General features: G+C 36.6%; 3 protein-coding genes, 1 long non-coding RNA gene and 1 pseudogene across 5 annotated transcripts; 1 reads left to right on the top strand and 4 right to left on the bottom strand.

Annotated features, from left to right (window-relative positions):
• Positions 1–51391: 51391 nt before the first annotated feature.
• FANCF (FA complementation group F) lies at positions 51392–52471 on the bottom strand (the record flags this gene model as incomplete). The annotated part of the gene is made up of 1 exon (XM_079708388.1): positions 51392–52471. The coding sequence occupies one exon, from the start codon at positions 52469–52471 to the stop codon at positions 51392–51394; it is 1080 nt and encodes a 359-aa protein (XP_079564514.1).
• Positions 52472–98048: 45577 nt separating this feature from the next.
• Positions 98049–214573, top strand: GAS2 (growth arrest specific 2; the record flags this gene model as incomplete). The annotated part of the gene is made up of 9 exons (XM_079707690.1): positions 98049–98077; positions 100082–100246; positions 110602–110723; positions 135895–136036; positions 147600–147663; positions 156015–156156; positions 162960–163067; positions 177555–177608; positions 214355–214573. The coding sequence occupies exons 2-9, from the start codon at positions 100102–100104 to the stop codon at positions 214571–214573; spliced, it is 996 nt and encodes a 331-aa protein (XP_079563816.1). The 5' UTR covers positions 98049–98077; positions 100082–100101.
• Positions 214574–227349: 12776 nt separating this feature from the next.
• SVIP (small VCP interacting protein) lies at positions 227350–234300 on the bottom strand. Its single transcript, XM_079707950.1, has 4 exons — positions 234061–234300; positions 231282–231332; positions 230626–230739; positions 227350–227619 (listed from the first exon to the last, which is right to left on the bottom strand). The coding sequence occupies exons 1-4, from the start codon at positions 234112–234114 to the stop codon at positions 227605–227607; spliced, it is 234 nt and encodes a 77-aa protein (XP_079564076.1). The 5' UTR covers positions 234115–234300; the 3' UTR covers positions 227350–227604.
• Positions 234301–237633: 3333 nt separating this feature from the next.
• On the bottom strand, positions 237634–243441 carry LOC307056029. Its single transcript, XR_013810994.1, has 3 exons — positions 243328–243441; positions 242725–242765; positions 237634–237769 (listed from the first exon to the last, which is right to left on the bottom strand). It is a non-coding gene; the product is annotated as an uncharacterized lncRNA (long non-coding RNA).
• Positions 243442–262321: 18880 nt separating this feature from the next.
• On the bottom strand, positions 262322–273073 carry LOC307055550 (transmembrane protein 59-like; annotated as a pseudogene). Its single transcript has 2 exons — positions 272828–273073; positions 262322–262836 (listed from the first exon to the last, which is right to left on the bottom strand). The product of its transcript is annotated as a transmembrane protein 59-like (transcript).
• Between the last annotated feature and the right edge of the window lie 15285 nt (positions 273074–288358).

Raw genomic sequence — 288358 nt, 5'->3', positions numbered from 1 at the left:
GCCTATTTAAGTCTTCTGCCCATTTTTGGATTGGGTTGTTTGTTTTTTTGCTATTGAGCTGCATGAGCTGCTTATAAATTTTGGAGATTAATCCTTTGTCAGTTGCTTCATTTGCAAATATTTTCTCCCATTCTGAGGGTTGTCTTTTGGTCTTGTTTATAGTTTCCTTTGCTGTGCAAAAGCTTTGAAGTTTCATTAGGTCCCATTTGTTTATCTTTGTTTTTATTTCCATTTCTCTAGGAGGTGGGTCCAAAAGGATCTTGCTGTGATTTATGTCATAGAGTGTTCTGCCTATGTTTTCCTCTAAGAGTTTGATAGTTTCTGGCCTTACATTTAGGTCTTTAATCCATTTTGAGCTTATTTTTGTGTATGGTGTTAGGGAGTGATCTAGTCTCAAACTTTTACATGTCCCTGTCCAGTTTTCCCAGCACCACTTATTGAAGAGGCTGTCCTTTCTCCACTGTACATTCCTGCCTCCTTTATCAAAGATAAGTTGACCATATGTGCGTGGGTTTATCTCTGGGCTTTCTATCCTGTTCCATTGATCTATCTTTCTGTTTTTATGCCAGTACCACACTGTCTTGATTACTGTAGCTTTGTAGTATAGTCTGAAGTCAGGGAGCCTGATTCCTCCAGCTCCGTTTTTCGTTCTCAAGATTGCTTTGGCTATTCGGGGTATTTTGTTTTTCCAAACAAATTTTGAAATTTTTTTGTTCTAGGTCTGTGAAAAATGCCAGTGGTAGTTTGATAGGGATTGCATTGAATCTGTAGATTGCTTTGGGTAGTAGAGTCATTTTCACAATACTGATTCTTCCAATCCAGGAGCATGGTATATCTCTCCATCTATTTGTATCATCTTTAAGTTCTTTCATCAGTGTCTTATAATTTTCTGCATACAGGTCTTTTGTCTCCTTAGGTAGGTTTATTCCTAGATATTTTATTCTTTTGTTGCAATGGTAAATGGGAGTGTTTTCTTGATTTCATTTTCATATTTTTCATCATTAGTGTACAGGAATGCCAGAGATTTCTGTGCATTAATTTGGTATCCTGCTACTTTACCAAATTCATTGATTAGCTCTAGTAGTTTTCTGGTAGCATCTTTAGGATTCTCTATGTATAGTATCATGTCATCTGCAAACAATGACAGCTTTACTTCTTCTTTTCCAATTTGGATTCCTTTTATTTCCTTTTCTTCTCTGATTGCTGTGGCTAAGACTTCCAAAACTAGGTTGAATAAGAGTGGTGAGAGTGGGCAGGCTTGTCTTGTTCCTGATCTTAGTGGAAATGGTTTCAGTTTTTCACCATTGAGGACAATGTTGGCTGTGGGTTTGTCATGTATGGCCTTTATTATGTTGAGGAAAGTTCCCTCTATGCCTACTTTCTGCAGGGTTTTTATCATAAATGGGTGTTGAATTTTGTCGAAAGCTTTCTCTGCATCTATTGAGATGATCATATGGTTTTTCTCCTTCAACTTGTTAATATGGTGTATCACATTGATTGATTTGCGTATATTGAAGAATCCTTGCATTCCTGGAATAAACCCCACTTGATCATGGTGTATGATCCTTTTAATGTGCTGTTGGATTCTGTTTGCTAGTATTTTGTTGAGGATTTTTGCATCTATGTTCATCAGTGATATTGGCCTGTAGTTTTCTTTCTTTGTGACATCCTTGTCTGGTTTTGGTATCAGAGTGATGGTGGCCTCGTAGAATGAGTTTGGGAGTGTTCCTTCCTCTGATATTGTTTGGAAGAGCTTGAGAAGGATGGGTGTTAGCTCTTCTCTAAATGTTTGATAGAATTCGCCTATGAAGCCATCTGGTCCTGGGCTTTTGTTTGTTGGAAGATTTTTAATCACAGTTTCAATTTCAGTGCTTGTGATTGGTCTATTCATATTTTCTATTTCTTCCTGATTCAGTCTTGGCAGGTTGTGCATTTCTAAGAATTTGTCCATTTCTTCCAGGTTGTCCATTTTATTGGCATAGAGTTGCTTGTAGTAATCTCTCATGATCTTTTGTATTTCTGCAGTGTCAGTTGTTACTTCTCCTTTTTCATTTCTAATTCTATTGATTTGAGTCTTCTCCCTTTTTTTTCTTGATGAGTCTGGCTAATGGTTTGTCAATTTTGTTTATCTTCTCAAAGAACCAGCTTTTAGTTTGGTTGATCTTTGCTATCATTTCCTTCATTTCTTTTTCATTTATTTCTGATCTGATCTTTTTGATTTCTTTCCTTCTGCTAACTTTGGGGGTTTTTTGTTCTTCTTTCTCTAATTGCTTTAGGTGCAGGGTCAGGTTGTTTACTCGAAATGTTTCCTGTTTCTTAAGGTGGGATTGTATTGCTATAAACTTCCCCCTTAGAACTGCTTTTGCTGCATCCCATAGGTTTTGGGTCATCGTGTCTCCATTGTCATTTGTTTCTAGGTATTTTTTAATTTCCTCTTTGATTTCTTCAGTGATCACTTCGTTATTGAGGAGTGTATTGTTTAGCCTCTATGTGTTTGTATTTTTTACAGATATTTTCCTGTAATTGATGTCTAGTCTCATAGCATTGTGGTCAGAAAAGATACTTGATACAATTTCAATTTTCTTAAATTTACCAAGGCTTGATTTGTGACCCAAGATATGATCTATCCTGGAGAATGTTCCATGAGCACTTGAGAAAAATGTGTATTCTGTTGTTTTTGGATGGAATGTCCTATAAATATCAATTAAGTCCATCTTCTTTAATGTATCATTTAAAGCTTGTGTTTCCTTATTTATTTTCATTTTGGATGATCTGTCCATTGGTGAAAGTGGGGTGTTAAAGTCCCCTACTATGATTGTGTTACTGTCGATTTCCCCTTTTATGGCTGTTAGTATTTGCCTTATGTATTGAGGTGCTCCTATGTTGGGTGCATATATATTTACAATTGTTATATCTTCTTCTTGGATCAATCCCTTTATCGTTATGTAGTGTCCTTCTTTGTCTCTTCTAATAGTCTTTATTTTAAAGTCTATTTTGTCTGATATAAGAGTTGCTACTCCAGCTTTCTTTTGATTTCCATTTGCATGGAATATCTTTTTCCATCCCCTTACTTTCAATCTGTATGTGTCTCTAGGTCTGAAGTGGGTCTCTTGTAGACAGTATATATATGGGTGTTGTTTTTGTATCCATTCAGCCACTCTGTGTCTTTTGGTGGGAGCATTTAGTCCATTTACCTTTAAGGTAATTATCGATATGTATGTTCCTATTCCCATTTCCTTAATTGCTTTGGGTTCGTTATTGTAGGTCTTTTCCTTCTGTTGTGTTTCTTGCCTAGAGAAGTTCCTTTAGCATTTGTTGTAAAGCTGGTTTGGTGGTGCTGAACTCTCTCAGCTTTTGCTTGTCTGTAAACGTTTTAATTTCTCCATCAAATCTGAATGAGATCCTTGCTGAGTAGAGTAATCTTGGTTGCAGGTTTCTCTCCTTCATCACTTTAATTATGTCCTGCCACTCCCTTCTGGCTTGTAGGGTTTCTGCTGAGAGATCAGCTGTTAACCTGATGGGGATTCCCTTGTGTGTTATTTGTTGTTTTTCCCTTGCTGCTTTTAATATGATTTCTTTGTGTTTAATTTTTGACAGTTTGATTAATATGGGTCTTGGCGTATTTCTCCTTGGATTTATTCTGCATGGGACTCTCTGTGCTTCCTGGACTTGATTAACTATTTCCTTTCCCATATTAGGGAAGTTTTCAACTATAATCTCTTCAAATATTTTCTCAGTCCCTTTCTTTTTCTCTTCTTCTTCTGGAACCCCTATAACTCGAATGTTGGTGCGTTTAATGTTGTCCCAGAGGTCTCTGAGTCTGTCCTCTGTTCTTTTCATTCTGTTTTCTTTATTTTGCTCTGCATCAGTTATTTCCACTATTTTATCTTCCACCTCACTTATCCGTTCTTCTGCCTCAGTTATTCTGCTATTGATCCCATCTAGAGTATTTTTCATTTCATTTATTGTATTTTTCATTGATGCTTGATTCATCTTTAGTTCTTCTAGGTCCTTGTTAACTGTTTCTTGTATTTTGTCTATTCTATTTCCAAGATTTTGGATCTTGGAAATAGAATCTTGGATCAGCTTTACTATCATTATTCTGAATTCTTTTTCAGGTAGACTGCCTATTACCTCTTCATTTGTTAGGTCTGGTAGGTTTTTATCTTGCTCCTTCACCTGCTGTGTGTTTTTCTGTCTCCTCATTTTGCTTATGTTACTGTGTTTGGGGTCTCCTTTTTGCAGGCTGCAGATTTGTAGTTCCTGTTGTTTTTGGTGTCTGTCCCCAGTGGCTAAGGTTGTTTCAGTGGGTTGTGTAGGCTTCCTGGTGGGGAGGCTAATGCCTGTGTTCTGGTGGTTGAGGCTCGATCTTGTCTTTCTGGTGGGCAGGTCCACATCTGGTGGTGTGTTTTGGGGTGCCTGTGGCCTTATTATGTTTTTAGGTAGCCTCTCTGCTAATGGGTGGGGTTGTGTTCCTGCCTTGCTAGTTGCTTGGCATAGGTTGACCAGCACTGTAGCTTGCTCGTCGTTGACTGAAGCTGGGTGCTGGTGTTGAGATGGTGATCTCTCGGAGATTTTCGCTGCTTGATATTATGTGGAGCTGGGAGGTCTCTTGTGGACCCGTGTCCTGAAGTTGGCTCTCCCACTTCAGAGGCACAGCACTGACTCCTGGCTGCAGCACCAAGAGCCTTTCATCCACCCGGCTCAGAATAACAGTGAGAAAAAGTAGAAAGAAATAATTAGTAGAAGAAAGAAAGAGAGAGGGAAAGAAAGGAAGAAGGGAAGAAAGGAAGGAAGGAAGAAAGGAGGGAGGGAGGGAGGAAGGATGGAAAGAAAGAAAGAAAGGAGGGAGAGAGGGAGGAATGAAAGCAAAAGGAAAAGTGAATGGAAGAAGGGAGGGAGGGAGGGAGGAAGGAAAGAAAGAAAGAAAGACAGGAGGGAGGGAGGAAGGAAGGAAAGAAAAAGAAAGTGGAAAGAAGAAGGGTGGGAGGGAGGGAGGAAAGAAAAAGAAAGAAGGAAAGGAGGGGTGGAGGGAGGGAGGGAGGAAGGGAAGGTAGGAAAAAAAGAAAGAGCAGGTAAAGTAAAATAGAATAAAGTATGATATATAGTAGCGTTATTAAAATTAAAAAGTAATTATTGAAAAAAAAACGGACAGATAGAACCCTGGGACATATGGTGGAAGCAAAGCTATACAGAGAGAATCTTACACAGAAGATTACACATACACATTCACAAAAAGAGAGCAGGGGGAAAAATCAAAAATCTTGCTCTCCAAGTCCACCTCCTCAATTTGGGACAATTCGTTGTAAAAAGAGGAAAAGGGGGGAAAGTCTTAAATCTTGTCCTCAAAGTCCACTTCCTCAATTTGGGATGATTCGCTGTCCATTCATGCACTCCACAGACGCAGGGCACATCAAATGGACCGTGGAGCTTTAATCCGCTGCCTCCGAGGCTGCACAGAGAGATTTCCCTGTCTCTGCTCTCACAGCTCCCGGGTCTCAGCCTTGGACCTGGCCCCGCCTCTGCGCGTAGGTCGCCGGAGGGCGTCCGTTCTTCACTCAGACAGGACGGGTTTAAAGGAGCCGCTGATTCGGGGGCTGTGGCTCACTCAGGCAGAGGGGAGGGAGGGGCGCGCAGTGTGTGGCGGGCCTGCGGCAGCAGAGGCCGGCGTGACGTTGCAGCAGCCCGAGGCGCTCCGTGCGCTTTCCCAGGAAAGCCGTCCCCGGGTCCCGGCACCCCGGCAGTGGCGGGGTGCACAGGCCCCCCGGAAGGCGGGGTGGACAGTGACCCGCGTTCGCACACAGGCCCCGTGGCGTTGGCGGCGGCAGCAGCAGCCCCAGCGTCCCACGCCCGTCTCCGAGGTCCGCGCCTTTAGCCGCAGCTCGCGCCTGTCTCCGGCGCTTCCCCAAGCAGCCCTCTTAATGCTCTCTCCTCGCGCACCAGGAAACAAAAGGGAAAAAAGTCTCTTGCCTCTTCGACAGCTCCAGACCCTTTCCCCGGACTCCCTCCGGGCTAGCCGTGGTGCACTAACCCCTTCAGGCTCTCTTCCTGCCGCCAGCCCCAGTCCTCTCCCTGCGCTCCGACTGAAAGCCGGTACCCGAGCCTCAGCTCCCAGCCCCGCCCGCCCCGGCGGCCAAGCAGACAAGCCTCTCGGGCTGGTGTGTGCCTGAGGGCACCGATCCTCTGTGCCGGAATCTCTCCGCTTTGCCCTCCACACCCCTGTTGCTGTGCTCTCCTCCGCTACTCCGAAGCTTTCCCCCTCCGCCACCTGCAGTCTCCGCCCGCGAAGGGGCTTGTAGTGTGTGGAAACCTTTCCTCCTTCACGGCTCCCTCCCACTGGTGCAGGTCCCGTCCCTATCCTATTGTCTCTGTTTATTCTTTTTTTTTCTTTTGCCCTACCCAGGTATGTGGGGAGTTTCTTGTCTTTTGGGGGGTCTGAGGTCTTCTGTCAGCGTTCAGTAGGTGTTCTGTAGGAGTTGTTCCACGTGTAGATGAATTTCTGATGTATCTGTGGGGAGGAAGGTGATCTCCGCGTCTTACTCTTCCGCCATCTTCCTCCGGGCCATACTTCCTTTTTACTTACCTTGTTTCTTTAACTTTCCGATTCAATTTCCCCTTGATGAGTGGATTATTTCACTGGAAAAGTGAGTTGTTGTGATCCTGCTTGCCTTATGCCAGCAGAGGGTCTTATGGCTGATGACGAAGACCACACGCACTTGACCATCCGTCCTCTGTGTAAAACGGTTGCGTGTGTGTTTCCTGCAACCTGGTGGGGAGGGTGAGGAGAAACGTCCATCCGCGCCACAGCCACGTCTGGCTCGAAGGCACACCTAAAGATCTTATAATGCATCATAATGATTTTGATTATTGATTTTTACAAGGGAGAGTAGTTTAGGAGCAACTTTTTCTGGGTACAAGGAATGATAAAACCAACAGTCATAATAGTTAATATGAGATAGTTCATTCTGTTTCAGTTACTGTGCTAGTAGTTTCTCATTCAATCCTAACAACACCTTATGAAGTAGATATTATAGTTTTTCTTATTTTACAAATGAGGAAACTCAGAGTTAAACAACTTGCCCAAAATCTGATTATCAGGACCGGGATTTGAAGCCAGGTTAATCCAGCTACAAAACTAAGCTCTTAAAAAATTCCTGTAAGCTGTGAGCTCTCAAAACATAATAGATACCTCTCTCACTTTCTTACTGTGAGCCTGTACAGGCAATATGTAGTTTTTAGATAGAGTACTCAGATGAACACTTCTGATTCTCATACATCCCACAATATGGGGGGAATAATAGCCTGTTTTATAAATGAATTTTAAAGATGTTTACAAATTATTTAAAATGTTTTAATAATGTGAATGTGTCTGAATAAATGTTAAGAACAATTTTTTCTCCAAAATTTACTACAGATCTTTAAAATAATTTGGTTTTATAAAAAATATCAATACTTTAGATTACAAAGTGACCATGTTTTAATTAATCAGATTTTTCTCCTACTCTCTATTTTTCTAAGAAATTAACTATTCCATCTGTCATTTACCCTTTTTCTGAGGTATGAATTTAAAAATTCCTTTAATGGAAGTCTACAAATCCTTTCCTTCTGCATCTAAGTTGCTTTAAATGGAAGTCAATGTTCAGATTGATGACTTTCAGGACTATAAAATTACCACCATCAAATATTAAACGATACTCCCACTCTTGCTAAAGTAACCCTCCATCAAAAGTAAAATCCACCTATTGAAAACATCTGTTAATTTGAAAAGCATAACTATTCTACTAGAAATTTAATAAAAGGATGAGTAATAATAAGGACGAAATCTGGAGATGGATAGTCAGAGATAACTATGTACACCCAAGCTCAACAATGGAGAATCAATGCTTGGTAAGATGGAATGTTCATTTTTTGGGCCAGAAACATTGTGCAGGAAAAATAATTACTGTTATGGGAAAAGCAAATCCCTGGGAGAGAATTTTCCAAGGGCTTAAGCGAAGGCCTATAATATTACTATTATTTTCTATATAAATATATGTTCTGAAAATAGATCGAGGGTGATTTAATACAAAGACCTGATTCATTAGCAATATCCAATAAATAACAGCTGTGACACAAACCCTCTCAGAGCATCTAATCATGAGGCAAATTTTGCTTGTAACATTGGCTCTCACCAGAATTGTCAAGTTATTAGTTTGAAATTTATAGACTGGTTTTAGTAGACTCAATATAGCCAAGGAATCTAAGTTGGTATTGGAACAACCTTATGGAATTTTCAATTGAAACTCAACTGAAGATAATACCGGAAACTGCATATTATAATTCATGTGTATAAGGGTGTATGTATAAAACTTCCACAGAGAAAATGAGAGCACCTGGCTAAGAATCCATTTATTAATTCTTTCAGGGAATATTTATTGAGTGACTACTGTATACCAGACCTTGTTCTAAGGCCCAGAGAGACAAACGAGGAATAAGAGAGACAAGATATCTGTGCTTGTAGAGATAATATTCTACTAGAAGGCATTATACAATTAAACAATAAATGAATAAGATAATTCTGACAGTAGGAAGATGTATGAAAAACTATAACAGAATGATGCAATAGGAAGTAACTAGTCTCAACGTATAGGTAGCTTATTTCTGGAAGAGCCAATTGCAGTGAAGGCTGTGTTGAGATCTAACTGTCAAAAAAGAGACACAGCCGTAGAGAACAAACAAATGGACACCAAAGAGGGAAAGAGGAACTGGGATGAATTGGGAGATTGGGATTGACATATATACACTAATATGTATAAAATAAATAACTAATGAGACCCTTCTGTATAGCACAGAGAACTCCATTTCACTGTACAATAGAAAGTAACACAACATTGTAAAACAACAATACTCCAATTAAAAAAAATAAAAAAAAGAGCCAGATATGCCTGATGCATACATCGTGCTTATTTCCTTTTGATCCACCTCTGGTTTTGTGTTGGCCTCTTAAAAATTTTTTTCAAGTTATCTTGTATGACTATCTAGGTCTGAATCTTAAAACTTCACAATGCATGGATCTGGTCATCCTTTCTAATTCTCCGTCTTAATAGTTAGATGCATCCCTATAGCAAAGCTTCATATCTAACAAGCCACCTCAAAGAATCAAGGTATCCTTGAATCTTCCAGGCAGTACATGTCTTAGAGTGTGACTACCTGATTGTGTGGGTTGATAAGGTTTTAATTATATCCTTTTGGGAATATGATATTTTTGCCTTAGTATGATACTAAGCTTATAGTGAATATAAAGTTGTAGAAAATATTGTGCAGTTTCTCTAAAAGGGTGAGGAATGACAGATTAACTTGTATGAACAGAAGAGCACTCCGATTTTTCAAATACTGGAATATTGATGCTATTTTACCCAAGGGGATTGTAAATCCATTGGTTTACTTCCTTAAATAGTCTGCATATGGTGCAAAGAATTCTTAATCAAAGGCAACATCAAAGGCTAATGGGAGGGCTTCCCTGGTGGCGCAGTGGATGAGAGTCTGCCTGCTGATGCAGGGGACATGGGTTCGTGCCCCGGTCCGGGAAGATCCCACATGCTGTTGAGAGGCTGGGCCCGTGAGCCATGGCTGCTGAGCCTGCGCGTCCGAAGCCTGTGCTCTACAACGGGAGAGGCCACAACAGTGAGAGGCCTGCGTACCGAGAAAAAAAAAAAAAAAAAAGACTAATGGGAAAAGTGAGGGCATGAATAATTTTATTAATTAATTCAGCTGAGATATTCACAGCTATCCTATATATTTCAAAATTGTGGAGTAGGGGTGTTAGCCAAACAGTCTAATATTGTGTCTTATATGAGAAAACAGATTCATGACTCAGATTTGCATCTTAAAATATTACACTGGTTTATCCAGCATTGCCAGTCATTAACATAGTTGAAATTCCTGCTCAAATAGTTATTAGATAAATCATTAAACCATGAAAAATTAAAAGATGTTCCCAAATGCCCAGAACTCATCATGGAACATATAATGAATAGAAGATATTTTCATTAATCATTCATACACTTTTCTATAATGACTAAAGAATTAGTATACTTTTAGAAATTGAAATATATTTCCTATTCCTGGTTTCTATAATTTTGTCACTGACCTTTTCTGTAGTTTTCATTTTGGTACTTAAACTTCCCAAGTTATTTATTTTTGCCAGGTATCTGAACTCTAACTTAAGAATTTAACATTTTAATTTCCTTTATAGAAAGTGAAATAAGAAAACAATAGTTGTATAAATGTCATTTCTTAATTATTAAAACATTCTTGGTTTTGTAGCAAGGTCCTCTAAGACTAGAGTGGGCCATATCCTACTCTCTTGATTGACTTGCTCAACTTCTTTTCCAGTCTTCCTATTATAGTACATTTCTGTACACAGAGTCTGGAAAGGTGAAAATGGAATTTCCCAGACTCATTTGAAGCTAGAGTTCCAGACATGATATTGGTCTGGAAGAGGAGAGAATCAAGAAGATTCTTGATTCTTAAGGAGACAATTAAGATCTCAGGCTTTCATTTTACAGGTGCAGATCTGCAGGTAAAACATGGATCTAAAGCCAACCTTTCCCGTAGTTTCCTCCTGACATCCATATCACTGCTAAGCAATGATTTTCTGGAGGCAATGATGTATTAGAAATAACAGCTTCCTGATTGGACTGTAGATGAGGTAATATGGTACCAGATCCAGTAGTTGGTATAACAATTTCCTGATTCCCCAGCTTCCTTACTGTGGAAGAGATAGTAGTTCCCATAGTAAGTAATTCTTGCAGTTTATTCTGGGAGTCTTTCCTAGGAAACCAAGGCTAGAGCTTGCTCCTCTAGCCCTCCTAGTGATTCTATAAGCACCTAATATGCTGTTTTAAATCTCTTTCTGCTCAGCGACCAAATAAGGGTAAGTTTTCAATTTGGGCTGAGATAAGAGATGAAGGCTCTATTTAAGCCTGTTAGCTTAAATTAAACTCACTTTTTCTGAACTTTTAAAGAATAAAAGCAGAGATTAAATTCTAAAGCTGGTAAATATTTATGACTTTAAAGATAGAAAGAGAAATTTTTCTTTTTACTCAATTATTTTTTATTTTTTTTTAATTTTAAGAGGGATCACTTTATAAATTTCATGGTTAAGTTCCTACTCAATGTCTTCCATTCAGCCCCTGATTTTGGTGGAGTTAATCAAATGAAAGTACTTCAGACTGAGATATCAAAAATTCTACTTGAAAAAGGCTCTCATAATCCTGGGAGGGAGCTCTCAGTTGTCCTCCCATGCCAAGAAAAACTCCTGCTCTTCCCAAATGAGAAATATATATATATATTAGAATGTCTGGATTACAGATACTGACTGGGCCTTATTGGCTTACTGGCTACTTACAGAGTTAATTGCACCCATCTGCATGCTATGCTGCTGGATAGGTAAACTAAGTCTTATTTCTTCCAAGCAGATTCATCTCACTCTTCGTTCCCCATTTCTTCTCTGTATGCTACAGTACTGCATTTCTTCTGACTCAGAGACCAGCTAGAGGTAAGTTTTCGATTGGGCTAAGACAAAAGATGAAGACTATTTAGATCACAAATTAAGCTGATTTTCCAACTGAGTTTTATCAGAATGCTACCTTAAGTAATGTCAGGCATTTCACATGTAATAAAAAAGCAATGCCGGGCTTCCCTGGTGGCACAGTGGTTGAGAGTCCGCCTGCCTATGCAGGGGACACGGGTTCGTGCCCCGGTCCGGGAAGATCCCACATACCGGGGAGCGGCTAGGCCCGTGAGCCATGGCCGCTGAGCCTGCGCGTCCGGAGCCTGTGGGAGAGGCCACAACAGTGAGAGGCCCGCGTACTGCAAAAAAAAAAAAAAACAAGAAAGAAAAAGCAATGCTTATTCTGCTATTGTTTGAATGTGGAGCTTCCTGGGGGACTTCTTGGGTCATGGACAAGGAAATAGTCCATTATTCTTGCGTTCTCAGTGCCCATATTATCAAAAACTTCACCTTGAGTTCTAGACTGAGGAGTGGGGAATAGAGTTCTTTTCATTACTCTTTTGGTAATCGAGTAGTTTTATGGACATCTGACAACCCAAGCTTTAAAACTATAAAATGGAAACAAATAGTCTAGCTGCGTCCAAGATAAATATTCACACTTAGCAAGATAATATTTGCATGAATCCTTGACCTACTTGTGTAAAGATAGTTTTAGAGCTGTCAGGTAGTGTGCTTAAACCACAAGGGAGTTTAGTAAAAGCAAGTACAGAAATGACTAGGACTCCATTACTTCTTGAAATAATCGAGTTCTCATTATCTTTAATGCTGTTCTCCCTTTAAAATAGATATCGAGTTTCCATTTCGAGCAGGTACATCAAGGTAAAAACAAGACCTCTTACTGTTTAACTGTGGTACATACCTGATCAGTCAAGTACCTTTTATCAACTGTAAACAAATGCTAAAATGCTAGTGTCCTTTAAAACATGAGTAATTTTGATCTGAGATCCAAGTTCAGATATACCATTCATTGTCTGTTTTACAATATTTTCTAGAGAGATAGATAGATGATAAATAGTTAGATAGATAGATACATAGATAGATAGGTAAATAGGTACGTAGATAGATAGATAGAGGCTAAGTGAGTCTAAAGCCCAAGACTCATGTTGCCCAGTTAGATTCTTCCTACCCCTTGCAGTGAATGATAGCAAATGCAAGAGATCCAGGATGTGAGGTAGATCTGAGTAAGAAACTGAGATTAATGAAAATCAGGTCTAAACTTTTCTAAATGGTAGACTTCTCTACTTCTTGTAGAGACTGACTCTATGGTTTACAGTGGTTTACACAGTGACAGTCTGGCTGAGAATCTTGAAAATTTTCATTGGTTGACTCATCTGAATCCCAACTCAGCTCTAAACACCTTAAAGGCAGGAATCAATTTTAGCACTTCTCCCAAGTGCTTGCTCATAGTCAAATTTCAAGGAGAGTTTGTGGAATGAATGAACTAGCTGTCAGTTTGATTTCCATCTAGGTTGATGACATCAAGAGCTCTAGCCAAGTGCTTCTCAAACAAACGTGAATATAATTACCTGAGAATTTTGTTAAAATTCAGATTCTGATTGAGGAGATCTAGGTGGGGCGCAAGATTCTGCAGTTCTAATAAGCTCCCAAGTGATTTAGATGTTGCTTTTCCTTGGACTATACTTTCAGAATCAAGGGTCTAACTCACTCCTAAGGTGTTTATTTATGTGAGACAATGCTGCATAGTGATTAAAACAATGAATTGGAGTCAAGGAGACACGAGCTCAAATTCTTCTCCTGTAATTACTAATGGAGTAAATACAGGAAAATTATTAATCTCTCTGTGCCATAATTTATACATTGATAACAGTATCAAGATCTTATATGGGTATCATCTTTAAATAAAATTACATATGAAAGTATTTAGCAGAGTACCTGACATATGGCAAGCACTCAGTAATTGGTAGCTATGCATTCTCTTTATTTTTTCCCCGCCTCTGCCTAAGATTATACGTTCAGAAAACTCTTTGTAGACTGAGTGAAGTTAAACCTCAAGCCTAATCTTGCCAAATTTGCTTCCCCCAACCCCCCTGCAGAAACTGCTAGCAAATGCAGGAAACCCAGAGTTGTGAGGTAGGTCTGAGCGAAAAGGCAAGAAACAAAGACTTTAAGATACCAGATAGAAATGTAGGGGTAATTACTGAACAAAAGCAGTTTTACTGTGAACAAGAAGGAAAAAGGCTAAAGAAGAACATATAAAGAGCCAATTTGTTTAATGGGGAAAATGAGCACAAAATTTAAAAACTGAATTCAAAATGCTTCTGTTGACATATATACACTAATATGTATAAAATGGATAACTAATAAGAACCTGCTGTATAAAAAGTAAATTAATTAAATTAAATTTTTTAAAAAATGCTTCTGTTTGTCATGTCTTAAGTCAGGTTGCCCGCAAGAAAGATCTTGAGTCAAGGATCACTGGAAGTGGCTTAGTAAGGAGGTGTTCTCAGGAAGACACATAAGAGGGTGGGAACTGACTGGGGAAAGGGAGAAAGCCAAACAAAAGTGGGCTGGCTCTCAGGCAGTCTCACCAAAGGAAACTTCAGGGAATTCCCGGAGTGTAAATTTGCCTCAGAGGTGTCCTGATTTGAGGAGAGAGAGCTGGAGTTTTATTCATTGGTTTCAGGCTACCCCAGAGAAGTGGGAGAGACATAAATTTAAATCCCCACACACTTCTAATTCTCCACAAGTGCTGGCAAAGCAGGCCCCAGTGCCTGAAAGCAATCTTCCAATAAAGAGCCACAGGTCTGAGAGGCTTAAAGCCAAACCATACAGAAGGAAGGGAGGGGACACAAAAATGATAGATGCCAGACTCTGAGATATTAAATTACAAGGGGAACTTTATTGTTTATACCTTCCCAGGACAACTGCTAATAATGAAATTATTCATTTCTGTGATTCTTCCAGTGCTTATGGCTTCTTACTGTGAGATGTTAAACAGAAATGCCAATGGTTCCTGAAAGTCAGGATGATTTTTCAGCATGAGTTTTTAGGTTGCTTTACTTTTGTTTCATTTTTTAAAATCATTCCTTACTAGAGGAGTAGTGAAAGTAAACAAGATGAGAGACATGTCAGTAGCACTCACATATAGAAATTAGGGTGAACAGTAGCTATAGCCAAGTTGCTTAAAACCTAATATTTTAGACCAGAATGGAGACTGTCCAAAATGACATGCTGTAATGAAACAAAGTATTATATCAAAAATATGGTTAATCTATATGACTTTAAAAATTGTTTCCCTGGGCTTCCCTGGTGGCACAGTGGTTGAGAGTCCGCCTGCCGATTCAGGGGACACGGGTTCGTGCCCCGGTCCGGAGGGATCCCGCGTGCTGCGGAGCGGCTGGGCCCGTGAGCCATGGGCCATTGAGCCTGCGCGTCCGGAGCCTGTGCTCCGCAGCGGGAGAGGCCACAACAGTGAGAGGCCTGCGTACCGCAAAAAAAAAAAAAAAAAAAAAAAAAATTGTTTCCCTCCTTTGTTTGCATTCCCACTTTATGAAATGAATGAACTATCATGGAAAACATAGAGCTGAGTTAGTGATCTAATGAATGGATTTAAATAGCTATGCAAATTTAAATTTCATAACTTGACTGGTAGAAACTTAGAGGCTGAGGGTAGAAAGAACTGTCTTAGGGTAAAAATAAACTGAAATGTTCTGTTAATTCAAGCACTCAACTTTAGCCCCATATTTCACATTGCACATGAACTGAATCTGAAGTGAAAAACTAGAAATACTTGAATATGTTTTTTTTTTACTTGTTACCAAAAATACTGAAATTGAAAGAAAAGGAGAAGTTGCCTTTTCCCAAGGACAAGAAATATAGAATATTTTCCCCTGAAATAATGATACTTCAGTTGGGTAAGGCAAGCTTTAGATTAACCCTCAAATAGCTGAAGCTTTTAAGAAACCAACAGGGCTTCCCTGGTGGCGCAGTGATTGGGAGTCCGCCTGCCGATGCAGGGGACACGGGTTCGTGCCCCGGTCCGGGAAGATCCCACATGCCGCGGAGCGGCTGGGCATGTGAGCCATGGCCGCTGAGCCTGCGTGTCCGGAGCCTGTGCTCTGCAACGGGAGAGGCCACAACAGTGAGAGGCCCACATACCGCAAAAAAAAAAAAAAAAAAAAAGAAACCAACAAACATATGTGTGTCTATGTGTGTATGTACATGTGTATAATGTATATATTTGGTGTATATACATATATATAAAATCATATTTTTCAAATAAAAGAATTAGAAAATGTAAAAGAATAGCTAAGAAATTCTTGATAAAAATAATGCAAGGAAACATCTTACCAGATATCAACTCACATTATAAAGATATAAAAATTAAAACAGAGTAATTTTAGTAAAAAAAAATAGATCAGTCAAGCATAATAGAGAGTCTAGGAGCACTTGTGTGAGGTGCTCACACAGGTCTTTAAACACCTATGTACATGCTCCTACTCTGTCATCCCAGTGGAGTAGTTAATCAGCAAATATGGAGCCCCGAGGTAGTGCATGAGAATTTTAGTACATAAAAAAATTAACATTGCAAATCCATGGGGAAATTATACACTACTTGTTGAGTAGTGGTTGGATAATGAGAGCTCCATTTGTACCCACTAAAGTAAAAAATAAATTACATGTAGAATAAAGATCAACTTTAGGTTAAATATGAACAAAAATATACATAAGAAAACATAAAAACAAAAAACTATAAAATTTTGAAAGTGAAGAAAGATAGCTTTGATAAGGTAGGGGAAGTTTCCATAAGTAAGCAATCAGAGACTGTAAAGAAAAAGCAGAACTGGTTTTAAATACTTAAAACATCATTATGATTAAAGATGCTATAAAAACAGTTAAAATATGAGTCAGTTTGGAGAGAAAGTATTTGGAACATTTTTAACACATAAAATACTAGCATCTCAAATAAAGAAGGAGGCTAAAAATCTGTAAGATAAAAATAGGGTAGAGGATAAGATATTTCACTAAAGAAGAAATACCTATGGGTAATTACCATATAAGAGGTGCTCAATGTCACCAATAATCAGGGAAATACATTTTAAAGTGAGTAGTTAGCATGTAAGATATGAATACATTCATATAAAATTCGATAAGTCAATTTTTGTATTTTATTTAACTTTTGAATAAGTAATATATTCACATGGTTCAAAATACTATATAATAAAACTTCCCACCCAGTTCCCTGCCAACAGTTTACCTTTTACAGGCAATTAATTTGATGAATCTTCTATGAATTTTTACAAGAATATTTTATGCATTTACAAACAAATACATAATGCTCAGCACTTTAATTTTCACACAAACACACAGAGAGCTTTCTCATTCTTTTTTATGACTTTATAGTATTCCATTGTATAGATGTGGTATAACTGATGGATATATAGGTTGATTATAATGGTACAATAAAAAATACTATACATAAGTTGTATCACATAGATGTGCCTATATATTAGGCACATCTAATATATATATTATGCTATATCTCCTAGCATAAATTCCTAGGAGTAGAATTGCTGGATCAAATGATATCTGTACATTTGTAAATGAGTATAACCTTTTGAGGAAGAATTTTGGAGATAGCTTTAAAATTTAAAATTGTTATGCCTTGGGACCCAGATGCTATCCTGCAGAAATACTTTTAATATTACAAAATAATATCTGCAAAAGGATGCATATTGCAGTATTTTGATAGCAATAAACTGAAAATCTAAATGTCCTTACTATGGGAATGATTTTATATATTTATAAAATATATATAATATAATGATATATTCACATTACAGAATACCATGCAGTGATTAGAAGGAATGAGTAAGGTCCATATAAACAAAGATGGAAATATCTCCAAGATATATATAATTAAGTGAAAAATGCAAGTGACTGGACAATATGTATCACATGATTTATGTTTTAAAAAAATACATCTTTTCTGTACAAAAGGGTACACACTAAATTGTTAAAAGGGGCTATCCCTGAAAAATGAAGAGAGACTGGGTACAGGTGATAGGCAATGTGAAGGGAAATTTTATTATTTTTGCTGTTTGTATGGATTTAAATTATTTTTGAAATTAAAAAATAAAAATATTGGGCTTCCCTGGTGGTGCAGTGGTTGAGAGTCCGCCTGCCGATGCAGGGGAAGCGGGTTCGTGCCCCGGTCTGGGAAGATCCCACATGCCGCGGAGTGGCTGGGCCCGTGAGCCATGGCCGCTGAGCCTGCGCGTCCGGAGCCTGTGCTCCGCAATGGGAGAGGCCACAACAGTGAGAGGCCCGCGTACCACAAAAAAAAAAAAAAAAAAAAAAAAAAAAAAAAAAAAAAAAAAAAAAAAAAATATTAAGAACACCATCTGAGATGTGAGAGGCAGGGACCTAGGTGAACTCTCTAGAAAAGGTCAGCCTCTGAAACCCTATGCATGGCCACACTCTGAGACCCTAAGGTGGAGACTGCCTATTGCAGTGGAGGAAAAGGTGTGTCAACAGGAATGACAGCCAAGGCCAGCACGAGCAGGAACACAGCCTGCCTTCAGTGAGACATATGGTATCCCCATTGTGAAAGGGCCTTTTCAACTAAAAGTAATAAATCTCATATTAAACTAAAAAACAAAGAAAGCATAGCCACAGTCTTTGAATTTTTAAATGATAAAATGTGATAACTTTGGCAAAATATATAAAATGCATTTTATATAAAAAGGAAAATGTGGAACTAATATAAATAAATCATGTTTTATAAGTTTTTTGCAAATGACCGCTTTTATGGATCTACCATATGAACCTCTACTTACACCTTATAAATGTGAAAAATAACTAAATCAGCAGGAGGGATTTCTTTCTCTCAATAAAAGAACCATATGCCAGGTAAAAAGTAAAATAATTACATCCACCAATGTTGTTTCTGAATCATTGTCCCCACTCAGTCACAGAACCCTAGCCCAACCATGCCATCCATTTTATGTAATGATATAGAGTGATCTTTACTTATGATGTGAATCAGTGGAACTAAGCTAAGGACTGGGACTTTCTGTCACTGATTTGATCGTCACAGAAATATTAGTGAAAATTTAGATGCAGACCGTGTTAAACACCTGTGTACATGCTTCTACTCTGTCATCCCAGTGGAGTAGTTAATCAGCAAATATGGAGCCCCGAGGTAGTCTCAAAATCCTCAGCTCAGCCCTGCAGGCAGTATTTACTATCAATCAACGAGAATTATCACCAATCCAGGTGAAAGTCAAAAAATTCAGTTTTCTATTTCAATTTTTCCATTATAATACTTCCTGTAGATCAAGATATTTGGTTCTGTTGTTGATTTTGAGAGTTTAATAGTTTTGTTACTTTTGATAGTTTATGAGAGTAATGAGAGAATCACATTCAATAGAGAAATACTTTCATTGCAATCCTCACATGATTTTTTGTTCTTATACTTACATACTATGAGTTAAATGGAATGTAAAGAACCTTAACAATTCATCCAGTATTTTTTTAGTATTCTACGTTTAAAAAAATTATCTTAATTTTAAGTTAATTAAAAAATTTTTTTGATTTATACTTTCAAAGCCAGAAAGATCAGTCTTTTTCTCACTATATTGAAACTAGTCTTTAGTAAATATTTACCATATAAGATCATCTTCTTTCCAAGGCTCTTGACAAGGAAACATGATTCGCAAATACTTTAGTACAAAAGGAAAAGTTTAACATGAGGTTTCATCCTCTTCTGGCTTTTATCATTTCAGAGCCAGGTTTTAAGTTCTTTTTTATTCTTCTTTGGTTTGCTTTTCTTTTATTTTCAGTACTTACAGATAGGAAAAAATAACTTGATTAATATTTCCATGCATTCTATTTATTATTTATCAATTACAAATATATTAATAAATATAATTTTAAGAAAAGAAATAAATCAAATAAGTAAAAGCTTATTTGACATAAAACAAACACTTAACAAATATATAGCTTAGGGTCGTGATTAAATTTCCACTGTCAAAACAAATTATTTATTAAATTCTGTTAACCTGCTTAGTTTTAAAGCCTCATAGTTACAAATGGATGAAATTGCTTTTTATAACTTTCCGTAACAAGAAACTCTAAATTTTATAATTTTGTATTCCATTGTTGGAATTTAATGTAATTTAAGTGTTAACATGGTTTTTATAAGTAAATGTCTTAAACTATACAATGAAAGTGTTTATCTTATGCATTTGCTAATTTCTTGTTATGTTCAGAGCCGTACCTAGTAAGAGTTTTGGTAAGGTATTGACTGACTGAATGAAGAACTAAATGCATGAATGACAAAATGAATAAGGAAGACTGGGTTCTTTTGACAAATAGATGTTATGTGTTGATGTCGTTATTTAAAGCATGATTAGTTGTAGCATATTATGCACTGGTTTATAAAATATATTGTGTGTACTTGTTGGGCTTATTTATAATGGACTCATACTCTGTTTTCATTCTGTGTTACCACACAGATGCTCAACATTTTAGAAACTCTTAACCATTTTACTAGTGAAATATATACTATAATAAAGTTAATTATAAATATATTCCAGGAAGTGCTAACTGTATTTCCTCGATTTAAAGTCACATGTTGGCCATGTTTAATGGGGTGGTAAACTTTTCAATAACTGGCTTCGTGTAGTTCAGGAAATAGAGTAGTTGTAGGCCCTGCCTCTAACTTAAACGGTCCTCACAAACTCTTCTCTAGCCAGCTCTTTATTCTAGAAACATGAAGATGTAGCCAGAATTACATGAAAACAACATTCACACTCAACATTGAATGATAGTGATGAATGGTCTGCATGGCCAAAAAGCTGTTTCAGCAGTTAAAATATGAAGAGATTTGACAAGTGGCATACAACACTGGAAATTTGGGACCAGAAAGTTTTCTTAACTTCTACTCTCTGTATTACTCATATGTACTCAGTAGAAATATGTCAACTCTCACATAATCATTGTTCTTCCCTAGAAAAATAGCTGTATGGACCAGAATAATGACTCAAAAGCAAAATATGTGTAGAATAGAAAAACAAGTTTTGTTAATTATATCTTTAAAAAATTAGAACATATAGCCCAAATAATCTATTATGTTGAGTATATTTTAATGTGCACTCAGGTTTCATTTTAAGTCTTATTATTTGCATTGCTAAATGGCTTGGTGAGCTTTTCCAGACCGATAGGTACATTAGGAGTACAATTAAACCAACGCTGTGGAAATTCACTGCCATTAATTTAAGTAAAAGTGTTATCAAAGGTCAAGTTTAAAAGATAATATATCAAGCTACAAATATGTGCTTCAGATGTAATCTAGGATATTTATCATATTAAGATAAACAAAAATGTTGATTAATAAACTTATATATTCACTAAAGGACTGGAGAATCTGTCATTACTTCTCTTGAAATTGAGTTAATATATTTGTTATATTACATACAGTCTGCATAATAAAATCTATAATACATATTAATAAATTCTAACAAAACTACACAGAATATTGCATTATTTTTATTGTTGGAATTTACTCATGACTTCAGTAAAATGCTACTTTATCACAGCTAGAAACCAAAAAGCAAAAAACCTTATATCTCAAAGTTCTCAAGTTCTTTACCACAATTGTTTCATGTGACCACAAAAATATCAGAGCAATCAAAACACAGAAATCATTGCCCAATTAAAAAAGGAATTATATTTAAGAAGATGTTACTTATTAGTTACAAAAGGCAAATGTGTTGAATCATGTAAAGAAAAAATGATCAGATTAGGAAATTTTTTATCAAAATCTACCCTTGTGTCCTTAATAATACTAGCGCTGTGAAATGCTCTAAGCAAAAAATGGTCATGTAGTCTTATTTGGGGAAAATACCACATTTTCTTTTTGTGTATCTTTTGCTTCTATATATGCTTGCCTACGTATGTGTGTTCATTTCATATCTGTCTTCCCCATTAGTCTATAAATTTCATGATGATGGCATTCATGCTTATTATATTCAGCCGAACTGATAAATATTCTCTCCTTGCCCAAGTTTAATCAGGCTCCTCTGAACTCTCTTCTCAACTTGGCCCTGACTTTTAGGTCTTTTTGTTTGTCTCTGCATAGTTCAATTTTAGCAAAGATCCTGTTAAGTCAGTTTAACCAGAATACCCCAGTCTTGATATCTAATCACCCACAATATCTGGTATGGCTCCTCATCTTCCTACCATTGCTCAGGTGATGTATGATCACGAATTCAGAATCCTACTTCTTGGTTAGCCAAAAACCACCTTACCCCTGATGTTTACTCTTAGTAATTTGTCATCTACCAACCCCCCATCCTGCTTCTTGACTATAAAATCCTCCCTTTTCCTTGTTGTATTCAGAGCTGAGTCCAATCCTTCTCTCCTACTACAAAAAGTCCATTGCAGTGGTCCCTATACCTATCATGACGGAGCTGAATAAAGTCTGCTGACTGTCTTTAGCAAATGCCATGAATAATTTTTTCTATAGCATAACAAAGAGTAAGCCCTCAGCAACACTTTTGTCTTAAATTTTAATAGAATTAAAATGTTTTTCAGTTGGAAATCAATGATGTATGTTAGCATATTAATATTTCTAACTAGTTCTTCATATAGAAAACTAATTTTTAAATTTTTATATTTTGTAAGTTGTTGACCTCCTTCGAAATTGGTATTAGTGGAATTCATTTTGAAGAACTGAAATGCTAAACTAATTGCAGATTTCCAACTCTGGCAAGTAATGTAGTCAATATGAAATATAAAGGTAAAAGTAGAAAAAAATGGCTGTGAGGATAGATATCCAAATCAAATATATTTTTAGGGCAGAACTCATTTTGTAATCTATGTAGGCATTAAGCAAGCTTTGCTGAATATGGTTATAACATTGGAGGATTTAACTTAGATTTTAGTTATTTGAATCCCATACATGTATTGCTACTTATAAATGAGTAAAGTACTGCCTTAGTACTATTCTTTACTTACATATTTTTCTCATACATATGTTAACCTAAGGTATATCTAAATTCAACATGAGCCACATTAAGTACTATGCTCTCTTATGATATTAGTAGCATCTATATGATAACTGATAAATAGGTATGATGATAGCTTTCTTTTATAAAGTTAACACATCCATATTTTTGAAGAAAGTTACACTTTTCACTTGACATGTTTTTACGTAGATTCAGTCGCAGGCTTAATCTTCTAGACTTTGAGGTAAAGCCATTCCAAATAAATTATATATATATATATAATTTATATATTATATAACGTATATAATATATATATATATTATATAATGTATATAATATATGTAATATTTTGTCTTCTAATTTTCTATACCTGCATGTGCCTTTTATATATTTTTCTGTTATTGTTATAGCCTAAACTACCAATAGTAATAGTAATAAAAATATGTATTTGTGCTCCTTAGGAGTAAAATTCTTAGTGCTAAAGCAAATATAATTTCAACATTTCATCAAAATATATTCAGTGGATATGTCAGTCAAATCAGTAAGTCTTCCAAAGATGAGTCAATCATTTCCCCCCAAAATCAATATGTGTAAATTAAGTAAAACTCAATTAAAAATATTCTCTTGTAACTTTAAAAAGTTTCCACTTGCATGAAAAGTATTATAGACACGGAAAATACGTATTTTGCATGTTGATAAGCTACATATTTATGCATTGTGAAGACTCTCATAAGAAATTACATCTTTGATTTTTATCTTTTTGTGTAACTCTAAGAAATTGGAAGTTAATGGACTACTTAAATAGTCCTTGTGCATAGGAATCTCAGAAGATATGAATTCTTATTTCCCATATTTTATAATTCTAGCATAATAACTCATATAATACCTACGTGGTCAGGAACAGCTCTTTCTGTACACCACTTAAAATTCTATTAGGATGTTCCAGATTGATTTAATCTCTCTTCCTTTATACTTTCATGTATGTCCTTTACTATTCTGCCTTAAAATTACTTATGCTATCTCCCTCATTTGTGTATTTCTGAAAGCAGAGAAATCAATCTCAAAGGCTGTAGTTGCATTGCTAGGTATATGAAATAGGATAGAAATATCTGAATAGTGTCCTCAGATCCCTGATATTTTATACTGGAACTATTCCTTAAACATTGATATATACTGTACAATTTTCAGAAAATATTATATTTGGGTTAAATTTATCTTTTGTGATTATAATGCTTTTGATAATAGTTATCTTCTTTAATTTAGAATTTAGAGATGTACTTTCTTTTCAGCTTAAACTGGAAATATATTATAGCATTAGCATATGTGACAAAAATTAGTACTCCTTTTGCAAACAATTGAAACTATAATCAAATCCTAGCTATTTTAGCTGTTCTTGATTATTACCTATACCATCCATTTGGATTATTATTGAATATTGCATATATGATTTTAGAATGTCAGTAGATGAATAAAATATATATGGTTTAGAGCTGTACTGTTCAATACAGTAGCCACTTAGTCACGTGTGACTATTTAAATTTAACTGAATTATAATTAACAAAATTAAAAATTCAGTTCCTCAGGTGCACTAGTATATTTCAAGTACTCACTTGGCACATGTGGCTACCATATTGGATAGCACAGATTATTTGGGTTATAATTATCTTTGTCACTATAGAACATTTCATCATCACAAAAGTTCTATTGCTCAGTTCTAGACTAGAGAGTTGAGATAAAATCAGGTATAAGAACCAAAAGATATTTTTCCTGAAGTCACAGTGTTGTATATAAATAATTCAAGTTTTTCTTTTCAATATCCTTGATATTTCAATGACAGAGACAGCCATTAGATAATAAATAATGTTTCCAGTACCCTTTTGACAGATATGACATGGATGTGATTATCTTTCTGTTTCTTTAGGGCGCAACATGCCGTGAGTTCACTGTGGGACTATGCAACTAATTCCCAAGATTCCATCACTCTTTTAGACACAAACATTTCACTGTAACTGAAAACCTAATTTTTCAACTTGTTTGATGTGAAGTAATTACATTTCATCATTACTTGCTGCCAAAGAACAAGGAACCTGCATTAGATAAGGCTTACTGATATTGGATGGTTTTATCATGAGAAAAAATATATGTATTTGCATACTCAGTGCTCTTTCCCCTATAATTTAATATGAAGTAGTCCTGCCAAGGCCTGAAAAATCCTTCTGGTTTTATTATTTCTCTTTGCAGATGACCTGTCATTATGGTTATTTCATACCTTTTTTTCTTCTTAAAGTCCCACTTCTTTCCCACCATCCTCACTTGGAGTGTATGACTGTGTAAAGTTTACTGGGATCAAAGTCATCTACCTGTGCTTTCACATGTAAGTTCTCTAATACCTTTTGCTTCAACACGTTCTTGTCTTCTGTTCTCTCTTCTTGTCTTCTGTCATTCTTGTCTCTGTGCTCTCCCCTCCCTGATGTGGTAATTTTAGATGAAAGAGAGCTTATCTTCTTCTCCAAAATAACTTTTCCATCCACTGCCTTGAATTCTCTCCACTCTTATTCTTTCCCTAACATCTTACATCTCTAACTCTTTCCTAGTTCCTCTTCATATCAGATAGGATTTTATGGTCACAAACAACAGAGGTTGTCCCTGGTCAGACTATGAAAAAGAAAACTTATTGGAAGCATATGAATTTCTCACAGACTTACAGAAATAGTTGGAAAAAAACAAGAAAGGGCCAAAAACCAGGGAAGCTCTAAAGATCCAGATGATGAGCTCAAGTCTGTCAGGACACTATGATTAAGGTGAATTGACTCCAACTATTTTTGTCATATTTTGGCCTAGAGGAGAGCAGAGTACCTTAACCAGAGTCCCACTGGATTTTGTACAAAGGGAAAGTGTAATTTTCCTAAAGCAAAAACAGGGTGCTATTACTGGAAAAGATTATGCATTCTAGAAGGCATAAACTACAAATCTCCATTACTCTCCCCATTCAAATATGCACAAAACCATTTTAAATACACGCATACACAAATACACATGCTAAAATACTAACGCTTACCTCCTACAATTTTGATTCCATGATAATATATATCATTCACTGAGCATTTATCATATGTTAACACTATTCTAAATATTTTACATACACTATACTATTTATCCTTACAAGATTCTGTTGGTAGGTACTCTTATAATCCTTATTTTTTTCAGATGAAGAAATCAACTCTGTTCCAGTAGGGTTCCAATCTGTTCCAATCTGTACCTGCCTGATTCCAAATACTGGGTTCTTAGCAAATAATCTGTAATATTTCTATTTTTAATAAGTCAGTCAGTGATCTGTGGTCTGTTTCCTACATTTTTGTTTCATTGACACATTCTCTTTAGTCTTCTAAAAACTGTCTTATGTTCCTCTCAATCCCTGAGAAACTACTGCTTCTCAGTTTATCAAAAACCTTCTTTTAGTCATATCCAAGGCAGTTTCCATTCCTTTCAACCTTCTGTTTCCTGATGACAGCATGGATCATCCTCTTCTTAAAATACTCTTTCCACTTTTCATGACATCATGACCTTTTTGTCCTCTCATCTTTCTATACATCAACTCCTATGATCTTTCTTCTTTCTTATGTATCATAACTCTTATAGACTTTCTCAGCAAACAAGATATAAGTATTGAAGACCAAAAGCCCAAGGCCAAGGACAGAACTTTTATGCCAACTTTCTTAGAGAACTAATCCAGTCTTATACCCATCATTTCTCAGCGCTAATTATGTCAAACGCTATATATCTATTTCTAGCTCTTTAAATTCTAATTTCATATTTTCAGCTGTCTTCAGAACATTAACCTCACAAACTTATAGATAAAATATATCTTAGTTGACTGCCTTTTGGAACATATCTATTTCTATATTAGTATCATTAGGCCACTAAATCATGTCAACTATTTAAATTATTTCATGAATTTTACCTAGATCATTGAAATTGGCTTTTAAATAATGGAATGATGATTGTTTAATTAATATTAGTCCTAGATTTTCCCCTGTCACTCTGATCTCCAGGAATGAATATGTCTAAACAGTATACTTGGCTCAGCTTGTTCACCCAGCAAATCCTTACAATTCAGTGGAGCTTAGAAGAGAATTTAACAGTCAGAAGACCAGTATCTGGTATGGTGTTTTGTGTCATGAACATCAACCTATATGCCCATAAAAACTCATCATCTTTAATCCCTGGTAAGGAAGGTGGTACCATGCAGCAAGCATAGATGTTAACCTTGACTAAGTTATTTAATCTTCTATTCCTCAGTTTTTTATCCATAAAATGAGGAGGATAATGGTACCTATTTTATGTAGTGCTGTGAAAAAATAAAAAGTGGATAACCAAATAAATAAAAAACTAATCTCAAATACGGATAAGTGCTATTTTTAAGATTTTTAGAAATTTCATGTAATGTCTGAAACATTTATATTAACATATTTCCATACAAATAACCCAAAAATGTTTAGTATTAGCTGTTTTTTTGTTTGTTTTTTTGTACTGCAGGTCCTTATTAGTCATCAACTTTATAAACATCAGTGTATACATGTCAATCCCAATCGCCCAATTCAGCATATCACCAACCCCACCCCACTGCGGTTTCCCCCACTTGGTGTCCATACGTTTGTTCTCTACATCTGTGTCTCCACTTCTACGCTGCAAACCGGTTCATCTGTACCATATTTCTAGGTTCCAAATACATGCGTTAATATATGATATTTGTTTTTCTCTTTCTCACTTACTTCACTCTGTATGACAGTCTCTAGATCCATCCACGTCTCAACAAATGACTCAATTTCATTCCTTTTTACGTCTGAGTAATATGCCATTGTATATATGTACCACATCTTCTTTATCCATTCGTCTGTCGATGGGCATTTAGGTTGCTTCCATGACCTGGCTATTGTAAAGAGTGCTGCAAGGAACATTGGGGTGCTTGTGTCTTTTTGAATTATGGTTTTCTCTGGGTATATGCCCAGTAGTCGGATTGCTGGATCATATGGTAATTCTATTTTTAGTTTTTAAGGAACCTCCATACTGTTCTCCATAGTGGCTGTATCAATTTACATTCCCACCAACAGTGCAAGAGGGTTCCCTTTTCTCCACACCCTCTCCAGCATTTGTTGTTTGTAGATTTTCTGATGATGCCCATTCTAACTGGTGTGAGATGATACCTCATTGTAGTATTGATTTGCATTTCTCTAATAATTAGTGATGTTGAGCAGCTTTTCATGTGCTTCTTGATCATCTGTATGTCTTCTTTGGAGAAATGTCTATTTAGGTCTTCTGCCCATTTGTGGATTAGGTTGTTTGTTTCTTTAATATTGAGCTGCATGAGCTCTTTATATATTTTGGAGATTAAACCTTTGTCCATTGATTCGTTTGCAAATAATTTCTCCCATTCTGAGGGTTGTCTTTTTGTCTTCTTTATGGTTTCCTTTGCTGTGCAAAAGCTTTGAAGTTTCATTAGGTCCCATTTGTTTACTTTTGTTTTTATTTCCATTACTCTAGGAGGTGGATAAAAAAAGATCTTGCTGCAATTTATGTCAAAGAGTGTTCTTCCTAAGTTTTCCTCTAAGAGTTTTATCGTGTCTGGTCTTAGATTTAGGCCTCGAAACCATTTTGAGTTTATTTTTGCATATGGTGTTAGGGAGTGTTCTAATTTCATTTTTTACATGTAGCTGTCCAGTTTTCCCAGCACCACTTATTGAAGAGACTGTCTTTTCTCCATTGTATATCTTTGCCTCCTTTGTAATAGATTAGTTGACCATAGGTACGTGGGTTTACCTCTGGGCTTTCTATCTTGTTCCATTGATCATTGTTTCTGTTTTTGTGCAAGTACCATATTGTCTTGATTACTGTAGCTTTGTAGTATAGTCTGAAGTCAGGGAGTCTGATTCCTTCAGCTCTGTTTTTTTCCCTCAAGACTGCTTTGGATATTCGGGATCTTTTGTGGTTCCATAGAAATTTTAAGATGATTTGCTCTAGTTCTGTAAAAAATGCCATTGGTAATTTGATAGGGATTGCATTGAATCTGTAGATTGCTTTGGGTAGTATAGTCATTGTCACAATATTGATTCTTCCAATCCAAGAACATGGTATATCTCTCCATCTGTTAGTATCATCTTTAATTTCTTTCATCAGTTTCTTTTTTCTTTTTTTTTTTTTTTTTTGCGATACGCGGGCCTCTCACCGTTGTGGCCTCTCCTGTTGCAGAGCACAGGCTCCAGACGTGCAGGCTCAGTGGCCATGGCTCACAGGCCCAGCCGCTCCACGGCATGTGGGATCCTCCCAGACCAGGGCAATAACCCGTGTCCCCTGCATTGGCAGGCGGACTCTCAACCACTGAGCCACCAGGGAAGCCCTCATCAGTTTCTTATACTTTTCTGCATACAGGTCTTTTGTCTCCCTAGGTAGGTTTATTCCTAGGTATTTTATTCTTTTTGTTGCAATGGTAAATGGGAGTGTTTCCATAATTTCTGCTTCAGATTTTTCATCATTAGTGTATAGGAATGCAAGAGATTTCTGTGCATTAATTTTGTATCCTGCAACTTTACCAAATTCACTGATTAGCTCTAGTAGTTTTCTGGTGGCATTTTTAGGATTCTCTATGTATAGTATCATATCATTAGCAAACAGTGACACTTTTACTTCTTTTCCAATTTGTATTCTTTTATTTCTTTTTCTTCTCTGATTGCCGTGACTAGGACTTCCAAAACTATGTTGAATAATAGTGGTGAGAGTGGACATCCTTGTCTCATTCCTGATCTTAGAGGAAATGCTTTCAGTTTTTCACCATTGAGAATGATGTTTACTGTGGGTTTGTCATGTATGGCTTTTATTATGTTGAGGTAGTTTCCCTCTATGCCCAGGTTCTGGAGAGTTTTTATCATAAATCCTTGTTGAATTTTGTCAAAAGCTTTTTCTGTGTCTATTGAGATGATCATATGGTTTTTCTTCTTCAATTTGTTAACATGGTGTATCACATTGATTGATTTGCTTATATTGATGAATCCTTCCATCCCTGGGACAAATCCCACTTGATCATGGTGTATGATCCTTTTAATGTGTTGTTGGATTCTGTTCCCTAGTATTTTATTGAGCATTTTTGCATCTATATTCATCAGTGATATTGGCCTGTAATTTTCTTTTTGTGTAGTATCTTTGTCTGGTTTTGGTATCAGGGTGATGGTGGCCTCATAGAATGAGTTTGGGAGTGTTTCTTCCTCTGCAGTTTTTAGAAGAGTTTGAGAAGGATGGGTGTTAGCTCTTCTCTAAAAGTTTGATAGATTTCGCATGTGAAGCCATCTGGTCCTGGACTTTTGTTTGTTGGAAGATTTTCATCACAGTTTCAATTTCATTACTTGTGATTGCTCTGTTCATATTTTCTCTTTCTTCCTGGTTCAGTCTTGGAAGGTTGTACCTTTCTATGAATTTGTCCATTTCTTCCAGGTTGTCCATTTTATTGGCATAGAGTTGCTTTTAGTAGTCTCTAAGGATACTTTCTATTTCTGCAGTGTCTGTTGTCACTTCTCCTTTTTCGTTTCTAATTTTATTGATTTGAGTCCTCTCCCTCTTTTTTTTGATGAGTCTGGCTAATAGTTTATCAATTTTATTTGTCTTCGCAAAGAACCAGCTTCTAGTTTTATTGATCTTTGCTATTGTTTTCTTTGTTTCTATTTCATTTATTTCTGCTATGATCTTTATGATTTCTTTCCTTCTACGAACTTTGGGTTTTATTTGTTCTTCTTTCTCTAGTTCCTTTAGTGTAACGTTAGATTGTTTACTTGAGATTTTTCTTGTTTCTTGAGGTAGGCTTGTATAGCTATAAACTTCCCTCTTAGAACTGCTTTTGATGCATCCCATAGGTTTTGGATCGTCGTGTTTTCATTGTCATTTGTCTCTAGGTATTTTTTGATTTCCTGTTTTAGTTCTTCAGTGATCTCTTGGTTATTAAGTAATGTATTGTTTAGCCTCCATGTGCTTGTATTTTTTACATGTTTTTCCCTTTAATTGGTTTCTAATCTCATAGCGTTGTGGTCAGAAAAGATGCTTGATATGATTTCAATTTTCTAAAATTTACTGAGGCTTGATTTGTGACCCAAGATGTGATCTATCCTGGACAATGTTCCATGCACACTGGAGATAAAAATGTAATCTGTTGTTTTTGGATGGAATGTCCTATAAATATCAATTAAATCTATCTGGTCTATTGTGTTATTTAAAGCTTCTCTTTCCTTATTTATTTTCATTTTGGATGATCTGTCCATTGGTTTAAGTGAGGTGTTAAAGTCCCCACTATTATTGTGTCACTGTTGATTTCCTCTTTTGTAGCTGTTAGCAGTTGCCTTATGTATTGAGGTGCTCCTATGTTGGGTACATATATATTTATAATTGTTATATCTTCTTCTTGGATTGATCCCTTGATCATTATGTAGTGTCCTTTCTTGTCTCTTGTAACATTCTTTATTTTAAAGTCTATTTTATCTGATATGAGTATAGCTACTCCAGCTTTCTTTTGATTTCCATTTACATGGAATATCTTTTTCCATCCCCTCACTTGCAGTCTGTATGTGTCTGTACGTCTGAAGTGGGTCTGTTGTAGACAGCATATATATGGGTCTTGTTTTTGTATCCATTCAGCAAGCCTGTATCTTTTGGTTGAAGCATTTAATCCATTCATGTTCAAGGTAATTATCAATATGTATGTTCCTATGACCATTTTCTTAATTGTTTTGGGTTTGGGGTTTTTTTGTTTGTTTGTTTGTGTGTTTTTTGCGGTATGCGGGCCTCTCACTGTTGTGGCCTCGCCCATTGCAGAGCACAGGCTCTGGACGTGCAGGCCCAGCAGCCATGGCTCACAGGCCTAGCTGCCCTGTGGCATGTGGGAACTTCCTGGACCAGGGCACAAACCTGTGTCCCCTGCATTGGCAGGCAGACTCTCAACCACTGCACCACCAGGGAATCCCTTGTGTTTGTTTTTGTAGGTCCTTTTCTTCTCTTGTGTTTCCCACTTAGAGAAGTCCCTTTAGCATTTGTTGTAGAGCTGGTTTGGTGGTTCTGAATTCTCTTAGCTTTTGCTTGTCTGTAAAGCTTTTGATTTGTCCATCAAATCTGAATGAGTTCCTTGCCGGGTAGAGTAATCTTAGTTGTATGTTCTTCCCTTTTATGCCACTCCCTTCTAGATTGTAGAGTTTCTGCTGAGAAATCAGCTGTTAACTTTATGGGAGTCCCCTTGTATATTATTTATTGTTTTTCCCATGCTGCTTTCAATAATTTTTCTTTATCTTTAATTTTTGCCAATTTGAATACTATGTGTCTCGGCGTATTTCTCCTTGGGTTTATCCTGTGAGGGACTCTCCGCCCTTCTTGGACTTGGGTGGCTATTTCCTTACCCATGTTAGGGAAGTTTTTGACTATAGTGTCTTCAAATATTTTCTCTGGTCCTTTCTCTCTCTATTCTCCTTCTGGGACCACTGTAATGCAAATGTTGTTGTGTTTAATGTTGTCCCAGAAGTCTCTTAGGCTATCTTCATTTCTTTTCATTCTTTTGTCTTTATTCTGTTCCACAGCAGTGAATTCCACCATTCTGTCTTCCAGGTCACTTATCCGTTCTTCTGCCTCAGTTGTTCTGCTGTTGATTCCTTCTATTGTAGTTTTCATTTCAGTTATTGTATTGTTCATCTCTGTTTGTTTGTTCTTTAATTCTTCTAAGTCTTTGTTAATCAGTTCTTGCATCTTCTTGATCTTGGCCTCCATTCTTTTTCCGAGGTCCTGGATTATCTTCACTATCATTATTCTGAATTCTTTTTCTGGATGGTTGCCTATCTCTACTTCATTTAGTTGTTTTTCAGAGGTTTTATCTTGTTCCTTCACCTGGTACATAGCCCTCTGCCTTTTCATTTTGTCTATCTTTCTGTGAATGTGGTTTTTGTTCCACAGGCTGAAGGATTGTAGTTCTTCTTGCTTCTGCTGTCTGCCCTCTGGTGGATGAGGATATCTCAGAGGCTTGGTTGGAGGGACTGGTGGTGGGTAGAGCTTGCTCTGGTGGGTCAATAAATGCTATTATTAAAGTAAAACATATATATAGCAGAGTTAATCTAGTGTGCAGAGAGTAGGTCATGGAGGGAGGTCTACTTCATACAATCAGCAGTCCAACCAACAATCTCCCAGTTCATATTCCTCCATCTGGCACACAAAAATACTATGAAATATTTTTTCATGTATATTGTCCAAATAATAAGTTTTGTCATTGGCATTGCCAAGAATATTAGCCTAGTAAACCACACATAAATGAGATAATCTTTTCTTCATGACTTGCTCTTAGTGAATCTTTGTTGGCTGCCACTGGTTACTTTGTCCTTTTGCAAGTGCTCACCAAATCATCTGTTCAGTGACTGGTTATGAAATTTAAAGTAGATAGCATAATACTTTTTTTCTGTATTCTTCTACCTGTGCTCAGATTACATAGAAAACCCTGAAAAGTTACTTCTTTAAGTTTTATCTTGCTGTTATGACTCAAAGAAAAACTTATTCTGATATTTGTTAAAGTGGTAAAGAACACTTTATTCAAGGCTATCACAATTGGGATATTGCATTGGGGAGAGAGAGCCGATTCAACTTTGAATACAGTAAAGACAGCTGGGGATTCATAGCCAGTTAGAAGAGTGAGGGGAAGTGAATGGATAATTACAAAGAGGAGACATCAAAGACAAGGGGATTCTTGCTAAACTGGCCTTACAAGATTCTTGCTATAGGCAAGCCAAGGACTTAGACATCAAAAGTGGGAGATGAAGAACTTGAATAGCAAGGTTGGGGAGATGACTTAGCAGGATTATTTGCTAAGACTGGGATGAGCAGGCCAAAGACAGGACTGGACAGTGGCCAAGATTGAGGGTTGGTTGACAAGAGGGTTCAACGGAACTTAATTAAAGTTTAGTCAAAGGGAGAGCCTTGGTCAACTTGAAGTCACCCATTTTAGCTGTTTATTTCTCTCTGACATGGTATGGGATCAAAATTAAAAACAAGGGAATTCCCACATGGTCCAGTTGTTAGGGGGGTAGGGGTTCGATCCCTGATTGGGGAACTAAGACCCCAAAAGCCATGAGGTGAAACCAAATAAAAAATTAAAAACAAAGAAACCCAAAAAGAATAATGACTGGATATGAAGTGCATGAATGGCAGTATTGCCAAAGATTTTTTTTAAAAAAATCTCCCTTAGCAATTTCTGGACTCAGTTAAAGCTTAGCTGTATATTTCCTTTGGAACAGCCTGAAGAAATGGTTATGGGGACAAACACTCAAATAATATCCTATCTTGAAAGTGTTATGAGTGACCATTTCTTGAAAGTTATTCTGCAACTGTTATTGTTTAAATTATTCACTATGTATAATTATATCTCCAAGAAGCTATTGTAAATCAGATATTTTTGTTCACATCAGAGTTTCTGAATATAATATTTAAGTATAACAAACAGATTTCTATGTATTTAATTTAATGCAATTAAATTTAGACATTTCAGTAATTGTTACACTTATTTCTTTCTTCTAAGCTTAACACTGTGTGTTTTTATGTATTTAACCATAATTTGGACACCAAGAAATGTAAAGATTTATTTGATGACTAATAGACAATGTTAACCAATATGTAATCTTCCAAGACAAGCTGATAGTCTACAACTTCCAGTTGCAGAAAGGCCACAGTCATTTCTAATTTCTATCAATCTTTCCTGACTCAAAAGAATGTTTGAAAGGAACTTGGTTGGTACCTCCATCTCAAAGTCACAGACAAATCATTTTCAATTATAGATCTAATTATTAAAAAGTATGTCATTCCTTCTAAACTTTTAAAAAGAAAAACAACTTCTAGCAAAATAAATAAATAAATAGATGTGTATGTGTGTGTGTGTGTGTATATATATATAAGAAAGTTTGGTTGTCAATTATATATAATTGTTAATAACAACATATGTAGATTTTGTTTTTATCATTCATCCAGCTGTCTTTTCTTTTTTTTCTTTTTTTTTTTGACTTTCTCATCTTTGTGCCTTCTGCTGTTATAATATATATTAATAGTTCAGGGAGAAAATGTCTCTGATTGCTGTGCAATTGCTCTCAAAGTAGACATAAATCAGTTCCATAGGGTCTATAGATCCACCTTTTAAATTAATCAAATCAATGCTGATGAGTATAAAAATTAATGTGTCTAGTCACCTTGACAGTGGTTACCAAATCAATTGGATGGTGGCAATATTGACATATTTTTATTTGTTTTATTTTGGGGAGATCCCAAAATAATTTGATAGTCCAAGGACATCAAATACCCTGCTATTAAACAATCCTATCCTCCACATTTATCTTCTCTCTTATTTCATTAATATTTTTATCTCACATCTCAAACATTTCTCTATGTCAGTAAATTAAAAATTTCTTTATTAGAATTTTATTTTCTTATTAATAGTAATCTACTGTTACTTCTATAATAGTAGATTTATTTGGCTCACAAATTATTTCTTTAGTTTTGCATCTCTCTTCATTTCCATCTTTTTTCTTTGAGCTCTGTTTTCTTTGAATTCATCAGCTCATTATGTTTTACTGTAACATGAAGAATCACTGGAAGATTTCCCTTTTCCCTTGAGTTTTCTTCAAGAATAATTCTGCCCTTCTTTATTACATGCCTTTCTCTTTTCCTTCCTTCTTTATTCCTTCTTTCTTTCTTCCTTCCTTCCTTCCTTTCTTTCTTTCTTTCTTCTTTTCTTTCTCCCCCCTTTTTTTGTTTCTCTCTGTTTTTTCTCTTTTCTTTTCGTTGTTGTGTCTTTGTATATTGTCCAAACCAATTCTTTTCATCTTATTCCTGCTTAATGCAGGCATCTCTGTCTAGACTTTCTGCTTGCATTCATTAAGGAGTCTTATTAGAATCCATTAATTAGGAATATATATAAGGAAATATAAATTCAAAGACTCTACAAATGTTCTCTATGAACTCTGGATAATTGGTCCAAGTGTTGTAAATCAGTGTAGCAGAGAAAAAAACTAAGTTTGGAAAGAATGGAGTTATAATACTCTCTCACTTACTAATTTAATGAACTTGGAAAATTGATTTAACCTACTTGAACTTCCATTTCCTTATTTATAAAATTAACAAATAACAATGCTATATATTTTGCAGGGTTATGGTGGTGATTACATAAAATAATGTAAGTAAAAAGCCTAACAAAGTATCTGGCAAAGAATAGAAGCTCAGTAAATGTGAATATCTCTCCCTGCAGGTGTCAGAACTCCCTACTCATTACTAAATGCTTTGTTCATTTAACTAGAAACTGCTATTTCCATAGAAGTATTGTCACTCTTTTAAGAAAGAAGTATTTGGTGAATGTATGAGACACAAGAAGTTATGAAGAATGCTGATTTTTAATCTCAATTCCAAGAATAACTATACTTTCTTTCCCTTCTCTTCCCCTTGCCATCAAAAATAAAAGTAAATCTATATGGTTTTTTTTTTGTTGTTCTTAAAAGATACACTCTAAAACCTCTTTATTTATTTATTTTTAACCTAACTCTATCCTACTATGACACTATAATATTCTGATGGCCAATACTCCTTGTGACCTCATTTACATTATCCACCAGTGAGCAAGAAATGCTTGTTTCCTTGGGGAAAGGGAGGATACAACTTTGAACAATGATATAAAGTAGGATCCAAAACATATTTTTCAAAATTATTATTGTGGGGTTTTGTTTTTGAATTCTGAGAACCTGCATATTAAGAGTGCATGTCTGGAGGACTCAGACCATAGGATGATACAATGAGCTACATAATGAAGGAAGGTTATGGAATGAACATAGACAAGTCTTTCCATAGAAAAGAGATTAAAATTATTTTCTGGGATAGGCATAGGAATTTGGAGAGGATTTGGAAGACAGAGTAAGGGAATTTAGATGTAAGTGTGGAAGAGTGTGGAAATTTGCTCTCAATTTTACCTCCCCCTCCACACACCCATGCAGTCAAAACAGTAGAAAAATCATGGGAAGCTCTTAATAGATTTGGCTAAATAAAAGCTGAAGGAACTTGTGAACTTTTGCAGCACTTCCCATTTGAACTCTGGAGACAGAGTTGAGACAGTCTTGCAGAGTGCACCCATGTGATCATATATGTATGGCAGGTCCCAAAAGAATAAGGACGTCAGGTTTTTCATCTCTCTCCCCCTTGAGTTTCACTTAGCTTCCACAGGACATTGACCAGGTGTGAAAATTATTTGCATGCCTGAGAATTGAAAGGCTGTACTTAAACCTAATGAGGTGGCAGGTTCATGAGGGACCACTAGTATCAGCTGGGGAATGGAAAGCCCAAACTCCAGTCTGGATGGAAGATATGACTACTTTTCGTGACATTAGTACTGACAGAGGCAGCTGAGTTGTGGATGTAGTCATCAAATAGTGACCATGAAGTTATCTAACCACTACCCATGTGGAAAGAACAGAAAAGCTACATCAGTAGAGGAGTGCTCACAGGTCAGAAGCTCTTCTCTGAAGGATGCCAGAATGACATAAAAGGCCCTCCTGAGCTGAGATCACCTACAGAATACAAGGACAGAAGGGGGAATATTTATCCAAAGAAGACTGAGATTTAAAGCACATGAAATTTTATTATCTTAAACTGGCAAAATCAAAATTTCTGACATGAGCAGAAATTAGGATTTGAAAGCTAAGTTCAGTAGGAAGTTAAAACTGTAATTCTAAATATATTATGGTGTAATGTGAAATTTTAAAGGCTACACTACCAGGGAATTTACTCAAGAAAAAAAAAAAAGCTTCATAATTTCCATAGAAACTCTTATTTCAAAAGTAGGAAAATAATAGTATCCCACCTCAGAGAGTTGTTATGAAGATTGAATGCATTAGTATATGCAAAAGGAATAATTAAAGAGTATTAGCTATTTTATTATAATTACTGATTATGTCCAGGATTAAGTTGATTTTGACACAGAAATTTGTTTTATACATCCTGGTACTGCCTAGGGCAGCATGATTTTAAAAACTTTTGGTATTATTTACCCATTTGAGAATCTGATGATATTCTCCATAAAAGTGAACATGTGGACACCAAATTTGGCATATAATTTCAGGATCTCAAAGATAACTCAGGGCCATTCTTTGAGCCTCTAAATTTGGTGAACCCTATGCTGAAAGCCCTTGGTTTTAACCTTGGAAATACTACTTTCTACTATGGCACTAAATCTTCAAGAAGCTAGGTTTTTCTTCTCATTTTTGAATTAAAAAATACAATAAAATCATCCCATCAAAAATTTTTCTTGGGGCTTACCTGGTGGCGCAGTGGTTGAGGGTTCGCCTGCCGATGCAGGGGACATGGGTTCGTGCCCCACTCCGGGAAGATCCCACATGCCGCGGAGCGGCTGGGCCCGTGAGCCATGGCCGCTGGGCCTGCGCATCCGGAGCCTGTGCTCCGCAGCGGGAGAGGCCACAGCAGTGAGAGGCCCACGTACCGCAAAAAAAAAAAAAAAAAAAAAAAAAAAAAAAAAAAAAAAAAAAAAAAATTTTTCTTGGAGGATGAGAAAAGACAATCAACAGACACTAACACAGAAATGACACAGATGTTGGAATTATCTGACAAGGATTTTAAAGCAACTGTCATATAAATGATTTAATCAGCAATTACACACTTGAAACAAATGAAAAAGAAATGCAAAGTTTCAGTAAAAAATAAAAGACATAAAGAAGAAAAAGTGAAAATTTTAGAATTGAAAAATATAATAACGGAGATGAAAATTCAATGGAAAGACACAACAATAGAATGGAGAGGACAGAGACAAAAATCAATGAACTTAAAGATAGGACAGTAGAAATTACCCAAAGTGAACAAAAGAGAGTAAATAGACTGGGGAAAAAGTATGACAGAAACTCAGTGATTTGTTGGACTAAAACAAAATATTTAACATATCATGGGACTCTAAGAAAGAGAGGAGAAGGAGAGAGGGCTCAAAAATATTCTAAGAAGTAATGGCTGAAAATTCTCCAAATTTGGCAGAAGACATAAGTCTATAGATTCAAGAAGTTGATCAGTTCCCAAGAGGGATAAACCCAAAGAAATCTACACCAAGATACATCATAGTTAAACTTCTGGAAACTATAGACAGAGAAAAAAATCTTAAACCAGAAAGAGAGAAATGACATTTTGCCTATAGGGTAAAAAAACATTCAAATGACAGATTTGTCATCATAAACCATGAATGCCAGAGGGAAATGGCACATTCTCAAATGCAGAAAGAAAAGATATGTCAGCCCAAATTCTATATTTGGCTAAATTATCCTTCAGGAATGAAATCAAGACATTCTCAGATGAAGGAAAATTAGGAGAATGTGACACGAGTAAACCTATTCTAAAAGAATTACTAAAAGTTCTTGAATATTCATGGTCTTAATTGTTTTACTAAAGAAAGATAGTTACTATTCTCATCCAAATTCTGCAAATAAGAACATGAAAGCTTAGAGCTATGAAAGAATTTATTCAAGGTTGTCCAGAGATAGTGTTGTATTATAAAAATTAATCATAAAAGAAAGCCATTTAACAAGGTTTTTTATTTATTTCCACCTTTGTCTCCTCCTTTATACTTTAGCTCCCCCATTATAAAAAAAAAAAACATTGTTTTTTAAACTTCTTTAACTGTCAAATGGAATTATAAATGCCTTTTAATTGTAATATTGTAATAGTAAGTGTAATATTCCATTCACAGAACTAGACTATAAAATGGGTATAATACCTTTAACAAATTGCAGAAACCATATTCTTCAAATATCCTGCCTTTGCTAACATCTATAATGACAAACAGTAAAATCATTTTGAATCTACCGGGACCAATTTACTGGTACAGTGCACAAGGTCCACTGCTTCTAGCTATAATTAGAAAATGGCGCCTGCTCTCCATTAGTTTTGGTTACTATAGTAATTCCATATGCCTGCTGACTAGTGAACTAGATCATGTATCTTCTGTAAATTGCTCTTGTTAGTCACTTGTAATTTATTTTATGTTTCCAACAGCAATTTCAAACCAGCAGTGTCAGGAACACATGTTTTTGCAATTATTGGAAAGACAAACCAGAAAATGTGTACCTCCAACCTCATCCCACTCTTGGCTATTAATGTTTACATAGACTACTGAATATTTTTGAAGCTCATCAAAGATTGTCAACATGATTTTTTTTTAAATACAAGATAAGAAAACATACTCTCTTTCTGCCAAGAATATTTATTACACAATTTTGAGGTCTCTTTATCTCTAGAAAAAACTATAATTTATAATCTGCATTTTTTCCTATCTGCATTTTAGTAGTCAATTTATTAGTGATAGATTATTTGAAATCTGATCTTAACATTCATTGTGGATTCAAATTCAGTTAACATTTTTTCAAGGTACCTAAAGTGTTTGAGATTAGCAAAGAACATTTATCCATTCTTGTCCATGGTGCTTCTCTATTCAGTGAAACCTAACAGTATGCTATATTCTTATTCCATTTTGGCACATCATCAATGCTCATAAATACATGCATAGCCTCAAGCAGAATATCTTACCAAATAAGTATTGATAATGTGTCAAATGCTTGGTATAATAATGATTATTTCAACAGCTATCCCACAGAGCTTTGAACAATTAAGGAGGATAAAATTTCCAATATCGATCTACACATATATCTCTATACCTCACATATTGCTTTCCAGATGTATTTTTTAAGAAATATGAAATTTGGTTCATAACATAAAAATATATATGTTAAATAAATTGGTTTGTATCATTTTAGTGCATTAAGTCATAGCCTGACATATTAGTAGCTTACTGAATAAATAAATGAGTAAAATTTTGTAACACAAATATCAAACTGAAAGGATATATATATAAAGTGAGGAACATTTTTGTAGTGATAAACAAATTTGCCTCTAAAATAAATTTATTTTAAATATTAATGTGTAAAACCCAAATATCAAATATATGCCTGAACACTGAGATTATTATAGACTTCATTCAGAATGTGATAATGCTATTTGTATTATATGTATAAATATAAAATATAAACTGATTATTCACAGTTTATATCCCTATGCTTACACTTCTGAATTACTGCATCTAAAAAGTTCCTAAGATTTAAGTCCTGGTCATTCATGATATAAAAGGATAAAACCACAATAAGACTTTAAAACACTGCAAGCTCTTTTGAACTCAAAGCTTTACCCCAATATTAAGAGTAATGAAGCTTCAAGAGACAGTTGTATACACATTAATTATTGTAATTATTCAAGCTACTTTCCCTTAGGGTTACCATATTTCTAAGCCAAAAGTGTATTCTTGGTCCACTATGACAATTAGCATCTGATAAATGATGCTACTGCCACACTTCTAATGTAGAGATTGATCATTTCCAATTAATTTCTGAGAGAAATCAATGGTTTCTTCCTAGAGCATTTGCATTAACTAATTTATGTTACTATGAATACCTTATATCCACAATTTGCTAGGGAAGATGGGTCATTCTATTTATAAACTGGTTACTACTTTAGAGCTTCAGTATACTATTTCAGAGCTCAAAAAAAATGCATAAAAGAGCTATAACTGGGTAACTTAACCACAGCAACTAAATCTTGACATCGATGAATGTTGATCCAACTCAAATGCAGCAAAGCAGTTTTGGAAGATTTTTGAGTTTGATTGATTGTAATTTGGAAATGTTACCATATATTGGGGAACCCACTCTCATTGTTTGGATTGATATTGTACTTCATGTAGCCACTACTAAAATTATTTATGCTTCTTAAAGATATGACCCAAAGGGTGATGCTCTAATCAAATGTTTGCTCCAGTCCTATGCATTCATAAATAGGTACCAACTACATAATATATGCCAGTATACTGTGAGGGCCTTGGACGTTCAAGCAAAACAGCTTTGTCCTTACTGAACTTATACTCTAGTAGAAAAGACAGACACACATGAACATCACACCTATATTTAATAGGAAAATGGGTGGTCTGAAGGAAAATAACAGAGTGAAACATATCTAGGTAGAGACATTATGGTGAGAGAATGAAATTAAGCTGAGAAATGAAGGACTGGGTGAGAACATTCTTGTCTGAAGGAATAATGTAAGCAAAGTTTCTAAGACAGGAAAAAGATCAGCCTATCTACTCCAAGAACTGGAAGAATTCCTGTACTGCTGGAGTGTATTGAAATTGGCTTAATATAGAACAGCTTGTCACTGAATACAAACAGAAGGTGAAATATGTGGGTAGAGATGTTAGTATAGGTAGATGTAGCAGTAAAAGTCTGTGTAAGTTCTCTAACACTCACTTTAAATTTCTCAGAGAACATGACTGAGAGTTGACTACTTGAGCTGTTAGGTGGAGTATGGATTGTAAGAGGTTCAAAAAAGCAAGCAGAGAAACCAACTAATGGCAGAGATGTTGATAGATGGGTGAACATACGAATTATCAGCCAAACCAGGGCATTTTAGATAATGAAAAGGGATACTGTACTTGTATTAATTATGCCAAGACAACAAGCATAACCCAAATCTGTCCTGGGAAAACAAGAATCTATGGTCACCCTATCCTATACTAGGGTAATGAGTACGAATTTAGATAAGGGGAAATGTATTGGTAAATTGGATATGAGGGTTAGGAGAGAGAAAGTATTCAAGAATAACTCCCAGGCTTCTGGCTATTGACGGAGAAATATAGGGGGATAAGCAGGCTTTTGGGGGATATGAAGAATTCTGTTTTGCATATATTTTGTTTGAGAGGCTTGTGAAACATTTAAGTGAGGATATTCATCCTGAAGCTCTGATGAGAGCTCTGGGTTGCAGATGTAAATTGGGCGGTTGAAAGCATACAGGTAGTATTTAAAACTGTGGAAAAGCGACGAGATCACCTGGGATGAGAGCACACACGAAAGAGAAGGCAGACTCCTGGGAAAGATTGATTAGGGGAGGAGGAGCCGGAAAATCAGACTAAGAAAAAATAGCTAGAAATGTAAGAGGAAACCAGGATAGAGCAGTGTCACACAAGTTCTGAGAATCGAAGTTCAAGCCTAGTTTCAAAAAGAAGAAAGTGGTCAAAATGTCTAATGTTACTGAGAGGTCAAGTAACTTGAGATTAGAAAGGTATCCTTTGAATATGAGATCATAGGGATGATTTGTGACCTTGACAAGACTTCTTTCAGGGGAGTATTGAGGGCAAAAGTTAGGTCTGTCTGGGTTAAAGGGAAAATGAGGACTTCCACTTTCGGCAAAGCTGTGACTGTATGTTCAGTAAGACCTAACTGCTATAAACATTTAGGTTCTCAATAATATATGCCTCTAATGCTTTGTTGAAATTTTAGGAAATAAAGGAAATTTCCAGGCTATCTTTCACCACCAAACATATATCTCTCCAAAAACAAAGAGGTGTGAGTAGTAGGCAAATCAGATTTGGAAACAATGCTTTGAGCAAGCCACAAGGTAGGGAAATTGAAGCCAAAACTCTTGAATTAAGCCAGGAACCTTGCCAAAGTGGCCTAGGTTACAGGTGTTCACTATTTCTGACAGGAACTATTGAAAATGCCGTCATGGGGAAAGAATACCCTATTTAGATATCTAGGTTTCCATAGATTAAATCAAATAAATGTGAACTCACAATATATGTACAGAAGTATGTAAAGAAACAAATCACCATGAGTGAGAATCACAGAAACAGCAAACAGTTTTAAATCCCCAGGGACTTCAGGTTTTGAAGTTATTACTACAGAATATAAAATAACAATGTAAAAAAATGGAATCACAAAAAATAAACATATAATATGAGATTATAAAAGATGATCAGGCAGACTTGAGGGAAAAAAACAAATAAAACTTTTAGGAAAAAAATATTGTTGAAATTAAAAACCTAATGGATTGCTTAAACATCAGATAGATAAGAGTGAAATAACAAACATATACCAATATATTTACTAAGGATATAGGCAAAGTTGATGTGACAACTACACCTTAAAACAGTGATTTGGATAAGAGAGTAGGGTAGAGAGAGATGTATTTCTATCCCATATAATAAGACAAATGAGGCAAGTGGGCTCTGTTCTGCCACCCTGAACATGTGACCACATCTTTGTGTCTGCAGCAGTTGTTCCAATATTTCTCAGCAGTGTGATTCAAGGTAGTCTTCAGCACCACAATGACTTTCCAGCCAATTTCAAGTGACAAACAGAGCATTAAGGGAAAATGATTTCATATGTCAGGAGTGTGAACCCTCAGTTGTGCATATCAATTCCTCTTATTCACAAATGGTCAAAATCTAGAGTTATGGCCACATGTAAATAACTGCAAGAGAGATGGGGAAATTTACTTTCTAGCTGGGTGGCCACTTCTAGCTGAAATTTGGGGCTGAGATATTATTACTAAAATGAAGATAGGGAAATATATCCTAGGAGGTAACAGCAGTTTCCACACCAGCATAGAGTGGTAAGGAGATAAAAACTATGAAAGAGCAGTTGTAGGATATAAGGTAGTATGAGAGGATCTAATACAGGCCTGATCAGAGTCACAGGAGAAATTAGAAAAAGTGGAGGAAAGGAAACATTAGAAAAAAACTGGACAGAGAAAGACACAAATCCACAGATAAATGAAATACAACACATAACAAACAAGAAAAAAAGAGAAATTCACAATTAGATATGTTATAGTGACTGCAGATACTGAAGCAAGGACTATCTCAAAAGAAACCTGAAAGAGATCACTTAGAAAAAACCATGAGAAGACTGACAACAGCTTTCTGAATATCAACAATGGAAAACAGGAAAGAGTGAATTACTATCTTTAACATGTTAACCTAGAATCCTGTACACAGCAAAATTATCTTCTAAGAACATTGACAAAATAAAAATATTTTTAGGTAAAAACTAAGAGACCATTTAGAGACCTTCTTCAGGGGAACTTCTAAAAAAAATAATAAACTGATCCCAGGAGAAATGTCTGAGGAGCAATGGGAAACAAAAATTTTAAACATGTGGGTAAATCAAAACACACTTGTCAAAAAAAAAAACCCACAAAACAAAAAAAAACACACTTGTCTGTATAAAATATTAATTAAAGTGTTCTAATTTGTTGGAAATTTTCTTGTAAAGAACAAAACTAAAAATGAATAAATTAATAACTTGTGAGTTGGGAGATGAGATCAAGGTTAAAGGTTTCTAAGGCCCACTGTATTGTTAGTAAGGGAGATAAAGATTTCGAGCTAATTTTAGATATTTTTAAGTTAAATGTGGTAAAAGTTTTAAGAGTAAAAGCTTAGGTATAGAATATAGCATCTCAGTTAGCAGAGGGAGAAATGGAATAGGAAGACAAAAAAAAAATTCAGGAAATTAAAAAGAGCTGAGAAAGGAAATGAAGCAGAAAAGTCAAGACAAATATCAATAGAAAGCACAAAGTAGGGTAGCAGAAAAAAGTCCAGTCATATTAATAATGATAATAATAATAGAAAAAAGATTTTAAAGCAGAAAGTATCATTACAAAATAAAAAGTTCAATTCATTAAGATGATATAACAATTCTGAATTTGCCTGCATATCATGAAATTGCTCAAAATACATAAAATGATAATTGATAAAGTTTCTTGAATCAAGATCATAGTGGGGAATATTTTTTAATTGAATTATAGCTGATTCACAATGTATTAGTTTCTGGTGTTCAGCAAAGTGATTCAGTTATACATATACATATTCTTTTTCATATTCTTTTTCATATTCTTTTCCATTATGGTTTATTACAGGATATGGAATATAGTTCCCTGTGCTATATGATAGGGGACCTTGTTGTTTATACATTCTAGTCTCAAACATACCAATCCAACCCTCCCTGCCCCACAACCACAAGTCTCTTCTCTATGTCTATGAGTCTGCTTATGTTTTGTAGACATGTTCATGTCATATTTTAGATTCCACATATAAGTGATATCATTTGGTATTTGTCTTTCTCTTTCTGACTTATTTCACTTAGTAGATAATCTCTAGGTCCACCCATGTAGTTGCAAATGGCATTATTTCATTTTTTTTTATAGCTGAGTAATATTCCATCTCATCTTCTTTATTCATTCATCTGTTGATGAACAGTTAGGTTGTTTCCATGTCTTGGCTATTGTAAATAGTGCTGCTATGAATATAGGGGTGCATACATCTTTTCAAATTGTAGTTTTGTCTGGATATATGCCCAGGACTGGGATTGCTGGATCATATGGCAACTTTGTTTTTAATTTTTTGAGGAACCTCCATAGTGTTATCCACAGTGGCTGCACCAGTTTATATTCCCACTAGCAGTGTAGGAGGGTTCCCTTTTCTCCACACCATCCCCAGCATTTGTTATTTGTAGCCTTTTTAATGTTGACCATTCTGACCAGTGTGAAGTGGGATCTCACTGTAGTTTTGATTTGCATTTCTTTAATAATGTTGAGTATCTTTTCATGTACCTATTGGCCATCTGTATGTATTCTTTGGAGAAATGTCTATTTAGGTCTTCTGCCCATTTTTTGATTTGGTTTTTTGTTATTGAGTTTTATGAGCTATTTGTATAATTTGGAAATTAAGCCCTTGTCAGTCACATAGTTTGCAAATATTTTCTCCCAGTCTGTAGGTTGTCTTTTCATTTTGTTTATGGTTTCCTTTGATGTGCAAAAGCTTGTAAGTTTGATTAGGTCTCATTTGCTAATTTTTGCTTTTGTTTCTATTGCCTTGGGAGACTGACCTAAGAAAACACTGGTATAATTTATGTCAGGGAATGTCTTGCCTATGTTCTCTTCTAGGAGTTTTATGGTGTCATGTCTTATATGTAAGTCTTTAAGCCACTTTATTTTTGTGTATGGTGCGAAGGTGTGTTCTACTTTCATTGATTTACATGCAGCTGTCCAACTTTCCCAACATAGCGGGGAATTTCAGCACTGCTCCCTCACTTATTTGATAGGACAAACAGAAAAAGAGTAGTAAATATGCAGAATAAATTTTTTAAAAGTTTACAAAGTTAATTTAAAATATATATGTAGAACTGTGTGTCCCCAAATTAGAGAAAACACATTCTTTTCAAGTACATGCAGCACATTTATAAAAACTGACCACTTATTTGGACAATAAACCAAGTATCAATAAATATCAAAGATTCAGTATCATATAAACTACATTTCTGACAAAAATAAATAAATTTGGAAAAGAATAACAAAAAGATAATTTTAAGAATATTTATCCATTGAGGAATTTAAAAAACAATCTTAAGTAATCCATAGATTACAGAAGAAATCATTGTGGAAACTGAGTTATAAATACTTAGAACTGAATGATAATGAAAATGTTAAATATCAAAACAAGAGACTTGCTGTGAAAACAAAATTTAAAGGGCAATTTAAATACTTATATAATAAAAAAAGTTACAAATGAGCTAAATAACTTTGCTTAAGAACTGAGGAAGGAACAGCAGAATAAAAGCAAAGAATAGATAAAATAAGAATATAAATTTCTGAAATAGAAAAAGTGATATAATAAACTTAATTCACTGGGAAAAATTATGTAATAGATAACACTTGGGAAGACAAATCAAGAAAAGCTAAGACAAAGAGAAAAAAATGGAATAAAAATGAAACAGAATTGTAGGTGTGTTAGTGATAAAAAAGTAGGAAAACACTAGTGATAAAAAAGGTAAGAAACAACTTTGTTCCAATAGCCATAAAGAAATTGAAATTGTATTTAAGTCATTTAATTTAAAAAAATCAGGCTCGGGGTTTCCCTGGTGGCGCAGTGGTTGAGAGTCCGCCTGCCGATGCAGGGGACACGGGTTCGTGCCCCGGTCTGGGAAGATCCCCCATGCCATGGAGTGGCTAGGCCTGTGAGCCATGGCTGCTGAGCCTGCGTGTCTGGAGACTGTGCTCCGCAACGGGAGAGGCCACAACAGTGAGAGGCCCGCGTACCACAAAAAAAAAAAAAAAAAAAAAAAAAAAAAATCAGGCTCGGATTGTATTACAGAATAATTCTGTAAGACTCCCAAGGAATTGTTCATTCCAATTTTATAAAACTCTCACAGACAATAAGAAAAAGAGTAGTCTCTAATTCATTCTATATGGCCAGTAAAATACTGAATTCAAACAAAAGTATATAAGAATAAAAAATTACAGGTCAATCTCACTCATGAACTCAGAATCAAAAATCTAAATAAAATATAAGCTGAATTGAACAGAATATTAAAAAGTTAATACATTTGACTGAGCATCTCTGAAAAGCAACGACAAATTATCATTAGAAAAGTTAACATAATAAAAGAAAAAGAGGGAATTCCCTGGTTGTCCAGTGGTTAGGACTTGGCGCTTTCACTACCACGGGCCTGGATTCTATCCCTGGTCAGGGAACTAAGATCCCACAAGCCACGTGTGTGGGCAAAAAATAATAATAAAAAAGAAAAAGAAAAAAGACCTCAACATTTTCATCTCATTAAACATAGGAAAAGCATTTAACTAGCATTTATTGAGGACTTACTTTCTAATAAGTACATATTTTCCTTTTTTTAAAAGACTAAACATAAAAATATTTGATAACTTGATAAAATCTAGAAATGTTATATACATTAATTACAGCTATGGAAATAGCAGACACGTGACCAAAAGATGGATAGAAATACAGAAAAATGAAAATAGTGCCAGTGTGATAGGGTATTCCTTTAATATTGTTACCATATTATTTATCCGATAAAAGTGTATTAAAATATTAAACTCATTTTATTTTAAATTTATTTTAATGGTCAAATCTTAATGATGAGTCTCTGTTCTTATTACACCTTCAGGTATTGTTGCTTTTCATAAATACTTGAAAATACTTTTCATAAATACTTTCATAAATACTTTCATAATTCATTGTGTGAATCATATTTTACATTTATTTATATGTTTATCAATTTGAAGAAGAGAAAATAGATGAATCGGCCTGTTTATAATTTCTAACATCATTTTCATATGCATTATCATTTTATCTTTTAATTATGCTAAGCAGTTCAAAAGGGTGGAATTTTTCTGTTCATAGATAAATGAACTCTGATTCCTACAGTGAAGTAACTAGGTAAAAGTTATAGTAGTAGAAAATAACCCAAATTTAAACCATATTTGATAAATATAATTTCTCCCATGTGCCAGTCCCTGATAGAGTATACATTGATGATACAGACATTTTAAATTTTTTAATACAGTATTGGTTTTCAAATCAGCAATCTACCTCCCTAGAAAAGATTTGTGGAGTGAATGTAAGTTAGAAAAGATCCATACCCTTGGTGACCTTACCACTCAAGAGTCATATAAATACGGGACAAATCATTACCTGTAGTCACAACTCCTTAATAAAACTTGAAGTTCACAGCACATTATCCTGTCTTACAGTTATATTGAGGTTCTGCTAAGATGATTTAATTGCAGAACTTTGTATACTGTATGACACCATACAAATGCATAGCCTTATTTATGTACTCAAAGCCAAATCTTACACATTTTCCATTAGAATCAGAACCTTAATAAGCAGCCAGCACATGGACAACAGCATTTAGATTTAAAACATTCTAATATACTCAATAAATATACACTCAGTCCAAGGGAAGTTTTCAGAAAGCATTAAGATATTTGTCCTCAACTAATACTAACAAAATACAACAGGCACATGCAATCATTTTATCTGCTGGCTCATAAGAATCTTGAATTTATTTATTCAATTTCCCATTTCTTCCTCTCATTTTTTCTCTCTTCCTATAGATTCAGAGTGATAGTAAGATTTCTATATTCAATAACACCTTTTCAAGTCTTTAACTTTGTTTAAAACAAGATAAAGAATACAGGTTAAGAAGAATTCCCTGCTGGTCCAGTGGTTAGGACTCAGGACTTTCACTGCTGGGCCCAGGTTCGATCCCTCCTCTGGGAATTAAGATCCCGCAAGCCACGTGGCATGGTCAAAAAAAAAAATTTACTGTTGTTAAGAATATAGATTAAGGTTCTAATCCTGGCTTCATTCATTCAAACATTTGGAGAAGCTACCACATGCCAGGCACTGTGCTAGGCTCTGGGGGGAAAAATAACAGATTGGCTTCTGCTCTCATGTTGCTTATTTTCTGTCTGCCCTTGGGCATTGTAGTTAATCTTCTTTAGCTTGTATCTTGATTTATAACAATACAGTCTTGATGTGAAGATTAAATATGGTTATCTATGCAATGAACATAGCATGGAGCCTAAAATAAGATATGGTAAGTATAAAAATAGATTTTTAAAAATTTTTTACTGAAGTCTATAACAATTTTTATCATTTTATCTTAAATAAGAGTGTGCAATATTGCAGCAGAAATAGGGAAAACAGTTTACAAACTGTCATTCTTTAAAGCTAAAGGTTAGGGTTATGGGACTTAGGTTTATGGGTCAATATTATGACTTGTGTGGGTAGAACTCTTCATTGGGTTATGCTTCCTGAAAAAAGACTTTCAGGTAACTAACAGAAGGAATTGCCTTTCTTCCTGCATTAATGGCAAATTAAATCTAAAAGATGGTCTACATGGATTAGAGCTAGAAAAAGGAATCAAACCACAGGAAATACAAACTTGCTTGTGTTAACCCAGGATCATCTGGAAAAGTGTACTTGCTAGCAGAACAGTAGTTTACTCCACGTTTCACTATAGAATAAAAAATTCTACAAGATTATACAACTCCTTTTGCTCTAATTCCATTTCTGGAATTAGAAGAATCTTGCAACCAACTAACTTGGTTATGGAAAAAAAATCTTGATGAACAGAAAATTATATTCCCCCTAATAAAAATGAATAAATCATTCCTAAGTTTGGTGATTAGCAATCACTCTGCTGGTAGTGGAGCATCTGGGTAAACTCACAAAATTAGGTTCCTACACACACTAAACAAATATTCTAAACTGTCCCCATAGGGCAGCTAACAAGGACAAAGTGGAAGAATTTAACTATTTTAGTCTCAACACTTCATTCAACATGAGGCAACTGTAACACCAAGGTTGTGACTTATTAACCTAGTCAATGGCAGAAGCAGCACTAATTCAGAAGTTTGTTTTCTTTTACCATCAAATGCTAAATTAATATCCAAAGGTATATATTTGTATTTACCATGCTGTAAAATTTTAAGTCAATGCTTTAAATTACTGTGTAATCTTTCAATGTACAGAAATGAGAAACAAAATTTCTGAATATCACAATTTTAATACATGTTGACGCTGGTTAATTGGTTAGAACGTTAGGTTAACAAGGCCAAAGTCCAGGGTTTAAAGTCCAACTAGGCCAGTTGGCTTTCCAAACCATTTCTGACAGCACATGTTGTTGGTTAGAGAAATCACTTCTAGGGATTTAAAAAAACCCAAGAAAACCCTGCAAAAGTAAGGCATTAATAATATAAAAAAAGGTGTCTTGTTTGTCACTTTAAAGCTGCATTTTCTTTGACAAGTACATATCTTTTCAACATTATTAGAAATGTGCCTTCTAGAATGCAAACTATTGTTAACTCCATGGCTTTATGTAGGATACTTCCAATGTTACCTCCTCTAAACAGAAAATCCATGGCACTACAAGCCAGTTATTTTACATATCTGTAATTAAGTTACAATTACACCTATTATATATTAGGACCTACAATAATATTTTGGACACATGAAAGTGCAGGACATTTGGCGAGAACACTGGGATTTTAATTTTGAAAACAGTATATTCGAGTGCTCAGTTACAGAACGTTGCCCATAGAGAACTGGGGCCTGGGGCTGAGAATTTGTCTCTGCCCAAATGCAGTATCACGCACTACTCCCAAGAGACAGCAACAGGTCTGTCCAGATGCTAAGACCAGGGACTTCGAAATCTCCATCTTGAGCCTTACAGGACTTCAGGGCAGTAAAAACTTCATCTTTCAGAGGTGGAGAGGCCTGACAGAGGCTTTGAAACCTGCTCAACAACTCCTCCCAGGGCACATCCTGGGACTCAGTTCCAGTCCAAAGGCCTTTCTGAAGGTTGTAGTGCAGCTGTCGACCCCAGTCTGTTAGCAGGCCCAGATAGACCCGGGAGAGCTCTGGATGGCGCCCCGCCACCAAAGATAAAAGCCCGGCTGGGAGGCTGTGGCAAAAAGCAACCATGACATCCGATTTCCCCAGAAGCCAGCGAAGCAGCTCTTGACCCTCCTCTCCCGGAGTTTCGGGGCTGCCTAGTTCCAATTCCTCTTCTTGGTGCCGGGGAGACGATGGCGGCAGCAGGAGCGCGGCCGCTACCACCTTCAGGAAGTTGTTCTGGGGCGAGCGCTCCCACAGGCTGCTGAGAAGCCTACCAGGGCCCCCTGCCTCGGCCTCCCCCACCTCCTGCAGACGCCTCAGCAGCAGCTCCGCCTGGGTCTTCATCAGTGAGTCCTCCTGAAGGACCGGGTTCTCTCCATAGGCGTTGAAGTGCAGCATGTGAATAGCGGCCCGGCGACGGACGAGGCGGGCCAGGCTGCCTTGGAGCGACTCCTCCTCGGCATCCGGGACGCCAGGGCCGGGAAAGAGCTGCTGCAGCAGGTAGTGAAAGGAGGCATCCCCGAGGGCCGGGTTCGTCAGCAGTCGCAGGGACAGCAGCTGGTCGCAGTGCCCCAAGGCCTGGAAGTTCGCCAACCCCGGGGATGGAGCAGGCCCAGAGTCGCCCTGCTGCTTCCACTGGTTTTGCAGTCGCCGCTCCAGAGCCTTGCTAATGCGGGCATGGCGGCCAAAGCGCTTGTGGATGTGGCGCAGGTAGCGAGCCCACTGTAGGGCCCTGCGCACGGTCGGGGGGTCCCAGGTGCTGACGTGAGTCGTGCGGGAGACAGCCAGAAGCTCGGAGAAGCGCTCCAAGTGCTGCAAGAGCGGTTCCATGGAGCGCGCTAGGGCCTTACTTCCGCCTTCACCTTGGAGACGGCTACTCTCTGCGTGCTTGATTGGCGTGTTGGTGAAACGATACGCCTCTCTGCAATGCTATTGGGTAAAATCCCTGTCAATCTGACAGCGTCTTTAATCCGGGTACCTGCACTCCGAGAAATGTAAGCCCCGGGAGAGTGCTCTTGGTTTTACTTTTGCCTTAGATATTGAGGAGGCTCATACGGGAGGGAGGGCTAGGATTAGAGAATTCCCGGAGCCACGTGGGAGATGCTGTTAGTTACGGAGGTCTCCGTGCTTCCTTTCGCTTTATAAACATCACTAGTAGAAGTTTCCTGAGTTTTGCGTGAGTGAATCTGTGTTAAGGTTTATCATAATCGGGGAAAGCCAGACACGGGCTGTTACATATAAGAAAATGTAATTAAATAAAAATTTTGGTTCAATTCAGTTTAGTAGAAAGGTACTGACCTCCAATTAATTAATACCAGACACTATGCTAAAGTCTGGGCCTTGACCTTATCCTTTCATTATTAGAACTTGAATCCTTTAAGTGGAACTTAAAGATTAATACTTTATTAAAATAGTAAAGGAACTTAAATTTTATTTCAAAGTTTCATTATTGTTTTTTGTTTTGTTTTTGTAATTCTCAAGGCAGAATAACTTAATTGACTCTTATTTCACACAAACAACTAATTGAACTAAGTGGCATTTAACAGCATTTAACAAAAACAAATGCTTGTCTAAAGATTGTGGGAAGGGGGAGGGGGAAGAAGAATCCACTTCTGGAATGTTTTCTGGATTATTCACAAATTTATGTGTTCTACAAATGTTTATCTGCCAACCTGTAGGGGTTTCGTTCAGAAACCTACAACAATTTCTAGTCTACTGAAATTGATGACACAGTAACTCATTTGAGCTGAGTTTGTTTCCAGTCTTAAAGACACCAAGCAAAAGTATTCTAATGAGTAGTCGGAACTGGTGTTTTGTTTTGTTTTGCTTTAACAAAAAGGAGAAGAGAAACAAATTTAACAGGAAGAGTCATTTTTCATTTATTAACTTTTTTTAAAAAATGAATAAATCAGTGGTGTTCATGCTGTTAATTCAGTTTTAGGATCTGATATTTATCACTTAGCCTAAACTCTCAGTTGGTCTGTAGCGGTTACTTGATTTTATCTTTGTCTTGGATACTAGAAACTTTGAGCCAAATGTGCAGTCTACTTTTAGCAAATGCACAGACTTCACCAATTTATTCTTAAATTGAGCACTTATTATGTCACATAGTGTAAGATACTAGGGATTTATTTGTAAGTAAATAGATGTCGTCCTTGTCCTGGTGGAGAAGTTCATTTCCTAGCATTTAAGAGCAAAATTAAACAGATAACCTCAAATGTGATAGGAGGCTCTAACGAAGGTGGATCTCCAAGACTTAGGTGATGGGGAAGGCCTCCCTCTGTAAGAAACTGACTTTCTCCTGAAAGCCCAAAGATGAGTGTTGAAAAAAGTTTTCAAGGTCAAGGGAACAGTTAATTTACAGGTTACCTAAGTTGAGAGAGCCCAATCCGTTCAAGGAGGTGAAAAAGTCCAAAAAATCTGCCTTCAGGTCGGGATGGGAGTGAGACCTTATGGCAGGAGTTGTGCAGATTAGCTTCAGATCTTTCCACTTTTTTTAAATTTTAGCTAAAATCCCTGCTTGGGCATTATAATATGTAAATTTATGCATATTTCACATTCACTTATTTTCATTAAATGAACACAATGTCTGTGAAATTTTCCCCTTTAGAAGAAAGAAAAGCCTAGGGTTTGGAGCTTCTCCTCAATGTTCCATTTAATCAACAAAATTCAATGATCATTTATTAAGCTTCTACTACATGTAAAGTATTAGGGGGGCTTCCCTGGTGGCGCAGTGGTTGAGAGTCCGCCTGCCAATGCAGGGGACACGGGTTCGTGCCCCGGTCTGGGAGGATCCCACATGCCGCCGAGCGGCTGGGCCCGTGAGCCATGGCCGCTGAGCCTGTGCATCCGGAGCCTGTGCTCCGCAATGGGAGAGGCCACGACAGTGAGAGGCCCGTGCACCGCAAAAAAAAAAAAAAGTATTAGGGATTGAAAAAATGATTATGACAAGGTCCTTTGCTTCAAGAAACCTACATTCTTGAGGCAGGGGTGGAAGGGGCACAAAAACACTGAACTATAATGCAATTCAGATTTTATGTGTTTAAAAAATTCTAAGAATTATGCTATGAGAGACCAGATATAAATTGACAGGAGAGTTCAAGGAAGGCTTTACAAAGGACTGATACTTCATTTAGGCCTTAAACTATCATGAAATACAGGAAAATGCAAGTGAGAAAAATAACATAAGGATGTTAACCTGTATAGTGTGTGCTACAAATACTAGTATGAATCTCCCATATCTTCATTATGATTCCTGAATTTCTGGGATACAGTAAATTAGGACAGAGACTGAAAGGCCAGATTTCGGGAGATTTCATTAAAATACATCAATCAAACCATGAGAGTTAAGCATCATAAACAACTAAGCATCAGAAAAAGAGACATTCACAAAAAGTTTACCTCATAGGGTTCTGGTGAGGATTAAATGAAATAATAAATGTGAAATGCCATCCTTGGTATTTTGGCTGTCTTTTAATATTCATTCTATTATTACCCACACCCTCTTTGCATAATAAAGATGCAATTTGGAGTACTGACTCCAGCTCAGCTCAAGGGGTAGGCCAATTTGAGCCAATCATGTTAATCCACCCCTCTCTTAATTCAGTAATTAATTTAGGAACCCATTCTTAAGCCTATCGATGTATAGCATTTTCTTTTTTTTTTTTTTTTTCAGAGACAATATAGAACTTTTATTTTTCTGAAACATTGAGAAGTAGTTGTCAGTGACATAATAAAACATTACCCTGAATACTGTGTTTATTATAAATATAAAAATTTTCCTACATAGCTAAATATAACCATCAATGTCAGGAAATTAACATCAATGTGTTACTATAATTTAATCATCAGAGCCCATTCAAAGTTATCCAGTTGTTTCAATAATGTTTTTGTTTTTATTGAAGTATACCTGATTTCAGCATAGTGATTCAGTATTTTTATAGTTTATACTTCATTAAAAATTATTACAAGATAATGACTAAAATTCCCTGTGCTATACAATATATCTTGGATGCTTATTTATTTTATTTTTTTGTCTTTTATTTTAAAAATTTTTTTGAATTTTATTTTTTTTTATACAGCAGGTTCTTATTAGTTATCCCTTTTATGCATATTAGTGTATATATGTCAATCCCAATCTCCCAAATCATCCCACCAACCCCCGCCCCCCACCGCCGCTTTCCTCCCTTGCTGTCCATAAGTTTGTGCTCTACATACATGTCGCAATTTCTGCCGTAAAAACTGGTTCATCTGTACCATTTTTCTATGTTCCACATATATGCATTAATGTACAATATTTGTTTTTCTCTTTCTGACTTACTTCACTCTATATGACAGTCTCTAGATCCATCCACGTCTCTACAAATGACCCAATTTCATTCCTTTTTATGGCTGAGTAATATTCCATTGTATATATGTACCACATCTGCTTTATCCATTTGTCTGTTGATGGGCATTTAGGTTGCTTCCATGACCTGGCTATTGTAAACAGTGCTGCAGTGAACATTGTGGTGCATGTGTCTTTTTGAATTATGGTTTTCTCTGGGTATATGCCCAGTGGTGGGATTGCTGGGTCATATGGTAGTTCTATTTGTAGTTTTTTAAGGAACCTTCATACTGTTCTCCATAGTGGCTCTATCAATTTACATTCCCACCAACAGTGCAAAAGGGTTCCCCTTTCTCCACACCTTTTCCAGCATTTGTTGTTTGTAGATTTTCTGATGATGCCCATTCTAACTGGTGTGAGGTGATACTTCATTGTAGTTTTGATTTGCATTTCTCTAATAATTAGTGATGTTGAGCGGCTTTTCATGTGCTTCTTGGCCATCTGTATGTCTTCTTTGGGGAAATGTCTATTTAGGTCTTCTGCCCATTTTTGGATTGGGTTGTTTGTTTTTTTAATATTGAGCTGCACGAGCTGTTTATATATTTTAGAGATTAATCCTTTGTCCGTTGATTCATTTGCAAATATTTTCTCCCATTCTGATGGTTGTCTTTTTGTCTTGTTTGTAGTTTCCTTTGCTTTGCAAAAGCTTTTAAGTTTCATTAGGTCCCATTTGTTTATTTTTGTTTTTATTTCCATGTCTAGGAGGTGGATCAAAAAGATCTTGCTGTGATTTATGTCAAAGAGTATTCTTCCTATGTGTTCTTCTTTGAATTTATTTTTGTGTATGGTGTTAGGGAGTGTTCTAATTTCATTCTTTTACATGGAGGTATCCAGTTTTCCTAGCACCACTTATTGAAGAGACTGTCTTTTCTCCATTGTATATCCTTGCCTCTTTTGTCATAGATTAGTTGACCATAGGTGCATGGGTTTATCTGTGGGCTTTCTATCCTGTTCCATTGATCTATATTTCTGTTTTTGTGCGACTACCATATTGTCTTGATTACTGTAGCTTTGTAGTATAGTCTGAAGTCAGGGAGCCTGATTCCTCAGCTCTGTTTTTTTCCCTCAAGACTGCTTTGGCTATTCAGGGTCTTTTGTGTCTCCATACAAATTTTAAGATTTTTTTTTTCTAGTTCTGTAAAAATTGCCATTGGTAATTTGATAGGGATTGCATTGAATCTGTAGATTGCTTTGGGTAATATAGTCATTTTCACAATATTGATTCTTCCAATCCAAGAACATGGTATATCTCTCCATCTGTTGGTATCATCTTTAATTTCTTTCATCAGTATCTTATACTTTTCTGCATACAGGTCTTTTGTCTCCCTAGGTAGGTTTATTCCTAGGTATTTTATTCTTTGGGTTGCAATGGTAAATGGGAGTGTTTCCTTAATTTCTCTTTCAGATTTTTCATCATTAGTGTATAGGGATGCAAGAGATTTCTGTGCATTAATTTTGTGTCCTGCAACTTTACCAAATCCATTGATTAGCTCTACTAGTTTTCTGGTGGCATCTTTAGGATTCTCTATGTATAGTATCATGTCATCTGCAGACAGTGAATTTTACTTCTTCTTTTCCAATTTGTATTCATTTTATTTCTTTTTCTTCTCTGATTTCTGTGGCTAGGACTTCCAAACCTATGCTGAATAATAGTGGTGAGAGTGGACATGCTTGTCTTGTTCCTGATCTTAGAGGAATTGCTTTCAGTTTTTCACCATTGAGAGTGATGTTTGCTGTGGGTTTGTCATATATGGCCTTTATTATGTTGAGTTAGTTTCCCTCTATCCCCACTTTCTGGAGAGTTTTTAACATAAATGGGTCCTGAATTTTCTAAAAAGCTTTATCTGCATCTATTGAGATGATCGTATGGTTTTTATTCCTTAAGTTGTTGATATAGTGTATCACGTTGATTGATTTGCATATATTGAAAAATCCTTGCATTCCTGGGTTAAACCCCACTTGATCATGGTGTATGATCCTATTAATGTGTTGTTGGATTCTGTTTGCTAGTATTTTGTTGAGGATTTTTGCATCTATATCCTTCAGTGATATTCGTCTGTAATTTTCTTTTTCTGTAGTATCTTTGTCTGATTTTGGTATCAGGGTGATGGTGGCCTCGTAGAATGAGTTTGGGAGTGTTCCTTCCTCTGCAATTTTTTGGAAGAGTTTGAGAAGGATGGGTGTTAGCTCTTTTCTAAAAGTTTGATAGAATTCACCTGTGAAGCCATCTGGTCCTAGACTTTTGTTTGTTGGAAGATTTTTTTTTTTTTTTTTTTTTTTTTTGCTGTATGTGGGCCTCACGCTGTTGTGGCCTCTCCCGTTGCGGAGCGCAGGCTCAACGGCCATGGCTCCCGGCCGCTCCACGGCATGTGGGATCTTCCCGGACCGGGGCACGAACCCGTGTCCCCTGCATCGGCAGGCAGGCTCTCAACCACTGCGCCACCAGGGAAGCCCAATGTTGGAAGATTTTTAATCACAGTTTCAATTTCATTACTTGTGATTGGTCTGTTCATATTTTCTATTTCTTCCTGGTTCAGTCTTGGAAGGTTATACCTTTCTAAGAATGTGTCCATTTCTTCCAGGTTGTCCATTTTATTTGCATAGAGTTGCTTGTAGTAGTTAGTCTCTTAGGATGCTTTTTATCTCTGCGATGTCTGTTATCACTTCTACTTTTTCATTTCTCATTTTATTGATTTGGGTCCTCTCCCTCTTTTTCTTGATGAGTTTGGCTAATGGTTTATCAATTTTGTTTGTCTTCTCAAAGAACCAGCTTTCAGTTTTATTGATCTGTGCTATTGTTTTCTTTGTTTCTATTTCATTTATTTCTGCTCTGATCTTTATGTTTCCTTTCCTTCTGCTAACTTTGGGTTTTGTTTGTTCTTCTTTCTCTAGTTCCTTTCAGTGTAAGTTTAGGTTGTTTATTTGACATTTTTCTTGTTTCTTGAGGTAGGCTTGTATTGCTATAAACTTCCCTCTTAGAACTGCTTTTGCTGCATCCGTAGGTTTTGATTGTCATGTTTTCATTGTTATTTGTCTCTAGGTATTTTTTGATTTCCTCTTTGATTTCTGCAGTGATCTCTTGGTTATTTAGTAATGTATTGTTTAGCCTCCATGTGTTTGTGTTTTTCACATTTTTTTCCCTGTAATTGATTTCTAATCTCATAGCGTTGTGGTCAGAAAAGATGCTTGATATGATTTCAATTTTCTTAAATTTACTGAGGCTTGATATGTGACCCAAGATGTGATCTATCCTGGACAATGTTCCGTATGCACTTGAGAAGAAACTGTACTTTGCTGTTTTGGGATGGAATGTCCTATATATATCAATTAAATCTATCTGGTCTATTGTGTCATTTAAAGCTTCTCTTTCCTTATTTATATTCATTTTGAATGATCTGTCCATTGGTGTAAGTGAGGTGTTAAAGTCCCCCACTATTTTTTTGTCACTGTTGATTTCCTCTTTTATAGCTGTTAGCAGTTGCCTTATGTATTGAGGTGCTCCTATGTTGGGTGCATATATATTTATAATTGTTACATCTGCTTCTTGGATTGATCCCTTGATCATTATGTAGTGTCCTTCCTTGTCTCTTGTAACATTCTTTATTTTAAAATCTATTTTATCTGATATGAGTATTGCTACTCCAGCTTTCTTTTGATTTCCGTTTGCATGGAATATCTTCTTCCATCCCCTCACTTTCAGTCTGTATGTGTCCCTAGGTCTGAAGTAGGTCTCTTGTAGACAGCATACATATGGGTCTTGTTTTTTGTATCCATTCAGTGACCCTGTGTCTTTTGGTTGGAGCATTTCATCCATTTATGTTTAAGGTAATTATCAATATGTATGTTCCTATGACCATTTTCTTAATTGTTTTGGGGTTTTTTTGTAGGTCCTTTTCTTCTCTTGTGTTTCCTACTTAGAGAAGTTCCTTTAGCATTTGTTGTAGAGCTGGTTTGGTGGTGCTGAATTCTCTTAGCTTTTGCTTGTCTGTAAAGCTTTGATTTCTCCATCGAATCTGAATGAGATCCTTGCTGGGTAGAGTAATCTTGGTTGTAGGTTTTTCCCTTTCATCACTTTAAATATGTCATGCCCCTCCATTCTGGCTTGTAGAGTTTCTGCTGAGAAATCAGCTGTTAACCTTATGGGAGTTCCCTTGTATGTTATTTGTTGTTTTTCCCTTGCTTCTTTCAATAATTTTTCTTTATCTTTAATTTTTGCCAATTTGATTACTATGTGTCTCGGCATGTTTCTCCTTGGGTTTATCCTGTATGGGACTCTCTGCACTTCCTGGACTTGGGTGGCTATTTCCTTTCCCATGTGAGGGAAGTTTTCAACTATAATCTCTTCAAATATTTTCTCTGGTCCTTTCTCTCTCTCTCTCTCTTCTCCTTCTGGGACCCCTGTAATGTGAATGTTTTTGCATTTAATGTTGTCCCAGATGTCTCTTAGGCTGTCTTCATTTCTTTTCATTCTTTTTTCTCTATTCTGTTCTGCAGCAGTGAATTCCACCATTCTGTCTTCCAGGTCATTTATCCGTTGTTTTGCTTGAGTTATTCTGCTATTGATTGCTTCTAGTGTATTTTTCATTTCAGTTATTGTATTGTTCATCTCTGTTTGTTTGTTCTGTGATTCTTCCAGGTCTTTGTTAAACATTTCTTGCATCTTCTCTATCTTTGCCTCCATTCATTTTTCCAGGTCCTGGATCATCTTCACTATTATTATTCTGAATTCTTTTTCTGGAAGGTTTCCTATCTCTACTTCATTTAGTTGTTTTCCTGGGGTGTTATCTTGGTCCTTCATCTGGTACATAGCCCTCTGCTTTTTCATCCTGTCTATCTTTCTGTGAATGTGTTTTTTGTTCCACAGGCTGCAGGATTGTTGTTCTTGCTTCTGCTGTCTGCCTTCTGGTGGATGAGGCTATCTAAGAGGCTTTTGCAAGCTTCCTGATGGGAGGGACTGGTGGTGGGTAGAGCTGGCTGTTGCTCTGGTGGGCAGAGCTCAGTAAAACTTTAATCCACTTGTCTGCTGATGGGTGTGCCTAGGTTCTCTCCTTGTTGGTTGTTTGGCCTGAGGTGACCCAACAATGGAGCCTACCCCGGCTCTTTGGTGGGGCTAACGGCAGACTCTGAGAGAGCTCATTCCAAGGAGTACCTCCAAGAATTTCTGCTGCCAGTCCTTGTCCTCATGGTGAGACACATCCACCCCCTGCCTCTGCCGGAGACCCTCTAACACTAGCAGGTAGGTCTGGTTCAATATCCTATGGGGTCACTGCTCCTTCCCCTGGGTCCCGATGCGCACACTACTTTGTGTGTGCCCTCCAGGAGTGGAGAGTCTGTTTCCCCCCGTCCTGTCGAAGTCCTGTAGTCAAATCCCGCTAGCCTTCAAAGTCTGATTCTCTAGGAATTCCTCCTCCCATTGGGAAGCCTGACGTGGGGCTCAGAACCAGGTTGGGAAGCCTGACGTGGGGCCCAGAACCTTCACTCCAGTGGGTGGACTTCTGTGGTATATGTGTTTGCCAGTCTGTGAGTCACCCACCCACCAATTATGGGATTTGATTTTACTGTGATTGCACCCCTCCTACCATCTCACTGTGGCTTCTCCTTTGTCTTTGGATGTTGGGTATCTTTTTTGGTGAATTCCTGTGTCTTTCTGTTGATGATTGTTCAGCAGTTAGTTGTGATTCCAGTGCTCTCGCAAGAGGGAGTGAGAGCACGTCCTTCTACTCCACCATCTTGAATCAACCTTCAGCATTTTCTAATGACAAATTTGTTCAGAAATGGCCAGATGAATCAATTCCAATCAGTTAGGCCTAGATGATTACTTTTCTTCTCAATGTTGGTAGATCATGCACATTCATCAATATGAAGAGATAGTCATATTAGACAATGTAGTTGTATACAAGCTGGGTATCAAGCATGCTTAAAAGATTGTTTCTTCCTCTTGATGTTGTATATTTATATGAGGCCCAAAGCTACCAGAGCCGTCTTCTTCCCTGAGCCAATAGAATCTCATAATCACAAGGAATACATTGGATTAAGACAGCTCTCAAACTAACCCTGTTTAAGATTATAACCCTATATATTACCAGGTTTTTTTCTTGCCAGTTTCATTTTCTATTGCTTTCAACTAAATGCACCCAACAAATACCAGCCCTTCAGAACATTGTGTGGTATGTGGTGCATATAAACACTCAGTAAACATTGGCTATTGGCCTCCGAAGTGTACATTTTCCCATGTCTTCTCCAAATTCTACTCCTCCCTAATATAAAAGAGCAACCACCAACACCCTATGGTCAGAGGTAGAGAAAATTTTAGCAAAGAAACGTACAGCTTGATGCTGCAGTATTCACTATTGGTCCTGAGACGTTTTTATTGCAGTCTTTTCCAATGGACTATTAAGACTTGAAAAATCGAGTTCATTCCATGCTCTAGTTTAGGTCTAATTTTTTAGTTATTTTAAGATATGCATTAAGTCGGAAATTATAGGACACTATGGAACTGGGAGACCAATGAAAACAAAGTATTCTGATGTCCTTTTATTTTACTTTGAACAATATTATATTCACACACTTATTTCAATATTATATTGACACACTTATTTCAGCTCTCTGCTTGTTGAAATAATATTTTTCTATATGAACAAGCAGACCTGGACTCTACATCTTCAGGCAGGGTGGACCTGAGGGTTTTTGTCTCATTCCAGAATCTGCTTTGTGGAAGGAAAGTGCTTTGACTTTTTTACAATCACTCCGAGGGCAAATACTATGGGCAATGATTACACCTGATCCTAACTCTGTTACTTCATTCAAGACTGGAGTAAGAGTAGGTCTCTCTGTGTTCTTTAGTAGCAACAATAAATAGCAAGCTGGCACAACTTTTGAAGAGAGATTTCTTATAGGAACTTTGCAAACATATTTGCCATTTTTTTGTGACAATGCAAACTATATTTCTTAGAGGTGACTATAGATCTTACTGGGAGTTCCTTCTACAAAATCAAAATTTCTTTGTTTTACTTTCTTTATTTTAATCAAATTAATTATAATGGACAGAGGATGTTAGACAGGTATAGGGTAATCTGACAATTAAGCTTCCAGGAACAAATGGCCTTGTCCTGCATCCTATGTTATTATAACTAGTCCCTGATCAGATTGTAGAACTTCATACCAAATCTCAAAAATATTAAATTTGTATACCTGATAAGAAGAAAAAAAACCCAACAATGTTGATCTTTTTACACTTTGGAATTGTTTTCATAAAGGTAACTGACTATAACTAAGCAAATGTTTTTTCTGGGTCTTGAGCTTCCCAATCAGTGTACAGTAGTAAAGGTTACAATCGTATGTCTGAAATATTAATCTCCTTTGGCCTTGGGGCATATGAATGAAGTCTGGGAGGCTGGAGTCATTACTGAGATAATGAGAGATCTGATAACCATTCTTCAGTCCTTCTTTGGACAAGCTCTGCCACCTGGGAATCTACTCAGTGTCTAGAGTGAGTGCACAGCACAGCCCATCAAGAAGTTAAGGGAGGAGTTCTAGATTCCACAAGGACAGGGCAAACCCTAGTGAGTTCAGAGGAAGGTGTTGGAGGAAGGGTTAGAGGATGAGGTCTCCTCGTGGGCACAGATCTGGATGATGGCTCCAAATATCTGTTTTCACAAATTTGAGACTCTCCTTTCCATTTGCAGTGGATGTGACTTTATGTGGCCTCAAAGCTAGCAGCAGAAGGACTGCCCTGACAATGCATGTGTACTCTGAAAATTAGAACTTCATTAAAACTTTGGAACACCTGATTTGAATTGTTTTTTGGACTTGAAATTCATTTTCATCATCATAGTATACGTTTAACATATTGCCTTCATAAGAAAAGAAAAAAGAGCTTTTCTTTAAATATAATCTCATTCCTTATAAATTTTAAAAGCCTATAAAAATGGTTTTACCTATTTTATCAACAACATTTCTAGTCAATGGTGACTCAAGAATATGAAGAGAACTTTGTTAAGGTCTTGATCAGGAATTGTGACTGACCATTTCAAGCATAAAAAACAATACTAAAAAAAAATTACGAAAGCAAGCTTAATTTTCCTATTTAAAAAATTCAGTTTTAATTGTTGGGAAGTTTCATATAAATTTAATATGTAGAACCATGTCTATTCATAGTACAAAGAGAGTGCAAAAAAATATTTTTTTCACCAAGACTTTTACCTATAGATCTTCCTCAACTTACGATGGAGTTGTCCCATTAAACCCCTCATAAGCTAAAAATATCTTAAGTTCATCAAAAATGAATTTAATACTCCTAATCTGCCAAACATCATGGCTTAGCCTCACCTACCTTAAATGTGCTCAGAACACTTACATTAGCCTCCGGTTGAGCAAATCATATAACACAAAGCCTATTTTATAATAAAGCATTGACTATCTCATGACATTTATTGAACACTGTACTATACTAAAAAAAACCCAGAGAGGTTGTATGGGTACAGAGTGGTTGTCAGTGTATTGGTGGTTGACCCTCGTGATTGCATATCTGACCAGGAGGTGTCGCTTGCTGCTGCTGCCCAGCATCATAAGAGAGTATCAGACCACATATCTCTAGCCCATGAAAAGATCAAAATTCAAAGTATGAATCTACTGAATGCATATCACTTTTGCACCATTGTAAAGTCAAAAAATCATAAGTAGAACCATTGTAAATTCGGAATTGTTTGTATGCATCCCAAATCCTCTGATTGACTGACAAGTGCCATAACGCAAAAAAATTGGAAAGCACTGCTCTAACATAGGCACTCTAACACAATTAGCTAAAGAAAAATGGCAAAATAAAGGGCACTGCAATTCAAATTAAGCTTGCCTTAGATTTCTACAAATAGGACAGGAAGAAAATGAGTTGGCTAGTTATTCTCCGTTTGTCCTTCCCATGTCACCCCATCCATTTTCTCCTTTCTTTCCCTATTCTGTGCAGAGGACTGGCTTGATCCTTATTGACTCTGTCAGCCTTATTCCCTTGCCCCCTGACTTGCCACTGAATCGACCAATTAGAGGCATTAGCAATCAGAAAGAGGAGAGGGATGTAGGGTTTTCTTCCTCTGCTCTCTGCTAAGGCATCAGGATTCTGGTTCTTTCATTTAAAAATGCCATGAGGCCTCCCTGAGCCTCTGATACCACCTATTATTCTCTGCAGCCCTTCCTGCTGTTGCTAATCCCTGGATGCCCTAACATACCTTGTTGATTTCCTTAACCCTGGCCTTGCTTCTGCAAATATCCCTGTTATTTCAAAATCCCTGCTGACTGTGCTGGTTTCCTGCCAGGACCTTAACTGACACAGTCGTCTGAGTTTTCAACCATTCTCATAATTAATATAAGTCTATGAGTCATAATATTATCAATCAGTATGTTTTTAGGGAATGATGACTAGTCTAGTGCAGTGATTCCCAAATACCTGTCATTGCCAGACACTCCTGCCAATCTATGACAAAGTCATCATTATTACAGTGATATATGAAAAATAAGTGACATAACAATGTGAAGTGCTTTCATAAACAGTTAATTTAAGTGAAGGGAAAAAGTATTTTTTTTTTTTTTTGTAAAGTAAAGGTGATGTTAAATGGCAATTTTGTGTTTTCTTAATTTGGAAAAATTTTAAAGTTTGCAATTATCTTAGACACCTATTTTAGAAACTATGTGTTTATGGGTACACATATATAGATATATGCATATATCTATAGCTAGATAAAAAATAGATTATAAATCTGTGAGATCTATAATCCTGAAAATCTCCCATCTCAAGTGTGGAAAATGGTAGGAGTGTTTGTAGATAGACCCAGCTTGTGAAGACCTTGGAATATTTTAGTAAGGAATAGGGTCTGTGTTCAATTGGCTTTCAGATACTATTGACAGTTTTGGAGCACAAGAATGACATGATCATATATGTTATAAAGCAATGTGGAGAATTGGTTGTAGCCAGCTGAGACAAATGGCTAGAGATGGAGGTCCCCTAGAGAAATATTGCAATAGTCCAGGTGCACAAAATGAGTTTCACTAAGGAAGTAGCAGAGGAAACATTAAGAAGTGGTGGGGAGTGAGTGGTGCTCAGACTTGAAAATTCCTTCTGAAGAATCATTAGATCTTAATGGAGAAAAGAATCAAAATTACTGTGCATATTCTCATTGAAGTGATTGAGTGCAGTCTCTTTACCTTTGGAATGGAACGTGGATTGGTATTGATTTTAGCTAATGCCTAAAATTGGAAAAGAGGGGGAAAAATCTCAGAGCAAATCACGGCTCAGTGGAAACTCTTATGCATTTGTTTTTTAATCCCAAATTACTGTCTTTCTTCACACTCTTCAGGATCCCCTGGATTAGCAAATTAGGTAATAGAATATTTTATTAGTAATTAGTGAATACTATGGTAACTCCAGAAGACATCTTGGTCGCATGAGAATTATTAAAAACATGGATTGAATTATTCAAAGGAAAGAATTTAAACAAGAATTTCTCCCCTTCCTTAAATAATCTCTAATTCAATTCCCAGAATCTTAACATTTAACTTAATACCTCTTGGATTGCTAATGTTCAGAAACTACTTGAATACTTGAATTAATCCCACTGGAAGAAACTCCTTTGACTTGTCATTTTTATATTTTTTCCACTGCCTGGACACCTATTAAAAAAAATCTATATATAAGGGACAATGATGAAATTCATATTGACATAAATTGAATAAATAATATATAGTTTTGACATTATATATCAATACACAGATTATACATCCTCCTCTGTTTATATCTGTATATTTGCATAAAAGTAAATGGGATGAAATTCCTAAGAAGATACTTGAAGTAAATAATTGAACTAAATTTATTTTTAAGATTTCATTTTTCTTTTACAACTGGTAATTTTTTTCTAATGTCTAAAGCAGAAAGAAAAAAATATGAATCACAATCTCTCTTTACCTTTGAATTAGAAGTTTGATTTCTTGGAGGAGAACTCTGTAATAATGTCTGGGTGCCTTTGTTTTAAACCCACAGTTATCAGTATATTGCTATATAAGTACCTGCCAGGAAGGCCTATTTTTTTCTAGTTCAGTAATTTTTTGTGTCTGTTGTTCCCATTTTCAAGTCTCCAAAACTTTTATGTGAATTCTTTCACCACATTTTTTTCATTATTTCCCAACCTTCTTTTTTTCTAGATGGCTGAAGTTTCCAGACATATAACCAGAAATGTCCTAAGAGAATTAATATATAAAAAAATAAAGCTAAGGAAATGGAAAGCAAAGAAAAATAGGCATGTGTAATACATGCATATGCACATGTAAACTCATTTTAAACTTTCCTTAAAAAAGTAATAGATGAATTGATTTTCCTAATTAATACTCTCTGAGTAACAAATATAGTGGAAAAATTATCAAGAAACTTTTTTGTTTTTAATAACTTCCAGACCTAATCTAAGCTCTTAGATTGGGCTAGTCTGTTAATACCATTAATGTCAAGTATTTTCCCCAAAGATTCCTAACATTTCAAAATAACCTGGCTGAAATAAGCCAAATAAGTGATTAAAACAAAATTCACAATATCACAGAACATTTTATGGGTATGTAAAAATTCTTTTGGTAATGTTTTTATCAGTTAGTTACCAAATTTTAAGCATAAAGGAAAGCTTTAAAGGGAATATTCCATCAGGTTTGAGCGAAATACTCCACTTAAGGGGCAAGAGGGGTGTTTAAAGCAAAAGTGCTATAGTTAATATTTCTTTTCCCTTTTTTCTTTTGAGTGGATTAATGAATGTTGTAATTTTCTAACAGTTTGCATATCTCTACTTAAACAGATCCAGTGGGTAAAAACCCCTATTTCTGGTTATCTTAGAAAATGGTGTATCTTCACCTTTACCCTAGCTGGTATAATTTTTGTGTTCATCTGTTTTATTGATGCTGGACATAGAGGAGGGACTTATACAACCGAGCAACATCTCTGTTATCAGAATATTGGTAGAACCTAGATCGATTTGAAGACATTTCAGTATCCCATGGCCAATTCAGCATGTTAGAAGATGCTAAATGCCAAGAGTTCAGAACAAGACAAAATTACAGAGAGGATTGTAGGGTAGAAAGAGGAAGGTAGCAATAATATTAAAGGCAAGATTTAAAAAAAAAAATATATATATATATATATATATACACACATGTATATATATGTAGCAGATTAAATTTGACTGTGTAATGGGAAGTATTGAGAAAATGTTCAGATAAATATTTTCCTAAATAATAATGTTATTGAAATATTATAAAGTTAGGGATGGCAATCAACAACATAATTTAAGCAAATCAAGAATGCCAAACTTTATATTAAAAAATTTTGTTAGTAAAATTATAATTTTTAAAGGGTAACATTCTTAACTTTTTCTAGTTCAAATAAAATTTTCTGTTCCTAGTGTTTTGGGTTGTTAAAAACAGTATTCATTCTATTGTATTCACTAGTGAGAAAAAAGTTTGGTGTTTTATCCTCTGCCCAACCAGAATATCAGTTAATATCTGCAAATCTGCAAAATGAGAAGCGATTAAAGTGAACATCATGTTCTTCTCTAGCTCTCTGATGTGATGATTTTACTTAGTTTATTTACAGATTTTAATTAAAAGGAGGGGAGCTTAATTTAATTTTAACAGGATGACTGAATACCTCTACAGTGTGCTTTAAGATCAATTGACATTTTATTGCCTGTACTAGCTGCCAGATTTCCCCTATTTTTCTCTACTTTTTTATAGCCTAAAGGACACTAAATCTAGCACTCAACTTTTAGTAGTCCAAGTATTTTCAACTTTAAATCTATGTGTTCTTGAATTTTGTAATCTCATTAGGTAGATGGTTGAGGAACATAAATTATGAACACTAATCAGATACCCAGATGATAGAACATTGGAAAGACTGTCAGCACAGCATTAAAAGACATAGGCAGTTGACACTGCCAAAGGAAAATTCTATTTTGTGAAAGGTGGGGTATTTGGAAACTGGTCATAAGACATTTGACTAACTATGCTAAATTGTTTTTGTATGGCATCTCTTTTAGACAATAATCCAGAAATCAAAAACCTACATTATGCACTACCATGGTAAGTGGCTTAGTTAAGTAGTATTTGCACACTGCCAAGTTTGCTTTCTAATTCTAAAATTTCCGTTCCCCCCTCCATCCCTCTCTCCCTCCCCCTCCCTTCCCCCTCCCTTCCTTCCTTCCTTCCTTCCTTCCTTTTGTCTATCTTCCTTCCTTTTCTCTTTGTTTTTTTTTTTCATTTCTGCTCACTCATTTGTTTCTATATATGGTCAGAATAAGACTCACCAGCTTTGCATAATACAAAGCACTGATTGAAAGGGAGCTAATATTATTTTGTGTAGTATAGGAGCTCAAAAATAGTCACAAATATATGCAGGCTTTATTTTATGATGTTTCCTTTAAAAATGCACCTTACCTCTAATTTTACTAAACTAGTCTTATTTCTAGCCCAGAACAGTCTTGTTCTTTCCTTTCTCAACTGCTGTGCCTAATGTTTCTTGTACCTGGAATCATTGTCTTCCCTTCTGCTTCACATAAAACACGTCCTTCTATGCTACAAAACGCAAGTCAAATCCTACCTCTTTTATGAGCCTTTCCTGATAATTCCAGTTGAAAGTAATCTGTTTCACTTCTACATTCTTTTAACACTCGTGGTTGGATTGTTAATTTGTCATTTACTATTTACTGCATTTCAGTAGAAGTTAGGTTCCTTTTATGATGCAAATGTTTGATGACATGAACCAACTGGATCCATCCCCAAGCTGGGCATATTGCTACTGCAAGGATTGAATTCAGTAGTCTTGGTTCATTGTGCAGGGTCCCTCCTCCACAAAAAGGGCAAGAATACCCAGGCCAATTACATTTCAAGTGGGTTTGTGCATCTTAGCTCCAGCTTAACCTTTTTGAATGAGATGACTGTCTCTTTTTTGTTGGTTGGTTTGGTTTTTGTTTGTTGGTTTTATTGGGGTATAGTTGCTTTACAATGTTGTATTAGTTTCTGCTGTACAATGAAGGTTCAGCTGTATGTATACATATATCCCCTACCTCTTGGACCTCCCTCTCCCCACATCCCACCCATCTAGGTCACCATAGAGCACCGAGCTGAGCTCCCTGTGCTATACAGCAGGTTCCCATTAGCTATCCGTTTTACACATGCTAGTGTATATATGTCAATCCCAATCTCCCAATTCATCCCATCCCCCTTTGCTCCACCACCACCACGTCCACATGTCCATTCTCTACATCTGCATCTCTATTCCTGCCCTGCAGATAGGTTCATCTGTACCATTTTTCTAAATTCCACATATATGCGTTAATATATGATATTTGATTTTCTCTTTCTGACTTACTTCACTCTGTATGACAGACAACTACCATATGACCCAACAATCCCACTAGTGGGCATATACCCCGAGAAAACCATAATTCAGAACAATGTTCATTGCAGCACTATTTACAATATCCAAGACATGGAAGCAACCTAAATGTCCATCGACAGATGAATGGATAAAGAAGATATGGTACATATATACAATGGAATAATACTCAGCCATAAAAAGGAACGAAATTGGGATGACTGCCTCTTAATGGTATTTTTAATGTACACAGTACTTTCTACAGAACCTTACAGGATAGAGGAATGCAAGGTGATGGAGTGGAAAAAATTATGCACTTTCTTTGATGGTGAGACTTCTTTTCATTAGACTCTGAGCTCCTAAAAAGGAGGGGCTAAGTTTTTGTACCTTTGGTTCCTAACATAACCACGAATACATGGTTGGTGTTTAGTGTTTGTTAAGCTCAGCAAAATTTTGGAATCAAACACACCTGGGCTTAATACTTCTGTTGCTTTTAAGTTTACCTCAGGCAAGTTACTTAAACTTTTGAGTCTATTCCTTCATTCATAAACAGGAGATAATAATATTTGCCATAAAGTTGTTATGAGGACTCAATAAAATCATGTTTGCAAGGCACCTAGAACAGCTACTATATACAATTGATATTAGAGAGTTCTTCTTTCTCATTCAAATATTATATGTATATGTATATATATATATATATATATATATATATATATATATATGAATTCATAGAGGAATGAAAGGCATATTCTACCTATCAGACTGGCAAGACAAAAAAAAATGAGGCAAGCAAGATGCATTTGGGAAATAGTTTATTTTTCCAACTAATACTTTTTGAAACCATACTATGTGCCATATTATGTCCTAGAGATAAAATAATGAATAAAATGGAATCTGCATCAGCAAGACCCAGTCTAAGAGAGAAGAAATCTTCAAATAGCCAATAGTCTGAGTTAGGATTGAGATACTAGGTATGGCAGTTTTAAACATGGCCCAGAAATATTTGACAGTCCTCCTATTGAAAGGATGGACTTGTGGCCAATTTGACTAATATTGCATGACAGAAGGGATGCTGTGTGAATTCTGAGGCTAGATCCTAAAAGGCCATACATCTTCCACCTGGTTCTCTTAGACTGCTTGCTCTCAGGACATTGCCCTAACAACACTCCCTTTAGGAATCTGGTCATCATGCTTTGAGAAGGCCAGTTCACAAGGAGAAGCCTTCAATCATCCAAGCCCAGATATGAGACTGACCAAGCATACAGATTATTCCAATCCTTAACTGTTTGAGTTTTCCTACCTGAATCCTCAGACATTGTGAGACAGAGATGAGCCATCCCTGCAGTGCTCTGTCTGATATTTTCCATAGAGTTCATTAGCAAAATTACATGGTGGTTGTTTTACATTGCTAAATCTGGAGTGGTTTGTTACACAGCAATAGTAACTGGAGCATTAGATGATACCTGGGTGAAGGTGCTTAATTCAAAACCTGACCAAATACTATGAGGTCATTATCACTTAATGGTCCAATAATATTTTAATTCCCTCTAGTTGAAATTATTTAAATAGTTTTCTTTCTAAATAAGTGTAAAATAACCTGCAAGAACTTGTAGGTCCAAGTGATGATAAATAATTAATAAATAATAGAAAATTTACCTAATTTTTTCGGATAAAGGAGATTCCTTCCCAATGTGAAATGCATCCCTGAATCTTTATTATGAAACTAAAATATAGACCATAAAGAGTTATGGTTAATGTAGAGCTATATAACTATTTCTAGTGGTTAGAAAATGAAAATTTTCAACAGAGCAAAAAGTATAGTTGTGTGATGTATACCCCTGAATTAATAACGAAATCTGTTAAAAAATTAATTGAATTGAAACTTGAGTTATGCTATTCAGAGTCTAAACTTCTCAATATGGTATTCAAGACCATCTAAACTCTGATCAGAGCCTCATCCCCACTACTATCCTCTGTCACCTGAATCCCCAGCCTCTCCAGACTGCCTCCCATTCCCTGAAGACTGTACACTTTCACACCTCCATGCCTGGGCTCAACTCCCTTACCTTATATTGGGGTCACCCAAGTGGGTGGGCTCACCCCACAACCTCACCTACCCTGATTCCAGAGACAGGCTGACATTGCTTCTGTTTGCTCTTCTCTACATTGTTAATATCTATAGTTAACACTTACTCTGCATTAAGCTAATTCTTCATTTGTCTCTTTCCTTCACCAATGGAATATTCTTCAAAGGAAATAGTCGTTCTAATTAATCTTTGAATTCCCATGGTCCCCAGCTTAGGCACCTAACAAAGATTTCCTAACAGTTAAAAAATATATATATATAGGAAACTCTCTGAGATAAGTTTGTGATACAGCAAGAAGCATTCCAAAAACATTATCAGAGTCTCCATCCACTCTTTAATTCCAAAATTGAAAAACAAGAACAAAACCAAAAATTACTGTACTTTGTTGAAATCATAAACTCCCCAGACTGTGAAAATCACCAGTTTGTTTTGGAAAAAATTAGTGTCTCTATTTGTGAGAACTTCTGTATAATTCCCATATATAATTTAGTTCCACTTGTAAACTCTGCCTCAATGAAAAAAATTAATGTATGTTCTGGCAGCCCTCATAAATGTCTCCTCTGCTGGCTCAGCAAGGAAATTAAACCAAACCATAAGATATAAATCATATACTTTCTTGGTACAGAGCCTAGCCTTATTTCTTTACCTTCTATGTCTCTAGCTTATATATTTAAGACTAAATGATAAAATTTAATTAGCAAAATTAGTGCAATATTTAAGACTGAGTATATGAGATGTTATAAATTATTTTTAAATTATGAGGAAAAATATTAAATAAATATTATGTCTGTTGCATATCTTTCCTGTGCTTCTTGGATCATACTTTATTCTTGTTGTTTCATAAAAATGTTCTTATTTACTAAAAAGTAAAAATATCTTTATGTAGTATCATATTATCTGAATAAACTGCAGATTAAAGTTATTCATGAACAAGGAACTAAAAATGTTCCAAAATAAATTGGAACTTTTTTATTTCATCACACCTATAATTTCCACAAACTGTAAAACCATAGCATATACTAGTTGCTGATGTCTCTTCTGATTCTTGGCTTAGATTTTTTGGGTCTTAAACTTGGCTGTATTTTCTGAAACTTGAAGCTTTTCATCATCTCCTTATGAGTTGCAGCAGCACATCATTAATGAAGAGAGTTGGGTAACCTCCCTTGCTATTATTCTTAATTCAGTATATGACAGACACCAGCAGTAATTAGGAAGATCTGCCTAAGGTATAGAATATTGAAAATAATATCTGATGACACAAAGAGTATTGATGTGAAAAAAAAAAAGAATTGTGTAAAGGAGAAATTTAATGTAAAAAGAGTGTTCACATATTGGAGGAAAAAAGAACAATGTATAATCCAGGTAAACTATAAAGAGTTACTGGAATTTAAGAAAATTTAAATAAAAAGTATCGAGAAGTAAACTTTATGCCTTGACAAATCTACAACCAAGTGGTAAAGCAGTATTAACAAATGAAAACCACCTCCACACTTTATTCATAAGCCATAGGATGTATGAGCTAGAGAAAATTGCTGATGGTGGAAATAGTCAAAGGTAGTTCAAGTTAAAATGGATATCACGCAAAGGTATTGCTTATTACTCTCCCACTTATGGTGTCTGTTATTGTGTGTGTGTGTGTTACAGTACTTCCAAGCTTTTACACTCTACCTGACATTTTCACTTTTACTCTATTAAAGTTTTAATTTTTTTACTCATCTTTTTTTAGTTTTAACTTTTATAAAATCTTTTGAGATAACTTGCAGAAATTCATGAGCACAGGGAATTATGATCATTGTATTTCTATAGAGAGGAGATAGTGAGAAGGAAGGAACATTTTAAGAGAGAAAGACAAGGAAGCAGAAAAAATCTAGAAATCATACAAGAGAAGAGAATTCTAGGAGTGTGAATGAGATGAAGAAAGGGAAGTAGGATAAAAGCAGTTCTCCATCCCTTCCTTCCTTCCTGTTTTCATAAAACCTAAGGTTTCTTTTCAGGGCAGGACACATCAAAATACACTGACGGTTGGATAGATGAAAGTCAGAACTCTTTCTTACAGCTCCAAATGAAAGAAGGCTGTCAGGCAGAGCCGCATAAGCATTTTTATCCTGGGACAGGGTAACAGCAAGCTGGAGCTGTAGGGGCAGCCTCTGTATGGCGAACTTCTGGGTTAATTTTTAGTCCCTGTGAACTGGCTAACTTGAAATCTTCTGTGGACCCCCCAGGGCATTACAGGCTGGAGGGTTCTCCCCGGTTCTGATTCCTGGCTCCATGGAGATTAGGGTAAGTGCACTGTGGTTCAGAGTATGAAAGCCTAATAAGGGAAGTGGTCAGGGTGCAGACTTAATTGGTTGCTTCAGAAGAGGAACCGACCAGACTCTACCCAGGACCTGGAAACCGGGTCAAGACAGCATAAAAACAATCAAACGCCACTATATTATACTTACCTGGACCAGAAAGGGAAATATATATATATATATGTGTGTGTGATACACACACACACACAAACACACAAAGAGAGTGAATTAAACTCTAAATATAAAGAAGGCAAAGAAGAACAGAGAAAATATTAATAGCAGGGAAGGAAAAAACAGTAGGTTATCTCCTGAACCAGAGGTTCGTTATGAGCTAATTTTCTTTCTTAACCTTCAGGGTGATGACAACTGTTTCCTTACACTCTTTTTACCCCGGTCATTGGTTGTCAAACGGGGCAGCTCAATTATGTGAGCATCGTATCTTGGCCCATAATCATCCATTACTCCTAATACATTTTATTAGGATTTAAATTAACAATTTAGTAATGATCTGGGTCTCCCCCAGAGTTCTGTAACAACTGGTAGCTAAACAATTAGAAATGACAATTAGTATTTCTACTTTTATTCAGCAATTCCCCAGTGTTTAAGGTGAGAGACTTTAAGTAATACGATGTGTTTGTGAGGAAGAGGAATGGAGACAACTGAATACTTGTGTGTACACATAAGATTTGCTTTTAAAAGACTCAGTTATTATTATTATTTTTAATCTCTGGCAAAGGTTTTCAAATTTTAACGTGCATAAGAAGCTTTGAGGGTGTTTGTTACTGTTGATGCCAGGGCTCTGCCCTGAGGGTCACGTCTGTGCAGAGCTCCATTTTGTTTTTTTCATTTTCTTTTATTTAAAAAAAAATTTTAACGTCTTTATTGGAGTATAATTGCTTTGCAATGGTGTGTTAGTTTCTACTGTATAACAAAGTGAATCAACTATACATATACATATGTCCCCATATCTCCTCCCTCTTGCGTCTCCCTCCCACCCTCCCTATCCCACCCCTCTAGGTGGACACAAAGCACTGTAGACTCAGTTATTTTTGATTCACCCTTTACTGGGCTCCACTGATCACACGAGAGCTTCCCTTGAATACCAAGTAGTCATATCAAACTTAACTTATGCAAAACTAGAAATCTAATTTCCACCCCACAGAAAACAAGATAAGGCAAAACAAACCAAGACAACTTCTTCCCAAAGTCTTTTCCATTTCAGTAAACTGCAGCATTTCTTACACAAAAAATCTTAGGTTCGCCTTGTCTGTTTCTCATACTGCCTACCCAGCCATCAGTGATAAAATTTAAATGATTTAAAATAAAAATCATAGTGAAATATGTCATGGATGATGTTATATTGTAGACTAGATTTGATGCTCACATAAGTCATCTGCCTTATTACAAAATGAATAAACTGGGGGAAAAGAGTGTGAATCAAAGAGAAGAGAATAACCATTCAAAAGATATCCAGAATCCGATTCCTTTCTCTAATTCCATTGCTATCCCTCTCATCCAAGTCATTCGCACCTCTCATCTGCATTATTACAATAACCATTGAACTGTTTCCCCTGTACATAATCAATGTCCTCCTGCAGTCTATTGTCTACCCAGGAATCGGAGTGACAGCTTTAAACTCTAAACCTGATGACGTCACCCCTCTGCTCAAACTTGAGAGAAAAGCAAACTACAAAGGCTTACAAGGCCCTATGGGATCTGAACTCCCCCTCCCCCCCAATCTCTCTGACTTTATCTCCTACTCCCCCTTTACTCATCTCTGCCATAGGAGCCTTTTTGATTTTCTGGAACATCTGATTTGTGGCATTCCCCTGCCTCAGTGACTTTGTACTAGTTGTTGCCCTGTCTGCAATGGTCCTTAGGGATTCTGCATAGTGCACTTACGTCCTTTGGGTTTCTGCTCAGTTGTCACTTTACTGGCAAGGCCTTCCGTGACCACCTATAACATCTGTCATCTCTCGGCACTTTCTATCACGTTTACCCTTATTTTATTTTTCTGCAGAACCCATTTATTATCAGTTGATATATTGTGGATTAATTTCATTGGATTATTTGTTTAATTTCTGTCTCACTTTGGTGAAATATAAGTTCCATGAAGTTAGGGACTTTGACTTGGAAAGAACAAGGCATGCCTCGTTTTATTAATTTATTGCTAGCAGAATAAATTGTACTTTAATGGGAAAGATGTTTCTAGAAAAAAGATTCTTTTGATTTTCTATTCAATATATGTAAAGAGATAAAGATCCTATTCAATATATGTAAAGGAACAGTTAGTGGCTATGTTTGTTGTACAAGATTAGTTGAACATTTACATTTACTGTGTATTCATAAGCAGATTTTGATGCATAAATGCTATTCTGGTACTAAAAGAGCATGTCAGAATCTCAGTCATTATACTTTATTTCAACTGGAATACAGTGTTAACCCTTCCTACTTTCATTTTTTCTTTTTCTTTTCAAGCTAATACATGTTTATTTTCATCCTAGCATCTTAATTTGCATGGAACATGATGAAACTTAGATTTGCTGAGTCTTTTTTTTTTCAGACACACACACTGTATTTTATTTTTACAAGAGATAAATAAACTGACACCAAGCATTGTAAATGATGACCACAACAAAAGCAACAATGATTGCAATTACCAAACACGAAACACACTCATACTATGTCATAATGTTGACATTCAGTCCAGTAATCCTACACTGTAACAGCTCCTTTACTTTGCAGTGAAAATTGATTTGTATATTTTTTGCCTCTGGGTCCTTGTGGGATTTTTTTTTTTTTATTCAAACAGAAAGTCACAAAAATTATAATCATCCTCATCAGTTCACTCAGTCCCATGTAATTAATTTTTTTATCTTGATCTTTTGTTAGCACTTTTATGAATTCATCACTTTTCCATTAGAGTTCTGAAAATGCTTATTCATTCAGTTCATCAGTATAGTCAGTTACCAGAAACCTGTACTTGTCAGAGTCTTTTCCATGAATTCCTTGAAGATGAAAGTCTTTTATAGGAACATTTTTGCAAAAGCATCAGAGTACACCCAGAACTGTGTAAATGACAAAAGACTTAAAAATGACCAAGGTTAAAGATTTGATGAAAGTTCATAATAATGCAATTGACAAGAAAATTTAGTTATTTCTGAGATATACATTTTAAAGTAATAACTACAATTATGACTTATGAAATTATACCAGAACATATAAGATTTTTAGAAATTTCACGTAATGTCTGAAACATTTATATTAACATATTTCCATACAAATAACCCAAAGAAAGTTTAGTATTAGTTGTTCTTTTTCTTAGTTTTTTTGTACTGCAGGTTCTTATCCGTCATCAATTTTATACACATCAGTGTATACATCTCAATCCCAATTGCCCAATTCATCACACCGCCATCCCCACCCCACCGTGGTTTTCCCCTGTTGGTGTCCATACGTTTGTTCTCTACATCTGTGTCTCAATCTCTGTCCTGCAAACCGGTTTATCTGTACCATTTTTCTAGGTTCCACATATATGCATTAATATATGATATTTGTTTTTCTCTTTCTGACTTACTTCACTCAATATGACAGTCTCTAGATCCATCCATGTCTCTACAAATAACCCAACTTCGTTCCTTTTTATGGCTGAGTAATATTCCACTGTATATAAGTACCACAACTTCTTTATCCATTCGTCTGTCGATGGGCATTTAGGTTGCTTCCATGACCTGGCTATTGTAAATAGTGCTGCAATGAACATTGGGGTGCTTGTGTCTTTTTGAATTAGGGGTTTCTCTGGGTATATGCCCAGTAGTGGGATTGCTGGGCCATATGGTAATTCTATTTTTAGTTTTTTAAGGAACCTCCATACTGTTTTCCATAGTGGCTCTATCCATTTACATTCCCACCAACAGTGCAAGAGGGTTCCCTTTTCTCCACACCCTCTCTAGCATTTGTTGTTTGTAGATTTTCTGATGATGCCCATTCTAACTGGTGTGAGGTGATACTTCATTGTAGTTTTGATTTGCATTTCTCTAATAATTAGTGATGTTGAGGGGCTTTTCATGTGCTTCTTGCCCATCTGTATGTCTTCTTTGGAGAAATGTCTATTTAGATCTTCTGCCCATTTTTGGATTGGGTTGTTTGTTTCTTTAATATTGAGCTGCATGAGCTGTTTATATATTTTGGAGACTAATCCTTTGTCCGTTGATTCGGTAGCAAATATTTTCTCCCATTCTGAGGGTTGTCTTTTCGTCTTCTTTATGGTTTCCTTTGCTGTGCAAAAGCTTTGAAGTTTCATTAGGTCCCATTTGTTTATTTTTGCTTTTATTTCCATTCCTCTAGGAGGTGGATCAAAAAAGATCTTGCTGTGATTTATGTCAAAGAGTATTCTTCCTATGTTTTCCTCTAAGAGTTTTATAGTGTCTAACCTTACATTTAGGTCTCGAATCCAGTTTCAGTTTATTTTTGTGTATGGTGTTAGGGAGTATTCTAATTTCATTCTTTTACATGTAGCTGTCCAGTTTTCCCAGCACCACTTATTGAAGAGACTGTCTTTTCTCCATTGTACATCTTTGCCTCCTTTTTCATAATTAGTTGACCATAGGTGCATGGGTTTATCTCTGGGCTTTCTATCCTGTTCCATTGATCTATCTTTCTGTTTTTGTGCCAGTACCATATTGTCTTGATTACTGTAGCTTTGTATTATAGTCTGAAGTCAGGGAGTCTGATTCCTCCAGCTCCATTTTTTCCCCTCAAGACTGCTTTGGCTATTCAGGGTCTTTCATGTCTCCATACAAATTTTAAGATGATTTGTTCTAGTTCCATAAAAAATGCCATTGATAATTTCATAGGGATTGCATTGAATTTGTAGATTGCTTTGGGTAGTATAGTCATTTTCACAATATTGATTCTTCCAATCCAAGAGCATGGTATATCTCTCCATCTCTTGGTATCATCTTTAATTTCTTTCATCAGTGTCTTATAGTTTTCTGCATACAGGCCTTTTGTCTCCCTAGGTAGATTTATTCCTGGTATTTTATTCTTTTTGTTGCAATGGTAAATGGGAGTGTTTCCATAATTTCTCTTTCAGATTTTTCATCATTAGTGTATAAGAATGCAAGAGATTTCTGTGCATTAATTTTGTATCCTGCAACTTTACCAAATTCATTAATTAGCTCTAGTAGTTTTCTGGTGGCATTTTTACGATTCTCTATGTATGGTATCATGTCATATGCAAACATTGACACTTTTACTTCTTCTTTTCCAATTTGTATTCTTTTTATTTCTTTTTCTTCTCTGATTGCCGTGGCTAGTACCTCCAAAACTCTGTTGAATAATAGTGGTGAGAGTGGACATCCTTGTCTCGTTCCTGATCTTAGAGGAAATGCTTTCAGTTTTTCCCCATTGAGAATGATGTTTGTTGTGGGTTTGTCATATTTATTATGGCCTTTATTATGTTGAGGTAGTTTCCCTGTATGCCCACTTTCTGGAGAGTTTTTATCATAAATGGGTGCTGAATTTTGTCAAAAGCTTTTTCTGCATCTATTGAGAGGATCATATGGTTTTTATTCTTCAATTTGTTAATATGGTGTATCACATTGATTGATTTGCATACACTGAAGAATCCTTGCATCCCTGGGATAAATCCCACTTGATCGTGGTGTATGAACCTTTTAATGTGTTGTTAGATTCTGTTTGCTAGTATTTTGTTGAGGATTTTTGCATCTATATTCATCAGTGATGTTGGTCTGTAATTTTCTTTTTTTGTAGTATCTTTGTCTGATTTTGGTATCAGGGTGATGGTGGCCTCATAGAATGAATTTGGGAATGTTCCTTCCTCTGCAATTTTTTGGAAGACTGTGAGAAGGATTGCTGTTCGCTCTTCTCTAAAAGTTTGATAGAATTCACCTGTGAAGCCATCTGGTCCTGGACTTTTGTTTGTTGGAAGATTTTTAATCACAGTTTCAATTTCATTATTTGTGATTGGTCTGTTCATATTTTCTGTTTCTTCCTGGTTTAGTCTTGGAAGGTTATACCTTTCTAAGAATTTGTCCATTTCTTCCAGGTTGTCCATTTTATTGGCATAGAGTTGCTTGTAGTAGTCTCTTAAGATGCTTTGTATTTCTGCAGTGTCTCTTGTAACTTCTCCTTTTCCATTTTTAATTTTATTGATTTGGGTCTTCCCCCTCTTTTTTTTGATGAGTCTGGCTAATGGTTTATCCATTTTGTTTGTCTTCGCAAAGAACCAGCTTTTAGTTTTATTGATCTTTGCTATTGTTTTCTTTGTTTCTATTTCATTTATCTGCTCTGATCTTTATGTTTCCTTTCCTTCTGCTAACTTTGGGTTTTGTTTGTTCTTCTTTCTCTAGTTCCTTTAGGTGTAAGATTAGGTTGTTTATTTGAGATTTTTCTTGTTTCTTGAGGTAGGCTTGTATTGCTATAAACTTCCCTCTTAGAACTGCTTTTGCTGCATCCGTAGGTTTTGATCATCATGTTTTCATTGTCATTTGTCTCTAGGTATTTTTTGATTTCCTCTTTGATTTCTGCAGTGATCTCTTGGTTATTTAGTAATGTATTGTTTAGCCTCCATGTGTTTGTGTTTTTTACATTTTTTTCCCTTTAATTGGTTTCTAATCTCATAGCGTTGTGGTCAGAAAAGATGCTTGATATGATTTCAATTTTCTTAAATTTAGAGGCTTGATTTGTGACCCAAGATGTGATCTATCCTGGACAATGTTCCGTGTGCACTTGAGAAGAAACTGTACTTTGCTGTTTTGGGATGGAATGTCCTATATATATCAATTAAATCTATCTGGTCTATTGTGTCATTTAAAGCTTCTCTTTCCTTATTTATATTCATTTTGAATGATCTGTCCATTGTTGTAAGTGAGGTGTTAAAGTCCCCCACTATTATTTTGTCACTGTCAATTTCCTCTTTTATAGCTGTTAGCAGTTGCCTTATGTATTGAGGTGCTCCTATGTTGGGTGCATATATATTTATAATTGTTACATCTTCTTCTTGGATTGATCCCTTGATCATTATATAGTGTCCTTCCTTGTCTCTTGTAACATTTTTTATTTTAAAGTCTATTTTATCTGATATGAGTATAGCTACTCCAGCTTTCTTTTGATTTCCATTTGCATTATATATCTTTTTCCCTCCCCTCACTTTCAGTCTGTCTGTGTCCCTAGGTCTGAAGTGGGTCTGTTGTAGACAGCATATAAATGGGTCTTGTTTTTGTATCCATTCAGCAAGCCTGTCTTTTGGTTGGAGCATTTCATCCATTTATGTTTAAGGTAATTATCAATATGTATGTTCCTATGACCATATTCTTAATTGTTTTGGGTTTGTTTTGGTAGGTCCTTTTCTTCTCTTGTGTTTCCTACTTAGAGAAGTTCCTTTAGCATTTGTTGTAGAGCTGGTTTGGTGGTGCTGAATTCTCTTAGCTTTTGCTTGTCTGTAAAGCTTTGATTTCTCCATCGAATCTGAATGAGATCCTTGCTGGGTAGAGTAATCTTTGTTGTAGGTTCTTCCCTTTCATCACTTTAAGTATATCATGCCCCTCCCTTCTGGCTTGTAGAGTTTCTGCTGAGAAATCAGCCATTAACCTTATGGGAGTTCCCTTGTATGTTATTTGTGATATTTCCCTTGCTGCTTTCAATAATTTTTCTTTGTCTTTAATTTTTGCCAATTTGATTACTATGTGTCTTGCCGTGTTTCTCCTTGGGTTTATCCTGTATGGGTCTCTCTGCACGTCTTGGACTTGGGTGGCTATTTCCTTTCCCATGTGAGGGAAGTTTTCAACTATAATCTCTTCAAATATTTTCTCTGGTCCTTTCTCTCTCTCTCTTCTCCTTCTGGGACCCCTATAATGTGAATGTTGTTGCATTTAATGTTGCCCCAGAGGTCTCTTAGGCTGTTTTCATTTCTTTTCATTTTTTTTTCTTTAGTCTGTTCTGCAGCAGTGAATTCCACCATTCTGCCTTCCATGTCACTTATCCATTGTTCTGCCTCAGTTATTCTGCCATTGATTCCTTCTATTGTAGTTTTCATTTCAGTTATTTTATTGTTCATCTCTGTTTGTTTGTTGTTTAATTCTTCTAGGTCTTTGTTAAACATTTCTTGAATCTTCTCGAGATTTGCCTCCATTCTTTTTGCGAGGTCCTGGATCATCTTCACTATTATTTTCTGAATTCTTTTTCTGGAAGGTTGCCTGTCTCCACTTCATTTAGTTGTTTTTCTAGGGTTTTTATCTTGTTCCTTCATCTGGTTTATAGCCCTCTGCCTTTTCATCTTTTCTATCTTTCTGTGAATGTGGTTTTTGTTCCACAGGCTGCAGGATTGTAGTTCTTCTTCCTTCTGCTGTCTGCCCTCTGGTGGATGAGGCTATCTAAAAGGCTTGATGGGAGGGACTGGTGGTGGGTAGAGCTGACTGTTGCTCTGGTGGGCAGAGCTCAGTAAAACTTTAATTCACTTCACTGTTTATGGGTGGGGCTTGGTTTCCTCCCTGTTGGTTGTTTGGCCTGAGGCAACCCAACACTGCAGCCTACCTGGGCTCTTTGGTGGGGCTAATGACAGACTCTGGGAGGACTCAAGCCAAGGAATACTTCCCAGAACTTCTGCTGCCAGTGTCCTTGTCCCCACCGTGAAACAGAGCCACCGCCCGCCTCTGCAGGAGACCTTCCAACACTACCATGTAGGTCTGGTTCTGTCTCCCCTGGGGTCACTGCTCCTACCCCTGGGTCCCAGTGCACACACTATGTTTTGTGTGCCCTCCAAGAGTGGAATCTCTCTTTCCCCCAGTCCTATCTAAGTCCTACAATCAATCCCCACTAGGCTTCAAAGTCTGATTCTCTAGGAATTCCTCCTCCTATTGCCGGACCCCCAAGTTGGGAAGCCTTACGTGGGGCTCAGAACCTTCACTCCAGTGGGTGGCCTTCTGTGGTATAAGTGTTCGCCAGTCTGTGAGTCACCCACCCACCAGTTATGGGATTTGATTTTACTGTGATTGGGCCCCTCCTACCATCTCATTGTGGCTTTTCCTTTGTCTTTGGATGTGGAGTATCTTTTTTGGTGAGTTCCAGTGTCTTCCTGTCAATGATTGTCCAGCAGCTAGTTGTGACTCTGGTGTTCTCACAAGAAGGAGTGAGAGCACATCCTTGTACTCTGCTGTCTTGGTTCCTCCTCTCCACAATGTTGCTGAGAGTCTTAAGGATTATGGAGTGTTTAAATCTGCACCAATGCTTCTTTTCACCTATTTCTCCTGTGATGGTTAATTTTATGTGTCATTTTGACCGGGCCTCAGGTTTCCTAGATATTTGGTAAAACATTATTCTGTGTGTCTCTGTGAGAATGTTTTTGGATGAGATTAACATTGAAATTGGTAGAATGAGTAAAGTAGATTGACCTGCCTAATGTGAGTGGGCCTCATCCAATCAGTTGAGAACTTTACTAGAATAAAAAGGCTGAATCTCCCCAGAGTAAGAGAGAATTTCTCCTACCTGACTGACTTTGAAGTGGAACATTACCCTTTTCCTGCCTTCAGATTCAAACTGAAACCTTGGCTCTGCCTGGTTCTTGAACCTGCTTGCCTTCAGAATGGAACTACATCATCAGATCTGGGACTCCAGGTTGCCAGCTCACCCTGCAGATCTTGGGACCTGTTGGCATCCATAATCACATGAGCCAATTCTGTATAATAAACATCTTTCAGTCTCTGGGCTATTCAGTCTGCTCAGGCTGCAGGAGCCAATTAGGAAGATGCCTTCCTTGACTCTCATCTGTCCTCTCCTGCAGCTAAAGCCAAAAGAAAAGAGGTAATTTCATGTAGAATTTGAAACCTTCTCTTGACTTTTCCTGCTCAGAAGCTTTTTCTCAATGTCTTCTGCTGTGTTCTTAGTGTGAGTTCTTTTTCACATTGCTGTAAGGGATTTAACGTAATTCTATGTGATGTGGAACCCTCAGCACCGGGGCCAGCTCATCCGGTTGAGTTAGGGTACCTGACAGAAACAGTCTCCTCTTTTCAAAAATGATTCAACTTTTTTGTCAGAGTATTTTATTATTACATTTAACATTTTAACATACATTTATTTAATGTGTAGACTCTTCCCCCTCTTTTTTTCCTTAAAAGAAGGAAAAAAGAAAGCAAGGATGGAAGGAAGGAAGGAAAGAAGGAATGAAGAAAGGAAAAAAGGAAGAGCAGAAGGAGGGAAATGAACACAGACTTTCAAATCAGTCAAACTCAGACATGAATCTGACTCTTAACCTGTGCAGTTTAATAGTTCATTTTTCCTATTAACCTATGATCTGGTCCTGCAACTTCATCTTTATATAAAAATTACACAGAGGTTCAGAATGACTCTCTATGGAGAGTCAATAATTCCAATTAGACTCCTGATCTCTGGGAGTAGACCATTTATTTGTTTGTAACTTAGTTACAATTCCAAATATTTTTAGGTCTTGATTTCAGCTTCACTAAACTGAAGATTTCATAAACTAGGAAAAAAGCCTTGGTATTATGACTTCCTTTTATACTTTAATCCACTTGTAACACTGTATTATAACTTGGCATTTTGATATTTTCATGTTTTGATTTTTTTAATCTACATGCAAACAGATTTTATTAACATTTAAATAGGATGACTATTACATAGAAATACATGGTATTTGAAATGCTTTTCATAGGATCAGAATTTTTATTTTAAAAAACCAATCTCTATTAAAGATAAGGACAAAGTATTAGGCAATAACCAAGATGTCTTTGTAAATCATCAGTAGTATTTTGTAATTAATTGCCCATTCATAATTTGAAATTGCTTCTTAAATAAAAGGAGTAACAAATCAAAAAAATTACACAGAGGAAGTGGAGAATGAATGATTAAATAATGAATTAAAAAAACATGGATATCTAAAAGGGTACAAAATAGAATGTCATAAAGTGGGGAGGAGAGAAAGATTCAGAGAAAGGACACATAAAATTCTCTGATCTTCTGTATTTTTAATGATGAGAATTTCCATATCCCAGGGGATTATTATAATGAGTAAATAAGATGATTTAGGCCATCAATTAATAATAAAATACCTAACCTTAATTTCACACTTGTATGTCAGACAGTAAACTAAATATTTTACATGTATTATTTTATATAATGCTCTAGACATGCCTATGAGAGGGGCTATTTGTTAACCCCACTTCACAGATGTGGAAACTTATAGAAACTTAGAAAGATTAAGTAATTTGCCTATAATTTTCAGCAAGTAAGTGGAGAAGCTAGAACTTGACCCTGGTTTTGTCTGTCTCCAAATCTGGACTCTTAGTTATTATTTCAACTGTGGTAACTATTATTAGTACAATTTAATATGTCTCTTCCTTGGCAGCTTTGGTGGGAATAATGGCTGGTGAAATCTCTTTGCAAATGGCTCTAGAGTCCAAGTGCTTTTGGCGACAGCAGCAGGATGGCAAAACTTCCTCCTGCCAAGAGAAGCCCCACCAACCCCGACCCCTTCCTGTACAGTTCTCTCACTTTGAGTTAGGTGTGCTACCTTTCTTGGCATATTACCTGGTCTACAATTTGGTGCTAGAAAAGCCCTTTGATGAGATAAATTTAAGAGCCATTTCTCTAAATGCTTCGTATAAATCAGCAGTGGCAAAGATTCCATGTTTGTGAACTAAGTTATAGTTTCAGTAATGGAAATTTCAGCAAGTTTTCTCATCCTTCAACAAAATACAGATGATCCTCAGCTTATGATGGTTCAAATTATGATTTTTCTACTTTAAGATGGTGCCAAAGTGAAATACATTCAGTAGAAACCAGACTTCAAATTTTGAATTTTTATCTTTTCTCAGGCTAGTGATATGCAGTACGTTACTGTCTCATGATTCCGGGCAGCCACAGCTCCCAGACAGCCATGTGATCACTAGTGTAAGCAACCAATACTTTTACAACCATTCTGTACCCATACAACCATTCTGTTTTTCACTTTCAGCACAGTATTCAATAAATTTCATGAGATATTAAATACTTTATTATAAAATAGGCTTTGTGTTAGATGATTTTGTACAACTGTAGGCTCATGTAAGTGTTCTGAGCATGTTTAATGTAAGTTAGGTATATTACATGTATTTTTGACTTATGATATTTTCAACTTACAATGATGTGTTTATTGGGATGTAACACCACCATAAGCGGAGGAAAATCTGTAATCCTAAATTTATCATCATCAGGGTTAAAAATCAATGGATAACTGGACCACGGTCTACCTGCAATAGAGTCCCAAGAAATGTGACAGTAAAATTTCACCTATAATGTAAATTTTTCTATACACAATGATGCAAAATTAATAGTTGGTACCATCTTTACAGAGGGATTTCCATTTAGTTCCCTCTTGATGGACATAGTCCTTCCTTCCTGTATCTGTCCCATCACCCAGTGACACCCAATTTTTCCCCTTCAGATATTCAGTGGTTTTATGGTTCATTTATTTACTCATTCAATCATTCAACACCCTTGGGTTTGGTGCTGTGCTGAGGACTTGATAGGTAACTAGTTCCTGTTTTCCAGGGACTCACAGTTTAGTAGAGGAGATATATGCATACGAAAATAATTGTGATACTATGTCCTAAATGAGATATAAAAGAAATGGAAAAATTCCCAGAGCACTGGACCCAGAGGTACAGCAATATTCTGTCAGGGAGATCAAGAGAACCACAAAGAGGATGACGATTAAGCTGGTCCTGGGAGAATGAATCTGATTTATTCAAAGGGAGAAAGTTAAAGGTAAAGATCATTCAAGTCAGCATGAGCAAAGACATGGAGGTATGAGGTGTACAATGTTTGGGATATTGTGACGGACATCACATCATCTACCGCTGAGAATATATATGCACGTCTGTTTTGTTCTTTATAATGAAACCATCTGTTCATTGATGCCCTACCTCAATTTTGATGGATCTTCTCCTTAGCTTAGTTTCTAAGTCAGATTTCTTTTTCAAACTGTGGGCTGTGAAATAAATTTAGCAATTCCCCAACAATATTTCTTTTCAACTGAATGGCATAGAAAAGACTAGAATAAAGACAAACAGAAAAATAACAGAGTGCATTAACTGAGGAAGGTAAGTACTGTTTTGTGAAACATGTTTTGGTTGTGTGTCTGAGTGTGTTTTTATGTGTCTGTTCCATAATGTATTTCTTATTGTAGGTCACAATAAAAAAAGTTTGAAAGCTACTGAAGTTGTAATATTTTCTATTACTTTTCATTGCACTCATAATATTGGTTATGATTAAACCTTGAGTCCAAATCAACCTTGATTTTTAATGAAGTGACAAGTGACACAGACTGACCTCATTTATAAGCCTGGCACACAGGCAATCATCTGTTTTACTGAACTCTAGTTGCATTTAACCAGATGAAATTATTCTAACTTGGGGATGAAACCACCATTTATAATGTTATTTTAACATTATTTTTCTATTCCAAGTTCCAAACTACTAAATTAAAGACAATATATAAAAATCTAACCAATTAGCAGTAAGCTTCCTAAGAGATTGGCTTCTTCTATAATGGTCATTTGTTCATTCAACAATTATTTATTGAGTGCCTACTCTATGCTCAATGGTATTTTAGATACTGGAGATGACAGTCGTGTAAAAGAAAGAGAAAGTTATAAAAGTAAAAATATTTTATCTTAAACATTCATATTAAGTTCGAGCTTCTTGCAGTTAGGATGGCGTGATATTTTAATAAAAGATTTTGAAACAAACCACACAAATATTTGGAAAAATAAAAAACACGACTCCAACCTACACAAGAAAAATCACATAACAGTATATATTGCATAGGATATTTTAAAACTAGACAAGATAGATGGCATATTTCATAAAATGATTTCAATCTATCCCCTGTGTAAAAATTAGAAGACATATGCTCATATATAACACACAGTTTGCAAAAATATGCATCTTCCCAGTAAGGAATGGATATCTGTGCTACTGTTGTGTTGTACTTCTAAAGTTTAAAGTTCTCCATTGAGAGTAAAGCAATAGATTTTTTAAAGTTGCATATCAAACTGAGAGTATATCTTGAACTTTTCCCGTGAAATTTCTCCCATTTAATTCATTCTTTGCAGTTTTATACATGAATACTGATAAAAAGTAATAGCATTGACTCTTTATCCCTAACAGTATTTGTAATTTCCATACTAGGACTTATAAAATCCATTTTGTTTGCCTTATGAGATTTAAAAAAGTTTATTTCAGTGTAAATCAACTGAAGGCCTGTATTATGGGCCAAGATGCTAGCTAGGTAGGGAAATATCAACATATTTTACATCACTGATAAGCTATTTCAATAAAACATAAATAAATGTTTTCACTTATTACACTGCTTTATACATTTCTTCAGCACCATTACATGTCTTCATGCTGCTTTCTGTATCATTTTTCTCACTTGCCTCTAAAGCTATCACTTGCCATCTTTAAGTGCCCTTTCGAAGCTATTTAGGGATATAAGAATGTCTTGGTCACCCTTGGAAATTTATTTTACTTTAATCTAGTGTCTCTTCCCACATTATTTATTTCAAAATTCCTGGTAATCTCCATCATCTATTGAAGGTTTGTCCCACTTTTCAGAATAAGTGCGTTTATATTATTTCCATGAGTGGGAGGTGAGGGGTGAGGGGTGAGGAGAGGCTAACCTATAGATGAGGAAAAAAATAATTTTATTGCTCATTTTAAACATATATGTATATATTCATATATATACACACATATATATATTTACATTTAGAAAAAGTCACAGTTCATATTGAAGATGATGCTGAAGGTTTAGAACACTGAAAAACATAGTAACCCAGGAATTCTTAATATAAAGTCTTCAAAACTGTGATAACTTAAAAAGGAAAACAATACTATGTTTTCTTTAAATTTGGCTTGACTTTTCCTTTTTATGCCATTATGTTTCAAGAATGTATTTAGACATTTTTCACCCTGTTAGTTGAGGCATTCGCTTCCTTCACCTTCACATCAGGGAGCTTATCATTGAGTCAGTTGCACTATGGTTTCCTAAGACAAATATGTTTAGGTTGAGACCAAGGCAAGAAAATTCTTGGATGAAAAGATTTTCTGACAAATTTTTATAAGTGACTGATTGGAATACATAAGTATAAATTTGATTTTCAAAAACACAAAATAAAGATCAAATGGAAATTGTTACGAATGCTGAAAAAATTTAAATGAAAACACTACTTTGCTGCCTCTTCAGAAATCTTTTGTATTACTTCTCTTTTGTCACCAAAAGAATACTCAGCACAACTCATAGATGCTAAGGGAGAAGATACATATTTCTCCTAGTATCTTCCTTTTGGCTTTTGCTAAAAAGGACAGAGGATCTGATATAAGGCAGAATTTAAAATTAAAAATACCTGGAAGAAAGGGGCATGAAAGGGAGTAATTTGAATGATTATGCTCTCCCAAAGCTTCTGGAAGCCTCCTTATTTTCCCAAACTGGGTTTAACATTGTCCCTTAATCAACAAAAATATTGTCTTTACACTTTGCTTTTTATAATGTTAATATTGAATAATGTGACAAGAATATTTATATAGAAAGAAGAGGAGACTATGAGCTTTTGAAAATCTAGGTGTTAAACTTTTTGAACTCTTATATACCCTGAAGATACTTAAATTAACATTTATTGGCTGATGATATTTTGATCATGAAAAATTATCAAGGATGTTTGATTTTACTTAAATTTTATAGGTTCAGAAACTAAGAGTTCTTTGTTGGGCCTGTAGTAACACTCAGATCTATCTGGTTAAATTTTGAAAATTTTTATTATCAGCATGATTGCTCAAATTCATCAGTAACCTGTTCTGTATGTTTTGTTGTTGTCGTTGATGTATATCTAAGCAGTAAAATAGGCCTTTTTGTAATGCTGTTTCTCCTTAAAATGAGGAATGGCTCTTTTCCCTTTCTTCCGGGAAGCCCAAGGAGGAATATGGAGCTAACTGCAGTACCCAACTGAACTAAAATAAAAAGCTTGGAGTTCAGCGCCACCAAACTTTTCCATCTGTTTTCTTCCCTTCTTCATTATTTGCACTGCTACTACAACCAAGGAACTGATGCAGTTTCTAGATGTTTTAGAGCAAATAACCATTTCCAGATGAAAGCAATAATAAGTACAAAATGCATTTTTTCAGTTATATCTAAAATTACCCATATCACTTTGCTATTATCCATCCACAGGTAGTTTCTATTTTTTGGGTGTTGGGGGGGAGGCTGGGCTGGGTGTGTTGGTACATTGCTCACCGTCTTAAACATGATATCCAAGAGAGGACTAGAATACTTGTGGCACACGACCATTGGATAGAAATGCTTGTGAAACTGATGAACATGGAAACGACAACAACAAAAAAGTGTGATCATTTTCACCTACACTCCACGGAAAGTAGTAACCTGAGGCGATTAGGACACTCAACAAGAGGTCACATGTGTATTAGAGGCGAAGCAGACACTTGAACATCTGTCTGCTTCATGGGGAGACTTTTCGTCTCAGAATACATACCCTAATAAACAACAGTTGGAGAAAATTGTCTATGACATTCAACATAATACTGAGCTGAGGCTGAGAGGAGGAAGGGTGGAACTGTATTTCCTTTTGTAAAGCGAAAACAGCCGTGAAATACAGCCTCTTCTAAAGTCTGATATTTAAAGGGAGTTGTAAGAAATCAATTTGAACGAAGAGTGGCCGAAGTTACCGGCAAGCTCATGCCTCCGAGTCTGCAAAATCACTGGCCAGGAAAGCAAAACTTTCCCAACACCCAATTTTAATATTGTGCTAAAGCCACTGACTCTGTTAAAACCTCCGAGTTAAATATGATCTCCTCCCCAGCCCTCTCCCCCGCCCTTTAGTTTAGTGTTTGGGGGACTGGGAGGGGGCCGGAGCTTGGCCCCAACCTCGGAATTGCTGCCAAGGGCTTGTAATACAATCTCTCCCCGTTTGAAGGGTAAATCAGTGTCAATTGCGTTTGCTGTCCACCAGAAAAAGTAAGCATTTTACTTCCGCTCGGTCTATATGGACTGATGAAATGTAGGAAATCTGTTTCTGGCAGGGGGAAAAAATCGTTTTCCCAAACAGCACCGAGAGGAGCCATCAGAGAAGTATGAAGAGGGGCAGCGCGGCTGGAGCTGCTGCCGCTGCCGCCGGGCTGGTGGGGTGCGGAGAGCGGCTGCCGCAGGACCCGCGCCGGGAGGGGGCCGGCCCCGAGACGCTGCAGGAGCCGAGCCGGGAGCCCCGGTGCCCCTGAGAGCCGCCAGCAGCCCAGCTCCGGACGCGGGGGTGAGCAGGCGGGCGGGCCCCGCTCTCCGCCGCCGTCGCCGCGGCGTGAGCGCTCTGCAGCCCGGCTTGCGGAGTCCCGGCCTCTGCTGCACGGCTGGCGGCAGGGGAGGGGGGCCGTCGTCGCCAGTAACGTCGGGCACGCGGCTGGGAAGGGTGGAGAGCCTCGGACAGCCGGACGGGCTCTGGCGCTCGGTGTGTGGTCACTGCAGTGGGTGACTCTCTGACTCCCTGGAAGCGACCATGTGTTCCTCATCCCTATTGTGGAACAGTCCAAATGACCGCCTCAACGAAGAAACCCGCTGGGGCGGCTCAGCCAACCGGGGACAGGAGTGAGGATTTCTCATTAGCACAACGATTGTAAAGACACACATATGCATTCGTGCAGAATGGTCTCTGTCTGCATGCTCAGCGTTGTCCCTTATTGAGGAGAGGAAAGCGGAGGGGGGATGGTCTTAATGGATTGATCCTTAGTGCTTTACTTGAGTCAAGGAGGCCGGGAGGGGGGGAAAGAGCGCGACACGCGTGATTTGGGGTGATGCTGTCTTCCACTGATGAGTTTGACAGAGTCGAGCTTTTGCTACGTGAATAAACAAACGCTAGGCTAGCCTATGAATCAACCCCCTTTGGGGCGATTTTTTTTTTTTTTTTTTTTTTTTTTTTGCATGGTATTGTTCTTCTCATCCAAAGAGCAAGGTTTTGAAATCTGAAATTATTTGGGGAGCACAGGAGCCAACTTGGCTTTGGAGGCATTAACTATTCTGGCAAGATTAAATTCTATCAGCCTAATAAATTGCCATTAGCCTAGTCCAGACATCCGAAGTTTCTACTGTCATGAATAGAGGGGAAGCAAAAGCAGGGGTTAACAGACTCTGTTTTCTACCTTTCAGTACAATTGGGGTGTGTGTGTGGGGGGGGCGGGGGGATTGTCCACTTTCCTGCAGTTAACCCTTTTGGAAATCAAACCCTTTCCTCTCTCCCACCTTCTTTACCTTCATCCTCTTACAATCAAGAGTTTGCAAAACTTTACTGTCTCTCTTGTAAACTCCTCCCTCTCCCCAAGCACCCTCTCCTACAAAGCTAGATCAACTATGGGAGATCTTATGCCCAGGAAATAAGATCTGCATGTGCACAGGAACACCCATTAGGCCTCCTAGTGTTAAATAAAGGCTCAGACAGGTCGGAGGTGCCAGCCAGGCAGAGGAAATCCACCTTTTCTCCTCACCTATCCCCTGAGATTCACAGAGACAAGGCTGAGGAGGCCTCGGGCTCACTGGTTTTCTTCCCCAACATCTTAGCAGTGTGGACACTGATTAACTCCAGCTGGATCTGGTTTGCCCAGCCTGTCTTTGAAATTGATCAATGAGTTCCTTCTCGAGGAATGCTCCCCCCTAACTGTGGAGGAGGAGGTGGTGACTGTGGCAGTCCTCTCCAGCATGGGCATCCTGGTTCTCAGTGCCTAAGACAAGGTAAGGGACAGATATCTGAGGCATGGGACAGGCAGCCTTTGCAATGCACCTTGCAGCTTTAGTACACGGTTCCCTGAGTGGGCTCTGAAAGGGAAAGGTAGCTTGCATTTCAGCCTGTGTGCTACTGAACTTGGGGCTTAGTTCTTCATTTTAGTGTTACACACCATACTTTTGTGATGTGGACTGTGCTTTGCTGGGAAATAAACTCACAAGGCGAAATTTATTTCATCTGGTGCAAAAGGTATTGTGATTGCCACTGAGTGTCCTAGTTATCTTGGTAAGAAATTTTAGTTAAACTTGCAGGTATGGAAGAATGTCAGGTCTTATATTAATCCTAAGTATGTTATGCATAATTTTAGAATTTTGCTTCAAGCCTGCAAGCCTGCTTTATATTTATAGACTTCGGGAGCCTTTGGAAGGCCAAAGTTACCTTGGTTGAAACCAAATAATGAGGCTCTAACAATTTGTTTGCAGAGGGAGTTGTTAAAACTGGAGCTGATGTTAAGGTAATTTTGGTATCTTTGTGGTTGATATGGTGGCACAGAGATCCCGCTGTTTCTTTTCATTTCTCCTGGACGACTATCAAGATTTTCCACTCAGTGTTTTCTGACTAGAGAAAAGAATTAGAGTAAAGGTAGAAAATATCTCTTGGCAAAAAGAGTAAGACGCTTGTGTAATGTTTCTGTCCTAAATGTTTTCAGAGTCAAATCAGCTGAGTTTTTGCTAATGCTCTCCCCTTACATGAGAGTACATATATATTCAACAGAATGTAGAACTCTGCTAGCTCTCAACTACACCATAGTTATATAAAACAGAAATCTTTTTATTGCAAACAATACACACGTGGACACACACACAGCAACATCTTCTTATGAATTAAGATTTACTTAATCAACTTAGGTTAAATTTTGATGTAAGTCCTCAAATAGCCTAATCGATTAATGACTTTCAGATGATTTTCTATTCAAATTAAGTTTGAAACTAATCTGGTAGCGGTCCAGATACCTGAGCTAAATTGTTTGGAAGAATAGTTTAGTATAATTAAAAAAAAAACAAAACTAAAAAATCTCTAATGCCAAGAAAATATAAGAAATTAGTTCTCACTCAGTCTTAATTTTTTGGTCATGATTTGAGAAGGAATTATTATTGTAGGTATACCATCATTTGGTTCAAGACAAATCATCGTGGGGCTGCAAGATAAGAAAGAGATTCCTGGAAGAGAGTTAGCATTCCTTGAGTTTGGGTACCAGGAAGGCTGAGTAGGGTACTTTTAATGACTGACTAACTAGACTTGTTACTTTGGCCAAAACGTCTTAGGCTTCCAGTCCCTTATTAATAACCAGAAATTTGGCTGGTAAATCTTCTAAGGTCCATTTGAGTTTAAAGATTTTATTATATAATTAGAAAAACTAGTAACGAGTGTCATTTTGCCTTTACACTGAGCGCTTTTTAATTTCTGACAAGTTGCTCCCCTTAGCCAGAAGCGAAGGTCCATTTACAAGATCTAGAATTACCTTTCTGATTACATTTTGGACTTTTATTTTCTGTTCAGATTCTTAGGTTAAGATTTTACATTCATGACATTCGTTGAGAATATATAGCTTTGTAGCTATATTATTGGCCAGCCAAAGTGAATCACATAGGCGTAAAGAACTCAGAATGGTGAAAGAGCCATCTAGAGCTCTCCTTGGTTGTTAATTCTTTGAGTCTAGCTTGAATGATAGCATTTTCTCCTTCCAGATTATGGAAGGGTGTTTGTCTTAAGGTGTTTTTATTTTTTTTAATTGTAAAAGACAGTGTTATTGGCCTATAAACTTTGTTTTCTTAGTTGTTTCACACCCATAGCACACAAAACTGACTAGACAGAGGGGAGGTCGATGTTCTAAATCAGAACAAAGGTGGCCTTTAGTGAAGGGACCTTTGACTGTGGGTTCATTAGCACTCTGTTTTAAATGGCCACAGTTAGGTGTCTTTGTGGGGGGGGGAAGGGTGTGGTGACATCCTTTCACATTTATTTTGAGAGGCATGGCATTCCCCTTTCTTAATAGCTTATGAGTCTTTGATGCCAAAATGAAGTATAATATGTTACCAAAATTTGTTTTTAAAAACATGTAAACTACCCATCTTGGAGTTCAGCATTTCACTCATCATCCTGGGAGTTTCATCCCTCTCAATATGAAGAAAACTTGGGATTTTCCATTATTTATGGTTTTATTTCATCAATTCTTTATCTGTTTTCATTTCTCCCCCTGCCCTTTGTCTTTTCTTAGTTATCTAGAGTTCTACAAAATATTCCTATTTTTGTTACAGAATTTCTTTTCTTTTTAAAATAAGTCAGTGGAAGCTTTATTTTTACATATTTCCTATGGTGATGATTTCAATTTAGCTAGTGTTTTTTGAATGTAAGATATATGCCAAATACTGACACAAATATTTCATCTTCACATGTATATGTGAGGTGTTAACCTCCATTATACATACTGGAGAACTCAAGTACAAAGAAAAAGAGTCATATAACTAGGATAGAACAACTACTAAATAGGCAGTTAGTAGAGCCAGTATTTGACCCCAGGACTTCTGATTCCAGCTCTAATATTCTATTAATCATGCTTCTGAGCAGAATGTCATATCAGACAGTAGTGATATAATGTTTATCATTTATTCTTATTTTTCTGTCTTTCTAATTTATTTTCCATGCAATATTGTGATACTTCTTTTATAATATGGCAACAAAGACTAGAGATAAACCAGAAACCATCTTGGTCATAATCGAAGCACACCTCTATGTGGTGAAAAAGAATACTTTTTCCTCAGAGTCAAAACTATGTCTTCAACTGGGATTCTGGAACAACAGACTAAACAGAATCTTTAAACATGTGATATTTTACTTATGGAGTCATTAATTTTTTCTTCTTCCCCTGGGCTGGTTCAAGTCTCATCATATTCATAATGGTTATTCCAGAATCACTTCTATGGAAAGAAAGAAAAAAATACACACACACACATTCTTTGAAGAATTCTGTATTAAGTTTCTGCATGTTTTTCCCTTTAAGTTTTATTTTTCTGAATTCCAAATCCTGAGGGTTGAGTTATCCATTTTTACATAGACCCATAAAGCTTGGAGAAGCCATAGTCTGAAGAAGGCATAGAAGCATTTGAATCCTTACTCGTTTTTTCAAAGCGATTGGCTTTGCTTAGTAATTACTGAAGTTACTTATCAAGCTTTTTAAATATTTAGGTTATATGAATTTTAATAGTAACATCTTTCAGTATTTAGATATGTTATACAAAAAAAAGAAGTTTTTCTTTCTCCAAAACCTATTTTTTTTCTTCAAGTCAGTGTATCATTTCATTTCCTGTCTTAAAAGCTACCCCTTGGTATCTCTGGTTGTTTTCGAAAATGTTTGAATGAATTCAAAAGATCAGAAATGACCTTTTTCTTGTAATTTGTTCTTTGTGGTCTAGTTCAACTCATTCAGATGGATTAAACATTTGTTGAAAATTATAAAAGGTTTATAATCCTGTAGTGATCTTTTTATCTGGGTAATATAAATTTATCTGAACTTTGTTCATCACAATTTAATCATTTCACTTGGAAACTGCTTCAACATGGGGTAATTCACACTCCAAATTTTGATCCTGCTAGCTGGGTCCATTTTCATCTTTTCTATTCATATCTCAGCTATATTTAAATCCAAGACCACCATGTAATGACTTTCAGCTAAACCATAGAGTCATGCCAAGTTTGATGGTGATTTAAAATGTGAAAAAAGGATCAGAAGAATTTGGATCAAAATCCTAATTTTTTTCAAAAGGGACTTAAATAGAAGAGTCCCTTAAACAGAAGAGTCCCTATCTATGACAGTGACTTTAGGTGTCTACATATTTGGCATATATTTCATTGTTTAACTTCTATCGGATGCTAATTACCCACTAAGCCTTCTTTCTCCTACCTTTGCCTCCTGGGAAAATATAACTCTGTTCTTTCTTTTTTTTCACTTTACATATAATTTTGATTATATACAAAGCAGCATAACAAACATTGCTTAGTTATTCTTATTGTTTTAACTTAATGATCATCTGTAAATATTAGAAGATAGTTTAAATTACATTTCTGGCAAAATACAGGACAGACTACATGAGAAATAAATGTGCCACTGTCAAGGAAAATAAAAACTTCACTGTTTAGAAGCATTGAGGGGACAGATTGTGTCCCTCTGGCTCACTGAAACTGTTACATGCCATTAGGCTTACTGTAAACTATCCCTTGATGAATTCTTTGCTGGACAATGAGCTTACGAATCTGAGGTGTCTTCTTGCTTTTACAAAGCAAAATAGGACTCTGATGCTTAAATGGAAGTTGCAGAGAACATAATAGGATGTAGGTAAAGTTACTGAACTACCACATCTCACTTTCAGGAAAGTAGCGGGAGATATTGTGTCTTGAGAAGAAAGGCATTTTAGAGGTAACCCTTTTAAGATTTCAATTAGTTATTTAAATATATGAATCATGTGCTTAAATGTATTATTACCTAAATGTTTGTTTCTGAGGCTAGCTAGCCTGTAGGAATCCTAACCAACTACTGGGAAATGTTTTGTTTTCCTGGGGTTGGACCTATTTTTTAAAGAACTGGGGCAAAAAATGTTTTAGCCTTCTGGTTTAGTCACAGGGTTTGGAGAATCTTTAGGACTTTATATGAATAATGTCATGATTAACTGCAAAAAAAAGTAGACAATTGTGATCTTCTGATCCCTGTAATGACAATTTAGTAGCATATGACAAGGTATATTAAAATATTTCACATTTTCACTAGTTATTACTTTAGATGACTAGATATACGAGATTTATAGAAGGTGTTTTCAAAGAAAACTTACAGTAATTTTTTTCTGCAAAAATTACTTCAAAGCATAATTTCTCTGGAAATTAAATTGTCTGTGCTTTTAAATTATAGATTTATGACACTTTTTAGGTGTTTAATCATGCTCCCAGCAGTCTTTTCTAATGCTACAGCAAAATGTTTGTGAGACTGTCACATTTTACAGTTTTCTGAACACCAATGTCTTATTTTGTTTAAAAGCTGTCTTTAAAAGACAAAAATTAACCTAGGCTAAGAGAATTAGAGTTTGAGATTAATTGGAAAAGAATGCTATGTAACTTTTCAAATGATAAAACTGACAAGGGTATATACAACTTATACTGGTAAACTTAAACTACCATTAGTAATAAATATAGCTGAAAACCCCATTATATCATATAAATCTTACTTTTTGTCATTTGCAAACATTTTCCTTTTCATTTCATTCAGTCATAATGCATTTGGTTATTTTATAGTCACTATTTGCATACAGAATGGAGTTCTACACATAAACTTATGAGTTTATTACCTTCCTGCTCCAATATTACATCTATAGTCTTAGGTCCTATAAATAATGCATACAATAGTACTACATTTAAGGCCAAGTATATATATATTCATACATCTTTTCTGCAACCCACATAGAAGACTGTGTTACTCATAGGTTAGTGAAATCATCCCTTACTGTGTAGATATAAGATATGTAATGTAATTACGTCTTTGCTAAACATGAATACAAACAAACCCTAGTATGCAAAACATACGAAATGAGAAGGTACAAAGTATGACAAAAGAAAACCTGTGACGATATTTATTAGAATTACAGTGTAATTCCTGGGTTATAACGTGGTTTCCTGATGACACTATTTTGTAAAATGTGTCATTCTGAAAACAGTAATGGTCTTAGAGTAAAGACCCAAGTTCAAGCCTGACTCTGCCATGATCTAGCTATATGATCTTGGTTGAGTCACCCTTCCTCTTTGGTTTTGTTTTCATTAACTGTAAAATAAGAGAAGTGTGGTAGGGACTCTAGAAGGACACACTCCCCCATGTCCCACCCAATTCTCTAAAGTGTAAGTACATGATTACTTGGCCATCTGCAAAGAACCAAGGGCTGTGCTTAATCTCATAGGTAATAGTTTTAAGAGTAGTGGTCATATGTTTATAAGAAATTTTGCAAATACTGTCACTTCTAGTATTCAGTCCTAAAATTCTGTGGAAATCGATGGCTTCAAAAATTAACCCAAACAATGGGAGTTTACAATTTGGATACCAAAATTTTAATCAACCACTTTTTATTGTTTTTGAATAAGTAGAATTTCTTTCCTTAGAAACTGTCATTTTTCCAAATATGATGTTTTACACAAGCAGAGAGCTTACTGTTTGATTTTTCTATTTGACCTTTGACAGCTGCTGCTTCCTACCAAGTAGTTGGTCAAAAGTGACAGGGCCAGTACAAGTAAAGCAAACAGTGTTTCATGGGGGTTTAATAATTAATAACCTGACTTGTCATCCAAACTTCCACAGATCATATTCCTTACTGTGTCATTGGCAGTGAGATTTTAACAAGAGAAGATTGTATAAAAAGCAATTGCTCTTTTGTTTCCAAAACAGGTATTACAAGTGGATAAATAATGTGCACTGCTCTGAACCCAAAGGTACGCAGTGGACCTGGCCTCTCTGATATGCATCAGTATAGCCAGTGGCTGGCCAGCAGACATGAAGCTAATTTGCTACCGATGAAAGAAGATCTGGCCTTGTGGTTAACCAATCTGTTAGGTAAGGTTATAAGATCTCATTTTGTCATCAAAGATAACAGGTTTATTCTCCCTGCTCATGTAGTGTCCTTCTCCTAAGCATATGACACCACTTTAGAAAGAAAGACTTTCATTATTTGCATTTTGCATCTGGGAGACCTGAAGCATATAGAGAATTTAAATGAATTTCCCAATGTCTCTCACATTAACTGTGCTTAGTAATTCCAATATCATGCATTGTAACTGTGTGGTCAAATTGCTCATTTCATCTACACCCTTGCTGATCTGATTTATTTTTACTTTTCTTTCATGCAACTGACCAGTTTAGCCTATTCTTTTGACACTGCACACGGGCCACAGTCTGTGAAATCTGGCTTCTAAAGCTAGATTTCTTTGCCCTACTTTTATAGCACACCTTCTAAAACTGCTGAATACCCAGACTCTGGAACAATAACATCTATCCTTTGTCCAAATGAGCTGACAGGAGTCATCCAACCTTGAACTAAAATTTTTCTTTTCATTACACTTTTGTTTTTAAGTATTCTTCCAAAAGGACGATCTTAGAGAAAAATGCTACCTCATGCTAAGGCTGCCTCTTTTTTTGTTTCTGTTGTGCTGGCATATTCAGAGTATATAATTTCAACCATGTGCAAAGTGGAATCATACATTCAAAGGATCATCATATAAAGCAATGCTTTTTCACTAGTAATTTTTCACAGAGAACAAAATTGTTTTAAGACCTGAAAAAAGGATCCTTATAGAGTTTATAAGATTTGAATATTGAGTAAACATAGAATTTGCATGGTGCTTTATCATTTACAGAAAGGATTTCACCAATATTATTTTATTATTGAAAGGATTCCTTCAAGGTAAGTGTTGTTATCGTCACTTTCTAGCTGATGAAACTGAAGAGTTTAGTGAAGAGCATAGTGCATCTGTAATTTTAGCAAGGTTTGACAAGGTTTTAGCACATTTTAGCAAGATTTTTCTTTTTGCTCACCATGGCTCTGGATTTTTACATTGCTTTTGCATTTTTTAAGCCTTTACCCTAGAGTTAGATCTTTCCTTTTTCCTTACTGTGTGCACATGCTTTTGACAATTCTATGTAGTCTAACCAGGGCTACTGCATATGGAAACTCAGGTGGTGCCCTTTGCAAGGGAGCCCAGTTAAAGGGTAAGAGAAGAAATGCAGAAGGCATCCTTCACATCCATCACTCCCCAGAAAGACCCTTCACTGTGCTATGGAGTGATATCCACCAGAAGGAAGGGCTACCTTTCATTTATACAAGGGAAGAACATTTTTATTTATCTCCATTATAGAGAGGATGTCAATTTAGCCTAAACAGTTGGGTTTCCTCCCTCTTTTGTATGTTCACTAATTATTGTTATATTAATATTTTATTAACTTTGAGCTGTTTTCAGATATGGGTTGTCACAGCATGGCAGTACAGAAGTTAAGGCACAGACTTAGAATAAACTGCCTGTGTTTGAACACCAGATGTGCCACTTAACTAGCAATATGATCTTGGGCAAGTTATTTAATCTCTCTGTTCTTTAGTTTCCTCATCTATAAAGTGGTAATGATGGTAGGGTTGCTGTGAGATTAAATAATTAAAATATGTATACTACTTAGTGCCTGACATATTATAAACTCTATATGTGGTGTGTTATTCCATTTATATAGTTCAGTGATATGATTAATTTGATTTGGTGAGTAAATTCATTCATTTATTCAACAAATATTTGGGTGTACATCAGCATAATAATTATTTGAATAAAATGGACTCTGGAATCAGAATGCTTGAATTCAAATCTCAGTTCCATCACTTACTAGCTCTGTGATACTGGGCAAGTATCTGAATGCACTGTGCCTGGGTTTCGTCATCTGTGAAATACATATAATACTAGTACCAACCTCATGGGATTGTTGGAGAGTCAAGTAAGATCGTCAGCTTTAGAACAAGGTCTGGCACATAGTAATCAACTAGCTATAGTAAATATACTAGCTATTGTGTTTCAGCACAGTCTGCTAAGTGCTAGAGGGTAGAGTGGTGACTAAGAATAGACAGAGTGCCTGTTCTTATAGAGCTTGGAGTAGATTGAACAAGAAATTAATATAAATAAGTGACTGAATAAATCATTAATTGGACTTGGTATAAACACTAAAAGATATAGGTTGCAATAAGAATGTAAAAACAAGGAGGTGGGAATGAGGCAAATGATCAGAGGGCTTGGGGAAATCCTTTTTAAGGGGTCTTATATTTAAAACTGATATCTGAAGAATAATTAATAGCTAGACAAAGTGTGGGAGAAAAGGCTGTGTGAAAAGAATGGCATGTGTGGGATAGAAAGGAGTTTGGCGCCTTAGAAGAACTGAACAAAGGCTAGTTTCAACAGTGTAGATCAAGAGGGGGAGACTTTCATGAGATTTGTTGGGGCTAGAGCATATACTGCTTTGAAGACCATGTTGAGGAGCTTATAATTTATTGCATGCTCGACGAGGAGTCCCTGAGATGTTCCAGGCAGGGGGAAATCATGATTATGAGTATAGCCTGATTACACAGGTGTGTTCCAAAGTCCCATGACTTGTCATCAAAAGCATTTTATTTGGTGAATGTGATCATTTACAAAGTAGCTTGAGCAGTGTGAGCAGCCCAAGACAGCCTCAAAGAATAGAGAGTCAGTGTATGTGTAATGGAAATATCCTTGGACTAAAAGTCAGGAGGCCTGGCTCCTAACTGGTGTCAGGAGACCTGGCTTCTGATTCTGGCTCTCTCACTTGGTAAACTTGCCCAAAGTCACTCAGCTATCTTTTCTGGGCTCAGTGTCCTCAACCATAAAATGAAGGGTTTGGAGTAGATGATCTCTAATGTCCATTCCAGTTCCAAAAGTCTAAGTTTCCAAGAAATCCATCTCTTGAGACCCAGTTTGAAATCATCAATATGTATAAACAAGGAGAAAACAGTTTACGTAAATGAATAATCTTTCTTTTAAAGAATAAAAAGGCTAATGTTCTTAATGCCAGTTATTGGTAACACAGAAGCAACTGATGGCTTGTGAAATTTTCTCAGAAAAGAAATCTTAAAAGAATCTCAAAATAGAAAAAAAAGAATCTCAAAATATAGGAAAATGTCACTTTCTGTTAACTTGAATTCATAAAAATAGGTAGATGATAGATTTCAAGTAAATATCCTCATGGTAACTTGGAAAGTAGACCAATATCTTGAGGTTATTTAAAGTGGCAAAACATTCAGAGGTAAGAAAATATGTTATGTACTAGAACGGTGATAACAAGGAAGAGAGAAAAAATGTATGGCTATGTGACAAGATATTTTTACTACACATAATAGATACATTTAGTATTCACGTATTTTAGAAATGGAGTCATTAAAGTAAATTTTAAAATTCTTACTGGTCATTTTGTTGCCTCAGAAATATTTGCAAATTTGTATTATACAGCTCTATTTCAATTCTCCATTTTTATCTACTTGAAGGTTAGAGATATCTTGAAGGTAGTTTCAAAGTTGATCTGGTCTCTAGATAAAGTATCTGAATTTTTTGGTGAGGTGGAAATTCACATACTAAATTAAAGCTTTTAACTAGACTTTGCCATTGTAGTGTGGACCTTACTTGTGGAAAGATTTCCTATTTCTTTCTAGCAATACTTGACTAAAATGTAACTTTTTTTCCTTTTTTGCCTTTCAAAAAAAGTAGTAATGATATTCTAAATTCAGGTATTTCTGGTCCTACATATAAAATGTCAATTGAAAGGTGGAATTTTTTAAAGAACACTCACTTTACGTTCAGGTTTTTTGGAGGATAAAAATTATTTGATAGAGAAGAAAATTATTTCATTGGTTCATAGACCAATATTCACATTCTTGCCAAATATGAAGGCATAATACTGTAATTTTCAAGTACTATATACTTACTTAATCAGTAACAATAATAGCACTTTAGATTCCTCAGCATAAAATTAAAGCAGCAATAGCAAATTTGCAATAGCAAATTTTTAGACTAACTAAAATTTATATTTTAGAATATAAAAACTATTTTATAAGTTAACTAGTTGAGTTAAATAAATTGTCATGATGGTTGGGATTTGTTTATGTGGTAGCATACCAGTCTGATTCATGAGAAAATCATCCTGTGATATTTATTGACTACTTACATATCTTTGTAGTCCAAGTACGTTTTCTATTGATAATAGTTGACACTATGGAGTTTCATGACCAACATTCAGAAAAGACAACAAAGAAACCTGAATCAAGAGAATCTTGCCTCTAAAGCATTTCTCTGACCATTGTCCCCTGCTATACATTAAATATACACATTTAATTTTTATTTTAGGCTTTCTGTTTTGTTATTTTTGTTCATGAACTAGCTATTGCCCATTTGTTAATTAACTATGTCCTTAGGACATATTTGAACATCAAATGATTATACAAATAAGTCTTGGAGAAAAACTTGTTACTTTGAATAAACAGCATGTAATTAAATTAACAGTCCCAGATTATAGCAACTACCCATCATTCAGATAGATGAGGCACACTCTACAGATTTCATGATTGTTGAAGGACTATTGAAGACTGTTGTTAGTTTAATTTTGAAATGAATATACTAACATAGATGTTCTCAGATTGTTTATTTATTTTGTGTTTCTTTAATCATTTGAAAATGACCTTTATCTTCAATTCGTATTTGTTTAATAACACTACATGAATCACATGGGAGTATAATTTTGAGAAAAGATTGTAGTTGTTAAGCATCACAGAAATTGATATTGTTCTTAAGGATTTTAGATCGTTAAGATGTAGGCATATGTGTTTGGATATATGCAGGGAATTTGAATAAATCAAAAAATGTATTACAAATCAAGTTAAGCTAAATTGATTTTACTAGTATTTAGAAATGCATTATGACAGTTGATGTTATGGTGATTGTCCCTTTCTCTGACTTTCCTACATGCACATAAAGGAAAATTCAGTTGTTATATGCATAGTATGATCAATATGTAATGTTTTCCTTAACTCAGTTATTTCTTAAAAAACCCTACTTTTAGCATTAGAAAGTTAAGCACCTATTTACTGGAGTTGCTGCTGTCTAATGAGTTTGGAACAGCTCTCTTTTCTTTTTTCTTAAAGTCCTTTTACTGGATACTTGTCCTGCAGACTTCTCATATTCTTGATGAAGTCAATAAAAATTTCTTAGGAAAGGTGGTGTCTTATGCTAGTTCAAAAATTTAAAGAATCAAGTCTATGTTCACAAATTGACACCTTTCAGAGCAGTTACACCCTAATGTTTTACCCAACTTTTCCAACAGAACCGACTTTGTCTTTTCTTGATACAAATGCAGGGTAGACTCTGAATCAGTGTGGGGCAGGTGCTGATCTAGGGTTTCTGTATATAATCAATCATTTCCTATCTCACAACCTTTATATTTGTCTTAAAACACTGACTAATTTGAGTTAAGATAGCAGATGAGTTGCTTCAAGTTCTCTAATTGGAGAAATAGACTGTGATTGAGAGGTACAGTGGAGATTGGAGTAGAGTTTGGTCATATCTAGATCACCCTTATAGATAAAATATACTAGTTTTCTTATGCAATGAATCAGGCTACATAACAGAGCATGCCTGAATGCTATTCTCGGTCATTCTCCAATCATCAGCAAGGTGGCTTGCTATTCATTTCTCAGCATCACTGTCTTCAGCCCTACACTGTTTTGTTTTTTTCTGAAGGAGTTTCTAGAGAGAAAAATTCTGTAGATTTTCTACAAAGAAAAAGACAACTGCATTAGAGAGAATGCATTGTTATAGAAAAGTCATTTATGTATCCAGCAAATATTGATTTAACTAACCAAGACTGGTGGCTAAAAACATAGACTCTAAACCTAGACTTCTTAGCTTAAAGAGCCAGATTCACTGTGTGAATTTATTTAACCTAAATACATCAACTTCATCATCTGTAAAATGGACATAATAGAAGCACTCACTTCGCAGTTTTGTAAAAATATTAAAAACATAAATACATGTAAAGTGCTTGGCATATAGTAAGAACTCAAATGTTAAATATCATTATTAGATGTTGTCATATCTTTAGGAAACTGAGTGTAGTACTGCTAACTTACTAGGAGGAAAACATTCTTTCTTAGCAAAATAGAAGATAAAAGGGATAATCTTTATGGAAATTGTGGCAAGCTTACATTTCTGGGGGGAATACACTTGTATGTACAAGTATGTGTGTTGATTTTAGTTACCTGACAAAATATTTCAGGCACATGATTATTTCATATCATTGTGTCCTCATATTTTAAGAGGAAATGACTAATCACAATATTTAACCAAACCACCTGATCTCTGTCTACTGGCAAGCTGTCAGTCATGACTGAATTGATGATGTGAAGATCTAAGTTCACAATTATGAACCCAGGAAGTAAAGATATTCTTTCTAGACTTGGCTATTTTGGGTTGACCTTCAAGTCAGTAATAAAGACAACCCAGTATGGGTCGGCACTCCAAGGTGATTTAATTGTGTCCATTCATTGCCCCTTCTTTCACTAGATATACCAAAAACGTGGAAAGATGGGATTGGGGAAGAAGTGATTCTATGATACTAGAATCCTACTGTTTCTAGCATTTATAGTCTAATGTCTCAAACCAGCTACACAATTTATATTAAAGAAGATCTGATTCTGTCTGACAGAGATTGAACTGTGTATAGCTTTTACTTGAGAAACTGTAATTAGTAATTCATAGCCTATTCTGGTGGATTCGTCATGATTAAATTCAGCCAACTTTATATTCAGTTTTTAATATACTTTTGGTAATATTAATGGAATAAAGAGTATGATAATATATCATCCTATATAAGGATTATAACTGATTTCTTAAAATTATGCAGTACATTTAAAATGTATATTTTATGATTCTTAATCATTGGATGGAAAATGTTACATATGAAGGTTTAAAAAAAATTCTGTCTTGCATTTTTCCTTCATTTGAGTCAGTACATTTCAACCATAAAGTATGTAATAGCGTCTGCTTTAGCCAAAAAAAAAAAAAAAATCCCACCTTTTGGAGCTATAAAATATACAGAATTGAAAGCTGAGACCTAATATATTTTTCATTAGGTACAGATGTTCAATGTTAAATTCCTCAAGTATTCATGAAAAGCAGGATAACAAAAATTTGTTCAGGTATAGTGCAGAAAAAGTAAAAATCAGTCCTTTTGGTAAATTGCTAATGGCTTTTTAATGAAAGCCAGTTTTCTTTTTATAATTTACAAGTTCTTGTAAATTTTTTGTAATCATCTCATCACTTGACATTATGAATAGAATCTTTAAATTTTCAAGTAGCTTAATGAAATAATACCTAAAGACCTCTTCCAAATATAGAAAATCTTATAAGTAATTTATAAAGAAATCATTCAACAGTTTACATAAAGTTTACCTTCTTTACCTTGAAATAAAATTGATAATTTAAAAATATTTCTAATATTTATTTTTATGCTTTTTTGTAAATAACTTATTATCATTAGAAAATGCAAGCCAATATGGTGAATGCATAATACAAATTCTGTTGTGCTGGCTTTTTTGCATCTTGAGACTATTACTTTCATTCCTTAATTGAGTTAAGCTGCATACAATGTTGAACTAATAATAGCTCTGTATAGGCTACCTCTGTGGTGAGTACTTAGAGCTACTGATGTTTTGCCACCTGCAGAAGTCATTATCCTAACTGAGGGCTAAAATGTGAACTATCCAGTAGGGAAAAAAGAACATAAAAAAAGTAATTCTTTTTCCTCCTTCACCTGCCCTTCCCCCCAAACTGTAAAAAAATCATTTCAAACAGATGTTTCTTAAAAACAAAATATATTAGATATTGTGAGTTTAACTTTAAGCCAGTAGTATATCTGTTGTTCCAGTTGGTTTACATTTATCTTAAGTGTTCATGGAATTGAGCTGCATGCATTTTTCTTAAGATAAAAGGTAGTCCTATGACTCTCAGTATAAAACTTTAAAATACCTCCTTTTTTTCTTTTTGCTTTAACAACTGCTTTTCACAGAAATAATACCCAACATTTTCTCAAAGTTTTCCAAGAGTTTGTTTCTTCATTTGTCAATTCACGTACTCACTGAACGTGTTTACTAGGTACCTTCTATGTAAGTAACATTATGCTTACCTCTGTAGTAATGCACACACAAAACAATATACCTCAAGAGGTTTCTAATGTACTGGTGATGACGGGAACTTTGTACAAAGCATGTTATTAGCCATAGAAGAAGTTTGATGAGTGCCAGAGTGAGTGATATTCCTGAGTATGACCATATAGGAAGGAGATTGATGTACACTGGGAGAATCTCTTTCTGGATTTCTGATTAAAGGGAAAGTAGAATGTGGCCAGGCAGATAGAAGATAGGGGGCTGTTACAGGAAGGGGCCATGCCTGGACCAAGGCATGGGAGTGGAAATGGGAAGATCCGCCCATGGAACTGGGAAGGCAGGGTGCAGACCAAGGACCAGGGTGTAAGCAAGTTAGAATAGAAAGGTGGATTAGCGGCATATGAGAGGACTTTGGATATTGGGTAAAGTGGGTTTGTTTCATCTTTTACGTAGAGGAGAAGATTAGGGACTATGCAATAAAGATGAAGATTGGCTCAGTGAGGGTGGTGTTTAACAATATTAATTTTAGCAGGGATTATGGTATGTTCTGGAGGCAGACGTTGAGGATACGAGGACTAGCCATTGTTCTTGCTGCTAGAGTTTAGGTATCAGGTCATGAATTTTTTTTTTTTTTTTTTTTTTTGCGGTACGCGGGCTTCTCACTGTTGCGGCCTCTCCCATTGCGGAGCACAGTCTCCGGACGCGCAGGCTCAGCGGCCATGGCTCACGGGCCTAGCCGCTCCATGGCATGTGGGATCTTCCCGGACCGGGGCACGAACCCGCGTCCCCTGAATTGGCAGGTGGACTCTCAACCACTGCGCCACCAGGGAAGCCCCCATGAATTTTTTAAATTAAGATTATGGTTCTAGAAACAGAAGGAAGCACGAATCTACAGGACTTGTGACTAATAAGTTATAGGAAATTAAGACAGGGAAATAAAATATTCTGAAACTTAGAGAAATACAGCACCAGGAAAAGGAGAAAGCTCAGGGGAAGGAGTTTTGAGGAACATACAAAAAAGAAATTAATGATTTTATAGAGCCTGGGGGGTGGGGAATGGAGCCATCGGGAGTGATAGTTAAAGGGTACAGTTTCTTTGGGGAGTGATAAAAATGTACTAACATTGACTGTGGTGGTAATTGCACAACTCTGTGAATATACTAAAAGTCATTGAATTATACACTTGAAAGAGGTGAATTGTAAGGAATGTGAATTATATCCCAATAAAGCTGTTACAAAGTAAAAGAAAAAAAAGAAGAAAGAAAATATACTTTGGGAGCATATAAGAAGGAAGAAAAATAACTTTTAACCAATAAAATGGCAGGGATGGACAACTGTGAATCATGTTCATAAGAGCAGTAATTGAAGCTGTGAGTGGTTGTGAGGAGACAAAAAAAAAAAAGCAGAGATATCTGAACCTAATAATTCCACAGTTCAAGCACTGCATCAGGAAGGGGAAGAGTGGTTAGAGGGGCAGTGTTTTCTTATAGAGAGCTTCTTACTTGCATTAATTTTACCTGTATTATCTTCATCAGGAAAACAAACTCAATGGAATTTAAAGATATGTTGGGGTTTTTTTGTTTATTTTTTTATTTATTTTTGGCTGTGTTGGGTCTTTGTTTCTGTGCGAGGGCTTTCTCTAGTTGTGGCGAGCTGGGGCCACTCTTCATTGCGGTGCGCGGGCCTCTCAATGTCGTGGCCTCTCTTGTTGCAGAGCACAGGCTCCAGATGCGCAGGCTCAGTAGTTCTGGCTCACGGGCCTAGTTGCTCCACGGCATGTGGGATCTTCCCAGACCAGGGCTCGAACCTGTGTCCCCTGCATTGGCAGGCAGACTCTCAACCACTGTACCACTAGGGAAGCCCATAGAGATGTGGTTTTATGCATTGGCCACACTCTTAAAATTGCCAATGGTGGTTGATTTTTGATATGCTATGGCTCTATTTTATATTAAAGGGGAGCTATGGAGTTCTTGTGATGAAAGACGTATACACAACACAAAATACCAGTTTTGCTTTATTCTCTTGCCTACAGGCTAAAGTAACTGAAAAACGTAAAATTCCAAAGAAACCATTCTTTCCAGTGATTTCCTATCTCAGATATGTAACTCAGCTAGAATTGGAATTTTGGTGATAAAAACTGCATATGTTGGCATGAATGTCACATTTGGGTTGGGGAATGATTGTGTTTTTATAATGCTTCTTTTTGTTATTGCAGGGAAGGAGATTACGGCAGAAACTTTTATGGAGAAATTGGATAATGGTGCCTTGCTCTGTCAACTTGCAGAAACTGTGCAGGAGAAATTCAAAGAGAGCATGGATGCTAACAAGCCCCCCAAGGTAAAAGATCCCAAGGCAAAATCAGTCACTGTCAGATGGTGGATTACATTTGTAGTAGCTTATGAATTGAGTTTGAGGATTTTGTTGTGAATGATGCATTAAGTCCTCTATTAATGAAACACATAGAGTGCTTTTTAATTAGGTAACATGTTATTTGCACTCTAATTATATAAATTACATAATCCTTTCAATAAGTCTAATTAACTAGAAGATTATGGAAGTTGATGGTATTAATACAAAACAAATGCTGTATATAAACTGGTTGAATCTGATATATTGATTAAAAATTTAACAGAAGAATAACTTATGTCATCAGGCAACGAACAAAATCTGGCCAAGAAAGATTTACTGAATAGGTCTTTGTTTCCAGATAGATTATTATGGCTGAATACTGGAACAAAATATCTGGAGTGTATAATATTTTGCTCTTTTAAAGTAAGTAGTATATTGAACTAAGTAACTTTGAACAAATTATTTTCTTTCTGACTGCTCATATTTCCTTTCTGCACATTGTTCTAATATTTTACCTGGTTATTATAAACACATAATAAAAGTGTGGTGTTTGATATTTTTTGAAAGGAACAAGGTAGATGACACTTTTCTTAATTTTATTTTTTTTTTACTTTTCTTAATTTTAGACAGAGAAGAAAAAGAGGTAAGAAAAAATGAGGTTAAAATATTGTTGAAGACAGCTTAAAAGAAAAAGGAAAAGCTGTTAAATTTTATGCAACTCTGGCAAAAAAAAAGTAAAACTGATTATTTATGTCAAATTTCTTTATGATTACCGAACTAAAATCTAAACAAAAGATAAAGCTCCCTGAAACAATGGGTTTCTTTTTATAGCGCTGTAGTTAGTTTGGGGATAATATTTTATATTGCTCTGTAAAGTATTACATAACATACAAAGCCTCTTCATTTTTTTTCCATCTTAAAAGCAGAACAGAAATAATGACGCAGATATAGAGAATGGACTTGAGGACATGGGGAGGGGGAAGGGTAAGCTGGGATGAAGCGAGAGAGTGGCATGGACTAATATATACTACCAAATGTAAAATAGATAGCTAGTGGGAAGCAGCCACATAGCACAGGGAGATCAGCTCGGTGCTTTGTGACCACCTAGAGGGGTGGGATAGGGAGGGTGGGAGGGAGACGCAAGAGGGAGGGGATATGGGGATATATGTATGCATACAGCTGATTCACTTTGTTATAAAGCAGAAACTAACACACCATTGTAAAGCAATTATACTCCAATAGAGATGTTTAAAAAATTTTTTAATTAAAAAATTTTTAAAATAAAAAAATAAAAGAAGCTCTGTGAAAATGTTAATTAACTCATTGGCTCCCAAACCTTGCTGTGCAGAGGAATCACCTGAAGAACTTTAAAAACTATGGGGCCTGGCTCCTTTACCTGAACATTCTGATTTAATCCCTATGGAGAAGGACCTGGGGATTGGGATGTCTAAAAAGCACTGCAGGTGAATCTGATGTGCAGCAAAGTTTGGGAACCGCTGAGTTCATTTTCTTTTTCCTGCATTTAGATGCAGACTAAATGATTTATGAACGATCACGAAGCTAGTAAGTGACAGAGCAAGAACTTGACGTAGACGTCCCCTTTCCAAGTCTAATGCTCTCTCACTTTGGTTCACTATGCGTAGTTTAGATATGAAGAGATTGCTTATGAAAATGCAGAAAATGTTAGGACTGTTAGGAAACTGATTTTTCTTCTGCTGTGTCTTCCATTGTAATGTAACTGGCTTTTACTTCAGTTCACTAATGAGAAAACATAATGCATAGTAGGAGGACAATTTGCATAGAAAATTTACTCTAAAATAATTAACAGAGGGAAACAAAAGGGTTGTGCCCAGATTTTTGAAAGCATTATCTTAATATTATATAGGTCCTGCAACCTCTATTTGTATTATTTATTGTTGAGGAAAGAGAGCTCATTGCCTCCATATTAAGATCTTGAATCCTTCCTAGTAACAAAGAATAAGCAACTCTACTAAGGCACAGTTCTCTGATTTTGTTTATTTTGTCAACTTTTGCTTTTTAAAACAGAAGTTAAGATCCCTGAATAGAACTATAAGACTGTCAAGAGTAAGATAGCCCACAAAGCACTAGTCTATTGCATAAAGGCTTTGATGTTGAACACATTTTGCTTGGGTTCTAGTTTTATTATCTATTGAGTGGATGTGTCTGAACCTTAGTTTTCTGATCTTTAAAATAGGATTAATAATTTTGCATCTATGCCTGCCAAAGAGCATTACACAAAAAAGACTATTGGTAAATATTACCTCTCTTATGCATTTGAGTTAAGAGATCTTGATGAGAATTTTAGATTAACTAGAGGAAACTAGAAGAAAAAAATAAGTACCTTGTAAAAGTTTATAGTTAATGTGATAGCTACTATATGTAAATATAGGTATTGATACATTTGCCCCAAATCTCCATAGTACTATGTAATGTTGAGGATAGGTATGAGTCAGGAGTTTGCTAGCTGTTTCCTTTGAAACGTTTATTTCAAATTATATTAGTTTTATAATAAAACTGTAAAACATAAAAAGAAACAAAGGAAATTTTCCTTTCATTTATTGACCCTAAGCCATTTGTTTAATTGAATAAAAAACTCAAGTAATACTTTGATTATGATAAATGTTTTAGTATAAAAATTCAACCATCATTATTAAACAAGTGTAGGTTTAAAAAAACCCACTATGACCTAACTTTCAATGCTCAAAAAATCAAATTTACTCTGAGTTAGAAGTTGACACAATTACTCTTGACTAAATTGCCTTCTGTGTCCTTGGCAAAATTCATATATTTCACAACTTACTTCCAGTGCAGCTTAAATCAAAATAGCATGTGCTTAACTTTATGAAAAATGGAAAGACAGCTAGTTTTTCTTTTTTGCATTTTATGAGAAATTTTTCAAAAGTTGAAAAGCCAAATGGCTAATATCTTCATGGCTATTATTGTTCATAAATATAATTTTCTCAAGAGTCATGGTCTTCAGTCCATCTTTGTCTATAAACAGAAATAGCTGTTATATGATATTCTACAATATTTTGTCATTATTAAATCTAAGTTTAAACCAGAATAGATTTTCTAAGACCCACGTAGTTGAGTTTACATTAACTATTTCCTTTAGGAATAAAGGAGACTTTCAAATTGGAGGTTACAATATTAAGATCACAATATTGTTTGCTTACGTGTGTATGTAAGTAATTATTTTCCACCTGGGCATTTTGAAATTAGGGACAATAGTGGCAAAGATAGATGAGTTGGCCAATTACTTTGCTGAATTAGTGAAACTGTTATGTTTAGAAAGATGTTAAAACAATATTACTTAAAAAAAAATCAGCGGCAAACTTGATCTCATCTAAAGTCACGTTATAGGAAGTCCTTTGTAATTCTTTTCCAGCTGCTTAAATCTCATATTCTTATTCTCATAGCAATATTTTTACTTTTCCTGATTGATAGTTAATTTGGGGATTTTACAGCTGTGTAAATACTTCAGAGCGAGTAAGTTATGTCTGGTATGTGTGAAGTATGTCTGTGTTAAGAGTGATTTAAACACTATTAATATTTGCAAGTAAATATAATAAATATGTTAAACAGTTTACATATTTAATATTTTAGTTATAAATGCATGACTCATAGCCTATTCTGACTTGATAAAATACCCTGAATGAAAATAAATTATATCCTATGATTCTTTCTTTCCAAGCATCAATGGATCAATTTTAAAAATAGCCTCTCTATGTTTTTAGCTTTAAGTAATTAATCTTAGCCTGTGCATTTTCTCATTTTGCATGGAAGCAATGCAGAGATTTCACAGAGTTAGACCATAGTTGGGTTACAAGTATTTGAGACCAGGGTGCAGCAATTTAATGTGTAGTTTGATTTTGATTACTTTATATGTACCATAATATGATCAATTTATTATAAATATAAATGTTAATATTCCCCTAGCTGAGGAACTTTAAAGGCAAAAATCTAAACTATTAATCTTTCCAATATCCTATTGGGATGAGAAAACCAAAACAAGTGATAAGTTCAAGGTTAGGTTTTATGCCTTTTGACCCTTAGTTACTTGGTGTCTCCAATCAAGACAAAATAATTGTTACATTGTTGTATGAACTTTCATATCCTGGTCTAGAGAGTTCACTTGCTATTGTATAATTACTCTGTTCTTTTTCCTAATCATGACTTGCTGATTTGTGTACACGATTTTCTGAACCACTGGGGCATCAACATGGTGCAAAATACTCAAAGGATTCAACCTCTCCTTTTCTCCTAACATTCTTATCTGTTTGTCTCATTTATCTTAAGAGTCTCTACCCCAGACATCAGTTTCCCTGGGTTCAGAGTTTCCTTTGACTTCAAAGAGCTCTGGGTGGTTAGATCAGGTTTGAAGTACATGAAGGGAAAAGAAAAAAAAAAAAAAAAAGAAGTTCTGTTACTTAGTAGAATGCTACATTATGCTCTAAGGAAGGAACTGAACATTCACCGTCTAAATGTAGAATCCAGCCCTTGTTTGTCGGAAAGAACATCCTAGTCAGATAGAAGGCCTATAGTATGTTTGCCCATCAAGAAAACCTAGTTCTCTGAGCTGTGAGATAGCAATACCTCAGGATGTTGTGCCATCCAGGAATTAAACAAGACATAAAGATCAGAGTTTTTTGCCTCAAAAATCAATAGCACATTTTGTTGAGACAACATCTTACCAAGATTAAGTTCAGAGAAATCCAGAAATTTGTGTGTATTGCCGGTGTCTCTGACAGAACAAGAAAGTATGGTAGAAGTGGTAAAAGATTTTTCTTGAAAAGAAAATCTCAGCTGTGATTAATCTACAGGCGTTTGTATCTAGTTATGCACCTGAAATAATCGTATATTCCTTAAGAAGTCCATGATTTTGAAATGCAAATGTATTGCCAAGATTAAACCAACAGAGTGAATCATGATGAGAGGGAGGGAATATAGGTGGAATGATATGGAAATAAATTTTTTTTTTGATGGGTTATTTCTCTGCCTGGGATTGAGGAGAGATGAAAAAAAATAGGAAAGTTAGTGATAAAGTCAAATTCCTAGGAATTAACAGAAATAAATATAAATATCTTCAAGTTTTAAATATGTTAAAATAAATTATTCCCCATTATAAAATTAAATTCTCTTGTCCCGCCTTCTCTAGCTCAGAGACAATGAAATGTCTTGGTTAATGTTTTTACCATTGGCAGTTTTTTCTGTTCTATACCATATTACAGGGATATACCTAAATGGGGCTTAAATGCTATAGCAGTAAATGTTAGTGTATAATGTAGAATGATATAAAAATGTTCTTGACTTTTTTTTCACCCCTCGTCATCTAGTCATAGGGGACTTGATATGGACTCTATGTGCAGGCTGAGAAAAAAAGTAGTGTGAAAAGTGAGCAGGATAGGGAGTGAATGATGTGCTTGTGGAATTTACCTGGATCTTCAGGACTGATTGAACTAATTCCATATGTTACACTTCTACTCCATGATAGAGTGTTGCTGGGCCCAACTAAAAATATGGTCAAGTTAATTATCTGGAGCTAAGTTCATTATAAACTGTTCAAGTTTCATGGTCATTAGTATCCCAAGACAGGGATTCAACCTCCATCAAACAACCATAGCAAGCTAGGAACACTTACATGATATCCTTTACAAAAAAGGCAATGTTCCTACATGGCCTCCACTACTGGCCCCAGAAACTTTACTTAGTTGGCAAAGCCCCCTTCCTGGATTCTCATAGGATTTATCTTACACCACTAGAATGCATGTATTTTATGAAGTCATCTAGTTTGCCTACTATTCCTGCTCTTCAATATCAAATCAGCAAAATATCATGATATAGTAGAAGAGTTTGGTACTTTGTGGGATGTTGAAATCCCCATAGTCCCTGTAGGCTATGTCACAGAGCTGGAGCTTGATATGCAGGATAGTAAGTGTTCTGTTATTTTTGTCAAGTATATGTAAACTGCTTCTGGATTTTTCTATTTATTAGGATTAAGAAAATTGCATCTTCCATATCAGTAGATGCATGCCAAGTACCAGGATATTTGTTCATATACTTCAATGAAAAGACCACATCTGGAACAACTATGATTGAAACTGTTACTTCATTATAATTTCCCCACTGTTCTTTGCATCCCATCTATCTTATATATGGCCTTGAATGGAATGGAGATATGATAAAAATTACTTTCTTTGCAATGTTTGAGTCATTGATAGTAGTGTGAATCTCTGATATTTTCAAAATTGTGATATTTTATTTGGTCCTTCTGTCAAATATGAAGTTATTCCCTGTATCAGGTAATAAAAATTCTGACAGTTGCTGAGAATATCCATGCCAAATACACATTCAGGAAGGCACAATAGTCATAGTGTAATGTGGACTTAGGTCATATATCCATCTATCACCTGATCCCCACAAGGCATTTCTCTTTCCCTAATGCATAGTAAACAGTTGAGGACTCTTTTATAAGAAGGAAGCTTTACAGTAAAGACTTGATTGAGATCAGCACTCCTTTCATTCACTGGGCTCAGGGTCTACAAATTGGCTCTCATCTGTCAGAACACCTGTACCCTATTGTTATATTTAGTTGTTTTCTTGTCTTGTTCTTTCTTTATTCCTTTACTAGACTCTAAGATCCTTGAGGATATGGTTTGTGTTCTATTCACATATAGGTCCATCATAATACCTGGCATATAGGTGCTCAGTTGACATGTTTTGGATGAATAAATAAATGAATGAGTGAATAAATGGACCAATGCAGACATTTACTTGTAGATCCAGGTATTGTTATGAAATGATTTTTAATCCTGAAGACTTATTCTTATCGAGTTGAAAATTCCTCCCTCTGCTGGTTTTGCTTAGCTCAGAAGTCTTTGATGTGCAAAATCACATGGAACAAAGTTGACTTTTTAAGTAATGGAGAAAACAGATTAGAGAATTTTAGGGTGGTGCAGGGGAAGAACAAGGATCTGAGGACATTAAAAGTACTGACAAGAGACTGGCTGAGGCAATAGACCGTGGAGGTCTAAACTAGTTAGTAAATGAATGCTGGAGGAGGTCGGTCATTTAGGTAATTGTAGATGTTATTAGATAGTCACATGATACATTTATTATTTGAGTTCAGAGCATTATCTAAAGGTAAAAAAATGATGATAGAAATGATCATATTAATATCCAAATGTTTTATTTAGTTTCGGGATTACTTTTCAAGGCCTGTTTGTAATGTTGCCATAGTTCCTGTAAAATAAGGATGAGATGAGTGATAACCAGTAGTTTTATGAATTTGCTCACCATTGAGAATTAGGAAGAAGAATAATTGTTGGGCCTTTCATGGAATAGGTTCTCAATAGATAGTTTTGACCTGAAATGAGGTATTGTTACGGCAATTAAGGGTTGTGGTTTTCAATTACTGAAGGAGCAGTAAAGATGGAATCACCATGTTTATTTCTTTTCTTTTTTTACATCTTTTTCCCAGTAACTGCCTCTTTTGCCCAGTAAAATAGTTGGTGAGTGAAATGAGAGCATAAGAACTATTGTTTCTTCTCAGCCCCTAATTAGTCATCGACCAAAACGCTATTTAATGACCAAGGTAAAAGTACAGTTTCTGTAAAACTGCAGAGGGAATCAGAAAATTCCAGTGTTTAGGAACATGAGCAATAAATACTGCTATTAGCTTTCCAAAAAACGTGTTATTTTATTCACCAGTGGATAGCTCAAAAAGAAAACTTAAAAAGTCATAAAGGGTAACAAGTTCATCATTTTATCAATTTTTAATAATATAGAATATTATGAACTACAAATATTTCATAATAATTGAGTCCTACTTATACATGTCATTTTGAAATTTGATAGATGATTGATGAGTATATGCTAGGAACAGGAGATGATGTTATTTACTCTGTATATTTATGTGCATACCTGTTGGTGGTGAGAATGGGTGTGACAAAGACACAGTCTACTCAAGGTATTTACTCTCTATCAGGGAGAATATATGTATGTGGTAGTACATAGATGTTCAGATCAAGCATACAAAATGATTTGGAAGAAAGGAATTTTAAGCAGTCACAGATTAAAAAAGAGAAAGGCAATATTTTATTATGTGGCTAAATTTAGAATAGAACTTAAAACATAGAGTAATATATACTGAAAAGTTTTCAAACACATAGTTTTAAAAACATTATTTTGAGTATGTCTCATCTAATTCCTAGATCAAAAGGTATACAAATTAAAAATAATAATACCTGCTTTGTAAAATAATGGCTGTACACACACTGGAATGCCCAGTGTGCACTTATATGGGCCTATTGCAATTGTTTTTAAGTGGATTTCAGTACATTCATTTGACCATGTCTAGTACCCATACATTATTACGTTGTTTAATCTTACTTTTTATTACTACAAAGTCAGAATCTAAATTATTCTCATTTGATTGTTCTCAATGAATCATAGAAGAATTGCCAATCTTCCTCTTACTGTATAATTCTTTTGGTGGGTGGTGAAGAAAGCCAGTGTCTAGAAAGGCAGGCTGAGGTTCTTTGGGGAAATTACTAAAAACAGTATAAAGTATGTTCAATTATCTGTAGATGGAATTAGAAGTTCAACTACATTTTGGCTTTACATACTTATAATTATTTGGACAAGTGTATAGATCCTTGTATAGCCAAATGGAAAATAACCATGTGCAAAGCATAGAATTAACCTTTGTGACAAGCACTCATGTTTGAGTCAGCTTTTTACATAAAAGAAGCAAATGACAAGAATCAGAACTATTTCAGAATTTCCCTCAAATTGCAAGAGAGTAAAATAAATTTTATTATTATTATGTTTACCTTCTTTCTTACTTGTTGTAGACGAGTAGCTGCTGACCTTTTTACATGAGCAAAATCAAGTCATTTTTTCCCCCAAGTTCTAATATTCTTTTCACATTGGAGTTTCTTTCTGATGAGCTCTTTGTGCTAAGAGATCTGAGAGAGGGTATTTCTAGCCCTATTCTAATGCTCTGCTGAGAATCCCCAAAATCCACAGTGAGGGGGGAGAAGGAGAAAGGCCAGGTGGCAGCATTTAATCTAGAAATTTGACAAGTTTCAGAGCCTACAAGTTTATATGGATCTGCTGATAAAGGACTCTCCTTCAAAAGTGTTTTTGAAAACTGTTTCAAAAGTTCAAAGTGTAGGGCTTCCCTGGTGGCACAGTGGTTGAGAGTCCGCCTGCCGATGCAGGGGACGCGGGTTCGTGCCCCGGTCCGGGGGGATCCCACATGCCGCGGAGCGGCTGGGCCCGTGAGCCATGGCCGCTGAGTCTGCACGTCCGGAGCCTGTGCTCCGCAGCAGGAGAGGCCACAACAGTGAGAGGCCCGCATACCAAAAAAAAAAAAAAAAAAAAAAGTTCAAAGTGTAAGCTATTGTTTAGTAGTGTAAATGTTGGCTGCATTAAATACATATGAAACATAAGACTAAAAATAAAACATGTTGAATTGAAATTCCAGAAAACGTGAAAAAAATTAAAACAAATTCTGGATTAGAAGAAGGAGGCTCACACCCATACACACACACACATTTTTCATCTACATGATTTCATAGCACCAGCAGAACATTGCCCCCTGAGCATAAAAGCAAACCTGATCAAATTTTTCCATGATGACATCATCTCTTCCCCTTACACGCTTACATTCTGCATTTAACTGCATGCAGGCACATGGGCAAGACAAGATTGTGAAAGGAGTATAACTGGGGAAGTGTTTTCATGATATTTGATAGCACTAATTGTGGTCACTGCTGTTTCAAAGCTCTGTGGATATAGAATATTATGTCAAGAAAAGTCACTCTCACCACATGGAAAATAGAAAATTAATCATTCTAAAATGAGCTGTTACTAAATGCTTTGGAGAAATTCTGGTCATTTTAACAAATCAATAATGATTATGCATGCCATTTCTTAATGAAGAACATTCACAGATTTTATAACAAGAGCCTTTTTTAAGGGACTGAAAATCAGGGGAAAAGAGCTTCTTTTTAATTTAAACATGTCTAGGGATTGCTTGGTGATTTAAAATATAAGTGGCTCACCATATTGATGTGTGTGTGGTCCAAGGTATGTGGTACTGGTATATTACAGGCTAATGGCATAATGTTTTTTACATGAGGTAATTGAGTTTACAGTATATAGAGCTTTTCAACTGTATCTTAAGCTTTTAGGGACTGACTACATGAATACCTTCTATTGTTTCACTTAGCAGTTTGAAAATGCATTACATATCATGCATGAAGCTATCTAGTATGTATTTGATGTTTATATTACTTTGCTAGTCATGTCTAATTTCACACCAGTATAGGCTGCTTGTCTAATGAATGCCTTGCTAGCATCACTGCTCCATATAAGAAATAATGTAGCAATTCATATGTACATTTACATATGTATAAATATACATCTATCACTTATATTATAAATTATTATAATTTATATTGTTATAATTATATTCATTAATTTATTTATTATGTTAATAATTTAATAAGAGCAACAACACCACATTTTATTCTATTTGTCATATTTGCTATATTTAAGCATTGCTTAAAGATTGAAACGTAAATGTCTGATCTTTTTTCTCAGACTAAATGAATACCACGTGATATGATAATAAAGCAAACATTTACTAAGTACTTACTCTAGGTCAGTAAGTAAGTTTTTTTCATGGATTAAATCATCAGATAATTTAAAACTTAAGCCATATCATGTCAACTCCTAGCTCAAAATTCTCCAATGGCACTTTGACTCACTTGCAGTAAAAGCCCAAAATCTTTCTAAGTCTGTAAGCACTATGTGCTCTGTTCCCCAGCTATCTATCTGATATAATTTCCTATGACTTTCCCCTCACCCCACTTTGCTGCAGCCATACTAGCTTCTTTGCTGTTCTTTGAACCCAAAAAGCAGGTTCCACCCACCACAGGGCCTTTGCACTTGCTTTTCTAGCTTCTTAGGGTAGTCCTTCCTCACATGCATGTATGACTTGTTCCTCACTCCCTTCACATCTCTGTTCAAATGTCATCCCTCGTCTGAGGCCATTCCTAACCACCCTATATAAAGTATCATTTAAAGATGCTGTTCTAGATTTTTCAACAAATAGATATTTATTGAGTGATAACTGTGTTCAAGATGAAGATAACTAAAAAGAAGATTAAAGCATTACTGTCACCTCTCAAAGGGCTTACAGTCTAGTTAAGAAAATAAAATATGAACATATAAAAATACAGATATCAGTGGTAAGTGCTCAATAAATGATATATACTAATGGTTCTCAAACTTTGTATCACCATAACATATATTACATTGATGACATTTTATCAATTCTTCAATAAATATTTATTGGACACCTAAAATATGCAGGACAAGGTAACTTGTGGAGTAGCAGGGAAGGGAGAATAACTTTAAGCTAATAATGAAGTCAACAGTGAATTACAGCTGTGTTATGACTAAGTATGGGAAAGTCCAAGTATATGAGTAAGTAAGAGGAAGACCTAACTTAGTCTTGTAGAAAGATTTTTTTATAATTCTGAGGTAGGAATGGGCATTAGCCAGGTAGGGAGGGAACACTGAGTGTTTTGAATACAGAAAATAGCACATATGGAAGCCCTTAAATGTGGAGGTGCAGGATGACTTTGAGGAACTAAAGGAAAATGAGTGTCTGGATACTAGAATGTAATACTAGAGCATCAAGAGGTGAGACCAGAGCTAAGTTTTGTTGGATGTTTTCATCTATTTTAAGAACAATATTATACCACTGAACAGGAACATGATCAAATCTTTTGGAAAGATAACATTAGCAGTGTGCAGAATGGATTAGGAAAGGTGAAAATGGAACTGAGGACCCACTTAAGAAGCTATTGTCCAGGTCAGGTGAGAAATTATGACAATTTAGCCTAGGATGGTAGCAGTAGTACTAGAAACAAGTAGATGGTTTTGGGATATACACTTGGCAGGCTTGGCAGGATTTGGTGATGGATTAGATAGAATGGTTAGGGAGATTGGTCCAGGATTTTGTACATGAAGAAATGGGTAGATGATCGTGCTTTATTTTACAGCTGAAAAGGCAGGGGAAGAGTCAGACTGAGGAAAGATCATGGGTTCCTACATACTGTGCAATATACCCGCATGGGTGCCTAAGGGTTATGGGTGCTGTGGGCTCCCTGTCACACCAATCCTTTCATTGCTGCTCAAGAAAAAATATAAGCAAATGAATAAGGGGCCAAGGGGACTGCCTTAATTGCCATAGTCCTTAAAAGGTTTTCAGTTTTAAACTGTTAGATCAGTGGGTTTTTGTTTTTTTTTTAAATCACAAACATCTGGAGACTTAACTCTTAAGCAATTGAAACACATCATTGTACATGGACATCTACTGATATAGACAGTAGATTCTATAGGGGCTCAGAAAACAAGTCAGTTTGTCAGAGTGCTTAGAGAAGTTTCCATGGAAGCACTAGAATTTGAATTGCCCAGACCTGGTGCAAATAGATGGACACAGAGAAAAAGCAAATACAATGTAAATTCGTGGTTAATGAACCAAATATTGAAGTTGGAAACATGTAAGGATATTCTAGGGAGAGTGAATAGACCAACTTGATTGGTGTGAAGAGTATATGGGGAGAACTTTTTGTAGATGGACAGATTAAGTTGATAGCTGCAAGGCTTAAGCATTTGAATCCTTGTTTGGTAGGCAGTGAGCTGGAGACTGAAACCATTAAATTTAGAAAGATTAATATGATGATGATGTGCAGATTGTGTTAGAAAGATCTGAGGTTAAAATAGGAAGAATATTTTGTGAAGTTTCTACATTTGTTCATACGTGAGATATTAAAGGATTTAAAGTAAGAATGTCAATACTATGTTGAAAGGGGCAGGACATTTCAATACATATTTATTAGAAAATAACAGTGAGCTGGTTTGGTGACTTATTGGCCACAGTAGGAAGAGGTAAGGAAAGAATAAAAGCTATACTACGCTTTTTGAAGTTTGAAAAACTACAATTATGAGGGGACAGAACTAAAAGAAGGAAGTTCTATTTGGGGGAGAAATATAATATCTTGATAGTTATCCCAGACGGCAAGGTATGAAAATGGAAATGTGGAATATTTTTGAGACTGCCAATGTGTTTCAGTGATCATAAAATCCCCAACAGGTCATTGAAGCTGCAGGCTGAATTTTATATCATTTTTTTAAAAACTTCTCTTTGTTTCAGTTTTCTAACAAACATATTTATTCCTCGTGAGCAAACAAAACCTGGGTCTCACCCTGTAGCACAAGGGTCTCTTCTGAGCATCCTTAGTCATCAGGGAGCAGACGTGCTGGGGTAGGAAGCTACACTGTAATCACGGGGCAAGGGAGGGAGGGAAAGCCTTTATTTTGTGCAACTCAGACATTGGAGAAATGGCTGCCGCTATCACAAGCTATGCATTTTATTCAATGTTTCCAGTGAGCTTCATGTCTTGCTTGGAAAATGGATGTGTGTCTGTTTGTCATGAAAACTTACCAGCAGAAATCCTTATTCCTTTGCTACAGATGTACCAAAAATTGTCGTCTTTTCAGTTTAGAAGTTTCTTTAAATGTATAGTATTTTAGGAAAAAAATCAATAAACAGTTGATCTTGTGAGAAAACAAAACAAAACAGAAAACCTTACTACGTGTCAGGCATTATTTCAGGAACTTTTCGAATAAACTCATACATCCCTCACAGCAACCCTATGATGTAGACACTATTATTATTTCACAGGTGAAGTTTATTTACGTGCCTGAAGTCACATAACTAGTAAATCAAGATCCAGGGGCTTCCCTGGTGGCGCAGTGGTTGAGAGTCCGCCTGCTGATGCAGGGGACGCGGGTTCGTGCCCCAGTCTGGGAAGATCCCACATACCGCGGAGCGGCTGGGCCCACGAGCCATGGCCGCTGAGCCTGCACGTCCGGAGCCTGTGCTCCGCAGCGGGAGAGGCCACAACAGTGAGAGACCCGCGTACCGCAAAAAATAAAAAATAAATAAAATAAATAAATAAAAAGTAAAGATCCAGGATTCAAACACAGGCAGTCTAGCTCCAAAGTTTGTGCTTGTAACCACTCCATTCTGCTGCTCTTCGCTGGACATAATATATGCCTTAGCTACACTCAGACTTGTATTTATCCAACAAATATTCCGTAAATACTGTTCAGTAGGTGCTGGGGATAAAATGGTGAACGAAACCAGACACTGTTCCATTCCTCATGGAACTAAACCGCCCTGAGGGAGATAGTTGCTAATCAGTTAATCTCACACAGGAACATGGCAGCAGGAGCCCTTGAACATTGTGGATTTTAAGCAATTATAAAGAAGTGTTGAAGGGTGGTGTTTTGGGGTAAGTGATCTGTCATCTGGGATTGGGAGGTATTTGGGCAAAGAGGTATGGGAAGGGCAGAGAGGACAGTTCTCTGTAAGGGCTGTGCAGTGGGAGGGAGCATCGGGAGAATGCAGGAGTGGGAACAGAAGCTCGTGTGGCTACAGAAGACAGTGAAGGGCCATGGTGCTAGGTCAGTAGGTAGGAACCAGGCTAATACAACCTGTGGAAGCCATATTATAAGGAGCTTTGTCTTTATCCTAAAAGCACTGGGAAGCTAAATTTGCCTTTCGAAAAGTCCACTGTGATTAGAGTATGGAGAATGAAGATGAATGCACAGCATGATGAACAAAATTAGAGGATGGATAAAAACAAATTGGAATTAAATCACCATATAAATATAAAGCATCTCTTTTATTTTTTCCTATGTATTTGTGAGCTTATTATAGTAATTACAGATGTGATGATGTAACTATTTTTCAACTCTCATCAGGGTATTTCTTGTAAATAGACTGAAAGTAGACATGTATTTGAGAAAAAAGTAACATTAATTGGAGATTAACTATGGTCTAGGATTGGTATTAGGCACTTTCCCAAACATTTAATTCCATAACAAGTTACAAATGATGGACCTGAGGTTCCAAAAGGTTAAATAGATTAAATAGCCATTCTTGGTCACCGCCTTACTGCTAGTGATTTGCAGTTTCAAGGCTTAAGCCTTTTCTCTGAATTACTATAAGTTTAACATCCCTGTGTTTCAAACTACTGAGCATCTATGGAGCTATCATTAGTCAATTGATGGGCATTTACAAGTTGCCTCAAATCTGCAGTCCCATGGAGTTACAAAAAAAAAAGTCTGCTCAAAAAGTGTTTAGAAATCAGTTAGCCACTAAAATAAATTGAGTTTCTTTAATCCATCCATAAGGCAATCTTTGGACCTTTGAAAATGCTTTTCTTTATTGGATATTATACAGATGGGTACTAAAAAGTAGTTTTAACTAAAATATTAGAATCAGTGACCCTGTGAACTCAAAACTTGCTGCCAGTAATCATAAGTTATTACACCTTAGAATGTATAAAATGTTGTTGGAAAGGAAAAATTCAAGATACATTTTAAAAGAATTTTCCTGACTATTTGCTTAAGGTAATTTCTTGATTTGTAGAAAAGTCACAGAAAACTGACATACATTCTCAAAAACATTTTTTAAAATTATCATCAATTATCATCATTTGTTTGAGTTCCTATAATTAATTACTAATTAACAATTACCATTACTTTTGTTAAGACTCTGAGGGACTGTCACACCTGGTATCCAACACTTGCTTTCTCTAAGAAATCTTTCATATTCACAGAATGTTTCTCTTCCTTCCATTCAAAACTCACTCTTTCAAGTCTGACTACTATAGCTGTGATTTAGAGGTGTTCCAATTAAAAAATAAATTAAAAAAGAAGTGACAGAAGAAAAAGAAGTCTCTGGTTTTTACTTATGTAGAATTATCTAAAAAATTTTTATTCCTTCACACCTTCTACAACAAATGACCTAGTTATTTTTCCAAAGTGTGCATGTAATTTAAACTACTTCTTAGTTTAAAATGTTATTTTTTTATTATTATTCCCCATATGAACACTGAGATTGTAAACTAGCAACTGCATAGAGCTGCCTATAGATCCAATTGTTCAAACTCAGGGGACTTTCACATTAAAATATCCAGATTTCCAAATTCTTCTGAGAAACTGGAAGATCCAACAACACTGGAACTGCATTTCTTTATGGAAACATTGAGTTAGAACTAAATAAATATGGCTGCCCCTCCTGGACATGGCATGAGCTCTTTAGTTTTCCACAGTTGCCACCATTTCTTACAGTCCCCTAGTGCTAGCCACTTTATTCTGTTATTTAATCTGCCTGACTTCTTCTGGGCCTTTGAGTTTGTAACTCCTAGTTGACATTAAAATATTAGTAATTTTTTTTTTTTTTTTTTTGCGGTACGCAGGCCTCTCACTGCTGTGGCCTCTCCCGTTGCGGAGCACAGGCTCCAGATGTGCAGGCTCAGCGGCCATGGCTCACGGGCCCAGCCTCTCCGCGGCATGTGGGATCTTCCAAGACCGGGGCAAGAACCCGTGTCCCCTGCATCGGCAGGCGGATTCTCAACTACTGCGCCACCAAGGAAGCCCAATATTAGTAATTCTTGTTAGGCATGAAATAGCCTTTGTGATCCTGGCCTAACTGACTTTTCTGACCTCTTTTTCTCCTCCACATGCATTCTGCACTCATTCCATAAGATGTTTCATCTTATGGAATGCACTGCTCTTCATTTTTTATGCTTGATGAGCACTTAAGATCCTTCAGTTTTGTAGAGTGTTTCTCCTTTGTGAGGCTTTTTTATAATGATACTCAATCAGCCCCTCCCTAAAGTTAAAGACACACCCTGAAATTTTCCAAAGAACTAATTTAAACTTCGTTTAAATACTTAAACTTCTATTGTAATTCTTACCATACAATAGCATGATTTTTAAGTCTGTTCTCAAAGACACTGAGGGTCTCCAGAAATGAACCTTGACCTTGTCTGTCTCCAGTACCTACTGTTAGAACTGGGGTAGAGTTGTGATTTAATTGGTTAAATTGAATCAGATTAAATTTCTATTTAAAATTTTTATAGAGGGACTTCGCCGGTGGCACAGCGGTTAAGACTCTGCGCTCCCAGTGCAGGGGACATGGGTTTGATCCCTGGTAGGGGAACTAAGATCCCACATACATGCCGCAACTAAGATTTCACTTGCCGTAACTAAGGAGCCCCGCCTGCCACAACTAAGACCTGGTGCAACCAAATAAACAAATTTTTTTTTAAAAAAGAGAGAGAGAACACTTGTTTAAAAAAAATGTTTTTTAGAGAGCCTCAACAAATTAACTGAATTTTCAAGTGTAGGACTAGACCTCAGGAATTTTGAAGCTAATCTCTATCTAGTCATATGTAAACCATTACTTTGGAGAACAGAAGCTTTTTATACTAGCACAGTGTTTAGATAATGATTCCCATGTGGATGTATATGTAAAATTAGGCACAATGCATATAAAAATGTTTTTATGTTTCATATAAACAAATGACAGAATACATTTGTTGTTGAACTTCCTGTATTTTCTCCTTTGTAAAGCATTTGGTGCTTCTTAAATAACTATCAATGGCATAATAACTTTTTCATGCAATTTCATTTTTAGAGTAGTTTTAGTTTCATAGCAAAATTGAGCAGAGAGTATAGAAGAATGGTACATTTGTTATGATCAAGGAAACTACATTGACATGTCATTATCACCCAAAGTCCATAGTTACATTAGGGTTCACTCTTGGTATTGTACATTTTATGGGGTTTGACAAATGTATAATGACAAATATCTGCCATTATAGTATTATTCAGAATAGTTTCACTGCCCTAAAAACCCTTTGTGCTGAATCTTATGATGAATCACCTGTTCCTACCTCCCTCCTTCTAAATCCCTAATTATTTTACTGTCTCTATAGTTTTACCTTTTCCAGAATGTCATATAGTTGGAATCATATAATATATAACCTTTTCAGATTGGCTTCTTTCACTTGGTAATGTACATTTAAGACTCCACTATGTCTTTTCATGGCTTGATAACTCATTTCTTTTCAGTGCTGAAAAATATTCCATTTTCTGGATATATAGCAGTTTATTTATCCATTCACCTACTGAAGGGCATCTTGGTTGCTTCCAAGTTTTGGCAATTATGAATAAAGCTGCTGTAATTATCTGTGTGCAGGTTATTGTTTGGGCGTAAGTTTTCAACTCATTTATATCTTAATGTTTTATTGTCTATCTCACCTTTTAAGCCTGAAGTTTAATACTAGACCTTCATTTCCAACATCATTTTATATTATGCCAGAAATAATTTCAGATAATTCAAAATACTTAACATATTTTCTAGCTTTATTATTTAAATAATTTCTTTATGATTTTACAGGGTGTACCAGAATTCTACTGTAAGAAACCTTATTTTAATAATTTTTTTTATTTATGTAAATATTCTTATGCTATTACAGCATGAAGATTATACCAAATTCTGCTCTAAGACCAATTCTCTATAGAGTGGAATGTATCTTGGAGAGGGAAAAGATAGGAAAGGCTGATTTTGAATTCAGTGTCACTGAGTTCAGTTGCTACTGTACTAAATTATAGCTCACTCTATCTGAGGCATGAGGTCTATTGCAGAGTCCCCAGAAGAGGCTGATGGTACCAGAAATAATTTTTCCCATTTTTAATTTCAGTAGTTTTGATCTTGAAGAATATATATTCATCCTTTCTAAAGCCACTTGGTAGTTTTCTTCAGATACCTTGGTACTGTGAATGGTCAATGAAATAATTTTATTGGGAAATTTTTTTTCAATAAAATATATAGAAAAACTGAAAGAAGCAAGAGAATACAGTGGAAACATTGATTCCATCATGGAAAGAGTGACTTTATTGCATATATATATATATATATATATATATTTTTTTTTTTTTTTTTTTTTTTTTTTTTTTTGCGGTACACAGGCCTCTCACTGTTGTGGCCTCTCCCGTTGTGGAGCACAGGCTCCAGACGCGCAGGCTCAGCGGCCATGGTTTACAGGCCCAGCCGCTCCACGGCATGTGGGATCTTCCCAGACCAGGGCACGAACCCGTGTCCCCTGCATTGGCAGGGGGACTCCCAACCACTGCGCCACCAGGGAAGCCCATTGCCTGCATATTTGAAAGTACATTCTATATACCCTTTGGAAAAGGAAAGATATTAGTTCCTGGCAATTTCCATTTCTTCTTTTATATATCTCTTCTGTTTTATAGATGAAATGTCTACTTGATGTAATCAAGGGGATTATTTTATCTCAAACTTTTGTGAAGAATGGATTATTTAAACTACTAGTAAAGTAAAAAAAAATAAACTACTAGCATTAAATTTTCAGTTCACCACCTATGGAGAACTGAAGATGCCATTCTCTCCATTTTTTCTAGGTTTAATAGGTGAAAGAAAATATTTCTTTATTGTAATGTTACCTGGCTAAAACCTTGGGAAATAAATCAAATGCTGAAATATATTAAATTCCAGGCAATGGTGAGCTTTCATGGAGCAGTTAGAAGTGTACGGGTCTAAGAGACTGAATGATTTGATTTCAACTATGTGTGAGCTCAGTTTTTTCATCTTGGAAAATGGAGATACTATTATCTACCTAATTCATGGCATTATTTTTTGAGAATTAAAGAGGATAATCTATCTGAAAGTATATGTTTTGAGTGCCTAGAGTGCGGTAAGCACTCACAATGTTAATTCATTCCTTCCCCCATCTACCATAAGATTCAGAAAACAAGAAGTCAGGACTGCTTATGTGTGAAGCACTGTATTTGACACTGTGGCAGTATAATGATAAATAATATCCTGGTTCTCTAGGTGTAGATTATTTTAAGTAATATAAATAGAATTAGTCACTACTGCCCTTCTGGAGCTGTAACACCCACAACATCATAACTAGGACATACACATGCTGTACTCTGCAGCACATAAGTAAACTCTTTCTAAATGACCAACATAGTTATGCATCTCAGTAACTATATCCAGGGGAACTATTGGATTTGAGCAGACTTGAAAGACATGGGGACACTATTAGTTAGAGACAAAGTAGTCAAGGGGTCAAGTATTGGACTCTCTAAACCCCCAAATAATGGCTTTACTTTCCCTATTATGAATGCCCTGTCTAATATGATAGCCACAAGCCACATGTGGCTATTTAAGTGTAAACTGATTAAAATGAAACAAAGTTTAGGGCTTCCCTGGTGGCGCAGTGGTTGAGAGTCCGCCTGCCAATGCAGGGGACGCGGGTTCGTGCCCCGGTCCGGGAAGATCCCACATGCCGCAGAGCGGCTGGGCCTGTGATCCATGGCCACTGAGTCTGAGCGTCCGGAACCTGTGCTCCGCAACGGGAGAGGCCACAAAACTGAGAGGCCAGCGTACCGCCAAAAAAAAAAAAAAGAAAAAAAGTTTAAAAATTAGTCTCCAGTCACACTCACCACAGTTCAAATAGCCACGTGCCAGTAGTGGTTACTATAATGGGTAGCACAGATATGGAACATTTCTATTATCACAGAAAGTTCTATTGGAAAGCTATCTTAAAAGAGACGTTTAAGTTTAGGGCAAACATAGAAATAAATTGTTTGCCAATCTTTTTCTGAATTCTTGTACCTGTAACAGAAAAAAAAATGAAATGTTTTCAAGAAAATATGAGAGAAGGAAATCATAGACAATTCAATATATTTTTACTTGCATTGATGGCAGTGATAATAACTTTATTGAACACTTACTTCTACACTTGAATTATATTATTTAATTTGCACTCACACATAGTTGATGCATTTTTTTTTCTATGTGCGTTGAATAGAAGATGAGAGTGAGGCACAGAAACATTAAGTAATCTGTCCAAAGTACCATAGCAATAAGGTGACATAGCTGAGTTTGAACTCAGGTAATTGAATTCCAAACGCTAGCAGGTGATTAACCTAAGAGGTAATGGATTGAATTAAAAGATTTTAGAAGTAAATTTAAAATCTTTCTTTTTATTTCAACATAATTTGGTTGTTGCTTTGAGGGAATGGGGAGGACACTTTCAGATTTCAAACCATCCATTCTCTGGTATGTTCATCATTCAATTCATAAGGATTAGTATAGAGGCTGAGAATATATAACTTAGGTTAATCCTGCTGAGAGATAAAAGGATAAACATTAGACTATCAATATTAGAAAAATTAACATGAAATCTAAAAAGAAATAATACAAATGAACTTGTTTGCAAGGCAGAAATAGACCCACAGACATAGAAAACAAACCTGTGATTACCAGGGGGGAAGAGGGGAGAGGGATGAATTGGGAATTTGCGATTAGCATAAACACACTGCTATACATAGAGCAGATAACCAACCTGCTGGATAGCATAGGGAGATATACTCAGCATTTTGTAATAACCTATAAGGGAAAAGAATCTGAAAAAGAATATATGTGTGTGTGTGTGTGTGTGTGTGTGTGTGTGTGTGTGTGTTTGTGATAACTGAATCACTTGAAACTAACAACATTGTAAGTCAACTACATTTCAATTTTAAAAAAAGAAAAATTAACATGTATCCTACTTGTACATGATTCTAATGTTTTATTGGTAGTCATTTCTCCTTTTGCTAACACAAAATATTGAAACCTATACCATGGAGGCTGGAGGATGGTAGCATGACTTTTGCTAGTGAGTAAGCGAGCCTAAATTTCTACCCAATCTCAGCTCAGCTTGGCAACTATTCTCAACTCATTGCATATTCAGTAACTTTCAAAAAATGTTCAAAGGTTCTACTTATATTTTTCAGTTATACTTTTCTGAATTTATGGGAAGCATTTTATGTGTGCTATAAATTTAGTGAATTTTGAAGGCCCTGGAAACATGTCCCTTGGGGATGTAAAATCTCTAAGGCAGAGTGTTTGCTCCTGCCCTTACGTTGATTATGATCTAGTGTGAGAGGTCAAATCTAACCATTCATTTAAGTATTCATCAATCAGGTTCTGAGGACATAATATATAGCAGCATTGTCTGGAAAAACTCATCTGAGTAAATAATTAGAGATGGTATATAATTTAAATGCCATAGGAGTTCTTTGGAGAGTTAAGCAGTAAAGGGAAAACTAATATGGAAGATGAGCTATACGTGGATGTTCTCTTTTGAATCCCTAGTGCTTTACATCTGAAGTATTCCTCTCCTTATCTGTGGTCAATTTTTTAGCTATTCAAGTAGACACTCTCATAATTACTCAAGACAGCTCTCTATTCTAAACCTCTTCTTCAAGATTTTTGTGGCAAGGTGAAAGCTGATTTTATTCAGTACATCAATTTGCTTTTATTTTATTTACTGATATTAAAGAAGAGATTCAGAGCTGTCATTTTTCCTAGGATTTTCATGAGAACCTAGAGAAATTAATAATTTTTAAAAAATAACAGAACTTGGAGAGATATACAGTAATTGCTAAGGTTTTTAGAACTTTATGAATATTTTTGTGTAAAATATGTCAAAAAATATTTATAAGTTCCAAAGGTATTGAGTACTGATATTATCGAATCATTTGTTCTTTAATTCAAGTGAAATATGACATCTGCTCTAAGACTTTTATGTATAAATGGCACAGCAACCTTGGGAAGACTGTTGGCCCTTTGATTTTTGGTTGGTATGCAACCAGGAAGAATATTGGATTCTACAAGCTATGAGCTATGTCCCTTGGTGGATTAAGTGTCAAATCAATCTAGCTTCTCTGGTGTAATCTGGATATTGTATTCCTTTTTGCCATGAAAACCATGCACCTCATGTCCTTTGGCATGCCCTTATATATGTCAAGTATTTTATAGTTCCTAGGTTATAGTTCCTGTGTGCAAACTCATTCATCAGTTTGAAGTGGTTTCACAAGGTTTTTTTCCCCACCCAGTGATAGAGGTGGTAAATTTTAAAATGGCTTAGTGTTTGACTCTGTTTGTGTTCTTTTCCTATTTGCATCATAAAGAAGTATTACAGTCAACTCTTGAAGACTTTTTTTCAGCAGATCTTTTTGTTATGTTTTGGCTGACATGATTTACCTTATTTGATTATTTAATTGGAAAATATTGAGAAAATGTAAAATTCACTCAAAATCCTACTACATATTTTAGAATTATGTAAAATAAGATATAAATGATTCTCTATGCATCAATCACCTTCCTCAAAGGTAATTACTATCAATCTGATGGATGTCCTCCTTGAATTCTTCCTAAATTAATGTTATATAAATAAATACAATATTTATATTTATAATACAACATATTTATATGAAATTTAACTTTATATATGACCATCTATACTGTGTGTGTATGTACACATACATGCACCAGTACGTATGCGCATACACACACATCATAAAATGAAATTGTACTGTACATATGTGTTTGCAAATTATTGGTTTCTGCTTAAGAGTATATACTGCACATTTTTATGGTCCAACACATATATATTTATCTTATTCTTTTTAAATTATTGCACAGAGTTCCATTGTATTTGTATACTATATATTATTCAACCAGCCCTTTCTTGACACATTCTATGTGTATTTTTTTCCTATTCCATCAGTGTTGCAACAAATATACCTGTCCATATATTTTAAAGTAATAATACTATTATATTTGCAAGATATATTTTTAGGAGTAAATTGCTAGATTTAGGGATATATGATTTTTAATTTTAATAAGTATTGACTGATGTTCATGAATATTTTATAAAGGGGACATTAAACTATGCTATTTCTTATTTTTTTTACAATTCATATAGGAAAGCATTTCTTTGAAAACCACTACTTAACCAAATTTGTTAAGGGGTATTGTTATATGTATATATAAATATATGTGTATTCATGCAAAATTTTTTTTTTATGTCTAAGCCTAAAACAGATTCAGTCAGCAACAAAGAGATGGATCTTTGCTATTGGACAGACACAGTCTTTGAGTGATGTAGTAACTGAATATTTTAGTTATGTAGCCATAAAATCCCTGGACAGGAAAAGCCCTAGTAACAGTTTGATGATATTAGGCTTCACCAGTACACCAAGACCACTATTTCATTTTTTTATAACCATCTTTGTAAATGACCTCAACAATCAACAACATTTTGTTTATATTTTCTTGTTCACAGAGAATAGAGGAAATAACCCTATCTGTGAATTGAAATCACAAAATGCTTCTCCCTTGATCTTTTTGCTCTCAGAGGCAAAACTCTGTTTAGCCCAGATCATCCAAATACTTGGCTCAGTCTTTCACATCACATAGAATCACATTCTGTGACTTCATGGAATGCCATGAAAACTGGTTATATTCTATTAAAGGAAAAAACCTCACACAGCTCTTTATAACATTTGGTATGGTAAGGGAGATTTCCAGGGCTAAAATTTTATGAGGCTGATAATAGAAAAGTCTATCCGGGTTCACACACTCCCTTTTCTTAAGCATTTTCTTATCCTGGAAGAGAAATGATGCAGAATGTAAACATGTTTCAAGGTCAGATAGCAGAAATCCAACCAGAATTATTTTTATATTACATAAGAGAGCAATAATCTATGGTTTAAAAGGAAATAGTCTGGAAGAATGATGGTAAAATGTTATTGTTAAAAGATTAAAATTTTTATTATTTCTTTTTCTTAGTATTGGTGATAGAGAATTATGGATGTTAGACAATTCTGCTGCTTTCTTTTGACTTTATAATTCTATTGTAATTTTTATTGTGTGTGTGTATGTATACACATAAAAATGCAGGTGTGTGTGTTACATTTTATCTATATTCATATACTGCATTTATGTTTCATTCTTCTTTCACAAGTGAGAAATTCATTTATACATACTTTATGAGAAATATTGACAGAATACTTAGATGAAAGAGAAGGCCAAAAAAAAAAAATAGTAGAAGAGAAAGAAAAGAGGCAATCTGAACCAGGGAAGGGATTTATGTATGTTTACTTCCAGATACTAAAAAGACAAGTATATGTTTACAGGCACAGATTTTCCTAGTCTCTTAATTAAGAACTAAGTTTCATTTGAGTTTCATGTCCTTTCCTATAGTTCTTTACAAACCTATTTATTGACATAAGATTGTACCAAGCGTTTTGTTGAAAACATAAATGTACACTTAATGTGTCACTGTGATGACTGCCAGATATTCCACCAGAGTGAGATTTCTTTGTTTTTCAGAATCTGCCCTTAAAGAAGATTCCATGCAAGGCCAGTGCACCCCCAGGATCCTTTTTTGCCAGAGACAATACAGCAAACTTCTTATCCTGGTGCCGAGATTTAGGGGTAGATGAAACATGTCTGTTTGAATCGGAAGGTTTGGGTATGTACATTTCCTTCAGAATTTTAGCTGATATAATATTAAAATTATTGTTTGTCTGTATAACTCTCAAGCCTAACTGTTTTTGTGTGATGTCATTTCACACTTTGTTAACTTTAAAAACAATTGTAGTTTGTTGTAAACTTGCAGTTTTTTTGTAAACTTGAGTCTTTGAAGGTAGAAAAATTCACCCTCTTAATCTTTGGTCACCTTGTGCATAAAATAACAGGAGTGTTAAGTAGAAGAATCCTTTCCTGGTTAAAAATAAGTACATACAATGCAAAATTGGGGGATATTTGGAAAATGTAGGGTTAAGTTTTACCACCAGGCTCCTACCTGGACTAGAAGGGTAGCTATATATGTTCCAGCCCTCCATTAAGAGAATTTTCATCTTTTCACCTCTACAAAAGTATGAAAACACCATCTCTCATAAGTTCTATCTTTCTTGAAATTGATTTTTTTAGTTAGTTAATGAAACTTATTTTTTAGCTAGTTAAAAATTAGGCAAACGAGCAAGAGATTAGGATAATTGAAGACGACGGAATAAGAGACAGATACGTTAGTGCCTAGGCCTACCCAGATAATTGTGGGGGTTTTGTTTTATGATTGAATTTTGGCAAATCCACTTCCATACCATAGTTTTGTATTTCCTTGGGAGAAAACATACATTAGATCATTCAGTGTTTTAACATTACTTGATACCCTTAAATGTTCAAACCTTCGATATAAGATCTACCCAAGTAGAACTCTACTATGAAAAATATTGGAATTAAAGTCCAATTCTAGTAAAGTGGAACTAAGTGAAGAAAGGAGACATTTGGGGGGAAAAATGCTTTGGTTCTTTTACCTGAGACTTTAAAAAATTAATTCAGAAAATCACGTAATACAAATATTAACATCACAGTAAGCTGAACATCCTTCAGAGAGAACAAGTATACAAACTGCCTTCTGAACAATGAGAATACACTTTGCCCTGAGACCTCACAAAACAGCATTCCCCTGCTGAACCTAGGAAATTGATGGTAGAGCAGCTAAAGTCTTACTCATTTTATGTGCTTAAGGAAACTTGTATTTGTACTAAGAGGAGTTGATGTGATATGGAAATACTGTCATCAAATTTCTGAGAAGTCTCCCAGCAGAGAAGAGAATAACATGAACTTAGACTAGGAGAACACTTTATACCTGAAAGAAAAATTTAACCAGAAAAAATTGCACAGAAGCATACTATATACAACAGTGTGCTCTATGAATGTTCATTGTATATGTGAGCTTTGAGTCTTCTTACCATTTCCTCACGTCAAAGTAAAAAAAAGTTGGTGGAAGATATGTATGGATATAATTCTTTTTCAGTGCAGTGGTAATTTTACAAATAGATTTTAACTTTCATGTTTATAGGTTTATGCGCGTGGATGAGTTGCGAAAAAAACCCTTGAAAGATCTAGTAAACGTCTGTGTGTGTGTCTACACACACACACACACACACACACTTATACATATATAAATTTTTAAAAATCAAATCTTAGTCACAAGAAGCACACTCTTTATGTGTGGACAAATAACATCATGATTTAGAATTCTGGAGTGCCCCTGCATTGCTGAAGAACTGCCACATGGGGAAATTGCTTTATTTTTTGTTAATTTGTTTACTGCACAGGTTTCCATTAAAAAAAGCATTTTTTCAGTGACTACTGTAGGCCAAGTGGATTACTAGGAGCTCTGAATGTAAATATGGTCTTGTCTCAATTTTCTTACTACTCATAAGTTCTTTTGTTAATTGAACTAGCAAAACTTTCCGTTAGACTCCAAGAAGCTTGGATGGCTTTTTAAAACCCCATCCAGGTAATAAGTAATACATTTTATTTTGAAACAATAAAGCATAAAGCAGCTTATGTAACAATGGTCCTGGTACATAAATACATACTCTGTAGCATATAAAGTTATGTCATGAAGAATTTTTAGATGGTCGAGTTCTTCACCCTGTTTGAAAAAAACTGACTTTATAAACAAGAAATTTTTATATAAAAATTAAATACATGATAATTTATATGTCATAACTGTTGAGTATTTTGTTAAAATATCTTTGATTCTGGTTACCTTCTACAGAATAACTTCACTTATACTTTGCAATTAAAATGTATTTATATAGCCAAGAAGGTTTAATAAGACCAAATTTTCAAGGCTATAAATTTTTAAAATAATTTTGAATCCTCTCAGTACCAAACTAAATCAAATAGTTAGGCTTTCTAGTTTGCTACTCAATGAAAAGATAAATTTGAAATTTCTGCTGCTCAGAATAGGGCATGAGGTGATGTACAATAGGCCCTGTGGAGATGGAAGAAGGGAGCCAATACTATAGCATTGACTTCAGGATTATTCAGAGAAAGGAAACAGCTGTACCCATAGATGTTAATGATAATCAGGAAGAAGGCCAATGAGAAATTCCATTTCCCCAAGTGGAACCCATTCTCCTTGGATTTTTCTTATTATTTACTTGTGAGTGAGGAAGTGATTGAGCCGCTGCACTTGCAGAATTGACTTTCTTGCAACAATAATACTGTGTACTCTGCTTGATGTCTTTTCACACTTCACTTTTGAAAGGGAATTTAGGGCAAGGGTTTTTTCTTTTTTCCCTACCTCAAGATTTCATTTCAGTAGCACACAAAATGAAGAGCATCCTTTGTGTCCTAGTGTTTTGAACAGCAAATAAAAGGACAAGATGCCCTGATGAAGGGGAAAAATCTGTTTGAATGAATGATAAAGTAGATCATTGTACTGAATGTGTATCAAGAGGCTTCTGTCTTTAGCTCTTCAAAGGTCTTCGCCTGCATAAAGCATTCTTATCTTTGTGGCAACTGATACGTTACCCTCTGTTGCAGTGCTTTTTTTGTACGATTATTTGCGGGAGGATCTTAATTCATGACTCACTATCTGTTCTCTTTCCACAACAGCTAATGACAAGAAATCTCAGTGGATGGGGAAGGGATGCCAGGGATGAACTAGGGAGTATAGACAGCATCTTATTCCATATGCTTCTCTCGTGCTTGTCCTTGTGATTCTTGGCAGATAACTTTCTATGCCACATGACGCGATCACATACAGAGTGTAACCTTCCATTTATCTTCTAAGACATTCTTGAGAGAGAATTTTTCCTCTGTCAAATGTCAGTTCTTGGATTGTAAGTTTACTAATATCTCAGAATAGTGTTTCAGAAGTGAGACAGTAGAAAAATGGATAAATATCATGAACAGGTTATTCGTAAAAGACTTATAAAAGCCCAAAACAGAGATAAAAATGTTTGACACCTTAGTAATAAGGCAAATAAAAACTATGAAAAATTAGCGAGGATTAACAATTGTATATTTAGTGCTGAGTATAGAGGAAAGTGGGATCTTCTATACATTGCTGAAAAAAAAACTGCAAGTTGGCATGCCTTCTTTGGAGGGCAATTTGACATTATGTAAGATCTAAGAAGTGCTCATATATTTTTATCAAGTTGTTCTACTTCTAAAAGTTTATTTGAAGGAAGTAAGTAGAGATAAGCAATAGAATGTCCAGTGAAACATTTTTTATAAGAGTAAAAAAGGGTATGAACTGAATCTATTTGGTGGTAGCTTAAACAAACTGTAGTCATTCATAGATACCAAACAAAAATAATATTCATAATATTTTTGAGACTATTTAAGAATATGGGAAAATTATGATATAATATGAACATGAGGTCTCAGCATTTACATTAGTAAATAACAAAAAAATACTATATTCAGAATCTGAAAGTAAGATAAATAGTAATTGGGTTGTAAGTAATATCATTTTCTTCTTCAATTCTCTATTAACACACTTTAGACCATAAACAGGTATGGCATGTAATCTGAAACATGAACAATTTTATTTATATTAAGATAATTTGAACCAAGTTGCACAGAGATTTATTGACATCAGTATATTATACATCAGTGTATTTTATACATCAACATATTATAAGGGCTGTTTTACATTAGGACCAAAAATCTATGACTTATTCTCAATTAAAAAAATTTTAAGTTATGAGCCCTAAAATTGATCCTCCTATATGATTTTTTTCTAAGATATTTTAAGTAGAAACTATTTCCTTAAATTAGTGATACTCTTGCATGGAGGATTTATTATTTGTAATTTACTTTAGCCCACTGATTCAGAAATTGTTAAGTTAGCTTAATTTTTTCCTCAGAGCTTTGTATATTTTGCTTTACTTATGTACATTCCGGTGAGCTGGAAGATGGAAAAAGATAAAAGGATGGGGGAGGGAATATTTGAAAAATGCACATGTTTTTGCTTGCTGTAATTGTGTCAATATTATTATGTTATTGGATGATTATAGGATTTGGAGGCCAGTGACAATTCTTCATCTATTTCTCTGAGAAAGAATCTACTCAGCAAGAAAAGGGTTTGCTATCTGCTGTGCTAGCATGCAAATGTGTGTGATTTAGTTTTTATTTTTATTTTCTGTATTTGTGTTTGTTGTGTGGCACTGTCTTCTTTTGATGCATGACTCTGAAGAGTAGTTTTATACAATTCTTTGTTCTATTGAACACTGGTGAAGCACTGACCTACCTACAGTATTGGTCTGATGTTGCACAAAAGTGAAAAGGATTGTGTGTGGATTTTTAAACATTAACATTTTCTGCTTTATACATATTGCATCAGAAAAAGAATCTATGCCTGCCTTCCAGTGTTTGATAAATCATCCCTTGGTGTTGTTGTTGTCTGTATTGAGGACTATAAGAGTATTTCTGTAGAAAAAAAGTTATATTACTTTTATTAATATTAATGTAGAATAACAACTTCAGGATACCAAATTAGCTCTGGGTCATTTATATTCACATTATTTCTTCCCCAGGAACAATAAATTTTAGACTTTGGATTTTTTGACACCTGTTCTTATGAAGTACTTTATTAGCATCTTTTTTTTTTTTTTTTTTTGGCAGTACGCGGGCCTCTCACTGTTGTGGCTTCTCCCGCCACTGAGCACAGGCTCCGGACACTCAGGCCCAGTGGCCATGGCTCACGGGCCCAGCCACTCCGCGGCATGTGGGATCCTCCCAGACCGGGGCACGAACCCGTGTCCCCTGCATCGGCAGGCGGACTCTCAACCACTGCACCACCAGGGAAGCCCCTATTAGCATCTTAATTCTGAGTCTGAGCTCAGAAACTCTTTCCAAATATAGCGATTTGCCCATATGTCAGAAAAAAAATGTAAATGAGGACAGTACAGTATGGAATCTGATTGAGAGAACTAAATGTCTCCCAGTATCAAGGATTTGATGGAGTCAGGGTTGAATTAGGAAAGGGGACAGCCTTCTAGCTTTTCCAGAATCAAATTTTCACTGTGCACGGGCTTCCCTGGTGGCGCAGTGGTTGAGAGTCCGCCTGCCGATGCAGGGGACACGAGTTCGTGCCCTGGTCCGGGAAGATCCCACATGCCAAGAAGTGGCTGGGCCCGTGAGCCATGGCTGCTGAGCCTGCGCGTCCGGAGCCTGTGCTCCGCAACGGGAGAGGCCACAACAGTGAGAGGCCCGCGTACAGCAAAAAAAAAAAAAAAAAAAAAAAAAAAATTTCACTGTGCAATATTAAACAATAGTTATATGCTCAATAAGGGTAGCCTAGCAGTGCACATGTGCTATCATATCTACTCTCCCAACAACCACCATTTTATAATGAAAATGCTAGGTTAGGACCAAGAGAATTAAATAACTTGCCCAATATTAACAACTTCTCAGTGACCCAGCTAGGATTTGAATTCAGCTTCATTAACCTTCAAAGATCATGTACCTGTGTCACAGAAAGTTATGCTTCGTATGAGTTAATTTTAGAAGTTCATGTGATGATTTCAAGTAAAAGGAAAAGTAAAATATAAATAAAAACCAAATTAGAAGAGACTCTTGACTCCTACTGCTGCTCTGAGTGATAGTGACTTAATCCATTAATTTCACATAAGGTCTGGGTGCTAGAGACAGAAAGGGCACTCCTTGCTCTGGGACATTTTTTGACTTAGTGGCAAAGGCAATTAACTACATTTTATTCTATACAACTTCCATCACTGATGAGATTATGAATGAATTCTCTTTGTTTATGTGAATTATACAGCTGCTGTATCCTGTTTTAAATGCAAACAGTGATTCTGAGAAATTTGGATACACACACACTCAGCATTCATGAGTTTGTGAAGTTTATTCTTGTTTGCCTTTTCTTCTCTTTAGCCTCCCTCAGATCAGTTTTAAGGCACCTAAATTTCTTTGCTATTCCTAATTGCTCCCTATCTTTAAACTCAAGGATTTCTGCATATGACTTTCTTGGAGTGACATGATGTAGACAGCCATCCCTTTACTTTCTTGGGGGGCATCTTTTGTACCTTATAGATCCTGGTAGGTGATAAATGCCCATAATACCCATTAAGGGCTAATCCAATTCACAAATTATTTTTTCCTCCATTTGTCATCATCATTATCATCATCACTGTTATCTTAAACATTTCTAGAGCATGTTCCATATATCAAATCACATTTGAATATTTTAACCAAAATACATATAGAATTATAATTGATGTTTATTGTAATAATCATAACATTGATTAATATAATGATTCTCAAACTTTAATGTGCATATTCATCACCTTGAAACCTTGCTTAAATGTAAATTTTGCTCAATACGTCTGGGGTGGGACCCAATAATTTGCATTTTTATCAAGCTTCCAGCTGATACCAATGCTACTGGTCTGTGGACCATCACTTAAATAGCAAAGGAGTAAAATTTGTTGAGTGTTTACCACATACCAAATGCCCTTAACCATAAAATTACCTCATAAGAAAGAGCAAGTAGAAGGCACGTTTTAGAGATGAGAAAATTATGTAGCCTGGACTAGAAGCCAGTTCTTCTGACATCTAGTTTAATGTTTTCTACTATGTCACTCTTTTTGAGTATGAGAATCTGTTCTCTGCTCTGGGGAGGTGGGAAGCTATTAAATTTATGATATTTTCACAATTTAATATTCAGTCAAAAATAAAAGTTTTGCAAATTTCTTCTTAAATATAAATCTAAAATATAGTTTCCTTTAAAACCAACATGAATATTATTGCCTCTAATGTATATAAACCAAACAGATAATGAAATTTTCATATTTTCATTTTTTGTCCATCTGTTGAAACATAATATATATATAGGTAAACTATACATTCATGGTCTAATGCATTTTATCCTTGCAGATTCTGTGACATTAAAACTCTACCCCTTGCCTTAGCAGAAGGTCTCATTTTCTATTCCTGGAGCTAGCAGCATTCCATTTGACATTTGATGCCCATGAGATTTTAACAGAATCTAGGTTATAAGATTGCCACATATTTTGAACAGGGATCTGTTTGCTTTTCCCAAAGGTGTTCTGCCTTATACTTTTCTTCGAAACAGTTTTGGTTATTTAAAAAGAAGCCTCCAATGATAAGACCTTTTTCATAATAATCACCAGTGACTAGACAGCTTTTTGTTTTAAAGAGGATTTGTTCAGAGGAAAGAAAGCCATAGTGATCCCCTCTTCTAACCATAACTCAAAGCAAAAGACCATATTAATATTGTAATGATAGAGTGAAAAAAAATTTTCCTACCATAAACCTCAATATAAGTATAAATTTCCCTATATTTTTGAAAAGACAAATCAGTAAAATGTCTTTAAAATGAGTAGTACATACAACTCAACATAAAGGCTTTAGTTCAAATGCAATATACTAAAAATTGTCTTTCTAATCATCCTGACAAAAGCATGTATTCATATATACAATATATAATCAACTTAGGTAACTTATTGAAAATGGGCTCATCTAAGTTATTTTATTCCCAGAGATGCAGAAAAATTGACAGTAAGATGTTTAGTGTTTCATAAAATGACATGTTCTAATGTAATTGTTACTTAAGTTTTATACTTAGCACAAACCCATAATAATGATAGGCTCTCTCCTTTATATCTATATATATATGCCGGCCAAATTGACCTACTTAACCTTAAATTTGATTAAATTTAGAATTAACTATTTCTGATATAATATAAATGACAAAATATTCAAAATACACTCATTATAATAACTGCTTTAAATTATACACATCTATCCATAGTAGTTTTTTAATTCTGAAGTTTCTTCCACTGCTTAGTATGGTGGCTTACACATGACAGGTGCACAGACAAAAAAATGCTTATAGGAAAAAAAATGAGTGTATTAATATTAACTAAGCTAAATGAAGATAATCTTTAAGCAAATATTTTACAACAAAAATAATAATAAAGAAAGAAAACTAACCTTGGGAAGTCTTTTCTATGTGCCAAGCATTGGCTAGGAATAACACGAATAATATTGTGTTAAATCTGCACAAAAATATTGCAAGATACACACCATTATTTTCCCTCAGAAAACTGAGATTTTATGATCTCCCAAAATAAAAAACTAGTAAATTTTAGAGCTCACACTCAGACCCAGATCTTTGTGGCTCAAATCCCATGGTCACTATTCTCTTTCCATCTGTTAACTTTAGTTTAGAACTTTCTTGAGTGCAAAAACCAAACACAAGACAACTTTTAGTATATTGCACCTCTTTGGTAGAATGTAGATACTACTTAAAGACTCTTGAATTTAATTTTATAGAATAAGGTAAGAGTGTTTGCTTTTACAATTAAATAAAATTTGATATAATTTAAATTCTTGCCTTTTCTAAACATGCTAGGTAAGATTTTAGCCTTTATTCAGTTTGTTTATTGTCACAACCATTATCATCACAACATAATTGTCATCATCCTTGATAATTTTTTTTTTTCTATACGCGGACCTCTCACTGTTGTGGCCTCTCCCGTTGCGGAGCACAGGCTCCGGACGCGCAGGCCCAGCGGCCATGGCTCACGGGCCCAGCTGCTCCGCGGCATGTGTGATCTTCCCGGACCGAGGCACGAACTCGTGTCCCCTGCATCAGCAGGCGGACTCTCAACCACTGCGCCACCAGGGAAGCCCCATCCTTGATAATTTGAGACATAGTGTTTACTGAGTAATTGCTCTGTTCTGTTCTTGTCATTATGTTGTTATGCCTCTCTGCAGATTTAACTCATTCATTGCTTACAAGTCATCAAACATGATATTTTTGGCCATTATGGATCAGGCATGATATGCCCAATATTCAAAATGCCATTAACAAGTGAGACAATATTATAGATGTGTTTTGAAGCAATGAAGCAATTGCTTTATTAAAGATAACACTTCCAAGAAAACTGGGAAGTAAAACGTCATCTTTCTATTATCATTTTCCTAAGGAATGATGCTGAGTGAGATGTTTATTTGTCTTAAATTTTATAAGCTGGTTCTGTTAAGGATATAAAAAGGAGAATCATGCAGTTACTTTTCAGTTTGCCAAATTGATTTTCTAATGAGTCCATGGTAGATTCGATATTTTAGTGTTGGCATGCAAAAGCTGTTTTAAATTGATAGCTGAATACACAATAGCAATGCATCCTACATATCACATTGTCTTTCTTACATTACCCACATTACTGTTTTTCTTCAGAATGAATTTTATTTTCCATTGAATGTATCTATTGGTATTTACTTCCAATTCTTACATACTCTCAAAATAAGGACAATACGTTGATTAAAGAATCATGATAGTTCAATCAGGTGTTGCTTTTTAGAGTTGGTGTTGACTGCATATTGTCACAGTTTGGTCAGTTCACTAATAATTTTCATATTTTAACAGTTTCCATCACAAAATGCATGATATTGTATCCAAGTCTCCTTGAGCTTTAGCTACTTGTTTCACACAGCTTTCACTGAAGATGAGGGTACTAGCAGGGCCTTAAACATCTTCTTCACCTCAGCTTTCATGTATTCCTTTTTCCTGTTTGTTATTTTGTACCATGAACAGGATAAAAAAGTCCAAATCAGAAGAAACTGATTATCTAGACAAGAAGATTGCTTTTCATTTGTTTGCTTTTGTTTTGTGATTTTTGTTATTGTTCTCTGTTTGAAATTGATGCCTATGTGATATTACAGTCCGTACATCTCATTGCACTGAAGTCAATTTAATATATCAAAAGTTGTATCATTTAGCCAGAGGCAGCTAATGGTGCACTTGAAATTGGAGGTAGTAAATATCTTTGCTTTAAGGCCCTTTAGTTAAAACTAATTTTAGACTTCCCCAACCTGGATTTTATGACAATTCACTAAGCGTTAGCTGAAACTCAAATTTATATTACCAAGAATGGAAAGATTCTGTAATTCAGATTTCCCATAATAAATTCTATTTTAATAAACTTTGCTGATGATATTAGAACTTATTTTAGAAGCTTTAAAGATGACATTTTATAGCAAGATAATAAATTTTTGTTTGTTTAAAGCCAAGTGAAATCATATACTTTTATAATCTAAGTAAATGTATTTTTCTATTCACCACACACTCCCAACAAATTCCATTCTGGTGTTAGTGGCAAATATTGCCATTGCCATAACCTGTGGAGAGAAGGAATTAGATATTTAAGTGGGGGAATAGAATAAAGCTGGGAAATTAAATTACTATAAAATTCTATGTTTAAGAATTGAAGCAATATTGCTATTTTTCTTAATGTTTATCAATAAGCTAGTATTTTCTTTTATCAGGATATTATGTCTATGTAAAGACCATTCTCAATTCAATCTTTTCCCCCCAATATCTGTTGTCTTTATTAGGTGTTGTATATAATAACATTTTAAAAATTCTCTAATCTTAGTTTAAAAAGAAAAAAGTATAAGCAGTACATACTCCTCTGGTAGGCTCAACAAATGCATGTATGATTTGTCAACATTACTGAATGTGTCCAGAGCAATTGATAAAGCAGCTTTATTAAGTAATCATATTATATTAGAAAAGAAATATCAGTGCAAAGAACCATCTTCTAATTTGCTCATTTTATGGGCAAAACTGGCTTATGGTATATATTTGTACATATTTACAAAATTCAGTCAGTTGAAAGTGTTTCTTTCTAAAGTATCATTTAATCAAATTTCATTAGGAGAAGACAGCAAGTTTCAGAGGGCTCACTTGACGTTATTGTTTGGAGGATAACAAAGGACCGTGATGTGTAATTTTTAATCCTTATTCATTGCATTATTTCTGCTAAAATCACTGGTGAAGATAGAGTTAGGATTTTTAAAAGACCAGACTTTGCTTCATAGTCTTATGTTTGCTGTCTGTTTTTAAGTATCCATCAACTATTTATATCATAATTATAGCTACATGTGTTTCCAATATTGACTTACAAATATTAACTAATTGAAGAAAATATTTTCAGGGTGGGATTCCTGAGACTCATGGCTTTGGGGGAAGAAGTTGGGCAAAGAGTTTTGAAAACTGCTTTAGGACTTTAGTAAAGCGAACTGTACTGTGGGGTAGGATGGTTTCTATGAATGTCAGAATGAAGACTAGCTCATTTACTGGGACCATAGCAATGAGGGAGTCGATCCTGCTCCCCATTGAGCTGCTTTACTGTCCTTTCTATTGTAAAGGTGTCCGCCTTTGTCTTGTCTTTCAGTCCTCCACAAGCAACCCAGAGAAGTGTGTCTCTGTTTGCTGGAGCTTGGCCGGATTGCAGCCAGGTAGGTCGTACTACTGCCGCTACTTAAGACTTGACCATCTCAGCATCCAAGCAGCTGAGAAACTTGCTGCCTTTTCATCGCTGATGTTTAACCTAGGTGTTGAGAAGCAACTCCTTCAAATATGATCAGTATGAACATCTTGAGAACAATTGTTCAAACTAAAAAAGTGGACCCCAATATTCTTAACATTATGGCCTTATTGTCAAAGTCACTATGTTTAAGCATTTCCTAAATATCCTTTAATTGAATACATTTTCCTTGCAACTCTTTCTTGGGAGGCTGGGGAGGATCTTGTACATTAAATTGTACGTGACAATTATACTTTCCTTAGTGGAAAGTCTATTCCCATTATTCTCTCTCTTTCTCAGCTCCTTCACCCCTCTCTTCCTGTTTACTCTTTAATAATTTTCAGCCTCTTCTTTTGTTCCTTTTTCCTCATTTTCCCCATTTAACATCTCATCCCTCAGCTCTTTTGGTTTCTACTCCTGAGTGGATGGATAGTTTTAAAATTATTCTCCATAATTTGATTGGAAAAAGATAGAATATTATCCTTCATATGTAGAGATATCTTTGGAATCTTTTTCTTCTAGAAAAGAAAAACAAGAAGTAATTGTAGAAATCATAACTGTAGCTAAATAAGCAGGGGAAGGGACTTTATTAGCTCAGCTGACTTGATTTGGTTTCATGTCTTCTTATTACATTGCAAATCCTCAAACAAGGCTTCTGATAGTTTTATAAAGCCCAAAGAATTATAAATGAAGATATAAATGTTTGAATAGATCTTGATGCAAAATAAAACTTCAGAATTAATTAGAATTAATTTCTCATCCAGATCCGATTATACTTCTAGCATTGAGATCAGATGAACCAATAAGACAAAGTAAGAGTTTGCTCTGGGTGTTAATTCTCAAAGGGAGAGCTATAAAGAAAATCAAAGAAAAGAAAAGACAAGGTGAGCACATCAGCAAATTACAGCAATGGGTAGAAAACTTTCTGCCAATGAATAGCCCTTTTTTTGATCCAGTGGAAAATTCACTGTAATCAGAAGAAGTAACCCCAAGTTCTTTAAAACATCATAGTCAACATAATCTTAACAAATTGTTCATCAGGTATGAGTTTTACTTTATCATAATAATTGGATGAGAGAGATTGTTTTAATTTTAAAAAATTTGAATTAAATAGGAATGAGGCTCCACTCAATAAGGAGTGAAAAAAATCAATTTGAGACATTTAGGGATGTCCCTACTTTCTCCCACACCTTTCCCAGCTATATTGTGTGACAGCCTCTGGTCCCCTTGTCTTCTGACCACTCAGGTCTCTACTACTCAGGCATAGTTCATAGTATCTGACTGTTTCTTAGGACCCCATTCCCCTTCAATGCTGTTACTTTCTTGGGTTCTGAGAGGGAGCAAGACAAAGGTACCTGTTGCTTTTAGGATTCCGCTAAGCCACTCCTCTACCATGCTTAAGCCTTCTGGCCTGCAGGACAAACAGCTATGAGTCAAAGGACTCAGCCTTGAGTCCTTGGGCTCAGCAGATATCCCCTAAGAAAGGTGATATTAAAAATACAGGAGGGAGGAATACACACAAAGTAAAATCTCAGTAAATGAGCTGCTGCCCCTGAAATGCTAGAGGAAAAGAAAGATTGTCTAGAGTTCCTGGGTAATAGAAGATTAGGCAGAAAGCTTTTTGTTTACTTGTTTATTTTAATTATATCATTAGAATATTCTAAAATGCCAGATTCTATTTTGGTGCTTTGATAACCTAAATATGTGGATCAAACAGGCATCATGATTCTGAAAGTTGTGATAGAGGTAAAAAGGAGTGGTGCTATCTACAGAATTAGCTGGCAGTTGTCATTTTCCTCTTGCTTAGTGTACATTATTTACCTATTTTCTGGATTTATTTTATTTTTTGTAATTATACTCTTTATTATCTGAACACTGTTAGGAATCTTGCTGAACTAAACATTTTAACTATGACCGAGCCATCAAAGAAGAAGGCATGCTGTCCAATGACAAAATTCCCTTAGGAATCACCTTTCCTCCAGTTCTGAGTCTGTCATGAATTGCCCCTTGCCATAGTATATAAAACAAATTAATATCTTGGTTAATGAAAGGGAATCATAATGGCCTGGTCAATTTGAAGGTGAAGCATTATATGAAGTGCTTTGTGTGTGTTTTTCCGCAAATATTTTAAAACTGAGATTCTGGGTAGCTCCATTTCTTTTTCTTTTTTTTTTTTTCTTTTTTGCGATAGGCGGGCCTCTCACTGTTGTGGCCTCTCCTGCTGCGGAGCACAGGCTCCGGACGTGCAGGCTCAGCGGCCATGGCTCACAGGCCCAGCCGCTCCGCGGCATGTGGGATCTTCCTGGACCGGGGCACGAACCCGTGTCCCCTGCATCGGCAGGCGGACTCTCAACCACTGCGCCACCAGGGAAGCTCCGATTTCTTTTTTTCTTTCTTTCTTTTTTTTTTTAAGCCACTTTATTGAGATACGGTTGACATACAAAAAGCTGTACATATTTAATGCAAACCACTTGATGAGTTTGGATATAAGTATACATTTATGAAACCATCACCACATCTATGCCATAAATATATCACCTCCAAAAGTTTCCTCTGCCTTCTTTATTATTATCATCATCATCATCATCATCATTATTACTATTAATAAGAATGGGTGGCTACATTTCTGACCTCACTTTATGACCATGTGATAAAAGCAGAGATTATTCACATTACAGAAGAAAATTACTAATTTCACAAAGCAGTGATCTAAGGATTAAGACGATACATTACAATATTCAATTTGTAAATTTTGCCTTTTATCTTCTTCACCTACTTAAGTGATGTGAAGTATTGCACACTTACCATGAAAAAGAAAAAAATATGCTAACAGATTATTCAGGGCATCACTTTTGTGTGCAGCATAAGGTTAAACAGCTGAATGTCAAATGGATAGATTGAACATTTAAGTATAAATGTCTATTTAAGTTTCTCTCTGTACACATTTGAAGATTTTATCAAAATTTTAATGGAAGTTCAATTGTGCTTTAAAAACAGTAACCCAATAAACCCAAACATCACTACCTTAGCCCTGTGTTGAAGCATAATCATTGAAGGAAAAAAGGGAAATTCATCATTCAATCTTATTTTACTCCTAATTTTTTCTTTAGATATATTAAACCTTTATCTAGATCATTGTATGTGTGCTTCCTCCTCCCTGTACTCCTCTATGGAGTTGAATTAAGACAGAGTTATTGAATTATTGAACTAAGGCAACATTAGACAAAACCAGAAGTGGTATTTGGAGAGCTCTCAAGAATCACAACATTAATCTGTACACACAACAGATGAGATTTGACCATAACAAAATCCCAATACAACCTTGCAAGTTTTGTGTTTTTTCCACTGATAGATGATGTTTCTTTACACTTGATTCTAAACATTTATTTCTCAAATTTACATAGATGTCATCTTAAAAGCATCAACATCACTTTAGAAATGATTCACTAAATATTTCTAATTCCCTGCTGTATTCTCTTGCCTGGGAACACTCCGTGAAGCTCCTTTGAGAGCTGTGGGGTGGGACAATGAGACCACTTATTTTTGTTCTCATGGGTGAAACTTCCTTTTATTTTCAGCTAAACAGAGCTGTCAGCACTGGAGAGTGAAATCCCTCTGTTAATATTTCAGAAACCATGTCAGTTTCTGTGTGTAAAATATGCATGTTTGCCTTCTGCAAAATAAAACATTCAGCAAAAACAGGTCAATAAAACCTCAAAGATCTTTTTAATGAGGGTGCTTTGATATTCATTGTTTAAAAAAGGTTACTATGAATTCAACCTTTTTTAAGACTGCAGAATTAAGATTAGCTTTATGATAAAACTAAAAAAAAAATTTTGATATTTTGGTTTGGGGCTATGATGAATAGTCAACATCAGAGGGAAGCCTTTTATATTTTTATTTTTGAGTGTTTTCTTCATTTTCAACAAAATTTATGACCATTCAAAAGAAATATACTTTGTGAATATTTTTGTTAGTCTCCTATTTTAATCCATGCCTTAATGAAATGTTAATTAAAAGAAAATATTCTTATACAAGGCTTATTAATTAACTCATCCTATTTAAAGAGCTTGACTCTGACTGCTAAGAATAAAATTTGTTTTCATATGAGTGAAATTTCCATCCAAATTTAAATCTATCTTTAAATAACTTTAAAACAGAATAAAAAATGAGGCAAAAACCATCTTGTGAGAATCTATAAACTATCTGTTGTATGCCTTAAGAAGGGGGAGTTTCTAAACTTTATCCCTCCAACTCTAGTAAAATAGGCTCCAGATGTCTTTTCTTTGAAAATTATAGTCTAGTGAATAGTTTGAGTAAATTTTCTAGTTCAGGGCTTAGTTTAGGGGCTCAATTATTTCATCTAGACCAATCACAAAAGCTATATCCTGTGCCAGAAAAATGCAAAGTCCATTTCTAAGATCTCATCATAAAGTTATTAACCATAAGACCATTTCCCTAGCACTATGCATTTTTGAAATGAGACCAAAAAATGGTAATATGATATTGCCTTTTCAGTATTCCCCCTACTTTCACATCACTGGGGTATACAGATGCAAAGGTTTGGTTTTAGTGGATTCAACCTTCTTGCTATCTTTAGTTGACCCTTATTCAGTTTGAAAGCAACAGTTGCCCCTTCTCCCACAAAGCTTTGAAATCTTGTAGTTGGACAAGAATAGAAAACACTATAAATTTTTGAAAACCTTATAAACAAAACCAAAATGTAAAGTGGTATAGAGTTAATCATGGAAACCAGAATGAAGCAGGCTTTTGGAGAGCAGAAAAAAAGACCTACTGGTGACTAAGCTGGCTTCAGGTGCAGGCCCCCAACCCAAGGGGAATTTCATGATTTACAGACTGTTGACACCTCCAGACAGACAGGAAGCCAATGAATCATATTTAAGTGTGTATTTCAGGATTGGCTGACTGTACCTTAGGCAGCTTGAAGTATTCAAAAGCCAATATAAGCAGAAATTTGGGGCTTAGTGTTGATTTTCTATGTTCAGTGGCATAGCTAATTTTCAGCATTCCCAGGTAAAGAAAAATCTCCAGGGCAAAGTTTTCCATGTATGACTTTGTTACCAACTTCATTCAAATTTTGTTTTGTATTCAACATGGAGTGGAGGGCCTCCCTGGTGGCGCAGTGGTTGAGAGTCCGCCTGCCGATGCAGGGGATACGGGTTCGTGCCCCGGTCTGGGAGGATCCCATATGCCGCGGAGCGGCTGGGCCCGTGAGCCATGGCCGCTGAGCCTGCGCGTCCAGAGCCTGTGCTCCGCAACGGGAGAGGCCACAACAGTGGGAGGCCCGCATACCGCAAAAAAAAAAAAAAAAAAAAAAAACATGGAGTGGAGCTTGTTGTTAATTTAATAACATATTTCTTATTACTTCACTTTGTTAAAAAAAAAAAAAAAGAAAAAGAAAAAATTGTGCAACCCAACCAGCCTGCTCCTGAAAGGTGACATGAATCCACCGACAATTACAAATGAAATCATATTTTCCAATTGACCCAATTTATACTCTCAAATATGATGTTTTCATTTATGATTGACTTTTAATTGGCTGTGAATTCTAGCATGTTAAATTCCTCTAGCTTCACTGCCCAGTTTATGTTATTATCTTGAGAACATTAAATGTAGCAAAATGCTATACCTTGTTGGAACTAAGAATTCACATAAGTCTAGAGGGATTAAAAAGGGTTGCCTGTTGAAGTTCATCCAGCGAGTTAGCAGCAAAAATGAATTTATAACTTGTTCTGCTATGCTCCAGCACCAACATATCCCTGCCATCCTACAATTCTAGGAAAATTAATTTAAAGAAAGCCTATGGTGAGTTTTTTGTAAAGGATACCAACAATAGTAATAATATAACAATAGTAATGACACTACATCTTAATTTTGAGGCTGTTACATAATTTCATTGGGTGGTATATTTTAAAAAGTTAAAACTTTAGCAAAGGGACCTCAATGCTGCAGTTTCCTGGTTGTGCAAGCTTTGATGCATCAGTTATCAACAGCCGTCTCAGAGATGGTGCCATGTGTCAGACACTGTACTGGGAGTGTAATGGATACTGTTTTAATTCCTTCTAACTGTTTTAAAACACAGGAATTAGAATTTCCATTTTACAGTGAACTAAAACTGAGGCTCAGAAATAATGTACGTCAAGATGCCCAAAAGTTCCAGACACATGAAAGACGTTCAGTAACAGTTGCTCTTTTAACTTTCCTCTTCCTCCCTCCTCCTCTCTCTCTCTTTTTCTCTCTCTCTCTCTCTCTCTCTCTCTCTCTCTCCTGCTACATCAGACCTCTAGGACAGGCCACTTTCATCTGTATTTTCCTGAGAGGAAACAGACTCTTAGAGGTTAAGTGATTTGCTAAATTTAAAGAGTAGGTTAATGGCATAGTTACCTCAAGTCTGCCTCAGAGAAGAATGATACACAAATCTTCAAGTGAATATTACTGGTACTTGTCAACAGTAATGAGATGCTGGGTTAAGTGTAATTAACAAGTACTATAAAGTTAAAAATGTATTTTAGTTTTGAATAGGGTTTAAAGTTTTCTAGAAGAACATTTTTGGGGGGTAAAACATTTATTTACATTTAATGTCGATATGTTTTATTAAAGTGATATGCATTTAAAGATCCAAAACAATGAAATCTAATTCATCTTTGGAGCCTGGATGCATTGTTATATGAGAATATGGAAATGTTTTGCATTCCAAAAAAGTAGCTATTAAGTATCTATTGTGTGCCAGGATCTACACTGGCTGCTAGGTACGCTGTGAGTCAGATAGTCTCAACTGTTATAGAATCTGCGGTCTATTGCATGTTTCTACAAATGTCCTGTTAACTGGCTAATCTGTATAAAAGGTTTGAAATGTGATAAATAGCGCCTAAAGTCTTTTAGCTAATGATTTATGTAACTAAAAATTACTCTGTTCACTAGAGGCAAAACAGCAATTATTATTTGAGTTGTGCCAGCTTAAACTGTTTTGTACTGAATTCTGATATAAGTTTTCCAGCTCTCAAAGGCCACCTGACGTGTGTGATGATGTCAGTTAAAATAACAAGCCATTAGAACAGAATGACGATAACCTAAGGTTTTACATTTAATGATGTTTTAATATACTATTCACTCACTCTAAGGTATTAGACATATTGCCAACATATTTATTCTCTCTATATAGGTTAGTTACTTTGTAGGTAATCCACAGCCTATTTTTTAAAAATTTCTAAGTGACTTTTTCCTCTTCTTTCTAACATGTGATCACCTGATTAAAATGTCAGAGAAAACCTGAAGTAAGAAAACCTAGATTTGCATCTTTATTCTGTTCCTAGCTTGGTCTATATTTCCTCTGGATCTGTTTTATTTATTCTGTAAAAATGAAAGGGTATAACTACATGAACCCAAAGATCCTTCCCAATTCTCAAATTCTGGAATTATCTTTGGCCTCCTTCACCTAGGTACAATTGATATGCATCTAGGAAACCAAACCAAATTTAAACTTAGTCTAAGAAAAATATGGGAGATTAGAATGCTGTTAACAACTACATCTCTGTCTTTGAACTGCTGTGGCATTTATAATTTACAACACATAATTTTTAACATATTGTTATTCTAAATTATTTTTGTTTCTTTATTCATTTTCTTTCTCAGTAATACTGTACATGCTTTCATTATGTTGGTCTTAAAAGCATAACCAATGTACTGTATTACCCATTCTACCTTGTTCTGAGTCCATAAAGATATGCAAGTAAGAGTGAATTTCCTCTCTGTTAATTCATTTAAGGACAGTTATTTGGGGAAATTGCTGTTTTCAACTTGACTCTGACTCTGATTTTATTTCCATTTTTAACAAGCTTATATTCAAAATAGGAGTTCAATTATAGCACTAATATCATTAAAGCTAGTAAATCTGAAAGCTGAAGACTAAATTAATATGGTAATTCATGCTATTGACTCATTAATATAATATATAGAGTATTTTAATTTATTTTTAGTATGTTATGTATTTATTCATTTATATGTTCATATATAGATATAAACATATATGCGTATGTATATGTAACTATAAATATATATGTATGTATGTATGGGTGTGTGTGTGTTTTTCCCTGCTTAAAAGGGTGCCAATTTAAGAACATACTATTTCAATGCCAGAGAAAAGTTAATGTTGTTTTGAAAAGTTAGCAGTTTGGTCCTATGGTATAATTGCATGCAACATATGGCTAAGTGTATCATTATTACAACTTATGCATGTGTATTGATCTGGTGTCTTTTAAAAAGGTATGGTGTGGAGCCTCCTGGTTTGATAAAGTTGGAAAAAGAAATTGAACAAGAAGAAACACTCTCTGCCCCTTCTCCTTCACCTTCTCCTTCATCAAAGTCTTCTGGAAAAAAGAGTACGGGAAACTTACTGGATGATGCAGTGAGTAAAATTGGTCAAGTTTCTTATCAACACTTGGTCTTTTTTGAACTTCAAAACTCATTCTGTACAATCTTCTATCAGTCTAACCTTTACCTATTCCAATGTTATTGAAATTTATTTTAAATCCTATGAGGGGGGCTTCCCTGGTGGTGCAGTGGTTGAGAGTCGGCCTGCCGATGCAGGGCACACGGGTTCATGCCCCAGTCCGGGAAGATCCCACATGCCGCGGAGCGGCTAGGCCTGTGAGCCATGGCCGCTGAGCCTGCGCGTCTGGAGCCTGTGCTCTGCAACGGGAGAGGCCACAACAGTGAGAGGCCTGCGTACCGCAAAAAAAATAAAATAAAATCCTATGAGGAAGTTTATAGTCCTGCAATTCATTTTGAGATTCAAAACTGAGCCACTTATTTAAAATAAAGTGTCGGGGGCTTCCCTGGTGACGCAGTGGTTGGGAGTCTGCCTGCCGATGCAGAGGACACGGGTTCGTGCCCCGGTCCGGGAAGATCCCATATGCTGCGGAGCGGCTGGGCCCGTGAGCCATGGCCGCTGAGCCTGCGCATCCGGAGCCTGTGCTCTGCAACGGGAGAGGCCACAACAGTGAGAGGCCCGCATACCACACACAAAAAAAATAATAAAATAAAATAAAGCGTCACTTAATTCTGCTGAGTAGTATCTAAAATTTTAGGATAATAAGTCAACCTCCTGAAAATTGTCTTTGAAAACACTTAAGCCTTGATACTATTGGTTCCTGTTTCCTTATTCACTGATAAGAAGCCTGAGGCATGGGACTTGAGGATTTTTAAAGAAGGAAAAGCAAAATACCATGGAGAAGTTAACTGCCCTTTACTGACTGCCTGCTATGGGCCGGGTTCTGCCAGTATTCTTCAAGCGCTCTTGTTATCTTTAGGGCAGGTTTCTTATTGAGGAACCTGAGACTTGAAGTTGAAATACCTGCTGAGAGGAAGAGAGGAGCTTAGATTCCAACCTAATTTTGTCTAACTCTCTGAGGTCACCATCCCTCAGAGTTCTTGAGTCACCATCTTTGGCAGATTAGGAAATATTTTCATTATACCCTCTTAATTACAGAAAACAGATTCTGGGTGTAACAGTAAACAGGATGAAATAAAATTCTCTGGCTACTTCTGCTGTCTCTTAAATAGTGTGTCATGTGTGTGCATTTACTTCCCAGCACATATGTTTTGAGCGTAAATGTCAAAAACCTATGGGTTTTATAAAAAATGGAAACCTCGGGGATGTTAGACTGAAGTATGTCTCACATACACAAGGAGAGTTCTTAGAAACTAGCACCAACCATAATGCCAGTTATAAGGAATAGACAGGATTGAAAAGGACAGCTAGCCTGTAGCTGAGAGTTTCCTTCCCAAGGGTCTGAGCTGAAAAGAGCAGGGGAAATGGCTGATTGGTGCTGTAGGATGCAGAAAGAAAGATTCCCCCATCTTTTCTTTCTTCCATGTGACACTATAACCTATATTGCAGATTTAAATGAGCAGAAATTTGTCTGACCGATTGAGAATTCCTATTTCTGCTAAGGGTAGCACACATAAACTTAGCCCGTCAAGGTATCTTATCCAATACCAGTTTAATTTAGTTTTCCTTGGTTCAATCCACTCAGAAATGAAAGGATAAGCAGGGCATTTTAATATAATACACCTAAAAGGACTTTAAAATCACAGGAATGTTTTTAAGGATCAGTCACATGTCTTGAATCCTGCTGTTTCATTTTTATTTTGTAAGGTAATTGAATAACATTGTACTAATAGTAGATAATGGCACATTATTTATATATTGATGAGAACAATTTTTTCTTCTCTCTCAATTATACCTTTTTGATTAGACTTACTTTAGAGTAAGATCTTCCTTTTAGTCTTTCTCTCATAAAAGTGTTTTTCTGGGGTTACTATGCTTGATCTTAGTCCTTTTCCTCTCAGCTGTTACCTCCATTCACTTCCTTTAATGCATTAGAGTCAGAGGTCTGACCCTTAACCTCCTAATGAATGAATTACTGAATCAAATGAATTTTTTAGTCCTCAAATTATGAGACCACTTTCTGGTGTTTGACACTATTGACCACTCTGTTCTTGAAATTCTTCTCCATGAACTTAATTGCTACCAGGATGATCAACCTAAACGCAACTCAGAATTGATTAAAATTGTATAGGGGCTCTATAATATCCAGGGTAAAGCCCAGACTCAGGTATGTGTCACATAAGCCCTCCATGTTCTGGCCCATTTTGTCTTTCCCAGACTCTTTTGCCCTATGGATTCATTCTTGCATTCTGATGTATCTGTTGTAAACCTATACTCTAATCCCAAACTCCCAAGGATTTTTTATACCCTGTGTTTTTCCTCACTTGGCTTCCTCACACTGCTCATCTTTGAAATCTACTTTTAGACACCTTTTCATCTTCTAAAATTCAGGTTGTGTGGCCTTCTATAGAAAACTTTTCTTGGCATCTCTCATCCCAGGTAAAATTGACAAATTTGTCCTTGGTACCTCAAGTACTTTTATATATTTAATGAAGTGTTTACCTTATTGGGCATAAATACCTATTCTTCTATAGGTATGGTCCTTGTTCTCAAAGACAAGGACCATATTTTATTCAGCTATATCTAGTACCATGCTTATTGGATAAATTATTAATGTGGGTAATCAAAGTTTTAAAAAGACTCTCCCTTTTTCTATTTATCTGGAATGGCCATGTGCTCTGGAAATATGTGCACTTCTCAGCTCTGATGTAGCTTTGCAGAGTGGGGAGATGTTGCCCCTTGAAACCATTTCCATGAGCCTGGAAAAAGTAGTTAGAATGGTTCCCTTTCTTCACCAGCTTGTCTCATATGTGGCCATCCCTCATCCTTGAGAAGGGGAGAAGAAGGACAGGAGGGAGAAGGTGGTGAAACAACTATGAAAGGGATTTTGGAAAAGTTTTACCTATACTCCAGTTCAGAAGAGGTAGATGAGATAGGGACTCTCTTCAAAATGGCAAGACTGTCACTCTGTGGTTGTTCTTCCCTACTCCAAGTTCTGTTCTCTCAGCTGGAAATAATGAAGGGGGTTTCAGAGAAGCTTTAAAGTTTGTCAGGGTTTGGGAACATAACCATCTGTATAGTGAAGGGCTTTTCATTGAATGTAGGAAATGTTCTAAGCAGATATGTCTGTACTGTTGCCAGCTAGAATACCATGTTCACAGTCTTCAAACTAGCATTTCTCATGCTAGTTTGAATGTTTAATCAAACACTCACACCACCAGATAACCCGTGGAAAAAGAATTCCATGGTTAGGTTAGTTTGAGAAATACAGCTTACTATAGTCCCTACCTAGAGTTTGGCAATGCATTCTGGCATATCAAAGGCACTAGTGAGTTCCATAATAAGATCTTGTTTAACCTGGAGTTTTCCATGCTTATTTGGCCACAGAAGCCTCTTACAGCCTTCTTCATTCTACATTGGGGAAATTGCATTGAAATATTTGCATTCTGTTTAAGTGATAGTTTTTCACTGAGTGTTTTATTTCAGGGACAGTGGAACAGAGAGAAAAAACATATGAACCTCACTAATGGCTTAAATCAGAGCTTCATATTTCAGATATAAAAAGGAAATAGTTCCTATGGCAACTGCTTCACTGCATATGAGACATATATAGCCATTGGGGAGTTGAAGTTCATATACTCCAACATGTTCTTTAGAATAGGGATATAAAATATTGCTTGCAAATTTCCTGTGTTTAGTTAATACTATTGGCTATTTCTACTCTGGCAAAGTTATTATTTACATCAAAAAAAAGAGAAAAAAAAAGAAGGAGAATAAAGAAGGGGAGTAAAAAAAAATGGAGAAAAGAGTAAAGAAAAAAGAAAAAGAAAGAGACGCAGACCTGTGCTAAGATGTCATATTCCAGTGAACAGTTTCAACAAAAACTGCCAGTTTTGAAACTTTCAATGTGTCCTCACATTTCTTTGTTTGCTACTTAGGAGAATTGTGGAAAATTGAAAAACAAAATAGGTGACCTTTTATGTGGATAATACATCCCAACTTCTTTAATCAAGCCAGACATCGTAAGAGAAACACAGTGGAGTCCATTCGGATTAATTTATTCCCCCGATGTCCTGATAGAGTGATTCAGCTGTGATAAAATGATGGGGTCAGGTTTAGTGCCCTCGTGTTGAGCCTGTTCCCACACAATGAGTTGAATACAGTTCTAAGAAGCCATTCTTACTTTCTTCCTCTTCTCCATCAACTTCCTCAGTCTGGGGATGAGAGATAGTATAATTCTGAGTAATCAGGCTCCTCTTGAAATCCCATTTCAACAGAAAGCTGGCTGGGTTCCTGGCCAAAACCAGAACACCTGCCAGACTGACTTACCCCAAGGTAATGTAAGAAGCAAGATGTCATCAGTCACTGTTTACTTAACTCCCCACAGCCTGGCCTTGTCTCTTCCATTTCTGCTTCCAGCTCTCACACAGCCACACAAAAGCCCTTGATCTTAAAAAGCAAGTATATTTTCAAAGCTTAGGAAGACATTAGAGAAGGACAGGCCACTTGAGAAAGTGTGTCTTGTATTTTATTTCATTTGGTACCAATAGTTTCTGTATTTTGTCTAAAAACACTTCAATATGGAAATACTTTCCATCCATATTCGTGATTGTCATTTCTTAGCAGAGGAACCACTTGAACACCAATTTACTGTCTGCTCACTTACTACATCGTGGTAAAGCTGTGCCAGGCATGACTCTCCTAAAGTCTGGGCCATGTGCTTTTATGATGCTAACTGTTGGATTTTTTTTCAGGGTGACCAAAGTCCTTCTCCCTCCCTCCCTCCCTCCTTTCCTTCTTTTCTCATGGAATTATTGTGGTGCTAAGGAAAACTGTACTGCTTCTAGCAATGGTATGCAATAAACACAATTTATATATGTATATTTATATATATATATACACACACATTTATATTTTTTAACATTTATTTATTTTTTTACACCTTTATTGGAGTATAATTGCTTTACAATGGTATGTTAGTTTCTGCTATATAACAAAGTGAATCAGCTATACATACACATATATCCCCATATCTCCTCACATTTATATTTTTAAAACATGTCTATAAATACATATTGAAGGAGATACACATAGAGGAACACTTACAACACTTAGGACAGCACACCTTCATTGGTCCTGTGACCTCACCCCCACCCCAGAATGTGGGTCTGCATTATAGAAGGGAATCCCTAAGGGTAGGATTCTATTAATACTGGGTGAGTGGGTGGATATATCTATGGCCCAAGTATGGTATGAAAAATTCAGAACTCAAAGACATGGGCCTAATCACTCACATAACGATGTTAGACAGTTCCCTCACTTTTTCAATGAAAGCCATCTCTAAAATTCTTTGAATCCAGTCTTAATCTGTCACACTAATTTCCTCCTGTGTCCTTTTTAGATCCCTGTGCTTATTTATCCATTTATTATTTATTTATTTATCCAAACTTATCTTAATATAAGTTTTGCTTCAGGATTCCCCCACTCTTTCTAGCTTTCCCCTCTAGTGTCTTATGCTTCCATACTTTCTGGAACCTTGCTTATTCTAGGGAAACCAAGATGCTTAAGTCCTTTACTCCAACAGGCAAGTGAGTTCCTGCGTGACTCTTCCCACAGTTTTTTCTTAGGGGAAGACTGATTGAAGTCAGACATTGAATTATTTGATGAAATGATTGAATTGCTTTGATGACAAAACTCTAGGAATCATATCTTTGTGGAAGCAAGAATTTGGGTGAGGGGTGTCCAAGCCAATCCCTTCAGAATTTAAATTTTCTGTCTAGCTTCTCAAATGTAGGCTGTACATTATTTAGATCTGTCTTCTATGGAAACATTGACTCAAAACACAACATATTATTCTTTTGGGTTGTTTGGTTGGTTGGTTAGTTGAAGAGAGGACAGTTATGAGACACAGCATGGCAGGTTCCCAACCAAGGAAAACATAAATAAATAAACCTTATTCCTAAAATCATGGACTATATGTTGTCTTTAATAGTCACAACTATTTATAAGCATTATGCACTTATCATTTAGTGTATGTGTTTTGTAAAGAGTACAGAGATAGATAAAATAGGGAAAATCTGATATTCAGACATGGATTCTATAAAATACATATAAATTGTAAGATACTGCTACAGAAATAGGTTTTGGCAGGTGGGAATTACTGAGGAGTGAATTGCTGGATTAGTCTGGATGAATTAGAGATGACTCCTTAAAGAAAGTCTCAGGATTCAAAATAAGGTGAAATAGTCTCATTTTTAAATAATAATTTTTAAATTCTCATTTATTTTGAAAATGAGTAAAATTAATATTAAAGTTATGATGAGGAAACATATAGACTATGTCTATATGTTTCCTCATCATAATAGACTATGTTAATGTGCCTTGTATTCTAGTTCTCAATATATTTATCTTGACAATCCAATGTACATGATCTTTTTAATCCTCTAGACATGAGAACCCAGTTCGTCATCCCTACACTGCCAGTTGATTTGCTTGTGATTATCCTCCAGCATCATTATCATTGTCATCATCCAGTTTATGCCTTAGTGCAGCTATTGACCGTCACAAAGTGCCTTCAGGGCCTGACCTTTACATAGTTAAGATTTAATGTGATATGTCTATGCTCACATCGTGTCCATAGTCTGATATAGAACAAACTTAAAAGCATTAATGGTTCAGGGGCCTTTGAACCCATGGAACAAATTAATCTAAAGGCAACCTGATTAAGGAGAATGAACTTGCCTACTCTTCTATTTCAGGTGAAACGGATTTCTGAAGATCCTCCTTGCAAATGCCCGAGCAAGTTCTGTGTGGAGAGGCTCTCGCAAGGAAGATACCGAGTGGGAGAGAAGATCCTCTTCATTAGGGTAAAGTTTTACTTTTCACTTGACAGCTTGTCCTTTCAGAGCATATACAGGACTTAAGTTCCAGGTTACAGGGAAAATATGACCAGTAACTCAGCAGGAACTTCCCTTATGGTGCTTACAATTGGATTTGAAGACATGAGGTATGAAAATTTTTTATTATCATACATAATTATCACTGAGGGCTAAATAAATAGAACTTTATCTTTTTTTACGTATACACAAATGTATACCCCAAACAGATCATAGCAATCAAATAGAATGAGGAAAAGAAGAGAAAACAAATTCCTTTTTTGTCTATGCATTTAGTTTCAAAGGAAGAAAATCCACCTCAATGGGTAATAAAAACAGTATTCTGCCCTGGTTTTCCATATCTCAAGTTTAGGAAATGATTAACCTATAGGTCCTGATAACTTTCAAATTATTTGAACATGACTTTTCAAAAAGTTTGGGTTGTAAACCAGAGTGAGGACAGTCAAAACTCATTACAACGGCATGGTTAAATGATGACTGCCATTTTTTTACTGGTTTTCTGGGTTAGAATAAAGAAACGTGGGCCTGTGCCAATGAATGGTTTGGTGGCCTCTATCCATTTTACAATCATCCTAGTTAAAAATCTGACTAGATGTCATGAACAATTCTTGACTGTAATTATTGGCTCAATAAAGTAACATTTCAGGCTGTGATCTGTTTTGTTAATAATCAAGAGAATTTAACCTCTCAAAATATATTTGTTGCTTTTTCTGAGACCAGGAATTCTTCTTTTCAAAAATAAGAAAGTGAAAAATAAAGCACTGATATACTCCTAGAAATCTGCAATTAATAAGTATGAGTCCTTCTATCTTATTTTTAGTCATTTCCTAAAGAATAGAGGTTATGATTCTGAGAAGCTATATTGTCTTGTCATTTGAATAAGTTAAAATATTTTCCTTTTTATTTTATTTTGTAGAGCTGAATAATTTGGATGTGTACATCTAATACAATCAAAGAACATTCTTAACATACTCAAATCAGTGATGACCCAGTAGAAATTTTTTCCAGTGTAAAGTTTTCTTTTTAATGACCACTTTTGACTGAAAGTTATTTGTATGACAATTTTTTAAGGCTCTACAAGATTTAATTTAAAGAAAAGTTTAATTATAATTAGCCTTCAAAAATAATGTCAATCGTTTTGTATTTTAATCTAACATTAGGTCAGTGTTTATTGATCTAACAAAAATGTTCAGGTAATAATTGCTATTTTGCTTTGGAAAGGCAATGAAAGGGATATAATGATATGTTATTATTAGGGGTTTGAGAACCAGTTTAGGAGAATGGCCCCCCTAGAGTAGACAATTGGCCCAGTCATCACTTATTGTTCTTTGTTACAAGGATAACATGTTTATTTTAGCCAACCAGCCTGCTTTTGCTTTAACACATTAATAAATGGTGATTTAGTAGTACCTCCACAGATGTTTTTAAATTTTACTAAGTTGGCCTTTCTCAACTGAAGCTCAGGCTTCTTGAGACTATTAAGCCCTGGAGCTTAGAATCAAAACATAGGGTTTTATTTATTTAAACAATTATTCTTTTTTATAATGGAAGTGTTGACAAAACACATGATTAATAAATTAGATGTTTTTCCCTCTAATGTAACCTAATATCTTTAGGCAAAAATATATATTACATACATTTATTTGTATCTGGTCTTCCATATTTAGCCAACTGTCAAAGAATTTGATGTCTATATTTGTGAATAACATAAGTGTATCATATTTAACATTTAAAATATTTTTTGATGTTACATTTTTCTTTTCAGTAAATAGTTTCCTTTTGGTGAAATCTATGCATGTATTGTTTATAAAGGAATTGAGACTCACTTTACTGAAGAAAATTGCATCAAATTCCTTAGAGATAGCATTTGAATTTAATATCAGTTACCACAGTAGAATATAATGTGCAGTTTCATGCTTCTACAGTGCCAGGAGAGCCTTCAGTAAGAGAACTGACTGTAATGTGGTTATTCACTGATTGGCCCAGCAAGTTATAGCATCATGTTGCTGTGATAGATGTTTTAAAATAGTGTTTTAGTGAATTTTAGTCATTCACTTTTTCTCATTTTGTTCCATCCACATATAATTTGTACTTTTTTTTTTTTTTGGTGGAAACTTCCCCATTTGGTGGAGAGACCATACTTTTATTTTACATTTGTGTAACCAAAGGGCCCATTCAGTCATTTCCCACAACAAAGGGCTAAAGATCTCAGAGGAGCATGACCTTGCCTGTGGAATAACAACACTTTCTTTTATTGTTCTCCTTTGGTTCTTTTTTTAAACCCTCCTACCTTCTTGTAATCTCATCAGTTTCGAGTGAAGCAACCATTCTAATTACCTCTTCTCCAGAGCCACAGCCTTAGTTCAGGCCCCATCAGTTTTTCTTTTTTATTTTATTTTATTTATTTTATTTTTTTATGTACTTAGTACCACTGAACTGTACAGTTACATATGGTTAAACTAGTATGTTTTATATTATGTGACTTTTACCACAATAAAAAAATTTTTTTAACTTGTACTATTTTTTCAGATTTCACTTTAAAATTAACCCATTTTTTTTCAATCTTAATTTTTTAAAAAGAAAGAATCCATTACTGTCTAAATTGCAAAAGAAACTGTTTGTCAAAAAAGGAAAATATCCATTAATATATTTTCATTTCAATTCTTATCTTTTGGCTTGTCCATTGATAAGAATTGGGGCCCATTTCTACCCTGATGGAGTAAAGGGATTCTACCAAAACTTTTCTTGTATCTGGTTATCCCTAGAGACTTTTTACCTCTCATTCCCTGGAGTTCAGGAATTGAAATTTCACAGGCAGGCCATATGCACCTTTCAACACACATTTTTCCCTATTTTTTTCTCTGCACTAAATGGATGAACTAGAAATGTCTCATTGATGTGTGCACACTTTGGCCAGTACTTTTGGATTTGTGGCAGGGGCTATATTTAATTGATTGTCATTCTGCACTAACACATTATAAGGAACTGGCAGTTATTAGTCAAAAAAACTCAGAGGTATTGATTTTCAAATGATAGTTAGATGGTTGTTGCTGCTAATATCTTAACTTTAAGTTTCTTTGAACACCCGAATTAAGTAGAGAGTGCCTTTGGTCAAATTCTCAGACACACTAGGGGAATGATTGCCTCATGGTATCTGCGTTGCTGTTCTGGGTTTCTTAAGTTTGCATTTTTAACATTGGCGCATTTTAAACTTTGTCCTCTTTGCTAAGACTTCCAAATATAGTCATATTTACAACATAGTACATAGTAAGTGGATACATTTATGCATATTATTTCATAAAATGAAATATATACGATATCTTAGCATCTGTCTCCTAGTTTTCTGTCCGTCCTGAGAGCAGCCATGTCTTCCTGTGGTCATAATGAACCTATCCATGCAAAAAAACAATTTAGGGTCCTTTCAAGCTATTAAGAATGTTGACTTACTTTTAGTTAAAGAGAACACACTAGTTTGCATTTTATCAAGGTTTATATATATATATATAAATGGGATTCTATAGTATACACTCTATTTTCTGGCTTTTTTCACTCAGCATAATTATTTTAAGATTCATCAATGTTGTTGCCTGTGTTAATAATTTATTGTTATTGCTAAGTAGCATTCCATTATATGGATACACTAAAATTTGTCCATTCATTCACTTATGTCAAATAAGACATTTGGGTTGTTTCCAGTTAGAGATTATTACAAATAGAGCTGCTATGAACATTTATGTATAAATCTTTGTATGGGCATATGCTTTAATTTCTGTTGGGTAAATACCTAGGAATGCAAAGCCTGATTTGTATGGCAGGTTTATTTTTAACATTATAATAAATTGCTTACTGTTTAAAAAAAATAAAATAAAGAGAGCACAATCACCAAAAAAACACTGACATAGAAAACACTATCCCTTGGAGAGTCATAAATACATGATTCTATTAATAAGTCTCTATCTAACACAATTACTCCTGATTTACTCTTCTTAACGTGAGCCAGAGTTAACAATTTTATGTCTAACCAAATTCCAAAGTTTGTTGACAACACCCAATGACTTGACTTATGTATGTTTTTATGTTTATCATATATATGAACACATTTTCTCATTATGCATTCAAATCAACACAATAACAACACAAAAGAATGAAAAAATTAAGAATGTGTGCAGATTACAGAGAAAGAGTGCAGAAGACATTTCTGCAGATGATATCTTTGCTAAGCATATGTAGATACTTTGCATACATGGCTATCTAATGTTACTTATGTAGATGCATCTATATTCTCATGTAGACATGTTTGTTTATATGCACAGGTCTCCATTTAAAGGTGAAGGAGTAATCTCAATATAAAGAATATAAAGAATATATTATATATAATATAAAGAATCCTTTAGTACAAGGGGAAACCTCCAAGATTTCTGACAGTGGCTTTTAGGCAAATACGCTAATAATCCCCTGCTAAAGTGGGAATTCTCTTGTTTCTAGTTTATCAAACAATTTCTCATAGCCAGATTTTTGCCCTGCACCTTGCAATGAACAACATTGCTTTTGAGCTATCTGGTGGACAAAGCTAAATGCAGCTAACTTCTAAATGTGTGGTACAGATACAGATTTACTCTCTTCCAAGGTTTAAATATAACAGCTATTTTTCACTGACTTTTGAGTGATGATAAAATCTCCTTGCTGATGTCTGTAGTAACAGAGATTTAGATATTACTATTTAGCCATGCTGTGTATCTTTGAAATGTAAATAGATGAACCTCATCCTAATGTTATGATTTTGAGGAGGAGAGAAGTAAGAATTTTCCTTTGTTCTTTTGTTCATTCAGTTAGTTGGTATCTACCCATGCTTCAAGTATTGAGAAGTCACTTGACAATATAAAGCTGAATAAGCTTGTAGGAAGGTTTCCAGAAATATGTGTTAGATGCCATGAAAATGTCTATACTATTTGATTTGTCAACGCCAATGCAACAAAGATAATATTCCATGTAAATAATCTAACAGTAATTTTTAAAAGTGGTTCCCAGAAAAACCTGGGAACTTGTTAGAAATGCAAATTCCTGGGCCTCACCCCAGACCTATTGAATCAGAAGCTCTGGGGGTGGGGTCCAAACACCTGTGCTTTAACAAGCCTTCTAGGTGATTCTGAGGCATACTAAAGTTTGAAACCACTAATCTAAAAGAAAGAACTAACTATATGAAGGAAGAGATTTGTTGTATCAATATAACAGCACAATTGGAAATCACTTGCATGTTTGATCATGGAAGAATATAACCATTCAGGTACTAGGAATGATCATTTTGAAGTCTTCTCTGTATCGTTGTGAGAAAGAAACTGAAGATATAATGTTAAGTGGAAAAAAAAACAGACTTTGAAATTGTGTTTACATATAAAAGTACACATGTAGAAATGATGTATAATTATGAATAAGACTTGAAGTGAACGGGAATAATTGAAAATGGTTTTTAATTTTCAGAGGTCATTAAATTATGAGTGAATTATTTTTTTCTGTTTTGCATTTATTTCTGATGATGAAAAATAAGAACTCTTTAAAAGAAAAGAAGTCAGCAACCTGATACAATTGCAAATGTGAGAATAAATAAAAGGATTTCTAAAAGGTGTCAGATTAATCAGCTGACTGCTCATTTTTCTGGCCCTTTGCCTAAGCTTCCGATCTTCTGGACAAGGGTAAGGAAGTTCATTGGAGCCATGGTGTTGTCTAGACCAGGGAGGGCTTTGCATTTTGTTGTGAACTTGTACCATATTTTTCCTGGGATGAACCTCTCACCTTTCCTTGTTGTTCTTTACTATTTTATTTCTCCATTTTGAAAACTCACTCAAGTTGTTTTCCGTTAGCACTAGGAAATGTGTAAACATCTTAATAATGTCCCTTCTCTTTGTAGACCCCATGAGTAAGCCATATGCTTAGTTTTCTCTCTGCTAGTCATTAAGGCTTTAATCATTTAATATCTCTTTCCTTTAAGGCTCAATTGTTAGTGACATGCAAATAATCTAATATTATGCAATAAACTGATCTGTGATAATGCATGAAATGGGTGTAAATGGCTCTAATGAATAGAACATCCATGGGGGTAAGATCTTTACACTTAACACAGTTGATCTAGTGTTCTGATAGTAGAAGCATGAGAGCAAGCCAGTGGGGTCACATGTTGTGAAGTAGCTGACTTTTTTTGCTGCTACTTGCTTTGGGCACTAATATGATGAATAATTTTTTAATTAATTACAATTTACCACTACCCTAATTTTAGCATTGTTCAAAGCGTGTTCCAAGGAATTATAGTTCCAGAAGATGTTCAAAAATATTATTCATAAAGAAGAAGGGTCACAGTAATGGGTTTAAACAGGCTTCTTTAATAACTCTTATTATTGATAATTGACTCAGCCTCTGTCTGAGCAGGCGTGATATATCTCACTTTAACCTCTCATTGCAGTGTGGGAAGCACTGTTGCCATTCCCATTTTACAGCTGAGAAACACAGAGGTTGAGTAACTTCCCAAGTTATAAGGGAATAAGTGATGAAAGTGAGGTTCAAAAGCCTAACTCCTGAATTTACGCTCTTTACCACTAAGCAATACTGATTTATTTATCTGGGGTTATCTGGGATTTCTTGGAGGGTTGAATATACTAATGTGATCTATTAATCACTAGAATGAGATGTATTATGTAGCATTTTCCAAATGTATCTGACTGTAGAAATGGTCCCTCTGCCACCTTTTTTTTTTTTCCCCAGAGCATTATCCTGGGCTAGGGGGTCATGAAAACATACTTTGGGAAAGACATTATCAATCAAATCAATTAAAAAATAATTTGTAACATAGAATTATATGGAAATGAAAGTTTTCTACATTTTCCAGAATTAAAATCCATGTATATCAAAGTACTTCTAAGAAATACTGAATTTATACTCAGTTTTACCTATAAGTTCCATTTGGAAATTATGATTCAAGGAAATGACTGGAAAACTTTAAATGAAAGGCAGCTAAAATTTTAAAAGTATCGTTTGTGCCAGGCATTGTAACAGGTGCTTTATATACATTGTCTCACTGAATCCTCTACCACTCAGCTGGGAAAATGTTTTTATCCTTTTGTTACAGGTAAAAAGACAAAGACTTAGGTTAAGGTCTCAAGTAAATAGCATGATACACAATCTAGGTCCTGACTCCCAAACCCATAACACACTCCATTCCAAGCAGCTTCCCTTTGGCATGTCCATTAGATGCAGACTTTTATTCACAAGGTTAGTTAGTCCTCTAAAAAGGACTTGCAACTTTTTACAATATGTTTAAGGCTCAACTGTATAGTAGTGTATTCCTTATATCATTTTTACTTTACATATATTCAGAATACAAAGGGCATTACAATTGCATAATCAATAGTGCTATGTAATATAAGGAAAATAATATAATTTGTTTGCTTGACTGTATTGTGATAGTAATAAAATTATAACAATATTTATTAGATGTTTACTTGTATGTCAGACACTCTTCAAAATGGCTTATATGGCCTATATAAGAAAATAATATATATTATTTTCTGTCTTGATAACATTTTAGAAGAAGTCAAAAGATAATTTTTTATATTGCCAGTATAGTCTTCTTGAGTCTTCTTACTAATTGTTGATATTTTTAAGTGGATTAATATTATTTCAAAACATTTTAATAGCAGATTTTTATAGTTGGGTAAAACCATATCAGGTTTCATGCTAACACTCTAAAGGGTCTGGGTATTTTTTTTCCTTCACATTTTAAGAAACCTGACTACTTAAGAGGCCTAAGGAAAAGGCAATGAATAATTTAATTGGAAGTCAGCAAAGGGCTTTGAAATGTTATAGAGTCATTATACTAGTTCTGAATTAAATCATCGCAGATCAATGGAAAAGTCACCCACATTGCTGTTGATTCTTTGTAATTTCTTCTTTACCATAAAAATTCTTCTGGGTTATATCTGTGTGGTAGAAATCAACTCACTATAACAAGGCAAGCAAGAGAGGTACCAGAGCTCTGTTGCTATAGCAACCCAACCTGGCAATGTCTTCTAGGACTTGCTCTAAGGGAAGGTCCAATGATAGCGAGTAATATTACTTTCTTTTCTGCACTTATGACACATATTGATTTACTGTGAATAAAAAGTTGCATGGTTCAAATTGCATACCTTTCCTGGTAATGAAAAATGGGCTCTTGTGTAGAAATGCAAAGGAGTTTTAAACGAGTAGCAAGGAGTAAAACTTTCATTTATCTTAGTGGAAACATTGCACAAACAGCCATTACTCAGCAGTTGAATGTTGAAAATTCACTTTTTTTGAATAACAAGGATATAAATATTTCATCTAATTTAGCAATTTATGGGAGCAGTGATTATGATTTCAAAACTATCTAATGGCTTATATTCATTTCTAGGGAAAATTATGGCTATGTTTGCCTCTGATATATGTAAAATCTCAAAACATTTATAGTGCTCTAACCCATGATGAGAGAAACATGGCTGTTACTAGCACATGAATATTTCCAGACTTAGTACCTTTCTTTGCCCAACTGCCTCAAAACTGAACACTAATTCAGGAAAAGCAAGCATATTCAAAATTTTAAATATATTCAAACTCTTTAAATTCAGATTTCTTTTTAATAATACCTTTGCTCTATTAAAGACACTCATTTCTTTGTAATTTATTCATGTTCAATAAGGCTGGTCTAATAGGATATAATTTACACTTCGGTAACACATCTCTCAAAGGACTTTGCAAATGTTAATGTCTTCTTAACCTCTTCTTTCGGAGAAAGGCATATATCTTGGATGAATGCAAAATAAACAAAGTGATCCACCACCGCTGTAAAAAAAAATCAGCTGATGGGATGTTGCCTTTCTGAGATTTATTCCTTAAGAATGAAAACCTTTAAACATAGAAAAAATTATACTAGACTTTGTCCAAGATTACACCCAACACTACATTTGACACCAAATTTGAAAGCAAGAAAAAATGCAATTTGATATCTCTTACAAGAATGGAAAGAGTAATGTATCTGGGCCACTTTCCATATTCCTATTTAAGTTAGAGAGTTCACTTATTCTCTTCCCGTTGAATTTTTAGGAAGTACATCAAGTGTGAAGAACAATAAATAAATGAGAGCTCAAAACCCAAAATCCTTTTTCCCTGAGAATTTACCATTATTAGCCACTTAGCAATGAGTAGATTTTTAAAATTTTGTGTCTTCCTTTTACCTGAACTGATAAGCATTCTTATTCATCTCCAACTGAATTAGCAAGGTTTAGCATGCCTTTAAGTTGTACAATACATGTGTGACTCTATTCCACCTTGAATCATTTTCTTTTGCCAGTCCACTGCATCTGGAATAAATGGACAATTTTTTTCACTAGCCACAAATCAAAATTATTTAAACTTACAGAAGCATTGAAAAATTAAATGGCTTCATTGAGGAAATGCACAGGTCCTATGATCTGCATTCCCAATTTCTGCATTGCTATACCCTTCCTGACATTAATATAAATTTGTTTCATATATACACATCTTATATAGTGGTATATGCATGTATTTGTATGTATGTACACATGTGTGTGTGTGTAGTGAAAAAGCACAATTTAGAGAGTTAAATAAGTCCAATGATTTGGCTTTTTTTTTTTTTTTTTTTTTTTTTTTGCGGTACATGGGCCTCTCACTGCTGTGGCCTCTCCCGTTGCGGAGCACAGGCTCCGGACGCGCAGGCTCAGCAGCCATGGCTCACGGGCCCAGCCGCTCTGCGGCATGTGGGATCCTCCCAGACCGGGGCACGAACCCGTGTCCCCTGCATCGGCAGGCGGACTCTCAACCACTGCGCCACCAGGGAAGCCCGGCATATTTTATTTTAAAGGAGATCTCAAGTTGATTTTTCTGTGCCAGAGATTTGAATTCCTTATCAAGAAGTTTGTGAGAAAAATTAATCTTTTATTTTGTCTACATTTCTTTACATATACGATTTAACACTCATGGATTGTTTTCTGTGTGTCAGGTGCTTTTCTCAGTACTTTCCTTGGATTCTTTTATTTAGTCCTCACAACTCTTTGAGATAGGTGCAATTATTATCTCCATTTTAACAATAAGGAAACCAGTATTAGGAAGTTAATTACTTGCCAAACGTCACACAGCTGTAGGAGTCAAAACCTTTCTTTGAATTCAGTATATCTGATTTCAGAGCCCATGATCTTAACTATATGCTATTCATTCTATTTCAGACTATCTAGTCATTTGGCCTGTGGTGTTGTGAGTCTTGCTGATCAACGTTTCAACATCCACTAATGATTGACCTGTACTTAACGTGCAGCTCCTAATTTGCTTATTCCTCTGCTGGTGTGGTTTGGTAAAACATGGAATTTAATAGCCAGTCCCTGTTAGAGAGACAGAAGAGAGTACCCAGGAAACAGTCTTATAAAACAATAACAAACCCCCCCACCAAACAATTCAGAAAAACCAGGATGGCTTTCACATTGTTCAACATAGTTATTGATTTTTTTTTTTTCATATATTGACCATACTTGAAAAGCAACAATTTATTTGATGAATGAACAAACTAAGGAATATTCTCAATTTACTGCAATTATATATTTCCATTTCCAGTTTGCTTTTATGTTATTAAGATTAAATCCCCTTAATTTGATTATATATGAAAGGATTTTCTGAATATACTATGGTGGAGTAGGGAGGTGAAATTGCCTTTTGTAACTTTTAATATTTTTATTAAAGGGACTAAATTAGACTTATTACAAAGTATGAACTGAAAATTTTTGGCATGGCAATTAATGCTTTTGAAGCAAGTTCCCTAAAAATAAGTTTTGAGTAATTTTTTAATAACATTTTTTTCTTATCGTGTTACTTGATGGAGGCTAGAGTATTTCTTACTTTTATATGGTTTGTAAAGTACACTTACTTATACATTGTCATTTTTTTATCACTACTCTTTAAAAAAATCAGTGTGATTGTTAATCTACATATCTTATTGATAAGGAAACTGCAGATAATAGAGGTTTAACAACTTTCCCAAGGTAATCCAGCTAGTAAGTGATTGATCCAGGATTAAATCATATTATAATTTTTATATAATAATTCCATATATTTAAAATGTCATACAATAAAATTTCCCTTTGAAGTTTTAATTTTTATAAATTTTAGCATAAATGAAAACCCTTTGTTGTTCCTTATGTTTTTGATTTAAGAATCATTTGCCTTGTGTTACATAATAATATGAAATTGTAAAGTTTATAAGATTTTTCTTTCTTCCTTTTGTAGTCTTCCCAACAAGAACATTTCTTGGTTTACATGTTCTATGCTGGTATACATGTGAATGATTTTTTAATGATTGAAATCTGAATGATTTTTTGCAAAAGGGAAAGAAATGGAACAATTATACACAAAGGGTATTGTGTTCTTGAATTATTGATGAGTCTTCTAGCAGCCAGAGAACAAACCTGTGAAATGTCTGTCATTATAAATTGTATGTAATCCTTCCAAGGGCTCAAGCTGCATAAACAGGATGCAGCCAGATTCATTAAGAAACATACTTTGCAACTGTGGCCATCTTGAGTTTGTACTGAATGTAGTCAAGCATAGTAGCAATTTTGTCATTACAACATTGACTATAATAAATTAGAGCTCATTTGTTTAGTGGTATCTTTTTCATAAAATCAGTGAGTTAAATTTCTGCAGACTTGGTCATGTTAGACCTTGCCTTGTCTTTCTCTTCTAATACTTGACATTTTGAATTTCAGTTCCTCAGTAAAAACATGGAATCTTGGTTATGGACCCAGCAGGTGACTTCATCACCTAACTGCCAAGACTTTTATTTCAGGAATCTTACTGATTCACGTCAACTTTTCATTCACTGGAATGGTGTGTTCCGCTCTTATTAGTATTAACATTTTCATCTGAAGCTTGGTTATATGTTGTTTAGGATATATTCTGCCACTTCCTGCCATCTTGTTAGAAACATACTAAGATCTTAAGGAAATCTTTGTGTAGATTTTGGGAGGAACAAGGTATAAGAATTTGGGTTTAATATTGGCCTTAGGATATATACTCAATAGGATATATACTCAATTTGCTTTACTATAATGAAAATCCTGACGTTACCAAAAAAAATTTTAAATCACTGTGAGTTATTTAGAGATATTTGCCCTGTTTCTCCAAAAATAACATCAGCAATAAATCACTCTTCTCCTAGCTGCAGCTTTCTCTTATATTCATTTCCTTTTACATACTAGCTTCTCTTGCCAACTTCTAATTCTCCTGCACTATACTCACAACTTGTTCTTCCAAAGCTCTTGGCTATTATGGAGAAATGCCTTCTCTCTAGTCCAGAGGTTTTATAACCTAGCTTGTAATACAGCTACATTTTAGGGCACTATAAACTCCATGGAAAAATTATAATTATTTGAGCTATCACCATGTACAGGGCTTTCTCATTCTCTCTCTTTTTTTTTTTTTTTTGCGTTATGTGGGCCTCTCACTGTTGTGGCCTCTCCCGTTGCGGAGCACAGGCTCCGGACGCACAGGCCCAGCGGCCATGGCTCACGGGCCGAGCTGCTCCGCGGCATGTGGGATCTTCCCAGACCGGGGCACGAACCCGTGTCCCCTGCATCGGCAGGCGGACTCTCAACCACTGCGCCACCAGGGAAGCCCTCTCTCTTTTTTTAAAACTAACTCTATAATTTTTTTTGGTTCATTTTCACAGAAACTGACACCTTAGTTAACAGTCTTTAACTTTTACTCTAAACATGGTCACTTGTCATATTTTTCTTGAAATCCAGCCTCATAGAACATGTGGGGGAGAGATGATTGAATAGTCTCTCTGAGGCCTCATTTGAAGGCAGGTAAAGGGCAGACCTGGGATTTCAAATTCTCTTCTAACTTTGGCATTAGGCATAACGTCTCCAAGGATCCCATTCCCAAACTGCAACACCCAGACAAATAGTAACACATTAATTTGTCATCATCCACCAGTGTGTTAGCCATGATAATGTTACCTGGTCTAGGACGCTTTAGATAATCATGGTCTTTAGAAGTCTTGGGCTAATAGAAAAATTATGGAAAGTCATATGGCACCCAGAACCTTAGGAGTTTTATTACCCTATCTACCTAAGGCTAAGGTAGGCTTCAGCCTTGCACAGAGAGGCACTTTGGACCAAAATGTATATGTCAAAAAATCCCTCTCCCATGGTAATGTTTACAAAATGTCTTTCTACCTTCTTCTAAGTTCCCTAACAATCTACAACCAACATGACAAGGAACCAAAAGTGTTCTCAGAAGCCAAGAGTGGAGTGTGTCTCATATCCAACCTTGGAAAGCTCATCTATCTCCTGTATTTACTCAATGTCTTATAACAAAGAGAAATCCTCCAATGAGCACTGAAAGAATTCCAAAGAAGCCTGGGTTTTTAAACTGACATCCTGGCACCAAGGATTGAGTAAGGTCTTTCTTCATGTACAGCATCCATAGAACTGGTGGATAACACAATTATAATATCAGCTAGAGGAAAGGTAAAGATGAAATATTCTAAGGATAAAATGGAAGATAGCCTTGAATAATAAGTTACAGCACCATAATACTATCTAATCATGGGAAGGGAAATGAATGTTTCCCAAGGATAAATTTACTTTGGAACCCTGACGCTTAAGCTGAGAATCTAGGATATGTCCTTCAATTCTGACTGAAGGACTTTCAACCAATGACCTTTCAGATAAACTAGGCATCTCACTGTGAGTATGTGACCATTGTGAGATTAGAACACTGCATAAATACCTTTTTAATTACAACAGAAGGAAGTGGTAGTGTACCCACATGTCACAATTTTCTGAGTGGAAATACAATGGTAAGGCCTTGAATAAAAGCAATAGGCCAAGTAAGTGGGGAAGTAAGATCAAGATGGCAGGATATTCCCCGAAAATAGGAAGTTTTGTACAGAAAATAAACACTTCATTTACTTAACAATTTTCTCTACAGTTTCATGAAACACTCTCTAGAGCCTGGTATATTTCACTTGTGGAATCGAGACACAGACTTGATGTTTATTTTTTGGGAAATATTATTTCCTTACATGTATCTCTTATTGTTATAGTAAGAACTCAGAAAGGAACAAGAGACCACAAAGGACCCCAGAAAATGGATAGTTCTAAACATTTGTGTTTTAAAATGTGAATGACTAAAACAGTCTACAATTCTCAGACTATGTATGCTTTAGTTATCACTTAATGTAGATAATTAGGCAATAAAATTTCCCTTGACTATAAGATATGAAGAAATATAGGAATAGTCATTATAACTTGAAAGTAAAGGTTTTCTTTAATCTCATCACAAAAGATCACAGTTTGCATTTTCAGGTAACGTTCGTGTTCCTTTCTGCAGTGGAGACGGAGAACACTTTATGAACTTCATATCTTCTTGTTTCAGTAGGGTCTTCATGGTTGTGACTATGTCTCCACAGCCAAAGCAAAGCAGACGTTTAAGGTAATTACTTAGATAATTTAAGTAATGATTTAGTAATTTAAAAACTTAGGGGAAAACCTCTCCACTTTGCTTTCACTGTGGAGCCTTGGCCTCCCATCAAATGAGGGAAGTTGGGCATCCAAAAGTGAATCTTTTACCGGTTTTTTATTCCTTTTGTTTGTTTGTTTTTGGTGAGTTATTAAAATGCTGCTTCTCCTTTGGTGTTCCTGTAGCAGTTTGTAAAACTGGCAATCTGGAGCTTATTGTGGATAGGTGGCAGGCAGTAACCTAGTAATTTTTGTCTTTTCTTAGTGTAATTCCCATACTCCAGTGTGTTCCTTCATTGAGCTTATTATTTAAATTATTTGAAAGTATAAACCTGAGTTTAGCTTCTGTATGCAATATCATTTTAGCCTTTGCTTTAAAATATTTAAAATAATACACTTATGGAATAAAAATGAAACACCATATAATTTCAGAATATTTAATTCTGAAATTATAATTTCATCCTACTCCCATAGCACAAATTGCCCTGTGTGGTTTAACACATGGAACCCCATGGACCTTTGCCAAATTTCTGCTCCTGACACCATATCTAACCTCCAGATATATCAGTAGTACTTTAAGTAACACGTGTGATTTATTACTTCAGTATAAGAAAAGATACAGGGGATAGGAATGGGATAGGACTTGAATTTGAGGCCATGAGGTTTCCAGTGTAGACAGAAATATTAGCTCATTTTTAGTTTTTAAGTATTAATAATTATGATCTAGAAAGAATAGCTTACTTGAGTAAGTCTTATCTATTTCACATAAACAAATAACTGTTAGAAAAGATCCATTTTGTCAATTCTTCTTTAAACAGGATGAATATATCTTGAAACTACTTTATGAGAACTAGTTTAGATTTCAGAAAAAGTGTTGTTGAATGCATCCACTTATCCGTAATTTATTTCTGCACTCATTCACCAAATGCACGAGTATGAGGCATGTGCAAAGAACTTTTAGAAATTTCAAGGATATAGTTCCTCTGTAAGCTGTGTTTCTTTATAAAGATCATGCTTAATTATATAAATAATTGGTCACACACTACTGATAATTCTGACAATGAAGTATAACTTAACTGATTATCTATATTAGTAATTGACAACCAGGAGAAGGAGATGAGTTCCCTTAGAACCACTTCTAAAATCTCCTCAATGAACCTGAAAATGTTATAGAACAACAGAGCACATGACTGTGTTGGGTGGCAGAAAAACACCACACAGAACTTTCCTTGGACCTGTTGAAAGTCGTTGCATCATGACCTGTGAAGCAACTTACTGCTAAATGAATGTGAAACTTAAATCCGTTGCTCTGATCTGACTACGACAGCCTTGACCCCCATCTATCACCAAAATTGACCGAACCACTCTTCCTAGCTGGGTGTGAAGTTTCCCTTTTGACTTTTCAGATGTCACTTGGTTAAAGAGGAAGATGTTTCCTGACAGGTTTTCTTTGTTCAAAGAACATGGATGTCTGTGTTCTTTTCACGACTTAAAATTGCCACACCTCTCTTTGCTTTTCTGTTTTTTTTTTTAAATTTTTCATACATGTATTTTAAAAGGGCATGGGTATTGAACTAGAAAGTCAGGAATGTAGTTATCTGATAACCCTCATCACAGTGCTTCACATTTTAGGGTGGATCTCTATAGAACATATATGAAGTTGGTATGATTTCAGTAGGTTTGTGGCTTTTATAGGGGAGGTTTGCAATGGAGCTGGCAAGCTAGTTCTTTTTGCAGGCAGTTAACGTCTCCTTTGGGAAGGCTAAAAACAGTGCAGAATTCTCTTCTCTCCTTTTCTTTACCTTCCCTCTTTCCCCTAAGAAGATAAGTAGAGGAAGAGATCATACTTTGCCAAGTTTTGGGGGTGGGATCCCCATTCTGGTCTCTTGGTTTTCTTTCAAATACAGACATAGAATGACAACAGGGACATTGTCTTAATTGAAGTGAAATGCACTAAAATCAAGCTCAAGACTTGCTTCCTGGAGGCATTTCTCAGAGACCCTATCATGCCCAAAGCAAGAGTTTGGAGCTGAGCTTTATCATTTGGTGGGTACAGCCCCTCTTGGGAGTTACCTCTCCTTTCACCCGTGAATGCAGGAGGTTCTGGAAGAACAGTAAGAGCTTCCTAGGCTGTGATGAGCACAGTTTAGAAAGCTTTGCTGTACATTGGACCTGCAAGCTGAAATACCTAGAGGCCAGCTGAGGCCAAGCCCCTCGTCCTTCCTCCTCCTGGGGTCTGCAGTCTGCTGCTTGTCGTCCCACTTTGCTCTCACACTATTCCCTGCAGGAATCTCAGCCCTGTGGCCCCTCCAACTTTTCCCAGGGAGGCTTGCCAAGCTATCTTCATTCCCGAGTCTCATCACCCAATTCTGTTCCCAGGTTTCAGTTCTCCCTGCCTCATTCAAACCCCTTTCCACAGGTGGGACTTATATTCTAGTCATCTTTGCCCCTTATACCCAATGCCACACCTCAAACTTAGTTTCTGAAATCTACACCAGCTTCGGATCTGGCCAGGTCTGTATAGGCCTAGAGTTGGGTGCCTGCTTTGAGACTTGTTTGGTTCTCTCTGAAGCAAGATTACCTCTTCTGCCTACTGTTGTTGGCACTTCTGAGATCAATTTTCTTCACTCCCAAGATACCACTTTTTGACCCTCTACCCACAGCAGGTTATAAGAAAGGTGGCAAGCATCATTTTAACCACTTAGATTACAGCAATGTCCACATAACCAGAGGCTAGTGAGGGAGCTGTTGATGTACTTAAAATGCCTCCACCCAGTGTTTGCTGCCCAGCCGTGTCCAGTTAAAAACATCAACACTCCATTTTTATTTTACATGCAACTTCATATTGTTATCTGCAAGCCTACTTACTCTGTTACAAGTATGTCTCCAGAATAACAGGTGTTTTCTCATATTACTAGGCATTGGAGCTTTTTATTACAACTGGCTTGCCTTCATCCATGTTCTGTCTTTGATTTCCTTGAAGTGAAAGGCTTTCAAAACAAGTCTTATGTCCTTGATTAGAATACATTTAGTGTGTCATATTAAACAGAGCACTTTTTCCATATTTTAATAGAACAAATCCCTGTGGTTTTTTTTTTTTAATAGCAAAGCATTTAAAGATTTATCCAAGAGATGCATAGTTAAATTGCTTGAGAGAGCTGGGAGATTACTTAAAGCTGTACTTAGTACATTGATTTGAAGAATTTAGATCATGTTGGGGGAAACATCACAGTTAAGTTAGAGCTCTACCTTTCATTAATCTTTCAGGTAAAACATTTTGGGGGGTTAGATTTGGGGGTGGAATTCCAAATAAAGTGTTACCTATCATAGGGTTTTTCTATTAATGTGGACTTCAGGAATCAGGAAGAACTATCAGGAGAAAGAATGGTCTGAAATGAGACTCAAATAATAAGTCTAGGTTAGCCGAAAAAGAGTAGAAAGGAGAGTGTTTCAATCAGAATCAGAAAGGAAACAGCATGCACAAAGGCTCAGAAGCGCCAGAGAAAAAAGGATAGGGAAAAAGATAGAAAGGGAGGAATGGGAGCCAGAGATAGAATAAGACATTATCAAAACTCTTAGAAGTGCAGCCTTCAGAGCAGAGGGCAAGGGAGGGAGGGGGTGGAGAGAGGCTTGTAGCAAAGGGGAGACAGGCAGGCAGATGCACAGAGCTAACTCATGAACCACCTGTATTACGAGAGCTTTAGCTCCTGAAGGCAGTGTGGAGATAAGAATTTTTTGAAGGGGAAAGATTTGAGTAGACTACATTTTAAATTTCTAAGGCTATAATGTGGAGAATGGATTGAAATGATGTAAAATTGGAGGAATGCCATCCACCCATATTGCCTTGAGGAGTGTATGGGTCATGATAGGGGCAGCTCAACCTGGAGACCTATCTGATAAAACTTCTGGATATAATACATATTATGATCTACTGGGCAAGGCTCTCTATCTTGGTGTATAGGTTATTTAACGTTGAGACACTGTTACGTTCATCTTTGTCCCTTAAACAGAATATCGAAAAATCGACATGTTGGTGTTGACTTGTTCTGACACATCTGCCTGGCATAGAGGAATTGGCTGGGTTTCAATAGGTCAGAGTTTCCACTTGTTAATAAGGAGTTTCTTTGGTGAGAATGTTACATAGAATAAAATTGTAAGTTACTCCTAGAAACTAGAAGAGAATGATGGGAAGTGGTGTTTTTATATTTTACAACTGTTGTGTCTCTGTGTGTGTTTTTCTTAAAACCTCTGGGTAATATCAATTGACAAGAGTCAAATAAATTAATTAAAAGGCACAGGCTGGTGCTCCTATCAACAAGTTTTTAGAAATGTGTTACCCTAAACTCTTATTCTCCAAATGTTACCCAGATCCTCAGCTCCAGGCCTGCCTGGTGATTTAGTACGTGTTTTGTTTAGCATAGCAGGGCTACAAACAATACAGTGCTCTGCTCCCAGTAAGCCCAGCAGTGAGGCCAAGACATTTTCTATAAAACTGTTTCTTGGGCCAAGAATCCTCCCCAGAGTATTCTTTGGCCATTTACAAATTTCTTTACATGAGTTCATTACATATATACCCAGAAAGCAGTGATTCCAGATGTGCAGCTGAGTTCAGAGCTTTGGGTCCATGTTAACACAATTTACACTCCTCCTGTTAAGTCCCCAAGAGTGGTCAGCAACAGGAATGAAGCATCTATTATGTCCCAGGTACAAATGTCATGGTCAAAGCAGTAAACAAAAGTCTCTTTTCAAATTCTGAGAGTGAGGAGACAGACAGGAGATTCATAAGATAGGAAAAAGATAGGAAAAAGCCAGATATAAATATTTTAGGCTTTGTGGGCCATACCGTTTCTGTCACAACTACTCAACCCTGTTGTGTTAGCACAAGTGCAGCCTTAGGCAATATGTAATGAGTAAGCATGACTGTGTTCCAATAAAGTTTTATTTATAAAAGTAGAATGAGGGTCATATTTGTTTTATGGGCTATATTTTGGTGACCCCTGACATAGATCAATAAATAAATTAGCTGTTCTTATGTACTAGTAAGAAATGGAACAAAATAGGATAATGTGGAAGAGAGATATTGGGTGTAGCTGCTTTGGCTACAGTGGATGCAAGACCTCTTTGTGATTGCGTTAAATCAGCGTCCAAGTGATTAAAGAGCAAGTTGTCAATGTCATCTACTTTTCTTTCTCTTAAAAACATACGTGAAGGTATTAAAGTAAAATTGCAGATTACATATTTATAGGATGTAGAGACCGTATAGAGCAGGCTGACATGTACATGGACTCAAAAATAACTGCACTGTTGTTGAAGAGAGTTTCAGGTATCTTCCTGTAATGTCCCAGCCTTCATTAATTCATACTTCTTTTGAATTTCCATGACATTTATTAACTGACAATACTCACATAGTATTGAGAGGAAGTGATATTGGTCAGTATGTCTTTTGTATGTGCTGCCTTTTGTGTGTGCTGCCCAGAAGTGTATGGACCCTGTTTTATACTAGTTTCTATCCTGGGTACCTATTTTGGTGTCCTTACATTGTTGGCACACCATAACTGTGGGTTATCATTTCATGAGGATCAGAAAAGTTAAAAAAAAGAATGCAGCTAGAATTCCAACAAGAAATGCCTCAGATTGACAATTTGCTTTCATAATGTATCAATGATGGTAAAATACTCACGGAAGAAAAAGGAGAGGTATACTTTGAATCTCAAGTGCCTCTCTGATAAGATCTGTAGGGTCAGTTGTTTTATGTGTAGTAGTTGTTAAATCCTGAGCCATAAAACAAATCAGAGAGTGTACGTTTATCAGTAATACAATGTGACATTTGGCTCACTTGGTTAAAGCATGTGGAGTAATCTGTTAGACAAGAGGCATTACTTCTTGTGTGTAAGGAGATGAATAGGAATCATGGCCTCATATCTCAAAGACCCAGTTGGAAAGGGACCCGAGGTTTAATCATACAGGTAAAATAAAATAAGACAAAATAAAAGCTGCCATAAGACAGAGCATGATTTCAACCACAGATTCAGTAATTCACTGGACAAAAATTTGCTGCATACCTACAATGAGCTGGTCACTGTTCTAGGTACTGATTAATTTAGAGACAGGTGGATCCACGTACATTGGAGTTATCTGGAAAACTTTCCAAGAGAAGGTGGAAATTCTCCAGTGTCTTGAGAAATAAATGTAATTTGAATGTGGCAAGGCATTTTTTGGAGAATAATAGGATAAGTGTAGTTGAAGAATAGGAAGAACTCAAGAGATGTTTGAATAGTGAGTGGGCCAGTTTAGCTGGAGATCATATAGAGAATTTAAGGAGAGGATAATGTGAGAAATGTAGATTGGGGGCAGCTGTGAAGGGCCTTGAATGTAAGCCAAAAAATTTACATTTTAACCTGATGGCAACGGACAACTGGAGATGCTGATATCATGATAAAATTGAAGTTTAAGGCAATTAATCTGGGAGAGACATATATAGAATTATAGACAGGAGCAGGAAGAAACTAAAGGCAATGCAACTAATTAGGAGGCTATTCCAGTTGTTCATAGGATATGACTATTAATTAAAATGGTGGCAGAGAGAGTAGAAAGAAAAAGGATGGACAATGTAAATAGTAGTTTGAAAGTAGATTTGATTGGATATTAATAGAATAGAGAGAAAAGGCAAAGAAGAGACTAGAATTTTGAAAATGAAGATTTTCTTAAGATACATTATTTTTTCCCAAAAAATTTAAGAGAAGAAACATTGATAGCCTAAAAGAGTCCCTGAGGTCAACTGATTCTGCCATCAACTTGCTATATAACCTTGATCAAGTTATTTAAGATCTTTTGTGAGTTATCTGTAATGAGAATTATGATAATATTCATTTTAAAGGACTGACCATTGTTTCACTCATTCACCAGATACTCTACAAAGTCTTTTCTAGCTCCTGAAAATAGAGTAGTGAATAAGGCAAGGTCACTGCCTTTAAGGAGTAACTTTCTAGAAGAGACAGATACATTTTAAGTAAGCACACATAACAAGGCAATTTGGGGTTTGGTAAATGTTAGAAGGAAACGTGATGTAACATAAAACAGGAGGGGTTATTTTAGGAAAAGCTCTAAGGGATGGCCTCTCCTAGGAGGTGATATCGGAAATGAGACTTAGACGTTGAGAAGGAGCCAGGCTTGAGAAGTTCAGGGAAAACAGTTTAGAGGTGACAGGAGGAACAAGAGCAAAGCTTGGCTTATTTGAGAAGCAGGTTAGCAAATTTTTTACCTTATATTTGAACAATTCTTGGAAAATGAGGCCACTCTAGGAGCGCTATCTACAATGGCAGTGGTTGGCTGTTAGTCTGTGGGTGGACATTACAGCAAATTTAAAAGGGATACCTGCCCTCTAGTATGCTCCATGGATCATTTTAATCCTTTTAATAGGCTTTCCCCAGCTCTTCTCAGTACCATGGAGAAAAGGATGTATGCACACACTGGTTCAGTGAAATGCATTAATATTTTCTCACGTAGGAAACAAAAAATTCTGAGAAGCCAGCTTCTGTCAAAGAAGAGGGTTCCATTTATTTATTTATTTTTGCAAATGAGGAGGACTGGAAACAGAGGGAAACAAACAGTGTTCTGTTGAGAGAGATGACTTGCATATTTTAGTTTGGTCTGTTCATTCTTATATAAACTAGGGCAAAACAATGATCCCATTAAGTGTTATCTTTGCTTACTTCAGTGTTTTTCCTTTTGGGGAAAAAAATCAAACACTAGAATCAGGAAATACTTTGATTGGTGTGGGTTTAAATTCTATCATCTCCTCACCCACAAGAAAATTCTGAAAAACAGGCTCTAGAATTTTGTTCTTTATGAACTGTAGTCATTTTTTTTCATTGTTCAGTCCATTCTCATAGTTCAGAAGGTGACAGAGAGACAAAAAGGAATAGAGTGAGAGATTTTAGACCTTGACTCCCTCTACACTTAATCTGGTGTCTCCCTTGTTCTGCTCTAACTATATTGACTTCTCCTCTTTCAACACACTATGTTGTTTCCTGCTCAAAGGCCTTTGGAAATACTGTTCCTTTTCCTGGAATGCACCTCCACTCACTACCCATTGCCTAACATCTCATTTTTTAGTTGTCATTCCTAATGTTTCATCCTCCAACAAACCTTCCTTCCTCACATTGGGCCCCTGATAGATTAGGTTTCTCTGTTAAGAGCTACTGATCCTAAGCACCCTATAACTTTCTCCTTCTTTCACTATTAAGGATCTTAGGGGTGTGACTTGTGTTGGAGTTGCTCACTGATTCTCTCAGTACAGCATACTCTCCAGTACTTGATCTTGCATATGAAAGTTGCCTAATAAATATTTGTCAAATGTATTGCACTAAAATAAACAAATATTAAGGCCTAACGCAGGATTTTTGAAAGTTGAGGGACTCTGGAAACAAAGCTGTGGAAAAGTAACATCGTAAGTTGGCTGTGAGTGACAGGAACAAGCAAAACATCAGTGACTTAAAGAATATAGATGTTTATTTCTCCATCATGAAAGTCCAGCGCTGGTTTGATGACTCTGCTCCTCAAAGTTCTCAGAGACTCGGTTGCTCCAGCTCAACACTCTACCATCACTAGTGGTGGGCCTCAGACACATGGTCCAGGGTGGCTCTGTGTCCCAGGCAGAAACATGGAGGGAAGGATGAAGAAGGGACACTTAAGGAAAGTTCCTGATTCACTTGATTGTTCTGCTTACATCTCATTGGCTATAACTTAGATATGTGGCCATATCTACCTGCATGGGAGACTAGGAAAGTAGCCTTTATTCTAGTCAGCTGTGTGCCCAACTAAGATTTCTACTGCTCTGGAGGAAAATACGAGGGTCTAGGGATCCACCATGTCTTTCCCAGTAGGTCAGGGTACACATCACAGAGATCAGGCATATCTGAATGACCACTTAGCAGATCATCCTGTGCCCTTGGATTTAAGGCTTTGATTCTATAATTTGTAACAAAAATTAAAAGCATAAGAGTTACTTATTACTGTTACTAAAATGATCTGTTCTTTTGAGTAGTGGTTTTTGGTTTTGCTTTGTTATTTTGGGGGAATCCATACAGGAGATTAGCGATGAGGATGGTTGTAACAAGGAATAGCATGCTTTTCTCATGAAATGTATCGACTTGTAAGCAGTCTGATTCTAACTTAAAGTCAAAATTAAATTCAATCAGCCATAGAAGTCTTGAACTTTCAATAAGTATGGTAAAGGACAGTAAGTGTGATTTAGAAATAAAGGAAAAAATAGTCACAGCATCTTATATTTATTTAATGCTTGACTATTTACCAAGCACTTTGAATTAAGGGCATTTGACCTTATAACAAATAGCCCTCAAGGCTAGTGAGATTTATAGATGAGAACCTGAGAAATTAACAGACCAGAGTCAGACAATTTATAAGTGATGGAGTCGAGATGGAACCATGTTAATGTGATATTAAGTTCAAGTTCTTCTTCCTGTCCCCCAAAGCATGTCAAAACCTGGTGAGTGAACATGTGGAAGTATGGATAAGAAAAGATGCATCTCCTAAATGCCTTGTTGGTAAAGCCTGCAATAGAAGAGGAGAACATTACAATATTTATATGGGTAGCTGATATTCTTTAATCCTAGTTCTTAAAGAAGTTTCATACAGAATCTTCCATGGCCAGGGCTTTTAATTACTTAATTACTGCAGCAAGCAGTGCACAGTGGCAGAGCATACTGTCCTTTGACAAACAAGGGACAGCACACACACACACACTAAAGACATGCTGTGGTCTACACTCTGGTTTCACTAAGCAACCAAGAGCCGATTTCTTTGTATTCTGACTTATTCTCTGAGCTAGGGAGGTCTCACACAAGGCCTTTCAGAGCTAGACTTTATGGAGAGCCATATGAAATGAAATTCAAGGGTATTATGGCTGTTCTCACAGGATATCTATTTCCCGACACGTGTCCCCGCCTCTGCTGTTGTAGCAGGTCATGTCTGAATGCAGCTGTCACTGGCCTGATTCAGAATTTTTAACTCACACCTTTAATTAAAATCTCTAGCAAGCCCCATCTATCATTTCTCTTTTGTAATTTTTCTCCCTCAGAGGGAAAAGCTCTTGCAGATTTATAGTGCTTTTGCTGCTACAGGAAGAGATTTGTAACCCTTTAGCAACTCATAGATTTTCATTGGTAACCTTAATGGAAATCAAATCACAATGCTGGTCTGTGCTTTTAGCCAAAAATGTGTGAGTAAACTCCTTGAGGTTTATAATTTAATTCAGTGTAATACAAAGTCCAAAAGTGTAAAATCAGCAGGAATTATTTTTAATATTTTGTAACAAAGTAGTTCTCAACTTGAGATATCTAGATTCCCTGTGTCTTGTACTTACAGAAATAGGGGTTCATAGGCTAATTTTAGTATCTCAAAAAGCAAAATGGAACTTGTACCTTCATCAAAGGCAAGGGTGCATGAGCTCACCAAAACATTAAGCTTTAGGTCAAATCAGTATAATAATCGCTTCTTTATACTAATCAATGGATGTTCTACGTAGCATTTTTGTTTGTTTTTGATTAGTTAAAATGGGGACTAAGTTATTTCTTAATGAATAATTTTTGCAGACAAATTCTCTCAGCATGATATGTAGAAAGAAAGCAGATTTTAGAATAAAATCTAAGATGGAGACCTCATACTGTTTGGTCACTTTGAGTGAGTCATGCAACTACTGTGAGAATGAATTTTCTCAACTATACAAAGGGGATTAGTGATATCTATGACAGAGTCATTGTGGGAGCTAGAGAGGAAAGCTAGCCCAGCAACGGGCACGTAGTAGTCACTTCATTAAAGGATGCTTATCATCACCATCATCATCTTCTTCAAAATTATCTCATTCCATCAAAACATGGGTGTTTAAAAGAAAATTAAAGTAAATCACTTCCTTAGTTGAGAACCTATTGGGTAGCACTGTTTGAAGACCCAACAAAGATAAGACTCAGCTGATGTGGGCAAAGCCAGCTTGAGCAAGTCATGATGTTGTTAAAGGACTCCTGGTCACCATCTGTGAAAAGGAAAGTATTGGATGCTGATCTGTAAGGTACTTTGTAGCTTAGATAGTTTATACTCCTCACCACCCAACCAAGACTTACCCTCCCCAGCTCTGCCTTACGTGGACAGTGATTTCTTGCAAGTCACTGCTCTTCAATGAGCCTAAGTTTCCTTATCTACAAAATGGATATAGAAATATGTGCCTTCTGGATTTGTTGCATAGTAAGAGCCTGGTATATAGTAGAAATTGCTTGAACTGTAAGTGGCAGCTGATCGCTCTAAGGAGTCCACTCAGCCCTTCTCACAACCAAGGTTTCCTAGGCTCTTCACCTTCCTGGCCATTCTCTCTGGGCGCACTTGAAGCGGGCTCTATCCTTCCCCCACTATGCCTGGGAATCGGACCCAGTCCTGCACACATGTTCTCAGAAGGGGTCTAGGTCCTCTGCCTACCTTTGATCTCCACTCTCCTGTAAGGGCATTTAAACTTCATTTCTGAGACATCTCTCTTGACACTCTTTCTCAACTGGTTGTTGCCTCTAACTGTGAGGTCTGAGATCATGGGTTAGAGTCATTTGCAGACCATATTCCATCAACTGGCCTGGCCACAGAAGGCTCCAGTAAACCTGAGACGGGCAAAAGCCTGTGGTTAAATTGCAAGGACATCCTTCCTCTTGGAGAACAAAAAGGGCAGGGGGGATAGAAACAACTCTAAAATTCTTCTGTCACACTCTAAATGCTTCATATTCAGAATTCTGAATGACAAGGACAGCTTGTTTGGCCTGTGAGAGTTGTGGCTGTTTTATCATCTAAACCCAACCTACTCTGTGTATCACAGACTCACACTGCACAACAACCTTGCTGATGGAAAAAAAAAAAAGCCAAACAACCCACACACTCAGAAAGTACATCCTTGCAGACTGGGTGGACAAAGAAGGTCAGTGGCATAAGGCATCTAGTGCCCTCCCACCCCCTCTTTTTCTATTAATCCTGGGTGGGTGGGTAGTCTGTCCTCACTCACACACTCACTTAGTCTCTCTGATTCACTCTGACACAGTATTCTTATTGGAAACTGTTCTTCCTCGCTCCTGACACGTTCCTACTGTATCAGAGCTGCCAGATGGCAGCTGCTTAATATTTAAAAACAATATTACATACAGAACAGAACAGTATTCGTGCGGATTAAAGAACTTTGCTGATGTCTTGGGAACCAGGGAATGCCCCAGTCACCTCCACAGCTGTGCCTTGACACTTTGTATGGATTACAAGGTTCTTTGGGAACTCTGCTAAGTGTGTCTCCACCTTTACTTTTGTTACTACATTGCAACACTTGGAGTTTCTGCTCTGAGCTCTCTGCCATTCAAAGTACTGAATATTATGCCACCTTCATCGGAAGGGTTGTTAGCTTCCTGAGTACCACTCTTCAGAATGATGTGCCTATTGGAATATAAATGACAAAACAAAGCAACAGACAAACAATTGACATAGATGGTTTTATTTTTATGTGGGAATTGGCATGATAATTCTGGAAGATATCAACATGTTAGCACATCCAGGAATTGCTTTCATGCTGATATTGACTATGAGTTATATGTAGTGATCTGAATGGATTCTGAACACAATGAGTACAACACATAGGAGTCAGACTTCTTGAGAAAGTCCTGTAGAATGACTTAGTTTTTTCATGGGGAGGTTTGGTTAAAACCCAACGGAAACCAAAACAACAGCAAAAAAAAAACCCACCCTCTCGTCTTCCCAAAGGCAAGCCACTTTTCTTGTGCCACCTCAGAATAGTTTAAAATGTTCCTAATTATATCTCATAGTTATGTTAAAACAATCACAAAGCTTTTCAGACCTTCCTTCATTTCTAAATTCAGATCTGCGTTTACCTCAGTTGAGTTTTAAAAAATGGGAAAAGGAGAACTTTATCTGAGCTGTCAACATCGATTTTTATTTTTTAAACAATTGAGTAGCTAGAAGTACTGGTAGAGGTAACTAAGTAGCCTTGTGGTGGGTTTTTGAAGATTAACTAATAAGACCAGCAAGGGATCTCATCATTTAATAAGTCACTGTCAGTCCATCTATCCACTTACTCACACAGCAAAAGGTTGTCACTTGTTCATTATGTGCAAGGATCTGTGTTCAATAATAGTAATTTAGAGTTAGTATTAATGATAAATCACATCTCGAGATGTATCTTGGACATTTTGCTGAAGTCCTAGAAGATAATCAGTGATGTAGGACAGAAATGATTCTAACTGTATCTACCACGAACTTCTATGAATGTTGTTGGCCTTGTATGGAAATGCTGTTTATGGAAATAGACAAGAATAGGTTCCTGCCTCTGTCACTGAAGTCACAAAATTGACCACAAATAGAATAGAACACAATTGAGTGAGACATTAGCAGTGTTGGTGGGCTGCAAACTTGTGTCTCCTTCAGTGGCAAACATCACCTTCATAACCTTCTCCACAGCTATTTGTCATTTTCAGTTCTATCTTTGAGGACTTACCAAAAAGTGAGAAAAGGCTTCTCAAACTACTCAAAATTTGACTCTCATAGTCACTACCCTATGGATTCTCAGTAATAGCTGTGTATTAGAATCACCTGGAGACCTTTAAGAAAAATACCCTTCATGAGAAATTCTGATTTAATTTGTCCAGGGTAACCCTGGTCATCTGCATTTTAACATGCATCCTAGTAATTTCCTTCATTTTCCCATATGAATTATTTTCCCTTAATGCCATGAAATGGGCACAAGCTGTTATTACAACTGATACATTTTGTAACACTTAACTTTGGTGAGGAAGAATAGAAATTAAGACAAGCTCCCTGATCTCAAAATGCTCACAGACTTTGGGCTCTCTGAAATGTATAACATGAATCCCACTTCTGTAGTTCATTTTGCTGTGTTACCCTGGCCAAGTTGTTTGATCCCTATGATCCTTGGAAATTAAACTACAAAAAGAAAAAGCTAATACTTTCCCCATAAGACTGTTAAAAGTATTAAGTGAGATAAAATGTTCAACAGAGAGTGACAGATATTATTGGATTCTGTTCACCAGCATTATTATTATAAATGGCATATGTATAATTTATATAATTACATACAATATATGCAATTTATGTTCATATAATATGCATAATTGTATGTCTACATACCCACATACACACTACATATTTGTTACACAGAGAAACAAATATTCGAGAATAAAAGATTTATTCAGAAAACAAAAGCAGCTTAATAATTTTAAGTCCAATAAAAAAAATACAAGGCAATGGTGAGAAATGTTGGGGAAAAGCATGTTTACTTCTTTTGTTCCAAGAGAATTTAAACAATGCAGCACTAAATTTTTCTTCAGGGATGAACCCACACTCTTATGTGCTGCTTCCCCCTGGTGCCTAGATTCAACAACTGCAATTTTGCTACGCGTTCCTTTCGTTGACAGGTTTTTCAGGGTTGCAAAACAGCTTGGTACCTTGTTAATTATTTTGAAGCAGATGTTAAACAACGTTGAGATGTGTCTGTGGGAATTTATTTGTTCCCCTTCCCTTTTCAACTATGTAATAGCTGATAGCTTCAGGCCCAAGCAGAATGGGTTACTGGCTCCTTGCTGGTCATGTGGCTTGTCTGCCTTTAAGGTGTCAAGGTGTATCTACAAAGTGAAATGGTGTACATTTCCTCCTCAGCTCTACATTTTAGCAAGGCACTGCTGACCTACATGAAAAAGGAATGTCCCCACCACTTTTCCTCTATTATCACTCTTATTATTCCTATAGGAAAGTGTTATTTTGTGAGAGTTTTGCATATTATTTAATCTGATGAGAATTTTTTATAGGAGTGGTTTAAATATGATTTTAATCTAACTTCATATGAACAGTCATATGATAATAGAACAAGGTTTCTCAACTTTGGCACAATTGACATAGTGAACCAGACAGTTCCTTTCTTTTTTTTTTTTTTTTTTTAGTGACATTCTGATTGATTTTATTTATTTATTTTTATTTTGGCTGCACTGGGTCTTCGTGTGGGCTTTCTCTAGTTGGGGCGAGTGGGGGCTACTCTTCGTTGTGGTGTGCAGGCTTCTCATTGCGGTGGCTTCTCTTGTTGCAGAGCACAGGCTCTAGGTGCGCAGGCTCAGTAGTTGTGGCTCGCGGGTTCAGTAGTTGTGGCTCGCAGGCTCTAGAGCACAGGCTCAGTAGTTGTGGCGCACTGGCTTAGTTGCTCCACGGCATGTGGGATCTTCCCAGACCAGGGCTTGAACCTGTGTCCCCTGCACTGGCAGATGGATTCTTAACCACTGTGCCACCAGAGAAGCCCCCAGACAGTTTCATGTCGTGGGGGGCTGTCCTGTGCATTGTAGGAGGTTTGGAAGCATCTGTGACCTCTGCCCACTAGATGCCAGGGCAACTCCCCCTTCTAGCTGTGAAAACCAAATACGTCTCCAGAAATTGCCAAATGTCCCCTGGGTTGAGAAACACAAATGTGACAGCATGTTATGGTAATTACATATGAACAGGTGATTTTTATACTTTTTAGTTAAGTCTAGAGTTTGTACTAGTTGGAAACAGATTGTATGATGCCTGGTGAATTGTCAGAAAATTCAGTCAATCTATTCATTGATTTATTCACTCACTCACTCATATATTCAAGAAAGGCAGTATCATATATTAATAAGTGGTCTGAGTTTGAATCCAGCTCTGCCACTTACTAAATTTTGTGATTAAACAACTTGACATCTCTAGGTTCCATTTTCTTCAACTCTAAACTGGAGAGAGTAGTTATATGTACTTCATAAGATTAGTATGAAAATAAATGAGATGTTGCCTTTAGAGTCCTTAACACAGTATCTACTAATTAGTAATTGCTCAATAATTGTTGGTTATTGTTTCACATATATTTTTAGTAAATGCTCTGTGCCAGGGATGAGGCCAGTCACTAGAGAGATAATGCTGGTTAACCTATTTTTCCAAAATAGATTAACATTGTGGTGGAGAAAGAAATTAAATAAAGATTTACAAAATTGTTTTGATTGCTACTGTGATAGATGAAGGGGAAGAACATGGCCCTATTAGGTGTCATTTTACTGGGAATGATACTAACATGACAGAGATGCTTTTAGAGAATCAACTGCTAGTCAATAATCAATCAGCTGAAGTAGAGAAGAATCTTACTTCCTGGAGCCGTATCATGGCCCCTAGACTAAAAAACCTATACCACCTTATACACTCTGAAATTAATTAGCAGAAAAGACATATGTTTTACCTCTGAAATATGTTTTACTTATGTTTATAACTCAGTTTTATGCTGAGTTATAAAATAAGAGTTCAGAGTGAAGGTTTATTATAACACGTTAATTATGACAAAGTGTTCTTCTAACTTGGCGTGATATACAAGCATGGACCTCAGAACCTGTCCTGGAAGTTGCTCTAAAGGGATGAAATGTTTGGCAAGGCAATTTGCCTTCTGCGTCTAACTTTTCTCTGCTGTCAAATAGGGAATGTATACCCTTCCCATTTCATCTACCTTACATCATGTCATGATTCCCACCTGGAAATCCAGGGTGCATTCTGGGAAGAAGATAACATCAATCCTAGGGGGTGGGGGAATGAGGTAATTGGGACACTATGAAAAATATTCTATCAGGCACAGCCCACTGGCCCAGGCCACCATCTTTAGCTTGGACTGCTGCAACAGTTTCCAAGCGAGCCTACTACATCTACTCCATCCTCCTTTCTATGTAGTCATCACAGTGCAGCTAGAGAGTGCTTGTAAAAATGCAAAGACATTATTTCCCCTCTCAGAGTCTGTAAAAGGCTTTTCGCTGAAGTTGGAGACCAGAGACCTTAAATGGCTCTACAGGGCTCCTGCCTGGTTCTTCAGGCTGGTATGATGACACTATTCCCTTTGTTTTCTGCAATGTCATCACCACATACACTCTGTAGCATCTTCAGTGAGTCGAGTGCCCCACATCGGGGACCAACTTGATTCCTATGTCTGGAATGTTCTCTGTCTACTACTGCCCCCAACTTCCTTTGACAGATTAACATATACACATTTTTCACGGTTCAGCACAAAAGGTTCATCTTCCAGGCAGCCTTCTTAGACTTCCCAACACTGTTAGTTTTCCTTTGGATGTATTTGGATTGCACTTGATTACATGTAACAAAAGAAATGCGTTGATGGTGCCTTAAACTTCATAGACAGTGAAGGTCAGAGATTACCACTGCTGCTTCTTCACCAACACAGTATCCCACTAAGGACATGGGCTTTTTACATCTTCTGCTCTGCTGCCCTGAGTGTATTGGCTTCCATGTTCATGTTTCTTCCCTGTGGTTGTAAGATGGCTGGGGACACTGGTTCTGAGTTTAAGACAGGAGGAAGGTGGAAGAAGTGGTACTGGTAATGACTTCCTTCTGGAGATCTTCTCATCCCTTGTTGGCCAGTAGAGTTATATAGTCACCCCCACTTCAAGGAAAGCTGAGAAAGTGGGTGTTTTGATTTCTCAGTCTCTAGCAAAGAAGCAAAAAGAAAGAAGGAGATTGAGAATGGCTGCTGAGTCCGTTAACCTAAATTGACTTTCAAAACATGATTTTCGATCCCTTAGCCCCCTGGAATGATCCTTGATGGCACTCATATTTACGTTTATTGGTTCAATGTCTGTTTCCTCAGTAGACTGTAAGCTTCATGAAGGCAAGGATGTATTGGATTTATTCTATATGCTTTCTGTAGTGGTTAATATATTATCTACCACCTAGTAGTTGCTTAATAAATATCTTTTGAAAGAAAGAATAAAGAGTGCAGAGGACCTAGTTGGAAATGTGGAAGATAAAATGTTGAGTGAGACTCGGTGCTCACAGTAAGCATTTTATAAGAGATAAGGCAAATAAACAAGTCATTATAATTAAAAAAAAATTTCAAGAGGGCAATTCAAAGGAGGGACAAATGGTATCTGATTTGGAGATAGGAAAGTATGAAAGCATCCAGATAAGAAGTAGATTTGGGATGACTTTCTATGTGTCATCAAGGAGAATGTATCCTATTCAAAGAAAATGACAGTATTCAGAAAACAGTGAGTGATATGGTTTGGCTAATGTCTACGTAAAGTAGGTATATATGGGGAAGAAAGCTGAAGAGTTGAGTTCAGGCCATATTTTAAGAACCTGGAATATACGTATCAAAGATTTCTCAGTACACAGTAAGTTCAGTCCCATAGCAGTGTGTCCGGTGGCCCTGAGAAGAAAGGCAGAGAAACTGAAAGCAATTATTGTTTGTTCAAGAAAGAGAACAAAAATCTGATAATGGTTGATGGAAGTAAGAAAGTATGGAACTGATTTGAGAGATATCAGAAATTAAAGCCTATTGAGCCTGGCAACGTCTTAACTTCTTAGTGTGGGCTGGCTTATCAGCTATCTGTCTCATTTTGAGTCTGTACTGCTCGTCCCCTGTCCAAAGCCATGTTCTCTGAGACATTCCCTAAAGCTTCCTTTACTCCTCACTAAGGTTTCTTCTAGCTCATTCCCAAGAATAAACCCTTTCAAATCCTGAAATCCCATGACCTCCTGGTGTCCTAACCCCAGGCTAGAAGAGATTTCAAGATTAGGAGTTGAAACATAATGCTCATAATTTTATGTTGTCTCTTATAAATCAAAATAAAGGTCCAAGGATGGAAGAGGTAACTTGTGAAGTTACTCGAAGGTGAGAAGGCACCAGAAAGATCAGTCAAGTTGTCCCTTTCTCTTCACCTGGATCCAAGTCTTAGTCATTTCACCTCTTTCCTAAATACTGTAAAAACCTCTTATCCAATCTCTCTTGCTTCAAGCTTTGACTTTTCTATGGATCTGCTGGAGATCTTTGAGCAATAGAAATCTTGTAATGCCAATCCCTTGCTTTAAACCCATTAGTGGCCCTCCCTGTCCCATGTGTACAGAATTCAAGGTCATCTTATTCTTTTTTTAAATTTAATTTTATTAATTTATTATACAGCAGGTTCTTATTAGTTATCTATTTTATACATATTAGTGTATACATGTCAATCCCAATCTCCCAATTCATCCCACCACCACCCCACCCCCCCACCACTTCCCCCCTTGGTGTCCATACGTTTGTTCTCTACATCTGTGTCTCTATTTCTGCCCAACAAACCAGTTCATCTGTACCATTTTTCTAGGTTCCACGTATATGCATTAATATACGATATTTGGGCTTCCCTGGTGGCGCAGTGGTTGAGAGTCCGCCTGCCAATGCAGGGGACACGGGTTCATGCCCCGGTCCGGGAAGATCCCACATGCCACGGAGCGGCTAGGCCCGTGAGCCATGGCCGCTGAGCCTGCACGTCCAGAGCCTGTGCTCCGCAACGGGAGAGGCCACAACAGTGAGAGGCCCCCGTACCGCAAAATAATAATAATATACAATATTTGTTTTTCTCTTTCTGACTTACTTCACCCTATATGACAGTCTCTAGGTCCATCCACGTCTCTACAAATGACCCAATTTCATTCCTTTTTATGGCTGAGTAATATTCCATTGTATATATGTACCACATCTTCTTTATCCATTCGTCTGTCGATGGGCATTTAGGTTGCTTCCATGAAGGTCATCTTATTCTTGATCACTCTTTACCTCACTAGCTGCATCTCCTAACAGTCTCTCCTCATCCCTCTCACATTTTAGCCATGGTAAGGGTGAACTACTTGCTGTTATGTTCAGATTGTGCTGCTTTATATTTCTGTCCCTCTGCATGTGCTTTTCCCCCAGCCTGGGATGCCCTTCTAGCCCTTCTTTATCCAGTGAAATCCTACTTCTCTTTGAGACTCAGATCATTTCCTCCAAGAAATATTCTCAAGAACTCTTGCCCCTCAATACTAAGCTGAAGGTATCTCTAATATTCTTTCATAACATCCTTTGCAAACCTTTATCAGCATAAGCTTGGCAAAGCTATGTGGGAGATAATTTAAATAATGTTAGAGTAAAAGGATCAAATAGGCTCAAAATGGGAAGAAAAAAAGATAAGTCAGGCAAGATTAAATACCCTCCTGAAGACCTCTTAGGATATAGGAGAGACAGGGAAGAAAGGGTGGTAGACTTGAGAGTTAAGAATGAATAGATGGTGAATGTGCTGAGACTGGTTAATGGAGTTTTATGAAATTGCACAAAGAGCTTGTAAAGGTATAGAGGACAGGGAGAGCCCTCTAAATGGAAAATTAGGCAAAGCGCGGAGAGGAGGGTATTAGGTGAAGATGTCACACTTCAAAGACCACTGCCAGGCTGATGTAGATGGAAAGTACATCTCAGCTTGTAGGCCTCAGTGCTGAAGTCTTCAACATCTCAGACAGTCATGCTTTTAATAACTACGTAATAGGCAAAATGTGGAGTATCCATTTCTGAAGACCACTGATGTGACTTGAACATTAATTACAAAATTTTTGATTTTGATCTTGCAACATAAGCTGGTTAGATGCTAGGTGGCATGAATCACAAAATGACAGAAAAGAACTTTGAATGGCCTTAAAAGTTATTAGAACAAACAAAAGAGGACATTTAAGACTGAAGAAGGAAAGAGCAGAATCAGGGCGACTTACATCATTAGTGGCTTTCCCTCTTTTAGACCTACACTGCAGATAAGGGGATGGCCTCAAACTGTCTACAGTGGTGACATTTTTATTAGCAAGCTAGGGACAGAGTCTGTATCTGAGGCCCTTATATTAACACACACATTACCAGAGGCTTAGCTGAATTGGAAACAAAGCACTAGGAAGTACAGACTAGATTTGTCACTGAGGAGTGGGTATTGTTGCTCCTTCAACATCATAATTTGACTTGGAATAAAAGGACACAGGAAAGTGTTTATCAGAAAAACCATGATTTCCCATTGACATGAAGAGGTATAGCTGTGCAGGTAGGTTCCTGAAATATGTGAGGACACTTGTGTAAACAGAAACATGTCATCATGTGCAGTGGGTTGTTGAGGAGAGAAAATGAAGTGGAACCCACATGACTGAGGAATGGTTCTGTGGATTTTGTGATGAGAAAATTCACATTATTTAAGACAGATGGACTAAACCAGAAAGAAAGTCTTCCATTGCTCCAGCCAGGCCCTAGTTAGACAAACAACATCCCTCTAACAATAGTTGAAGGAAGAAAAGACATGGTAATGGGGATGGATGTATATATATTTATATCAGCTGGGATAAATTTATAAAAATTATTGCTCTAACTTTTATTGCTATAACATACCTGTACACACACCTCTCTCACACACACATGCATGCATGTATGAAAGACTTTAAAAAATCATGAGTAAAATTAAAGAAATGAGAGAATAGAAATATAAAATTATGGAAACATAAAAAGAAAAGATAGACTGCTGAAAATTTTCATGGAAACTTTGACAGACAAAGAGATACCTGAATTCATGGAGGCAAAAGTGAATTTAAAAGCAAAGAAAATCAATATGCGAGCTTTGGAAGTTCTTGTCTGAAAATGGTGAATTTGAGCAGTTTCAGGTGATCGTTTCCTAGGGTATTAGTTAGGTGTGGCTTTTATCAAGAGAGTGTGTGTCATCCTCCCTATGGGAACCTCTGGGTGGCCCCATGGAACAGTAGGCTCATTTATAAGTGAACATATGACCAGTCCCTGAAGCAAGGGTGGGTAGACACAGTCAGTGATGAATTGTTTAATTGTTCTGCACTTGGTCTTTAGGAAGACTGAATAATTTGAAAGTGAGCTCCAAACTTCACCTCCTCATATTGGAAAATGAAGGCTGGAAATAGAGTATTCAATAAAGAAAGATTTTTGAGTTCAGAATAGCACAATCTATTTAAAAGATGTAGCAAAGAGTAACTGTGTGGAAGATAAAGATAAAGATTTTTTTAAAAGCCATATGCAAAAGTAATATTTTTATGTATATGTTGGTAAGTGAGATTGGTGTATATTCTTCTTCTATGCTCTTGAACTGTTTTAATAGCATGAAAAACTGAAAGGAAAAGCAATACTTTTGTGCCTCAGAGATGGTTTTTGGAGATAATGAGGTTTACAAGGAAAGCAGTGACTGGCATTTAATTAGCGTAGAGGGAGAAATAGGAAGAACCAGGAAGCGTGATCTTGGAAGGAAAGTTTCTGGAAAAGAAATGCTAAGGCTTTAATTGTAGACTTATAATTGTTCAAGAGTCAGAAAGAACAGGGGAGGATAAAACAAACTATAAGGAAACAATGCAAGTAGCAAAGCTTTGCCCTCCTAAGTTCATGTAGCCATCTTATCTGAGGATATTGTGATGTTTTTGTTTAATGTTGGGAGAAATCCAAATATGTATATTATGAAAATAACTTTTAAAGTAACATTAGAAGATCAAACGAAATGGTGGTATAAAGGATTTTGTAAACCAAAAAGTCCTAATAAAATGTTAGTAAACATTTGAGATTAGGTAGCCAGGTTGGAACTCAGGTCTGAATACTCTTCCATTATCTACTACTCCTGAAGTATGTCAAAGGGGAAAAAAGATTCATGATTAAATTTGTAGTGATTTCAGGTAAAATTGCATCCTTATATAGTGAAGTATATGAGAGCCTGCCAGTGAGTTTGCAAAAGAATAATAAAGTTTTTATAGCAATAAAATAATTTTGTGGATAATAAAATGTTTTCTATGTTGATATTTTAGAAATTCCATTTTTCCCCTTTTAGTTTTGTTTCCTTAAGTAGCAGAACTGAGGGTTTTAAACTAAATTTTAATTTTTCTAAATATATATATAGTTAATAAAGTGGTGCTGTAAGATTTATGTTCAAAAACAGCAAAACTGCCCCATCCCTTTCTACCCTTTTCCATTCTTTTTCTCCCGAATTTTCCCTAGAGGCAGCTAGTTTCACCTCTGGAAGCTGTTTCTTCTTTCATGTGTCTCCAAATTCCTAAGTTATGTAATTATGCTGTTCTTCCTTAGTTTCTAAATTTTAGACATTTTCTATGGTCTGCTTATACACCCAAGGTAGCAAGAGCAGGAAGATGACAATTTAGCAATCTTAGGCTTCCGCCTAACCCCCCAACACACATACACTTTCCTTCCTCCTATTTGCTGAGCATCATTGGTGGTACCACAATGTTGGTCAAATCAGTACTGTAGTCAGTATTTACTTTATAATGGTCACGTAAATATTGTAGTGTGCCATGATTACTTTTATTTTTTGTAACCATTTTTATTTTCCTTGAAGTCAATAATGTCCTGTTTTTGGTCCCAAGTATGACCAAGAACCCCTATCAGATCCCCTGAAAGAACTGTGAAGCCCATCACGATGATCGTGTCGCAGGCAGAAGCACCAGTTCATCTGTTGGTTTCATTTCTGGCCCCTCCACGTGTGTCCTCCTCCCCCAGATTGGCCTCACAGTGTCATCTGAGACTTTTTTTTTTAACTTACTTTGATGTTTTTTAAACTTGCTTTGACGGTGGATTCCCTATTTCCTGAATCGCGTGTCTTCTGAGGATTACTCCCTTGTTTTCTTAGAGTGCACCTGAGAAAATGTAATCATTCATTCACCCAACATATATTTATTCAACATATACTCTGAAACATGCCGTGTTCTGGGAGTTGAGGATATATCAGAGAACAAAACAGATGATACCTGGCCCCCTTGAGGATGTTATATTCCTGTGAGTGTGTGTGTGTGTAGGGTCATCAGATTAAATACAGGATGCTCAATTACAGTTGAATTTCAGATAAACAACAGATACCTTTTAGTATGAGTTTGTTCTAAATATTGCAGGGGACATACTTGTACTGAGAGAGTGTTTGTTGCTTATTTGAAATTCAGACTTAACTTGGTGCCCTGTATTTTTATATGATACATCTGGCAACCCTAGTTGGGATGGATTCTACTGTCTAAACAATAAATATAATAAATATGTAAATTATAGAGCTTGCTAGAAGTGATAAGTGTCATGTTGGAGTGGGAAAGGAAAAGTAAAGCAGGGTAAGGCAGGCTGGGAGTGCGGGGAGCAGAGACTGCAGTTTTAAGAGTCATTAAGGTCAGCTTACTGAGGAGATGAGAGATTAGCAAGGGCATGAAAGAGGTGCAGAGTTAGCTCTCCAGTTGTCTAAGGGAAATGTTTTCTAGGCAGAACGAACACCAAGTCAAGAGTGTGCCTGGAGTAGCCCTGGAGTGTCTGAGAAATAGCAAGGAGACCAATGTGGCTGCATCAGAGCATATGAAGGGCCCCATGGTAGCGCATAAAGTCAGAGAAGTAACAGGAGTTCAGGTCATGGAGGAACTTGGAGGCTGTTGGAAGGACTCTGTAGTGTGTTCCCGGTGAAATGCGGAGCCAGGCAGTGTTTCGAGTGGAGTTGTGACCCAAGGTAACTTCTGTTTGAACAAGATCCCTCTAGTTTCTCTGTTGAGAGTGCACCGAGGGGCAGAACAGGAGCAGGAAAAGTTGGGAGGTTATTGTGGTAAATCCAGGTGAGACGAAGGAACCTTGGGATGAGGGAGATAGCAATGGAGATGGTAAGAACAGATTGGATTCGGATTTGGGATGAATTTTTCCTCTAACATTTTATTGTGAAAAATTTTCAAACACAGAGAAGTCAATACCCATAGAACTACCATCTGGTTCTACAATGAACACTTTGCTGGACTTGCTTTATCATGTATCTGTCCATCTTTCCATCCTGTTCCTGAGCCCTAGTCTGGAGCATCTCTGATTCAATTTCTACAAAGAGAAACCTTCAGTCTCCTGCTGTGATGATGTGGTCATTGGTACCATGGACATAGTCACAGGCATAGCAACTCTGGAGTGGGGTGCAGTAAAAATCTGGGGGCTAGATGATCCTTATACTGATTTTCAGCCATTTATCTTTTTTTCAGCTATATTTCTCTCCTTACCTGATGGAAGTACCTGACGACTTTAAAACCTGAGTTTCCTGTAGTTTCAAGGCTTGATCTGACTTGCTTCGCTTTGTCAGCTGCCATTTCCAGTTTTTAGTTTCAGCTCTCTCTACCTTCAGTCAGTTATGACTCATTTATCTTTTTTCCATCTTCTAAAAATGTCTTTGACCTTTTTTGTCTACTGTTATATCCTCTTAATTTCTCTTTGCCCTGGTAGCTTTATAACACCTTTATTCCTTGCCTTTCATTTGAATGGGGCTTTGAGAGAAAGGAGACTCAGGTTTTCAAATATTTTGTCAATATAAAAGTTCTGAATATATTTAGTAATACTTGGTTTTCCACTTTAATGGGTCTACCAATATACTAAAGATACATTAAAAAGAGGGGCAAAGGGCTTCCCTGGTGGCGCAGTGGTTGAGAGTCCGCCTGCCCATGCAGGGGACACAGGTTCGTGCCCCGGTCCGCGAAGATCCCACATGCCATGGAGTGGCTGGGCCTGTGAGCCCTGGCAACTGAGCCTGCACGTCCAGAGCCTGTGCTCCGTAACGGGAGAGGCCACAACAGTGAGAGGTCCGCGTACCGCAAAAAAAAAAAAAAACGGGCAAAACAGTCATTTTTCCAGTGTCTGGATTCCAGACACTGTTGTTACTTTTCAGGACCTGAATTGCCACCTTTGGCAACGTTAACCTTTGGCTCTCCCAGTACTGATTCCAGTCTGTTGGGTTTTGTTATCAGTACATAGAAGAGAATGGAGTTCAGATAGAGTCAGACAAACATGGCCTTGTTTGATTAGTGGAAGCATTGAGCTTTCATTGCCTCTTGGAGCTCAGCTCCCCTTCCTGAATAGATGTTGCATCTTTGGGGTAGATGAATTCTAGTTTCAGTTGGGTATATACCAGCTACAAATCCTTCCTCTAGACAACTGTTCCCTTTCCGGCACCATCATTTTCCAGCTCGTTGCTTTCACTATACTGAGTATTCTATTAAATATTTATCATAACTTTGCCTTCCCTGTCTGAAATGGTGCCATGGACTGGTAATTAGATTGCGGCTAAGGCTTCTTAATTTCCTTTGGTGCAGAACTGGGAAAATGGAGACCTTACATAACGAGGAGATGAGAACTGACAGACAGTTGGCAGTAAGGGCCCCTGCACATATTTCAAGGCAGATGCAAAGGGAACTTTTTACCAGTGAATGGTTACATTCATCTGCTAGCTGCTCTTCTCACGTTTGCTTCCAGAAAGAAGCTACTGAGAGTCATTTGTCTACATTGAGCCTGGGAATTAAACTTTTTACCCCTCCAGAGGGAAACAACAAAAGCAGGCCAGGAATATTTTTCTGGCCAGCCTCAATAGCCAGAAGGTTTCTGATTCAAGGCCCTGTTCATGCTGGAGGATTGGCTCTCATCATTAGGACACTGCAACAGTTCACCCTTCAAATGAGGGTTTGAGGATTACATTCCCCCTGCTGTAATTTATTACTGAAGACAACAAATCACAAAACTAGGAATCAGGAGACTAGGTCTGTGTTCTTGCTGAGTGTCCATGAGCTACCCACCTAACCTCTTTCTCCCCATTTGTGCAATGTGAACAAATATTAACCTGCCAAACCACTGGGCAGGTGTGATAACAAAATGAAATGATTTAAGTGAAAGTATTTTGCAGGCTGTCAGAGATTTCTGCTCTACAGTTTCCTTTCAGAGTATGGGGCCCAGGGCAAAGCACTCTGGGTGTACCTAATTTTCAGTATTTTTGTATGGGTTAAACAATCAAGTTCAAATTTAAACAAATTCTTCCAAGCATGTATTAAGTTCCTTTATGTTCTGGGTCTGGGTACATTGAGAGCTGGGCGATATGATCATAAATGGAGACATCATAATTTGACAACACCTATTCCTAAAGAAAAGAGGTTTGTCCATGGGAAAAGTCTAGGTAAGAACTCAGACAACCATGACACCTGGTGAAGCCCCTTTAGAATGTATAGTTAAGGGGTACTGAGTATTGCCTTTGAGGTCAGAGAAACTCAAGTTCAAATCTAAACTTTGTCACTTCCTAGCTAAGTGACTTTGGGCAATTTACTTCACCTTTCTGAGCTATCATTTTGTCATCTGTAAATGTCGATAATAATGCAAGCCACTTAGAGTTGCTACAAGAAGTAACTGAAATAAAATCCATAAGGAGCTTATCATCATCATCACAATAACAGTATTATTCTTTTAATAATAATTATAATAATGGCAGGTTGCTATTGAGTATCATGCCCCAGGCAATGTGGCTAAATGCTTGCACATATTAATATCTTTATCCCAAAAACTCTATAATCATTTTACAGATGAGAAACTGAAGCACAGAGAGATTCAATAAATGTCTTAGGGTTGTACAGCTAGTTAGTGGTAACCATATCTAGGCAGTCTGGTAAAGACAAAACAGATGGTAGCTTCTGCTCTGGTGACTGTAGTTCAAATCTCTGAAGTGTTATTTAGGAAAAGGGCATAATAAACAAAAGGATGGTTAGGTAGATAAAAATGAGACAATAAATATGAAAAATTCTTTGTAAACAATAAAACAATAATTCCAGAAGCTTGTTTATTTGGGTAGTATTTAACCATTTATAATTTCAAGTAGCTAGAGATGTTGAGATGAATCCCAAACCTTTGACAAAAAGGAGCCTTCCTATGTCACCTGTGGTTAACAGAGCCTCTGCTGCCCTATTCACAGGCGACCTCATCATGTATCTTGAAAATGCAGGTTTCAGCCTTTCCACTAGGGATTGAACACCTGCCATCTTACTCCTCCAGGTGTCAGGGTACCTTAGGCAGAGAGCTGAATTCCCAGTTGCCCAATTTTCAGCGTATGCCATTTCAGTATAACATTAGATGATGACAGAGTCTGTTGTCCTATAAATTAATTTAACACTCTTTATCTGGATGACTGCATTCTAAAAACAATATTTTCACTCAAGTTATGAGGGCTTGTAAAAACATACCGAGCAGGGTTGGAAACATATGATGTCCCAGGAAGCCAAACTGATCTAAATTTAGGTGGGTTGTCTCCTCTCCTCAGTCCGTGTCAGAGATGGTTGCCTCTTAGAAGGATGGCTCAGGTGGAGAGCAGTTCACAGATTGGGCAGAAATATGAGCCACTGTGGTCAGTTAAGTGGGGAAGGGCTTAATGAGAGTGACCCCAAACACTTAAGCATTGAAAGAGAAAGAGGAGGGGGCGAAATTTTTATCAAGTGATTTGTTACTATAGTGAACAATATTTTTTTTAAATATGCATTCCTGGTGTTATGAGAATTTGTGAAGGGAGATAACGAAGAGAATAATATACTTACTTTTGGATTTATTCAGGATGCTTTCTTCTTTTCTCCTTCTTTCCCTTTCTCCTTTCTCTCTCTTCTGTCCATTGCTCTATTGATTCTCAATACAATCTCCCCCTTTTAAATATGATCCCTGTTAAAGCTTCCTTCTCTGACCCAAAATCTGTCTCTCTCAAAGGAATTCTTTAAACAATGTTTGATGTGGATTATCATTCACATCCTGGTTTCTTTTTTTGTTTGTTTTAGACTCTTCCTTCTAAAGACAAAGCATTTCATCTTTTCTTTTTTCTTATCTTTCCATATGTGATGTTTTACATAGTACATATGGTAATAGTTGCCAGGTATACAAAGCTGAATAGGATGTGACCCTTTAGAGAGGTCAGACAGATGGACAAGAAATAAGGCAACAAAGTATTGTAGGTGCTTTGCTTGAGGTCTGTGCAGGAAAATCTCAAGGTCCAAAGAAGGTAATCTAAATGTCAGAGAGTGCAGAAATATCCCAGAAAGGCAGTGATGCCTGGGTGGAGCATTAGTAGCTGTTAACATTGTTCATTCATCCATTTAACGAGCATTTATTGAGTGCCTATTATGTACTTTTCACTGCCCTAGGCCCTCAGGGCATAAAATTTAGCAAGGAATAACCTTCTCTGGCACTCAACAAATATTTGTTGAATGGCCAATGGAAGAGACTCACTTTAATTCACCTGGTGAATGTGGAACGATTCTCTGCATGTAGAAAGGGATGAAACTTTCAGGGGATTCTAAGGAGTTCAGAATATTTGTTGGGTAAATAATTTGGAAGGTGGTCATGGGTACAGAAAGGTAGGGCCACAGTATAGTGCATAGTTGTGCAGTGTGCAACCCGCACAACAGTATGTGATCATTAAGGCATAATGAGAAAGAAGGTGGGAAAGGAACTGGACTGTGAAGTGCTTGGTGTCTCAGGGTGGTTGTTCTCATGGGGGCAGGAGAGGGACAGAGGTAGAGGAAGGGATATCAGAAACACTGGCAAATTGTTTCCTCAAATTATGTGTTCTTCTGCCCACCCTAGAGATGTAGATTCTGCCCCATCCCTACACGCACAAGCACACATGCCCCTGCATGCTCGCACGCTCACACCCTTGCTTTCCCAGAATCTTTGCCACGGGCTTTTGTTCTGATGAGAAAGAGTCATATTCCTCAGATGGACTGGAACTAAAAATGGCTGAGAAACACTGCAGACAATGGAGAACCACTCACAGGTCCATTGCAAGGCAGTAGCCTGATCAGATTTTCCTTTTTCAAAGATCACTCTGGCACTGGAGTGGAAGGTGGATTAGTGAAGTGTGAGAGATGATGAGGGCATCCTGCTCGAAAGCTTTCACATCCTCCGGGTCTAATGACATTTGTATTCAGAGCACTTGAGAGACATTCCTGCTTCCCTGCATTTTCAAGTTCATGGGCAAAAGACTCAAATCAGAATGAAAGAGATGTGTCAGTGTTTTGCTGAAAAGGTGGCGACACCTGAAGCATTTCATAGGAATTATGATTTAGGACAGATATGAACATGCAAGCAGATCTATGCTGGGGAATTAATAAAATAAAGCTATCAAATATGGACCTAAAGCATTTAACTTTAAATTCTGCATACCTAAAAGACATTTCCTGTTAGTTATTTATTTTTGTTGGTGGTATTTTGCTTGTTTTTTGTTTGTATAATATAAATTTATACAACCTGGTCACCTTAAAAACCAAATATATTACCAGAAAATCCATAATATTTCCTGGCTCTCTTATGTGACCATTTTTTTTGTTTAGTAAAACATATGATTTTCTGTGATCCATACATAAATATCAGCTCTGCCTTGTCAACAAAAAGTGAGTCGAAGTAATTCTGATTAATGTGCCCAGGAAGAAGAAAAATACATACTTTTTCTTGCTTTAAGTTCTTGACAACTGCACATAATGTGATTGCAGTCTGTCTCTCCAATAATTAGAAAGGAAAAAAAATCTTCTTCCTGAAGTCCTGTTATCACACATCATAAGAGCCAGACCACTAGACCCCCTGATACCACAGTGATCTCAAAATTTGTAGGAAGCTATTGATTAATCATTTCTACAACTTTTTGGATTTTCCATTATGTTGTAAGTTGATATAAGAGAATTAACTTATTTCCTTTCAACCCATTTTTTTCCTTTAAATTAAGTATCTGGATGAGTTACAGAATTTGTTGTTTATGGGATTGTTTGTTACCTTACTGTGTTAGGAAAATAAGATTGAAAGGTGGTTCTAGAAAGTGGGCTTTAGGTAAACATAGTGTAGCCTAACAAGATGTGCACTGAATCCAGTAAATCAAAAGACTTATCTGACATGTTATAAACCACTACTTGGTCAATATATTAAGTGATTCATCCACCTTTCAAGATTGGATTCATTTTTAGAATAATAATTTTTGGAAGAGTATAGCTGTTCAATTGTAAGGCCATGTACTAGATTGGGAGTAAAAGAGGTGTGATTTCTAGCCTGGCTCTGGGAACCCCCTGTGTGACCCTCTGTCTGCCAGTTTGTACATCTGTGAAATGACAGCATTGCCAATGACCTCAATTTTTTTATCCTCCTTAATTCAAGAAGGCATATTTGTAGATTATCTGGCACATAGTAGGTGCTCTAATATTATGACTCTGTGTCAACTAAGAAAAAAGTTTCCCTTTTGCTGGCACATGAGAAGAGACCTACTAAGAAAACAACACATAGTTTAATATCATAATAGGACAAAGGCAGAAATCAAAATGCCCTTGGTAAGAATGGGAGTTCTTTTTCCCATTACTAGAAGAAATTATTAAAAAAACAAAAACATAACTTTGAGACCTACTGATTCTTTTCCCTGGGCAGGGAATGTATGTCACTCATAGACATCAAAAAAGAAAATGTTTACAATAACCCAGATCTGCTTATGAAACTTCATTAAGGCCTTTGGGAGAAATGTTGAGACAAGGTTTTTGTTATTTTGTTCTTTTCCCCTTCAGCATTGAGAAATGTTGCTAAATTGGTAAAGAATCTTCTTCTCTTTGTTAGAATCAGGGGCATGGTGAGGAATGAGGTCAACTGTAGAAAATAGCAATGTTAGAATAGGCCTAGTATGCAAAAACTACTGCTTTGCAATGTGCAGTGTTGGGGAATATTTATAGCAACTCTAACTTATTTTTCTTTACTCAAGAGAAGTGCAACTAGCACAGGGAGATCAACTTGATGCTTTGTGATGACCTAGACAGGTGGGATAGGGAGGGTGGGAGGGAGGCTCAAGACGGAGGGGAGATGGGGATATACGTATACACATAGCTGATTCACTTTGTTGTACAGCAGAAACTAACACAACATTGTAAAGCAATTATACTCCAATAAAGATATTTAAAAAAGAGAAAAATGCAACAAACAACATAGAAAACTACACTGAATACTCAATTCACATGTATATTAGCCCTATTAGCCAACACAAGTTATCTTTTGGAATGAAGAACACAAAATTGTTCAACATTGTGAAGCATTAAAAATAAAGGAGCCGTAAAATGCACACTGAACAGAGAATCAAAGCCCAGTTCTCCTTATGCCAACAGATACCTATAAATATATTTTATTGTATTACCTGTACTTGACACATATTTATTTCTGAAATAATTAGGGCCACTTAGAGGATAACCTTCTTAAATTAAATGCAATATTTATTTAAAGTTTATTAGGACATAAAACTATAAATCATTTTATGTGAGCATTTAATCTGCTTAAGCAAATTATAACTATTTCTGACATTGATAATTCCTTGCCTGTGCTAAATTATCACTTGTAAGTAACTAAGCAGGTATGAAAATCCAAATCTAGGAGCTTTACAGAATAAGTGGATATGGTATAATAGACAAAAACAAAAGGATTCTTGTCCCAGTTCTGCCACTGATTTGTTGTGTGATCTTGCACAAGTTGTTTAAGAGCATCAGTTCTTCTAAGAGCATCAGTTTTACTATCTATAAAATGGGAGTAATACTGATACTGATATCTTACATTAGGCAAAGTAAGTAGTATGGAAAGATACATGAAAAGGAGTACTATATGGTTACACTATTGACACTGTTCTGAGATCACATATGTGAGAGTCCAAACATGAGAGGTACATCATCACTCTTTTCAGAGAGCTCCATATTATTAAAAGGGTCATACAGGTAAATTAATAGTTACAACTCTGTAGAATGAGCAAAGCAGTGAAGTCATGTGTAAACTAAACAGCACATGTCAAGAAAGGATTCCCTTATCAATGAGGGGTATGACCCTGGAAGATTTTTTCAGGTGGAGGTGATGTTTGAATTGGGGAAATGTTTATGGTCCTGGTGAGCAGGGAGGGAAGAACAGAAAGGACGTTCCACATTTAGGGGCAAATGTGAAAAAGCATGAGAGAAAGAGTATGTTATCTGGGAATATAGAACTACAAGTATTCATGGGTCCCAGGGCTCAGGGAAGGGATGAGGCTGGCAGGAGTAGTCACGGAGAATAACATATGCAAATAAAGTGACTCACCCTACAGGAGAGAGGGAGGTAGTGAAAGTATTTAGGCAGGACACATCACACTTGCACTTATGGAATTCCATTTGGTGGCAGTTTACTAAATGGATTGGACACAGCAAGCCTGGAGGCAGTGAGTCCTCTACAATAGACCAGGGAAAGATGAATTCCTGAACTAAATAGTGGCAATGGTAGCAAAAATCCTGAGAAACATTTAGTGGGAAATGAATGTTTTTGGTATCTGACTAGGTACAGAGGCTGCTCATGTCACCAACCCTATGATGAAAGACCTGTGGGGCCCTAGTGGAAGGAAGAGAGCAGGCTGCCTTTGCATTTGGAAGCTCCAGGAAGAAACAAGGGCTAGAGTTATAGTTTGGGGACACAAAAGTAGATGGCAGTGAAAACCATGAGGTTGCAAATAGAGAGTGGTTAGACTGAGAAAAGCAGTAGAGAAAGGACAGATAACTTCAGAATCCTCTGGAAAAGCAAAACTTAAAAATAAGTAGAAGAAATACAACTTGTGAAGGGAGCAGAGAGAGAACCCTCAGGTAGGTATCAGGAGATCCAGGAAAGAGAGTCTTGTCATGGAGAGTAAAAGAGTAGGGAGTTTCAAGGAAGGAGTGTCAATACTATCAGATACCTTATTTGAATGATCAAAAAAGACAAGGATTAGGGACAGTCCACTGGATTTGACAATTCTAGAAGTCATCTGGTTTTCTTTCTCATGTAGTTAAGCAGAAGCAATGGGGATTAGGACAGGGGGGAGGACTTGACCTTGAACAGAAGGACTTATTTCTGTGACAAGAAAGGCAGGGTAAAGGATAAATGTAGGTTGGACTGAATTAGCCAGTGGAAGTACCAAGAGAGAGGAAGCCATGCCTGACAAAGAGGAAGTCATGGTAGACTGATGAGGATGAAATGGGTAGTGTACTTGAGAATAATAGAGAGGAATAAGAAATGGGATTGACCAAAACAAAACATAAAAGGCTCAATTAACTGCACTTGGTCTAATGTCACTAATCTCTGAGGTGGAAGGAGTTCTTCCCGAAGAGCTCAGCAGCTCAGCCCTGATTTAGGAAGAAGATTATACACTTAATCCAAGGTTGGGGTTTGGCACGGTAAATGCTGTGAAGGGAAGGAAGGGTTGAGAGCAATTTAGTTTATAGCAGGTTGATTTGCTTTTAGGTTAAACAATAGGGATTTTGTTTATGGACATGAGGTTGGCATTCGTTTCTTCCTTTTTTTTTTCCTTGAGACTGAGCATGTTCTAAGAAAAGGCATGGAATTTAAATCTCTACAATCAGGCTATAGGAACACCTGTAGCTCTGATATCTTAATCCCAAGCTTGAAACTTGTCCAGTTTGACCATTGGCTTTCTTTGGGAAATTATACCTTTGCTGATTAGCTATAGGAAGATTCTGGAAGACGAGATGGGCAGAAATTTAATTACTGTGTTACTCACATTCAGAATGACTCTGTTTCATGTTGAATCCACTCTGCCTTGTCCTATGGATTCATTAAAGAATCTGCAAGCAGAGTTTTTACCTTCATGATCATATACTCCAGGCTGAAAAGCATTTCTGTTACTGTTTCCCAGAGTTCACTAATTGTTTAAAAACTCTTCTGGCTGGCGGTTCTTTCTGGTTGAAACAGCCTGCTTACAGTCAAGTGAACTTGGGCATTCTGCCAAGGACATTCATACCAAGGATGTTTAGAGGCAATTCTTAAATGTAATTTACAGGGCTAGGAGGCACCAGAACTTCAACAATAGGCAAAAGCAGTGCTCTTGGAACAATGGGAGAAAGGGTCAAAGTGCTATTTTGACCCTGGCCTTTGCAGTTTTTGTCCCAGTAACTCCCAAGTTTTGAAAACAGGAAGTAGAGGCACACCCAGGAACTTGTGGCAATGAAAATAGGCCTGTAAAATTATAAAAGCCTTGATGGATTTTATAAGGAGGAACCATTGTGGGAAGAGTACTAGACTGGGAGTCAGGAAATCACATTAAAGATCTGGGCCTCAGTATCTTCATCCTAAACAACAGGAACATGGTACCACTGGTGGACCTGGGGAGGCAGAATGGTTATAAGCTAAATCCTGACTCCTCTTATCTGCTTTATATTTCATGGGTTCCCACTGAGTTTTTATTTAATGAGTAGATGCTGGTGCTAAAATAAGTTTGAAGCCTTCTTGTTAGAAAATGTTTCCCCAGATACTTTCTATTCTAAAATTCTAATATTCAAAGTGAGAATAACCAGTATAGTTACACTTAATTCTCATGAGTCTAATAGTTTTAATTATTGTTATTCAGCATATTTTTATTACTTTCCACGATATTTGATTTTGAAAACTGCCTTATGTCAACCCCATGTTTCAGGATTTCTTACCTTGAGCCTATGGATGGATTTTTGGGAGTCTGTGAAAGCCCTAAATATATATGCAATATTTTGTGGGTACAGGCATACAGAAAGCGAATCCAAAACTTTCCTCAGAATCTCAACAGCCAAGGGCAAAGTCTTCCCCCACTGGCTAGGAGTCAAAAAATCCAGATCTGGGGCTTCCCTGGTGATGCAGTGGTTGAGAGTCCGCCTGCCGATGCAGGGGACACGGGTTCGTGCCCCAGTCTGGGAAGACCCCACATGCTGCGGAGCGGCTAGGCCCATGAGCCATGGCCACTGAGCCTGCGCGTCCGGAGCCTGTGCTCCGCAACGGGAGAGGCCACAACAGTGAGAGGCCCGCGTACCGCAAAAAAAAAAAAAAAAAAAAATCCAGATCTGAAGGTAACACAGAGTGAGAGAAATTCAGAGAGATTTCATAGGGTCTTCCACGAAAAGTACTTACCAAACCCCTCCCAAACCCATATCCCCTTCCCAAGATTACATTGCCATTGTGTGTTCATCATATTTCGGGCAGGGGAGAGGTCTTTGGTGAAGGTGTGACATTCCCCCTTATTCTTACATTTTGTGATACTTGAAAGAAGCCAAGATCAAATCTTTGGCTCCCTGTGCCAATCCTCCACAACTCGGACACGTTTTTACTGGGTAGAAAGAACCACATATTCTTCACCTTTTCAGTCTGTAGCCTTCTTAACCCTGGAGCTCTAGATGGTTCATGGCCCTGAAGGTAAGGGTTTTGTTTTCTTTGTTTTTGTTTTGTTTCTAAAGAAGTATTCTATTGTAATTAAGAAGAATGAGAGTAAAGACAACATACATGTTTGGCCATTCCATAATATCTTTCCTTGAAAGCCTCAGACAGTGACTAGGGAAGATTTCAATTTTTCTCAGTGCATTTTCAATTCTATTTTCATTGAGTATTTGTGTGATTATTAACTTTATATTCCAAAAATAGATAAACAATAAGGATTTACTGTATAGCACAGGGACTATGCTCAATATCTTGTAATAAACTATAATGGGATAGAATTGAAAAGAAAAGAATATATATACACATATACGTATAAACGAATCACTTTGCTGTACACCTGAAACTAACAATATTGTAAATCAACTATACTTCAATTAAAAAAAACTATATTCCATAGCAGGCATTTCCATGGTCTTTTAAGTCCTGGTTCAGAGAAGAATAACCCAGTGGGGAGAACAGAGCTCTGATCTGAGGCAGCAAGCAGGAAATTGGGCAATGATGAGGCTGTGATGCAACATCAGGTGTCAGCGTCAGCAAGGAGCCTCTAGACTCGCTGAACCAAGCAAGGGATTGTACCTACACCCTGATTCCCACAGCAGGGCAAAGCTGGATCCTGGGGATATGTACCATGCATGATCCACTTGCATGGGAAAAACAAAGCTTCTCTCATAAACTGTATGCTAACTCAGACACTGTGCAAGAAGTGGAAGGACAATGGGGGCTTGAAAAACAAAACAGAAAACAATAACAACGCTAGAGCTGGAAGCTGACTTGAGATACTGCAAGAATTCTCAGAATTTAACCCTTTTGCTCTCTTTTCATTCCAGATGCTGCACAACAAGCATGTCATGGTCCGTGTGGGAGGAGGTTGGGAAACTTTTGCAGGGTATTTGTTGAAACACGACCCCTGCCGGATGCTGCAGATCTCCCGTGTGGATGGCAAGACATCCCCCATCCAGAGCAAATCTCCAACCCTCAAGGACATGAATCCAGATAATTACCTGGTGGTCTCTGCCAATTATAAGGGAAAGAAGGAAATTAAATGAAACTAGTTGGTCACTACAAGGGGACTCTCATAATGGCCTGTATCCACATCTCCAGTAGTCAGTTTAGTTCACATGCTCTGAAAATTACTTTGGAAAAAGACATAACAGATAGAAAGACATCATCATGTTGAAACATGCTCAAAGAGTAGCACTATTTATTTTGAATGCTTCTGTAGAAAATGACCTATTAAAAGAAATTAGCAACTCAGATTTAAATTAGACAAATTGTAGGCAAATCATTGTTTCTCAATATGTGAACATGCTATTTAGAACATAATACTAGCAATACAATTCTAGCTAAAGATAAAAATTATTAGAAGAAAATAGGATTTACAGTTAAGTCAACAGAAAGTGCCTGCCTAATGTGTACAGAATAACAGCACCCCAGACATTTTTTATAATTGCAGGATTTTTAAGCTGATTTTTAAGAAGTGACAATTAGTGTGATGATGTGCTACTAAAAATATCCAACAGCACTATAAATTAAAGTACAGTGTATCTACGACAATAATACCTTACTGGAAAGGCCACTTCAGAAAAGTTTACATTCACTTGGAAGAATGCCTTAAAGTTTATCCCTTATCTCTGAACAAACACCTGGGGCACTTTTGGAAGTTTTCACTGCACCCCTTAGAGAATGGCTTATGAGTTGTTTACACATTCCTACACACGGTGGCTGTGTTGAGACAGTGTAATTCACACACATAAGCTGACATACATTTATATTTTGAAAGAGTAAATTGTACAGTCAAATGTCCATTGACTTCATGTTATTTCAAAGCATTTTCTTATTATATCTTTAGTTAACCCAACTTTGCTGTGCTGTCTAGTAAAGTAATTTCACTGTAGCTAATAATGTTACAGACTTATGTATACCCTTGTATACCTAGGACAGGGCTGTTTTGTACCCATAAACAGCAAAATATTGTCCTCACTGATTGAAGAATTAAAATGATGTTAAAAAATTTACCTGTCTCTATATCAATGTTTCATTCTGAAATAAAGATCATATTCAAATGGCAACATCCCCTGGGAGTTAAAAGAAGAGTCAAATTATGGTTACCTAGCACTTCTTCACTTTGGGTAGCTGAGTGGTTCTGGTGTTTGTTCTCCTTAGCAGAGAGTCTAGGTTTTATCATAAATAGTCCTTTAAGGGCTGCCCTGAATATAAAAAGTATAGGCAAATTTAATTTGTCATTTCCTCATTTTTCAGCAAAGACAAAATCCACCTTTCTTGCTCCAGAAAGTCAGGGAGGAAGTATCTCAGTTTGTCACATGAATGATTTAATCAAAGCAGACACAACCTTTTTTTTTTTGCTTTTGGTATTTATTGAATTTTATTTTTTTATACAGCAGGTTTTTATTAGTCATCAATTTATACACATCAGTGTATACATGTCAATCCCAATCTCCCAATTCATCACACCATCACCACCACCACCACCCCCCCGCCGCTTTCCCCCCTTGGTGTCCATATGTTTGTTCTCTACATCTGTGTCTCAGTTTCTGCCCTGCAAACCGGTTCATCTGTACCATTTTTCTAGGTTCCACATATATGCGTTAATATACGATATTTGTTTTTCTGACTTACTGCACTCTGTATGACAGTCTCTAGGTCCATCCACGTCTCTACAAATGACCCAATTTCTTTCCTTTTTATGGCTGAGTAATATTCCATTGTATATATGTACCACATCTTCTTTAGCCATTCGTCTGTCGATGGGCACTTAGGTTGCTTCCATGACCTAGCTATTGTAAACAGCCCTGCAATGAACATTAGGGTGCATGTGTCTTTCTGAATTATGGTTTTCTTAGGGTATATGCCCAGTAGTGGGATTGCTGGATCATATGGTAATTCTATTTTTAGTTTTTTAAGGAACCTCCATACTGTTCTCCATAGTGGCTGTATCAATTTACATTCCCACCAACAGTGCTAAAGGTTCCCTTTTCTCTAAACCTTCTCCAGCATTTGTTGTTTGTAGATTTTCTGATGATGCCCATTCTAACTGGTGTCAGGTGATACCTCATTGTAGTTTTGATTTGCATTTCTCTAATAATTAGTGATGTTGAGCTGATTTTCATGTGCCTCTTGGTCATCTGTATGTCTTCTTTGGAGAAATGTCTGTTTAGGTGTTCTGCCCATTTTTTTGATTAGGTTGTTTGTTTTTTTAATATTGAGCTGAATCAGCTGTTTATACATTTAGGAGATTAATCCTTTGTCCATTGATTCGTTTGCAAATAATTTCTCCCATTCTGTTAGTTGTCTTTTCGTCTTCTTTATAGTTTCCTTTGCAGTGCAAAAGCTTTGAAGTTTCATTTGCTCCCATTTGTTTATTTTTGTTTTTATTTCCATTACCCTAGGAGGTGGGTGAAAAAAGATCTTGCTGTGATTTATGTCAAGAAGTGTTCTTCCTATGTTTTCCTCTAAGAGTTTAATAGTATCCAGTCTTACATTTAGGTGTTTAATCCATTTTGAGTTTATTTTTGTGTATGGTGTTAGGGAGTGTTCTCATTGCATTCTTTTACATGTAGCTGTCCAATTTTCCAGCACCACTTATTGAAGAGACTGTCTTTTCTCCATTGTATGTCCTTGCCTCCTTTGTCATAGATTAGTTGACCAAAGGTGCCTAGGTTTATCTCTGAGCTTTTTATCCTGATCCATTGATCTATATTTCTGTTTTTATGCCAGTACCATATTGTCATGATGACTTAGCTTTGTAGTATAGTCTAAAGTCAGGGAGTCTGATTCTTCCAGCTCTGTTTTTTACCCTCAAGGTTGCTTTGGCTATTCGGAGTCTTTTGTGTCGCCATAGAAATTTTAAGAGTTTTTGTTCTAGTTCTGTGAAAAATGCCATTGGTAGTTTGATAGGGATTGCATTAAATCTGTAGATTGCTTTGGGTAGTATAGTCATTTTCACAATATTGATTCTTCCAATCCAAGAACATGGTATATCTCTCCATCTGTTTGTATCATCTTTGATTTCTTTCATCAATATCTTATAGTTTTCTGAGTATAGGTCTTTTACCTCCTTAGGTAGGTTTATTCCTAGGTATTTTATTCTTTTTGTTGCAATGGTAACTGGGATTGTTTCCTTAATTTCTCTTTCTGATTGTTTGATGTTAGTGTATAGGAATGCAAGAAATTTCTGTGCATTAATTTTGTATCCTGCTATTTTACCAAATTCATTGATTAGCTCTAGTAGTTTCCTGGTGTCATCTTTAGGATTCTCCATGTATAGTATCATGTCACCTGCAAACAGTGACAGTTTTACTTCTTCTCTTCCAATTTGTATTCCTTTTATTTCTTTTTCTTCTCTGATTGCCATGACTAGGACTTCCAAAACTATGTAGAAAAATAGTGGCGAGAGTGGACATCCTGTGTTGTTCCTGATCTTAGAGGAAATGCTTTCATCTTTTCACCATTGAGAATGATGTTTGCTGTGGGTTTGTCATATATGGCTTTTAGTATGTTGAGGTAGGTTCCCTCTATGCCCACTTTCTGGAGAGTTTATCATAAATGGATGTTGAATTTTGTCAAAAGCATTTTCTGCACCTATCGCGATGATCCTATGGTTTCTATTCTTCAATTTGTTAATATGGTGTATCACATTGATTGATTTGCATATATTGAAGAATCCTTGCATCCCTGGAATAAATCCCACTTGATCATGGTGTGTGATCCTTTTAATGTGTTGTTAGATTCTGTTTGCTAGTATTTTGTTGAGGATTTTTGCATCTATGTTCATCAGTGATATTGGTCTGTAATTTTCTTTCTTTTTTGTAGTATCTTTGTCTGGTTTTGGTATCAGGGTGATGGTGGCCCCATAGAATGGTATGGGAGTATTCTTTCCTCTGCAATTTTTTAGAAGCATTGAGAAGGATGTGTGTTAGCCCTTCTCTAAATGTTTGATAGAATTCACCTGTGAAGCCATCTGGTCCTGGACTTTGTTGGAAGCCTTTTAATCACAGTTTCAGTTTCATTACTTGTGATTGGTCAGTTCATATTTTCTATTTCTTCCTGGTTCAGTCTTGGAAGGTTATACCTTTCTAAAAATTTGTCCATTTCTTCCAGGTTGTCCATTTTATTGGCATAGAGTTGCTTGTAGTAGTCTCTTAGGATGCTTTGTATTTCTGCAGAGTCTGTTGTAACTTCTCCTTTTTCATTTCTAATTTTATTGATTTGAGTCCTCTCCCTATTTTTCTTGATGAGTCTGGCTAAAGGTTTATCAAGTTTGTATATCTTCCCAAAGAACCAGCTTTTAGTTTTATTGATTTTTGCTATTGTTTTCTTTCTTTCTATTTCATTTATTTGTGCTCTGATCTTTATGATTTCTTTCCTTCTACTAATTTTGGGTTTTGTTTGTTCTTCTTTCTCTAGTTCCTTTAGGTGTGAGGTTAGATTGTTTATTTGAGATTTTTCTTGTTTCTTGAGGTAGGATTGTATTGCTATAAACTTCCCTCTTAGAACTGCTTTTGCTGCATCCCATAAGTTTTGGATCATTGTGTTTCTGTTGTAATTTGTCTCTAGGTATTTTTTTATTTCCTCTTTGATTTCTTCAGTGATATCTTGGTTATTTACTAATATATTGTTTAGCCTCCATGTGTCTGTTTTTTACGGTTTTTTCCCCTGTACTTTATTTCTAATCTCATAGCATTCTGGTCAGAAAAGATGCTTGATATGATTTCAATTTTCTAAAATTTACTGAGGCTTGATTTGTGACCCAAGATGTGATCTATCCTGGAGAATGTTCCATGTGCACTTGAGAAGAAAGTGTAATCTGCTATTTTCAGTTGGAATGTCCTGTAAATATCAATTAAATCTATCTGGTCTATTGTGTCATTTAAACCTTGTGTTTCCTTATTAATTTTCTGTTTGGATGATCTGTTGTTTGGTGTATGTGACGTGTTACTGTCCCCCACTATTATTGAGTTATTGTCAATTTCCTCTTTTATAGCTGTTAGCATTTGCCTTATGTGTTGTGGTGCTCCTATGTTGGGTGCATATATATTTAGAATTGTTATATCTTCTTCTCAGATTGATCCCTTGAGCATTATGTAGTGTCCTTCCTTGTCTCTTATAATATTCTTTTTTTTTTTTTGGCGGTACACAGGCCTCTCACTGTTGTGGCCTCTCCCATTGCAGAGCACAGGCTCCAGACACGCAGGCTCAGCGGCCATGGCTCACGGGCCCAGCCGCTCCGCGGCATGTGGGATCATCCTGGAATGGGGCATGAACCCGTGTCCCCTGCATCAGCAGGCGGACTCTCAACCACTGCGCCACCAGGGAAGCCCCATTCTTTATTTTAAAGTCTATTTTAGCTGATATGAGTATTGCTACTCCAGCTTTCTTTTGATTTCCATTTGCATGGAATATCTTTCTCCATCCCCTCACTTCCAGTCTGTATGTGCCCCTAGGTCTGAAGTGGGTCTGTTGTAGACAGCATATATATGGGTCTTGTTTTTGTATCCACTCAGCAAGCCTGTGGCTTTTGGTTGGAGCATTTAATCCATTCATGTTTAAGGTAATTATCGATATGTATGTTCCTATGACCATTTTCTTAATTGTTTTGGGTTTGTTTTTGTAGGGCCTTTTCTTCTCTTGTGTTTCCCACTTAGAGAAGTTCCTTTAGCATTTGTTGTAGAGCTGGTTTGGTGGTGCTGAATTCTCTTAGCTTTTGCTTGTCTGTAAAGCTTTTGATTTCTCCATCAAATTTGAATGAGATCCTTGCCGGTAGAGTAATCTTTGTTGTGGGTTCTGCACTTTCATCACTTGAAATATACTGTGCCACTCCCTTCTTGCTTGTAGAGTTTCTGCTGAGAAATCAGCTGTTAACCTTATGGGAGTTCCCTTGTATGTTATTTGTCATTTTTCCCTTGTTGCTTTTAATAATTTTTCTTTGTCTTTAATTTTTGTCAATTTGATTACTATGTGTCTTGGCATATTTCTCCTTAGGTTTATCCTGTATGGGACTTCTGTGCTTCCTGGAATTGGGTGGCTATTTCCTTTCCCATGTTAGGGAACTTTTTGACTATTATCCCTTCAAATATTTTCTCATGTCCTTTCTCCCTCTCTTCTCTTTCTGGGACCCCTATAATGCGAATGTTAGTGCTTTTAATGTTGTCCCAGAGGTCTCTTAGGCTGTCTTCATTTCTTTTCATTCTTTTTTCTTTATTCCGTTCTGTGGCAGTGAATTCCACCCTTCTGTCTTCCTGGTCACTTATCCGTTCTTCTGCCTCTGTTATTCTGCTATTGATTCCTTCTTGTGTATTTTTCATTTCAGTTATTGTATTGTTTATCTCTGTTTGTTTTTTCTTTAATTCTTCTAGGTGTTTATTCTTTAATTCTTCTAGGTCTTTGTTAAACATTTCTTGCATCTTCTCCATCTTTGCCTCCATTCATTTTCCAAGGTCTTGGATCGTATTCACTATCATTATTCTGAATTCTTTTTCTGGAAGGTTTCCTATCTCCACTTCATGGAGTTGTTTTTCTGGGGTTTTCTTTTGTTCCTTCATCTGGTACATAGTCCTCTGCCTTTTCATTTTACCTGTCTTTCTGTGAATGTGTTTTTTGTTCCACAGGCTGCAGGATTATAGTTCTTGCTTCTGCTGTCTGCCCTCTGGTGGATAAGGCTATCTAAGATGTTTGTGCAAGTTTCTTGATGGGAGGGACTGGTGGTGGGTAGAGCTGGGTATTGCTCTGGTGGGCAGAGCTCAGTAAAACTTTAATCCGTTTGTCTCCTGATGGGTGGGGTTGAGTTCCCTCCCTGTTTGGTGTTTGGCCTGAGGCAACCCAGCACTGGAGGCTACAGGCTCTTTGGTGGGGCTAACGTTGGACTCTGGGAGGGCTCAGGCCAAGGAGTACTTCCCAGAACTTCTGCTGCCAGTGTCCTTGTCCCCACAGTGAGCCACAACTGCCCCCGCCTCTGCAGGAGACCCTCCAACATTAGCAGGTAGGTCTGATTCAGTCTCCTATGGGGTCACTCTCCTTTCCCCAGTCCTCATGTGCACACTAATTTGTGTGTGCCCTCCACGAGTGGAGTCTCTGTTTCACCCAGTCCTGCCAAAATCCTGCTAGCCTTCAAAGTCTGATTCTATGGGAATTCCTCCTACCATTGCCAGACCCCCAGGTTGGGAAGCCTGACATGGTGCTCAGAACCTTCACTCCAGTGGGTGGGCTTCTGTTTTATAATTGTTCTCCAGTTTGTTAGTCACCAACCCAGTGGTTATGGGATTTGATTTTATTGTGATTGCGCCCCTCCTACCATCTCACTGAGGCTTCTCCTTTGTCTTTGGATGTGGGATATCTTTTTTGGTGAGTCCCATTGTCTTCCTGTCAATGATTGTTCAGCAGTTAGTTGCGATTCCAGTGCTCTCACAAGGGAGTGAGCGCATGTCCTTCTACTCCACAATCTTGAACCAATCTCAGACATGACCTTTTAAAAACAACAGGCCTGGTATAATTTGGTGGTACTGGAAGTTGTGATAATCATTATGGAAAAAAATTAAAGTTTTGTAGAAAATAAAATCATCTTGGAATAGTGATTATTGTTATGTCTTTTTTTATTAATTAATTTTATTTATTTTTTATTTTTGGCTGCATTGGGTCTTTGTTGCTGTGTGCAGGCTTTCTCTAGTTGTGGCGAGCAGGGGCTACTCTTCTTGTGGTGCATGGGTTTCTCATTGCAGTGGCTTCTTTTCTTGTGGAGCACGGGCTCTAGGCATGCAGGCTTCAGTAGTTGTGGCGCGCAGGCTCAGTAGTTGTGGCTCGCGGGCTCTAGAGTGCACGCTCAGTAGTTGTGGTGCACGAGCTTAGTTGCTCCTTGGCATGTGGGATCTTCCTGGACCAGGGCTCGAACCTGTGTCCCCTGCATTGGCAGGCGGATTCTTAACCACTGTGCCACCGGGGAAGCCCTATTGTTATATCTTTTAAAATACAAAGTGATTTGTTTTTTTTAAAGATTTATTTATTTATTTAATTTGTTTTTGGCTGCTTTGGGTCTTAGTTGCAGCTCGTGGGATCTTTGTTGAGGCACGTGGGATCTTCATTGTGGTGCGCAGGCTTGTCTCTAGTGGTGGCCTGTGGGTTTCCCCTAGTTGTGGTGCACAGGCTCCAGGGTGCGTGGGCTCTGTAGTTGAGCCACATGAGCTTAGAAGTTGAGGCACGCAGTTGCCCTGAGGCATGTGGGATCTTAGTTCCCTGACCAGGGAGCGAACCCCATCCCCTGCATTGCAGTGCGGATTCTTTACCACTGGACCCCCAGGAAAGTCCTGAGTGATTTGACTTTTATGTTCCTCAACTAATATTAACACTGAATTTCTCTGTATAGTAATCAGCAGTATTTCCATCAAAACTTTTACTGTGCTTAAATTTTTCTCCTAAATATTTATGTCTTTAATAATTAAAGTTAATTTAATTAATTTAGTTACTATTTTAGTTTTCTATTCCTGATGTAACAAATTACCCGAAACTTAGTAGCTTAAACAACACAAATTTATTATGTTATAGTTTTGTAGGTCAGAAGTTTGAGATGATCTCAATGGGGTAAAATCAATATGTCAGCAGGGCTATGTTCCCTTCTGAGGACTCTAGGAGAGAATCCGTTCCTTTGCCTTTTCCACCTTCTAGAGGCTGTCTGATCTCCTTGGTACATGTCCTCCCTTCCTCTACCTTCAAAGCCAGCAATAGAGTACTGCAGTGATGCTGCTTCTTTTTTTACATTTCTTTGACCACAGGTTGGAAAGGTTCTCTGCTTTTAAAGATACATATGGTTTGATTGGGTCCACCTGGATAATCCAATATAATCTCCCCATTTTAATGTCATTAACTGAATCACATCTGCAAAATACCTTTTGCTGTGTTATATAACATATTCCCAGATTCCAGGGATTGGGATGGGACCACCACCTTTTGGGGAGGGTGGCGTTATTCTTTCTGCCTACACATCTTATGATGGTCTTTTTAAAATTTATTTATTTATTTATTATCTTTGGCTGTGTTGGGTCTTTGTTGCTGTGCATTGGCTTTCTCCAGTTGCAGCGAGCGGGAGCCACTCCCCGTTGCGGTGCACGGGCTTCTCGCTGTGGTGGCCTCTCCCGTTGTGGAGCACGGACTATAGGTGCGTGCACTTCATTAGTTGTGGCACGTGGGCTCAGCAGTCATGGCTCACAGGCTCTAGAGCACAGGCTCAGTAGTTGTGGCGCATGGGCCCAGTTGCTCCACGGCATGTGGGATCTTCCTGGACCAGGGCTCAAACCCGTGTCCCCTGCATTCGCAAGCGGATTCTTAACCACTGCGCCACCAGGGAGGCCCTATGATGGTCTTTTTAAGTGGAGCTAAGAACATGGTCACAGTTGACATTGGGGTCTACCTGCTAGCTGAATGGCACTGAAAAAGAATATGGAAAAGTGAGACTATATTCAGAAGGAAAGGACTAAGTGTAGATGGCCCTTACTCATTGACTTAGTGAAAATCACTAGGTTCTTTTCTCAAAATTGTTTTGGCTATCATAAATCTTGCATTTCCCATATAAATTTTAGATTGTTTTGTCAATTTGTCTGCAAGAGTTTGCTAGGATGTTTCATTTAATTTATTGATCAATTTGAGAATGCCATCTTCACAACACTGTGTCCTCCAATCCATGAACATGAATGTCTCACCATTCATATATTTAAAAAAATTTTTTTTTCTCAGCAGTTTTGTGGTTTTTACTTCAGATCTTTTACCTCTTTTTCTTTTTTCCTAAGTATTTTATCCTATGTGATGATACTGTATGATTGATATTGTTTTAATTTTTAGATTGTTCATTACTTGCATATAAAGACAGAAATGACTTTTTCCATATAATGATTTGGTATTCTGCAACCTTGCTAAACACCTTAGTTTCAAAGATGGATGGTTTCAGTGGCTTTTGAGAAAGAGAAAACTACCACATCTCAATCAACTTAAAGAACATACAGTAATCATGGGCATTTGAGATGCTTGCTTGGAGATGTTAAACCTTAAATACCTTAAATATCAACCCAGATAGGTATACATATCTACCTACTTCTTACTGATCTGTTTATGCAGATATTATTCAAATCTAAAACTGACAAGGGTTATCTTTTCTTCTAAGGGCAGAGCATAACTCTTATCAGTGAAAATAAACAAGTTGAAATGTTGGAGCAGAAAAAGAAAATTCATAGCTTATGCTAATTCTTCTGAGGTACCAAGGATGATAGTTAGAACCTTTACTACAGTATTTCTCTAAGAAAAATCCAGGAGACTAATAATAGCATTTCTTTCTTTTTTTTTTTTTTTTTTTTTGCGGTACGCGGGCCTCTCACCGCTGTGGCCTCTCCCGCTGCAGAGCACAGGCTCCGGACGCGCAGGCTCAGCAGCCATGGCTCACGGGCCCAGCCGCTCCGCGGCATGTGGTATCCTCCCAGACCAGGGCACGAACCCGCGTCCCGTGCATCGGCAGGCAGACTCTCAACCACTGCACCACCGGGGAAGCCCAACAGCATTTCTTTATAGGAAAAGAAACATGCTTACCTGTAAATTATTTAAGATGCAGTAAAGATAAAATTTTGTTAAACAGATGGCCAAAGCCAATTTCTTATATAGGAAAATGTATATTTGTACCCTGTAAGGCAGTACAGCATTTATAACAAAACTATTAATTACATTCCAAATACAATCAGTGGAACAAAAGTATCACATACAGATGTTTTAAAAATCATGCAGCACGTTAGCAAAGGGGCTGTGTGGTAATATACAACTCTTTGTTACCATAGTAATAGTTTAATGATTAGAATGAAGAAGTAGTGATTTAAGCATTTTATATCTCAACATGATAGTTACATATAAGCATTTTACTGTTTGGTTTTATTTTAGTAATTTGGTTGGGGAGTTTGGGTGACATATCAATCATTATAATGCTTTCCTATTTAAATTATGAATTATGGGAAACTGGCTCTAGGCTAAGTTTTCATCAGGAACTGATTCATAACTTTGAGGAAGATTCCTGGAATATGTGTATGTGTGTATACATTTTATTTTTAAGTAGTCACTTATTGGTTTCCTATCATGCATCCAGTCTCCCCTTTTTCCTTCCCCTTCCTAACACAATTCCTAACATTGACTATCACCCCTTAGCCCATGCAACCCATGTGGTTTTGAGGAAACACGATCACACCCACGGAGGCAGGCCATGGTTGGTGGGAATGGCATATCCCACTGTTCCTAGAAAGCAATTCATCAGCACAGCATTCTTGGTTCAACAGTAAATAAGCATGGTATTTGGATATAAACTGCTATTAGAAATAGAGCATTATCCCCTAGATGTAAACCTTCTGTTTACACCAACCCAAGCTGTAATTCTCTAAGCTGTAATACAGATAAAATTGTTCTTTCCATACTAAAACAGAAGCAAGGACGTGCACAGTTCTAGGATAGTATGCTCTGGTTCTATATCCATTCATCTATTAATGTTCCTTTTTTTTCTGCCTTGGAAAAATTAATCATGTTCAAAAAGTCAAAAATTATATTTCTAAAATATAATTCAATGACTTCACTATTCTTTATGAACAAACGTACCACTAATTCTCTAAAACTTAAAATTGAACCTGTCTATAACTACATATCTTGCCTGGATAGTCACAGATATTTCATTCTGTAATAGAAGGAAGTGATTTTTCCAATGAGGAGTCAAGAGATCTATATTCTAGTTCAAACTCTTTAAAATTAACATATATAACATACCGCAACATAACACAAGATTTGTGGGAAGGATGAGCGAGATAGTGGTTCAGTTTCCTTTTTGTAAATCAAATGAGCTGGTCTATTTAATTTACAGTCCCTATTGTACTTGATATTTGAAAATTCTAATTTAGGGCTCAGACTGTGGCCTCGTCATCCAAAAGAGCAACCAAATTAAAAGACACAGCAATTCTTCTATTTTAGCTTATTATATATTAAAAAACTCAAAAAACCAAATATGCTATAATACATGTTACAAGTGAACAAAAATCTACAAAGTTTATGGCAATGTATCATATAGAATTACCTCACAATATTTTTATGTTTAAAGTAGACCTTTTTAAATACAGTACTCACATATTTCTCTTTCATATATTCATACTTGCCTTGGCAATTTGACATCTATATAAATCTTATGATCATTCTTTAATAAATACAAAAGAATAAAAACACCTATGAAATTTGGACAAACACATTACCACTATACTTTGTTATATTTAACCCATCCAGATTCTTAGTTTAACTCATTCAATTACTGCAAAGATCTTTATAGAGCTGAATCTGATACTGTATAATAGTACATCACTGCCCTCTGATGGTACCACTAATATATAATTTTAAACTCAGCAAGCAAAAAAACCCCAAAAAGTATTATAACGTAAAACACAGGATGTTAATTTTATAAGCTACAGAAGTAGAAAATAAATTAGGGGAAATTCAAGTTTTCTACAAATATTAATTTCTTAGTGAGTTATAAAAATTTACAGTGTTCCTTCATATAAGCCCTTCAAATGATTTTTCAAGATTTTCCCTGATGATCAGTTTAAAGGCACTAAGTCCATAAGTTTAAGCAAAAGTCTTCACATATAATGAAATAGAGATATAAGGTTAATCGGCAAACTATAAATAGCTAGGTCATTTTATAAAGGAGGGAAAATACAAGTGCAAACTTTAATATCTGAGATGTATGCAGAATTTTTCCATGCTATATATAAATATATATTCACTATTTAGGCCCATGTTTTAACTACTAAAAAACGGCAAATCACCCACTGTCTGCAGAACAGCAAATGTAGGGAAAATAAGTATTTACTGAAAGGTCTGGCCATTTTCTAAGTTTAACAATCAAAAGCATTTTCAATATTCAGTTTTGAAAAAGCACTGCATTTAAGAGACTAAAATTACAAAGTCTGAATCTTCATTTATTCAAAGAGAATAAATTAAATTGAGGACGTCCACTTGATTGCAGATATTAGTTATTGGCAGTAGACTCTTCCACTCATGTTATGCTTTATGAAACTGTCCACTAGAAAAGATAAAAATATAGAGAAAAGTAAATTTTGTTTAAAGTTATGTTACTATAGTCTAGTGAACAAACAGATAAGAGAGAAATATGGGCTATACAAATGTAAAATGATCTTTGTGAGTAGCAGTGATTAGTAAAATTTTACATTATAGTCTGAAATAAGATACATGATGGTGTAAAAATATAAAGAAATAAAACAAAATATCTGGGCAGATTAATGAGTGGTAGCTAGATTCCCAAATACCGATAATCAGTAAAAGAAAAACAAAACATCACAAAATAAGAACAACAATGAAACTACAAAATAAAAATAAAGAAATTTTTGTTTGAGGCAGGGGAGTGAAGAAACGGTTGAAATTATTAAATAATGGTCTGACAAAGTCTTTTCCTTGCTTAACTTGAGAAACTATTCCATTTGGTGTTCTGTTTAATCAAGTTTATTAAATCTGCAATAGTAAGTCCTGAAAAAGCCATTGGGATAGTACCAGAGATATTTACCAGTCTCTAAAGTAGTGTTTTCCAAGTACATTCAAGGAATTTTTTTAACATGTTTTTAAAAAATCTTTACTTAAAGTTTGAAAATTAAGAATTAATCCAAGTAAACTTGCTTTTCTTTATTTTAGAACTTCTTACAGACTTAAATACTGTGCCTTTTTTAATCTCTAAGAAAGGAATTCAATATATAACACAATATTCAGGATTTTTAAACATTTTTACTATGGGATTCTATTTTCCACAAAATATCTCTTAGGACTAGTGTTACAAACACTAGAGCAGTGATTCTCAATCTGGTTTGACATCAGACTCCTTGGGGTGCTTAAAAATCCTGATGGCTAAGTCCCACTCTCAGAGATTCTGATTGATATAAGGTCAGATCCAAGTTTCAGTCTTTTTTGAAAGCTCCTCATGAGCCACTGCTCTAGACATCTGCCACCACTCCTCTACTAGTATATCCTGAACTGATGCTAGTTTGTGTCCTGATGCTATCATCACACTGACTTCACAAAATAAGTTCTGCCTTTCCAGAACACAGTGAGCATGGCCAATGCCAAGTGTCCCAGGAAGAGGCAGCTAGTCAGGAGATGAATATATGGAGGGCATGAACACAGGGAAGGACATGTTTTCCTCATACTATGAAGTCGGGTTAGGAAGAATCTAGCTATACCACAGAACACTCAAGGCCAGCCTGTAGAACAGGCCTGACAGCAGCCCCTAAAAGAGCCTAGGCCAAAGGGTTTGAGTATTAAAGTTACTCTTTATCTTGTATTTTCCCTTCTGTTATCCCTGAGCCTCAAAAAATTTATTTTGAACTTCACTGTATGCTCTCAATGAGCAATGCAGGTGGTCAAAGAAAAAAGGTACTAAATTTAACACTGAGATGTTTTTCATTTTGAGCACTTCTGAAGGGACCAGAAGAAATATAGGGCCTAATTTATTTTTAATCTATAGGCTTCAGGGCACAGAAGCTTTGGTTTTAATTAAGAAAGCCCCTTTCTCCCTTAAGAGTTCAAAAGCTGATGTTAAATTTGTTAGGTTAGAACATGTTAAATAAGTACCTTCTGACTATACATAAAGTATCCCTTTTGTAACATTATATGTGACTTCAAGTCATTCAGAACTTCTATTTCTTCTACTATGAAAGTTGATCTCAGCATCATTTTCAGTTCCATAATTTAATTTTCACAAATTCTTTGTCTTTGAGAACTCTATATGAAGTAAATCTGGTGACATAGATCTTTATCTCAACAGAATATTGAAAGTAAGCAACTATACTTCTGATAAATATCTGTCGTATCTTCCAACTGTTTTACTTTACATTTATTCTATTCTATTATGGGGGTATATTAAAAAATAAATAAATAAATAAACAAACACAATGATCAGTTATTTACCTTAATATCAAAATCAATTATTTTATATATTGTTAAAAGTTAACTATAAAAATTATTTTCTTTTAATTTCATTTATTAAATGAGATTAGATGAAGTAACATATAATGATAAAATGCACACAGATAAATCTTATTGTTATGTGATATTCCTGAGTCAGAATCATGTCTGCTTAGGATGCTCCTGAACTGCCTGCCCCACAACTTGGGGTTGTACGTACACATATGTATTTATACAGATAGTTTTGAGAGCAAAAACCAAACCAAATGGAGAAGACAGAGAATGAGCTAAACAAGTGCTCATAAATCACTGACAAATTAAATATAAATGAAACTCAGGACATTGTCCTTTTCACAAATACCCTTGAGAAATATATTTCCTTTAAAAATGGAACAAAGAAGAAAATCTTAATATCTGAACCATTCATTTCCTGAGCTTTAACATGTAAAAGAAAACCTTTATAATCCTGCTAGACTGTAAAGATCCTCAAGTTCAGGGACGTTGTTTAACTTGTCCATCATTATATTTCTAGTGTCAAGAGCTACAACTGCTGCTATTGGGATGGGCATGTGTCAGACTCACCGGTGTACACTCTATTGTCCAAATTAACATTAACGTAACTATGATAATGAGTGACAATGGGAAGCTCAAAAATCTCAAATCATTTAGTGAAAAAAACTCAAAGAGTTTGAAGTAGTTTACAGTAGAATCCAATTTTCTAAGATTGACGTACAGAATGAGATTAGAAATGATGTCTGTCAAAATGACACTGAATTTGGATGATTTTTACTTTCTTCTTTGTGTCCTTCCATTTTGCTTAAGTTTTCTACACATTTAAGATTGCCATTAATCATATAAGTATGAAGTATTATGATATAGGGTTGAGATAAACAGGAAAAGTCTATTTTCATCTTGGGAAAAAGAAAGTAAATCTATTCCAATGAATGTTGGAATGTCCAAATAAACTGACACTTCTTCCAATCTATATTGTTCATGCTTTTAAATTAATTCACTATTTTCTGACAATCCATTTCCCGATGAAATTATTGAACAGATTGCTACTGGAGTTTTGAAAAATTCCAGGTAAATTAAACCTTAAGTAAATTTTAATACTTACCCTAAGGCCACCTTCTGGTGGGGGTCCAGATGCAGCCATTTCTTTTTCTATTTTTTCCTTTTTCTTTCTCTTTTCTTCCACAGACTGAACATTCAGAATGCCCCGAGATGCAGCCTTCAGGAAAATTATTAAGGAGTGTAGAAAAAGAACAAAAATTAATTTCCTGTTACCAAAAGGTGTTTTTTGTTTGTTTTTTGCCTTTTAGGTTTTTCTTTGGAGGTGGGGGGTAGGGGATGGGGTTGGTCTATTTTTGGTAACAAAGAATTAGACTATTTCTACAACAGCTTTACATAAAACATATGATTTCTTCATTGGGTATTTTGCAACCATACACATTTCTCCCCTAAAGTTACTTCACATCTGTCAGTGTTTTATAAGGCACAGTCATTTCATCTCAAGGAAGAATGTTATTAAAGATTCCTCCTTGGCATCTTCCATAACAGAAGACATGTAGAGAAATTTTCATACATTAAATGACATAAATGCACTAAACCAATTTATAGAAACAGAAATCATTTTGAAAATGTTTTCCTTTAATTTAAATGTCTAAGATATCAGATACCATTTTCATTAGAGAATACTACTAGTAATAGACATCTATAGAGAACAAAATGCAAATTTAATTATCTAAGGTAGAATTTTATTTTTACTCTTACCTCCTTCTGTCTTCTTTCTGCAGCCTCTGCAAGCTTTGCTCTTTTTTCTTCCTAGGAAAAATGTGTAAGAAATATGATTTAAAACAAAACCAAACATTTTCCTTGATATTTTATACTTTTATCTTATAGGTAATATAACAGTTTACAAAAATAGTACTGGCCCCAAATGTCCTACTAAGAATGCCATTATTTATAACATTTATAAAATACTCAACTTTCTGAATTTCATTCTCCCAATCAATAAACCTTCAAGGACTTCCCTGGTGGCACATGGTTAAGAATCCGCCTGCAAATGCAGGGGACATGGGTTCAAGCCCTGGTCCAGGAATATCACACACGCCGTGGAGCAACAAAGCCCGTGTGCCACAACTACTGAGCCTGCGCTCTAGAGCCCGCGTGCCACAACTACTGAGCCTGCATGCCACAACTACTGAAGCCCGCGTGCCTCGAGCCCGTGCTCTGCAATGAGAAGCCACCGCAATGAGAAGCCCGCACACCTCAACGAAGAGTAGCCCCCGCTTGCCGCAACTAGAGAAAGCCCGCACACAGCAACGAAGACCCAACACAGCCAAAAATAAATAAATTAAATAAATAAATTTTTAAAAATTAAAAAAAATTTTAAACCCTTCAAATAAGCACATGATGAGACATACACCTACATCTATATCATATATTTACATTATATATCTCATACACACATACACATACACACACAAAGTGGCCTATAAAATAATCTATTTGCTTTAAAAAAAAAAAAAAAGAGCTTACAAGCTAGTCAGGGCAATAATAAAACAAATGACATTTAATAATACAAGCAGGGGAATACACGGTTTGGTACTGCCAATTAAAAAGGAGTTTGGGTCTTCCCTGGTGGTGCAGTGGTTGAGAGTCCGCCTGCCCATGCAGGGGACACAAGTTCGTGCCCCGGTCCGGGAAGATCCCACATGCCGCGGAGCGGCTGGGCCCGTGAGCCATGACCGCTGAGCCTGCGTGTCTGGAGCCTGTGCTCCGCAACGGGAGAGGCCACAACAGTGAGAGGCCTGCGTATCGCAAAAAAAAAAAAAAAAAAAAAAAGGAGTTTGAAGCAGGCTGGTATTTTCGGAAGAAGTTCCTGAATGAAGTGAGTGAATCTCACTGAGTAGGACAGGAAGGACTAGAGGAAATTTATGAGATGTACTGTTCCATGTTGGGAAACCATGAATATTATTTTTCTATATCTATATTATTCATAATAATGTTATAAATTATGTAAATATATGACAGTAAGTAGCATTCTCTTGGGAGCTGTGTTAATAATTCCCCCATTTTCCATACCACAATACATTCATTCATTCATTTCATCCATTGGATAAATACTTATTGAGCAACTATCATGCCTCAGGAACTTTTCTAGGTGCTGAAGATACAGCAGTGAAATAATACAGATAAATGTTTCCACCCACATGGAATTTACATTCCAATGAGGACAGTCACATATAATCAAATAAATATACATCTGTCAGATTGAAGTAAGTGCTTTAGGGAAATATAAAGAAAAGTATGGTCAATAAGAAATGGAAGGTAGATGGTAGAGTGGATGGTAGGAAGGTGGATGGTAGAGTGGAGGATCTACTTTATGTAGGGTGGTGAAGAAAAGCCTCAAAGATAAAGTGACATTCAAGCAGTGAGCAATGTGGTTATCTGGGGTGGGGGAGGGGAGGAAAGGCTTAACAAATGCTGGCCGATTGGTATTTTATCAGTAGCCAGATAAACAAAATTAAGAACATTTAAAAGCAACACTAGCAAGAAAGACAAGGTGAACTTTCTCATATCAACTTCCAGGTCATTTTTAGTATTTATGATCAAATAGCTGAAGAGTTAATGTACTTCCCTAAACAACTCATTTCCTTCAACGAATTTTTAGCCAGATACAAGAGAGGAATTTAGGTGTTCCGTTATCAACTTCTTGTAAGGATTATTAAGGTAAAAATGCTGTTAAAAATTAGAAAGCTACAAAAAGTATAAATGTACTATACCACAAACCACCTAGTTAAATCTGAAATTATCCAGATAAATAACAAATACTTTCTAGTACAAGTATGTCCCAAATATTGCACGGAACAAACCTACGTATCTTTTAAATGTATTTCTTGTTTATCTGAAACTTCAAATTTAACTGGGCGCCCTATATTTTTATTTGCTAAACGTGGCAACTTTACAAACTGTACACTCGGTACTACATAAAATACTTTAAAAAAAACTTAAAAGTGATAAAGACTAAAGGTAAATCATTAATACAATATCCAATAAAGCGCAGAAATATACGAGACTTTATTGATCACCTTCTTTAAACAGCTGGTACAAATAGGAAGATGCACATCTCCTACAAGATTAAACACTTCAGTTCCCGGAGAAAGAAGGATTTCTTTTCGCACCCTAACTCCATCTACCGCATCGCCAGGAATGGCCGCCACATCGCACAGTCCACGTGCGCCTGCGTCCTACGAACTGCCAATTCTGCCACCCGGCTGAAGGTAAAGAGACGCTGGAGCCGCCTTTAGAAAGACACCGACGCGGAGGCAGCAGCCCAGGTCCGGCAGGCAGGACCTCAAGGTCCCTCGGAGCACGGCCACCATCTCCGCCACCAAGGTCCCCGTCGACGGGCTCCACGGCCCGTGCCGCCGCTTCCAACGGCCCGTCCTGGGGCCGCAGCTCGGGGCCTCCGGCGTGCCCCTCCAGGAACAGGTGCGCACGGCGCGGGCGGGCGGACGCGGGGACGCTGGGAGGCGGCCTTACTTACCAGGTCCGGCGAAGGAGGCGCGGCCTCCGTGGGACAAGGAAAACACAGCCCCATGGGATCGCGGCTGGGGGGTTCCCCTCCTGGGTCCGCCCCAGACCAGGCCGTGCGAACTGCGCGATCAGACCCGAGTCCCAGTTATGCGGTGCTCGCTCCGCCCTCAGCGGTCGGCTTGGTGACTGGGCGGCTCGGCTCCGCCCCGCTCCTCTGCCGCAGCGCCCCACCGCCGCCCCGCGGCTCCACCCCCGCCCCACCATTCCACTGGGGCTCGGCTCCGCCCCCCTGCTGCCAGCCTCCACCCTGGTCGTGCCTGGACCCCACCCCTGAAGCTAGCCTCCGCCCCACGGAGGCACCTCCCCACCCACACTTCCAGAGTCTCTGCTAGGACGGGGCCTTGATGCCAGGAAACACCTGCTGAGGGCGACATGCAGAGTAGGGGTGGAAAAGCTTGGCTACGGCCTCCAAGCTAACCCAGTTGGCTAGCCCTGTATAAACGAGTGACAAGACTCTGGATAGTTTATGCTACCCCTTTTGTAAGAAGGGACTCTGACCTCCAAGAAATTAAAGCCAAGATTTCAAGTTGATGTCAGCCCTCTTTTTTGTAAGTGCCACTCAGTACTACTTCAGTTAAGAGGGCAGAACGTGAAATCCATCACTGTGTTTTAGCATTGAGCCTCATGAATGCACCTTTAGTTGAGTTTCCTATTAGTTTCTGGTGCTTTGGATTCATTTATCCATCCAAGAGTAATAATAATGTTTGACATATTCAGAAATATTTAAATTGAATGCTTCTCAAATTGTAATAGGCATAAGAATCACCTGGGCATCTACTTAAATGAATTAACATATGAGTTAACAAATTTCACAGCCAAATGGATGTATCATTGGAAAATTGATGCAAGCATGCAGGGTTCTTGATCTTAATCTTCTGTTAACAGTTTTATGAAGCCACAAAGTTTTCCTTTAGAATTCTTTAATTTCTTACCCAGTTCAGTGCTATGGTCTAAAAATTATCAGAAGCCTGCACCTGTCAAAAAAAAATCCTTTCTATGACTCCTCTTGAAGACGAAGCATTTTTTGCAAGAGCATCGGAGTGAAATAGTGACCATCTGTAAATGACAAAGGACTTAAAAAGACATGATTGAAGATCTGATTACAGTGCAATTGACAAAGAAACTTGATTACTGCTGTGACATACAACAATTCAAGATAATTACTAACATTATGGCTGTTAACATTTTACTAAGACATAACCATATTTTTAGGAGCTCCATATAATTTCCAGTATATCTATATTAATAACATTTACCCATACAATATAAAATAAGAAAGTTTATCAGCACTCATTTGATAATGCTTCCCATGTAATTTAACATAACAAATAAGCCTAATTTGTTTAATATTCCTCTTTCTCAGATGCTTCAGGTATCCTCTCTGAAGCATCCTAGAGTTAGCTAGAAGTCAAAATAACTTTGATTAGAATCTGATATTTGGGAAGTTTTTCAAAAATATCAAAAAGGTTTCAAAATACTTGGTCACATAGGATCATATGTCACAGTAGAACAATACTTAATTACTTAACCAGTGACAATAAAATATTTCAAAAGCAACTGTCAAAAGTTGTAACAGATTACTGGTTAAAGGTAAAGAAACTTTGCAGTCAGTTATCCAAAGCAAATCAATATTTTAAGAAAACTTTGTCTTCTTAATAGAGAGAAAGCCAAATTCAGGTTTTGTACCACTTTACCTTTCATAATAAAATTAATTTACTCAATTAAATTGATTCTAAACTTTATCACTCCTGACCACACATAGATCTGCCTTTCTAAAGATTCATTTTTTTTCCCCTCACAATCTTCTACAACTTTCTATATCCACATTAATTTGTCCCTTATTTTCTTTCCCATTTAGGAATAACCAGCTTTAGGACAAAATTACTTTCTTTTCCGTTAACAAAACGCATTTCCATTCTTTATACCTTCTTTTTCCTTGCATACAAAGATGTTTTCCTTATTAATTTTTACTAGTTTTAATTACATATTTTAATTATTATAATTCTTAAACTTAAAAAACTTAGTTTCTAGTGAAAACTAAGGAGTAAGCAATTTATGAACTTGTACCATTAGCACTTTGTAGATAGGTAAACTTGTGAATACTATTTGTAGTTTCTAAAAACAGGTGATTCCTTAAAGAAAATGTCTCAGTGTGACATCAAACATATTTATTTATTTATTTTGAATTTTATTTTATTTATTTGTTTATACATCAGGTTCTTATTAGTTATCTATTTTATACACATCAGTGTATACATGTCAATCCCAATCTCCCAGTTCATCTCACCACCAACCCCACCACCCCGCCCCCGCTTTCCCCCCTTGGTGTCCATACATTTGTTCTCTATATCTGTGTCTCTATTTCTGCCCTGCAAACTGGTTCATCTGTACCATTTTTCTAGGTTCCACATATATGCGTTAGTATACGATATTAATTATTTATTTTATTAATAGTCCTAAATATCTTTAGTTTCTCTGTAAAAGGAAACCTATGTTCAGTAATTAATATTTCAGTATCTTATTTGGAAATGATCTGGATATTCAATGAATTGCCATCATTGAACTTAATTTAGCAGTTTCAAGTTACAAAAAAAAATCTGGAGGACCTATTTTCGATAGATATACTTAAAACATAATTATTCCTAAAGAGTTCACTTAAAACTCTTATTTACATTTAATTTACTTAAAAGTTTCATCATATCAAGTTATTTTTCTTGCTGACACATTTTGTAACAGGGATAAGATCTTATTTGATTTCTAGTAAACCTAGGTACAATAAAAATATTATACTTAATGTTGATGACCCTAAAGAAATGTCTGTATTAATTAAACCAACAAACTGAAACTTGTTTTCATTCATTTAAATTAAATCTATTTCATTTAATCTATTAATTCTAGATCATGTGATCCTAAAATTCATTTGGGTTACTTTCTTTTATATTTCTGAGTATTTATATAAGCACTTATTTTCCTTTAAGCCAATTAAATAGAGTCCTTTTACAAATTAATATTGGCAATACCACACCTCTACAACACACATATATAAATATATACACACAGACACATAGTTTCCACTATGTGGACAGAGAATATAGCCAATATGTTATAGTAACTTTAAATGGAGTATAATCTTTAAAAATATTGGATCACTACTTTGCACACCTGAAACTAATACTGTTAATCAACTATACTTCAATAAAAAACAAAACAGAACAAAACAAAACTCTTTCCTAGGACTGTTTAAAGATTTTAAACATTTTGTTTAAACACAAGTCATTATAAATATACAGCAGAGGAAATTTATTTCCCCCTATTATTAAAGCATAATTCTAAATCTCTAAATAAGTTGTAAATCCAGTTGTAAAAATTTAAACATGAATACATCGTTTTCAAAGGCTTATGCATATTATTATTTGTTGAAAAGAAGCAAATCTCAAGTTACCACAGAAAAGAAAGTGGTAGTAAGATATGGTATTTAATAAAATTCTAGACCCTGTAGCTTGGATATTAAATGGTTGCACTGTTTATTTTGCTGAAATGGCAGAGCATTGTCTTTATTTTTCAAACGAAGTCAAATCACAAAATGCCACTTGATGTTAGAAATCTACATATTTTGTTCTGGCATGATTTCTTCCATACAGACTTCAGCTTTATGTCCACTAGAAGAGATTAAAATACACAAAGAAAAATAACTTCAATCAAAATATACATAAGGAAAAGTTTATACAAACTATAAGTCCTCTGAGAAAGGTCTCAGAGGGAGAAGCCTTTCTTATACAAAAAGAATTGTATAAAGAGCTAGAAATGCTATTCTAAATTAAAACAAGGTCACATTCAGATAGAAGCCAGATGTGAGAAGCACTATTATCAAATAAATCATATCTGGGAATAAATATGACATAAACATTTTTTTCTATGAGTCAAGCAACAAATGCTACAAGTAAAAAGAATTTGCAGAAACCAAAACTACCAATCAGGAGAAAGGGTAAAGGCTTTTCTGAACATAATGGATATGACAGAGATGTTAAACATAAGGATTTTTCTTCCCAAGTCTTATGGTATGTGATTGACTGAGAAGGTATATTATATGCATCTATTGAGTGTTTGAAGTCTTGAAATGAACCAAAATGAAGTGAACAAGAGGGACAAATAAGTGAAAATGGAAAGATTATGTATATCAGTATCAGCAAGAACTGAACCTTAAAATAATATTTCAGGATAATTTTAATATGCATGAATATTATAATTATATAATTAGGAGAAAACTTTTGTCATGTAGACTTTAAACAGACAAAATGAAAACAAAAACTACTTTTTCAAACTTTTCACAACTGAGTGCTCTAGCCTCATCCTGCATCTTCTGTTCTACTGGGCACAATCCATGTTAATAATAAATCACACATTTGCAAAAAGATTTTTTCCTACTTCTATGTAGCTATGTAAGCTGTATGCACTGATTGTGTTTATCTTTTTTTATGGACACAAACCAAAAATGTTGTCAGCATGCTATGCTGTTAACAGTGTAAATGTCTTCTTTCCTTTTAATTTTCCCAAAGTCCACAGATAAACTTATTGAGCGTATGCAAAAACTAAGGAAACAGAAGAGGAAATTTAGTAAACGGTTTTCAAGGCCTGCCCCTGTTCCAGAACCAGGACTCCTAGTAAGTGTAGAGACTCCACTGAAATTAACAGATCCTTAAATCAAGAGGCATCCTCAATTTTTCATTTATGTAACACTCTAAATTTTGTTTCTTTCTTTTCCTTTGAGAAATCAGTAACTGCCATCTGGGAAGATACCTTAAAACTCCTCTAATCAGGGCTTCCCTGGTGGCGCAGTGGTTGAGAGTCCGCCTGCCGATGCAGGGGACGCGGGTTCGTGCCCCGGTCCTGGAAGATCCCACATGCCGTGGAGCGGCTGGGCCCGTGGGCCATGGCCGCTGGGCTTGCGTGTCCGGAGCCTGTGCTCCGCAATGGGAGAGGCCGCAGCGGTGAGAGGTCCGCGTACCGCAAAAAAAAAAAAAAAAAAAAAAAAAAAAAAAAAAAACTCCTCTAATCAAATTCTCATCTGTTATTTAAATCTCTTTTGTAGTTGTCTCCTGGAGATGATGTGGTTTAATGGAAAGAGTGTGGTCTTTGAAACCTCAGTGTTCTGGATTCCAGTCTTTCCTTTGCGTATATTATCTGACTGCCTAAAGTTATTCACTTAAATCTTCTGGGTTGTATTATTTGGAGAATAAATCACAAAATCTCCTGCCAAATAGTTTTTCAGCCTAGGTTTGAACCCTTGGCAACATCAGAAAACTCTACCACAGCTTATATTCCATCTTTGCATACCTTTGACAAGGATTTCAAAGTTCTTCCACATAACATGGTTATATTGCCTCCATGAGCCTTTTACATGTGGTACCAATTACACGTCTAATAGCCAGTCATAAATCCAATGGCCCTTCCACTGGAAAGTCCTTCAGATATTTGAAGAAAGCTGTTACCTCCCTTCATATGCAGACTTTTCTTCAGGGTGAAAATCCCCAAATTTCCTCATCCATTCCTCTTCCACCTTAGTAGTGAGCCCTGGCCTTATTCAGGCAATTTCCAGGATCAGGATTATATTTCATTATAGAAAGATTATAGAAAGATTTGGGAAAAATTATATTTCTGATTATTAAGATTTCTTTTCTGTTGGTTTTCTTTTTGAAAGAAAATATTTTATAAGCCCAGCTAATGGATAGCTATGTCAGTTAGGAATTTCTAACTTCATCTCCTTATAAGAGAAACTCAACTGCAATGGTTTAACCAAATAGGAGTATTTTTTCTTCCAAAGGAGAACTCCTGATGTAGGCAGTCTAGGGTTGATAGGGTGGTTTCAAAAATCATCGAAGAAGTCTCAGGTTCCTTCTGTCTTTTTGATCCTTCACACTTTTCACATGACTTTTATTCTCATTGTCTCATAAAAGCTTCTACATAGGTAGAGATTGTGTCCACATTCTAAAAGAAAAAGATACAGGACAAAGGGCAAAAAGTATACACCTGTTGAATCGGGTTTTTTTGATCAGGAAAATAGCCTCTTTATATGTATGTATTATCTTGTTTGTGGTGATGGTTTCATGGGTGTACACGTGTCAAAACATTTAAAAGTGTACACTTCAAATAAATATGTGCAGTTTATTGCAGGTCAACTATACTTCAATAAAGCTGATAGACACTCCCCCGCACAAACATATATATATTATATATATTTATATATATATAATATATATATATATACATAATATATATATATACACCTTTTATACACTATTACAATATTATACAGGAGATTTTTTACTGCCCTAAATATCTCCTGTGCTCTATACGTTCATCCCTTCCCTCTTCCCTCACCCCTCTCAAGCCCCTGGCAATCACTGATCTTTTTGCTATCTCTATAGTTTTGCTTTTCCCAGAATGTTGTATGGTTGGAATCATACAGTATGTAGTCTTTCAGACTGGCTTCTTTCACTTAGTAATATGCACTGAAGTTTCTTTCATATCTTTTCATGGCTTGATAACATTTTTTTATCCATTGTATGGATTCATTCACCTATTGAAAAACATCTTTGTTGCTTCCAATTTTTGGCAATCATCAATAAAGCTGCCCATGAAGGAGGAGTTTTAAGGTATCTTCCCAGATGGCAGTTACTGATTTCTCAAAGGAAAAGAAAGAAACAAAATTTAGAGTGTTACATAAATGAAAAATTGAGGATGCCTCTTGATTTAAGGATCTGTTAATTTCAATGGAGTCTCTACACTTACTAGGAGTCCTGGTTCTGGAACAGGGGCAGGCCTTGAAAACCGTTTACTAAATTTCCTCTTCTGTTTCCTTAGTTTTTGCATACGCTCAATAAGTTTATCTGTGGACTTTGGGAAAATTAAAAGGAAAGAAGACATTTACACTGTTAACAGCATAGCATGCTGACAACATTTTTGGTTTGTGTCCATAAAAAAAGATAAACACAATCAGTGCATACAGCTTACATAGCTACATAGAAGTAGGAAAAAAACTTTTTGCAAATGTGTGATTTATAGATGAAGAAAACATTTTGGAGCCTCAGTATTCTTTTTTTTTGTGGTCTTAGTTGGGGAACGTGGGATCTTCATTGCAGCGTGCGGGATCATTCCTTGCGGCGCGCGGGCTTCTCTCTAGTAGTGGTGCGTGGGTTTTATCTCTTCTCTAAGTTGTGACGTGCAGGTTTTCTCTTCTCTAGTTGTGGCGCATGGGCTCCAGGACATGTGGGCTCTGTAGTTTGAGGCATGCAGGCTCTCTAGTTGAGATGCGCGGGCTCAGTAGTCATGGCGTGCACGGGCTTAGTTGCCCTACAGTATGTGGGATCTTAGCTCCCCAACCAAGGATCGAACCTGTGTCCCCTGTATTGCAGAACGGATTCCTTACCACTGGACCACCAGGGAAGTCCCACCTCAGTAGAGTTTTCAAATGAAACTATTTACTCTTTATTTCCACTTCATTAACTGTGCACAATAGTGCACAATATGGACAATAGAAAACAATGTTAAGAAGGAAGAATAGGACTTCCCTGGTGACGCAGTGGTTGAGAATCTGCCTGCCAATGCAGGGGACACAGATTCGAGCCCTGGTCTGGGAAGATCCCACATGCCGCGGAGCAACTAAGCCAGTGCGCCACAACTACTGAGCCTGCACTCTAGAGCCTGCGAACCACAACTACTGAGCCCACGTGCCACAACTACTGAAGCCCGAGTGCCTAGAGCCCACACACCGCAACGAAGAGTAGCCCCCGCTCGCCACAACTAGAGAAAGCCCGCACACAGCAACAAAGACCAAACGCAGCACAAATAAATAAATAAATTTATTTTTTTTAAAAAGAAGGAAGAATAAATCATACAATGAATTTTGTGTGATCTTATGTTTGTAAAGCTCAAAACCAAGAAAAACAATATCCTTTTAGAAGCACGTAGGTGCTAAACTATTAAAGAAAGAGATTAGCTTGATAAAAATAAAATTCAAGGTAGTGGTTACCTCTGGGAGAGACACACGAGGTCAAGTAGGGAAGCAGCCCCTAGATGAGTTCAAGGATACTCATGTTTTCTTAAATTGGAGGTACATTTTGTTACCCTGCTTTAAAATTATGTATGCTACATATATCCTTGTGTATGTATCACATGTTACATTAAAAAAGGAGAATATTGGGCTTCCCTGGTGGCGCAGTGGTTGGGAGTCCGCCTGCCGATGCTAGGGGACACGGGTTCGTGCCCCGGTCCGGGAGGATCCCACGTGCCGTGGAGCAGCTGGGCCCGTGAGCCATGGCCGCTGAGCCTGCGCATCCGGAGCCTGTGCTCCGCAACGGGAGAGGCCACGGCAGTGAGAGGCCCGCGTACCGCAAAAAAAGAAAAAAAAAAAAAAAGGAGAATATTAAACCATTTAGGTTATCCTAGTTAAGACTCATTCTGATAGTAGTCACAAGATCCCAGAGTCTCAAGAAAGATAACACAGAAGTGTCTAGCTAATAGAACTTCTGTCATATTAGGGACGATCACACATAAAGGGACAAGATAAAGTCACAGTTTTGAATTAACCATAATTATTTATTTAAACGTTACCTGCCTTTCAGTGACGTCTGAAGGATGATGCCATTTTGAGCCTTCCTACATAACATGTAAAGTTAAAAAATAAAATAAAAGTCATGAGCAAACAGAAAAATCATATATTATAATAGGAAGCCTATGCTACTGTTTTCTATTTATGTAATAGATGCCTATTATCTCAACTGCAAGAGGCAGGATCAGAATAAGAGCATCAAAGTAAACATTGGGGTGGAAGATGAGATAGTATTTGGAGAAAAAAGAACCTGCTATGAACCACATTACCGGGACTACTGAGATTTATTCTGGAAGGAAAGGGTGTACAAGAAATCCAAAAATTCATGTTTCTGTTGGTACTGAATATTGTCATGCCGGGTCAATAAGTCGTTCAACAAACAGATGACTGCACGCGCCTGCCCCCCAGCAGGTGCGAGGTGGGGCTTTTCCTCCTCCCGGTGGGTCCTGCAGCCCAGAATTTAGTCTGCCTCCTTCACCCGGGATTTCCCAACCCCAAAGCACCAACCGCCGCGTAAAGGCCAGCAGCGCGAGCGGCCGAGGCGGCCTCCAACGGGGGAGGCCGGCGCCAGGGCGGCAGAGGCGGCGTTGAGGGCCCGGGGGGACTCACGGGGTTGACTTGGACAGCGTCGTCCTCCCTACAGCACAGGCACATGCTGCGGAGCCTCGCAGCGCCCCGGCGCCCGCTGCCGGACCCCCGCCAAGTCCTCGCGGGTGCGCCACCTACGGCCCGCGAGCCCCACCCGGTCCCGTCACAATTCTCTTTTTCCTGGCCGGGAGGGCCCCGCCCTTTCCCTTTGCTGTCTTCCAATCCCAGTGCCGGGAAGGTGGAGTTCCTAGCCTCGGAAGAGCATCTGTGGAACTAGGGATGTCAGGTCACCACAATCCCCTATCCTTCCGGCTCTGTCGCTCAGACACCCACATAACACCAATTTTCTATCTTCCAGTCCAGATCTCTCTAGCTCTCTCCAGTCCAGATCTCTCTTCCCTTCTAACACATCTAGCTTAGATTCCAAGGTCCCTCACATTAGCCTATCCTCAGGGTTCTGAATTCCAACACCTCATTGTTCTTCCGTCACAGTTTCCAGTTGGATCCATCCGACGACTTGTCTTCAGGTCCATAACCGGGCTGAAGGGGGGGAAATCTTGAAGATGGCTGCAATACATATTCATGATCTCCAACTTAAACTGGGTCCTCATCGCTGCTTACCACTGCTGCACTACCTCTTTCTTTTTAGTACTCCTCAGCATTTCCTTCAAACTTTCTTCCCTCTATTAAAATCTGAATCCACCATCTCCCCGTCACTTTTAGCAGAACTAGGACAGTTCTTGCTTCACACACTAATAATGGCTAACACTTCTATAGAGTTTATGCTCAGCATATTAACTCATTAACTCCTTATAGCATCCCAACAGGGTAAATGTGTGATGATTACCGGCTGGGAAACAAGGGACTAGTATGTTAAATAACTTGCCCAAGGTTATACAACTGGAGAGTGAGCTGGGATTTAAATCCACAGTCTGCCTCCAGAGCCTGTGCTCTTAATACTGTGCTGTGCCACCAACTGCTTTTAAAAGCGATAAAACCAATTCTGGGCATGCAGAAAGAATTTAGTAACTGGGAATAACTGCTGCTGGGGTCCATTGCTACTGCCAGGTGAAATGTCGTGGCTAGAGGGACACTGAGAGCAAGAGAACAGGTCTGAGTCCAATCCTTCTCCCCTCCACCTGCCTTCCAATCTTCCTTCAGCACCCACTATTGGCTAAATCTACAAGGACTCCAGCTGGCTAAATTTCCAGCTCTTTTATTTCTAAAGAGAAATAAAATATGCAGAGTCCCAGCCTGGCTTCACAAAGTAGAATATGGAAGAGTGAGTTTAGAGCTGAAAGACAAAAGGTCAGTAAGTGGCACAGCAACCATTGTGCCCTAAATCCCTTTGCAGTCCTTCAACTATACATCTTTGAGAATGGTTTCAAACCTCCCCACTACCCATATTGATCACCTGTATCACACTACAGTCAGCCAATGTCCAGCACAGACACAAATCTCAAAATGTGATATGACCAAGAGTAAGGAGCAAGAGTATTAACTTTCTAATTCTGGGCAGTATATTTGCATAAAAATTGCCTTTGCAGAAAAAAATGCACTTTAACTGTAAAATAAATTATGAAAACTCCTAATTACTAAATGTAAGCAGAATCAATATTCCTACTTATTCATGTTTGATTGGTATAGAGCTGCAATTCTCAAAGTAAACCCCAGAAAATACCACCATCCCAAAATGCTTTACATGAAATTTTACATGAAAAAACAAAACAAGTAAACAAGCCACACTTCCCTCCTACCTAAAAATGGATACTGAGTTCAAATAAGTTTTGGATATTATGGGTTAAACAAAGTTAAATAAGTATCTTTACTGTAGGACTACTCAAACCCTATTAATATGCTGAAGTGATTATGAATTTCCAAAAGGGTATATATTATACGTTTGTCTAATTTATTGCTTGTGGCACCCTTTTTCAGTATCCCGTCTGTAATCTCTCTCATTTACACGTGGAGGATTCTAGATTAAAGACAGAATCTTTTTACTGAATAACTAAATATTATTTTATATTACTTTAAGCATGACCTTGCAATGTCATAAATTACATCAATAATTTTTTTTTTTTACAAATTTATTTATTTATTTTTGGCTGCGTTGGGTCTTCGTTGCTGCACGCGGGCTTTCTCTAGTTGCCACGAGCGGGGGCTACTCTTCGTTGCGGTGCGTGGGCTTCTCATTGTAGTGGCTTCTCTCGTTGCGGAGCACGGGCTCTTGGCACGCGGGCTTCAGTAGTTGTGGTGCACGGGCTTAGTTGCTCCGTGGCATGTGGTATCTCCCCGGACCAGGGTTCGAACCCGTGTCCCCTGTATTGGCAGGCGGATTCTTAACCACTATGCCACCAGGGAAACCCCATCAATAACTCTTAATATCAATATTTAAATCATATTTTTCCCACATGCAATTGTTTTTCTCATTTTCTGTCTAAGCAAACTTTGCTGACCTTTGTTTTATATCTTAAGTGGCCGTTTCATAATGCAAGTAAGATTAGCTTGTTGGAGTGTTTCTGCACTGCAGCTGATATTTTTATTATCTTTGTGTATTTGAAAAATACATTCTGATGAAATCAGTTGAAGTAACATTGCACTAATAAATGCTATAGCTATATCTTGTAAAACAGGATAAGATTTATCAAATAGAATATCTACACAATTTTCCTTAGTTTAAATATTAAGTATTTTCTTTCATTTTTTGCAAATGAGATCATTTTAAGTTTGTGTCTCTTCAGCTTTCTTTTCTATCATCCCTAGTATTTCAAAACTTGGTTATTTAGCAAATGAATTTATAGAAACATTTAAATATTTCACTCACATTTTTTAAAAGCTTGTCATGTTTGACATTTCCATAATTAGATTTTATTTTGTAAGATTATACAAATATAGTGCAAGTTCTTTAAAAGCTAACCTGTAAGCTTTTCCACATAAATGAAACAGCTTATGCAGAAATACAAATGGAATGTCAACATTGATCTGTCTTGTGCCATTATTCACAGATTTTCTGTTTTGTTAGTTTGTTTTCTGGGTTTCCAACAGGCCATGGAATCTATTTGGGGGCATTAAGGAATTTTACTTATTTACTTTGACTTCTTGAAAAATAATATAATTATTTTTCGGTTTGAAACTATTTTCCACAGTACATAGGAGAATTTTGATAAATTCATATATTTAGAATTTTCCTATGACTTTATTTTTAAAAATAGCTTTGAGGGAGTAAAACTTTTTTAGATTCTAAGATTCCCTATACACTGGAAATTTTTCTTACAATTAAAGTCTGTTCCCTTTCCAGGATAAAATGCTATTTGTCTACTTAGTAAATAAGATGTTGACAGATTCATCACTCTCTTTTTAGCCATTTTTTCATTCTAAAAATATCTATATCCAGTAAATGACTCTTCTGTTCCAGTCTCTGTGGCTTGTGCTAGAGTTTTAGTACTGAATAAGCCAGATTCCTCTATGAATGTGTACTGTGTAAAATAATACCAGTGTAGGGCTGACTCCATGGGTGTACAGTCTGTGTAATCAGACTTAGAAAGATTGATGCTCTGCTCTTGCTGTCTTAAAAGTCTTAATTTTTAAGCAAGTGGCTCTGCATTTTCATTTGGCACTAGGACCTGCAAATTGTGCACGTTGTCTTGATCCTACCCAACAAAGTTTGTGAGAAACATCGTTCTATCTATCATCTATCTATCTATATCTATCATTATATCTCTGGGACACAGTAGCATTTCATATCATTTTTTATTATTATTTTATGTAGGGAGTTTATAGCAGATTTTTCCTTTTCTGTACCCATGTAGTTCAATTGTGAATCTAGGTTAGAGACTTTTAATATGTCTATATTAAGTTACATCTTTTTAAATTCAACGTATCATTTCATCCTGTCAAGAGCCCTTTTTGTTCTCTATAGCAGAGCACCTCCATGTCATCTGCTGACCAGATCAGCTTGTTATCATCATCCAAATTTGTGATGAAAATCTTGCACAGAACAGGACTGAGAAGAATGCTCTAAGTCTCAGCCACAGAAAGCTGCACAGAAGTTTCATCAATAAGAATTTACCAGTACCTTTTGGTAGGATTGTTTATTCAGTTATAAATTCACTCAACTTTGATATCAGCTAGATCTGATTATATCTATCTTGTCCACATTAATATCATGAAATACTTTTTCAAATATATTATTGGAACCTGGATGTGCTTTATGCTACTAGTCCACATTGAAGCTTGTTCAGTAAACTTCTCCCTAACTTAGAAATTGACTTAGATAAAATTCTACAGTTAATATTGCATAAAGAAAACAATAAAGGAGTTTAACTAGGGAGGAAAAAAAACAGCATTTTTGTTGGACTGTTTTATATTTATTTCGTGGGTTAGTGTATTAGTTTTCTATGGCTGCTGTAACAAATTACCACAAACTTGGTGGCTTAGAGCAATAGAAGTTTATTCTTCTATAGTTCTGGAGGCCAGAAGTCTGAAATCAAGGAGTCAGCAGGGCTTTACTCTCTCAAGGGGCTCTCAGGTAGAATCTATTCCTTGGCTTTTCCAGCTTCTGGTGTCTGCCTGCATTCATTGACTTGAAGCTACATCATCCCAATCTTTGTCTTCATCTTCACCCATCTTTCTCTTCTGTGTATGTCTAACCTTTCTGCCTCTTATAAAGGTGCTTGTGATGGTATTTAGGGCCCACCTAGATAACCCAGGATAATCTCATCTCAAAATCCTTAATTTAATCATATCTGCAAAGACCTCTTTTCCAAATAAGGCATCATTCATTAGGTTCCAAGGATTAGGACATGGGCATATCTTTGAGAACAGTTATTAACCTACCACAGATAATTTTGCCTTTTAATTTTGAATTACATATAGGAAGGGCATTGTACATTTTCATCCTTAGGGCTACTATATATCTTAACCTGGTCCTGGGTAGGGGTTAGTTTCACCTGCTTCTCATGAGAACCTGCTTGTTCTTTCCACCACCTAGGGCTGTAGCTCCTCCCCTTTGTGTTGTAGAGTTAGGGCCACACTTAACGTGTCTCTAGGTGATTGGGCCATTGCAAGGAAAGCAGTTAATCAGCTGTTGCAGGTAGAATGCTAGAAGTAACAAGTGACATCTTTTGCCATTATTAACTGTGAGAAATTATTTTTGACAATTTCTTTATGGCACTTTTAATCACATATCTCTTTTGGTATGATATAGATCATATGTCCCTGTTTCTGGTCTCTGAATTCCTTCTGGATCAGCAGATAAGTCCGGTCTCTGATTGAGACTGGGCACAGGAATGAGCTGGCAGAGTTAGTGAGCTGCTAGCTGGTGATGTTGCCGAATGAATCTTGGGCCTGGCAGACTGTTACCAGAGAAAACAAGGCAGAACAAGCACTTATAGGAGAGGTGATAAGGGGCTTGGACTAGAGAAATTCCACAAGGCACGGGAAATCAGAGGCCGGCATAGACCGTCTCCTAATTTACCTTTGTATTAATGGGTAGGTAATGAGTGAACAGAGGAGAGATAAGAGAGAAGTAAGAATCCACATGACATGCTCTATAGGCAGGGAGGGACCATATAAGGAGTCACCTTCACATTAGCCTGGGTGATAAGAAAGCTATGGGTGGAATCTGGCAATTTTAAAAGGTGAGGTTAAACGAAAAGAGATGGAATTGAGAATTGAGGTTAGAAAAGGTGAAGTAAATCAACTGGAAGACCCCAAACCAGTGGGGGTCTCCAGCTTCTAGAGTTTTGGGGAGCTGATATGCCATGAACCCTGCTTCCACCCAGTTAAACTTTCTCCTAAGTTGTTTTGCACTTGATCTGCAGTTCAGCCTCTTTACCTTTGCTGGTCCTCTGCATCTCTCATGCCTGCCCCAGTGTAAGGTCAGAAAAAATGAGTTCCCTTATGTCAGAATGCCTATGAAGTCTCTATTTCAGAACTTTTTCTCAACAACTTTATTTTGAAAAACAGTTTCTCAGGAAAATGCATTAGTTGGAAATTGGCTTTAATGAATCCCAGCTTTGGGTACTTATTGAGGTCACCTAGATGAATCAGTAAAAACACAAAGAAATTTAGTAGTTATCTCTTGAAGTAGAACTTCATATTTGGAACAAGGCTTTTAAGAAATCACTTTAAAAACTAACAGACTAAATAAATGGCTATGTTTTGGAGATTTCTAATACACATATAAAGGACAAATGCAAATAATAAACAACTGTTCTAATGTTATGTGAAAGAGTACCTAGGGTTTGGATAAATTTCCAGTAACATGTAATAGCATCAAACTAAAATTTTAAAAGTGCTGTATTTTGAGGCACCGAGATGGAAGTGAAAATGAAAGTTGTTGAAAACTGCTCAAAAAAAGGCGCTTGTGACAATTAAGACAGTGATGTTGAAAATGCATGTGAAGAGGTTGAATGAAACTGTTTAATGAAATGCGGGTATGGAAATAAGCAATATTTCTAAACTAATATATTTTTATATAATGTGGTATTAAACATGGATGTATAAGAAAATAAGTTAAGTAATACAAGTAGGCATTTGGCTATTACAGTTACCTCTCTAAACGTTTAAGGACTCAAGTTGACCCAAAAAAAAAAAAAAAAAAAAAAACCTTGGGGATATTTGCCCTCCTAAATGGTCTCTTTCTTTCTTAATTGGAATGTTTGGAATGTTTTAACTTTTAATCAATTGTATATTACAATTCAAAGTGTTTGGAAAGGACTGCAAACACAATTCCTTACCCAAAAGAACCCAGTCTTACTATTAAATCGTCAGAAGCACGAGCATGCACGCACACAAACACACTTCGAAGGATGGTGCTGTTAAATGGTAAACTGAGGCATATTGAAATTTTTATGAATCTATTTAAGCAAGAATTGATTCGAATGGGGCAGCACCAAACCAGAAGTGTTTAGGAACCCTGGCTGACAGGAACCAGGGGCTAGACTTGTACAGAGAAAGTGCAGAAGCAAAGAAATGTTATTTGTCTATAGTTTAAAGCCTAATTGGCTGTTTGAGAGTGGTTGTAATTAGCCTCTTGATTTCATAACCTTGAGGTATTTACAAACTTAGATTTTCTGTTGCTTACATAGGCTACAGTGGCATTAGAGCCTCATCCATCTAATGGCTTCCTTGTTTGATTAATTTAACAGTGCAAAACATTTTCTCAAGTCTCTGTGTTTCATCACATACAGTCAGCCTAGAGAAACATGTAGGGACCTGCTCTTCTCAGCTTCACATTTATTTTCTGATTTATGGAAGTCTAAGTTATAGGATCCTTTGTTCTTGCTTCATCCTAAAAAGCAGATCTTCACACATAAGAGTATTCTGGATCTTCAGAGCATCAACAACACAAAAAAGACTTATGCTGATGTGATCAACTTTCACAGCAAAACTTAAATGATTCTCTCCCCATCAGGGGGGACCTTCACAAACTGAGAGAAAAACTTCTGTTGCTGTCTCCCAGGCTACAGCTCTCAGTAAGATACGGAATAAAACTCAACTCACAGCCCTTATGTTTTGTGTTTATCTTTCGATTGACATACTTATTGGAAAAAAGCACAATGTAATTTAATTTTAGAACAAAATTAATTAACACTTAAGTTTTACAGATGAACGGAGCTCCTCTTAAGTACTTAAAAGTCTTAAAATCTCAAATTGTGGGGAAGGTGGGATGGGAAAGATGAAAATGCTAAAACTGTCATCTCATGTAAGAGCAGGCAGTTGTATTCATATTCATGGGGATTACAAATCTCTTCCTTCATGTATTCTTTAGTTTTGACTATCATATAGTTTTCTACACCAAATTGATATTTTGAGAACACAAATAAAAACACATAGTATAGAAGTGGAGATTGAAAATTTATCCAAATAGCACAGAGATCTATTTGTTAAGTAAGAAAAAGAATTAAGACATAATTATTTTAAGACATCTGATTCCATCTTATCTTAAATCTTTATTTAATTAGTCTACCAAAACTGCATTGGGTATTTAACATCACAGAAGTAAATATGAATTTTTCTTCTGATTCTTTTTTTTTTTTTTTGGCTGCATTGGGTCTTCGTTTTTGTGCACAGGCTTTCTCTAGTTGCAGCGAGCAGGGGCTGCTCTTCCTTGTGGTGTGCGGGCTTCTCATTGCGGTGGCTTCTTTTCTTCCTGAGCATGGGATCTAGGCACGCAGGCTTCAGTAGTTGTGGCACGTGGGCTCAGTAGTTGTGGCGCATGGGCTTTGTTGCTCCACAGCATGTGGTATCTTCCTGGACCAGGGCTCGAACCTGTGTCCCCTGCATTGGCAGGTGGATTCCTAACCACAGCGCCACCAGGGAATTCCCTCTTTTGATTCTTTATACAATCATAGGAACATTAAGAGTTGGATCAGTATTTCACAGAAGACATTTTCCAGATACCAGGAACTGAAAAACCAGTGTGGGAAATATCTCACTTTACCCTTACAGATATGATGACTTCACTTTTTTAAAAAGACAAAAAAATTAAAAGCAATGTTGTTTCTTATAAAGTATTGTCTTTCAAGCATATATTATATGGCAAATATAAATGTCAGTGGATCATTATATTGATACTTAACTGACTGTCGTAACATTAAGTTACAGTGTTGATTAAATAATAAAACCCTTGGAAAGTTCCTCTTTCCTACCTTTATGTAGAACTGACACAATGAAACAGATGAAACTTTATTGAACCGATGCCATTTTTAAGGAGCATTATGCTGGTCACATGGATTGATTTGCTCAACAATATGGAAGGTTTGGATACCATGATTTTGACATTTATATAGCACTTTTACATAAGTTTCTAAATCTTTCATTTATTAATCATTTATTTCATATGGTGTTCATTTCATTTGAACTCCATAAACCTTGGGAGGAAAATAAAGTGCAAATAATTCCCTTTATTTTAAAATTAAATTTTAAAAATAGGTGAAGCGCAGAGAACTTAGGAGAACTAACCAAAGTGATTTCATTTAACATTTATTAAGTCAATATGTATTTTTTTGAAAACTGTATTAGTTAGTATTCCTTTAGTTGCAAGAAGAGAAAAACTTATGAAAGTAACAAACTGAAAGATTTTATTATTTTAGTTTACCTGACTGGGAAATACAGGAGGAAATCTGGTTCAGTCAAATAATTATTCATCTCCATTAGCTTTGTTTCCCTCTATAGGTTGGCCTTACTTTGTCTTGCTGTGGATAGATTTTTCTGCAGATAAAAGGGACCTCTTCTACCCCCATTCTGCTGCAATTTGACCCACTATCTAATAGAGAGTCCTCACTGTTAGCTTTTGGGGAGGAGTCTAATGAGTATATAGGACCAGTTAAGAGAACTTTTAAAATACACCATTAAACAGCTCAGGTTAAATCACATTAAATATGATTAGTACTAATAAATTAATGGAGCATCTTTTCTTTAACTCAGAAGTTTCAGCATTCTTATTTTTAGGTTGAATCTAATCAACACTTTAGAACAGTGACAGATTATTATTCCTTTCTTTGGACTTTTCTGTCCAAATATAAATGAGTGAAATTTGAATGTCCTGGTTGGTTTTAGAGATACCCACGCAGAAAGAAGCCCAGGATGACAAATAGAAAGTGTGTCATTCAGCCTGTGGAAAACTAATAAAGGAAATAAAGTGAACTCGGCTAAGAACTGTAAAGTTCTGAGAAGGAAACGTATTAGTGGAGATTGGAAAATCTTTTTATTAGGCTTTAAAAATCAGATTTATATACAATCCACATTTACTCAAACCCCATTAAGTAGCAATGAAAACAGGCAGGGTAGAAAAAGTAGAGGCTTCACTGTAAAAAATATCTTGGTTCAAATTTTCTTTGCTCTGTTTTGGTATAAGCTACCTTAGGTGCAGCTAAACCACATCTCTGTTTCCCAGTCAGTAAGACAGAGCTAATCTATTTCTTAGAGTTGTAAGATTTAAGAAACACTGTAAAACATGCTCAAGTATTATTTTACTCTTCTTTAAAACTATTTGGGGATAATTTCTCATATGGCTAAAGTTTGCACAGGGACAGCAAAGGAGGAACTAGGGAATGAGTTACTAAAGGGCCATATAGCCTCTTTCTCCATAAGAATCAATAGAATGCATAATAATTCTTTATAACGTTAAAATATTATGTTGAATGACTTAGAATAATTCTTAGAATCAGGAGGTCTAGCTACTTTGCAAGTATTATTATTTTTTTCTAGAGTGGTTAGAAGTCATACCCATGAAGTGTAAGCAACTGATTTCCCAGCACAACTCTTCAGAATGTGTTCATTTTTAGAAAAATATCCAGCAGGTGGCACCACAGTCATAATATTTACACAGTAACAATTTTGTAGTGAGGGAGAAAACCAAAAATTATTATGTAGCCAGAAGGTGGTGCTAGGTGACCTATCTTTAAAAACAAACGTCTGCATTTGAAATAGGCAACTTCAATTTTAGTGAATTCCAGGATTTATAATCAGGATGCTGTTGACACCATTGTTTGAAATTCTTCAATTTTAAACTTCAAATTTGTTATTTATACAATAAAAATCCCCGACCAGCTCAAGAAAGCAAGAAATACTTTTCTACTCTACTTTTATAACTCACAGTGGTTGCAAAGAGAAAAACTATATTTAAAATTTTTTATTTTACTGTTTCTCTAGTTTCATATGCTCAAGATTATACTTTTAAAAAAATATATAAGGACTTATTGTCCACCTCTAAATTCCATATTCTTCTCCTTCTATTCTTCCACTAAGATTCTCTTAGGAAGATGAAACACTGAATTGGAAGATCTAGAACCTGCAGATATGCTTTCTGACATGTCCAAATCAGAAAAAAAAGTTTTGAAACATTTCTTCTGTATATACTCTGTGGACTTTTCTAAAATACTGTTTAACATCTTTGTATATTCTGTTGTTAATGTTCAAGTCTTTAATCACTTTAAAATAATAGAAAATAAAAAATTAAACTGCTTTCAAAGCTTGCTTTAAACTTTCACATAAACAAAAACTGTATTCTAGGGGCGTCCCTGGTGGCACAATGCTTAAGAATCTGCCTGCCAATGCAGGGGATAGGGGCTCAAGCTCTGGTCGGGGAAGATCCCACATGCCGCAGAGCAACTAAGCCCGTGCACCACAACTACTGAGCCTGCGCTCTAGAGCTCGCCAGCCACAACTACTGAGCCCATGTGCCACAACAACTGAAGCCTGTGCGCCTAGAGCCCGTGCTCCACAACAAGAGAAGCCACCACAATGGGAAGCCCACACACCGCAACCAAGAGTAGCCCCTGATCGCCACACCTAGAGAAAGCCTGCCTGCAGCAATGAAGACCCAATGCAGCCAAAAATAAATAAATTAATTAATTAAAACAAAAAAAAGAAATGTTTAAAAAAAAAGCTGTATTCTAAAAATTTGTGCTTGTTCATTTGGAATTCTCAACACTTGCCTATTAACATCTCTTAAATGCACCCATTTCTCACCAGTCACCCCACCTCCTTTATCCTCTAGCCTCAGCTACTGGACCATTCCAATAGCCTCTTAGTAATTGACTTACATTTCCTCCTGCTCCCCCTCCAACCTGTTTTCTCTCATGAGATCAAAGTGACATACTGTAAATGCAGATTTGATCATTTCACTCTGTTCTTAAAACTCTTCAATAAGCTTTGTAAACAACTAAACCTCAAACATGCCCAAAATTCACTTCTCCAGGTCAATCTCATACCATTCTTCCCAATCATTTTCTATGCCTTTGCTACACGACCTTTCTCAGACAATGCTCCCTCCTCCTACAGGTCTTGTCTTCTTTCAGTTAGCAAATCTGTTCTCCTATGTCTCCATCTAGATGTCTCATATGCATTATTTGGATCACAACTCAAATCATCACTTTCTCAGGAAAGCTTACCCTATCACTCAGGGTATCAGAGCTTTCTATTACTTGCTCCCACAGGACTGGCTAACTCTCCTCTGTGGCACTCCCCTCTGTAATTGATATGGTTTATGGGAGGTAAATTGATCAATGTCTTTTTTTGCCCTAACTCTACCATAAGCTTCATGAGGACAGAGGGGTGTTCACTTTTCTTACTGGTGAGTTTGAAAGTGCCATACTTGACATATGGAAAGCTCTCAATAAATATTAGTCAACTGATGGAATGAATGATCAAAAAAAATCAGAAGTCTCTGGAAAGTGTAATTGATTTTATGGGTTCAGAATATCTTCCACTGGCAAGATGTTTACCCTTAAGAGAAACCTCAGGATGCAGATGAGAGCTGTCTTCAGATATCTACAAGGCTGTCATGAAACAGAAGGGTGAAGCTTATTCTTTGTGTCTCCAGAGGGTTGATCTAACCAAACGCTTACAGAAAGAAAGAAATCCAAGATTTGAAAAATCTGAGTATCTGACAAATTTCTGCATTCGGTGGAGAAATGCCTATAACTTAGAGATATTGGAACGTAAGCTAGTAGTCCATCTGATGAAAGGCAGAAAGGGGAATTCAAGGACCAGCAGGGCAATTAAGTGGCCTTTGAAGTCCCTGTGAGCTTTGAGATTCTATGGAGGTATGATTTGTTTAAAAGATTATCTCTGTCTTTGCCATGCTGATTGCATTCTGAGAGGAATGCTGAATGGAGTATGGGTTCTTCCTTAGAGTTTTGGAGAATAAATTTCACTGTGTTTAGGACTTAAAAGAACATGTGATTTCCTAACATGATCTGTACCACTAATTTCAGCTTAGATTTACATTGTCAACCTCTTCTTGGGATACACCGGAAACAAAATGTAACTAGAACTTGCTTCAGATGTATTATTTTCTCTGATAACTGAAATTACATTTTTTTATGTAAATTTTACTGCATCACTGATAACATTTACTGATACACTTTTGAGAATACATTTGGTTTTGGGAACAATAAAATTTGTTTAATTTGTTTTTTGGGGGTATTCTAAATTCTGCATTTCACACATCTCAATTCCATCCATAAATGTAAGTGGTTAATGAGTTCTTTGTTCTGTGAACCTAGTTTCAGACTACTGCAGGAAAAAGGGTTAAGATCTTTACACTTAATATACAAGCTCCTAACTTTTATGCCTCAACCCAGATTTTATATTAAACTACAAACAAAAATATTAATTTACCCTCAGGCTCATGATACTATATAAACTAAGTAGTTCTTAACTGTTTTTGGTAGATTGAAAACAAAACTTTCATTCGAAGACCTTCATATCAATTTAATTCCAAGTACAGTGAGATGTACATTGTACCATTTTCATGAACAAAAACGAGGAAGCAATCTCAAAGTTGATTAATAGGATAAAGGTTAAATAAACTACATATGTAAAGTAAGCCACAATACAGCCTTTTAAAAGAATGAAGTCGTGTAATGAACACTGACATGGAAATATGTCCATGATATACTATTAAGAAAAAGTATCAGTTAGCAAACAGTATGGACAGTGAGTTCCCACTTTTAAAAATGATGTAAATGTATCAAAAGATGTCAGAAAGTTTTTATCTAATCTGGTAGCACTGGTTATCTCTGGGCAGCGGGATTGCATATTGGAATGGCTGCAAACATAAAAATTAGAATCTCCCTTTTTATACATTTGATACACTTTGTTGTGGGTAAAATTTTTTCCCACACACATTTACCTTTAAAAAGAAAACCTAAGAAGGACACGAACTAATACAATCTATTGTTCGCTTTCATCTGTAAGAATAAAGAGGAGGAAATGAATCATAGCCAGAGACTAAGATGATATTCACTTCCAGTGTACACTGTCAAAATTCAGAGTTCTGTTGTGAGAAGAAGAATAATGAAATCACACATAGGTATCAGAATAACTAAACATATACTTCCAAATCCTCCTTGCTCTTGCTCTTATCAGCTCAAGGAGAAACTAGCTTCCTGCAAAATCTCTTTCTACTCCAAATTTTCTTTAGGCCCAGGGGATTTCTCACAGCTCCATCTCACTACATTTTTGTCCTGCCATGTTGGACACCACCATTTCCCCACAGGACTGCTGTTGCTTTACTGGGCACAGTGGATATGGCAGAAATGTTAGAACTCTTAGCTATTACAAATAAGCCATGGTTTCTCTCAGTAGGCTTGAGTAGACATATAGGTGTGAGCAAAGGGCATTTCTGGGAATTGTAAAGAGAACAGCTAATTTAAACAAAGAATTTGTGTTGGTGAGAAATGGCATGAGATTTAAAAGCACTATTTTTGTTACACAAGATCTAAGATTTACAGTCACGATATAATAAAATATAGGTGAATCAGTAAGGCTGAGTGCAGAAAACAGAAATTACTATAAGTATTTTCAGCAGAAAAGAATTTAATACAAGATATTAGGTGCTTACACAATTGTTGGAAGGACTGAAAAAACAGGTTCTGGGCTAGACATTCTGAATGGGTTCCCAGAATAACGCAGAGCTGAACCACAAGGGGAGCTACCATCTCAGAGGCAGCCACTGTTCCTTGCCGTGACAACTTCCTCTCACTCCGGAGGACGAGCAAGCTGAAGCTGTGACACGGCTATCAGAAATCCAGACTAGGTCTCCCTCCCTCCCACCCTCCCCATCCCACCCCTCCAGGCGGTCACAAAGCACCGAGCTGATCTCCCTGTGCTCTGCGGCTGCTTCCCACTATCTATCTACCTTATGTTTGGTAGTGTATATATGTCCATGCCTCTCTTTCGCTTTGTCAGAGCTTACCCTTCCCCCTCCCCATATCCTCAAGTCCATTCTCAAGTAGGTCTGTGTCTTTATTCCTGTTTTACCCCTAGGTTCTTCATGACATTTTTTTAAAATTCCATATATATGTGTTAGCATACGGTATTTGTCTTTCTCTTTCTGACTTACTTCACTCTGTATGACAGACTCTAGGTCTATCCACCTCATTACAAATAGCTCAGTTTCGTTTCTTTTTATGGCTGAGTAATATTCCATTGTATATATGTGCCACATCTTCTTTATCCATTCATCCGATGATGGACACTTAGGTTGTTTCCAGCTCCAGGCTATTGTGAATAGAGCTGCAATGAACATTTTGGTACATGTCTCTTTTTGAATTATGGAGGGAAGGGATGTGGGAAGAGATGTATATGTATGACTGATTCACTTTGTTATAAAGCAGAAACTAATAAAAAAAAAGTAGTGCATAGCTATAAACAGTTCTGGAAAATATATCAAATGTTATGATAATCTCACCTTTGCATTTTATTCAAGGCATGAAGACATGATTAAAATAAAATTTTACTTTGACAATCTAAAAAAAAAAAAAAGAAATCCAGACTAGGAAGTCACTCAGTGTTTTCATAACACTCTGTGTGTTCCACCAAACTTGAACACGAGGACTGGAGTGCAGCTGTGTGAAACTCTCACATTTCTAAATTGTCTGCAGCAAGAGTAAAGGTGGTAGGGAAATGGCTGTTTCTTCATTCTGCCTTCCAGATCTCTCCTAAGTGCTGGCAGTATGTAATTTGCATCCAGAATGCTAGCTGCATGAGTATTGGGGGGGATTTAGGTGATAACTTTCTAAACCCCCTAAAGTGAAGACTTGAGGTTGAGAATCAAAATATCCACCACATATAGGGAAGTTCCAAGCAGGAAAAACAACTATTAATAATATGGTCATCCAGAAAAAGTGCTATTAACATTCTGTCACACAACTATTTTCTTTCCATGTGTTAGCCTGCCTATCTATCTATCTATCTATCTGTCTATCTATCTATCTATGTATCTATCTCATCTATCTATATCTCATTTACTCAGTTGGAAACAGTTATTATTTTTCTAGCTTGTTCAGCAGACCTTTATACCCTTCTTCAAGTAAAAACAGTATTTGTTTTCCTTTAAGGAAGCTGTCTCAACCCATATCCATGTTGTCTGGGCTAACAAACTTTATCCCCTTCAACCCTAATATCCCAAAGTGCCACTTATAGGTTATATGAGCAAAAAGTTAATTTTTTCCCTAATCATTTTCAACTTCAGTTTTTATCAGTGGTATCTGGATGGTAGACTGGGAAATACTTTATAACCTTTGATTTTCCTTGATCAACATGGACTGAGACACAGAGAGAGAGAGAAAGAGAAATTTTTATTCTGAAGAATTGGCTCACATGATGAAGGAAGCTGAGAAGTTCCATGATCTGTGGTCTACAACTGTAAACCCAGGAAAGTCAATGGTATACATCAGTCTAGGTCTGAAGGCCTAAGAACCAGGGGAGTGATGGTTTAAATCCCAGCCCAAGGGCCAGATGAGATGTGATGAGATGTTCTAAGTGAAGCAAGCAGGCAGGAAGCAAGAAAGGGTGAAGTCCAACCTCCTCTACTTCTGTTGTATTCAGCCCTCAGCAGATTGGATGGTACCCATCTGCATTGGGAGACCAATATACTTTACTGGGTCCATGGATTCAAACGTTAATCTCATCTGAAAACACCCTTACAGACACGTCCAGAAGCATTTTTAAGATATTTCTAGTAGTTAATTGGATTGAGGAAAAGTTCAAAATTCAAAGCAATGCTATGAATCATGTTATGAATGTTGCCAATGTTAAGATTCAGCAGCAAAATTATTAGATGCTGTTTTAATTCCCTTGATTTACTTTTTCCCACTATTTGGAGCAGCATTTCTCAATGGTTAACCCTCATGTTAAGGAGGCAACTTTTTATCAGCCTTTTGCCCCATCCCTTTCCGTGCCTTTCATGAGACAAGATGAAACTCATCTTCTTTGTGGTTCTTCCCTCTATCCTTATTCCTCACGCCTGGCATTTTTAGATGGGCTGAAGTATAACTGGTTTTATGGGACAGACTAGGACATATGAAACTGTATATTAGGAAATATCAAATATAAGGGCTTTAGAGTCAGAGAAACTTGGGTTTGAAGACTAGCTCTATCTCTTATCAGTTGCATAGTCCTGGGAAAATCACTTGGAGCCACAGATAAGTTATTTCTAAGGTAAGGTTTTAATAACCATTAGAGATAAAGCATAAAAGCAAGGTGTTTAGCACACAAGAGGCTAATGTTCAAGAAAGAAATGATCAACATTCTTATCATCTATTTTATGCAGTCTGATGAATAAAACATTAATGAAAGCGTTTCCTGTACATTTTTACATTATTACAATTGCCATCCTTATCTATTTAAAAAAACAATCACTACTAACAGCACTGTGCTCTCTTTTTAACATCAAGATTTATAAAATGAACTTATTTGAGATGAAATAAGGCTGATGACTCAGGTTCAAGACTGTTTTCTTGAGCAGATGTTACCAAGAAAATAAAACTTCACAAAGAAATTTCTCTGATGTGAGGGTTATTTCAGCCCAACCCAGTCCATTCACACAGGCAATTGCAAAGTATGTTATACGGCCACGAGTATTGACTGAAGCCTTCATGTGCTGTGATAAATTCTGCTTTAGATGTCTATCCTAAAGCCTTCTATTTTAGCAAATATCCCAGCAAGTCAACAGCGTTTTCTGTGGTGCAGTCAGAACAGTTTTCAGCTGAATCCCTTGCTTTTTTAACATTTATCACCATGGCTCCTCGGGGCTGTATAACTCATACGAAACAAGGTTTGCATCTGCCTGTGTCTCATTCCTCTCCACATGCAGCGCTCACCCCATCATGTGCTATGCTCCAGGGTCCTGCAGAAAAAAGCACTGGTGTGGTTCATCTCCTTCATGTGGACGCTTCAGCTCTGCTGCTGCCGCCGTCACTCCTGCCTTATATTGTGGCACAAATATGATGAAAGGTGGGCTTCCCTCATGGCGCAGTGGTTGAGAGTCCGCCTGCCGATGCAGGGGACACCGGTTCGTGCCCCGGTCCGGGAAGATCCCACATGCCGCAGAATGGCTGGGCCCGTGAGCCATGGCCGCTGAGCCTGCATGTCCGGAGCCTGTGCTCCACAACGGGAGAGGCCACAACAGTGAGAGGCCCACGTGCCGCAAAAAAAAAAAAAAAAAATGATGAAAGGAAACAAGAGCAGAGATGTTGGTCTTAGTAGCTAAAGATGATTTCCCGTGGGACTTTCACCAAAGGCATGCTCTTACAAACAGGAGATTCCAGTTTTGGACTGCATACTACAATTTACACAGGTACTAATACTGAAGAGCCCTCTTTGAATAAAACTCAAATTCTGTTTCTAAACTTCTGATTCTTTTCTGGTTATTTTTTGAGAAAAAGGTACAAAGAAAAAGGATAGCACACGCACTGCCATGCCTTTCTCTACTCCTGCTCAAGGCAAGGCTGGCAGGCATTTTTGGTTGCACATCTAAACACATCTCTTCCTTTCTTGCTAACAGGATTCCAAATGGGTTTGGGTGATAAGATGCCCAGCCACATGATATTTATTGGTCTGGGAGTTGGAGATGTAGGCAAGTTTGAGAGGGATATGCTGAGAATAATTTCCCTTCCTGATCAAAGGGAGCCATGTAAGTACAAACCCATTTTGCCCATGCCTTTTATTTATTTATTTTTTGGTCAGAATGATGTTGTGTATCCAGCTGTGGCACCAATCTCACAGCCACATGGAGAGTAGATGCCAACCCAGCAATGGTGACAGAAAAGTTGGGAGAAGTATTTGGTAGCACTGCTGAATGGCCACTTCAATGCTGGCCCATCCTACCTCTAGACTTCTGATTTGGTGAGATGGTAAGTACCTGTTTTTTTTTTTAACTTTATTTGCATTTAATATTGATTTTTAAACCCTATATCCAATGAAACCTTTTTTTTTTTTTTTTTTTTTTTGCGGTACGCGGGCCTCTCACTGTTGTGGCCTCTCCCATTGCGGAGCACAGGCTCCGGACGTGCAGGCTCAGTGGCCATGGCTCACGGGCCTAGCCGCTCCACGGCATGTGGGATCTTCCCAGACCGGGGCACGAACCCGTGTCCCCTGCATCGGCAGGTGGACTCTCAACCCCTGCGCCACCAGGGAAGCCCCCAATGAAACCATTTTAAAAAGCACTATGTGGAATGGAAATTTAGATGTCTATTACACTTTTCTTTAAAAAAAAACCTTAAATTTCTGAATGAGCAAGATTCATTTTTGCAGGTAGAGGCCCTGCTTCTTCATGATCTTCACCTTTAGATCTAACAACCACAAAAGCAGAAGCTGGATATCTGTTTAGCTTTTGTTCATTCACAAATTTCAAGTCACCACAGATACTCAGCTTCTCAGAGGGAACATACTGCTCTGCAGCTGTAGCCACAGTTGCACAACAAATCCAGAGCAATACCATCAAGGAGAGGACAAGAGTCATGGTTAAAATCCACCCGGAATAAGAGAGAGGCATCTTAAAAAGTCATCACCTTCTCCGTCTTCAAGATAGTTCCTTTGTGCTTGTGAACTTCTCGTTTGAAGATCTGAGGACATTTTGCTTAGCGACGGTTCTTTCAAAATTTTAGACTCCTGCTCCAACTGTGGTGCATCCTGGATTTCTGGCTTTGACTGGAATATAACTATTTTTCTATCATCAGCTTGAAGACAAAAAGTCCATGAAGAGGTTATGAAGCTCTGTGCAGAGTCCAGAGCCTTTTATTATTTATTTATTTATTTTTAAGAAAAACAGAAACTTATTTCTCACAATTCTGGAGGCTGGAAGTCTGAGATTAGGGTGCCAGCATGGTCAAATGAGAGCTCCCTTCTAGGTCACAGACTTCTCACTGTATCTTTACATGGTGGGAGGGGCTGGGGAGTTCTGTGGGGTCTCATAAGAATACTAATCCCATTCATGAGGGCCCCACCCTCAAGACGAAAGCACCTATCAAGGGACCTACCTCCTAATACCATGATATTGGACATTCTTTTTTTTTTAACTTTTTATTTTATATTGGAGTATAGTTCATTAACAATGTTGTGTTAGTTTCATGTGAACAGCAAAGTGATTATTGAAGATCTTATTTATTCAGGAGCCGGCCTTCTCACAGGTAAACTTGGTGTACCTTTTTGATTTTGGGGGTGGGTTGGGGCATCATTTTGGTGGATTTGTGCCAGGATGTAGTGGGATAGAGCTGGACTAAGGAGACGTGGGCATCTGAAGCCTCCAGGTGAGAAAAAAATCTCTGCATGAGGGCAAGTTAATTTTCAGGAAGCTTAGGGATTCAAAGTCAAGGAAAAACCATAACCTTCAAGTAGGCTGAGAATGAAAGATAAAACACAAAAGATCAGAAGTTTCTTATGGGAGAGCAGAAGCAAGAGTATGGGTCAAGTGAGAGAATTAAGTGTATTTCCATGAAAAGGATAGGGTGTCCAAGGCTGGTAGCTATTGGATCCCTTCCTGCCCCCTAAGGAGTGTGTGATCCTGGCTTAAAAGCACAACATCATAGAGATAAATGAGTCCTTTTTCTAATATCCCAGCATCTTTTCAATTCCCCTTTCCCTAAGCTCTGAACCACGGAAGGCATCTTGTGTTGAGTGGATTTGTAGGTCTCTGAATAAAAAGTTATGGTTTTCTACAGAATAGTTCCTATTCTAAAATCACCAGCCAAAGCAACATTCTGTTCAGAAAGTGGTAAAAATATGATTAGGGACTTTTCATATATGTTGCTTTGTATAGTCAAGTTAAGAAGCCTTTCCTGAGAGCCTTTTAAGAGCTTGGCACTGGATCAGTTATCATCTTTCAGGAATAACAGTGTCATATTGTACAAGAACCTTGTAAAATCCATGCAAAAATATAGCAAAGGGCACACTTTTTCTTTCCAGCTAGCTTTTCTCTTTAAAAGCAACCTCTATCTATCAAAATCAGTAACATCTCTTTCTCTAATACATCATGAAATACCTATCTATGATGTTTCTCTTCCAACATGCAGACATCAATAAAAGGGTTGGCCAGCCTCTCTCAAGGAGAGTATTACAACATTCACTTGGAAACAATTATATATATACATATATATATATATATATATATTTCATAGTCATTTGTCAAAGCTTCCTAAAACATCTGAATTTATGCAATAGCTACTGTATCAGTCAGGATTATTAAGTGGAAGCAACAGTAATAACTCTCATTTGAGCAGAACATTTGTTGAAAGGTTATTGAGCAGCTCTCAGAATCTCTGAAAATAGTTAGAATCTATGTAGCCAAGGACAATGCCCTGAATGACACTGAACTTGTCTGGTCTAGACATCACTGCACTCTCTTTGTCATGGGCACCACAGTATACTATGCAGACACCATCAACACTGGTCCATGGCACTAGCTTTGGATACATGGTGTAGGTTACTACTGATTCAGCCTTACCACTGACGCCACCCTCTGGAGAATAGACTCTACGCAGTTACCGTCTTTTGCATTACTAACATATGATTCAAAGAGCAGCATGGGTGCCTGTGATTGGAGGAGACTGGGTTACATCCCTGAGCCTCAACTGCAAGGAAAGCCAGGAAAATGAGAATTTGGAATTTTCTATTTATTTAGTAGGAAATTATATTTGTCTCATTGGCTAGGAATTTCTGAAATGAGTATAGAGGGAAGCATGTGGTAATGTCTGTAGAAATTTTTTTACTGTTATTCTCTGGCTGGAGTGTGAGGTTTCTATTGACATACAGTGAGTGGGTAGAGGCCAGAGATGCTGCTAAACAGCCTACAGTGCACAGGACAGGTCATGACAACAGAGAATTATCAGTAGTGTCTTTGTTGAGAAATACTGCCCTTAATAGAAAAGGATTGCAAATACACATGGCCAAATGAATGACAAATAATCAGGCAGTAGATGGTTTGCAACCTTGGGAGTTTGGTTCGAAACCTGGGTAAAATTTGCAACTGGCCCCTGTACAGAGAGGGAAAGGAGAGGTCGAAAAAAGAGGCAGACCACTCCATATTGGTAGGTGGCACATTTAATAAGCAAGGAAAGCTACATACAAGACTTGTCTTAGAGGGCCACAAAATGAGTAGATCTCTGCATCTACCCACTAGAATCTTGGAAGTTTATATAGAGGCCTTGATAAGTTCAGTCACGTATTCAGTCCAGATGGTCTCAACTACACATTGCTCTCTCAAGTCTGTGTCCTTAAAATTGCTCCCACTATGAGAACAGTGGGCAGAACATACATTTCAAGGAAAGGAGAGGAGATAAAGAGCTTCTGATTGCCCAGGTCTAGCTTGTGGGTCAGCCAGCGATCACGTCCTCTGGATGAACTCCTCCAACAGCAGTGACCAAAGCTCTTTTCTTTTCTTCTTTATTTGGTTTGTTTTTGCAGTTTCCATGCTTTGCTTCAATTATACTTTTCTATATTTTGTGAGAGAAGACACATATGAAGCAGATGCAATAGATTCACTATCAACAAGGAAACATTTCAGAGAAGTCAATAACTTACCTGAGATAACAGAGATAGTACGTGACAGAATCATGACTGAAACACATAAAGGATTTCAAAGCTCATGTCCGTTCCACTCTGCCATGATTTTTTCTATTGTTATCTGGGACCACAGGCAACACATTTATGACAAGGTTTTTATGCTTTTGTAGAAAGTATAGATATAGCACACAACAAAATGGGAGTAAGTCCTAATATCATTGATGTGCTATAACCATCTGAGTTGATAGTGTACTCAACCTCCATCCCACTCCTTCAGATTACTCAGGGATCTTTCCAACCTGTTTCCAGAAGAACTTAAGACAAATGGAACCGGCAGTGATATATGTCTAATTAAATGAGTAGTTTTTACTCTCTCCTTAGGACAGGGCCCAGAAAGTAGAAGGATACGAAAGCAGCTGTGACATTCCTGAATGGGGGTGTAGGAATATTACCCTCTCTCCTCTTTCCTCTCTCCACATTATGCTGTATCTGCTCCACACTGTCCTCCAAGGCAATAATATTTTCTGCTGAGCACAGCACTGGAGGTAGAGGATGTTCTCTACAGCTCCAGAGAAATCTGCTGCAGCCTGGGGCAAGCACTTGCATCAGCCCTAGTTGCAAGGTCTGGAGCAGGGGATTCAGATCTAGCCATGCACTTCAGATGTGCCTGCAAAAACAAGCAGAGGATCCTTTGGAAACTCTTTTCTTATATAATTTGTGTCAATTAGCCTTTGGCTTTGACACTAGCTATGAAGTCCATATAACATAGTGTATTGTTTTGGAGCAACCATCTTCAGGTGGCAGAAGAAATTTTCCAATCCTCCAGCCTCCAGGGAGCATATCTGAATTCTGGCTCCAGAGATGAGGAGAGAGAACATAATCTTTGGACAAGAGCAAGCACTTGGATTTCTGGTCATATCTGGGGAAGCCTTCAGTAAGTTACAGACACTAGACTTTTTGATAAGATGAGAATGTGTGAATGCAAAGGTTGTGTTTCAGGAAATTTATTTACATACTAAATTATACAGCAGGTTATTTCAGTTCTTATATGTTAATGCACTTAATTATCCAAAAAGTCCTATGAGAAAGATACTGTGTCATTCTGATTTCCAGTTTACAGAAGATATGGCTGAGGACTGGAGATATTAAATTATATGACATTATTACATAGTAAGTAGTGGAGTTGTACCCAGGTCCATATATCTCTAAATCCTGGGGTCTCCAATACGACATTTATGCTGCAAATCAGCCTTTGCTTTTCTTCTTATAGGTGAGAGTATCACCAAGTTTTTGTCATTCCACATTTTGCCATTTCACCTATGCATTATGGAAATGATCAATAGCATGGGCTTTGAAGCTTCTCCAACTACAAGGGGGCACCCTTAAAACTCTGGGAAAAGACCTAATACATTAATAGAGGGAGAAAATCCAGACTCCCGATCCTCCATCCTCCATCCTCCTCACTCCCAACAAAACTAGTGTTTTTTCAAAGTAAAGGTCATGACCTTTTAAAGGATCTTTAAACCAATTTAGTGTTCCAAAACCAGCCTTAAAAAAGGAACTGGCTAAAATACAAGATATGAGAGCACATCAATCACATCCAGTAAGGGTAATATTATGTGAAAAGTTTTTCCATTTTTGTAATATATAATGAGGGTTATTGTAAATATAAGTTGCATTTCTTACTGTGGGCCACGTGGGCAACAAGCCACCAGATGTGCTTGGAAGCTACAGTGAGACCCACTCTAGAACAGCACAAATCACTACAACATTACCTGAGCTGAGGAGGGTGGGATGGCTGGAGTGAAGAAACTTTGTCATGGAGTCCAATACTTCAAAAGTACAGTGGTTGGGAAAAATAAACACACACACGCACACTCCTTCTCATCTAGTTCTTCTTGTCCTTTATCAGCTCTTCCCAGACTTTGTGCATTTTAAAGATCACAAACCATATGACTATCTCCCATCTCCCTGACCAAGGCCTGAAAGGATAAAAGAAATTATTACAGGACCATGGACAGAGTCAAATAAGATCCTTATCTCGATTGGAACAAATGCCTTTGACCAAGAGACATAGATTACTTGAAAAGAGACAGCTAGTGAAATCAACACCATGATCTTATGTTCTTGCTCCTTTTGAGCAACTGCTGGGGCTGCCCCTTGGGTGAATCCAAATGGAAGCCAGAGGGTGCCGAAAGCTCTGATTTAGTCCATACAAATCAGCTTATAAAGGCAGAGATCAAGAAGGAGATGGGTGGAGGGTAGACTGGATGAAGAAATGGTGACTGTCTAGTGTGGATGTGACTGCACACACACACATATACACATGCATACAAACTTAATGAAAATTGACTCCCTGCCAGTCATTAGTGCAAAATTGACTCCTTGGCTGCAATAAGGGAATTTTTTTTATTATTAGTGGAGCTGGACTAGGTGAAAAGTTTCTTTTATTAAAATTTAGACTCATTGCAATTAGTTATAGCTCTAAATCAGCCGGGTAGAAAAATTGATACGTAAGCTAATTTACTTCTAGAAATTTGCAAATAATTGTATCAGATGAGATTGCAGAACAAAAATCCCAGTAGTCTCCCAGGAGACAATTTTTGTAATGACATTATTAAGGCTGGCAGTCACTGGGAACAAGGGACTAGAGGAAATGATCAGAAATATAATAGCTCTCTAGCCCTTCAGCACAGATTCTTTTCACAGCAAACCATACCTTTTGCAGAGGCTGACACTACATTTCTATTCCACGTATTAACTTTACTGATCTACAGTGGGTCTAGCTGTATAGTGAACCATTGAATTCTTATCATGAGGAGCAGTCCAGCTAATATAAATTCACTTCCAAGGGATTCAAGCACGTAATCCCTAAGGCTGAGAAAAATGTGTTCCTTTGTGGATAACATGTATATATAGCTTCAGATTTGCATTGGAGTAGGTTTTCAAGGTTTTTGCTAAAGGGACCTAAGTTTCAGAAGTTACATAATTAAAGTGAATTTGATTTCATCCCTGAAGGTTTTAACATTTTCAAATTTTGAAAATGCCCATTAATAGATGTGCAAATAACAAGGGGATTGTGCAAGAAGTGAAATAACTGACATTGCCCCTGTCTTTTAGGATGTTAGGGTCAGCTTGGTGGCTTGTTTGTTTGAGGTGGCTGTACTGTAGGGTATCAGCTTCCTGAAACCATGCTCCGGGAATCTCTTGGGGGGACACTGCACCTAGGAGAAAAAGAAATTTCAACTCTGCCTTCTAGCACAGACTCCCAGCTCTCAGGTAATATGAACATCTCTCCTGACTCCAGTCCCTGAAGGACATAACCCTTTTTGTTAAAATCAACAGCACAATACCTAGTCAGAGACAGGGAAGGAATTGTTTGACCCTAGAGGACCTGATAGGAAAGTTCAAAAGAGAGGAAACAGGCATATGTTAGAATAGCACCTCAGCTTCCCAAGATCAATTTTCTTAGTTCATTCAGGCTAATATAACAAAATACCACAGACTGGATAACTTCGAAACAACACAAATTTATTTCTCACAGTTTTGGAAGCTGGAAGTCTGAGATCAAACATCTATTATGTTAAGTCATTATTTGTTGGGGTTTCAGCTGTTTATAGCTAAATAAATTCTTAACTTTCCATCAGTCTCTTAAGAGAGAAAGATCATTTTTCAAGTGATTAGGGGATTTAAAAAATCACAAAAGGATGATCATACACCCAAAATGGTCACTTCTACTAACTGTAAGAAACATTTCACTGATAAATATCAATGCAATTGACAATTCCTATTAAAGATTGTGTGTGTGTGTATGCACACACATTGAAGGCTGTCTCAACCTCTCCCAGTTGATAAAAGATGACTATAGTAAGATCCTTGCCCAGGTATATTTTGGAAATTTAATTGATATGTGCATTTTTTGAATTAATGAGATGGTAATAAATAGAACTAGAATTTACTGAAACGAGTTAGAAATATCCAAGAAACCAGTTGGATCCTTGATGAGGAAGTAAGTAGAGGCATAATCCCTGGGTTTCTGGGAATAGAGAGAGAAAATCTAAAAATAATCTAATATTAGCCATGGATTTGAGGGTTACTTGTTTGTACACCCCTGTATCATGCCCTTGGCCATTGTGATACATAACACAGTGAGGGGCTTAGTCTGCTTGGGCTATAGAGTCATTTGAGTAATATAATTTTAATTAATTATATGTAAAAGTATATAATTTAATTAATTATGCCATTTCATTGACCTGTGCTAATGGCAAAAGCACCATTTCCCAAATAATAAATTAGTAATATAATGAATTATTGGACTATTTCTTTTTTAATTGTTATTTTAAAATTATATATATTTGATTTACAACGTGTGATTAGACTATTTCAATCATTAGTGTATTTCAAATTATTTCTCTAACTTTTATTTAGATTTTTGTTTTTTAATTAACAATGAATGGCATATCTGCTGAGGATGTCTTAACTCTGTGTAGCTCAGATATTGCTAAGAATAACTGGGAATATGGAGAGAGGAATGATTCTCTTTAAGTACGGTTTGTGCCTTTTGTTTTGCCTTCTATCTGCAAACACGAGTATGTTCACAGGTAAGTATGCTTTTTCTACAGAATGAGTATATGAAACCTACATCCCATGGCTCATGCCATCTTTACTTTGCCATTGTCTACCAAAGCTGTACTGTAAGGCTACCTTTTTGGTTTTGCCCAGTAGAAACTCAGGTAGAGTATTCTAGTATTTATTGGTATTCTGGTAACAAATGGCTAATGGAAATTGAATGCTTGATAGTATTCTATTCCTTTAAGTGGTTTTAGTTGTTCACATCTTCAGTGTTTTAATGTAAAGCAGGAGAACAACAAAAAATGGAAAGAGGGAGAGAAAAATGAATTAATCAGGAGGGAGAGAGCCAGTTTTATTCCTTCATGAGTAAGTAAACTTGGGAAACATAAGAAACTGAGCCTCAATATCCTCATCAGAGAAATGGAGAATATAATACTTCAGAGAGAATAGTTGTTTAGAAAAATTAATATCATGTGCGCAAGATGGAAAACTCACAATGGGTACTCAATAATTATTCATGTCCTTTCTCTTATGAGAGGATCAAAGCTAACACAGGCAGACAGTACTTAATCTCCTTTGGTTTCAGCTTCCTCAGGTGCAGGAGGGCATATTCTAGGTGACCTAAAGTGACCCCATGCTCAGATTCGCCAGGCAGTATATGACCAGGCCTGAGACTATGGGGCTACTTCTATTCCAGATCTAAAGTTTCTTTTAAAGTTTTACCATTTCTTGGTTTGCATGACTAATACAACTTCTGGGAATATAAATGATTAAAGTGTAAGTCATGGTGATAACTTATGTCAGCAGCTACAGCAGTGATAACTAGAGAAAGAGAGGGAGAGAGGGAAAGAAAATGAGTAACACTGGACAATTAGAAAGGGGATTCTGAAATTTTCACTGAGTTCTCATGTTCTTTCTTCATGAATGTACAGATACATTTAATTGCAATCTTCTCTGTATTTTAATCTTTTTATTTCAGAAACCTTGGCTAATCTTTGTATATCACTTTCTATTTCCATAGATGTAAGAGTCTCTTCACAAAGTTGTGGGAATGGATATTCTTTTCTTTTTTTTTTGCGGTACGCAGGCCTCTCACTGTTGTGGCCTCTCCCATTGTGGAGCACAGGCTCCGGATGCGCAGGCTTAGCAGCCATGGCTCATGGGCCCAGCCGCTCTGCGGCATGTGGGATCTTCCCGGACCGGGGCTCGAACCCGTGTCCCCTGCATTGGCAGGTGGATTCTCAACCACTGTGCCACCAGGAAAGCCCTAAACCTATACTTTTTAAATTTTAACTTTTTTGGCATCTTGAGACTTAAAATAGCTCCCAAATTTTCAGTTTTGTGTTACATAATGTTCCAGGTTAGAATGGAATCAACATTTGACATTATCCTATTTAAAAAAAAGGAAATCACTGCTCTCATTTGTAATAACATGTCCTGCAAAAGATGTTTTTTTCTTGTTGTTTTGTTTCTGTTTTACCTGAATGGATCAAGCCATTGTCTTGATGACTTCAGGAAAGAGACCATAGAAGCTATAACTGATGTTCTGTATGTACAAATCTCTGTTAGGAATAACACACACACACACAAGATATTTAATAATTTTGTTTTTCTTTAACTGAAAAAAGTTACATGACAGGAATAGGGTTAGCAGATTAGAGTATGACAAATATTTGAAACATCTGGGGCATACTTAAACTAAAAAATTATTCATTGTTAACTTTATTTGCTGAATCTGACAACCCTAGTCAAAAAGAAATTTGTGATCTTGAAACTAATGAATGAACAATCTCTTCCAGTAAACTCAGATATTTGAAATTTAAGTACACAAATTAAACCAGCCTTTCTATGTTTTAATTATAATTTCTTACAATTCTTCCTGCCTTCCCCCTATTGCTCAGTGAAGAGTTAAAAAAAAAAAAAGAAGTGTATTCAAGAAGAGCATTTATTTTGTAAGAGTATTTAATAGTTAAGAAAAAGCAAATAATTTGAGACCACATGGCATTTACAATGTAAAAATTAAACATCTGTTACAGTCCAGTGAATAACAAATTATAGAATGTGTCTCTAAAACTATGAAAAATAGTCTTTTCTCTCAACTTTATTTTAAATATATGCATTTTCAGAAGTAATATCATGCCATCGTCTTTAATTTCATTCTGTAATTTTGTAAATATAAAGTATATTTACACTTCCTTTAGAATGTGTCTCTTCATAACTACTTCCTTTATTTTCCCTCATTGTTCTAATCATGAATCCTTTTCCTTTACAGTAATTCCCCTATGAACAAATGAGTTCCATTCTGAGAGCAAGTTCATAAGTCCAATTTGTTCGTAAGTCCAACAAAGTTAGCCTAGGTACCCAACTAACACAATCAGCTATAGAGTACTGTACTGTTATAGGTTTATAATACTTTTCACACAAATAATACATAAAAAACAAACAAACAAAAAATAAAGAAGACATTTTTAATTTTATAGTACTGTACCTTGAAAAGTACAGTAGTACAGTTCAACAGCTGGCATACAGGGGCTGGCATCGAGTGAACAGGCAAGAAGAGTTACTGAATGGAGGAGGGAGAGGAGGTGGGAGATGGTAGAGCTGAAGGATCATCAGCAATAGGAGATGGAGGGCAAGCTGGAATTTCACTCACGCCTGACGTCGATGGCACAGGATCTGGTTCCTTGCTGGATTCAATTCTCTCTACTCCCTTCGAAAAATGATTCAGTGATGTCTGGGTAGCAGCTCTTTTTTTCTCATCATAGATGATACAATAACACTGGATTGCATTCTGAATGGCTGTTGCAACCTTCGTGTACTGTTCTGTGTTCACATCCTGTGCCTCAAAAACTAGCAGTGCCTCCTCAGATAAAGAAAATCCCCTTGCCATTTCCTGCATTGTGAATCTCTCTGGTTCTTCAGTTACTTCTTCTTCCTCTTGTCCCTCTTCATCCTTTCTCTGGGCCTCCAATTCCATCAGGTCCTCATTAGTAAGCCCCTCGTGTTGCACAGCAAGGAGTTCAATGAAGTCGTCCTCTTGCAGATCTACCTCCAGCTTCTCGCTGAGGGTCACTAAGTTGCTGAAGATCTCTTTGGACTCCTCATCCACCTTCTCAAATCCACAAAAATCGTGAACAAACTGTGGCTAAAGGTTCTTCCAAACCCCACTCATGGTGACGGCCATAACCTCACACTAAGTAAAGTCAATGTTTTTATGGCCTTGTAGATGTTATAGTCCTTCCAAAACTGTTGCAAAGTTGTCCCTGATTCACCACTCACTTTTACTGCCTGACGAAAAGTGTGATGTAAATAATATTTCTTGAAAGTCGCTATAACTCCCTGATCCATAGGTTAGATGAGCAATGTAGTTTTCGGTGGCAGATGAACTACTTTGACACTGGGATGAAAGTCGTCCATGAATCAGGGGTGGCCCAGAGCACTGTCGAGCAGCAAAAGAATGTTGAATGGGGCATCCTTCTCTCCAAGCAATATTTCTCTACCTCTAGGATAAAGTGGTAGAAAAACCAGTCCTGGAAAATGGCCTGTGTAACCCAGGCTTTGGGGTTACTCTTCCACACAACAGAAAGAAAGCCCTTGGTTATGTTTATAAGGGCTCTTGGGTTCTCTGAATGATCAACTAAGAGAGGCTTCAGTTTCATATCGCCAGAAGCATTGCCACCAAACAACAGAGTTAGCCTATCCTTTGCTGCTTTATAGCTTGGCATCAACTTTTCCTCCTTACTGATGTAACTTCGGTCTGGCATCCTCTTCCAGTGCAGTTCTGTCTCATCCACATTAAAAACCTGCTCAGGTAAATATCTGCTGCCTCCCTACTTACTTTTACATTGTGAAGTTTGGCTCTAGCCTTGAACCAATGAAACCAGCCATGGCTGGCATTTAAAAATGTGCCCTCTGATTCTTCACCGTGTTTCTTCTTCAAGTCTTCATAAAGCCTTTTGGCTTTCTCTTGAATCAGCATTAAGCTGAGCGGGTCTCAACACCAATGTGGATCCTGCATCCACACATTGAGACGTTTCTCCATCTCCTCCGTCACTTTCCCACACTTCTTCCATATTATTATCAACATCATCAGCACAACAGACTTCACATGTTCCATGATTTTGTCCTTGTTCTTTAGAATCATGCCGATGGTTGATTCTCGTTATAAGAATGAGTGACGTCTACCATCTTTTCGCCTCACTCCACTCTCTCAATTGTTTTCACTTTTGTTCCATCGTAATCACATATGCTTCTAAGCAGTGCCAGCTACATCACCACTGCTTTTACGCTTGCTTCCAGACATCCTGGGCTTGAAATAAACATACTGTACTACTGTACTCTATACAGTACTGTACAGTAAAGTACACAAAAGCACAAGGACTCGTAGAGGATGCATGTATGTGACAATGTACACCAGACACATGAACTAACTTATGTTGATTGGACACGCGAATGTACATTTGCATCTTTGAAAGTTCACAACTTGAAGGTTCGTATGTAGGGGACTTAGTCTATTTGGATTAGCCTTCCTTCCTACCTTTATGCTTTTAGCCTCTTCTTTCTCAATTATATTCTTTTAAATTACTGTAGTTAATCTTCCTGAAGACATATTTATCATTCTCCTTCTCCAACTCATAATCGTCAGTGGTTTCCTAGGTCCTTCTTAGCTTCTCTTCAAATTATACCATCTTCCAAACAATACTGACTTTTTAGTACTCGACCAATATTATTTCCAGCTGCTCCACAGACACATTATTCTCTTCCTTCCTGAAGTGCTGGTTTTAATCTCCATTCAGTTCCATATCTAGTGTAGGTGTCATGGTTCAGGAACACCTTGCTGAAGGACTGTTTGAGATCTTGCAGCATCTGCTGAAGAACATGAATAAACAAACAACATTAGGAATTAGCAGGAAGGTATGAGAATAGAATCTATTTGTGATCTTTTTAGTCTACTTACTTCAGGTAAATTGACTTGTCTTTCTGTCTTTACTCAGGATTTTGTTCATTTCTTCCATGACCACTCTTCTCACCTTTCTAGACTCTACTGATAATATCCTAGAACAAAGTTTGAATTTTCATTTTCCCTTTCCTACTGCTCCTCTCTTTTCAGTAAATTCTAATAAGGTTTGCAACTTGTAACAATCAACTCAAAGTTTAATAATGTTAAATACTTCCCTCTCCTCTGTCTCCACCTACTCTATCCCTTGATAGTTTCCTTTGTCCTTAGTTCCAACTCTTACCACTTTCCTTGCTGTCATCCTAAACAGAACAGCACTTTTTTGTTTGTTTGTATGGAATCACTCTACAAAACTTAAAGAAAAATATTACAATTATATGACACTCTCAGTACATAGAGTTGTGCTGTGGTCCCTGATGCACTGTTTTGAGATGTCTGAGATGGTAACTAAAAGGTAACTAGGTAACTGACCTTCCAGTGACAAACACTTTTATTTATCCTTTAAGAAATATTTATTAATGATCTTCTTTTTTTCTATTTAGATCTTCTTTATTTTCTCTTTGCAATCTTTTTTAGTGAGCAGGTCATTCACATCTATCATTAAATATATTCATAAATATTTTGATGTTATTGTAAATGAGGATGTTTTAACATTTTGTCTTCTAATTGCCCATTGCTAGTATAGAAATATAATTGAAATAAAATGCAAAATGATTGGAAAGAAAAAATTTAGTCATTATTGTAGATGACATGACCATGTCTAGAAAACCCAAGAGGATCTTCAAAAGGCCACAAATTACTGGAGCTAGTAAGTGAATTTAATAAGGATACAGGATATGAGGTCAATATAAAAATTAATTATTAATGATCTTCTGTTGTCAGGCTCTTTGGATTTATCAGTGAAGAAAACAGACAACCATATATGCACTTTGGTGATTAAAGGTAGTGTAGCTCACCGACCAGCTGTGGCTCTCCCTGGAGTACTCTCATCTCCAAGTAGCAACATTTACTTGCTCAGGGAATGCAATCAGAGCCCTGTTGATACAAATAGACTTGTGTATCTGAAGGTCACAAGCATGGGTGATACCAATTTACCCTGTCTTACTCCCTACACATCAATGCTCAATGTGTATTTCAAGATAGAGTACAGTGAGATGCAGTAGTAACGTTATCTTTTTGTATCAAAGTGGAAACTACGTACTCAGAGAGGTTAATGAGCCCAAGTTCATTTTGCCACTTCTGTCATATTGGACATTTAGACCCAGCTCTGCTAACTCAAAATTGCATACACTTTTTCCTCAGTTGTTTACCCTTTGCAAACAACTATGTTTTGAGCTGTTCATTTTTTGATTTATCTATTTAGTTTTATCTTTCTAAATATGTTATAAAGCTGGCAAGGACAGGGATTGTGTCACACATTTTTACACGATTCATAGATACTTTTTGACAGATGAGAATATAGCAGCTCCTCTTGAGTACATATGATTATCCTGATCTCGGAGAGGCAGCAGTGAGTGGTGGCATGAAGCGAGATCTTGATTCCCTGCCCAGGAATTGAACCTGGGTAGCCTTGATGAAAACCAGGAATCCTAGCCACCATACCGCTGGCTCTTGCCCCCAGTGAAAAATGCATTTCTCACAGAGGCAAAACTGTAAAAACAGGTACAAAATTTATTATTAGGGACATAGCACAACAATAAGTGGGAAAGCTCACAGACGACAGTTTGTTCAGTTAAGATAGAAGCAAGGCAGAGATGCAGACCTGGAGAGAAAGAGTGTGGGCGTCCTCCCCAATGAGGAGGAGTGCAGTAAAGAGGCGGTTAAATCATTTATATAGGGCAGTTCTTCCAGGTCTTTGTTTACCTTTGGCCAATTATCTGGTTTCTTTTTCCACACCTGACCTGCCTTAGGACCCTGCCCAACATGCGTGCGCAACTTTTTTCAAGATGGATTACAGCCCAGAGGTCTATGGGACAGCCTTAGCATCACATACTATGGGGTGGTGCCCCCTCCTCTTGACCCCCAAGGAGTCTTTCTGCACATGTGCAATGTTTTCCTTGTCCCAAGGATGGGAAATGTATGACCTCTTGATCTTTTAACAGGGTCTAACCCCTCTCTGTCCCTGCCATAAGTGTCCAATGTCTGGTTATCTACCCTATTCCTGTTGTTTCTTATATCGAAGTGCAGATCTTGAAATATAGACAGGCGTCAGGTCATAAATATGTAGTCCTGAGACCATTTGTCTCTTACCTCAGGAAATGTAAACAGGGGGCTGGTAATGAATGTCTGGCCTGGAGCCCATCTTCTTCTCACCTCAGGAAGTGTGAACAGGAGGCAAGTTGTAAATGTCTAGCCTGGAGCCCATCTATCTCTTTAAAAATCTTTCTGAATTTTTAAAACAGAGAATGTTTTTAGGGCATAGAAATTATGCTTAGGTGACAGTGGAAGTTTGTGTATTATGTGTTAAATATCAAAGGTAAGTCTTCAAAAGACAGATGCTACCATTTCTCTGCTATCTCCCTTTCCATTTACCAGCACATTTGGATTGCAAACAGATGGTCACTGAACAAAAAGCTACTCACATATACAATTACCAATTCTGTGTGCACCAGTGAATGCTCCAACTACACAAAATGTTGGCTAAATATATTCGATTTCATTGAACTGTATTTTCTCTAAGGGACTGGATACCTTGATCTTGCTGGTATGTAATAAGTAAATAAAGTGCTTCTAATTTGTCTCTTGGATTGACCTAAAACTATAACCTATTTGCAAAAATAGGGGATAAATCTGCTGAAGACTCTTGGACATACATTCACTGCGTCTCATAGGTAGACACAGAGTACAGTTGTAGCCAGGAATTTCATTTGCACCTCCTACCTACTATGGTGTTTTTCCTTAATGAATAGAACAGTTTTAGGACACTAGGGGCAGAAAATGGAAAGCATCAATTCACCTATTAATTCTGAGTCTCTTAACCTAGTCAAAGAGTCACTGGAAAACAATCAGGCTGGGCAGTCATTTCACAGCATTTGTGTAAGACCTAAAATTTAATATAAATTATAATGTTTAACCATTTCTTATAAAATTTTGGATTTTAACAATTTAGGGAAAACCTAGTTATAACAATATACATTAGTAAGCTTTAGGGAAGAAGTGAGCCTAAATTCAATAGTTTAAATTTTTGACTCATGTCTGTTAGTATTAAATTAGCTTATATTTAACAATTAAAAAATACTTTACAAAAGAGTTTATTCAGAGCTGACTAACTGTAGGCAGACATGAAATACTCTCAAAACACCTAGACTGAAAACAGTTGAACATAGACATGTTTTTGGAGTCAGTTTTTATATTGACTTGGTATTTTTGAACCAATTTGCCTATGACAGTATGCCAGAATGTTACAACCTTTCAGAAAGGAAAGTAAGGCATTTCCCCAACATTCAGTGAATGAATTAATCAATTTTGCTAGTTGCAATAATTCCAAAGTTATTACCTGAAAACAACCAATTACTGTAAACATTAAGTTCTCAGAAAATATTAAGCTTTGGCTGTATTTTGGCTTGACACAAAACAATACACAGCCTGGTTGGTAATTGATAAGATCTAGAGAACAATTTGGAATGTTCTGAATAAGGAATTGGCTAGTAGACCCATAGCTGCTTTAAATAGAACCTCTGATAGAGTAGAGTGGTGGTTATCAGGGGCTGAGGAGCAGGGCAAATGGGGAGATGTTGGTCAAAGAGTGTAAACTTTCAGTTAGAAGGTGAATCAGTTTTGGGAATCTAATGCACAGCATGGTGACCATAGTTAACAATACTGTTATATACTTGAAATTATATATATATACATTTAGATATATATACACATTATATATATATAACTGTATCTACTGTTATACACTTGAAGGTTGCTAAAAGAGTAGATTTTAAATATTCTCACCACACAAAAAAATGAAAATTATGTGAAGTGACAGAGGCATTAGCTAATGCTATGGTGGTCATCAATTCACAGTATGTAAGTGTATCAAAGTAACATGCTGTCTACCTTGCAATAAATGAATAAATGAATGAATGAAGAAAGAAAACCACTGATAAAAATTTTTTTCCTTAGAAATGATAACACTAAGAAAAGAAATTTACCTATGAGATCATTACTTTTGTTTGGAAATATAGATTCAAATACCTCCCTTAAAAAAAACATTATTATAGAAATGTTTTGTATTTAGAGAAAAATTGCAAAGACAGTACAGAGAGTTCCTATGTACCACACCTAGTTTCTCTTATTATTAAGACTTTATATATAGTACATACTATGAACCATAATATGAAACATACTATATACCATAATATGGTACATTTGCTGAAATTAATGAACCAATTTGACACATTACTATTAACTAGTCTATATATTATTTATATTTCTTTAGTGTTTACCTAATGTCTCTTTTATGTCTCAGGATGCTATCCAGGATACCATATTACATTTAGTTTTCATTTCTTCTTAGGCTCCTCTTGACTGTAACAGTTTCTCAGACTTTCTTTGCTTTTAATGACCTTGATAATATTGAGGAGTACTGGCCAGGTATATTGCAGAATGTCCACATTTAGAATTTGTTCACTGTTTCTCTCATGGTTGAATGGGTTATATATTTTGGGGAGGAAGACCACGAGGTAAAGTGCCATTCTCATCACATCATGTCAAGGGTATATGCTCTCAAAATGATGTATCACTATTGATATTAACCTTAATCATCTGGCTAAGCTAGTTTGTATCAGGTTTCTTCCCTTTCCATTCTGTAATCTTTGGGAGGAAGCCTTTCTGCATAACCCACACTTAGAGAGAGAGGAGTTATGCTATATCTCTTTGAAGGTGGAGGATCTACATGAATTATTTGGAATTTTTATGCATAGGAGATTCATCTATTCTCACCTACATATTTAGTTACTTAATCATTGTCAAAATCTGTAGGGCAGGTCAGCAGGCTGGAGACCTAGGGAAGTGTTGATGTAGCTTGAGTCTGGATGAAGTAACCCCTCTTCTTAAGGGGACCTCAGTCTCTTTCCCTTAAGGCCTTCAACTGATTGTATAATACCCACCCACATTATGGAGGGTAATGTGCTTTGCTCAGTGTACTGATTTAAACGTGAATCTCATCTAAAAAACATCACCTTCGTAGCAACATCTACACTTCTCCCTGACCCAGGAGATACTCACTCTCATGCTAGTTCACACTCAGCATCCAGCAATTTCTCAAAATCACCCTTTAAGTGATCCTACCTGTTTAGGATTCCAGTAGCTTCTACTCCATTTAAATAGATATTGGTTTTGTCCCCATGGATGAACTCATCTCTCCATATTTTAGGTGGCAATTTGCCCCATAACTCACTTCTCTGATGAGTCCAAGGAACATCACTAATTTCTAGTTTGTTCAGATTTGTTGTTGTTATTAAGAACAGTAATAATAACTGTTAAACATATTATAAGCTGAAAATTAAACTGAATGCATAAGGCCATTTTTTTCTCTGCAAAACCCTTCAAATAGTTTGTAGTCACAGTTAGAAAAATAAATTATGTTTTCGTATTAGTTGATTCTTCAGAATGCCATGTTATTTGCAGAAATAAAGTAGAAAAAAAAAGGAAATAAAAAAATTGTTGGGTTGTGTAAAACAGATATCCATGCTTGAAGTTGGGAGTAAAAACATTATTGAATATCTCTGTCAATACATAAATTAAATACAAAATCAATAACAACAGCAGCAATAGAAATCTTTGAGAATGTAAATCTCATAACAAAACAAAACAAATAAAAATGCATTTGTATTTTGATCAGACAAAACAGAACTTAAGGCAAAAAGCATAATCAGGGATAAAGAGAAATGATGCATAATGGTAAAACAGAAAAATAATAGTTTGAAACTGCATTTTATAAGCATACACCAAGCCCTGTGGGTGAGGGACAAGCAGGACTGGAAGCTCAGGATCAGGGCCAGCTTTATGGATTTATGATCTGTGCAATTGCCCAAGGTCCCACATTCAGAAGAGCAGCATGCTTGATTTAATGCTCTGTTGTCACCATTTTGAAATTCTTGTAATTTTTGAACTAAGGGTTTCCTGTAGCCATTTAGCACTGGGCCCTGCACATTGTGTAGCCAGTCCTGCTCAGAATGCCTGGCCCAGGATCAAGGATATCTTCTTCTTCTTCAGTGGGAGGGATTGTACTGAACTTAATTTCTCAAGGAACCTGGTAATAGCTTTTCCCTAATAGCCTAAGTCAGTTTTCTTTCCAAGTTACCAGCTGCTGTTACTGGTATTCTCATTCATTCCCTGCTTAATTGTCTTCCATACTCATGCAGCTTGGAAGCTTACTCCTGTCTGTTTATATCTCACATCCAAGTCTGTTTCTCACCTACATTGTACAAAGGTAGAGTAGGAGAGGGGCAAGATTCTTCATGTAGAGAACGTCTGCTTCATGTGTCCAGCAGCACACTGACCCTCACATCCCTCTTGAAGGAAAGATGAGAAATATGGGTACCACATGCCTCTTCATGCTGACCCTTGGATTTTACACTTTCCCAGTGGAGCTTACTTCTATACTCATTTCATGAGATGTCATGAAATTCACTGTCTGATACCTCCCAACAGTCTTGGAAGTCCATAAAGTAAATATGGACAGAATTATAAGAAGAATATTAGAAACCCACATCAGATAAGATATGTATTACCTCTCCCATTAATGAATGGATATAGCAGATTGAACATTTGTTAATTGAACAACCTAATTAACAAAACTTATCTATTGCACACTCACACAGCATTTCCCTAAAACAATCAATTTATCTGCTCCTCTTTACAGAAAAAAAGTACTTTTTCTAAAACTTGTCTATTTATACTTCCTTCTGCCCCCACTTTTCACTCTCTCTTCAATCCAATTCATTGTATCTTCTCTACATTCCACTAAAATGCTCTTTTCACTGTCAAAAAATAAGCAACTGTGTTTCAAACCTAATAGATTCCTTTCCTGTCTCCATCTATCTGGACTTCAGAGTTGACCATACCTTCCTTCTTGATATACTCTCTGCTCACTGCTTCACTAATAGAGCTGGATCCTCAGCCCTCTTTTCTTCTCTATCCATATTCTCTGCCAAAGGGATCTCATTAATTCTTATAGTTTTAAAACCTGGCCATTTGGCCTCTCTATAATAATTAAGTATGGAAGTCAAAAAGAAAAGATATGGAGCTGGATTGCCTGGATTGAAATCCCAGTACTGTCACTTAAAGCCCATTTGACCTTGGACAAGTTATTTCACCTCTTTTATCTCAGGTTCCTCATCTGTAAAATGGGAATAATATTAACTACCTTATTGTATTATTAAAATGATTAAACTCATTAATAGATATAAAGTGCTTAAAATAGGGCCCAAAATATAATCAAGGATTTTTTAAATATATTTTAATTGTAAAATTATAATTCTAATACAAATAGAAAGTGAACATGTGTCAAACACTTTATTCAACTCATCAGTCAATGAAAGAACTAGATGATGTCATAATGATTCAAAGGAGAATTCAAAGAGAAAGAAGACATTTAAGCCAACTAATTAGTAGACCAGTAAAAATATCTCTCTGAAATCTAAATATTCAGAAGGAACCAGCCATTTGAATATCCAGGAAAATTATGTCTTCCAGGCACAGGGAACAGAAATATAAAAGACCTGAGTGGGGAATGAGTTTAGAGGATTCTATGATCAGTAAAAAAGATAGTATAGTTAGAATGTAGTAAGTGATGAGAGAATGGGAAGGAGATAATGTCAGATATAATAAGCAATAGACCACTCAGGTCCTTAAATACCTTGGTGAGGGAGTCTAGGTTTTATTCAGAAAGCAGTGGCAAAATATTGGAAAATTTTAAGGGGGGTGGGATGTGTGTGATGATTTTGAGAAAATAGACACTGTTATTTTAATTACCTAGTTGTGACACTTAAAAATTAGGTAGTCATCATCCCTGTTCACAGTTAATTATTGACATGATTTAAAGGCATTTTTATACATATTAATGGAATGTGAAGAGATAGTTACCAAAAGCATATACACATTAGTACCCAAGATCAGTGGTACAAAGGAAAATATGTCTGACTGTGGATTAGAAGATCCTAGGTTAATTTACCTGGAATACTTTTGTGGGCTAGAGAGGCAGTAGGTACCGTGATTAGGAGTTCCTGCTTTAAAGCAAAAAGACCTGTGTTCAAGTTTCTGCTCTAATCCTTTTGGAGCAAGTTACTTAACCTCTTGAAGCTTCACTTTTTTAACCTTTAAATAATAGTAATAACATCTATCCTAGAATTTTTGTCAGCATTAAATTGAGGGCTGAATGCCAAATATTCTGGGCTTAACACAGTAATTAACATGTTAAAAGACCTCAGGAAAAGTAGGCTATTATTCTCGAAACCCAGTGGTCACTGAGGTTACTTGTGTTTTAAACACCAGCCCAGATCACGTAATAAAGGCAATATCTGTCTAAATTATTCTAGGGAAAATTAAAGTGGCTTACATTTCTCCTTGTCACCTTGGATGCCAAGGTACTGGTTCTACTGATTGAATTCAGTTTATGGATGATTTTGCCATCTCAGTGGTACTCTGGTTGTTCCACCTGCGTTATCTTCACTAGATAGCACTTTAATCCCACCATTCTCCAATGTATTTACAGCATTAATCAAGCAGGGCAGGTAATGATGCATTAACAAATACACCCTGAAGTCACAGTGTTTTAATACAATGAAGACTTAAAGACAATTGTGGTTCAAGTAGCTCCTTTTTCCTGCAGCAACACTGTCTGGATCACATGGTTTCCAGAGCTGCTGTGTAATTGGGAATGATAACTGGGGTATTTGTATTGCCTGTTTCAAAGAGTTAAGCCTTAAACTCATATTGTATCTCTACAACATAGAGCATAAAATTGGATATAGGACATCCAAGTTCTTAAATGGCCTTCCTTATTCATATTGAGATTCCCTACACCAATCTCATCCTTAACTTATGCCAGGATATTTGTCTCTTCTTTTGTCTCTCCATCCAGGGTTCCTAATATTCTTCCTCTTCTCCAACATACAAACATCCTTACATCCTTTAAAAAAGAACAAAAAACAAACTCACATCTCTGCCTTACTGACCATGCCTTGAGGTCTGTATATGTGTTTTGCTTAAACAAGGAAGTTATCTGTACTATGGAGAATATTAGCCATTATTTCAGCGGTAGAAGGAGATGCAATTAGATGGATTGTCTTATTTTCTCTTCCAAATGTACTAATATTTTAGAACCTCTTTTGCTTATGTAGGAATATAAAACTGAAGTCAATTATTATTTTGATAAATCCAGTTTCAACTGTGTAATATTTTTTTCAGGGACATTATGCAATTCAAGATATTCTAAGTAAGGATTCTAAAAGCAAAATATAATAAATGTTACAGTTGAGGTAAATTCTTGTTTATTCAGTAGCAAATATATTCAAACATTTCACCCACTGTAAAGTTATGATTAGTCACAGATTTATTAACTAAGCTAATTTTGAATATGTTAAAATAACTACAAATGAATGGAAATGAAGTAATTAAAATGTAAAACAAGAAGCAATTCTGAAATCTAATTATGTTAATGTTCATAATGTTATACATTCGTACCTAAAATCTACATATATTTTTGTGCTTCCCCTGCTCTTACATCCATACCACATTCTCAGATATGGATAAAATAGCATTTTTTAAAAATTAGGACTTTATATTTTAGAGCAGTTTTAGGTTCACAGCAAAACTGCACGGGAAAGTACAGGGCTTTCTCATATACTCCCTAGCCCCATACATGGATAGCTTTGTACTTAATCTACATCTCTCATCAGAATGCTACATTTGTTACAATTGATGAACCTAACTGATGCATCATAATCTCCTAATGCCCATAGGTTACATTAGGGTTCACTCTTGGTGTGGTACATTCTATGAGTTTGGACAAATGTATAATGACATGCATTCATCATTATGGTATTCACTGCAAAGGACATCTTGGTTGGTTCCAAGTTTTGGCAATTATGAGTGAAGCTGCTATAAATATCTGTGTGAAGGTTTTTGTGTAGACATAGTTTTCTATTCCTTTGTGTAAGTACCAATGAGCATGATTGCTAGATCATATGGTAAGAGTATGTTTACTTTTGTAGGAAACCACTGAACTGTTTTCCAAATTGGCTGTACCATTTTCCATTCCCACTAGCAGTGAATGGACATTCCTGTTGCTCCACATCCTTGTCAGCATTTGGTGGTGTTAATGTTCTGGAATTTGGCCATTCTAATAGGTGTTCAATAGTATCTCATTGTTGCTTTAGTTTGCACTTCTCTGATGACATATGATGTGGACCATCTTTTAATGTGCTTATTTGTCATCTGTACATCTTCTTTGATGAGGTGTCTGTTAATATCTTTGGCCTTTTTATAGTTGGATTGTTTGTTTTCTCATTGTTGAGTTTTAAGAGTTCTTTGTACCTTTTGGATAATAGTTCTTTCTTAGTCAGATATTTCTTTTGAAAATATTTTCTCTCAGTCTGTGGTTTATCTGCTCAATCTCTTGATATCAACTTTCACAGAGCAGAAACAATAACAGCAATAAAAACAGAAAAAATCAAAAGATAACAAAAGTTGACAAGGCAGTAGAGAAATTGGAACACTTCTCTACAGTTGATGGGGATGTAAAATGGTACAGTCACTATAGAAAACAGTCAAAAAATTAAAAATAGAACTACCATATGATTCATCAAACCCCTTCAGGTTATATAGAGAGAAGAGTTGAAATCACGATCTCAAAGAGATATCTGTGCTCCCATGTTTATAGCAGCACTATTCACAATAACCAAGTTATGGAAACAACCACAATGTCCAATGACATATGGATAGATAAAATGTGGGATAGACATAGGATGGGATATTATTCCACCTTAAAAAATAAGGAAATTCTGCCATTTGCAACAGCATGGATGAATCTGGAGGACATTGTGCTAAGTGAAATAAGCAAGTCACAGAAGGACAAATATTACATGATTCCACCTACATGAGGTACCTAAAATAGTCAAAATCATAGAACGAGAAGAGAGAAAAGTGGTCATTAAGGGTTGGTGGGGAGGGGGAGACAGGGAGTTGTTCAGTTGGGGTAAAGTTGCAGTTATACAGAATGAATTAGTTCTATCGATCTGCTGTATACCATAAGGCCTATAGTCAACAATACTATACTGTACACTTAAAAATGTCATTAAACCTGTAGATCTCATGTTACATACTCTTATAAGAAAACAAAACCAAAAAAAGCAAGATGAAAATGGAATGGATACAAGGAACTTTTGAAGGTGATGAATATGTCTGTTACCTTGATTGTGGTGATGGTATCACAGGTGTTTGCCTATGTCCAAATTCATCAAATTGCATGCATTCAATATTGCAGATTTCTGTATATCAATTATACCTCAATAAAGCTGTTAAAAAAAAGAATCCAAGAAAGACAAAAACGTTTGATCCAACAAGCAATATTCTTAGCATGGGAATTCAGGTGTTTAATATTTCTTGTGAGGATTTTATCCCTCTCTGAGGTCAGTTATTATCTGTACCTTAATTTTATTCTGTGTTTACAGAAATAATCTTTCTTTTATAGTGTTGATGGCATTTATTGTTAAGTAATATTTAAATTTTGATAGATTTATATCATGGGTTCTCCAAGCTAGATATGTTCTTTGAATGTAATTATATGGTCTTTTATGTATTTCTTTTTTTTCCCACCAACATTAATGAATGATTTAATATAAAGCAGATAATGTTTAAAGGAATATTAAAAGCTTGGTTGATTTTGTTATTTTTTCCATGAATTTATAACCTAAGTCATGTGATTTATTCATGTTATAAATATACACTAAACACTGTTTCACATTTAGCAAGAATGTGTACCTGACTTCTTCACTATGTTTATGAAAAGGTGGAGTGTATTTAGTTTGGTCAGTCTTCCAAATAATCAGAGCTAACTTCAGTGAGAAGCATAATTTGTGGAGTTGTTTGCACCCTGAAAGGAAGCTAACTTGTTGAGCCCTAGGAAGAAAGGTAGAAGGATAAATTATTAATATATGATTAATATAATCATAGGTTAAAAGAGAAGGCTCAACTTGGATGTGAGGGAAAGGAATAATCTAGGCAATAGAAATTGTGTGTGTGTGTGTGTGTGTGAATTAGCAAAGGTTTCTAAATTTGGGACCAGGGTGGGTACTAAATATAGAAATTCAGAACAAGGATAGGGAAAATTTTTTAAAAGTTAGTTGTTTTATTCAAGTAAGTGACAATTTTAAGGAGCTATTACAATTTAAGCAGAGTAAGAGTTATCAGGTAAATTAGGAATTGGAAGAATATTTCCATCAGGTCACTTGCAACAGAGCATGCTCATTAAAAAAAGCGGGACGTGGTGGGGAGCTATTTCCATAAAGCTCAATCACAATACAGTAAACACAAGAGTAAGAATAACCTAGAATATTCCAGGCAGACAGATCTGAAAGGACAAAGTCAGAGGAGCATGAAATTAAATGTGATTTCAGGGAACTATAAACTTGAATAGTTTGAATATTTAAATTGAGATGAATTGGCAAGAGAAAAGTTTAGAGAAGTAGGTAGGGAACAGTTTATAGAAGTGTTTCAAAACCATACCAATAATAGATAGCATTTACTTTATGTAAATTATTTTCTAAAATTTTAAATAAGTATTCCAAATCTATTTCTATTACCTTATAATCTTAATAACTGCCTAATGTCTACAGCTGCTGGATGCAGTGTGGTGTGTGTGTGTATGTGTGAGTGTGTACAGTTATTTGTTAGCTATGTTACTGAAATCTGTATTTTTCCTGGGTTTCTTGTTCTTTGTCAATTATAGATATACAGTTATATTAATTTCTTGTTCTGTCAGTTATAGAGAGAAACATGAAAAATATCTCATTATGGACATATTTTGTCAATATAAAATTTTATTTTGTTATTTTATTTTAAAATAATCAGAGACTGTATCACCAGGTGCATATGCATTTTTAAATTGTAATATATACTTGGTGAATTTAAACTCTTTATCATCATAGAGTGACTATTTATAATAAAGTCCTATTCTATAAATATTTTTATCTGACACTAATAAAATAATTCAAATATTGTTTTGTTTATCAT

This window comes from Hyperoodon ampullatus, assembly GCF_949752795.1.
Source record: "Hyperoodon ampullatus genome assembly, chromosome: 7".
Taxonomy (NCBI): domain Eukaryota; kingdom Metazoa; phylum Chordata; class Mammalia; order Artiodactyla; family Ziphiidae; genus Hyperoodon; species Hyperoodon ampullatus.
The sequence above is the reverse complement of the archived record's forward strand: the minus strand, read 5'-3'. Positions and strand labels throughout refer to the sequence as shown.

Excerpts from the sequence above, each read along its gene's own strand:
- SVIP (XM_079707950.1), bottom strand. The coding sequence starts at position 234,114 with ATGGGGCTGTGTTTTCCTTGTCCCACGGAGGCCGCGCCTCCTTCGCCG. Across the intron at positions 231,333-234,060 it reads CGCCTCCTTCGCCGGACCTG|GAAGAAAAAAGAGCAAAGCT; the intron begins GTAAGTAAGGCC and ends CATTTTTCCTAG. Across the intron at positions 230,740-231,281 it reads CAGAAAGAAGACAGAAGGAG|GCTGCATCTCGGGGCATTCT; the intron begins GTAAGAGTAAAA and ends ATTTTCCTGAAG.